The sequence below is a fragment of the Micropterus salmoides genome, unplaced genomic scaffold, assembly GCF_014851395.1.
Source record: "Micropterus salmoides isolate LMB-PRFRI ecotype aquatic unplaced genomic scaffold, ASM1485139v1 Ms_hic_scaffold_1, whole genome shotgun sequence".
NCBI classification, from domain to species: Eukaryota; Metazoa; Chordata; class Actinopteri; order Centrarchiformes; family Centrarchidae; genus Micropterus; species Micropterus salmoides.
Window position 1 is genome coordinate 31,436,490 of NW_024040040.1, and position 254,760 is coordinate 31,691,249.

Sequence of the window (254,760 nt, forward strand, 5' to 3'; positions counted from 1 at the left end):
TGATATTCAGTGCGGTAGATAACGGTCGTTAAGGTTCCAGTGCCGTATTAGCACCGGGTCTGTCTGTAGCTACCCGTTAGCAAAGCAAAGCCAGTCTGTCACTAGCCTATAGTGCGTTGGTCTCTTTTTTATTACTTATTTCTCTGCATTGAGTGACAACCCTCTCAAATATAAGACACACAAACAGAACAAATAAAAGTCTCAGATTCACTCTGTAATTGCAAAATTATTGCTTACTTATTGTGACATGATAGCAACTCTTCTGTGATAATGCAACGTCAACTACGATCCAAATTAGCCGAATGTCATGTGTCTTATTCAGGTTTTTTCTCGAAGTTGGCAGTAACATATCAAAAGTTTTTAATTAAATATAAAGGAGTAATAAGAATTGAATCCTTACCGTTAGCTCCTTAGGCACTGGCTGAGGTCTGCTTCTCACGCGTCAAACACGTGTTCCACAACAACACTAGGCTGCCCACAGATGCGCCTGCCTAATAATCGGCTTGATATACTTGGATATTGGCCAATGCCGATTATGTTAAAAAATGCCAAAAATCGGCCGATTAATCGGTCTAGTCTTTATCACTTCCCACTCCACAGCACCAATATCTTGACACTGACCTTACAGTATGTTCAATGAGTGAAAACACAGAAATGGGTAATGGTTGCGTGATATGAGTTGTAACATACCTCAACCTTTAATCTAAGGCTTGTGTAAATAGCATCTCAAAGCCTGCACCAATTTAAACAGACTTACAGTACGGCCTTTGATCAAGAGTCACTTCACTGTTTGTCCAATAATAAAGTATTGTTTCATCAAAGCAACTTTATGTTTTTCCTTCCAGTTTCTCTCTGAAGGCCTCTCTCTCTTTCTCTCAGGACAGATGATGTCCTTTCAAGGTTCTCACAGGGTCACACAGACATGGGCTAAGAGATAGGGGAAGAGGCACCAGACCAGGAGATATCCTCCACATACTTGTCTGGAAACTTCAATCCACTTCCAAGGTTTTCTTAATGAACAACAGCCAACACGCAGCAGATAACAAATGAGAGCAGTTGACTATGGAACATGTGTCCCCCAGTGTTATCATGCAGACAGATAGAGAGAGAAGGGAAAATGACTGGTGGGTTGCTTTTTTCTATAAGGGAGTCCGGAGACAATACATACACATACACAGCAAGTATGTATTATGCAATATCAACTGTTGGACACGCAGAGACCACAAAGAGTTCATTCAGTTCAGCTAATAGAGAAATAAAAACTAAACTGCATAATTCTCTGATTATGATATTTTACAGAAAATGTTGTGTGTGCAAGAGTCATAACTACTGAGTCAAATCTAAATTTCTAGAATTTGTACATTTTGCACCTATATCTTAGGAGAAATGCCATTGAACTTTGTAGGATCGCTTGCAGTTTAATGCGCACATTTCAATAAATCTGCTTGCAATTGCGCAGAAGGCTTTTTATGCGAGCGAACAATTTTTTGCAGTTATTTTAATATTATAGTGTTTTTATGGTATTAAAAGAATCAGATGACGCTGAAGACTTTCAAGAAACTTTCGTATGACGACTGCCTCCTCAATTTGTAAAAGCAAGTTACAGTATACTGCTAACTACCAACATGTCATGTGTACAGAATGAAAAAGTTGCTCACACATACATACAGAACTCAGACACAGGGACGTGCACAGACATTTTGGTGGGCAGGGGCTCAAGTGAAAAAAAGGGCATTTTTTTAAATAAGACAAATATTTTAACTCAACAACATTTTTACTTTTCTACAAAATAATCAGTTCACACAGAGACCAGGGTCTTCTTTAGTATTCACTAGGTTTATCACAGGAGCAGGCGGCATCAAAGGAAACTATGCCACAATGTGCATGTTTTCTATGCTACAAGTATATATTTAGAATAAATGACAGTTTCATTAATAATTTATTTTTCACACAATAAATTGTTTTAATTCTTTTGGTGTTATTGGAATACATAATACTTCACATATTCACAATAAACTGTGGCATTGGGCTGCAGGCATAGCCTAATTAAAATAAATGTTATTTAAATACTTTTACCTTTTGTTTCACAAGCAAGATGCCAAATGAGTAAAGATAACCTTCAGCTTCACACAGCCAAGCAACAGAATACTGAATTGCCTGAATACATTAATGTACTGATCAAATACTTTATTATTGCTATTAGCCTATATTACATTTACCATGCACATGCACACACTCACACACATACACACACACACACACACACACACACACAATTACTGATGGTGACATGGACTTAGTTTCACATTTGAGGGAGGGCTGTCTGTATTATATCTAGGATCTATCAGCATACAACAAACTAATAGAAAGGAGAGTTATTAGATGAGGAGCCTACCATCAAAACTATGAAGTTACTCTTTAAGGCACTTTTTCATGGAGTGGTCAATTTTGAGACTTTAGTCTATTTTGCTTCCATGTCTTCTTTTCTCTAATGGAAATAAAACTTCAAGAATAAACATTTAGATGGTGTTGGTTTTAAGCCTAATACCCTCAGTCTAGCATCTATATATTTCTTCTATATTAACCAAAACAAGCTGATCTGCATATTTACACAGCACATTTCAGAGGAAAATACTCTTGATGTAAGTCATTAACTGGGGTTAGCTCTGTGGTGATATGCTTTAGTTATTTTGTTTATCCCATTCACCTGCAGTGACTTGTCAAATGTGTGCAAATTGGCGCATTTTAATTAGTTAACGCCTAATTTGCAAATCAATGTGGCGATTGTGATGACCTTATTAGACACAAATGTTACTGTGATCACCTGTAGTGTCTCCATCAGTACATTAGGTTATATGGCCATGAGATATTGCCTTAGCTAAACTTCAGCTAATTTATTACAGTAGCTCAGCTCATGAGTCATGCGTTAGCAAGACATAGGCCTATATTGTCTTTTGTTTAATTAGCGGTAAACTCGAGGCACTGGTAGTTTAGTCTTTTGTTCATCACCACTCACCTCCACACAAGCCAAGAAAAACACTGCTGTCTGTCTGTGTGCTGCGCTCTGGTTATGCGTTGAGATGCGGAGCGAGAGAGAGAGAGAGAGAGAGAGAGAGAGAGAGAGGGCATCGGAACGACTTCTTGTACTGATTGTAAAGCTACATATGCATGAGAAGAACAAATATGACTAACAATAATCAATTTTCTATTTCTGTCTATGCATGATTGCCTACCGAGCCCTGCACTGTGCACCTGTACCTGTCACTGTTCTACCCTGTCAGCTAAAAGGTCGGTAAATTGGGTGCATTTAGCTGCCAATTTTTTTTCTTCTTAATTCCTTATATTTTTGCCTCCAATTTATTTCCCTCTGTCTTTCTTTTCGCCATATTTACCGTCTCTGTTGCAAATCGGATGGAAATGGAAATCATTTGATCGGTGCCGTTGAGCCATTCAGATTTTAGCAAAAATGAGGAGCAGTCCAAGTTGGGAGAGGCCGCTCGTATCCCCCCTCATTATCGAAAGTATTAGTTTAGTCCAGTCTGTCAGACCAACAGACAGCGTTCTGCCGCAGCTGACAGGCCGACCTGCTATCACAGTCGGGGGTCATTAAGTAAGACATTAGAAATTGAAAAATAAAAACTCTTTGGCCACCAGCCAGCTCGGTCTGGAATTGATCTGCCATTCGGGAGTCTTCCCGAAATTTAAAATGGCCAGTCTACCCCTGAGTGCAACTAATACAATAAATGATGGCTGAATTCCATTTAGCTGCTTCAGTTTCAGGGTCCTGGTTTTGTGCATGCCGACACACTGTCACACTAGTCTGGACTCCATCCAAACCTAGTGTAAATTTCAATTGAATTTCCAGAAAATCAACAAAAGAAAATGCAGATGAATGCGTGCTTACTTCCACAACTTCTCCAGTTGCATGCCATTAATTCAAATAAAAAGCACTTCAGTCAAACCTCAAATGGTGGAAAACCATGTAGAAAGTGAGATGGAAATTTGTTTCATGTATTCTTTGAACATTAGTCTCTTCATCGATCCACACCGATCTGATGTTTTTGCATGCCGCTATTTTTCATCTCTGGATGGAAGCAAAGTCACATGCTTCACATATGTCATGATTTATTTATTCATTTACTCAGTTTCCTTTGCATTTTGTTGCATTTTTTTTTTTTATCAATGCATAAAATGCTCCACCTCAGCCAAGTGTAAAAAATTCTGGAAAACTGCATTATTGATGAGATTTCTACCATTTTCAATGGAATATTTTAGTTTCACTTGTCATAGCTGCGGATTGACCAGTAAAAATTGTATCTTTCCATAAAATCTCTGCCCTTGATGAATCTGTCTGTCTAAGGACAGCGTTTGTAGCATCACCTCTGCTCTTCCTCTGTCCATCCCCAAGCTCCAGGCCCGCTGACACTGGGGTTGTATACGGCTTGGCTCGGCACAGCGCTGTCCCTCTGAACCCGAGAGGACTTCCCCAGACCGCGGCGCAAACACAAAGAATTCATTGAAAGGCACAAAGCGAGGGAAGACAGTTTCTCAGGAGGAGGACAATGGGCGTTCTCCTCCATTTGGCTTACCCTTTCATCCTCGGGCGTCCACAAGGGACACAATTGTTTGGACACAGTAATATGGGGCAAAGCTTTAGACGACGCATCGCTTTTAATTAACTGTTGGTAATGATCTCATTATTGGGGCCGAGTGGGTTCCCTGGGCACAGCGTTGTGCATAGAGGTGAGTCTGGGGTCATCGTTCTGAAGGCCCCATGCTAACTGACAAAACATAGAGGAATTTGTCATAGCACATCAACTCAGACACTGTCAAACTGGACTGCTACATTCAGAGTAAAGGGATATAATCTGTTCGGTAAAACAAATGGTTGGGGGTTACATTTGTCACACTGGTGTTTTTACTTGGGCTCTTTACTTCTTTAGCATCATGCAGAAAGAGGAGTAAAAAAGATTCTTAAACTGCTGAAGTTAAATGGGAACTACAATGTAGACAAAATAACACAACAAAAATTTGGTTCCTAAATGCAGTATGTGAGTTTTTTACACATTGCCGGGACATATAATTTCAGCATTTCATTTAAAATGAAAAATTCAAGAAAATGCTCTGCCTACATAAACCGTGGTCCTCAAGAAACCATGGAGACAGGGAAAATGTAGCTTTATTGCAACAGTTTAAATTTGGATCTGTAACAGCCAACAGTTTTGGCAGTAATGAATCAAACTGAGAACTAATACAGCTCCTAGGATAAAGCGCAGATTTATCCTTTTCCACTCAGCATGGGTTTATTTATTGATTGATTCAATCATTACGTTCACGTTGTTATGGTGTATTATAGTAACATTACAAAAAAAAGTAACTTTGTATGAAAGTGCCCAACAAACAGAGTTTGCAAGATTACTCTTGCGTGTGCAATATTGTAAAATACATACAAGATGCAGCAGTATTATAGACTGTAAAATAATGTGATTGATTGGATAGTGACTGATGGCGCAAAGTGTTCTCTCCTCCAGGCTATTTCTGTGCGTCTTCCTCTAGGGTTTGTCCTCTAAATATTATTCAATTTGTCATATATAACTTATTCACCTATGCAATTTGCCTACATATAAAAATGTTGTTATTTTCTGGGTTTCAGATTTTGGCATTGTTTAATACTCTAATCCGCAACTGTGAAGAAAAAAATATAAAACTTTATCATAGTTTCTACTACCTAGGCAAACATACTCCCTCCGAGGAATAGTCCTTCTCTTTGCTGAGGGTCAGTGTAGAAGTCTTTATAAATACCACTGAAGTCCTACTCTGAGGTAGGAGTGTAGGAGGTCTGAGGTTAACTTTCAGAGCAATTCCTTTGAGTGAGTCTGAGACGCTTGATAAATATGGGCAGCTGGCAATATTGAGGAGAGGAGGTAAATGAGATAGTGAAGGAGGAGAGAGCAGGAAGAGGGTAAGATAGGAAAAGGGCAGAGACTAAGGAGGAGAAACAGGGGCTTTTAGGGGGGGGTTCAAGGTCTTATCTGCAGACAGGCCAAAGGAATGACTGGCCCCCCCAGGGACGAGCCTCAACCACTCCTTTCCGCCTGCCTCATACACACTGACCTAAGCTATACTGTCATGCCAGCACTGATGTGTGTGTGTGTGTGTGTGTGTGTGTGTGTGCTCTCACATGATAAGCAAGTATTTTCACATCTTTGAAGTAAAGACAAAATGAGGGATTTTTTGCTTTTGTTATGTATGTGTTTTGTGCTTATCTGATTGCGCAAAGTCTTCTCTCCTCCAGGCTATTTCTGTCTTCCTCTAGGGTTTGTCCTCTTCTTATATCTCTGTCTGTCTCACTGCAGGACGCCGTATCTGCCATCAAAGAGGTCACACTGGGGGCCGTCTATGCCATCAGCACATCACAATCAGTGCTTGGTTGCACGGAAGTAGCATACCACTGAGGTTGTTTGTGTTCGCTGATGTGATAAAGACCCCATGAAACTCTGCCGCACTGAGGGATATTTTCTGCGTTTTGTTTCAGTTTAGAAGAGGAGCCACACATAGAGACAAAGACTTAATTATACCATACGTAATAAAGACCCAACACATCACACCTGGAGGTTTGATGGGTGTGGTAAAAACACTGAATCAATGGGTGTAGCTACTCTTTCTACAATCTATAATTATGGGATAATAGTGTGTAACATTTGCCTCAATGTGAGTCTGAGGAAAATAGATCAGCTTGGTGACGTGATGTTTGAGAATGTGTCCTTTACCTCAACATCTGCTTTGCAGAAATGTGTTTTACAATCTATTGTGAAGAACCAGGGATCGCAAAACACTTATTTTCACCCGCTAGCTTCTGTAATCCGGGGTCCAGTACAGATAGGTATGGATCTGCACCCAGTTGCACAGCAATTTGGTGTTTCTTAAACAGGCATCCAACTAAGAACTGGTTTATAAAGTTGGGTTTGGCAACCTTAAACATTTAATGAATGGTTGGAGAGTTAAATGTTCTATAATTCTGTGTCCCAATTTAACAATGTCTCCTAACAACTGATTATCTGCATTTGCAAATATGTTTTCTAGGAATCTTAATGCTGCCTGAATTATAGTTTTTGTCAACACAATATAGAAATGTTTTTATCGAATATATTTGCAGTTTACTGCCAACAAAAATACTAAACACATATCTCTTGTTTTTGCCCACATAAACCTCAAATTTTTTATTATTTTTTTAATCAAATAGCCCTTATGCTGCTCTCCCACTGCATGAGCAGAACCATGAAGATTAGATAATTAAGCTGGTAACTGAAAAAAATAGCTTTGTTTGAGACACAGTTCTCTTCCTTGAACAATGCAGAGACTCTGTAGATAAATGATGTGTAACTGTCATGTTTGAATGGGTGTAACAAAACTGACCTGCAGAGGTGGTTGAAAAGTGCCTGTCTCCAAAGTACCAACAATTTGCTGAGTGTTCTATGCGTAGGTATTTCTACTGGATACCAACTACTGGATATTAAAACAAACAGTGCTACACTGTCACCTATCAACAAAATTGAAAAAAACGACTTCAGGCTTCATTGAATGGTTGAAATTAAATTAAGCAGTTTAATCTTTAATAATTTATTGTCACAATTAGAAAGCATGGATAATCATTCTGATGTTAACATCAGCAAAAAGCCAAAATCAAAGAGCCAAAACTTAATTGCCAGAGGCCACACTGTGTTACATCCTGCTTAAAATGAACAGTTAAAATTACTTCTTTGACCAGCACACAGATGGATTCGTGTCATTTAGATGTCTGGGATGTTTAATAGCCAGAGCACACCAACAAAAAACACATTTAAGTCTTGTTAAAGAGAGAATGTTACTTTTGTATTCTCCTAAAATCCAAGGGATAAGTGGATGAAGGAACCCGAGCAGTCCCAGCAGCAAAGTAAATGCATTTGACAAATCTCATGTTTTATGTGTTCTATCTGCACTGCTCGGAGCTACACGGTAATTCAATTCAAGACACTGAATTATTCTTAAACCGCTTTTATCGCCCGTGTCTCAGTGTTTCTCTGTTACTCTATTTAGCAGGGCTGGCTGTGACAGGGATGAATACACACATTGTTTATTTTATTCATTATTTGGAGGTTTGCCAAGGAGCCTATTACGGCTAATAGACCGTTCTGTGGTGCATTACAATATAAACAGAATGTTTTACATGCCCATAAAGATAAAATATGAACGTTCCTATAGTGAGGCTCTAACTGGATCCATACAGGCCACAGCGGCTCTAAACCCAGAGCAGGGGAGACGCTGGAAGGCATGCTCGGGCTTCTCAGGAGCTTCAAAGGAGGGGCGTTTCCTGGACTTTTTAAGACTTAACACAGGGAGAGCACGCAATATGGCGTGTGTGTATGCGTTTAGAGTACCTGAGGGCTGCAGATTGCACACTTGGACATTGTATGTGTGTGTGTGTGTGTGTGTGTGTGTGTGTGTGTGTGTGCGCTGTGTGAGTAAATCAGTCTGCAGTCTGATGAGTCATTTGCCTCATTCTAAGACCCCCTTTCTAAACATAGTGTGGTGGGCATCCTATGTCAAGTAGTAGACTAGAGGAAGGACAGAGGTAGAGTTCCTGATAAGAATAAGATAAACACTTCCAGGCTGAGCCAGTGACACCGACTCCAAATGTCCTTAAGGCTTACACAACCCAAGCAACAACAGAGACCACAACAAGAGGAAGAGAGGAGTCGTTACCAAGTGCCTGATTAGGTTCGTTCCTCCTATCACATCTCATCACTTCAAACACTTTCCACTCCCACAACGACCAGCTTTCTTCTCTTCTACAGGTGCTGCATCTGAATCAGACAACATTGTGCACAGCTGTTGACAATGCATGCAAAAGCCGTGGCATTGTCACGCAAATAGTGTGGTTGCTGTGATCCAATGCCTCATCTTAGGCAAGGCATGCAATCTGCTGCCCCATCCGAAACATCCAGCCTCATGTATCTGTAAAGCCCATCCATGCTGCTGGGGGCTTTCTAGAAGCTATTTCTATCGACTTGAACCTTATTTATATTGAAGGCTACTAAAACAATAACTGGATGTTCTTAAGAGGACCCAACCATTTAAAATCAATTCTCACCCAAACTTTACATAACCCGCACATTCAAAAGTGGTTGTTTCCCGAAGATCACCATAGTTTACCACACTTAAAGTAATAAAAGGCCAAGAGAAAAATGGGAATGGAATGAGTAGAGTTCCTCTAAGAATAAAAATGTAAATGCTCTGCATTTGCACCTTTCAAGTCTTTTTGATCACTCAAAGCATTTTTACACTACATCTGCATTCACACACATTCATTCACTGAGCCTAAGTGCTCAAACAGAAACTAACATTCACACACATTAATACACCGGCAGAACAGCCACCAGAGGCAATTCCGGGTTCAGTATCTTGCCCAAGGACACTTCGACATGCAGGCAACCCGCGCTACCTCCTGAGCCACAGAACCCTTCACCTTACAAAGTTGATATGAGGAACTTGATAGCAAACTTATTATACACATGGTTACTTATTTTCACATCCAGCAGATACAGAGCAACATTAGCAATGAATTTGGAGTCGTGTTTCTGGACACCTGGTGATTCACTCTCTTTTTAGAGTGCAACAAAACACTGAAGTTGTGACCATAAGATCAAAACAATGAGCTGAAAGGGCTTAAAAGCTTAATAGAGCTGAGGGGAACTTATCTTAGTGAATTTGGACTTTTTAATATATTCTGTTTTTTTGTTGTTGTTTCAGTTTCAGTTATTTTCTTTTACCTCCCTATCACTGGTGTCCAGCCATATGCAACCATCAGAGTAACACTAGCTGAATCCTGTCTTGTGTAGTGGCTGCTGCTCAGAGTCGCATGCCCTGATTGCGACAAGAGCAGCCACAGCTAAACGTATAACTGTTACAAAACAAACAAAGCAACTATAAGAGAAGACTGTCCTCTGATGTCTGAATGCGCCCCAGGGTAATTACGAGCCTCAATCTCTTTATTCCTATTTTCCAGAACTTTGGCTCATGCTCGCTCATTTGCTGCCAGTTCCAATTAGCCATCTGTACACTTGCAGCATTCATTTGATTACTGAGACCGTACATGCTATATGTTTTGCAAGTTGCGATGCCTGTTTGTAGAGCTTTGTGCAAGTATGATTTTGATTAAATTTAGGGAAATGAGAGCTGGATACAGTGCCTGCTGTGTATGCTGGCTGACACAGGGTACTCAGTGACATAAAGAGAATGGTATTGTGTTTGTTGGATGGAAACCTAACGGCTGTATCGTTGGTTTTCAGGACACTGCAGAGTTGTTTTTCAGAAATGTGAGGTAAAGCATTTGTAGCTTTAACACCTCCCTCCAGCACACACACACACGCACGCAGATATGAGGGTTATCATGAGCTGTGCAGCAGTGTGTGTGTGGTCAAGTGAGTGTGGTTCCTTCCTTTATCTTCATGTTACTCCCTTAAAGAGATGAACAAAAACTCCCTAGAAGAAATGAAGAAGAAAAGAATGAAAGTGTGTCTCTGTTCATGAGTGTGTACTGCATGTATTGGAGCATTGTATGTGTGTGCTTGTGTGTGCGTGTGTTTGTATGTGTGTCTGCTGCTAATGGCTTCAGCGTTAGTTGATGAAGGCCTCTGTCTAAACATCCCTTTGGGGGTGCTCAGTGGACAACATAAACACTGTTTACATAATGAAGAGCCCCCCCTCCCCAACACACACACACACTTCAGCACAGACCCCATCCCCCCACCCTATCCCTGCAGTGCCCCCATGCTGAAAACATCACTTGCAGATTCAAAATGAAGGAATGTGCATGATGGTTTAATTAACACTCACAAATACACGCCTACGCTCACATCCTAAGCACAAATCCACATCCCCTCAGTAATTCAGTAGCTGAATGTTTGTCTATAAAATGCCGTCTGCTGGTGGGAGATGCTAATTGAGCAGCTGCACCCTCTTCCAAACACCCCTCATCTTTCATTAAGAAGGCCTCCTCAGGAGTCCACCGGACAACACAGTAAATATTTGCCCTCTTTCTCTCTCTACTCCTCTGCTGACATGGGAGTTTGTTGTCCACCCCTCAATCACTTCCCAGTACCATCCCCTTCTTCTTTTTCTTCTTCTTCTTCTTTTCTTTTACAAACAAGGAATTAAAGTAAGGGGTCGGCATGACAAACAAAACTTTGAGGGTAAACATTCAAAGAGCTGCTTGTTAAGCTTAAACACATGTCATGGACACTGATGAACCATCAGTGACAACACACACACACACACACACACACACACACACACAGCACATTGTGAATGGAGCAGCTGCTCTCAAAAGCACACCACACAGAGTTATGTTCTGTGACTTGGGTCTTTAAAGGTTTCTTTACTCTAAATGTAAATGCTCCATATTTGTATAGCGCCTTTCTAGTCTTTTTGACCACTCAAAGCACTTTCACACTACATCTGCATTTACCATTCACACACATAGTTGCTGGTTTAGTCCATTCATCAGGCAGCTGACTTTATGTTAATGTGACTATTTAGGTGTTTGAGCCAATAACTGTTTTAGAGCATAATGGCTTTGAACGCTATAATGTTCACGTTGGGCACCCAAAGCTTTGACATCATCCTGCTCTACTGAAATGGAAACAGTGAGCTTATGAGCACAGACGTCACTGCCCACTACATGCTAAAGCTTCCGGGCTGAACAACTGGCATTCAGTATGCCACTCTTTAAAATACTATTAATGCTTAGACACAGTACATGCCAAACTGGGATTGTCGCTTGGATATTAGTAACAACTGAAGTCTGTAAAAGTCAGACAGTGCCAACTCTATTTGTGCATTACAGCATGAGATGAACAGAGCCCTTTCTGTGGATCTTGGCCTACAAGAAATCCTAAATCCTATAATGATTTATAATGTCCAGTAATGACACTTCTTAAACCCCAAATGTGGCCTCAACAAATGCGATGGTCCAGAATATTTTTACTTAAACATCACTTAAAGCCTGCAGGCTACTCTCAGACTTTACCTCCTTATACCATTCACTCTGCACCATATGCAAATTGTCACCTACAGTATCTCACAAAAGTGAGTACACCCCTCACATTTTAGTAAATATTTGATTATATATTTTCATGTGACAACACTGAGGAAAGAACACTTAGTGAGTCTATAGCTTGTATAACAGTGTAAATTTGCTGTCCCCTCAAAATTACACATCACACAGCCATTTATATCTAAACCGCTGGTAACAAAGGTGAGTACACGCCTAAGTGAAAATGTCCAAATTGGGCCCAATTAGCCATTTTCCCTCCCAGGTGTCATGTGACTCGTTAGTGTTACAAGGTCTCAGGTGTGAATGGGGAGCAGGTGTGTTAAATTTGGTGTTATCGCTCTCACGCTCCCTCACTGGAAGTTCAACATAGCACCTCATGACAAAGAGCTCTCTGAGGATCTGAAAAACAGAATGGCTACTCTACATAAAGATGACCTAAGCTATAAGAAAATTGCCAAGACCCTGAAACTGAGCCGCAGCACGGTGGCCATACAGTGGTTCAACGGGACAGGTTCCACTCAGAGACAAGTGTGTCTTGCCTACAGCCAAGCATGGTGGTGGGAGTGTCATGGCCTGGGGCTGCATGAGTGCTGCCGGCACTGAGGAGCTACAGTTCATTGAGGGAACCATGAATGCCAACGTGTACTGTGACACACTGAAGCAGAGCATGATCACCTCCCTTCGGAGACTGGGCCGCAGGGCAGTGTTCTGACATGATAACAACCCCAAACACACCTCCAAGACAACCACTGCCTTGCTAAAGAAGCTGAGGGTAAAGGTGATGGACTGACCGAGCATGTCACCAGACCTAAACCCTATTGAGCATCTGTGGGGCCTCCTCAAACGGAAGGTGGAGGAGCGCAAGGTCTCTAACATCCACCAGCTCTGTGATGTCATCACGGAGGAGTGGTAATGATAATGGTGGCCACACAAAATATTGACACTTTGGGCCCAATTTGGACATTTTCACTTAGGGATGTACTCACTTTTGTTGCCAGCGGTTTAGACATTAATGGCTGTGTGATGTGTAATTTTGAGGGGACAGCAAATTTACACTATTATACAAGCTGTAGACTCACTACTTTACATTGTAGCAAAGTGTCCTTTCCTCAGTGTATTCACATGAAAAGATATAATCAAATATTTACTAAAATGTGAGGGGTGTACTCACTTTTGTGAGACACTGTATGTCTCTGTCTATATAAACAGCAGGGACCTATGTTTAGTGGCATGGCCATTATAAGTTGCAGCTGAAACAGAGCTCTGAGAAAAAATGAAAGGAGAAACAGAGGGAAGATGAGAGGGTTCTCAAGGTTGGAACAGCTCAAATGACAGGGTGATGGGACCTACAAAAGCTGTTCCAGACACTCAAAAAGTCTGTGAGTAGAGCCGGAGGGTAGACGTCTGTAGTATGAGTAGGTCTGATATATTCATATATGTGTCCTATTGACAAATCCAATTAAAACCAAATACCACAATGGAGCTGAAAAAGCAGAGCTTCTGCTTTAAGTCAGAATTTCTTCGTTGTCTCTCGGAGTAGTCAGAAAGTCCCGTTGAACTGGTTGAAACCAGCTTCAGGGGATGAATGACAGGCCTGGAGTTGCAGGAATTACACTGTTTGGTAGAAAGCTTCTTTTCCTGGAAAATTATGGCATAAATGAACTGTCATTGTTCAGACGCCTTCATGTTTTGGGAGGCGTGGTGAGTATGCAGAGCAAGTACTTCATCAGATCTTTCTCATCCCTGGTTTACTATCCGGAGGGAACAACAAGGCAGTGGTCACCCTTTTTCGTGCTCTCACACTCAGGTGTTTGTGGAGTTGGGAAAAAATGCAGCCAAAACTTTGAACTCAGCACTGAAACCTGTTGTTCCTCCGTCTGCTTCCCAGGTGTGTGTGTGTGAATGCTGGCTTGTCAACCCGGTGCTTCTTCGTGTTTCGTCAGTGCTGCTTACAAACACTAATTACAGTGCTAAACCATTCCCAGGCCAGAGCAAGGTACACATTATCATAACAAGTGCCTACAGCAATGTACCATGGAAAACAACACCAGGGAGAGAAATGTGTCCAGCAGAGGTGTAAGCAACATAGACTATATAAAACATGGACGTAATGACATCACCAATAGGTTTTGTGAAGCTCAACGTGGGCTGCTCCAGTACCTGACTCTGGCTAATTCAAAATAGGTAAATAGGTTGAGCTGAGACAGGCCGAATGAAGACTGGTTGCTGAACCACTTAGCAGCTAGCCGCCTAAGAGGTTGTGAGATGAGTTACAATATACCCCGCACAGTTGGGGGAAATTATAAAGACCAAAACCTTTTTCGTACCAGGCTGTAAACATGTTTATTTCTGTGCTGTGTCTAAGGACATTCACTTGCTTTAGAGCCAGCCTCAAGTGGCCATTTGATGAGCTGCAGTTTTTGACACTTCCACTTAAGCTTTCATTTTCAGCTGCGGAGGTTGCCGCTTTGTCAGAAACTACAAAATGTTTGAGCAGAGCACCTTGTAATGTTTCCAGATAGTCAGTGAGCAAGCTGAAGATCAGGTCTCAAACGTTCAACCTGCTGATGTTTTTGAGCAAGACACTGAAACCATCCACAATCACCAAGGACACTAATCTATAAATGATCTTGCATGAACTGACACCAGTTTGTTGCTAATAAAATGAGCAATTGGACCACACTACCTCTTGCCCCTATGAAAATTGTCCACAGGAACATCTGTGGATGATACCAGTAACCTATCTAAGTAATTGTCACATTGTTTCTGGAAAGACATGTTTCTTTTTTCCCACCGCTTAAAGGATCACAAACTAAATTCCATTCACCTACAATGTATTAGGTTGGAGGTACAAATCTCACAGACAAATATTTCAAAATTTGTACAAAAAAGCCAAAAAGATCTGTATGGCTGCATCCCACTAGAGATGATGGGGTTTTTTAGATCATAGGCGAACTGACCCTTTATTTGTAGGTGTTGGTCTTCATCAGATCCAAACAGACAACTCCTCTCAATGTAACATAAACAGGCTTAGGACATGGCATCCCCTTAAAAAGTGAATTAGGATTGCTGACCCCACCCTGATTCACATGATGTCACAGCAGAATGCGGTCAGAATGCAGCACCACCAGATCACTTGCAGGACTGTCCATCATCTGCTAGCTGAGCTCATCCAAAGATCCAATATTTATTTACATGAACAGATTTTTTGATTCCACAAACTCAATCCATATACCGCTGGTTAGCTGGTGGACTCTTTCCCCTACTCTCTCCCTCCTGACTGTTGGATGGCATTTACTGAAACCCAAATAATGACTTGATTCAATAAAGCCCTGAACTATTACACATAATTTGGTAGTAAATGAGGGGAAAAGCAGGCAGGGCAGACATAATCTTTCTCTGCTCTGAATAACCTTTACTGAATTATCATGGTGAACTACAGACGATGTAAGCATTTTGAACGTCTAGCCTATATGTCTGTGGGTATGTGTGAGAGAGTCAGTCTATGTTTGTAAAAAGGAGAATCTCTATACCATACCTAGACACACACATTTATTTTACCAAATCCCCCACTATGTCAAAGGGATCTAATAAACTTGTGTGCAATTACACTTTGGTTTGGCGTCTGTGGTAACAAATCAGGGCATGGAATTTAAACGGATTTACTAAATGCACAGAACTACACACAAACCCGTGAAAAAAAACTCACTGTGTGGTATGTGTTCTCTTGAAAACTCGTAAAATTGCGGCTTCGTCGAAAAACTCGTTACATTTTCGGGCCTCTCAGCACCTCTGCTAATGGCAAACATAAAATTGCAACTGTTTCTGGTAGGGCAGAAGTTGCTGCCAATGAGATTATGAGTGATGGTGAAGAAAGGAGTGATCCTACAAGGCTGGTGAGTCATCGGAGGACAGAACCTTTGTAAGTAAAAGCTGTATTAGGATTGTCTTTGGATCTGACTTTATTTTAGGCTGAGATCCTAAAGGAGTTGTTGTTCTATGCAGCAATGTCATAATGCCTGTTTTGAACAGCCCTTGATGTGTTTCTGTCTAAACAAGCCAGCATTCACCATACTACGATGCATCTGTTTCAAACTTTTACTGCATTCTTTGAATAGCCATTTTGAAGATGTGTCATGTCTGGAAAACATTGGCTTTTATCATTCGGGGGGGGGGGGGGGGCATCCCTTCTGCTTTCCAAAGGCTCTATTTCTCTGTCTAGTGGCGTTTGAAACTGTAACCAAACCTGCATCCCCACTCCTCCTCTCCCCATTTTTGATGAGTGTAATTGTCCATGGAAATTAAAAGTTAAGGCAGCCTGCATGATGTATAATTAGAGTGTGCAATAAAAACTGCAAAAAAACAGTTGTCAGGAAGGAGATAGGGGCCTTAAAGCAAAGACGAGCAGTTTGCTATAGGTGGAAAAAGACAAAAAAAAAAAACTGTCCTGAAAAAGGCTAATACATTTAAATAAGCAAAGAGAGACCTCGGCATCTTTCTCATTCTAATTTGCATGAATGTTTATGTTCCTGCAACTGTCCTGTGTAGGGCAGAGACAGGCAGCGAGGGAGAGAAGGAGGGAGTCTGAAATGTCTACCAAACTGTAGCTGGTAGGCTGCTCCAGGGTGTAACACTATAGCATAATGAGCTGGCCCTCCCGCTGGGAATTTCTTCCTGTCTCTGCTCTGCCGGAGACAGTCTACCTGAAGCAAGCACACTGCTGGCCTTCCTATCATTTTTAGGGCCCGAGCACGAACCATGCAAGGTCTCTATTGAAACTGAAGGGAATTTTTGAATTTTTTTTCTGCAAAGTAATCTAAATTTTGGGAGCCTGAACATACTTGAAAACTCACCAAACTTTGCACATAATTCAGACGCAATGGAAAATTGCGTATTTTAAGGGGTTTGCGCATGGGCTTGGTAAAATGGTTCGCAAGCGCCTCCTACAAAGCAGCCACCGGACAAAGTTCTACCTACGTGTACGAAGTTTCTGGGGTACGTGTATCATGTACAGACGCACAAAAAAGACTCTTGGAGCCATTGCCTAATCCCAACAGGAAGTCGGCCATTTTGGAATAAATGGTCATTTTAGGCGATTTACACACTTTGTACATTAACAAACTCCTCCTAGAGATTTAGTCCAATCAACTTAAGATTTTCACTGTGCACTCTAAACCCATTGACAATTAAAAGTTATTCAAACGCTTATTACAAGTCGACCAGTGCGCCCATGATGTGTCATCGAAAATTGGTGATTCGCCATGAAAGAGGAAAATGTTATTACTTCAGTACACATGCTCACATCTGCACCACACATCCATATGCCAATATTCACTCAAAGTCATAGCGCCACCTGCTGGCGAAATGACCCGTTTTACGCTGTAATGTACTACTTCTAGCAGGTTCGACGTATCAACTTCAAAACCGTCCCAGAAAACCCTTAACACATTGATGAGGCCATGATGTAAAACTTGAGTGAGTTTTCGGTTAATGGCGTGGCGGTGGCATGGCGGCATAGTCCCACGCTTCACCATGACACAGGAAGTTGTTGTAACTTGACTATACAAGCTCAGATCTGTACCAAATTTTACAACATTCACCCAGTTATAGCTCAACTACTGGCAACAGGAAGTGACCTTCAACGAAGCCGCCCCCGTGGCACGTTTTACCTACATGTATGAGGCACTCACCCTAGCATTTCTGTGGCACATGTATCATGTCCAGATGTACAAAAAAGCCTAAACCCAACAGGAAGTCCACCATTTTGATTTTTACGGTCATTTTGGATTTTTTACACACTCCGTACTTACGTACGAACTCCTGGTAGAGAATTAGTCTGACCAACTTAAGATTTTCTCTGTCTACTCTAAAGCCATTGACGAAAAGTTGTACAAGCAATGAGTTTTCATGAAACGGCGTGCCCATAGCGTGGCATCCAAAATCAATGATTAGCCATGACACAGGAAGTTGTTGTAACTTCAGTGTACATGCTCATATCTGCACCAAACTTTACGTGCTTGATAACTGAACACATCTGCATGTTTAGTTATAGTTGTACTGTGAAGTGCAGCGTCCGAATCACAACGCAAATTCACAGCCGCACCACAGAGCACCAGAAACTGCAATGTGGCTGCCTCACACCTTGACGTGCTACACCTGCAAGTGTCCACCCAACGCTGCTTGCAGCTTTATTTTTTATTTTTTTATTTAACCAGGTTAGCCGACTGAGAACAACTTCTCAATTACAACGGCGACCTGCTCAAGATAGGCAAAGCAGTGCAGAACAACATGTAGCTTCATGTAAAAGGACAAAGACAAGTACAATGTGGTAAAAAGAGGTCAGTAGTTAATGAAACGTCATATACAGTGAATTGGTATTACAGCACACAGAGATAACAGTTAGATGATGATATGTGATAAGTGGGCCTATACAAAATAAAATTATATTAAAAATATAAAGGGTAGAAATGATAAACAATACAGTAAAATAGATATGTTTAAAAATGACACGTGTAATGATCAGTTAATATAGCTTTAATATAGAATATATAGCAACAGCCACAGCCACAGCCGTACCGATGGATACAATCAGAGCTCGGCCTTCCTCTCACTAACAGAGACTGAAGATTTACACATTGAATGTCTACCCACAGCAACTGCCGTGAGTTATGGAAGGCATGCTGATAATGATTACTTTGGCAAAATCACATAATAATAACATTATTACACTGACATTTGTTTGACTGTTTGCTTGACACAATAACTTACTAATAGTTATTCGACAATCATGAGAGTAGTAAATGAGTAGTAAAAGAACTGCTTCCTTGTGATAATAAATTAATAATTTGTAATGTTAATAAAAGTGCTAAAATAGCAAATGGGTAAATAAGCTTTTAGTTTTTCAGTAGAACGAAAATGGTTCCATCAGTACAAAGTGAGAACATTCTGACACAAGTTAAGCTGAATTTCTTTAACTGGTTTTTGGAAATGTAAGAGTTCTATATACAATATTTGCTCAAACAACTTGTCATGATCTGTATGTTTTCAGTGACTGTGTAATGTTGTCTTTTCCGTGACCTTCCACATGGGGCCCACCCACTCAGCAGACTTTAATACTTGTCGACATGGACAACAATCTCCGCTTCCCCTACTGGAGCTTTTCCTCTTCTTCCTCCTGTAGCTGGAGACAATGAGGAAACAGGAGAATATACACTGTAGAGAAAAGAAGCTACAAGTTCTCCTCTGCTTTATGAGGAGAAGGTAGGAGCTGATTGGAGCCGTGATGTGTGTTGTAGCCAGCAGACGTGAGGAGCTGGTTTTGGGCTACCGTGGAGATAGACATGCAGGGGAATTAGCAGAGCACACAGCAGGTGCCTGTCATTCATTATGCTACTGGAGCAGAACAACACTGAACTGCTAAATAGGATGGAGTCAACAGCATGCAACACATCGCAAGAAAATAACTAAATTCACCCTCCATGGTTTCTATGAGGTTATGAGGAAAAATATTCATACTGATATGTTTGGAGGTGCAGTTTGGGAAAGTGTGCAATTGTGTGAAGGAATTGTAGTGTGACACAGGTTTCACCAGGTCATGGTAAATTGCTGAACTAAAGTAAGCAAAAGGTGACAGCCTGTGACTCTCAAAAACAGTAGGTCAGACTCTGTCTCTCCTCTCTGCATGCTTGGTCGACTGTCTGTCTCGATAAGGATGCACTGCAATCCATTTGCTAGGCAACCCAAGGTCGAGATTATCTTGTTTTTGTTTCATTACAGACAGACTGACTGGCTCTATACAGAAAGACTGACTGGCTCTATACAGAAAGACTGACTGACTCTATACAGAAAGGGTTGCGTGTGGCTTGATTGACACACAACGTCACTGAGGTTAACATAGGTAAGCACAGCGTCTTGTTTTGAACCACTATCGAATAGAATCTTCACACGTATAGAGGCGTGAACAGTAACCTTATTTGGACACTCTGTAGGTCTAGGAAGGATAAATATCCCCAGACAGGAAATATCCTGCAGATTTGGATAGGTACTACACTGTGTTTGCACGCTGTAGACTGTTACCAGTCTCTTTTAACCAGGTTACCATGTTCAGCGTCTTGGTTCGTCAGCATATCAACATTTGCTTAGTAGCTCTAAACTATATGTCATATGGTCATAACACCCAAGTATTGGATAAAGTGAAATTTTGATCTATTCTCAAGATGAAAAATCAGAGAACCACCTGGAGAACTTGGATATTCAATTCAATTAAATACTATTTATTTTTCACATGCTTCATGCTCAGGCCCTTATAATCGTAACAGGTGGGGATCGAGCAGGAACATAGGGGCTGTAGGTGGCTTGCAAGCACAGATCCAGAGGCAGAAACACCTGCAGAAAGCAACAGAATGAGAGAGGAGAGGGACGAGAAAGCACAAAACTATGGGAGAGTGAAAATGTCAAGTTAGTAACATGCATTAATGGTATAAGAATATGTACAGATAGAGAGGGAGAGGAGCTCAGTGCATCATGGGAAGTCTCCTGGTAGTCTAGGCTTTGATAGTTGAAGGCTCTGTTCTGTCACAGGGAGCCAGCACAGAGATGCTAATAAGGGAGAAATATGTACAAAAATGTCACGTTAAGTGATCCAATAGCTGTTGGTTTCAGTCTGGACCAAACTGTTGGACCAGTTGACAGCAGACAATGCCATTCTTAGAGCCCTGCCGCTAGCATGTCTAAAGCTATATTCTATCATCTAGATGATAAACAGATATAATGTGTGCAATGCTTTAAATTCCATATAAAGATCTCACTTGGCCAGTATAATACTAAGTCAGGATATCCCAACAAAAAGGCCAAGGAGTTACCTTTAAGCGCTTGCTGAGTGAAAACCCACTGCTGCTCACTGATGCCAATAAGATTTTCTACTCTTGAAGGGGTAATAACATCCCACTTTGATTATACACCAGCAGATCATGTCGCAGTGGAGTTCTCCACAGGTCGTGAGAACCATCCTATCCCGGTCATGTCTGTGTCTGCTTCTAAAATCTAATTAATTAGTGATAGCTGCAAAGGAGCACTCGCTGTCGGTACAGCCCAGGGCCCAGCTTCTTGGACCACACTACAGCTCTCCTCATTGTGCAACTACTGCACCGTGCAGCAGGAGAATTCAGAAACCTCACCGCAGCGAGGCCATGGGAACTGAGAGAAAACGTGGAAGTTGATCCAGAATGTGGTCATGAATTCATATTTCATGTTAGGCCATTTGCTGATGCTCTAATTCAAAATTCAAATGAACGCAGCAGGAGGAAAAGCTCTTGGACTAGTGGTGATGCTGCAGATGCTTACAAATGAGTTACAAATTGTTTCCACAACCCATAATCCAGCTGGGATCCAACAGTTTCATTTATACATGGGCAACCTTGCTCTGACATATCCTGACCTCCACAGAATCCAATAACAAGATCATTCTTCAAAGTTGATCTGGTGCTATTTAACCTCATAATCAACCTATTTTACTGAATCTGACCCTCACTGGGGAGATCCAATGTAATGTTACCGTGTCACCGGGACAGTTTTGGGTTTGTGGTCGGACAAAACAGCGCTTTTTTCCTCAGCAGCGCAGAGAGGGGAAGCCTGCCCGTCTGCCTGTCAGCACTAATCGCACCTCATCTGGTTCCTGTTTGCAGTTTTATGGGGCTGCTGCCATGTCCCACTCAGCCCGTTCATAGATTCCCACCACCACCTCCTCCACTCAGTATTAATTTGGCTGCACAAACACGCACATTTGTTAACTCAGCTTTTGAGCATGGACACTAACACAGGATAAAGCGCTGTTATGTAGTGTCCGCCATCCTGATGCCAAAACAAACACACATACAAGACCTCCTCCTGACAATGTGGTCTTCAGCGAGTTTAGATGAGATTAGATGAAACTTTAATGATCCTTGTGGTGAAGCTGGATTTTTGCAGCTGCACGTAATTGGACACAGCTAGGACATAAACAAAAGGCTAGAGCTCAGCTAGCATTAGCAGCATTAGCAGCTACAACTTCATCATAATCCTTTAAAAGTGGTTAATATGGAGATTAAGTCCAGCCAGTTAAAGTTGATTTTTACAGGACAGTTATATGCAAAAAGCACCAGAGGGGAAATCAGAGGAATAACCGTCATAGTGTTTGAAATTCATGGAGATGACATCACACACCCTTGGTCACGAAAACAGGGAAACGGATGATGAAAAATTCCTGGACACTGCTGTGAGAACGGAAAGGTCCTGCCAACAGCGGATATGTCTCTCATGCACACACACACACACACACACACACACACACACACACTAATCCACTCGTAGGGGCACACTGTCTTTCCTTCACCCACACATACACAGCAGAGCTACACTTTGAATGACTATGTCATACATCTCACTATTCTAACTGGACTGGACGTTGGGAGGGAAGTTCCGCTGCGTCAGGTGATGTTTGTACTGTGCTTTTAGACATGCTTTTGTATGTTTTTAACCTTCAGTTTTCCTCATTTTTATTTGATGAAACATAAAATCAAACACCGTACTTCGGCCCTTTCACCTGTTAAAACTTGAGGGAAATTATTACAGAACATTATGGCAAAGCCTCTTTCATACACACAGGAGACATGTATGAACTTTGAACATTTACGAAGCTCTAGCAGTATTCAAAAACCTGATTTTACATTACTCTTGTGTCTCCACAGCTGCCAGACTAGACTGTACATTCTTTTGAGTCAATACAGCTCGACTTTAACTGCAGCATTTTATTTTAATAGGAGCCGATTCTCCCTGCAACGCCATATAAAAAGCAGAGACAGTTAAATAGGCTTCATGTTCTTTTCCACTGTGCCAGACAGAGGCTCTAACACGGCACCAGTCTGTTAGTCAGCCAGCTCACAGTGTTTATGGACTTATTAACAAGAACATCAGTGATGGTGTCAATCACTCAGTGTTTCATATAGAGGCAGTGACTGGCTCCATACAAGATGTGGGTTTGATCTATTTATTTATTTATTTTCTCAAATGGGCTTAATGCTAGAATACTTCTGCCTAACCAGTCGGGCCAGGTAAAGCCTGGGCTTAAGTCGGTTTCGGGTATTTTCAAACGTAATTCAGCCAAGAAAATGCATCTGTGATGTGTTGCAAGTAGATAGACAATGTCCAGTAGGCAGAGTGAAAGAGATCACATTCGTAACAGTCAGTAATGGTTGAAATAAAGCAGAAATGTAGCTCTCGTGTCAAGTTCAGATCTTAAATTTGACAGTACCAGTCAAGGTACAGTAAGTCAGGCAGGGCTTAACGTTTCTAACTCTTACTATTCTCTCATTACGTGCTGACATGATGCTCATTATCTTGAGATAATATAAAAACTATTCCAGGTGTTCCAGAGTTTATATTGATTCACATTTTGGAAAATACACTTATTTGCTTCATTGCTTTCAAGCATTAGATGAGAAGATCAGTGCCACTCTCACGTCTGTACGCTAAATACAACGCTACAGCCAGCAAATGATTCCCTAAGCAAGCACAAACACAAAGAAATCACTGCCCAGCCACTAGTTGCCAAGAGACAGTGACAGAACATAACTTTTCCTTACAGCCACAAATTGTTGTTTTTACATTTCGGTTAATGCATGGATTAAACAAACAAGAGACATTGCGTTAATTACTAAAGCGTTAATTACTTTAGGTGCTGGTAAAAGCCAGGCCCACTGTTTCCCTTCATGGGCGTATAATTTAGTAGGGATGGTGGGGAAATGTCCCTACCAATTTCCAGCGACTACTGAATTGTCCCTAGCCAGGGTTGGGGCATAACGGATTACATGTAAGGACGTTACTTAATCAGGATACAAAGAAAAAGTAACTGTATTATGTTAAAATACAGAAAAAACAGTCGTAATCAGATTACAGGTACATTTTACTTTTATTACTTTATACAGGAAGTTTCCATGAAACAGAAAACGCAGTGCGATTTGCCTCCATATGTGTTTTTTTCAGTCTATGGTATATGTACACATTTCTGTAAAAACACAAAGCTGGGGAGGAAAGTGTCGCAGTTATTGATTGGCAATTACAGTCGCCAGTAGCGCCGAATGTGTGTTTACGCCCCCACCCTGCAGACTCTGAGCAGACTGGTTCAGCTCTCAATGAATGAATACGGCAGCTGGACCGGGACCGAACACAGCCTCCGCGAGCAACCAGTTTGACCACTGGGAATACCTGGGAAGTCCTGTGGTGGTTCTTGCCGGGTTTGGCTCTTGGCACACCAGGGCTGAGTAAGCTCACAGAACCGCCAGCAGCACGGCAAATCACCCAAGCTAACTAGCCACAGATTCAGGCAGATGGGCTACAGTTAGCGGTTAGTGGCAAAAAGTAAAGCTAACTATATCGATCAAGAAGCTCAGTGTAAATCATCTCACTACTAGATTCCCTGTTGGTCTCTGAGGCTGTGTCTGGTCCTGTTCATGCCGTGTTCACTGGGAAGCTGCTGAGCAAGGTTTTGTAGGACACTCGCCCTTCCCCGGTTCCCATTCAGACGCACACCTCCATCACTCCCTGCTGGGCCCCCCCACCCCTGGCCTGAAAACCTCCAGTGCTTGAGTAAAGGTGTAAACACCTTCATACAGTAGATGGAAAACACTAAAGGCCCATTTATACTTGTGCGTAGGAGTGTCCGTCATTCTGCAATTACACCCCCAAACGCTAGTCGACAGTAGCGCTACAGCGTCCACTGTGTTGACTTTTGCCGGCCGAGCAGGCTAACTTCCGCTTTAGCGCTCCGCTAACGTAAATGGGGGTAAAATTGTAAACGTGCGGCTGGTGTAGCATCACTGAAATAAGTTGTATTTTGGTACAGTAATCAGTGGGGCCCGGCACCAGAAACACTGTGCTTCAGCAGCATTATAATGAGATTGTTTTGTTTGTCATGGTTGACTTGATCTTCTCATCTGACTCTCTTCAAGAAAGCAAATAAGCGTTATTTCTCAAAATGTCAAACTAAACCTTTAAGCTCAAGTAACCATAGTTCATCCTTTGAAATGAAAAATTTCCAAAAGTATTTATTTTCATATTTTTCACAAATAGTAAGAATTTTTTATTAGTAACAAAATGTTAACAGTCCAGTAGATACTTGTTTGGTCTGAGCTAAAACTAGCTCAGGTTCCATCAAAGCCAACCTGTACCAGGCCAGGCTGGGCCTCCTGTCATCTAAACGGGACAGGAGTTAAGCCAGGGCTTCCTGTCAGACTGCAGGGCTCTCAGGTTCCACCTCTGGTATAAATTATGTCTGTCTGCCCAGACTGCCACACTAACCCTCCTCCCTACACCATCATCATCCCCATGCCCACATCCCTCTCCCCCTGTCACTACTCCCCCAACGCAAGGCTGGAAAGAACACCAGATACCCTGCTCAAGTAGAGACGTGTAACACTACTGACAATTCACCTCAGTGGAGGTAAAATTACAGGGTTAAAAAATAGGCTTGAAGGATAGGGTTGAGCTTTTCCCAAGTCTATCCTAATACAATACTCACAATCCATATGAAGTTATGGGTTGCAGTAATCATTCATCCTCTCTATGGCCACGTACAGATACCTTCAAAGAGCAACTATTAGTTTAAAAATAGGGGACAAAATCCACAGTTCTCACTCTGTGCAAATTAAATGTTTTTGTGAGGCTTCAACAGTTTAAAGGTGAGTTCAGAGAGAACAAGAAGCACATTTTTGCTATTTATGCGAATTTGACTCCTTGTATAGTCTGTGTTTATTCACACCAAACAGCTAATATACAGACTGTAGAAACATTAGCTGTAAGGTAGCTATAGTCCCATATGCTATATCTGTTTCCTCCTGTATATCCTGTTTTGTCCTCTCATCCCTGTACATTTATGGAGTTAATTTATAAAGCCCAGAGACAGGCGCAAATTTTTTCCCTTAGTGAAGACACATTCATCCATCATGGACATTCACCTCAGTTCCCACAGATCTGGCAAATATGTGTCTAATTACACACACTTGTGTCTTTCTATTCACTTTTTATTCAATCGCTTCTAAGTTTGCCTCAGGTTCTGTCAAAACACACCATGAGTGAGTCCTAGCTAGTGGTTATCATCGACAGTTGTTTGCAGGTTTACTGCCAGTGTTTTCCCCCAGCAAGGAACCTACATGTGACTACCAATATCCCCCCTACGCTGCTCCAACACAGAGAGGGAATTTTATAGTAAAAATGACACACCTTGATATGACTAAATCTGCTAAAGCATCATACTAGCTTATACAAAACTTTACAAAGGAATTCTTTTAAAGAGGTGGTATTATGCTTTTTGGCTTTTTCCCTCTCCTTTATTGAGTTATCTCTCTTTTTTGTGCATGTAACAGGTTTGCAAAGTGAAAAAGCCCAAAGTCCAGCCCAAAGGGAGTTCCCATCTCCCACAGAAAGCTCTGCTTTGAACTGCTTGAAAACAGCTCGTTTGTAGTCCAGCCTTTCACTTCCTTTACTTGTGACGTCACAATGAAAACGCGTCATAAAGCTTGCCAAGCGGCCAGCGGGGTCAGGCACGCCCTCAAACCAAGCTAGTCTGAGCGGAGGCCCTTTGGCTCGACTCGCCTTTGTTTAGTTTTCCATTGTAGAAATGTTGTACCTGTACCTGCTTCCAGGTACTTTTTTTCGTATCACCTCATCTCCGTCGAGGTTCCAAGCGAGCTGAGGGAAACTAAAATGTAACGTGAAAACACAGCAGACTGCTGATTGGTCAGAGAGAATATTCACTATTCACTGCATCATCATTGTGTGCACCAGACAGAGGCCAGACAACAGAGAGAGTTTTACAATTTTTGTATGTTATTTCATCACTAAATTGAGGTGAGAAATCAGCTGTATAGATTTCAAATATTGACAGTTTTACGAGGAGTGATGGCGGAACAAAAATGCTTGAATATTTTCGGAGTTGAGGAGCTCCACAAGTGGCTGCGGGGGAAGCCTGTGCTAACCCGCGGGAGGAGCGTGTGAGGCCGGCCAGCTGCCCGCTCACAGAGCCCTCTGCTCCCGCCGTCACACAGACCGCTGCAGCAACAACGGCAGAGGAAAACACAGCTGGAAGGTTTTCATACCGCTTATCTGTCTTTACATTCTGAGGAATGTTGAAACGTTTTAACCGTAGATATATTTTAAGAGCTGGTGTGTGTGTCGCATTGAACATTACATTGCGGCAATTGTGTGTGACGTCGCTATGACGTCAAGCTACGTACTATCTCTGGGTACTACCTGCAATGGAAAACGTAGCAGGGCCGAGTAGAGTCGAGTCAATCGATTTGTGTATGTAAACCTGTTCTGGTACAACCACTAATTAAGATTTTGAACCTGAAAATGAGCATAATACCACCTCTTTAATTTACATAACGGTGTTGTGATGTGATTATTAAAGGAATAATTAAAGTATTTTGGGAAATATGCTCTTTCTTGCCATGAGCTAGATAAGAAGATTATTCCCAGTCAAACTGTTCATTCAATATAAAAATACAGCTAGTGGTGGGTTAACTTAGCTTAGCACAAAGACTGGAAACAAGGGGAAAGAGTTAACCTCTGTAATGGAATCTGCCTACCAGCACCTCTAAGACTCACTGAGTAACACATTAGATTGCATTTGTTTAATGTTTAAGACTTTACATTGTGCTGGTAATAGGTGAGACTACTTCTCAACTGGTAGAATCTTCACATCTAACTTTCAGCAAGAATGTGAATAGACTCTAAACTTTTCCTTTAAGATAGACTTGAAAAAGTCTATGTTTCTTTTTCTTTAATTCACAGTAAAATTGCTAAATTGCATGTACACACCAAAAACATACCCCTAATTAATTCTTTGGGTGAATCAATAACATTTGCTGTAGTTTACATTTTTCTCTTTTGAAAAATTACTAACTTTAATATATGAAACTCCCTATGAGTAGCCCCCCTCCCCACACACACACACACACACACACACACCCACACACACACTCACTCACTCACCACACCATCCTGACCCCCACCCCCACTGCCTGCAGACTGCAAAGGTCTCCCCAGTGTTGGGGAGACAGCCTTAATCTACTTCTCACTCTTAATGCTCCACAGATGAGGGACGCCACCAACTCCTCAGCCACACAGGTCGTTCCTGACGCCTGCTCTGAGCTTGGCAGGGTTAAGAACAGTGTGGTGTTGCTGGGCTTGAAAGGAGAGGAGAGGAATGACGGATAACGAAGAGGAGAGCAGAGAAGTAGGGCCGCAGTAAAAGCATTTTCCTGTACACCCCACAGGGGAATCAAAAGAGCAAAGGGGGGAAGAAGCGGATTATCACAAAGATCTTTTGAGAGGGGGAAAAACTTTAATGTTGGAAAGGTTAGAGCGGTCATATAACCTCCCACACTGAAAAAAGAGAGCAAATGAAAGCCAGAGCTCCTGCTTCCAGCTCGCAGGCTTTGGAATTGTAAAGAGTGGCCAAAGAAATATGATGTTATGTTTGATTCAGCATGTCTCAGGGCGAATCAAAGGAAACAAAATCAGATTTACATTAATGTGGAGACATAAATAAGGGTCGAGGGGGGAAATAACCAAAGAAGAAAGTTAACCAAGCATGGCAAATGTCTTATTCTCAAAGTCTAAATGGGTTTTAAATGTCCTTTGTGGCTTGAGCTTATGAATCTGGTTACACTGGGCTTCTTTTGGCCCCAGGGCAGAGGGGCCCAGTTAGATATGATCTTTAGTGTGGCCATTGCATGCACGGGGTACACTTTAACAACAATGGCTCATCTGAGAGAGCCCGTAAACATGTGCTGGGACCTTGACCTCAACAGTAAACAGTCTTTCCACCTGATGATGAATAGCAGAGCTGGCCAGGGCACAGAGGAGAGGTCTGTTGCTCTCCCTCTTCCTCCCTGCTTCTCCTTGCATTCTCCAGCACAACAAGAACTGGCAGATTTTATAAGCATTAACTTTATCTTTTGCCTTTATATTAAAGGATATTGTATGTAATATTGCTTTTTTTACTGTGAACAAATCTCATAAAAGGTAATACTTATACGAGAGGTGGGACCAAGTCATTGTTTTACAAGTCACAAGTAAGTTTCAAGTCTTAGTACTCAAGTCCCAAGTTGAGTCCCAAGTTAAGACCAACAAGTCTGATCGATCAAGACAGGCACATCCGAGTCAAGTCTCAAGTCAAGACCAACAAGGCCCAAGTCAGGTGCAGTTTCACACAACAAAAGCCATATAATTTCATAAATTAAATTAAATGTTCATGTACGGCTGCTCGATTATGGGAAAAATCATAATCACAATTATTTAACAGGATTACTCATTGACTTAGGAAACATCATTCATTTACTGAACTTTTACAATTTAATACTTTGTTTTTAAAACTATTATAGCTTTACTCCAAAATCCTAAATAGCCTATGAAATAAGAAATCCAACATTATTAACTTTAAACAGCATCTAGAGCGCAAGTGGAGGACAGCAGCGCAGTTTCCCCCAAGTTGACAGCTTTGGGTGACGGATGGGTCACTGAGGGGGACAGATGAACTACTTGAGTTCACAAAGTTAATTAATTAATGTTGATTAGTATAAGTTATAGCAGTTATAACGCCGTCTTGTTGGCTCAAGCTGAACTAAAGATCACAGCCTGCTGGGAGGGAGTTTGGATCTATTTGTGCTATCAGAAACACTCACTAGAGAAAAAACCAAGATGGCCAAAAAGCCAAACTCAATGCTTCAAAATGGTAGTCCACAAACCAATGGGTGACGTCAAGGTGGCAATTTCTACTGCTTTTATACAGTCTATGCTTCACTCCAGCCACCCCTTACACATACTGTGTAGCTCTTCATACTACATTACCTCCTCATGTTCTCCTGTCATACAGCCACTAAACATAAATATGGGTTGTTATAGGTTGCTGGACATTTTTCTGCTGAGGACGGGATGAAAGTACTGAGAGTGCCATTGTTGTTTTAGGTCTTTTCATGAAGTTTGCTGACAATACAAATATAATAATGGCACTAGACATAACGGACGTGGGTCTTTGGGAACGAAAACTGAGCATCATGCGTGCCAGTTGCTTTTTATCATAGTATGTCATACTGGAAGACAACCAATACTAGCATGACAGATACGACGTGCACAGTGTACAAAACGTTCTTCCACTTCTAACTGTGAACACAGTGAAGCAAAAGAGCACTGACGTGATTGGGGAGACATTTTTGTCTCATTTTGATTTTGTGGCATAGTTTGTGTTATTTGTGTTATGTTGGTTGTTTCTGGAACTCATTTTTATTGCTACTGGAAAAGAAAATATATATATTTAATATCACTGAAAAAGACTCACACACAGTGACCATCAATATTGTGTTACCCGATATTATCATTTAACACGTAAAAACACACATACTGTATATACCCTAACGGAGATGAGTGTTAGCTACAGGGAAACTCCTGATTTCTAGTTCAGTGAGGAGCTGACAGAGGAAGCCCCCTATTTGTTTTGCTCAACCTGTGGAGAGGCAATCCCTAGAGAAAAGCCCACGTCACATATTTATGACTGGAAGTCAACTTCCCCCTTTTCTCCTATCAGGGAGGAAGAAGAGGCACTCTTGGGTTTAAAGTTAAGAGCTGTTTTACATATTTACTGACACACTGTGAGGGAAATGATATTTTATTGCAAAGTCAGCCAGCTAGTGTGTTAGGTCCATAAGTGTCTTGCTTAAGGATGCCAAATTAGGTGTAGTTGCAAAGGGAGAGTCGCCAGAGATGACCACTCAACTATCGTGGTTTTCACTATGGGAGGCGTGAAGGGTGCGTATTGAGCAGTTGCCATAATTATCATAACTTATCCTATTCATAACGGATCCTCATATTTAGACTGTGTAAGAAAACTGAAAATTGACTTCAGCTACAGCACTCAGAGTGACTTCCTGCTGAGAGCCTCAAACACTGAGGTTAGCATGAGGTCACTTAACTTTAAAAACCACCAGCCACACCAAACCTGCCTAGAAAAACACCCAAAGCACCACAAAGTAAAGAGACAACATATCCTGCCTAACCAGTTCCCCTCTGGATGCCAGTTTGACCCTGGAGGGCTTCAGGTAACTGCCTCAGATAGTGAGACAGAAAGGCCAGATAAGCAGAGGCACTGCTGTTTGTCCTTACATGCTCCAGTTTCCCAACAGGACGCAGACTTGTAAAAGCACAGAGGGGCACGGGGCAGGTCTGGAATCAACTGATGGACTAAGTAAACTTTATGGGTGGACAATGTTTTGGCTGTGTAGGACAAATGATTGATAGATATTCTGTGTAGTGTGATGTGTGATGCAAATAGTTTTGCATACAGAGTATTGACCACTTTTATCAGCATATTCAGTTCAATTCAATTGTATTTATATAGCACCAGTACATAACGGATGTTATCTCTTTGCAATTCACAATGCTACCTTTTTCCATAGCAGACGAGCATTAGCAGCAGTCTTTAGACATTCACAGTAAATGCAATCCAAGCAAGCGCAATTATTTTGAGAATAGTATAAAATAATTTTTAAAAAATAATAAGAAAGTAATTTTAACATAATTGGAATGCATTGCGGGAAGTATTCTAATAAGAGAACAATGTCTCTAAAGATTTTAATGAAAGATCAGCAAGATCTGAAACAGCATTATGAAAGGGAACAGCGGTCAGTAAGGCTGATATCAATGAGATGTTATACATACATGAATCCTTTCCTGTAAATCCCTTGGATCCAGCATAAGAATGGTAACCCCCCCCCCCCCCCCCACACACACACACACACACACACACCCAATATGAAAACTACTATATAGAGAGGTAAGAATATAAATACTATTACTATATACATTTGTGGCTATTGTTGAAAAAGGTTAACTATCAATAGTGTCAAAAACAGGGTTTCCTTTTGTGAAAAGCATTATAACTTTACAAGAACCCATGATTATGAATATATAGGTGAAAACAAAATAATTTAATAAGATCTGATTTGAAACTGACAAACCAATTCAATTAGATTAATAATAAAAGATGAGTTTCTCAATATGTTCAAGTGACAGACTTGCTTTGTTTTTTTGGGCACAATTCCCATTTCTTTTTAACTTAAAGAAAATATAAGTTGGCATTTTTACAGTGTATCAAAGTCATTTGGTGCATGAGACGGTGATTTTCAGTGTCCCAAGTCCGTTTAACCTTAGTTAAGAATTAAAACATATCTTATCATTGAAAGCAGATGAGTTTACATTCTCGTCAAAAACGGAGCAACTTAAAAACCAAATGCAATGGAGTCCGAATCAACCATTCACACTGGCAGCGTTGTGTCGTCTGATCAGCTGTGTGTACACATGCCTGTATGTGAGTATGTTTTGGGGGAAGCAGATGAGGACATGATTGGGGAGGCGTTGACCCCTACGTGTCTGTGCATCAGGGGGCAGGTTAAGGGCCTCATGTGCTGGATCACTGGCTAATAAGTATCCGGTCATTCCCCAAGGGGATAAAGCTGGTCTGGATAGAGAGGTGGTGGTGATGTTAATGTCTGTTGCTTCGTAATTTATCACTCAATTGCACAAACAGTGAACAGAACCTCACTTTTTATATTCAAACATTCATCAGTTCTAATACCTGTTCTTTCTTGATTTCTCATGGTTAATATCGACATTTTTCCAAAAACAAATTCCGGCGTTTAACATTCCCAAAGAAATGTCATAAATCGATCCAGCAAGAGAATAATTACCCAGCCTTCCCCAACATACAGCAGCTCCTAAATGTTATATTTGACACGACCCGAGGCACTACACTCACCATGTGGTAGCTGTGTCAGTTAGTGAGTGACTAAACATAAACAAATAGATAAATTCATTTTGTCATGCGGTGAAGGATTTTAGCGCTCCACTTGCTTTCATCCCTCATGGATTCCTTTGGCGGTGTGAAGTGGTGGGTCTTCTCTGTCAAAATATACGCCAGAGCATTTTTCCTCAAAATGTTGGACTTGATAAGGCCAGAATAAACACTAGACGAAGAGGGAGTAGTAAAATATGTATAGATACACAGTCAGCCCACATTATTTAGTCTGTAAGATTCTTGTAATCAAATTGAACTTCTCTTCTCTAGAATGGGCAACAGGTAAAAAGCATTCACTTCCTTAAAGGCACTATTTGTAAATTAATCACTTTTTATTATTATTTTTGAATGGGTTGTGACCTCACATAAAAATGAAACAATGACACCCTGTATGCTGTTTCCTATGTGAAGAAATCGACTCAGATTTTCCACAAAATCCATTGGTTTACTCAGGCTGTGATGTTAATGTGCTCTTAAGCTTCTTGCCTACTGATTCTAAAATCTGAACTCTGAACTATACACAGTGACAATACCCCAATTAACGAAATGGAGTCCACCACCACCAAAAACCAACCGGCTCCCAAAACACACAGATGCCAACACAAACTCCACATAAGGAAAAAACAACAAAAACGTTTTATGTGCTGAAGCATCAAACCAAAGGAGAACCAGATCAACGTCAGGCAAACACGGTTGGCAAACCAACCCTGAGTTGGCTTTCATACTATTGGACAGGTAGCTAAAATTACTACAAAGCATATAAAATGTATTGTCATTTTGTGTTTTAGTTGGCTCAAGTTAGATAACGTTAGCTTTCCGGCTAATGTCCACCAGTTGATAATGTTATCCATTGCAAAATACAGTAGCTGTATAGCTTTCCGCATTACTTCACTAGCTATAATAGATATTACTATCCTGCGTATTATTTCAAAAGCCCCTTATCGACTCGTCTCGACTCTACTCGCCTTTTTTTGTTTTTTCCATTGTGGAAAAGTTGTACCTGTACCTGCTACCAGGTACTTTTTTTCATATCACCTCCGTCAAGGTTCCAAGTGAGCTGAGGCAATACTAAAATGTGACATGAAAACACAGCAGACTACTGATTGGTCAGAGAATGGTCACTATTCACTGCGGCATCATTGTGCGCCGGACAGAGGCCAGCAACAGAAGTTTTATATTTTACAATTTTCACGTTATTTCATCACTAAATCCACTTCTGAGAAGTTTTGAGGTGAGAAATCAGCTGTGTAGATTTTGAATATTGACAGTTTTACAAGAAGTGATGGCGGAACAAAAATGTGCTTGAAAGTTTTCAGAGTTGAGGAGCTCCGCAAGTGGCGGCTGGGGAAGCCTGCAGCAACCCACAGGAGGAGCTTGTGAGGCCGGCCAGCCGCCCGCTCACAGAGCCCTCTGCTCCCGCCGTCACACAGACCGCTGCAGCAACAACGGCAGAGGAAAACACAGCTGGAAGGTTTTCTGTCTTTACAGTAAAAAACAGTAAATTTTGATTTTGTGTCGATTTACCAATACTCAGGTTCACAGCTTCTCCACCGCCTCAGTTGTTGTAACTTAAGTGACCCACATAATATACAATAATGCAACATAACGGCACAGAACAACAATACAGTGGAAGACCCATTCACTACAGTAACATTACTTAATGTGGTCTAACTGTTATAAAGTGTGGCAACTATTTAATTTATAATATTCAGTCTAGCTCACTAACCATTTTTGTTATCATACAATACATTTAGCTGTGTTGACGGAAGGTAATGCCCACGTATTATGTCAGCATTTTCAACCTCAAACTGGTAAAAACATTACTGTAACGTTGCAGCAAGCGTTCACCTGAGTTTCCAGCATTTAGTGTGATGCCATATCTTGTTGTGTCGGTCTCTGTTTTGGCTAATGCTGGGTGCTTGCTCATTAGTTCGAGCATTCGCAGGAGCACACGCTTGAAAAGGTAGTTGGTCTGAAACCTAACCACTAGAGCCCACTGCAAACTAAACATCGCCTCTTTAAGCAAAAGATCAGATGAGCATCCCTCTCTTCAGCAGAAAACTGAAACTTAAAGCCTAAGAAAGTGGAGGTGGGATTAGGAGACTGTCTAACCAGGAATCCAGGGGTCAACATTGTGTGACAGCAAGCATCTGAATCTGAATAGAAACTTAACAAAAAACTATGTCCATAATCTAAATATGTATGTATTGTAATTCTTATTTGTCAGATTTTCACCCCAGCTGCTCTGACTTTTGTGACAGCCAATGGCTATCGGGTACTGTTTGTGCTGCGATTGAAGATTAAGGATAAATTATTATGGTGTGTTTCAAAACTTTTCTATACAATAACAAATCTTCCACATATTTAGACCGACCACATAATTGTTGTGGGTGAAATATCAGTCTTCACATTCAGCTACCAGCAACCAACAACAGTTTTTGAGTTTGACAAAATCATTTTGACTGCTTAACAGAACAGATATCAATAGGTCACAACGAACTAGTCCTGGAATATAACTTCATGTATCATGTATGGGATTAGATTTAAAACTTTCAGATGTAAAACCAGCTTCAATGTACAAAGTCTGGAAGAACCACATGTTATTTTAGACCACTTCCTAAACTCTTGCAGTGGTTTTAGCCTCACTCGCACAGAGATGTTGTCAGAAAGACACAAGCTTCTCTGCTTTCAGCCCGGTAATCCCTTGGATCTGCACTCACAATGAACACACATCAGAGCTGGCCAGCTAGCATCAAGTCCCAAGGCTGTGCTGCCAGCTCAAGGTGCACATCTCCAGAGAAGGCTGGCCAGCTGCCAAGTCAAATGGCTTTGTGGGAGCCATTATCATCGGTCCTTAGCATGCATGTAAGCTTTAGGAGGTCGCCACACCTCTGGATGCCCTTCCTTCTGTTACAGATTCATGTTTATTAAGTGTTCATATTACCATGGTAGCTCTTAGTTTACAGACCTGACTACAACATCATAAAAACTACTCTTTCAGCTAACTCAGGTGCATTTACATTTGTTTTAATGTTGATTCATGTACACTGTCACTTTTCAAATAAAATATGTTTCAAATAATAATAATAATAAAACCTTCAAATACATTGCTTACTTAAATACATAACCTTTCTTAAAGAGGTGGTATTATGCTTTTTAGCTTTTCCCCTCTCCTTTACTGAGTTACAAATCTTTTTTGTGCATGTAATAGGTTTGCAAAGTGAAAAAGCCTGAAGTCCACCCCAAAGGGAGTTCCCATCTCCCACAGAAAACTCTGCTCTGAACTGCCTGAAAACTGCTTGTTTGTAGTCCAGCCTTTTACCTTTCATCCCTGTGTCATCACAGGAATGAAAGGTAAAAAGGTAAAAGGTCATAATGCTTGCCAAGCGGCTAGTCCCACATGCCCTCACTGCTACCCTCCAGGCAGTCAATGGACATAAAGTTGTTACTGTGATGTAGAGACAGAGCTCAGTTAAAACTTTATGGATGAAAGATACTTTTGTTACAGATTAATAACTCAACACTCTGAAACACTTGCTCCAGTCCATGTTGCTAAGCTGGAAAGGGGAACATCTTAACCGAAGCTGTGTTTGCCGGCTTCTCAGGACTCGCCCTTCTCTGCTTCTGATTGGCTAGTAGTCCTTAACTAGGAACTGCGCATGTGCAATTCCCAACAAAGATCATGTAGAGGCAAGATGTATCACTCCACAGCTAAAACGAAGCCTTCAACAGACAGTGTGAAAAGAGGAGCTGCAGCAATGTGCAGTATGACAAAAAATATGGTGTTTTTTGAAAATCAAACCATGTAAACCTGTTCTGGTACAACCCCTAAATCAGATTTTGAACCTGAAAATGAGGATAATACCACCTCTTTAAGAAGTAGTCAATTCTCTCAACTCTGGTCGGGGCAGATGACCGCCCACCCTGAGTCAAGGTTCTGCTTGAGGTTTCTACCTGCTAAAAGAGTTTTTCCTTTGCCATTGTCGTCAAGTGCTTGCTCATTGTGGGAATTGTTGGGTCTCTGTAATATTACAAAGAGTAAGTTGTAGACCTGCTCTATATTAAGAGTGAGCAATGTGATCACTTCTGTAATGAATTGGCGCTATATATAAGATTTACAATTTCATAGCCACAGTGAAATTGATGTTGGGGCTAACTGGAACAAGGTGCTTAAAGAAATCAGAATGAGAAAGCATGCACTGATGAAAGTATAAGGGACCTTCTAATGGCTTTGGACACAGCTGGGATGGAATATTGACAAGAAGGCAGAGAAGAGCACCAATGAGAGGTCTTCTGGGCGCAGTTGTTCAAAAGTAATCTGATCGGATTTCAGCTATCGGATTGAATCTTGAAAATGGGTTGTTTTGAAAGACAAAAAGGATTCTGAAATCGGATCAGATCACCTAATCCAATCCTGGGTTTCAGTCAGTCTCTCATTCTGAGATCACCTCCTAAAAGATGGGGGGGGTCTGACTGTTTAAAGAAATTGAAAATGGAAGGAAATGTTTGTGTTGTTTTATTGTACATTTTCTGTCTCTTCAAAAAAAAAGTGACCCCACGCTGGCTGTTCTACCAGTTGGTCTTTATATCATTAACAGCCTACACTGTGACATGTAGTCCCATTTAGAGCAATGGAAATCCAGATTTGGTAATCCTGAAAAGCTTGTATCTGGATCAAGGTGATCCAATCCAATGTTACTTTGAAAAACCGGTACAAAAGTAAGAGGGATTACGGATTACTAGTGTGTTGGCCACTGTGCCCCTCATTTGTCAGTGTAATGAAACAAGTCATCTGTGTTACATGACCCTGTAAGCTTAGTTCAGCCTATCTTTAGGGTTCAAAGACAAACCTCTTTGACTTCCTTGAATATAATAATCACATCTGTAGCCTAATGTTAGTAGCACAGATACTTGTCAGCCACAGCACATATTGCAAGGGCAGGACCGTGGCTGCAAACCTGCATGCGCTCATCCACTCTGCACAAAAAAGATGGCTAATAATTGTAGAAATATTCAGAATCAGAATTAGCTTTATTGCCAAGCAGGTTTACACCACATACATTCTATGGCAGACAGAGTGGACATATATTTACTTGACATGGTGTCTTTGGGCGATTTATAAACAAATTTAATTCTGTTGGTTGTTTGTTTTGTACTGCTATTTTACATTAAAGTCTATGGCGGGTGTCATTTGTTTCCCCCCAGTAAGGGGCGTGTCTCCAGCCAAAGCTTCAGCCGCATGTGCCGGCCTAATGTATGGAGCAACACATACACACAAGAAATTCTACCACTCATGTACAGTCTGTGATCCTATCCTACATTGTTCTGCCATCTGCCATCAGGGGCCCCATCCTGCGCCCCTCAGGTGACAGATGGGGGCCAGTTAGTGCCATTGGTTGCACAAGGAGGACGACATGCGACACCTCGTCATCCACGAAGCTCCTGAGAAAGTGGACCTGGATCTGACAGTTCATCACCAGGGGCTAAATTTGGTGACGATGCCTATAGGCCTGTAGACACGCACATGAGTGAGTGTGTATGAGCAATTTTGTTTGCACTTTCTTGCTGAAAACCCCTCTTTAGGAACATAACAAAACTTTTTGCTATTTACAGATGGTGACATTTAGCTTCAAGAAGCCCGGTCCATCCTGTAAACATTCCCAACATTATTATTTTTCTTTTGGGGCAGATTTATATCTAAATGTTAACAACACACTGGGGTAAATGTTTAGATGGGGGGAGGAGGTGTATGAGGACATGCACCGAAGCCGTAGTTTTATCCAGTGAAAGGAAATGAATTGGCTAAATATTTAGATCATGTCTTATTCCAGCGGATGTCTGGATGTCTGTCACCACAGAGGAAGATTTGTCTCTGCAGTCATGCAGATTTGTCAATTAAAAATCCTCATCCTTTTTGTCTTCTGGAATGACAAGATGTGTTTATTTTCTGGAATGTCTGTATTTGTTTGTGGTTGGGAACTGGTAAACAGTCTTCAAGTATCAGTGATATGATTTAGAACAAGACTGCTTCACAGCGGGGCCGCACCAGCAGCATCTGTAAAGGCCCCAGGGTGAAGCAGCTCTATAACATGCTGCAAATATATTAACTTAGGACTGCAGCTATTGATTATTAACATTATCAATTCATCTTCCAAAAATTTTTTATTATTTAAGACCAATTTTTGTTTTGTTTTGAATGTTTTTAATATGTTTTGACTTACGTCCTCAGGTTTATGTAGGAAAGTCTATGTGACCGAATCACGGAGTAACTTACGTGGTGTCACAAATCTGGCTAAAGAGTGAGCACAGCACTTTTGGCACTTTTGGCACTCATTCAGCCCTGGTGGTTGCCCCTTGGTTAAAATGAAGCCATCCAATTGAGCATGTTGTCGACCAATATAAATGTTCTTCCTCTTCTGGCAATAGGGTTGAAGAGCGAGGTTCGAAAGTAGGCAGAGTTTGAATTTTTCTCCCAAGCTCTCTTGCCTCATTCATAGCAACTATATTTGTCAATTTCTGTGCAGTGCAACATCATTGAGGAGTGACTCTTGACTGACTTGTTCCCATTTGTATGATTCATTGTGACAAGACAGTAAAGACACAAAAGACACAGAGTTCTTGGAGGCAGTGGGATGCAGCCAGGATAGCCAGGTTAAGGTTAGGGTTAGAGGTAGTAAGGGCAACTCGCCCTTTTTCCCCATCTACAAATGTGACCATTCGGTTTCGGTACTTTGTTTGAAGCATACTGAGGCCTTTACAATGATATAAAACGGAAAAGTTGCCAATCCTCACATTTGAGAAGCAGGAAGCAGCTGATATATGGGGTTTTTTTTGCTCAGAAAATGACTTGAGTGATTAATCGATTATCAAAATGATTTCTCTCTTCATTTTCAGTTGATCGTCAAATCAATTTATCAATTGATCGTTTCAGCACTTTTATCAAATAACAAGCAATGCAATGCAAAACGTGGGTGTGTGTTGGGAAAAGGAGAGCGGGTGGAAAAAGGAGAATGTGAGAACACGGAGGGAAGAAAACCAAGAAAAACATACAAGGATTTAGAAAGGCCTGTTACTACCCTGGGAGGTGTGCATCCATTACTGTGCTCAGGTGTTAACTGGTTCCATGTGTGTTTACACTTCATATATTGTTCCACATGCTGCCGCCACCACAGTGGGTACAAGGCCTTTCTGGACTGTTACTGCGTTATTGTGAGGGTGGCGGGGGAGGAACACAGAGGCAGCACCTCTCTGATTTAAATCACTGCATGTTGTTAACCCTGCTTCAAGAATGTTACCCACCTGAGGAAGGAGAACGTTGTGCCCTTGAAGGCAGTGGAGGGGGCGGGCTGAAGTTGTAAAGGAGGATACAACAAAAAGGAAGAGACTGAGATTTCTGCTGGAAATCAGCATCAACTAAAATCCACAGGCAAACTGCGGTGAGGTTCATTTTGAAGTTGCTTCGAAACAAATTGGGTCTCTATTAATGGAGGCTGGTCAGCCACCTCATTTAATTTGCATGTGAATACAAACAACTTGACCACCTAGTGCTGCACAAAATGGCCAATGCTAATGACCGTGCCTCCGCGGCTGGCTCCTACTATTGTGGAGGCCGAGCTGTGACTGCTGGATGTCGGTGAGACGGGAGGAGGCCTGGCTGCAGCAGCAGACTCTGGTGCGGTGTTCTAGGTGGTGTGTGCATGTAATTAATGCACAAAGCAGCCAAGCAAAGGAAACGTGTGCGTCCTTGTGTCTCTTTGCTCACATATAACTGATATCTCCTCATAAAATTAAAACATGGTCTTTTCAGGTGACTTCCTCACCTTCCTGTGACCACCTGACACCCATGGGCGAGCGAGCAAAATGGAATCAGGCTAAAGAAAACAGCAGGCACATTAAGCAGGCCAGGCAGAGGACATTGTTATTATTACAAGGGTAATAGTCCTCGGGGAGGCCCCGAGCGTGGGCTGAGCCTTGCTAATGCAAGCTGCCCCTAAGTGGTTAGCTGCTAATAGTGTTTTCCTGTCCTCCTAATGGAAAGAAACAAGGGTCACCGCTCAGCACAGAGACGCACTCTTCAGTGAAGCGGACCTCAACTTTAAACCACTTACAGGATGTCTTACTTGCGGTTACCATGGTGACAGGGGAGACCGTAGGGTGTGAACTTTTCAACCCAAGTGTCCCCATCTTTCTTGTGTGACGCACACGGTACATAATATGCCGACTGTTGCAGTCCTGTCACGGTTGCTGTGACATTTGGACTTGTAGAAATGTAAATATTCAGCTGGAGTTTAGAAACGCCTGACAAATGAGCACGACAGAAACTTAACCTCAGTCTCCAAACAAACTGTCAAAATCAAGCTTTTACTGTTCGACTTGTTGCTGTTTGCATACACATCCTGCAAGAATCGGGTTAATTTGGAGCTACTTTCTGCCAAAGAAATAGTTCTTTGGCACTGGTATCTCAAAACCTCAACAAATAAAAGCAAAACTATCTGCATGGCTAGATATCAGTTTGTAAACCGGGTAAGCCATCCCTTTAACAAGAGAGACGGATAAATGAGAAGGCTGGTGTTACTTTATTTTTGTAATCGTCAACAATTCATGAAAACGCATGAAAAGTCCAAAACCAACAAACGTCAGGTCCATCTGACTTCCCTTCTTTAATTCTGTACCATTACACTCAGCCGCAAGCACATAAGGATGTAAATCTTAAAAAACAGGTCACAGTTTCATTTTTAAAAACACCTTTCTCAAAACAACTGGGCACTGTACTTTTTAGCAAATGTTGCACAAACTGGAATAAATAGCCCATTCTTGATGGAGTATTTTTAGCTGCATAGTAAAACAAATTTAGTGCTCTAGTATTTCTGACAGCAGGATGTGTATGTGGGATTTAGTCAAAATAAAGTACAGTGTTCATGCTAATGAAGGAACATGTCACCCAGCGCAACAGTGTGGCTCACTGACAGTGAGACACTGTGACACTGATAGTTTTTAGACAACAATGGCACAGGAGAATGAGATATAATCAGGCTCTGTCAACACAATCAGTTGTTTGTAGCATCATCAATTCATTGTTGGTTTTGGTCATTTCATGGGATTCCCTGACGGTGTAGAAAAGATGCAGACTACCACCAGCTATATTTTTTAAAAACGTCAAATATGGGAAGTATGGCCCCTCCAAATTAGCGTAATAGACACAGAGGAATTAATTCCTAAACCACTGACTTAACAGCAAAATAATACTGAAATCCTTCCTCACTGACCCTGCTGAACAGAGAAAGAGTCTTTTCATGGACATCCAAAAAGGCAGGAGTGCTTACTAGCATTAGAGTTTGTATAAAATAAATAGTACTACTACTTCCAGAATGAATCCAGCCAGTAAGGAGGGGGAAAAAAGTTATTTGAAGCTGAAAACCTGACCTCTGGAGAGGGTTCAAGAACGACTGACAGATGTAGCAGCTCTACTGTAAAACAAGGTCTCACTGTCCTCTATACACCCAGCGAGCACGCCAAGGCCACACTATGACCTAGCTTTGAAACATCACACTGCCAAAGCAGGATGCTCTTGTCATACACACCTCTGTATCCCTGATTTTCACATGATCAAATGCCAAACAGCCATGACCGCAGAAACGATGTAAATTACTGTTCGCTGTTTTAAGGCAAAATACACAGTAAATACACAAGGATGAATCATCAAATAAATAAAAAGTCATTTTAATGGAAGTTTTCTTTCACACGCACAACCATGCTTATAGTCTGATCGCAGAGAGAGATGTTGGACATTCACCCAGAACAAGACACATACAGGTCAGTTTTATCAGAGTATGTGTGTATACACACACACACACACACACACACACACACACACACACACACACACACACACACACACACACACACACTCTTTACAATAAGCTTGAATCTTGAAACATACACAGAGGAGTGTGCATACCTAAAGTCAAACACTGAATTTTTACTCCTCAAACAAGTCCTTTTGTTGTACCCTGGTGTCAGTGTAAAATTGTTGTTTTAAGCAACGACAACTTTTGTTTTTTTACAAATGTGCAAATAAGACAGATTTGGAATCCTTCAGCGCTCAGTGTAAAAGTCCAGGACCCTCGGGAGCAGTGACAGAGCTCTCACTCCACCTCAGTCCTGCCCTCTCAAGTTTAAAAACAGCTCCTTGTTGCTTTGCCTTTCATTTTCAAGTAAAGTGCTCCTCTAGCAAAAACCACATGGCATGAGATCAGTCTTGTATCTTTTCACCCCTGGTTTAAAAAAAAACATGAATACAAACCCAACAGTCCAATGGACAAAAAACATGGGAATGTCTTTTAAAGTAAATAAGCAAAGGCCAACAATTTAGAGGCAGTCCTGGCTGTTTGTGGGGAGGTGACAGTCACATACTTCCCAACAGGAATCATACAAACTCCAACTTTCCATGGCCGCTGTACATCCCCCAGTGCACCAGAGACAGGATCTTGTCATTGCCCAGGTCGGCCTGCCTCATCTTGTCGCAGGTCAGACAGCAGTTCTCGTGGCCTGTGACGGGCACCATGCACTCCAGGTCCAGCTTGGCCACATGGCCCTTCTTGGTGTGGTGGCCATGGAAGCTGTAGTGGAGCCGCGACAGCATCTGTTGCCGCTGGTCCTGCAGCCGCTTGTTCTCGCTGCGCAACATTCGCAACGCCAACATGATGAGCAGCACCAGGATGAGCCCGCCAGCAATGGGGACGGCGATCACCGCTGCCCGGAACCACACTTCCTTGGCCGATGCCAACTCCTGAACTCGGGTTGACAGGTTTTTGTTGTTGCTGTCCGGCTGGTACCGGCTATGATCTGCGCACATAGATAATCATATGTTTAACTGCTCACTCATGTTCTCAATGCTCCATGATATTATATACAGATTTATGTATCATAGTGCCTTATTTTAAATCAAATGAGTATTTGAATACATGTCCAGCTGTTTGTAGCTTAATGAGAAGCTTTCACAGAGCTGCTTCTGCTCCTCAGTCATGCCAGTAACCACAGAGAGAGAAAATAAGACCGACAGACGAGAGCAGGGAAGTGAGAAAGGGCAGCATGGGCAAAAACAAATGAGTCACCTTGTCCTGACTGAGAGCCAGAAATTAATATGAGCTAATAAACTATAGTCTGCTGGTCTGGATCACAACAGAAAATCCCCTCAGGACAGCTCCCCTTCCTCTCTGTCCCTCTATGCACCTTTTCATTACTCTGTAAGCTAGTATTTCTGCCCAACATGCAAACTTGTAGGGGGAATATTCATTGTACAAGGCACATTCCTACTCAGTGGGAAAATTACATGGTGTACACATAAAAAAAATAAAATAAAATAGAATATATCTGATCTCTTTCCAAGTGCTTAAGGTAAACTGGCTGCTCCCTGCCTTCCCAGGCACAGAGCTGGAGCCCATTAAAAGTCAAATTTAAGTTCTGAAAAGCTGGGATGTATAAAAAAAAGTAGGAGGGGGCGAGGTTGGCCTGCATGTCCATAAACAGCAGAGTGTTTGAAGAACCCTACAGCTCAACATATTGCTTCTGGAACAGGAAATAGGAAAACATTGAATATTTGCTGAGGAGGACTCGTAAAGTCCCCCCAGAGAATCCAATCATTTTGAAACCAGTTAAAGAGAATTTCATATTTCGGTTTCAGTGAAAAATAAACACCCTGAATGCCAGTGATTCAGCTCTGCGATGTGTGTCTTTACCTGTTGAGTCCCTGGTGTGCGCCAGGTCGTGCAGGCCTCTGTAGTTGCACATGTCTTCGTGGCAGCACTCCAGCATCGTGGCCGAGGTCCCGCTGAGGGCGTCCGCGCCCCTCAAACTGCTGCTGCAGACGTCAGCCGCGTTGGTGATGGGGTTTAAACACCCATGGGTGAGGGGAGAGTTTGCATTCAGCGGGTCAAGGACCTTGGTGAAGCAGGCGTTCAGTTCTGATTTGCACATGTATCCGGTGGCCACACAGTGCGGTGCGTCACAATAACACCTTATTTCTCCTGGGGAGGCAAAGAAAAGGCCGCGTTAAGGAAACTTTTGCCAAGATTAGATGTATTTATAGCTTAAAAGCAATACTTCACCATCACTTTGGCTGACATTTTAAATATCACATGGCTAACCTAGCAGCTTGGCATTTTTTGTAGGGGTTCAATAGGTCACCAAAATCAAAACATTTCTATAATAATTTAGCTGCCTAATTGTAGTTTTTTGTACAGTTATGTCAGTTTGTTTGAAAGCATATCAAAACAAAACTACTTCCCAGTTGTTTCTGGGACTTAATCTTATCAAAAGCATTACTTTAATTTGAGTGTTCGTTCTGCCTTCCAATAAAACAGCCAGGTAATAAAACAGCCAAGGGACACCCCTAAGCCATCAGAGCAGGGGTGTCCCTCTCTAACTTCAAGAAGCTCCTGAAACTCATCTCTTCCTAGAACACTTCCTCTTATAACACCTCTAACTCCTAACCTCTAACATGCACTTCCTGTGCTCTTCTTCTTCTATCCCCTTACAATTATCTTGTATTAATTGCACTTTTTTTGTTAAATCTTTATTACCCCATTGATGTGAACTATGAGCTCGTACTAGTATTTATTGCTGCTCTTATCAGTATGTATTGTCAGTTGTAGATCTGTAGTTGATGCTCTGTTGATGCTTGTATGTTGTTCCTCAAATGTAAGTCGCTTTGGATAAAAGCGTCTGCCAAATGAGTAAATGTAATGTACAGGAATATTACACTTTTGCATCGATTCAACAACTATATCTTCATTTAAGAGCTTCTCCTGTAAAATAGCCCTTTTTTTGTCTGTATTATAAAACAGGAACCGTGGAGCTTATAATTAGTGGTTTGTTTGCCAAAGTCAATTTCTTTCAAACTAATAGGAAACGCGTAAAGGGGAGGGAGGCAGACTGTGGCGCAGGAGTCTCCTTTCCCCGTTTGCACGCAAAGCTTTACTTGTGGTCAGGAGTGCCTGGGGGGGCCGGGGTGCACTGAGGTCCCATCTAAAGAGCTTCCACAACCTTATCATTACTCCTGCCTGCTCTTAGGTAGGCCCACACATTTTTCAAATCATAAATCTAGGCCAAGGATCTGCCCTAACAAAACGAAAAACATAATTAAAAATTTATTTTTCAGAACCGTGTGCTCTGGTGCCACTGCAATACCATACTACAAAGAGTGCGGTCTAGACCTGCTCTATATGAAAAGTGCAACGATTTAACGTCTAAGTATTGGCGCTATATAAATAAGATGAATTACACTGTACTACTTTCGCCGGAAAATAAAACTGAATGTTGCATATCCCTTCAAAAAAAATGGATGTAGATTATTTCTATACACTTCATTGGGCTGGTGACTATTTAGAATTAAAACAAGTAATCTTAAATTATAAGAAATAGTCATTGTCATAAACAAGGCAATAAAAAGGGACGTTTCCCTTGTGTTCAGAATCGGAGCTAAAAATACAGCAGCTGAAGACTGGAACTCTCAGAAACTTGTCCGTGTAATGCCTCTTTGAATGCACCAACTTGCTGTGCAGGAGCACATTCATCAGATCAGTGTTCTCTCTGTGAGTGATTGGAGCGGCAGGGCCCGGGCAGGTCATTTGGAGAATATTTCATTAGAAAGGAGAGGCCCCTTTGTGGACTTGGGGGAGGAGGAGGAGGAGGAGGACGGGGTACCAGGCAAAATGAGACACATTTTGTGTATCGTGTGTATTGGAGAATTAACAACATTAATATGTAACATAATAACATTATTGTTTGGATGGCTTTGAGACCACTACAGGAGTACTAGGTTACAAGGAAACGCTTGAGAGCAGCCAGTAATCGTCTGGGATCACTTCGCTAACAAACCAAAGTCTACCTTTAGTAAGAAGAACAGCCATGGCACAGAGTTCCAGTTGAAGCCAAATGGAAATGAAACTGGACTGGCGATCCATTTACACCAAATTACTGCGCAAATAGTCCTCGTATATCCAGTAGCAGCAGAATCCGCTGGGCAAAGAGCTGGACGACAAAAAGATTTACATGGAGCTACGGCGAAAAACGGGGCATTCCTGCGCTGAAACACTAAAGCTCACAATCCTTACTTGAACAAAAGCAGAAAAAAACCTCCGAAATGTTTCCTCTCCCGCATGGAGACAGAAAAGTTAGCGAATTTGTTATTAAAAGCGGTCCGACATTACTGGAGGACGCAAAACACAGCGTCTTCTTCTTCCAACCGAAAGGGGAAAAAAGACAAATATATTCCTTGGAAGAAAGTATAATGGGATAGAAAGTTGTCACTGTTAGTCCTCCTCTGCCACTGTAGGCGGCGAGTCACTCTGAAACATCACTTTCGTATTCCTGAACGGAGAAATGTTAGAAAAAGGTAGACAACCCAACTTGACCAGAGACTACTAGTAGACTCCGCGCAGACAAGATTTAGCAGAAGAAATAGCTGTGGTCTGGCCGAGCTCCGCCCTCTCTCATCTGATTGGTCAGACCACCGAAAGAGAAGTTAGTCAGAATATGTAACGACAGTGTATCCGGTATCATTTTTCAAAATAAGTCAAGGCATTAAGCATTCAAACTCAGTGGCAATTAAGGTTCTTCACATAAGGCAAATAAAAGCAACACAAAACAATAATTAAAATAGAATAGCCTATATGAGACAAATTAAGTAAAATAGAAAATAAATAACAATTATTTAAATTTATTCATTTAGCTGACGCTTTTATCCAAAGCGACTTACAATTGCTATACATCTCAGAGGTCGCAAGATAACATTATTTGGTTAATAGCCTAGTTATTATTGTAGACCTACCTGACCTCGCCACACACTGTGTTGAATTATACCCATGCTTAAGGCACTGTTTCATTAGGGAATACATAGGCTATATACTCTTTTAACTCTACCTGCTGTAGTTTTCACTTAAAATGTATGCAATAATTCCTATCTTTCAACATCATTTAATTGTTCTATAGGCCTACGTTCCAATCATTTTTCATTAAGGTGACCAACTTTATTTTATAGGCCAAATCATCCATATTCCGGTCTTCTTATGTCTGTCACTCTCTGACTTGATGGCTAAGGCCAGGCGAATCCCTTCATTCATCGTACTTCATTTCCATAATACCATCTTCCATATGTCATGATTGGATCCCACAGGTCCGGGCAACAGTGACTCCACCAGGTTAACAAACTGTTCGCACACTGCCCTATGTGCATACAAGCTGTCGCCTGATAACATTGTTTGTGTAGTGTGGACATTTGAATTATTATTTGTTCACTACTTTAATACTGAAATAAACAATATGTAGACATTTAACATGTCTTACACACGTGTAAGCTAATTTACATCCTTATGTTTTAAATAGCATATATAGGCTATGTATTGTGCATTTTAATAGGCCTCCATAGCAAATGTGGAAATATATCTTGAAATACATGTTACACCAGCAGGGTGGTCGGGAGATAAAGAATAGCCTATTTAAAAAGTTCACCGAAATGCAAATAGAGAGGATAAAGATAAGGATTTAATGGCAATGTAAAACATAGCTCTATGTATGTAGTCATCGCAGGGCCCAATAATTCCATTTCATAATTGAAGAAGGCTAACTGTTGTGTAACTCAAGCCAGACTGGCCAGGAGCAGCAACCTGCAGTGTCATCCTGCTGGCAGCCAGGTTGACGCCGCGCCGAGCCGCTTCCCTTCAGGCTACGAGGCTGCTGTTGCTGCTTCTGCTGAAGGGAGGAGCGGACAGCAGTTTAGAGAAATTAGCAATCCAAAAGGCACATGGCGCCACCGAGACGACACACAAAAACGCAGGCACACACACACGCACATCGCGCGCGCACGATCTGTACCAGCAACCACTGCTGCTGTTGCAGGTCCAAAAAATAAAGGACACAAAAAGTTAGTCACTGTGCAAATTTATTTTTTTGCATGTTCAAATTATTTTGTAGATATAATACATATGTATTACTGTTTTTTTTTAAAATAATAAATCAGTCGGAGAAATATACATTTACCCTGCAGGGAGTCTTGAGTATGATGGTAGGCCTAATATTACATCCTGGGGGAGGGGAGGGGTGTCGTTAGGGAAGACCGAGTCTGTCTACATTCAGAGCTCCATGTAAATAAAGCATCTACAGGCCTTATCTGTGGCCAACAGACAACAGGATGAGGATACCGCTTTAGGGAGCATAGAAAACTACTCACTGCAATTACCGTAATTATCTGAAATTCCACAGAGGCGCCAGTCCACGACTGGCATCATATCATTTATCTACACAAGGGACGGCATGAAAAGCGTGGACTTTTATGCTGGATCGTTGGCATTGTTATGAACAACTGCCTCCTTTTGTCTTCATTCCTTTCTGTGATACTGGGTGTAATTGTCTATCTCAAAGCACAGGTACAGGTCCACAGGTAGGCCTGGGAAGCCCCCATGGCATAATGTTCGGGTTTCTATGACTTCGGCTCATATTATCAGCGCATTGAGATAGTTAAGACATTTGACACAAGATGTCTGGATTTTGATTTTGTTCCGTTAAATATGTTTTTAAAAAGTAGGCTACCCCTTGACTAGAATGTGAGCAGCGCCACCATCAACTTGAAGCCTGCGTTGACTTGTGGTGGATGAGTAAACATCATCATCTGCTGGTCAAAACTGGTATGAGCGTTTTATTTTCCAAAAATAGCCTCATCTCAGACCTTGGAATCTGGAAATAGGAGTGTCAGCCGGTGCATCTCTTGTGATATTCAAACAGATCCAGTAGCTAATTAACGTTAAAGAGACACTCCAGCTATTATAGTAACGCCTTTCTAAGAAGAGACAGGTTTAAAATAGGATCAGCAGATATCTTGACTCATGGATAGGTCCTCCTGCAACTCAGTAATATCTTTTGTTCCTTCATTGCCTGGTAAATGCCAGAGGGGGAACAAGTCATCATTTAACAAGTCCCAGTCAAGTCTCAAGTCAAGGACCAAAAAGTCAAAGTCTTAAAATTTGAGTTTCCAGTCCTAAACAAGTCAAAATTCACCAAATTTAAAAATCATTTCAAAAGTTTTTAAGTTAAAGAAAGTGTATTGAATGAATCATTAGCCTGAAAAGAAAGAAGGTAGAAGAGAAGTTTCACAAAACAGATCTTCTATAATTTCATGAATTAAATTAAATGTTCATGTAGGGCTGCTAAGTATTTTGGTCAATATTGAGATTAACAGGATTACTCATTGCCTTAGGAAACATTAAACTATTGAACTTCTAAAATGTAATACTTTCTCTTTAAAAAGCTATTATGCATTACTCCAAAATCTCATATAGCCCATGAAATAAGAGACGATCATCCAACATTATTAACTAACTTATTAAAGAGCTAGCAGCACAGTTTCAGCTTTGGGTGACAGATGGGTCACTGAGGGGGCTCTGTGTGTGTATGTTTGTTTGTGTATGTTTGTGTGTGTGTGTGTGTGTGTGTGTGTGTGTGTGTGTGTATGTTTGTGTGTGTGTGTGTACAGAACGCTGAAATAAAACCGTGGTGTTTTGTCGGGAGATGCAGTGACAGAAACCAGCGGTGAGAAAACTATAAAGCGCTATGACGTTGGAAGATGTAGACAACGTGGATATTTTACAAGTACCGATCAGGTAAAGCAACACTGAACACACCTTTTAGGGAGGGCCTCAGCTGTAAAGGAAAAAGGTGCGCTGGATTTATAAAACAAAACGAGTGTCGTTTTGAAACAGCACCAGGCGCTATTATGGTTTTATCTTAATTAACTTGTTTTATAATTGGTGGAAACAGCTTCACGCAAAAGCTGCAGCGGTCTCTCTACACTGTTTCGACCTGACCTTTCTTTTCTCCGTGAGGTGGAGGAATTTAGAAAATTGCGTGGTGCTGCGTCAGGCCCCCAGCTGTTGTGCATGATTTATGCGTAAAATTCCTCCAGCCAGAGGGAACGATCACGAACCGTTCACAGCGCGCTGGTAGTTGGCCTACTACACAACCCATTGTAGGGGCCGGAGAGGGAGTGGGTCGCTGGGGCCTACAGCGCCAGGGACAGCAGATCGCGGAACGGCCGGGTGCGCTTCGGACGGTCGGTGATTGTTCCCTTTTGCTGGAGGAAGCCACAAGCTCCAGTCTAATTGAGCACCGCGCTATGTTGATGCGCTGCGCAGTTTTTTATATCATAATTTATATTTGGGCATAGGGAGTGTCAAGTCAGCTCGAGTCAGAGGGCTCAAGTCCAAGTGAAGTCACGAGTCATTAGTGTTAAAGTCAAAGTCGAGTCGCAAGTCTTCATTTTTGTGACTCGAGTCTGACTCGAGTCCAAGTCATGTGACTCAAGTCCACACCTCTGGCAAATGCTCCACAACTCCACACCTTCAGTTTTGTAACACAGGCTTTTAAACATTACTCCAAGCCTACAGGCCAGAATTCCCTCACATGACATCCCACATCATCAGGGTTATTTTCTCGGACTTTAGAAAGACACAGAAAACATTATACAGCTGTATTCACGGGCTGAGCAGTGCTCCTTGTGACAAGTAAACTGAACTTGATTCAAACAATCAGTGGAATGTCCCTTTAAACCCCTGTTCTTCTGACCTTAAAAGAACTTGACACAGGTTGGTGAGGTGTACCTGCTCCCAATGACCAGACAGGGAAGCATGGCGTCCAAAAAGGCCACCAGTAAGAAAACAAAAGTGTGTGTCTTTTCATGCTGAGAGGATGAGCATAAACAAGCTTTCAGCACAGGGGGTGGGGGTTTCATGTAAATGGCCTTTTTATGGAGCAGTTACACCCCACAGGTTGCGTCTGCTTTCACACATTATGAGACACTTATAGGTGTGACCTGGTACAGGCAGCAGGGGGGCTTTGCTTAACAAAGGCCTTCCTACTGGGGCAACAATGGCTAGGTTGCTGCTGAGAGATGGTGTTGAGGGGGAGTTGTTGATCAAGTCGAACTGAGAGAGTGGATGACCCCAAAGCATGTCTTGATTTTAAATGTAATCTTAAACCCAAGTAACAGCCCTGAACCAAACATTCGAAGGAGTCCTAACTGGCTAAAATGACCTTTTCCACAAATATTCCCACTTTGAAGATCTAAACCTCAAACTGGCCTTCTCCGTGATCCATGAGGACACACGCCGGGGCAGACAGACTTCCTCCGACACCTCCCGGCTTCCTCTTCTGTCTTTGATGTGATCCATATCAAGGTCTGTGAAGAACCAGAGACAGGCAGACTGTCTCCATCCTCCATGGTCTACTTTATTTTTCCTCGAGATAATGGAGCAAATAGTCTCTGCAGCAGAGCAGTTATGTAGATACATACTTCACAGCAGCCTTGATGTTACAGATTGGGTTACAGGCTCCGCATTCAGAAGCACTCATGCAGACATTGCTCTGAGACAGGAAACTGATGGCATCCACCTTTGTTTTTCCTTGTTTTGTGTTGAGAATTAATTCAGTATCACTCTGTTCTCTTACCCACACACAGAGATGACTTTGTAGATAGTCTGTGTTTGATCATCAGCAGTGATTACTTACTTATCAAGCTCTGCCTCTGTGATGCAACCTTGTGCCCTCGGTGCCTGACAATATAGTGGAGTATCAACTGAAAAGAGTGTGTCCTTATTCTTATTCTGCAAGTCCAGGTGAGATTTATATGCAGTTTCTATGGCTTTTCAACCTTGTGAATTACACAGTTCTGGGGGTGCAAACTGGTATAAACATGGTAAAAATGCATGTTCTTCATCAGTAAATATACAAACAATATTTTCATTGTTTTGTGTCTGGAAATAGTGGTACGACATAATCTTTTAAAAGCGTTTTTAGTGGTGTGATCATGTAGTAGGTTAAAGTTTTTAAAACATTATTCTTAATTATGTAAGGTGGGGGGGCTGTAAAATATTAATAATTTGAAGTTTTTAAACAGGTGTTTTAAAATGTTTTGTAGTCTACAGACATTAATGAGCACGTTCAACTGGTTTTCCCAGCCTGACCCCACATCACAGATACAGTTCATTTACTGCCCTCTGTAGGTATATGAAGAGACAAGGATTACAGATATTTCACTAGTTTGGCTCACTTAGCAAAAACTGCTAAATAAAGCTATATAATGGATCATTTTGACCAGACATAACACACAAAATAAAACATCTGTTTCCAATTAGGTCATGCATCCCATAATAATTAATTATCTAGTTTCACAAGATTGTATATGATTACAGTATAATGTTTAATCATCTTTACCAAACCATGCTGTTACACTGTTAACACTCATCAAAACAGAGTTTGCAACACTCCTGAAATACACAATGAGGAAAAAGAGGTCATTTATTCAGAAGTCAATTTTTGAGTTAATGTATTTTAACATGTTATGCTGCATTACTTTAAATACAGATGGTGTATGCTATAGTGTGACTTTACAGTAAGATTAAACAGTAAGTGGAAAAATAATCATTGTGAGTGTACTTGGACTGAAAAATGTTGTTTATCTGGGAATGCTTTGAGGATGACTGAAAACACAGGTTGCATTGATTGCGATGGACTGGCGACTAGTGATGTGCGATACCACTTAATTCCTATCCGATCCAATACCAAATAATACCCAGGCTGGTATTACCGATACCAATACTTTTTACATATTTTATTTCTAGTTTAATGTGACCCCCCCTCCCGTTTCTGTATTTATGAGAGAAATAAGGAGTAGGCTGTAGCCTTACCAATTCAAAATAATAGCTGCTTAATGACAAGACATCAAACTACTGTCATATTCCTTAATTATAATAAAAATATCCTGCTCAGAACTGCTGCTTCATAACATCATATTATTTTGACTTAATCGCAGATGTTTAGCGAAGTTTGCGGTGTTGCCAAAGTATTTCACCGTCTTCGCTCACACACAGCCTCTTTACTACCTTCACAGCTAAAATACAGCCAGATGTGACTGTTTTTACAGTCTGCCAGAGTCAGTATTCAGTCACAGGAAATATAAAGGGCTGCAGCGGCTCACGTCAAAGAAGCTCCGCGCAAGCATGACTTTGACAGGCGGAAGGGAAAGTAGTTCCTATGAACGAAGTATAATTAGACCATCCTGGTGACCTTAACATACTTATAATAAAACACACACCCACTCCAAATGATTAGATATCGATCCTGGAGCAGGAAACGTTGGTATCAGAAATATTTATACTTTAGGATCGATCCGCACATCACTACCGGCGACCTGTCCAGGGTACCCCGATGTCGCCCGATGTCAGCTGGGATTGGCTCCAGCCCCCCACCCTCAACATTTCTGCTCAGACATTGAACAGGACTTGCTTTGAGCCCCCTCCGGGTTATTGTCAGGCTTTTCCTCCCATAAAGAAAATGCTAAATAAAATCCCGTTGAAGACAATCAATACATTTTTCTTTAAGTCAAACTTAAGAAATTGAAACTAAACGGACCCCCAAAAATCCAAGAACGACATGGCCCTGGAGAGGCATATTTTATTTCATTTGTCAATATACTTCAGGAAACAATATACAAAGCAATGATGTGGTCACCTTTACTGAATGTGTGGTGTTCAGTTATAGACTCAATAGATAGTATGGTGGGGGAAAAAAACAGGCCATTGCAGCTTAGGACCCTGCTCTTCAACAGTAAACAAACAAATAAGAGGGGTGGGACGTACTAGCAGAACTGTGCATGACCCGCTTGTTGAAGATCTTTTCTTGATGGTCAAACAGGAAAATCGAGTATGTGGGGTTTGCAGGTAAATGAGGCTGAGACTTGAGACTTCCAACAAGGCACTAGCGTATGAATCAAACCTAACACTCCAACAAAATAACCAGTGCTCGCTTTAGTTGAACATGTTTATTACAATACATACATTTCACATTTGACCTTGTGACCTCTTGTTGCCCTGCGCTGACACAAGAGGTGATCCACATCCGTCCGCCTCTGACCCGCTGTAGCTGTAATACCGCTCCAAATGAAAAATGTGTGGGTGTCACTGTGATTTACTGCTCGTCACTACAACTCTTATAAATAAAACCTTTTTATTATGCGTCCTCTTCTTAAAACTCCACTGTTAGCTACTGTACAAAGGAATGGACGAGGAGGGAAAAAGAGGAACCAAAACTTTTCAGCTCAAAGAAAAGAAAAAAAAAAAAACTACAAGGAGGGTGTGAAGTGGTGATGTCTCAGGAGAGGGTATGGCAGGGCAGGGCTGAGGCCAGGTGAGGGTAGTGGGAATGGTCCAAAGCAGCACGCCACCACATCTCTTAATTTTTTCTAATCACTCACTCCACCAGGCACTGTTTTTTTTTTTGTTTTGTTTTTTCTTCATACTGGGACATGCAGGGCCACCAAAAGCTGCAAATAGATCACTGAACCGTTGTGAGCAGTTACCTGCAGAGAGGGGACGTTTACCACGCCTGAGTAGAGGTTACAGTTCACCCACAGAGGGCACAGGAAGAGAATCTAGACACAGTACTCAGTTTACCAATATTTGAAGGGAGAAAAAAAAACTACACTGACACCAGTATGTTATGTTTTATGCTAGGTTTATGTGTAAATAAATGGCTTCAAACATCCACCTCTGTGTACATGCAGGTCACGCACGCTCACTGGTTCAATGATCTATGAACTGACAAAATGAAGCTTTAAGTCTGCAGACAAGTTAACATGAAGGAAAGGCTAGCTAATGAATGTAGCCGCCTAGGCGTTGATTAGTTTAGATGTCAAAAGCTTTGATAGGCATGGCTTTCCATGGCTTCAATCTACAAAACATATTTACAACATAGATAATAACATCTACAAGAAATCTACATTTTTTCCCTCCCGCCTTGGGTTTTTACAAAACAGAGTCTTGTAAACCACCCTACCCCTCTTCCCACAACAGCTCTTCATGTTTCCCCCTTGGTTCTCCCAGTCCAACGGTCCAAAGCCAAACCGACTGCAGCTCCTGTGTGTGTTTAGACTGGGCTCAAGAGGAATTGAACAACTGCTCTCCCTCCAGCTTCCAACTATGTGCAATGGGTCTTCTCCCCCTCCCCCCCCCAAACGCCCGCTTCAACTTGCAACCAGAAGTTCTCAGACCATGAAAGAATTCTGATTCTTCAACTTTTCAAGTTCTTTGATTTGCTGTCTCAGAAACAGTATCCTGTGGAAAAAGGCCAAAGAGTCAATCATTATCTGTGCTTGTTCTTGGATTTACTTGACATTTTTAAGTTTAGAGGCTTGCACTTGTCGGCATGTATTCTCACCTCTGCTCACGCAATGTTGCTTGTATTTCACAGACTCTGACCAAGGACCGGAGGTTTTTCAGCTCAGTGCAGTTCTCAGACATACAGATGCTCCCCATGGTGTGAGCCTCTTCACGTAGTCTTGACGCCTTTGTTTTAAAAAGGGTGTTGCCATGAATAACCAGACTGAGCCAAAATGACATTCATGTCACAAACAATAGAAATGATGGTGACGTGTTGGCACAAACCTGTTTCTCGGCGTGTTCTGCAGGCCAACCCTGCACGTGTTTGATAAGATTCTCATTGAAGTGGGCAGCGAGGGTGGGGGTGAAGGAGCAGGAGGGCCGGGCTGCTGCTGAGGCGGTGGGAGGAGCAGAGGAAGAGTTGGGGGCGTTGTTGCTGCTGGAAGAGACATGGTTGGGACCTGGGGAGGGACTCCTCTGACTGCTGCAATCAACACAGGTTAAGGACATAAGCATTGAGGCATTATATTTATGAAGAAGTTGCTGACCTTTCACAAACAAGACTAATCAACTTGTTCTCAGCATAATGTTAAGAACCCAACTGCCTTTCTTCCAAAGATGGGATCTTGAGTTTCAAGCTGTTGCACTCTTCAAGTGTCTACATAGGATGTTTAGTCATAGTACTGTTGTGCGCTCAAACGGTCTGACAGCACTTACAGCCCATTACAAACCCATTACACTGACTTTATTGTCCACCTCAGTGAAAATTTTAATCATACCAAATCATATAGGTAGTAATTAATTAATCAGTCGGCCCTATAAGCAGGCCAATATCTGTCATTTTGAGAAAATGGCCATCGGCTGATACCTGCACTCATTAGACTGATGAACAAAAAATGTGTGCAGAGCCTCGTCCGTGTGGCTGTTGTGGAAAGATGCGAGTGCTACCCCTTGCAAGTTTGGTGAAGGTGGTGAAAAAGTTAGTTTCCAGACCTAAATATCCTCAGTCACCGTCACCTTTCCTAAATGTTAACATTTTTCTCCCATCCTGAATGACAGCTAATCTAATCTAAAACCATTATTGATGCAACGGATCACAACACTTGCAGTTTGGATCATTCCGTGGTTTTGAGTCACAGATCGGATCAGCATTAAGTTAGGTTTAACTTTATTTTAAAATGCACTACTTTGGCTACTTCGTCTCTCTCTGTCTGCAGTCACCACTCCGTAGTCTCGCTGAGTTATAGCCTATCAGCACAGAGACTGGAGCTACTCCGGTAGCAAGCACAGCTACGTATTGAAGGTAAGTCAACAGATATTACTGAAGCTTCAACAAACACCACAATCTCATGATCAACTCTGCATGACGATTTATTACTTTATAAAAGTAACAGTGGCAGTAAAACTGTTTTTCACACTATGATGGTAAACTTTGCAATCAATCTGCCACCTGCGCCTTGAACTGTGGGGGTGCGGGTGGGTTCTGTACAGCTCAACTGTGATCCGTTACACCAGTACTGTAGAGAATAATGCAGTTGAATGATCTCACTTCTGACAAACTGTTCCCCACTCTCCCTTAAACACCGGTCACGTTGTGAAATCTGCAGCAGAACCCAATGTATTTTTCTATTTCATTCATTACTTAAAATTCCACCTGTACGCCCCCGGGACTCTGATGCGAGCAGGAAAGATTGCAGCTGATCTCTGCCATTCCGGACACAAACTGTTTCAGATTCTCACCTCGGGCAAAAGGCTGCGGTCCAGCTTCTTCCGGTCTGCAGCTAGCCTCAATAACAAGGCCCGGGTGCCTCACTGACACTCCCCCCTTTCAAATAACACAAATGTCTCTGCAAATCTTTACTTCATTTGATATCATACACAAACCTGGCACATTGCACATATTTGTTGTTAATTGTTAATATTTTTATATTTTGTCAATTTCTATATTTATGTTCACAATATTCTCTTCCGTTGCAATACGTCTGCTGAACACAAACCGGGGTTTGTTCCTTCTTTTTTAAAATAGATGAAATATTTCTAAATTTATTTATGTCAACTGCATGTTCGTCTACGTGTAGCACCTCATCACCAAAGCAAATTTCTTGTATGTGTTAAACACTACTTGGCAATAAAGCTCTTCTGATTCTGACCTAAAACACCACATTACTTGCTAAGATAGCGGTGTATATTAGATTGTACTCTGCATGGAATACGGGACTTTTCTTTGTTTTGATATCGGCCATCAGCTGACCTGCTCTCTAAAGACAACTGAATGACACAGCCACTCATTGTTCCATCAATGACCAGCAGATGGTGCCACAACACTACACAATGAAGATTGTCTAGTCAGGAATCAACCTTTTGTCTGGTGGGAAAGCTATTTTGATGAGCCGAGGTGACGGAACTCTCCCATGTTTTGGCAGATACACATGCATGTACCGGTCAAACAATAATTGAGCACTCAGGGAGCAAAAGAATGCGTAAATATTATAAACGAACACATTAACTTTATACAATGTAGCAAACTGTTCTCAATTATTGTCCAAGGCCGCCTATTATTTGACTTCTCTTGCTAGTTTTTCTTTTTGAACTTGGCCAAGTTGTGGGGTTGTACCTACCCTTGGCGCTGGAGGGTGCGAGGGGAGGCTGTGGTGACATCGTGACTGTGCTGCTTATCGCTGGAGAGGGGCTGCTGGGATGTGGGCTGTGGATGAGATGCCTGCTTCACTGATGGCGTGCTCACCTAAAGGAGACACATTACAAACACTACATCAAAACAAGTCGTTTCCATAGAATCAAGACAGAAGCTCCCAGATATTTAAAGTATATTTTGTCCAGCCCTCTTATTCCTCAACAACATGGATCACAAAAATATGACAGATCAGGTATTTCCCTGTCAGGATGAAGCCATTATTTTATTTTAAGTGTCTCGTTGAGATGCTGGATATTTGTATAACCCAACTGGACAGATTATAAACCAACATGCAACAAAGAGTTCAACTTTTCATTCACCTTTTTGCTCTGTTAGTGAAAAAGAGTCATGTACAATAATTTATTTCAGAAATTAAACAGACTCCCCTGGCCTGAAGAAAGAGAAGTAAGTCTTCACGGAGAGTCTTTTTCCCCAGGGAAAATGTCCCATAATTCCCTTCCCCACCCAACAGGATACTGCATGTTTTGTGAACACACTGAATTTGTGTGACTTACTTTGGTCTGTGAGATGGCAGGCTGTGTGTTGAGGAGGGGTTTAAGAGGACCAGCGTTGGTCTGTGGTGTGCTGATCCTTGGAGAAACATAAGACCTGGGCGATGAGGCGTCTGATGTTAACGACATGGGTGACTGGTTCGATTGCTGAGCTGCGAGAGGTATACAAACAAAACGAAAGACAATCTAATGGATCAACACAACCCACTACATTTGATACCGAGCAAGGACACCACTCCAGGGGGAAATAGATGAGCAGTCAAGTCTTAGAAGACTGAAACTGTCAAAATTACAAGTCAGGAAATTGACTTTCTGTTAGCTGATGCAATCGCCTTTATGAGAACTATTTAACTGACAGGAAACATCCAAGAAACCCTAGACATGCTTCAGCTTAGGCTTCATTTACCTTGGTTGGAGAGTTGAGCAGCTTGAGAGAGGATAGTAGTGATATTGAAAGCCGATGGTCCAGCAGTGAGGATCTTATGAAGCATCGACTGTAATGAAGCTTGTGTGACAGCAGCTGTGAGAACTACAGAGGCAAACAGACACACTGATATATTAAGTCCTGCACAGTATCACATCGAATATGGCAGTCAAAATCAGTACTGTGTCCTATATCATCTGTCCAATAAGATTGACATTTAGCTTGAACAAACTGAAAATGGCCGTTTCCACTAAGGACAAAATGCTTTGATATTTGGGCTGAGGAAAGGACTACACATTTTCAGGTTTATGATTATGTCACAATAAATTTCCCACAGCATGGCAGTGATGTTGACAGGTTTTCAATGTAGTGATTGCCTGGACTAAAAATATATAATTTAAAAAAAACAATACATTTAGTACAGCATGAGAATGGAATATTTGAAATATAACTAGATTGTGGTCCTGAAGCAGCAACAGGAAATTCACTATGGCTGTGTTCGAAACGGGCTAAACTGCTGTATCAGAAGGTGTTAAACAGGATAGCGAGGCATCAAGTGCTGTTCCAAACGGCTCAAGCATTCTCTTCCTGTCTCGTAAGATGCCTTCAAACCTCCCCAGTAACAGCCGGTTTTGAAGGCAGCACCCATGGTGATTTGATGCTGCCTGCTACCAATAAACCAGCGCGGCTGTGGCAGCTTACGGAAACTGATCATGATGGCGGACAAACAAGCCGAATCCATATACAAATATATGTTTTTAAAAGTTATTAGAAGTTTGCTCGCTTGGATTTTTGAAAAGCTATCAAGAACTCAACACTGAACTATCATATTAGCCTGTGACTGTAAACAACCAAGTTTGGTCAGTATGATTTCAGAGGCGTCTGTTTGCCATTTGGCTTTTCAATAGCTAGTTAGGTGATGCCAAGGCTAGAGTCTCTTCTGACAGCCAGAAGAGACGCAAGACGGCGTGCTGACGTCATGCGTTGCCGTAAGTGCTGCCCTAGAAGGCTGTTCGAAATCGATGTTAACAGAGATGCCTTCACTTGAAAGTTATGCCTTCTGTTTTGAACATAGCCAATATGAACTCAGTCTCACTGAATCTGATTTTCTTCAAGATCTATAAGTGAAAGAACTTTTTTTTTTTTTACAGAAAACTCTTTCATTATTAGGATCCCCATTATCACCAGCATAAGCATTGGGTATTCTTTCTTGGGTCCATTCTGTTGTATGTTCATAATAAAACACTGACTAGAAAAAAAACAAAAAACATTTTATTTTCTCCAAACGTGCAACATGCACAAGGTTACAGGACCTTCTGTCACACAAACACATCTCAAAATAAAAATGTGCTCCAGGTTAGGCTACTGGACAAAGCTTTTCTGTACAAATAAAACCCAGCTGAAAATAAACTTCATTTAACATGTCTCAGTGTTTCCCACAGAATAACATTGTAACTGAGGTGGGGAATGAGGGTATATCTGCATGTTTTTTCTGAGAGAATAGCTTACCCGTTTTCTTTCACACACCTACACCTCCGTCTCTTACGGCACACACACAACAGCTTGCCCTGCCTCTTTCTGTTTCGCTCTCCTTGTACGTGTCCGCTCTGTTGCCTTTCTTCACAAGCAGTATGTTTTATAAAGTCGGCCAAAAAACACAGCCAGTCTACCGTGTCCACGTCTTCTAATGGAATACCAGATAACGCCACTCTCTCTGCGTTTCTCTGCAAAGTGCTAAAATGGGTCGCCAAATATAGCCTATAACCAATGTGTGTTCATGTGTGTAAATCTGACCGGGCAGGATTGGATGTGTGAAACTGAAAACTGGCCGATCGGTTGGTGCATCGCTACAAAACATGAAGTTTAGAAAAAATTAACAACCCATGCATCAGACAGTACGAGTCGTTCCTCCTGTCCTCCTCCCTCTGCTGCTGATGTGATTCGCTGCCTGCAGGTAGTGGTGGTAAACAGGGGAGGGTCGGTCTGTCTCAGCCAGCAGCCAAGTTTACAAGAATGTGCCAAATTTTAAGGTATTGATTAAGTACAGATTTATGGTGGAAATGTTTTTATTTATGTAAAGGGAAACACAATATTCAGGTTCTGGGAGAGACTTGAAAATGTACATCGTTATCCCCGTATCTACAACTATTGCTTCTAGGACAGCCAACACTTCACCCCACTGTACAATGTGACCACTTATTAACGCTTTTGCTTTCCAACGTGGTTGCACTAATAATTACTTTCAAGCATACCCTGGCCATGAAGCATTCTTCGTCCAGACAGCATCATAAGCCAGTATTCTGGTCTCTCACCAGTTTGCTTTCAGAACCAACAGATCCACAGAGGATGCCATCTCCACTGCCCTCCACTCAGCCTTCTGATGTAGGTGTTTTTGTCAAGGTGTACGAGGGCGGTTTGTGGATTTCAGCTCAGCATTCCACACAATCTCCCCCATGAAATTTATGGCAAACTCAGCACTCTGGGTTTAAACACAACACTCTGCAACTGGATATTGGACTTCCTCAAAAACAGACCCAAGACAGTTCAGATTGGCGGACACACCTCCTCCGCTCTAGTGCTCAACACTGGAGCCCCCCAGGGTTGTGTACTCAGCGCCCTCCTGTTCACATTGTACACCCATCACTGCATCCCCAGACATGGAGAGAACTCTTTTGTGAAGTTGACGAACGACACCACCATCATCGTCGACAGGATTTCAATTAACGGTGAGACTTCGTATCGGGAGGAAATTGATAATCTTGCAGAGTTTTGTACAGAGAACAACCTACTGCTCATCGTCAGCAAAACCAAGGTGCTGATTGTTGATTTTAGAAAAAAGACACACACTCCTGTCATCACCAGTGGAACTTAGGTGGCACATGTCAACAGTTTTAGGTTCCCAGCAATCAGAATCAGAGAACCTGACATGGTCACCTCACATCTCCACGCTGGTGTAGAACGCCCCAACGTCTGTATTTCTAAAGGAAACTTGGTTCTTGCACATTTTATAAGTCAAATTTAATGCTTTAAGACTTTTTAAGACCTCAACAAATATAAATTTAAGACCTCAAATTTTGAAACAATTTCTTTGATAGAAAAGAGATGTACGTTTGATCTCTTAATGGACGACGCAATGCCATATTTGGCAGTTTTATTTTCACATTTTCACCACAGGTGAATGACTTTGCATATTCCAAATCAGGGAACACAGAGGCTGTTTACACCTAGCATTAAAATGTATTTTGGGTGAACAGATTGTGATCAGGTAGCACTTGACCACATGAAAGTACAACCTCTGGAGGTGGTCAGGGACACCATGACCGCATGGTTGCAAATGCATTGGCAAATATGTACTGGTCACAGTCTTCTGCAAATAAAATACAAAAGTCTGACAGCGCAGACAAGAGCCTAGACAGTGTGTCCAGTCAGTGTTGTGCATAAACGTGCTCAAACAGTGCCAATTATTGATCATGCTCAGGTTTTTGGTGAACTGATCGTGTCCGTTTGTGAACGTGAACTAGGGCTCGATGCCGGACCGAACTTAAGTTTCACTTTCACTTTCCGGCCGAATATACAGGCGCACCGATGAAGAGAGAGGTAAACATGGATAATCCATGTAGGACAAGTATTCACGGTGAAAGACATAGGCCTACTTTAGAAAGTTATTTTGACCTGTAGTTACAGATCATTTTTTGGACCTGCGCAAATGAGAGAAGGATGTGATGTAGGCTACAGCTGTTTGAGCTAGACTGAACGGATCTTCCAATTTTGCAACCATGACTGATGATGCAGCCAGACATCAACGTCTGCAGCTAACGTAACGTGAGTTATATTAATGGTGGGGTCTCGCATAGTCAATTACTAAAAGAAAATCACACTAATTAGGCGTTTTAAGCTACTGTCCATGACAATTTTCCCACCAGCCTTAAACGCACACTCGGTAAATTTTATACTTACAGCAAATTTAAGACAATTCAAGACTTTAATTTCCCTGAAGAGGGAAGACCTTTTAAGACTTTTTAAAGGAGCTGCAGGAACCCTGCAGGAGGGCTCTGCGGTGGTTGATTAAAAGTGCTCAGAAGATCATTGGTAACCATCTACTGAGCATCAGTGATATTGGTGAGGTGCCTGCACATAGCCCTAAAGATACTAAAGGACAGTACCCACACAGCCACAGCCTGTTCACCCTGCTGTCATCTGTCAAGAGATACAGAAGTATCTGCTGTCGCACCACCAGACTACAGAGCAGCTTCTTCCCCCAGACTGTGAGACTCTTAAACTCGCCCACAGCACTGCACCATGCAAAATCGTTTATAACCGTGTATATGTTTGCTTTTTGAGTAGCATAAAGGGAACTACAGACTTCATCTTATTATGCAACCCTGTTGTAAAATGAAAAATTTACGTTGTACCTATAGTACTATGGGATGTCAAGTTCTATAGGAGTCACCATAGAATGTGAAAGCCTGCGGCACTGATCAGAAGGTGCTGACGGTACGACATGTCATTTAAAGTATTCCCATGTAACTAGTGTTAATCAAACACAGTTATGGCAGCCAGCTTAATGCAGACACTAGTTGAATGTATCATCTGCATTTTTCTTACCTTCATTGATTTTTGCCATATCCACACTGGCATTGTTGAGCTGCAGGGCAGTCTGAAGTGCTGGGAGAAGCTGGCGAAGCAGGGTGGGGTCCTGGAGTAGCGGAGGGGCAGGGGACTGCAGGACTGGGGAAACGGGCACCGTGGAGGCAGATGATCCAGGAGGCCCTGATGACGGGTTCAAGCTCCCTGAGCCTGAGGATGATGACTGGGACTGGGTGGCAAGGGTTGCTGTAGGCTTCTCCACCTGGGCTGACTCTGTGTAGACAGCAAAAAGGAGGTGGTCCTTTCAACGGGGCAGTCTCACAAATCCATTTTCTTCTAATGATAATGCAGTTCTTTATATATAAATGAATATGGGCCTAGGAAGCACTCTCACGCAAACACTCTCAGCTCCAGTATGGACAACAAATCGCAACCACAGGCAGCATTCAGACCAACAGAAGACCTGGATGAAAAAACACAGCGAGTCTGGCTGTGTTTTCAGTGTGAATCCCACCTTAAAGGAAGATGTAATAATATTACTTTTCCCAGTAACTAGTAGTGTAACTAATTACTTTTCTAAAACAGTAATATTACTAGTTACTAAGGCAAACAACGCTGCGTTACTCGTTACTGAACGCACCATCCTTGACGTGAATCCACGACTGTGCGGCAGCTCAGCGGTACCCCACTCCTCCAGCAAAAAACTAAAGGAAGAATGGAGAACGAGGGAGAGAAGCGTTCTTTCCACAGCTGTAAGTAGCTACTGCCATTATTGTGTACATGTTCCTTGCTACTGTTGAATATGATATTAGTTAAAAAGTCAGGAGAGACGCTTTGTTTGCGGTGAAGGGGGGGTGGTAGTAAAAGCAGTGTTTCCCATAATTAGCCTATAATTTGGATAATTATTAATGCTGACCATCCACAATTTGATTTTCTAATATTCTTTTTTTTAAACTGAGGAGCATATATTCGTGCAGCAGCTCCTCTCGCTCCCTCTTTCTCTCTCACTCTCCCTCGTGAACACCGCTGCACAAAGTTTATCCCCCCACCCCCACGATGTCATTCTGTGGGAAACACTGGAAAGTAATATAGTAACGTAACTAGTTACTTTTATCACCCAGTAATAAGTAAAACAGTATTACTTTAAGGAGTAATAAGTAACTAGTAATATATTACTAGTAATAATAGTAACTTGCCCAACACTGTGCCACAGCATCACAGCTTTTGTGGGAGCAACATTTTTTATACAGTCTACTTTGGATCATTCCCCATTAGAAGATCTGACAGTGTGTCAGACTGACTGGACCGCCAACTAGCCAGCTAAAAGCCTAAAAACACTCGACAACTTTTATAATTATCAGCCTTCACGCTGCCTTATTTCACGGGGGTATTGCGCCAATCTCCCGGCTTGCTGCACTTTATGAAAGGTATGGTCAGATTTTATCCGTCTCTGAGCAGGGAAAGTTGAAGAGACAAGACAGAGACCGAACGATCTGTTTGTGAAAAGCCACAGCAGACATGCCGCGGCACGCCTCAGGTTCCTGCAAAGCTGGACCTCTATGTGAAAACACATAATATTTTTATAAAGACCTTTTCACATGGGATATAGCTGCAAACTTTTGTTCAGTATGAAGAAGCGAATGCGACAAATGCAGATATTCTTTCCGCGCTGATCTCCGTATGAAAGCAGCCAATTCAAGTGCAACACACAACCAGTAAGAATGCCGGTCCGCTGCTAATTAGTGTCAAATACAAACGATATTCTAATATATTTACCCGCCAATGTGGCGGGTTGCGGCTGTTAATTTCCATCCCTGGTACTAGTTAGCTCTTCTTGGAGGCCTCCTGATCATTGTTGTGTTTGGCTGAACAACATGAAAAAGTCACAAAAAACATAGAAAAACATAAAATCCTGTCAGAGCATTCCAAACCTTGGTAGTAATTTGACATACGATAAGCCTTAAACACATTATTCTTTAACTCCAATTGGAGTTCCTGGATTGTACTTTTATCTCACCAGTACCTTAAAAACACACCAAAATTAACCTTTGTCCACCAGCCAAATGACTAGTACAAGTGTGACAGCCACTCAATACATTAACATTGTTTTTTGCCTGCCATTACCAACCATTTGCATATTTTACCAGCTTTTGGCTGGTGGCTAATTTTGCTCCCTGCCACCATCGCAACCATTTTTGTGCACTACTCTCAGGATTAGGGGTAGACAAAATATCTGGAACACTATCCATGAGCAAATATGATAATGTGCGTATTATCGTTCCTACAATGGAATTTCAGCAAAAAACTATTAACAGCAGGGCTTAGTGTCCAAACATCCGACTTTTCTCACTGAAGCACATGCACGTGAATTCAGTAGTTCAATCGTGTATGTGGATAGTGTTTAATATCAAAATAAAATTGGATGTGAGAGGAATAGGTATTATGATGCCTATCACACATTTCATTTTCACTTCATATACATAAACCAGCACTGTTTTTCTCCTGTTGAGCCAGAACCATTCCATATTGCACCTTTCAAATGCAAAAGATCTAAGCAAACACAAATCTGCTAAATATTCCATCAGCCTCATCATAATGCAGGCCAGACATAATAAAATTGATATAAAATAATGTGTTCACCTTTCAAATCTCCATCTTCAATTGATATCCCAGGGAGACCAGTAACTGAAGGGATCGTTTTGGCAAGGTCTGAAGTACTCAGTAGTATGATTGCTGTAAAGATATACTGCATGATACTCATGCATAACACTGTATGGTGGCAAAGCCGATGGTTTCCTGGCTTATGATGATGACGACCGGCTCATACGTCGATTTAGATTCCCTAGAATCGTGCTCTTTGATCTGAGTCCTGAACTGGGTCCAGCATTAGACAGACTTGACATTAGCAGCGTGAATTAGCCGACAGATATGTTTGATATGATCAACAATATTTAATGTTTATCTTTCTACCAAAAGAAAAAGAAAAAAAATAAGATCATTCTGTTAAACTTGCTACCACTTTCCTTTGGTTGTGAACAAGCTGCATCCATCAATATGTGCTTTCTAACTTCCACCTCACAAGGACCTCACTTTCATGAAATTTTAACTAGCACACAACGGTCAGTTATGCTGCGAAAAACATGAAATGGAGCTTCGCTAAAGCCCCTTTTCCACTGCATGGTACCGGCTCGACTTGACTTTTTTTGTTTTTCCATTGTGGAAAGGTTTTACCTGTACCTGCTACCAGGTACTTTTTTTTGGATCACCTCCGTCGAGGTTCCAAGTGAGCTGAGGCGATACTAAAATGTGATGTGAAAACACAGCAGAGAATCGTCACTATTCACTGCATCATTGCATGCCGGACAGAGGCCAGCAACAGAAAGTTTTCTATTTGACAAAAAGTGAAGGCGGAACAAAAATGTCCTTGAAAGTTTTTCGGGCGGGCGTCGGTGGGCAGGTAGCTCTGCAGCTTGAGAAGCTCATAATAAAAAAACGTAACAGTTGACGTGCTACAGCAAACATTCAAATGTGTAACTCGATCTGCATGAATGGTTTTGACTGATGAATTATCACTTAGCATTATCAGAGTGTAACTCAACCACCATGTACAACATTTATCTTGTACAAGCACTTAGTGAATGAAAACTACCCATAAAAATTAAACTACTGTAACTGAAATATTTTAACAAATATAATACTAGTGGTAAGCTACATAGTATACTAATATAGGAAATTATAATCAATCTCACACTAACAGGATACTATTACATTTTTTATTTAATGTTATAATACAAATACACACATTTATACTAGTTAATCCTCCAGGTAGTGGATGGATTTAGATTTAGCCAGAGCCAGGACGGGGGCAGGTGGTTGCAGTACGAGGGGAATCCTGTGTTTATATTGTAGGCAATGCGTCCATTGCAGGCAACACTGAACTCGTCACCGGGTCATTACAGTTTAAGCTTGAAACTTTGAAGTTGCACAACAACAGTAAGAAACATAAAACTGATGCATCAGCAGCTGCCAGTGGAAAAGTTCCCTGATTGGGATCCATATAGGAAAGGTGCCCACAGTTTCATACATGTGGAGATTTAAGTGTATGCACTAAATTTTTGTGACTACACCAGTATGAAAGCTGCGCAGTCTTTTATACATGGGACCACTGACCTTTTCCACATTTTGTGATATAATGGATTGTTGTTGTTGAAGAATTTGTTTAAGTTGAAAGAATACTATGAAACAGTTTATTTCAAACAGAATAATACTTATGTAAAAATGATCAAATACACGTCATTCAATTGATCTAGCTCCGACAGACGGCTTATGCGCTTTTATTTTGAAGACAGCAACCTAACGAAAACAACAACAACACGGTGCAGGATGAGAGATGTTAGCAGTCAGAGAGCGATGAACTGACAGGATTCACAACTTGGGTAAATTTTTCTGAAAAGCTGTTTTGATTCTTTTGATCGGTGGACCCTTACAGACTAAAGGAATATAAATAATCAAGGAACGGACACATTCGGACTTAACAAGCGCTTCAAAGTTAACATGAGTCAGCACTCCCCCCCCCCCTTTCCTCTCTTGTACCCACACAGGTTACACCGGTAAATCTAGAAGAATTAGACTTTGTGTCTTGTTGTTTCCGTTAAATTAACAGTGGTATTGTGGAGAATCTAACCGATCTAACGATTACAGGTGCTCCGATCAGGATTTTTTGGGCCGATCACCAATTGCTGAAAGCAGTATCAGCCGATACCGATCTCCGGGTCTATTTGGAGCCTTTTATTTATCATGTAGCATTATACAGTATATTTATTTAATTGGTCCTAAAAACAATGTATTAAGTGTTAAAGTTAACAGATGATAAAGTATCATGAAATGACAACTGTTTATGTTATTGCTAGTAAACATGGGCAACAAATTCCACTCAATCTGTGTAAGAGACTTAAACCATAGCAGCCTTTGCCTGGTTACTGTGAACATCTTATAGCTTAACAAATATAGCTTTACTGCGGAATAACTACAAAAACAGAACAAACAGCATCTTTATAAATTTACTACAACCATAAAAACCATAAAAAAAAGGCTGTAGCCAGGGTTCTGGAAAGCTCAGGCAGGTTCTGTGGGCTTTAAGAGAGAGAGAGGAGCAGAGAGAGGGAGAAGGGCTACAGAGAGGAGTCAAAACTGCCTTCAGTGAGATTTGAAAGCAAGGAAAATTTAAATAAATAAAAATAGGCTACAATGTAAATTCCATATTATACAGTCAATTGTTATTACATAGGCTACTATATTCATTATAATTTTCTATGGTTTGTAGGCTATAGGCCTTATATCATTTCAGTGGATTGTTTTCATTTTTTATCCTTGTGCAAGAAGCACAGTCTACATATCTTACATGCTGCCACCGACTTTACCAGAGGGAGAGTAGCAAACAAGGTTTTTATTTGATTTCATAAAGGTTAAAAATACGGGAGATTTACAGTGAAACATTTAACGGGTGGATACCGGGTGAGAACAGAAAATTACGAAAATGATATATATAAATATGTGAATCTCGGGGAAACGGGAGAGTTGACATGAGGAGTAGAGAGAGGAGTGTGGTAATGTGAGGCTACATCCACACTGCTACGTTTTTAAAACAGTTTTATAACGAAAACGATCTTCTCCGTCCACAGCAGCGTTTCAGCTGCGTATCAGAGTTGATCTCTGTTTATATTAAAACGACTGAAAACACATCTAGTGGCCGTTCAGGTAGCTACACTGGGCATGCGCGTGCCAGTGTAAACATGAAGCACATGGTCTACTCTGCTGTAGCAGACGATTTAGCGAAAGAAGAAATTAATACAGACCAAGAACCACACCAGATTTGTTTCTTTTTTTTTTTTTTTGCATTGACCGACAACGAAGTGGAACTGTTACTGAAAGACGGCGGCTGAAAACAGACTGGGAGTTGTCGCAAAGTAAATACAGCGACATGCACAGTAGGCTAGGCTAACGGTTAAGGGTTATTTACAAAGTACTTATATTTTAATAAAAATACCAAAACTAAAACTCCTTAAAGCAGCGTGTTTTTGCTTTGAATGACAGATAAGACCGACTCACAAAGCCAAATATGAGTGTGTGTCATCGTTTTATAAAGTCCTCTGTTTTGTCAGCTGATTGAGTGGCGCCGCTCTTTGCATCAGGAAACTGACACTGAAGGATCAGTCTCTCTCTCTGCCTGATGCGCTGTGTCTATTAAACTCAGGTTGCGGGTGGCGTGTGAGTGAGATGAGCACAGACAGCGGCAGTTTCACATGATCGCTCCTGCGTGTTGCTGCACTTGTCTGATAACTCTAATTATAAATGATTATGTGGGCACATTAATCCCTTCTTGTCTGAGAAGGACTTTGGTGCAAGCTAGCTTTGAAAACAGCGCAGTGAAACATTTTAGCTGCCGTTGAAAATTTGTCTGGTGAATACTGCATCATCTGATCGGCATTTCAGCAACCACCGATCAAACTAGTTAAAGCCATTATCGGCCGATTATGATCGTTACCCGATCGATCGGAGCACCCTTACTAACGATGTTCAGCAGGTCCATATTGACATATTGATCATACGTTTAAAGATTAATTTTTGTATTAACGATCTAAGCAGCTTAGAAGCAGCTATAAAGGAGGTAGGCGGCTATTTGGGACTCGGCTATTAATTGAAGTTTTACGTTATCTAACAATTATTGTAAAGCAGTCACTGGCAACTGGTGTGTAATACATTTAACTGAAAATAGAAAACGTAATTTGCTCCATATAAACAGAGCCCCCCCCCCTGACGGGCCCTTTGATTTCCGCTATACCGAAAACACAAATGAAATAGCGGAATTTGATAATATAAATGGAACTGTACAACACGTAATATCATGGAATCTGCCAAAATGTGGATGCAATTTATGAAAATATTGGGGGTTTCCCTAGCGTTATAAGCGTTTTCTTCACAGAGGGCTTCACTGAGGGCGGGGCTCAGCGCACTGCACACACACCATTATATCAAAGTCAGCACGCTAGCAAAAAAGCTCACAACTCCAACAACCTCTTAAAAGCAACCACATCGGCAGATGCCAGAGACTTCATGGCTGTGTGGGTAGTGTCAGTTATTCTGCAGGAAAAACTTAAACCTTAACCTCTTTAAATGCGATTGTGGCATCTTTTCACCTCATTGATAAATGAATAATAAATAGCTCCTCTGTTTCAGTAAGTCATCAGTATATTACTAGAATAGCATCATCATTTAATAAGGAATCCTTTAATAAGTAATCAAAATACCTGGCCTATACTCTGCTGTGCATTATTGCTCCGCTGGTAGTATCCCCCTTCAGAATGTTTGGAAACCAACAACAGGCAGAAATCTCACAACAAACCCACACACTTCAGCACCTCTGATCAGAGCAAGGTTGCAGCTCAGTTTTTAGATGTTTGTATTGCAAAACTCTACCAGCTACATTACCACTACGTCACAAGCTGGCTGCAACTCACAGCACGAGCAAGTTCACATGATTACTATCATGTCGTACGCCGGTGTTGCATCAGCAGGGCAGAGTTGATTCACTCCGTGAGTGACGTTATCAGTTATAAATTAGTTTTTCGCTGAGTGAGAAAATTGATTTTTGGCGTGACCGCATGTGAAATGTATCAACTGAGTTTCACAAGACAACATTTAACCTGACGAGATTCGTCACGTTTTAATCTCTTGGCACAAGATCTCATCACACCCATACTATTTAATAGCTGATGCTACGGGCAAGCTGCCCTCCACGTGTCCACGAGAACGGTCTTCTACTACATACTAAAGATTTGACATTTGAGATTTGGCAAGCCTACAATAACTTTTGCATTTTTTGCCTGGACTTGCCTCGTAGCAGCCTTGGGTGATTAGGTCTTATAACAACAACAACAACAGAGAAGACAGCTGTACTTGAAGGAATCTTTCATTTTAAGTGACTGCTGTGACGCAATACTCTACACTAGTGAATACACAAACTACCTTAAAGGGAAACTGCCGATTTTCAGCCAGCTTGGTATCATTACAATGTGGGTAGTATGTGCAAATGAACAATGGTTACCTTCATTCCATGTTGTCTGCACCCAGAGCTCCCATCCAGCGGACTTTTGCCAGCTCTAGGGCTGTTGTACAACATACGTTTTTTATGAGGCTTGTTCCAAGCCTAGCTTAGCAAATACACTACCCTAGTTTGTTACCCAGCGGCGGCAGTGATGCAGACTACAACTAGAATTTCTCATATGATTGCCTTTTCCATGCAAACTGTATCTTAAACTATTATGGCAAATGGTTTCAGGTGGATCTCTCTGTATTTTGATACAAAGGAACTGAGGAAAAATACTAAATCTGGATTATTATACAAATGTTATTCATAGCACTTGATATATTACTGTTGGCTTGCCGTTTTATTTCTTCTCCTGCTCAGACACGTGATCAACTGTACTGAATCTGTGCATAAAAACTGTCAATACTAACTGGCTAAGACTGTAATGGATTTTGTCCATTGTGATTCCACCAGTGGGACGATCAGCTTAGTTTTACTGCACGGCTACAGTACATTGCTTTAAGCCACATCAGCATTCATGGTTCAGCCATTTGTAGTCTTTTGCTAAGCAGTTCCTTAACATTCATCAGCCAAAGGTCAGCTCAACAATAGTCATCATTGACTAACCAACAACAACAATGCTTAAGCTAAAGGCCTTCAAGTAGAGATGGTAAACACACATCCTTGATATTTTGGGCCAGCTAAGCAACAAAATGTAGACGGACTGGTGAGGACAATGTATGTTGTAATAGCATATTTAACACTTACTAGCACCAGTAAAGCCAGGGGCTGCTGTTGCTTGCATAGCCTCCCTTCTATAATCCCTGTCTTTGGGGAAACTGTTGACAACCGCAGTCTTTGTTGCCTCTTTTTGCCTCTGTTCTCTGTGAAACACAAACAGATATTAGCCATGTATCCAACTTTTATGTGACACCGACTAAAATTAAGTGTGTACAATCAAGTGTTTTGGGTAAAGGGATTATAGCTACCTCTCCAGCCATTCTTTAGGCTTCTCCCACTGGGACACCTCTGTCCTGCAGTTGTAGTAGTATTTCTTTCCAGACGAGCTGATGTGCTCTGACCAGTCATCACCAGGTTCATAAGGCTGAGAAAAGGAGTAAATATTTAGGAACATGAGGCCAGCCAGACTGTCTGTGTCTGTGTGCGTGTGTTGAGGGAATCTGATGCAAGAACTTGTAATGTAATCTGAAATGCATGAGCGATATTGGGGATAGAAGATAGCTATAGCTGGCCTGTTTTCACAGAAGCTTCGAAGTGTGAGGGAAGGCTCATTTCACAGACAGCTCAAGATTGTTAAGGTAACCAAAGTCAGACAGTTCGCTATTTAAAAAAGGACATAGTATTCTGACTGGGGCACAGGTTGTGCTCATTTCTTGCATTCTGTCACCATTACACACTGATGTGATAAAATGCAGTGATATCACATCATATTGTTTCACTTTCATCGTGTTGTTTAAGTCAATATTGCATAGCAAATGACAAAGAATAAAAAATTTAACTTATTGAAGCCATAGCAAACAGAAATCACTTCAGAAATACAGTTTCACGGATCCTTCTCTATGGCAATACACAGATTATCAGCACACAGATAATGGAGTAACTACACATGCAACCATGCCATCATGAGCATTCATATTTCAGGGTTTCTGCAGGTTTCACCTAGTCAAATTTAAGACTTTTTAAGACCTTTTTATATCATATTGTATACGAAATGTAAGATCTATATTGCAACATCAAAAAAAAAAAAAAAAAACATACAAAGGAAATGCAGTCACAAAATTACTTGCAGAGTAAATACATGTATTCAAATTAGGGTTGGGTGAGGTCTACAAAATTGGCATTGGACGTTGTCAACAATGAAACACCGGGATGGACGATGACACTGATAAGCTACGTAATTAACAAGCTGGCATGCAGAGCACCTGCTGCCGTGAAAAGGATCACGGGTGGAAATCCAGAAAAAAACACATGTTCTGTGTCTTTATAAAACATAACTGCTGATGGAGAAACTCAGAGAGAGAGACTGAGAGAGGTGGGGAAAGACATTGTGTTTGCAATGAGAGTCCAGAGGTAAAGGTGTGTGAGTGAGTCCAAGGGGAAGAGAAGTCGATGCAGGTGCAAAGCAGGTACATTTACAAATAATAAAAATGATGTCCATTGGGATTCAAACTTGTTTTCACAGGGGGGTATAATGAAAACAATTAAGATGGTATTTTTGTTTTGGGGGTTTGGGGGTCATCCCCCAAGAAAATGTTTACATTTTCCAATAAAGAAATATGCAATTCCACATAATTTTGGAACACTGTTATTAACACATCTGTGAATGATAAGTAGGAAAATCTAGAGCAGATTTTAAATCAACTATACCCAAAAAGCTTAACTTGTTAAATAAGTCTACTGGGTTTGAATTATAACCATTTGGTCTGGGGAAAGTCATTTGGTTAGTTTTGATGCTCTCCACAATGATTTTACATTCATGGCGCAGCACCAAGCTGTTTTAAGCATCACCACCTTATAATGGCAGGAAAACACCGTTAATGTGACCTCAGAATCATTAGATTGTTCATGTTTGCCTTTTGTGTCTTAATTTACTGCTTTATACATTTGTAGAAATTAACATCAACAAAAATAGGCAACATGAGAACCACCTCCCTTCTGTATTAGAAGCATTTAATTTGTGCATCAAAATCCAAAAGAATAATGTCCTCATTAGCTTAAAAGCACTAGTTTACATCCCTAAGTTGCTTTATTGTTACCAACCTCACCTCCTCTGTGGTCACAACTGTCCTTTCTTTATAATTTAACTATCAAGATGTACAGTACAGGACAGAGCTGTAACCTGACAACTTAATACTGATCTTTTCCTCCGCTAACTTTCACCGCCACTTTGATGATGTTCGATGTTCTCTCTCTCACATTCGCTCATCCTTTGAAGAAGGAGAGGGACACAGCCATGCGTTCAGTGTTACCGCGTTGAAAATCTTTAATGATCGTGTGAAATTTTAGTAGTGGCGCTCATTCATTAAGAAGCGACAGTAGGCTTCAAATATGTTGCTAGAGACTAGTTTTAAAAAACCCTAAGCAAGGTTTCTTTCAGGCAAGGGTCACAGGTTGCACTTTCGCACAGCTGAAGAATAAATCTGTTTTCTAATCTGTGGTATAATCCGAAAGACACTCGCAGCAATGACAGCTGCATGTTGGTCTTTGTAGTCATAATACAGCGAATTCTATTTGGACTAGCGAAAGAAAGAACTACACCACGGGAGGAAAAAAACGCTTCTAAAGCGCTGCGGAAGCATTTTAGTGAGCAGTAGCGTTACATGGATGTTGGAAAATGAAGACCTGTTCAAAAATTATTTAAGACCTACAACACAAACTTCAGTGAGTTTAAGACTTTAAGGCCTTAAACTTTGAAATTTAAGACTAAAGTAGAGTATCCACCATTTTACAGCCGCTTCTTTCATAATGTAAGTCTATGGGAAAATGTCTGGTTTGGCCACTAGCTAAATTGGCTTAAAAGCACGGTGCACGGCGTGAGGGGTTGAAGGAAATGCGGTGCTACCAAGCCGACCAATCACACTTCTTGTGTTCTGCAATGCCGCGACATGTAGTTACATCTTTGGGTAAGTGCATGTCAGGCTACAGCGTAGAGTACAGCATAGGGCACGTGGCTATGCGTAGGCTACAGTGTACCTAGGGTGTAGATTCGACGGAGAAGTATAAACTGGCCTTAAAACTACATCACGGTTTGGTGGTGCAGTGCTTCACGTAAAGATTATATAGACCTTGTTTTTGTCTGTTTTAACATTAGCATTGTAATGTTGCCTTCTTTATCATTGACGAATCACATTGAATGAGGGTAAAAGGTGGTGTGTTTAATGTTTTTCCATCAAGAATACACAACAAAACCTAAAACGAGCAAACAATCCAGGCAGTTGTACTGGAAAAAGGTACGTTTAGGCCATCATCCATGCTATGGCAGAGGCAACACTTACTGTGTCTGAGGTCTTGCTGGGGTTAGAATGTGAGTTGGAGCTGTGAAGGGAACTGTGGTTGTGAGAATTTTCTTGTGGAGAATAACTGGTCCCTGCAACAAAACACAAGAAGAAGGAAAGACATCTTCAGTAACAGCAAATAATAATGTACCAAGTTCACAGAGACTGTGAAAAGCCTGACTGAGAAGTACAATAAAATGCCAACAGCAGCCACCTATCCTCACTGAAAGGAAAGAAAAAATGTGGTCAAATATTAAATGTTTTCAACTTGTAGATGTTTCCTCAGTTACAATGAATATTCCTATTGGTTAAAACAAAGTGTCAAGACAGCAAATAATGCTGTATGCACAATTTTGCAGAGTAAAAAAATGTTCTAATAGTGTGTGTTAGGGCTGGGCGATATGGACCAAAAAGTCATATCCTGGTACTGTTAGGCTGAATACCGATATAAAATTTACATCTGTATTTTTTGCTAACTGCTAAATTGTTTCTTATTTCGCCATTTTAATTATACTTGAATCGGCCCCCTTCAGCTCTCTTCCCACTTACAGACCTAACGTACTTCTGTTGCAAATACGTCAGCGTAACGCTTGAAGGTAACTGTATTTTTAGCAGTAGTATTATGCTAGCTTGCCAGTGTATTCTGGTTCATTACCTCGTATTCAAATTTTTTGGTTTGTAAATGTTGCATTATGGGACTTCTGTCCTAAAATTTCTGACAGTCATAATTTTTATGCTGTTTTGGGTCCCCAAAGCTCAAAATCCACATCTAAAATCTCTTGATTTTCACAATGAAATTCATGGCTTCCATTTTGGATTTTTTTAAAAGTGTGTTTCCATTTGTACGTGAGTTCCATGATAATGTACATTTGGCACCCTGTTTTAGAAGTGCTACAAAAGAGCATAGTGTTGCGGCATTACCATTTTCTCTTTTGTTTTGTTTTTTTAAATAAACAGAAATGTGCAGTGTCATATCACTAAGCTAAAACATAAAGATATATTTTAAGTCCACTGATGTAACAGCATTACCTACAACTGTTGCTACACTGGTTTGCATAACACAACACCCAAGTTAACAATCTCTGTCCAAGTACTAAGCTGCCTTCCTGATGATTCTGATCTAAACACGCCGCGAGACTGAACCTGCTTTTGCTTTACTATCTTCTCAGCTCTGCCCAACTACTATTAGATGCTACAAGTGTAAGCCCTTCAGGATATTTTGACATTTGCACAATTTGTGACAATTGTTCTGGTGGTTAATTATACATCGGTTAGGCAGACGACAGTAGGGAAGGCACTTGAAATAAAGGCCTCTAATGACAAGGTTTTCCTATATAGAGCACAATGAGAGGAATAATGCATTGAGCACCACTGTCCCTGCAAGTACGGCAATCAGCAGTCATACAGGATTAGCAGAATTCTGTGGCATGTCCATAGGTGTAAAATAAATGCCTCACTTTGTACAACTGTGGCATCTAACAGAGGATTCACTCTACTTTACTTGCAGATGTGCAATGAAAAACATAAAATGAAAGTTGCCTGGTATCACAACAAATACATTTTAGGTAATTTTGTTTTAATGCAAAAAACAAGATAACTGAATCAGATGAAAAAGAAACTGATTTGATTTTAACGCACTTTAAGCCAAACATGTCTGTCCCAAACTTTACTACAACACTCTGGGGCAAAACAGATTGACATCTCATTAAAAACAAAAGCTTTTTTCCCCAGGTAAATAACAATAATTCTCACATCTGTGCACTGATGGACACTCACTGGTCACTGAACTTCAATAACTTGTTCTCATTATCCAAACCATGTTTGGAACTCGGGATGAAACGGTATGAAAATTTCATATCACGATTATAGTGACAAAAATTATCACGGTTATCAGTATTATCACGGTATTGTAAAAATGTGCCAAAAAATATTAAAATGTACTGATACAAACACTGAAACCATTTCAACAAGTTTTATATTGAAAACTACAAATACAATTGCCATTTTGTTTGCATAAAAAATAAAACAGCAAATACCGTTTGTAAACATATGAAAATCATCTAAATGTGCATTATTAAGATTTTATATTTTATATTAAATAAGTAATATAATGACCCCGTGGACAATTACATGAAAACAAACAAGTCTTTAGATGACAGTGATAGTAACTGCAGTGAGACCCCAAAACTGACATACAGTGGGTACGGAAAGTATTCAGACCCCTTTAAATTTTTCACTCTTTGTTTCATTGCAGCCATTTTCCCAAAATCAAAAAAGTTCATTTTATTTCTCAGTAATGTACACTCAGCACCCCATCTTGACAGAAAAAAACAGAAATGTAGAAATTTTTGCAAATTTATTAAAAAAGAAAAACTGAAATATCACATGGTCATAAGTATTCAGACCCTTTGCCGTGACACTCATATTTAACTCAGGTGCTGTCTATTTCTTCTGATCATCCTTGAGATGGTTCTACACCTTCATTTGAGTCCAGCTGTGTTTGATTATACTGATTGGACTTGATTAGGAAAGCCACACACCTGTCTATATAAGACCTTACAGCTCACAGTGCATGTCAGAGCAAATGAGAATCATGAGGTCAAAGGAACTGCCTGAAGAGCTCAGAGACAGAATTGTGGCAAGGCACAGATCTGGCCAAGGTTACAAAAAAATTTCTGCTGCACTTAAGGTTCCTAAGAGCACAGTGGCCTCCATAATCCTCAAATGGAAGACGTTTGGGACGACCAGAACCCTTTCTAGAGCTGGCCGTCCGGCCAAACTGAGCTATCGGGGGAGAAGAGCCTTGGTGAGAGAGGTAAAGAAGAACCCAAAGGTCACTGTGGCTGAGCTCCAGAGATGCAGTTGGGAGATGGGAGAAAGTTGTAGTAAGTCAACCATCACTGCAGCAATCCACCAGTCGGGGCTTTATGGCAGAGTGGCCCGACGGAAGCCTCTCCTCAGTGCAAGACACATGAAAGCCCGCATGGAGTTTGCTAAAAAACACCTGAAGGACTCCAAGATGGTGATAAATAAGATCCTCTGGTCTGATGAGACCAAGATAGAACTTTTTGGCCTTAATTCTAAGCGGTATGTGTGGAGAAAACCAGGCACTGCTCATCACCTGTCCAATACAGTCTCAACAGTGAAGCATGGTGGTGGCAGCATCATGCTGTGGGGGTGTTTTTCAGCTGCAGGGACAGGACGACTGGTTGCAATCGAGGGAAAGATGAATGCGGCCAAGTACAGGGATATCCTGGACGAAAACCTTTTCCAGAGTGCTCTGGACCTCAGACTGGGCCGAAGGTTTACCTTCCAACAAGACAATGACCCTAAGCACACTGCTAAAATAACGAAGGAGTGGCTTCACAACAACTCCGTGGCTGTTCTTGAATGGCCCAGCCAGAGCCCTGACTTAAACCCAATTGAGCATCTCTGGAGAGACCTGAAAATGGCTGTCCACCAACATTTACCATCCAACCTGACAGAACTGGAGAGGATCTGCAAGGAGGAATGGCAGAGGATACCCAAATCCAGATGTGAAAAACTTGTTGCATCTTTCCCAAAACGACTCATGGCTGTATTAGATCAAAAGGGTGCTTCTGCTAAATACTGAGCAAAGGGTCTGAATACTTATGACCATGTGATATTTCAGTTTTTCTTTTTTAATAAATTTGCAAAAATTTCTACATTTCTGTTTTTTTCTGTCAAGATGGGGTGCTGAGTGTACATTACTGAGAAATAAAATGAACTTTTTTGATTTTGGGAAAATGGCTGCAATGAAACGAAGAGTGAAAAATTTAAAGGGGTCTGAATACTTTCCGTACCCACTGTAAATACAGAGGAGTCTGTGGCGTTTCTAGATGATGCTGGTTGGTTGACTAAACTGCGTAACGTGTTATCATGTGCAGTGGACGAATAGACTCTGCCGACACACGACGCACACAGCAACAGAACAAAGTGTAGCGTTTTTCCAATTGCAGCAACACTGAGAGCTTCAGTTTACACGCTGTTAGCAAGTCAGAGAGACAAAGCAAAGCTAAAAGTTACTCACCCTGCGTTCACTATAAAGGTTATTTTCTCATAAAAAACTAAAACACAACCGGACGTCAGAGACTGAAGAATCTCCGCAGCGTTGTCTTCCGCCGTGTTGTCATTGACCCAAACAAACCCATGTTGCATTCTGCGCGTAAGTCTGGGAGACGCTGGACAGTGTTTGCTGTGAGATTATAACAGCGCAGTTAACCGTACCCGGTTATCATGGTAATTTAAATGTGTACAGTAATAATAACCGTCGGGAATTTTACCATGGTTTACCGTTAAACCGGTAATCGTTTCATCCCTATTTGGAACAGCACATTCCAACATCTGGGCATTCAGGAGTGGTTACAGCCCAAAACAATGTTGCCTTGAGGTATGTTTCCAAACTTTGGTTCATCCGGTCACCTCGTTGTTACATTTAATCCTACTCACCTTTGGTATTTTCATCTGTTAGTTTAAACAGATGAAATTACACAGAGACCATTCATTTAACCCATGGTCCCAACACAGGGTATGTTAGGATGGCACATATATGGGTTGACAACCTACATACACCTGCACTTAATTACAGGTAATTAAATAAAAATAACCTGTCAGGAGTCAATTTATACATCAGGACATCCAGGCAGTTTGGAGGGACTGTTCAGTTATATAAAGCCTGATCCACTTCTTATATTTTGCTCTGTGTATGCCAGCAAAACTCTGCATTATACTCCACTGAAACACTGCAACCACAGTGTAGTAAGTGAGTGGCCTACAAGTGAACCACAGTGCACACAACACTAACAGCAGCCAGCAGTTTCAATTACTGATGCGTGTGTGCAAAAATAGCATCATTTAGACAAAAAAAACAAAACAAAACTTAATGCTTCTATTTCAGCAGGATTGTGTACGTGTACCGGACATATGAAGTGCTGCCGTTAGTGGAAAAATGCATTTGAACTTTGTTCAAAGAAAGGTTTCCCCATGGAAATTGGTTTTGGAAGGCGGTAAGCACTGCTCAAATTTCTGGAGATCCCAGTATAAAACTATTTAGTTGAAGTACAGTACATAAAATATTGATATTATATACATAAAGTTTGAACTGGAAGACACTTCTGAAATTGATGTGGTGCGATTAGCTAGGTCACTTCTTGAGAGAACAGTTGCCACTCCATTGGTCTTGTAGGACTACATAAACACACAGTACACTCGCAATTGCACGGTGTTGTTAAGCAATAGTGTGTCCTTTCACTCACAACCAATCTCTGGCTGGTTACAGACTTGGAACTTGACAGCAGCCAAAAGTCTCATTTTAGCCATTATGGAATTAACTTAATTAGCTACAGCTGATATTAATCTACTCTAGGTGAAGTTTGACATTTTAACCAGTCGAAGCAACAGTCAGGCCAGCTACAAATGAGATGCTTTCTATCTGAATGTTTACTACATTGCTCTTCACCAATACTAAAAGAGCAAGACGAGATCAATCATAAGAAATTCATTAGCATCTGACCTTGGAGAGCCTAGTATACCAACCAGTAAATGGATTAAAAATGGAACCAGCTATCTGGACTCACCCTATTAATGTGGTTACTAGATGACTCTGCATTTCAGCTGTGGTAGGAGGCCTCCACAATAAACCACTACGGGAAACGCTGAAATATATTTAAATTGCTTTACTAAAGGAATTATTCTGAACTACAAATTTTGATGATGGGGACATCCTTAGTTAGCAATTAGTGAGAATAGCTTTAAGTAATTAAGTATTACATAAATGTGGGCCTGTCATGATAATTACATTATTGACTTATAGTATGATATATGGACATGAGATTGATCATTTTTGCTGACCTCGATATTGCCCATTGTGTTTACATTTGTGTTTGTTTACGTAAGATTGAACGTTAAACCATTTCAGCCAGTCACCCAGCTCTCTCCTCTCTTCTGCTCTCTGTGTCTAAGCAGGGCTCAGGCAGCTCCTACACACACTCATAGCAGATAGCGACAGGTTAAGTTAACGTGTTACTCAAGGCGAATAGGTGTTTTTCCCTAAGACTGTCCAACTCCAGCCAGAAAGACTGTAACGCTGTAATGTAAGGCTGGATACCTTGCATGGCTCAGTCGTGTTCTGGCTGCGATGTGGCTGCCAGAGCTGATCACGCCCATTCTACACGCTTGTGATTCCACCAGATGCGCTGCAGCGAGTTTCAGAAGTGGCTCTCCGCTCCGTGGAGAAGCTGCATCAAGCAGCACAAAGCAGAGAATCCAGTGAATTTTCAAAATTAAACACCCTGTACAGACTCCCGATTGTGTATCAACACCACAATTAAAACAAATAAAACAAATAAAAAAACAAAACAAAAACATTTGCATAGCCTACTTAGCCACGGTAGAAGCACAAAAATCAAGGACAAATTACCAAATCAACAAAATCTGAGCAAGTCAGAAAAATCCGGCAGGCAAAATGTTCTGTTTCTGAAATGCCCCCGTGGGGTATGAAGCCCACAGTGGACAGAACAAAAACAGGTCGCAGAGAGCTGTGCCCGGTAGGAGATGCACAAAAAGGACAAATTAAAAACAAGTCAACACGTTGGGCAGGCAAAATTCTCTGCTCCTGATACGCTTCCAGTGGGATTTGAAGCTGCACAGAGGTGCAGGTTGTGTGTTTTTATGTCTGATTATTCTTAAGAATAAAAAATTCAGTTAATCTTTGAAAGGGTGTTATTTATTATGCTATTACATTACATTATATAAACCAATCACCCTTTCACAGCCCTTTGTGGCACAATGTCACCATTTTTTTGTAGCCAGAGCTGCTGCATCTTCCTGAAGAATACATGATTACATCTTCAACAGCAACTACACAGGTGGCATTTTGGCAATATTACCAGAGATGGTTAATAACAGACTACACATACCCCAGCCTGCAATTAAAAACAGTCATATGAAGGAAGCCAACAGCATATATAGACCTCTCACCTGCAGCTGAAATTACAACAGACCATTTAATGAGCTTACATGGTTTAACTGTCCTAAAAGCTTTTGATTCATCCTTTTTACACGGCACAGAACCCAGCTTGATAGAGGGAAAAAGAACTCTTATGCATGATGGTGGCGCATGACATCCATCAAAACACCCACTTGTTTTCTACAACAAATCCAGCACAGCGCACACTGGCAGCATCTTTACACGTCAGAACACGCCACTCTCCCAGCGCCAAAACATATCAACTTTCAAGGACAACAGAATATGCTCCTTGGACCAGCGTGGTGTTCTCGACGACTAGTACGGTCTGTATTAGGGCTGAACGATTTGGGGGGAGAAATGTAATTGTAATAATTTTTCTGCCAGATATCGTGATTATGATTCAATTTGCGATTATTATTTTTTTAAGTTCGATATTTAGTGCCAGTCTAATATTTGACGGAAGCCGCGACAAGCAGCACAGAGCAGATGAACCGGGCAGGAAGTCAGACACACAGGCAGAGAGAATCCAGTCAATTTTCAAAATAAAATACCCTGTGCAGACTCCTGGGGCCTGTACCACAAAGCAGGATTTGAGCTTATCCAGGTACCTTCGGGGTTAACCCTGGGTTTTCAGTACCACAATGGTGGTTCACTTCTTACCAGGGCAGATCACCATGGTAACTTACGCTGAACAGCTAACCTGCAGGTTATGCTCCAAATAAGAGATCAACTCTAAGAAAACGCCGCCTACTGACCAATCAGTTCTCTTGGAAAATGACATCATCATCTGTAGGAAATCCCACAGACTGTTTTATAGGCTGCTTTTATATTTGCTGTGGTGATACGGAGAAACTCTTGTAGGCTATAGCAATATCATCCTACAGAGACTGAACTGACTAAAAGCCTTAGGCTATTATACGGCCTACAGGTTTTTACAGTAAGCCTACTAACTGCGTTTCACATTTTGTATTTGCTCCCCAGTCCGCTTCACACAGTCTGTCACAGCTGTTAAAATAAATGGATTTAATTTTTCTTACCATATGTGAGGCTGAATATTATGAGGGATATTGAAATAAATTTTAATATGAACATAGGCTATGTATTTTAGGTTAGTAGCTTTCTTATAGGCCTACTACAGAGACTGGTCATGTTCTGCCCCACCTTTTGCGATGTGTATTTGAGTAGTTTTCAGTAGCCTAAACGTTGAAATTCAGTCTTTCAACCACTCTTTGAGCACTTTTCTGAAGTTAATTTAGAACAATGTTTGAAACACTTGATGATGATAAATAAATTAGCCTAAAACATAATTTTGAAGTGACAAGAACTTTTTTAAAGAGAGATCGAGTCTTTCAATGTGGAAACACCGACACACAGCCGAGCTGAAAGAATAAGGCTGATATTTTCATACAGCTCTTAAGAACACATCAAATCAACGCATTCTTATTATAGACTACGCCTCTTCACTCAGGCATTCACACTGTCTGCGATTTTCTGTCTCCCTGCATGTGTCAGCTGCGTTACTTATGCAGCATTCAGACCAAACGCAAATTTAATCCATGCAACGCCTTCCTCACAGGGGTTTTATTGCTGAGCGTTCACACACAATGCAATAACCACAACTCGCCAATACTACAGCTGTATGAACCCAAAGTAAACATTTTGCTGTGATTAAATAGCAATAAACGGATCAAACCGATGCCGAAATAACTACAATATGATGCAGATTTGTTAAACATATGAATTCATGCTTTGTCAGGTCTGTCAGCAGGACAACAACTTCTAAAATGTTTGTTTTCTGAATGGAGTTTGGATTGATCAGGGCTGTGTTATGCTAACTTGGTCACAGTAAAGTAAAATGATAGCTGGAATAAAGTTACAGACATGTTTTCTGAACTCACCAGGTAGTTCAACTTCCTCGCTTTCTTTTCTCACAGCAATGTCCAGTTTTGTTCGTTTTTTTATATAAATATGAATTAGTAGTCCAACAGAGCTCTGCCTGCCAAACCATGATAACAGTGGAACCGGATGTGCATGGAAGCTAGCGGCTAAGAAGCTCGTGTGAAGATAAATCAACGTTGTAATCCCAAAAACTAAAGTAAAAAGCTAATTTCATAAAAAGCATTTACTCCAAACGGCGTAGTTGTCAGAGCATAATCCAGTCCGACTACAGGTGTTGATTTGTCCAAAAGCTGGAGCTCCGCTCTGCCCGGCCCTCTCCACACAAAGCTCTGAAGCCGTCGGTGACGTACGGACAATCTCAACGCTGATAGGCTATCTCGACTCAGCGTCAAGCGACTTTCTCGCTTGAGTTGAAAATATTCAACTCCAATTCCTTCCTTCGCATCGCTGGCACTGCCCCCTTTGCAACGCTTCGCGCCGCCCAACAGGAAATCGCGTCTTTACATTGACTTTGACATTGCCTCACCGCCCAGAGCCAGATACCTAAAAGATATCCTGGGTGTATTGAACTCACTCCGTGGTAGAGGCCCCAGGTCACATATATAATAAATAATAATAAACAGTTAAAACAGACAAAAAAGAAACAATTCAACTATGTAGCCTACTCAACCACGGTAGAAGCACAAAAAGCAAGCACAACTGAACAAATTAACAAAATCTGAACACGTCAGCAAAATCAGACAGGCAAAATGCTCTTATCCTGAAATGCTCCATGTGGGATGTGTAGCCTGCACAGAGCGGAACAAAACGGGCTCACTGAGAGCTGTTATCTGTACTTAAAGCACACAAAATGACAAATAAACAACGCGTCAAAAACATAGCGCAGGCTAAATGCTCCGCTGCTGAAAGATCTCAGTGTGAGCTGACGCCGAACAAGACCGTGGCACAGCCGCTGCCTGTGTCTGTACGCCTGACGCCATGATCCCATGTTTTCCTCAAGTTTCATTTGTTGTTATAAAATGTACACACCCTGTGCCCACTCTGATTGGTGAGTAGGACCCATAGAAGCATGGTGCGTGTGATTGGCAAGCAGGTCATACAAGGATGAATACAGAATTAATTTTCAACTGCATTTCAAAGATTCATATGTGCTCATCTAAAGTACTAAAATGTTTCCAACAGTACTTTGGACAGAGCAACAATAAAAAATGTAAAAGAAAGAAAAGAAAAAAAAGTAGTATTTGAGACTACTTATAACTGGAATATGGAGGGAACATCACTTTCACTACCCAGTGAGTTTGTTTGCCACTGCTGACCACCATACCAACCAGCTCAGGACTAGAGTTGCATTTAACAAACCTATAGGAACCAAAGCTTTTGAAATGTCTTACCAAATATAATTTGGTGCAGCTGTCAACATTTGCAAGCAACTTAACTTATGAACAACAAAAAATTAAAAAGATTTGGTAAAAATCCGTATTCACATTTCAGCTGTGAAAACAGATTTTTTTATTTTTATTTTGAGTAGCAGCCTACAATGTTCACAAGCTAAAAATGAGGTGAACAGAAGTGATCAACTAAATAATTTGACGCTGCAATCTGTCAGAAATCCTCAATAAGCTCAATCAAATTTGACACATGGCTTATTTTGTTTTGGTATCCACTGACTCCTAAAAATAATTAGTTGGGTCTATAGCTGCAAAACACTCCGCTATGTTCACTAGCTAGTTGCTAACTGTTTGTCTGCTATTTCACGCTGGGAAGGTAGTGTACAGTAGGTATATTATTGATGGCTTCGTGAGAATAGCTGCCTGCTGCGGCTAGAAACAGGGCTAATGACAGTGGTAAGAGTAAACCAAAACAGTAAAGCTGTGGGCCAGAAAACAATGAGCTGGAAGATACAGAAACGTTCCACAGAGCTGAGAGGGACTGTTGAGTGGGGTGATAATTATCTGTGGGTTCATCACTACAAGCAACACCTTTAACATTACAGGTAGTCATTTGACCTATTGTACTTATAAACTACAAGCTGAAATATCTTAAATCAGTTCACGTGTGATACAGTTCAACTTTGAAATCAGGGTGTAAATTCTGGTAGATGATAGATCTTCGTTTAGGTTAACTGATAAAACATACTGAAACTGTCAGACTGAAAAAAAAGTCAGTCATCCAATGTGGTCTTTGTGTTTTTTGCAACCAACAATTATATCAATATTGTTTACATCTGTATTCTTCTTTTCTCCAGTCAAGTTGTAAATTATTTTTTTTTGTTCACACGTGTTATGTAAAACGACACTTGGTTGATTTGACAGTGAAACAACAACAACAAAAAAAATATATATATATTTCACCAGTTAACACTACTTGTATGACAACCACCTGACCTGCAATGTAATGACACACGAAGCCGATAGTAGAAAGATTGATGTTGTCTAGACCAAAAGGCACTCATTATGAGTAGCCAATAAGGGGTAGTCCATAACCTTAAACTAATAACAGAAGCCTGCTGAAATAATCAAAGCTCTTACTTTGGTACTGTTGCTTTTTAAAGCCTGTGTTAGTGTCTGAAGCCTTAGACGCCATTTCAATGCCAGAGATATCAAAATAAAATGCAACACAGTGTCTCTTAAAACCTGTACACAAATTATTTTTATTTATGTTCCTCAGGGTCATATTTTCAACTGTAGATCTACAATGTAACCCACCCCATTGGCAACATCTCTACCGGGCCTCTGTTAGCGAGGGAAACCCTGCAATACTATCCATAGTTACTAGACACACAGAACTGTGAGTGCGGCTGTTCAACATTAGTTCAAAAATGTTTCATTAATGTATCACTTTGAAAAACTAACTAAACAAAACATCATGTTATGCAAACTCCCCTCTAGCAACTCAACAGTATTCTCACATTTAACTAAGATTATACATTCCAATAATGCTTTCTCATACACTGCATGGACGGATCAAACTGACGGTCAATTGATAAACTTTTGAGAAAAAATAGAATATTTTGTTTCCTTATGTTTATGTTAGAAAAAAATACTGTATCTCCAACAAGATTAAAACCAGTCTAACTTTGACTTCCACTTTCCATCACTGAAAAAGCACTTTTCAAACATCGATAAAATATCCTTCTGACATACTGTCAGTGACCAGCTAATGTACACATTCAGGTATATAACCCCTACACAATGCAAAAAGACACAAATCCCCTCTCACAAGATAATTCCTTCAATACCTGGATGCTTGGGCTGTGTGTGTTTTTGGGACTTACTTTTCACTACACAGCATTAGTATCCAAACACATTCACAAAACATCTAAGGTTAGTAACAATTATTAAAACCACAATGGCTGTTAAACCAACTGCTGACAGCCGTGGTTTGTCCAACTGGTAAAAATAAAACGCTTCTTGATTTAATAGAAATTCAGTTGGTTGCTGCTCAAGTTCATCTGCGCATCTATTTTCTGTTTGGTCCAAACTACAACAGCTGGGATATCTACTACTTCATCATATAAACACGCATAAAGCAGACTTTACTTATGTCAGAGGGTAAATAAAAATAAGTTTCAGTGTTAAAGCTCTCAGTTTTAAAGGTAGCACATTAGTAGGAAAAGCAACCCCCTGTTTCTGGCTTACATGGCAGCATTACACCCTTTTGATTCTCAATAACAACTGTGTCTCACCTCCATCCCTGTCTCTGGCCCGGTGTGTGTGGACAGCCTTTGCTCTGCTGTGCCCTGTGCTGTCGACGTGTTTGTTATCAGGGCTGTCAGACCTCTTGAGCACTTTGCAGGGAGGAGTGACATCTGATGAGTCTCGCATCTTTTCATGTCGGTGGTCCCCTCCTGGATGGCTCTTGGACGAGTATTTGAGAGTCTGCAGACACAAATCCAACACCTCACTACAATCTAGTATCTTGTGTGTACAATTATTTCATCCTTTTGTCATCATCATGATGAGGTTTCTCAAACCAGTGTTAGCATCTTGTTCAACATCAAGTTTGGCTGCTCAACATACTACAAATACTTATGCATCCTTATTTTAAAATTTCTGGAATTAATTTGCAGGGCTAATCTCCATTCATGTAGCTATATTATTCATTATTTGAAAGCAGCAGCTTTGTCTCTGTTAGCTCTTTCGTTTGCAACATTACAAAGTAGCCGTATGCTAGAATGGCTGTTCAGTAGTTTCTCACTTGGTAACAATATATTTATATAACGTTATGCTGACACATTTATCATTTCTGATAATGACAAAGTAAACAGACAGTTTTAACAGACAAATTAGTGTTAGCCTTCGTTTGTGCTTATTAACAACATAATGAATTTAATTGTTAGTACATTAGTTTACAGTATATCTTTCGAGCAAGTTGATGTTTCGAGAGCTTAGCTAGCTATATCCTTAAAATGACAGATTGCGGTCAGGCCCTAATCGGACTGGCTAGCATGCAAGCTAACAGTAACAGGCTATCATTAGCTTTGAGCTTCAATAAAACTATCCCGTACATTTTACGAAACAGTTGAATTCGACGAATACATTGAGTATATGTTGTCTTTACTTGACAATATTTACATTTGGAAATATTTGCAGCGCCCAGAATGAAATTTCAAACCTAATCGTTTACTTTTTCACTTTATTTTCCGCACTGACTGGGGCCTGCTGTGCTCTTTAGAAGCCTGAACTAGAGTGTCCATTTTAATCTTATTTGCTGCTAGCAAGCTAGGGTTAGCTAACAAGTACCTGATAGGGCTGAGAATCTCTTCGGTCGCACCTGCAAATATAAAGAAAACAATTGTGAATATGAAGCTTGTAGTGTCAACGTTGAGTAATAGTTCAAAGTGCTGCAACAGCTGAACGTGCAAGTTTCCAAACACTTATTTTGGTTTCAATAAAAATGGCGGATTGTCAAAGCGTAGCTACGAGGAAAAGGAAAATCTGAATAAGTAACGTTAAAAAGATGTTTACCCATCGCCGAGTCTCGGTTGTTTCCTTGCATACATTACCATCAATGCCGTGTTAGTGTGTTTGGAGTGGGATGTGAAAGATTGATAACGGTACTATGTTTTCTTGTTGATTCAGCGACCCGAAATCGTCAATTATTTCAACCTAGCTAGTGGGTATTTCAATGCTATCGGCAGCACTGGTCGGAAGAGCGCCCTCACTCAGTCCATCTCCCACTCAGACACATACAGCCGAGTATCTATCTGCCGAGGAAACGTAGCAGTAGAGCTGCGCTCAGGGTTGCCAGATATTAGACATTCACCAGTATGCGAAGACCTGTCTAAGTCATTACTAGCACGAAAAATGTCAATCATGGTATGTCATTTAACAAACAAGAGGTGCTATTGTTTGTTGGTTTATATGTGCATATTCTTCTTTCATCAACTACTACTTACACTAAAATATTTGCACATTTCCTTAATACGCACTGTGTTTGTAACACAAATTTGGGAGGAATACAATTTCAAATCCCCAAGTACGTTCAGGTGTCAGGATTATGATTTTGTCAATGGCGCTCCCATGTAATTGAGTATTTCAGAAAACCCTATCAAATACGAATGCCAAATGTGGGTATTGTACATAGCTGGCAACCTTGACTGCAACCCCCATTCTCCACCTCCCCCTTCCGATGGCAACATCCGGGACACAGTGGCTGGAGTGGAATCAAGTCGTCTCAAAAACTTGTAGCCCTAACCCTTTCATTTTTGCTGTTGCGTTTGATAAAATATAATCTACAAATCTACAATAACAAAAACCCAACTATTATAATTATTATTATAAATTATTAAGGTAGTCAATTTGCAATCATGCAATAATGTTTTATAGGCCAATAAAGGCAAGCAGTGACTTGTTCGCTCCTGACATCTAGTGGTTATACATTGACATCGCAGGCAAGGTAAATTAATACTAAATACTCCCATATTCCCCGAGAGATTACAACCTTTGCTGTGATAATTGTGTAACTACAGACTATCCACCAAAACGATATCATGATTACTATATGTTCGCATCACAAATCCCATTTTCACTTTATAAGTAACAGTATAGCTATATATCTAAGACGAAGCATTACAGAGTACCACAAGTACCAACTTGGGCATTTTCCTGGAATCCAATGATAATTTTCAAGTCCAGCCAGTTGAAATGAAACAGCAGTCTCTTCACATGCTGTGGCTGTGACCAGGTTGTATTGATGGTTCAGAGTGAGTATCTGTCAGAGGAGGGCTACTCGGCCCATTGTTCTCAGTCAATATATCCCACATAATATCCCAGGCTGAGGACAAAAGAAGCTGTGGTTCAGCGTTTTGGAACACAACGCACTTAAATGTAGTGACAAGGGGGAACAAAAGGGGGTGCTTCTATTGTAAGCACATTTCTGGAACTCGTTCACACACACTCACGCAGCCAGGCGGATAGCCACACAAACATATTTTTCTGTATGAGTCTGTATGCTCAATCTTACAGATGCTGTCTGCTTTTTATAAAAAAAGAAACCACTGAGAAAGATTTCTCAGGAAGAGAAAGACTCGTCTAACTAAAGCTTTTTTAATACATTTTATTTACTTTTTCAAAAGAATCCTTCGGTAGAATAAACCCATCCTATACAAAGTGCCTTTTCTGGATTTGAACACTTGTTGCTTTCTGTCTCAACAAGACCTGTAGGGGGAGCTATCAAACCACTTTAACATCACTAGTATCAAAGCAACAAAACTGAACCAACTGATACCCACAACTTACCCCACCAAATAATTGTTCTCTCAGGGCCAGGGTATAAAAACTGGTTTAGCAGCTGACAAAACATATAAAAACATCAAGACAAAACATTGGAATATATTAGAAGTATGGTGCATCAAAATACCAAACAAAACAAAACATATGAGCAAAAATAATTTGTAGTCGGTGATTTTATAACACAGAGCCACCACCATATGTGCAAGTAGAATTAAAAGTTCTGTTTGACATTAGGCACTGTCTGGCCCTGCAGGTATACATTAATAAACCATATGTGCCGGTAATTCATGTTGAATATGACTGAAGGCAGTTGGCCCATCTTTTAGCGATGTACAGTCGCCATCCTTTATTCAATTCAATTCAATTTCAATTCAATTTTATTTATATATCGCAAAAAACAGTTATCTCATAGCACTTCTCATAAAAGTGCAGGTCTATAAACCGTACTCTGTGATATTGTGTTTTATGTCAATGTTTTGTTGTGTTTTTTACCTTTATGTTTTGTAAATTGCAGTTTCTTATGAATATGTATATATTTCTATAAAAACTATTTCTCGGAGAAGGGTGCTGTCCAAGTGCAATTGTTTTGGTGTCTCCTTTCGGCGGAGAAGCGAATTTACAGCGTAGGCATTAGCTGGTGATTGACAATACCACAAACCAATAAAAATACAGGACCTAACCAATGGGCACGCCTTAATATAATACCGACCAATGAGCGAACAGATTGGGCGGCCTCTGTAGCGAAACCCCTGTACGGCACAGATCTCTGAACAGCTTTGTGTTGTCACAAATCCAGCCGTTAACGTTGCGTCTAAATAAACAAACCGTTTCCAAATCAGCCCCTTGACAGACCTCTTTATCTGTCTTGGAGAGTGGCACAGCCGAGGCGTAACATTTTGAAAGGTTGTGTTTAGGAGACATCGGAAGAGAGCGTGGAGGACTTAAGGAGCTTTTGAAGGAACGAATCACGTTTTCTAAAGGGGAAAATCAAACAACTGAAAGTTTTATTGTCGAAGGAGCCTTTGGAGTAACATTGTGACCAGCAAGAAACCATTCAACTCCGACCTCCGATGCAAAGTGAGTAACGTTACCAACAAATTGTATCTCGCTAAACACTTGTATCATTATTGTCAAGCCGATGAAAACAAAGAGGCTGTTACAGTGTTAATTAAACAGTCGAAAATATCCTTATGACTTTATGGGAAATGCAGAGCATGTAGCTATATGTTAATACGACTAATGACAGAGCAACAGTACTGTATTAACGTTACTCGGCTTGTGTGTAAGTTACTCATGGGCTAATGCAGTAATTTAACCTAACAGCGAACTTGTTGCTAATAGCGAGGTGCATTAATAATAATAATGTAACCTTCTGGGAGCCTAGCCATTGATGTACATACTGAAAAAGTACGTTACTTATTAGAAAAGCGTACCCTATGCACACTCATGTGCAATTATTCACTAATATGACTTTTTAGTGACATTTGTTTCAATAAAATTTCACCTGGCATCTCTTGTAGAGTTTCCGTGGGAAAGTGAATATAGCTTTGGTGAAGGTCTAATATTTTTGCTTTGTAATTAAAATGACAAGCTGTTATAGTAATGCTAAAAAGTACAAAACCTACCCTAGAACCTCTTGTGGCCGTACAACTATAATAGTCTAAGCATGCTAATAGACACACAAACCATAATGAGAATATTTCCTCGTGACACAACCCCTCAACTTCCACAAACACACACACCCACACCCTAATCGCACGGAGTTCCTACTCTCCAGGAAGTACAGTATGCCATGTAGCATGGCCAGAGGGAATACAGAGCCCTTGTGTCCTGCATAGTCAAGTGTGGTGACCCAGAGCTTGTCACTGGCTGACAGCACCAAGCCTCTGAGCTGACTGCTCACTGGGAGACTCAGCACTTGGCCAGCTTCCATTACAACCCAACACAGCCATTTGTTTTGCATACTTTTAATTTGTATATTATAATGAAGTGGGACACCCTGTGTTTTGTCTTACATCATTCCTTCATAACCACTGTTGCATGAGGATATGCTGTGAAATGAATGTTATCACATGGGATACTTAAGACCCTTGTGTATCTTTACTTTGACATGAAAATGCCTCTATTTCTTCATGTGGTATAAGAAAATCAGAGAGACCCAAGACGTCGGTAGTAATTTTGCATTCCATTAAGTCATTTGTTCCACTGGACAGAGTCTGCATACTTCTTGAATGCACACATGGCCATCATTCAGCAGAAGTGCTGAACTTGATCTTTAGGCGCTGGGGGAAAAAAGTTAATTCAGATGTTAAACCGCTTGTACAACTAAGGTTGGAAGAGCATCGTTACAGGTACATTAGTCAACCAAGAAACTGCATTCCTTGTTACAAAGCATACTGCTTTCAAAACATTCCATATTGATCAGTGTCTAATAGTGTGTAGCTTCATTAATTAGAAACCTCACTGCTTACTTGACAGTGTCTGCATGATGTCCCATTATTCATTAATGTTGCTTCCTGTTGGTCTCCTCGTCACTGTTATGGCGCTCTGGCTGTGAGAAAAAGAGAACTACAGTAAGAGGATGACCTTCTCTCTCTTGTATTTGAATGCCACTAAAGGGGATCTTGAGAAAGCTGACATTTCTCTGTGTAAACTCTGAAACCTCAGTGGTTTGTCTGCCTTTTTGGCCAGCCCCTACGCTCTCACTGGGAATAGCCTAATTCTTCTTTTAAATCTTGCCTACAAAAAGGTTGTGGGTCTTTAGTCTGTATCCCAGCTGTGTAGGGAGAGTCTCTCAGGAGAAGTATTTTAGTCCAGTTCATTTCTCCGGCTTTCTCGTTTATGAGGTTAGTAGCTTCCCATCCTGACAAGTGTGTGACGGTTTCATTATGCCCTTGCTTTACATGTAAATGAGCTCATAGTCTCTTTAATGAAGTGATTGGATACATCATACAAGAGGTAAATGTTTGTAAGAGCTGCAAAGGTTTGCTACCTGGAAATTGTCTTGGCTGGCCTGGCCTGTGTGAGTGCCCTTGTGACATGAAAATAAAAGCTTGTTTCTTGATTTTTGTGTCCTCAGTGCCAGAGTGTGTATATGGAGGCAGTCGAGGTCAGGGTGGGGTTGGATGCGGTGGCCCAGACGAGGCCCGTGTAGGAGACTTTGCCCTGTGTTGGTTGTCTGAACAGGTGTCTCCGCGCTGCAGCTCTGCATAGCTCACATTCCCAGGGTTTTGTTCCTGGCGTGGAGGGTCACGGAGTAGGGAGGCAGGGTGTGGGAACTAAGAATGCTATGCGCGCAAGGCTCAACTCCCAGAATTCATCCAAGCAACCTGCTGATTGAGACAAACACTTCCTGTCATTGCAACAGCCCGGCTTATGTTGATGAGAAACTGTCAGCAGCCTATTGCACTGTTCAAGACAAGGGACAAAGCCAAGAGCTGGCTTCCATAACTGCTTGTCAGCAGCGAGGCTATTTTCTTGGGGCTTAAGGGTGGATAGGATACAGTGGTTTAAGACTCTTAATCCAAACACTAGTTTGGATCACCATCAACTCGCTCAGAATCACAGCAGATTGCCTTGTCTTGTTATTTCACTCATTTTGTCTTCTTACCCATCCTCTAAACACCTCCACAGATTATTTATCTTAAATGTAACACAGGGACTAAATTAATCTTAATTTGGAGTCAAGTAAGCAATGGCTCTTGTCACAGTGAATGCCTTCAATAGAACAATATGAAATTTCTGTTCCTGCAGGAATGCAGTCATTCTGGTATTGAGGTGAAGCAAAATACTGAAGCAGCCAGAGAATGTAAAGAGAGGCTGTCACATAGTTTTGGCCTCTCTTTATAGTGACTGTGTTTCAGCAGCATTCATTTGTAGTGAGGTCTCTGCGTCTTGATCAAGTGTTGAGTGGTTTCTCAGCTCAGGTCTCTGAGCGCTGCCTCCTGACATTTTGAGGTGAACCTACTTTACTACCAGCCATTGCTAAACTTGGCATCACATGAAATATGAATACAGGTATGTTGTTGCAGTAGCTTAATCCAGTTATGAAGTCTGTAACCAGACTGATGAAACCATTTAATACTGAATGTCTATTTGTCTGACGTTTTAAATGTTTTTTTATGCTATGATTGCACTTGTGCAGCGTTCATCTTTGAGTCAGTCTGCCTTGGTTAGCTGAAGAAGCATATATAGAGAGGACTGGACATTTGTCGGTCCATCTAACCATCCATACACCCATTGACATGTCTGTCTTTTCACCCATTCACCCTTCCATTCATCTAATTGTTCTTTCATTCATTATTTTACTCATCCAACCACATATTTTTCTTTCATCCATCCATCCATATATTTATCCTTCCATCCTACATGCATAATCACCATCTTACTCCATGGTATCACTAATCTTTGTTGCGTGTCCATAATCTCTGTTGTGTGTCCGCAATGGAATAGTGAGCCTCCTGCAGATCTGCAGATCCCAGACGGAGAGATTACAGTGATGTACTTGGAAGGGTCTCTGGCACGGTCACAGCTGATGAGCATCACCAGTAGTGAGGCTGTGTTGTTTTGCCCCTGACTGCTCTACAGAGGTATAGGGTTTCTCTCAGCACCCCCCTAAGCTTCTGCAGTGCTGCGCTGGAATGAGCCCACCCAGCAGATGCCAGCCATCAGACACCTGTGTTGGCTTCACTATATTCCAGCTCAAACTGTGTGCTCACTGTGCAGGCATGCTGCCCTCCTGACTTCTGCAGACCGTGATTTGGAGAAAGCAGGGAGTTGAGTGAATGGCGGTAAAAGTACTGGGCGTGGGAAAGCAAGTCAGGTTCTGAACCGTCAAGAAGAAGGTTAAGCATTAATGTGTTTCTGTATTATAGGAGACATGAGTGGCCTAGAAGTGCAGTGTTTTGCTATGGGACACTGTTTCATTCCCAATTTAAGGCTATTAAGAAGTTCAAAGCTCCAGTTGCAAAGTACAGCTTCTTATTCAGCTGCATCTACAGCCTAACTGCATTTAAAGCCTTGGGCTGACAGGAAAGTGTACTATGAGATATTGCTGTGGGAATACTGTATACACAAAAGGCCTTGATAATAATCTTGCAAATTAGATGGTTTTTTTAGGGTTTTTTTTTTTAGGATTTTGTTGTTCATTGTTTAAAGCTAAAGCAGTGTTTAAAAGGAATTGGTCAATGTGGAATTGTTGCACAACCAAGTGGAGACATACTGTAAGTCTATAACAGCTTGTGACCAATTTGTAATTAGTCAGTGAAGGCTATAGACTTACATAGCGAGGCAGTGGGCTCACTCGACTGGCTTCAAGCTTATTTGTCAAATGTTGTTTTATTTATGAGGGTTTTCCATGCATGGCCCCTGTCCAGCATTACTACGCCCATTCCCCTTATGGCCACCCTGTGAATAATTCAACATACTTGGAGTGAACAGAACCAAAATAGGTTAAAGTGTGTACTTGTTTGTGGTCCTGTCCAGTAAATCACAGCAACCCCAGAGGAGTTGTCGTTCGAATTTATGTTAGTATTTTATGCTTGAATGCTGATGGAAAATTGACCTAAGGACTGAAATCATGTGAAGTACAAATAAGTGCAACGGATGTGACGATAATTCACCGGACAAATAACTTATTGACCTTTGACCTCACAGCTTGAGGTTTGCACCATCAGCGTGAGAGGATCTGTGTCGCCTGTCAGTGATGCGTATCCCGTATTGAATTTATGGACCATGAGGTTGCAATGTTCATGTAACTTGTGTTGATATTTAGAGTGCTTGGAGAGCTTGTTTACCACACACTGGTCATGTGACTGATGTTTTCCTTCCTTGTCTTGATCTCACAGTAACTTGACCGTGCAGTGTATGAGATAGACTGAAATTCATCTAAGTGTAATGAGAACACAGCTATGTTTTAACGCACACATTACACTCTGATGTCGCCACCATCTGCTCCTTGCTTGTTGCTGTGAGAGACTTTGCTTGTATTAAATAAAAGAGGGGAATGAAGCTTTCATGTTTTTTTTCACACAAACATTTAAATTTTCTAGAGCTCTAATGGTCGCAGGTTATAGAGGGTAAGGTCAAATTAGGGCCCTATGAAATCCGTTTTGCCAAATTCTGTTTTCCGTTTTAATTTTTCTGAATTCTGTGTTTTACAATTTAAACAGATTTTATCATCAGAAATCATGTGGTGGATGAATGCAATTTCAACAACTCAAGAAAATATAACAAATGAAATCAATATCAATGAATTTGATATTGATTACATTTGAAACAATTGTAGGGGAAACACTGTTTTTTATCATGAAATGATCATTTTTATGGTTCACTGACTTGTAATAGGGTGAGTGACGTCACTATCATTGCCTCTCCGTGCCATACACGCCGCTAGCTATAAATCTCGAGTTGATGTTAGCAAACTAACTAAGACAGCTTGGACATCGGTAACATTAACTGTAAGTGCTCTTGTGTCGGTTGCCATCTAGCATTGTTGGCTATCTTGTCACCCAAGTTTCAAGCAACATTATGCTGCTACAGATGGAGAGCGACACCGCAGGCAACATAACTGGGCACAGCAGTCTCTACGGATATAATGTTAGCTAATGGCAGAGGTGAAGAGAAAGAAGGGCTTTGACGGAGAGAGCTAAGAAGAGAAAAAGAGAGTGACCAAGCAAGAGGCTGCCAGATGTTGGTGAGAGCTTCGTGACATCAAGCTGGCATTCTGTCTGTGTACACAGTTAGTGAACAAACAGGGCCAGGAGATAAAACACTGACACCAGCAGCCACATAATCTACATCATTAAATTACATTGCTGGATGTGGATCTACATCACTCACATGGAGGTGGTTTGGCTTTGATAAGACGGATGTTGCTCAGAAGACATCAATCTGCAAACTATGTCGAAAACGGTTGCCATCTCCACCACCATCTCACACCCCCTGCTTCCATCCAGGGAAGGGGCTAAGCTGGCTGGGACACATGATGCCAGGTTAATGCAAAATAAACTTCAGAAAATCAGAAAGTAACCTCACGTGGTGCCAGAGGAGAGGGAGACCACAGACTACCAGGATAGGGTGGGTTTTATGCAACCTGGAGACATTAGCTAGCTGCCTAAAAAATCCTTGATGGCTTCCAGCTCTTACCAACCAGGTACCAGAACACTGAAAGACAACAAACACAACACGGCAACCCCTGGGGCTGTCACACGTTTATCTACATTACCTGTAGCTGCATTCAGTTAAAGCATGTTTAATTTCCTGGTCAAGATATCTATTCAACCATTGACTTTGCTGCAGTGTAACCACTGATTTGATGACTGGTAGGAAACAGGTAAGAAATAGGGGCGACTGAGTAGTATGCTAGCTTCTTTGTGACAGTGGGTAGGGTCTTTTAGAGGCCTTGAGTCCTTCAGAATAGTGCTGATTGGCATAAGATGGTTTTCTTTAGCTGCCTGTTTTCTCTTAGTTGGCAGGGACTCTTTCCAGACAGCTACACTGGTTTTCACTGCCTAAATCCCCCTATTGTGTGTAGGGCGTCTCCAGTAGTGTCCGTCATAGCTCTGTACACTCTGGCTACAGGTCCCCCTCGAGACTGAATTTTCATTTGCACATTAACATCTCTGCTCCCCTTAATTGCCTCTTGACTACACTCCACAACACGTAAATGTTAGATGGGGCAAAATGAGGTCTGTGTGCATGTGCGTGTGAATGCATGCTTTTGTGTCTGAACTTGAAAGCATGTTCTCAAGCTTCTGTGTGGATGTTTGTGTGTTCATGTATCGGACAGGCATTCATTCTGTTTTACTCCACTATGCCCACGCTCTGTCTAGTCCCTTGTTGCTCATTGAGTCCAATTACAGCAACTTAACTGTGAATACCCCTTCACAAAGGCCCATTAGAACTATTAACTATGCAATCATCGCTTTTGATGGCTCGGTCTAACTATTCAATCTGGATGATGGCAGACAAGGGGATTGGATTGTGATCTATCTAAACTAGTGGGACTCTGTATGCTGCACACTGTGCTCTGTATGCCATGTAAGTTACTTCCATTACTTAAGTGTTTTAATTAAGGTAACACGCATTTCCTCCAGTATCATGTAGGTTGCTGGCTGCCAGATTATGCTAATCAGTTTTGCCACACTGAAAGTAAAATGTCCAAAGGATGCCTTCAGATGGCATAGATAAAACAAAACCAACATGAATGGCTGCCATAATTTGAGCCTATCGTTGTCAAATGTGTAATTTGGAATTTGCCCTTTATTTAAGAAGCTCTCATAAGGCTTCTCCGCCAACTTGTCTCTTAGCTCACCACTAATTGCTAAGTCACCTTATGGAAATGCCTGTGAGTGTAGGTTTTTGGCTCTGGTGAAATAAAAGTGTGATATTTATAGTTTGCTTTGGATTGTCAAGCCTTGATAACAGAAAGCATATGGTGTTCATGCAGCAGTGTGTAGGGAGTGGTTTATTTTGTCTGCAATGGTAGTGACCATCATGCAGTTTGTAGAGTCACTTTTAGATTTGAATAGAGTTTGAATAGATAGACTCCACAGGGTGGAGTTGGAGTTTGGTTTGTAGGTTCACTGGGGCAGTTTCTTTATGGTGCATAGTACAATATGTTAAAGGACTGTAGCTTCTAGGGATTGACATGTTACTGGATAACTCAAAACCTACAGCAGACGTGACAAAATACTTTCAAAAGTCTTTCAGTTAGTCGAATTGAGTAGTGGATAGGAATAAGATATACAGTATAAACAAATCCAAAAAAACGTTGAAGTTATATTAATAAGATATTTTTGAACTGGTCAGATGTCATGGCATAGTACCAATTACCAAGATGGCACCAGTTACTTAGATCTCCTCCCAACCCAGTTCTTACTTGTGGGGTTGTCAGCTCGAGATAGAGACAAAGCGCCTCTTTCTTTTTCCGTTTTGAAGTTGTCCCTTCAGTGGCTTGATGCTAATCTGACTGACCATCAGCACTGTCTGTCATGGTCATGGAAAGGCAGATACAGAGAGAAAAGATGGAGAGCAAAGGAGAGGTGGGGGTGGGGGTGGGGGGTGTTGATGGATGACTGGACCATTTGGCATCCGGTGAACAGAGGAGTATTGTGTGCCAGTGGGCCACTGTGGACCAGACAGCGTCTTTACAGGATGGAACTGCTGTTAAAGGCCCAAAATCCTGTGGAGAAGATTTTCCAGGGAAGCATTCAGATAGATGGATAGATATGAATGTATGGTATGTAGGGCTGGGCGATACGGCTAAAAATGTTATTACGATAAAAACATTTCTTATCATTTGATATTGATAATTATCACGACATATGTCAAATCATTATTCCTTTCAATTTTTAAGGCACATTTTTGCTCCTGAGTGAAAATTGAAGAAACCAGATGGTTAATTATGTGGTTAAACTTTTATTTTTGGTCAGAATGTGACAAACACTTGATGCCAAACAAGCTTTCAAGTAGAGTAAATAGATCCAAGATGCTTTGTTAATCAACCCAGGTTAAAGAAACGCCTGTTTATCTGAGTAGTAAGACATTATTCTTGGCTCGACAAAACTGTGTATTACACCCTGTGTATTAAACCACCTATAGGTGCCAATATTACCGTCACCAGAGAGAAGTACTACCACTGTGCCAGATATGTGTGCACTATAACAAACAACCTGGGGGTCAAACACTGCATGGAAGCATACATATAAGCCCTCTATACCTGCTTGTACTGAAATCCATGAGTAACTTACATGCCATTTTGTCTGCCTATGGGAGTTTCCCAACAGATGAATACTACTTAAATCTTTAAAAAGAATCTCTTGCAGATTAAGTGAAATTGTTGGATTTGGGTGTAATTTCTGGATCCCAGTGGTGATTTTCCACCAGTCCACTCCTACACAGTTATAGGATACGTTATTATGCCTAATCAGCTGACAGAGGAAGAGGTTGAAGTTAAAGCCAAGAGGTCAGCTTTCTATCTTAGGCTTAGGTTTCAAACCATTTTATTGTGTTAGTCTACTTGGTGATGGTTCTCAACTACCACAACCCAATGCAGTGCATGTTTTATTCCAAACAAACACTGCAGGAGCTGATTTTGCTGAGTTGCACAACCTCAGCCAGAGTGAGGAACCAATAAACAGTGAGATCAGCTTCTCAGTGTTCGGAAGAAAAAGGCTTAGTGAGACAGTCTTTCTGTATGACTAAAGACCCTGGTATGTTGGAGCATGGATTCTCTCATCACCAACAGCCTAGACTTGTATTGAGCTTGGAACTTTGTATATTGGAGTTTTAAGAAATGATCGACATTCATATGTAAAAACTTCATTAACTTGCATTTGCTTAGGGTGTGTTTAGGCTTTTGAAAGTAAACCTGGCAGATAACTGCATAGTGTAAAAGAGAAAATCAAGTTTCTTAGCATAATAGAAGCACTTGATATAAATTTCACCAGTCGTAAGTGTGATCCCGTACCCTACAGCGTAGCCTGAAGTGCACCTCCTCAAAAATGTACCTACACATCGAGGCGAAGTGGACCATAAGAACTGTGATTGGTTGGCTGGGTAGCCTCTCAATGCATCCGAACCGACAGGAAGTGCCCCGTGCTTTGAAGAAAAATTTTACTAGGGGCCAAACCAGCGGCTGTAACACGGTGGATCAATATATTTGACCGTCACAACTCGAGCGACAATCAGCCAACTAGCGTTTGGCGGTGTAATTGCAGAACTTACCTGTGTTACACTCACAAATGTATCTCGCCTGATGTGTTTAATCGATGGATCCAACTTTTTCAGTCCTGATACCAATGCTAGTACCTGGGCTTTGTTTATCGGCAGATGCCAAGTACTGATCCGATACCACGGTAAAATTAGTGAGCTGTGTTCCTCACTGTGAGGAAGAGACTAGGAATCATGATCTTTGGCATGATCCTTCTAGAGGTGCTCGATAAAGTTGGTGGTGTTTTACATTTTGCAGTGCTACCGACAACCCTCATAACACTTTGCAGATATTGCAAGTAGCCATAGAACGTGTGAAATACCTCTAAACTGCTTACCACCAGTTTTTAGCTCCCTCCATGTTAGCTCTCCTAGCAAAATGTTCGGGGCTACTGGCGCACTGCTGACGCATCATGTAGTACGCACGTAATTTAATTGAATAGATCGGCCCCCTTGCCACAATATCCAATCCAGCTATTTGAGTCCGTATCGGGCCGATATCGGTATGTGACTTTTGGGTTTGTGGTCTTTCTAGTTACGTATTTTTACAGTCTTATACTTCACCAGTTTTACAACAACTTACTTGCAACATTTTCTTTCAGGTTGACAAACATCATATGTGTAATTCAGGGCTCAATTCAAACGGGATCAAAAAATCTGTTGTCACTCGCCGTTGACTACTGTACTTTTTTTTTGTTTGTTTGTTTTTGTTTTTTTCCCCACCATAAGAGGAGGGACTTCAGTTGGTGTGATTTGATAGGTGGTCTCATTTTTGGTCTCTTTTTTCTCATGCTGCTGTCCGAAGTCTACTGTAGTCAATAACAAAGTAACACTACTTATTACTACTGAATAAGTGTCTTCGTTATTTCGTGTTGTATGTTCATCCTTCCCAAGGTTTAGGCAGAAGTTTCATACAGCAGCTTAGTGTCGGTTTTTTGGAAGACAGACAATAACTAGGGAGACATTCATGGCTTTAACATAATTTGAATTCTCCAGCAATAACATTTGCATTGCTATAATGGCACATAAATGCATTTTTGTCATAATGTGAAGCAGCTTCATCTTGTAGAGCTGTGTGTGTGTGAATTTGTACACACCTGGGTATATTTGCTCAGAGTGTGGTAAGTTAGCTCTGGCCTGTCAATCACATCAGTGGCATCCTTACGGTATCTACTCTGTTTATTGTACAGACTTGTTCTGAGCAAAGAGTCGAAATAGGCTGTAAGTCATGCAAAGCAGAAACACAATGAGTTTTTGATTTGGTATATTTATTAAAATATTTTGTACCGTGCAAATAACAATTAGGCTATAGCCTACATTTGTAGGCTACTACTGTGTATGTTGCCATAATTACTTTGTGATGACTCTCAGTCTGTTTTCCGCTGCCACAGCTGCTTTTAACTCCTGTGTTACATTCAGTAACAGTCCCAGCTCGTTATTGATCCATGCAAACAAAAAAGAAAATCTGGTGTGGTTCTTTGTCTACATTACGTTAATCTTTTGCCAACTCTTCTGTAACTTTGGAAGAGAGAGACCATCTGCTTCATGTTTACACCGGCACGCACATGCCCAGGGTACGTGAACGGCCACTAGATGTGTGTTTTCAGTCGTTTACATTTACATTAGTTTTAATGTAGATGGAGATCAACTCTAAAACGCTGGTGTGGACGGAGATTGTATTTGTTTCAAAAACAGAGTAGTGTGGATGGAGCCTCAGTGAGGGCACCATTCACAGAAATAACACTGGTAGTTCTAGCTATCCCCGTCACACCACCTCTTTGCGTGTACATATTGGTATCAGTTTTAATTGTCAAAATAATAGTTTTATTTTGTACATTTTTGTGTTGGGTCACAGTGAAGTTTTAAATTGCTCACTTTTCAGCTCTGGGATTATCTCATTCTTACTGAAGATAGCAGCCAGGTACTCCTCCACTGACTCACTAAGAGTTATCTGGGCTTTTTTTTTTTTTTTTTGTGAGGTTATTTCCATGAAAGTTTCATTATGTTACAGAGAGGGCCACTCCCTATTTGCACTTGAAGAAATGTGGACTGGAAATATGTTTGTGAAGTTCCTTTAATTTATGTTTTTAAAACCTAGTGTACTCATAGGGGAGCAAAGTTTAGTCTCGACCCATAGCTTGTTCTCTCTCCTGTGTTGGTGAGCTGATTAGTTCCAGTCTGAAATAGTTGTTTATTTAGCATCCGCAAAGTTCATGAACCAGGACGTTCACTCCTGATTTGGGCAGAGTTACTAGTTTCCAGTTATGCCCAAAAGTGGTGGACAAACAGTGACACAGCAGCAAGGTTCAACCAACTTTCTGTTGCATTTGTGACCAAAATGACTCTGTTTTATTTGAAAACAAAACCAAACAAGTCAACGGTTGGTTAGCTGCAACGAGCTGAATAGGTGTTCCATAATAGCATAATGTATTGTAGGACTTGTGTTTGATGTTAATTCCTCCTAATTCTGTTGTGGTGTTACTTCCACAGAAGTTGACCTTCTAACATTGTAACTTGTAACCTGGTTAAACATTAAGGGTGGCACTTACCCACACTTAATCACACAATTCTCTCTTCTGCATTTACATTAAACCTTAGTCATACATTGTACGAACTTTTGAAACACTCTTATTGTTAAAACAAACAAAAAAACTTTTTAGAGAGTTTTATGTTTTATTCCAGGCTTAACAAATTGTCTCATCGTGTCTCCGATTTCACTTACAAAGCAGCAATGAGATGAGAGGCAGTCTGTGGTAGAAAGTGATACCTCTCCGCTCGAGTGGAGGAGGAAGTGCTGGCTGTATGTCATTGTGTGTGGAATGTGGAGTAGAGTGGAGATGAAAGCACTTCAGAGTGAGTGATGAAGAAGGTGGGTAGCAGGGAGAAATAATGGTGTGTGTGTGTGTATGTACGGTTTTATCAAACTGCTGACAGGTGCTGCCTAGCCACTTAAAAAGGCTGTCGTAGAAAATAGGGATCATTACTGGCTGGACAAAATGTCTTTTGATTCAGGCGACAAACCAACATCCGATAGAAGTGACAGAGGAGGGAACACAAAGCTGAAAGGAGCTGTGGACAATTACCTCGATTACAGGAACAATGAATAAAAAGCCTGAAACTTTAATTCAAGCAGAATCACTCACATTAGTGACACATTGATCCACTGTGGTGTAAAGTCCCTTGATGACCCTTTTCAGTGCATTGTTAGACTGTCCCTCAAAACCCTGAAGTATTTAAATGAGGTGAGTCACATTTGGAGTTTGGGGCACTACTGAATACTACTGAATTGAGGCATTGTTCTTCATTGTCCATCCTACTTCATGCTTACTCTTTTTTTCCTAGCAACCAAAGCCCATGCAAAATGATTAAGGGTACTGAGAAATGGGGTTACACCCTTGTTTTCACTGATCTCTCTTATATGACGGCGTACTGTATAGCAGGATGGAGGAATGTGTTAATTGGTGGAGCTAACTTAGAGATAAAGGAAGAGGCCCTCTGAAACAATCATTCACCAGACAGAGAATTCATTTCCTGACATTTTTATGCATGATCATCCTGTTCTCTTGTCCCCATTCCCTACCTCCAGTGAATTCAATACACACTTTCCCAGCAACAGAAAACAGCTGAGCCACTTTACTGTACATGAACCTCAGCCTCTTTCTCTGTAAATACCTCTGTCTGTCTTTCCCCCTACACTTCACAGTGTCTCGGTGTCTAACTGCTGCTAATTGCAAGTAATAACTCGCCCATTGTTGGTTTTGTTCTCATTCTCGGTAGTGCAGAATTACCAGCAGCAAGTGATTCAGTGTAAACACAGGAAAGAAAGGCTTACGATGAAACATGCAGCAATGTTTTGTTTTAGTCTAATAAAGCTCTTGGAAGTCCAGAGTGGTAGTAACTGTGAGTACTAAAGGCTACATCTACACTACTTGACTACTAGTAAAAGTAGTGCTCCAGTTGTCCAAAATTCTCTTCTTTTCTTACTTATAATAAATCAGTCAACTACTACTACTACTACTAACGTTACTTGTTCTTCTACTTCGTACGTACTGTATTCAATGTAGTGACGAAACGCGCTCTTTAGAACTGTTTGTATGTTTAGGCTACTGTAGAAACATGGCGACGCAACATGGCCATGTAAGAGGACCTGCCATGTATGTAGATAGAAATGGCTCATTCTAAGATAAAAAAAAAAATCATGGTTCAATATGTAAGGTCTACACCTCTGAAAACATAGTTATGGATCTTATATTGCATTTCTGTCAATAGATCCTCTAAATGAACCTGTGTGGATGTAGCCTTATGCTTCAAACTGCGGGCATGAGGGTCACTAACTAAATACAAATTCAAGAATTAAATGCTGCACACACTAAAGGCTGGGGGGGTGGGCAAACTTTCAAGTACCAACCCTCTTGCAGTTTTATAATTCAGTAATATGCCAGAGAAATAGCTATATGATATAAAGCTGCAATGAAAACTGATTCATTGATAACTATCTTAAATGATTTTGGCTATTGAATCCTCTTAGAAGTAATTATCTGGTTCCACCTTCTCTAATGTGAGGATATGCTGCTTTTAGAGAAAAAGGCAAACACTAGTAAAGGTAGTAGTGATACAGACATCAATGGAAATTAATAATAGTATTAAAGCTAGTATGTAGCAACGAGTGTCCAGCAGGAACATGGGGGCAGGAGGCGGCTCGCAACCACAGATCCAGACTCTACACATTTGTGCCAGAAACGCCTATCGATAATGACAAAAATCATCATAGTTGCACCCCTAATATAATAACTACTAGGTAAGTATAATAAGTAGGTGTATAAGCATGAAAAACAAGTGTCCATGCATGCCATGTTATGTCCCTGTGTGGATCACAGCCACGGATTGAATCTCATGTCTTCATTTTCAGCATCTACTCAAGAAACTCCCTCTTTATCCCACAGTGGGCATGACGACTAAAACATTTTTGTAGCCGTTATAACCTGCTTTTACAGACCTGTTTTACAAGCCATTACCTGAACTGTGCTATTCTGCTTCTGAACAAGACTAGGGTTTGATTTTCATCAAGGGGACAGAACCTGCAGAAACAAATGTGTTTATGTGACTCAACATCCACTGAGGCCTATTGTCTGATCTTGAATCAAAGTCTGAAATCTAATGGCTCAAATGAGCCAAAAAGATGTTCAGATCACGTTGTAATCCCTTTTTCTTGCTCCGACAGGCTCTGTCGACCCCCCCCCCCCCCCCCCCCGAGCATCTAAAGTTACTGCTTAACACTTACCTAATCAAGAACCAGGAGGACAGGAATCTGTGGCCAGACAGGGACACACACATATAAAGTCACAGCACCACTATCAACCCCATCATCATTTTAGCTTACCCCCTTTACCCTGCAACCCGACTCTAAAGCCCTTCTAGCTCTAAAAACAGACCAAAGTCTTACCATGGAGCCCCCACGCATCGCCTCCTCAGTCTCTTTAAATGGAGGAAGATAACCTGGGACTCTACTGCAGGACACGTTTGAGATCTGTCTCTCCCTTTCCTTTCCTAAATAAAAAATTCAACCTGAACTTGAGGCAGCAGAATAGGAGATGAGCAACACAAGGGTCACAACAGGAGCAGCCTGAGCTCCTGTTGCAGCTGGCATCTCTGCATACAGACATTGTGCATGAGTTTGTGAGTACAATGCATACTAATCTCAGGGAAAATCACAGAGTTGAACTACTTTGTAATGGCTGCTGTCAGGTTCTTTATCAGGTTGAGTGGAGGAGATTTGGTAAGGCTTGGCACCCCCATGCACTCGTCCCCATGTTCCCCCATGGACACACACAGTATTAGGCTGCAGTGTGACCTGTGTGTGTTGGTAATTTGGGAGGTGCTGATCACTGACACTCCATTATGGTTGCTGTCACTGTGCCAGGGGAGGGCTATAATGATACTTCCATTCTGATAGCCTGTGTATGTGTGACACTGCTGCTGTGGAAAATGCTGTGTTGCAGTTTTCAAGGTCAGGCTGTCTCTCTGTTTTATGACTTGTCAGGATTGATCCTGTAGATCCATCACATCTGCTCACAGGTATGTGTTTGTGTCTATGTCCAACATTGCGGCAATAATAAAATCTTGTGTGTATTGTGCTGAATGGATTATCAAAGGTACTCACACACTCTCTTACACACACTTATGCAATTTATACTTCTGCGTCGAATCGACGGCGTAGGCTACAGGGCTACTCAGAGGCTACGCCGTTGCCTGACGTGCACCTCCTCCAAAATGTAACTACATGTTGACGACGCGGACCGTAAGCTCTGTGATTGGGCGGCTCCGAGCCGACCGGAAGTACCCCACGCTTTAAAGTAACATTTACTAGAGGCCAAAACGGCGGCTGTAACACAGTGAATCAATATATTTGACCATCGCAACCCGAGCGAAATGACTCGTTTCGCTATCAGAATGTGATCCATTCGGTCGGTAACATTTGAAAAGGCTACACCAGCAGCACGATTATAATTTTAACCCCATTTACCGTAGCGGAGCGCTAAACCAGAAGTTAGCCTGCTCGGCTGGTAAAAGTCAACACAGTGGACGCTGTAGCGCTAGTGTTTGGGGGTGTAATTGCAGAATGACGGACAAACCTACGCACAAGTATAAATGCATGGCTGCATGCGTAGCCTACGGCGTAGGAACGCACATAGACCCTACGCAGGAGTCTAAATGGGCCTTTAGCCGAAGTTCTGCTCATACAGAATGTTTTTAAACAGTATTTGTTGGTATTAAAATGGAAAAGGCTTCAATGATAAAGTCCAAAGGTTGTTTTAGCAAATGTACTTCTGGTTAACTGCCCCACTTCCATTAAAAAGCAGCGCGCACCTACGGCTATGACTATGGGACCATGTTAGCTCTGTTTTGGCTAACACACACATGACAATGATGGAAATAATTCCAGGACTTTATGGCTCTACCCCCCGCAGCCTGATGTTGGGTAAATATATTATAATGTTCTCAGTAAAACAAATACAAACCAATTATGTCACAAGCATCTTGACATTTCTGCCAGTCAAGGATGGATGGACGTCGCTTTTTTAATCACTTTTGTATTGGCGATCTGCATTATGGTGGTCCATCTTTCTGCTCCTGCTCTGTCTCAGCCCACGTTTGCTGGCAGCTCTGGTGCCTGTCTGGTGCTGTGCTGATCATAGCAGCCCTGGCTGACAGTTGTCTTGTTGTACCCAAAGGAGCAGCTTTCGTACAGCATCTGCTACCAGCAAAACTCCATCAGACTCCATCTGGTTGGAAATAAGTCAGAGTCAACATCAACAGAGTTACTGCTGCCTCATTACACACGTTTGTTTTGCCTTATTTCTGTTAACAATTTGAATATAGCTGTATATAGTGAGCATGGTTGTTCTTGCACTGAATAATTTGCTTTCAACTTCACTGAATTTATTTTGCAGGAGAAATAAAATAAACGGGGTCACCAAAAAATAATTTATCTATGTTTCTTTGTTTCATATTAGTTCCACACAGTCAGGATGGATGAGCGAAAATGAGAGCACTCCTATTGGATTGGTAAAATGTATTGGCAGATCCTCAGTTGAGGTAGTGGAAATGCCTCTGAAAAATCAGGAGAGAAAACCTTAGATTGGTGCTTCCCTAGTTTAAAACACCAGCCAGTTTCAACCTCACATGGTCTTCATCATGGCACAGGTACTGCAAACTCTATTTTCATTACATTAATTACAGACACATAATTTCTGTCAGGATTTCCTAAAGAGAACCCAGAAGTAGACCGGAGACAGAGAGCAGTTCAGGATGTTTATTGCAGGGAACTAAAGGTGGATGGTAAGCACGGTTAGAGAGGGTGGCGGGCAGGCGGGGAACTTGAGCTGAGGTCCGAGAGGTGGGTGCTGATGGGCAGGCAGAGTTGCAAGGGTTAGGTGCAGGGATCACAAAACCGATGGCTGATGCAGATGACTAGAGACGGAGAGAAACAAAGTTACTAAGGATCAGAACAACTTGAAGTTGGCAGGTGCGAGTGACACAACGATCCGGCGGCAACTGGATGGCTGGAGGCAGTATTAGAAGGCTGAAGAGATTGCTTGATGAAGAGCAGGTGAGCGAATGAACCAGATCCAAGGACACGCCTCACCCGACTGTGCAGGGAAAGGGAGGGAGAACACAGAAAAACAAAACACACCAAGCATCCCATAATTGCACAAAAAGGGGAAAAATAAACAAAAGTCATGCATACACATACCAAGAGCTTGGGACAAGGGTTCAAGACTAGGGGATCGTGACAATTTCTTAGAACATAAGAAAAGGCTTCACTGATTTATTGTAGTATAGACAATAGACTGGAGGTGAACATTATTCTATCACATAATGAAAAAAAACATATAAACAAAACTAATAATAATGAAAATAATTAAATATTGAGCATACAAATCATATCATCATATGTTCTCATTTGAAGAGAAATGGTTAGAAGGACACTAGTATGGTCGATAACCTCTTGATGAGTGATGCCCAGGGGGAGAATGAACCTAGGCCACACAGTGAAGTTGTAGAGTATTCATCCTGCATGTTTAAATAAAACATGTTCACGCAGGTATAACATGGAGCACTCTGATGGTATTAACAGATACTTTTCCTGTTCTCACCTGTCAGTGATGCTCTCTTCACTCCCTTAGTAGAATGATGTTCATAAGCTTACTCTCCTCATACACTGTCTGCATAAATTGATAATGATGTTGTTAGACACACATGCACACATCACTCTGCGTACCCTCTCGTGTGTCATTGTGGACTGTTGTGCCGAGTTTCATCTGATGATGTAATGCTCTAAGAACTTCAATACACAAAGCAGAGCTTAGCCAGCAAAGCTTGAAAAGGTATCGATGCACACAAACCTAATAGTCTCCATGTCATCAGTCATCAAATTAAAGCGCATGTAAATGTCTTAAAGGATTTGAATCACTGTTGCCTTTGCTATGCCATCCACAAGCTTCTCTGAGTTTTACAGAACTCACGCTGTGCGAGGCGTTACATAATTGTGTGCATCACAGGACTTTTAAGAAAATGTAATGGTCTGACTCTGCTATTCTGCGTACCTGATGTTATTGTGGTCTGCTAACACTACTACTGTACTCTCTGGTTAACACAGTAGGTTTATATAACAGCTAAAATCTTTGTTACCTCACTTTAAAAACTATTACTCACATGGAACTGGAAGTCCTTAAAATCACTTAAGTGCTCTATATTCCTACCAGGAGTTATCTTGCAAGAGAATGGTTTTTCTGGCTTTCCTCAATTTATGACTAAGTAGCCTATCTGCCATGTAATTTTGCTTACTATGCAGGATTCTGTGTGTTGTGTGTACATATACACTTGAGCTTCCTATGTGTCATTAGGCTCAGTGTGGGGCTCAGCTGTTTTGTAGCTGCAGCCCATCTGTCTTTCTGTCTTGTGTGTCCTGGGTCAGGTCTGGGTCACCTCAAGGGCTTGCTTTATTACTCTCTAGGGGATCATATGTCCACATAGAGTAGGGAACGTACAATGAAAAATCGTGAGCAGTCGTAGAGGTTTCATCTGTTGGGGGTTAAGGAGAAAAGAAAAGTTTTCGTTGACTGGAGAAGCTGGGACTCTTGGAACCTTGGTCTGTGTGTTGGAAGAGACACTGGGTTAACTAAGGCCATCACAGTTAGTTTGTTTGAATCTGAACTAGATTTTGATTGTCCCCCTGCCCCCCTTCTTTAATACACAATTAAATTGTGTGCAGGTGGAACCATGCTGGGATAACTGAAGGGAGTGTGTTCACCCTTTTAGGCCTCAATGAAGTAAAAACTTGTAAATAGTGTTTATGTCAACATTCAAGTTGTAAATACGACTGGTAAATTTTTGGGGGGAAATTTTTCTGAAAGCTCAGATATATGCCACTAAGCACTAGAAACAGAAGTGCCTGAAAACTAAACAAACATCAACACTTCGTGTCAGCAGTTGTAAACCTGGGAATCTTTCCCATCTCTACCATCCTCTCAGCGAGTTGCAGCTATTTATCATAGCTTCTTCCATTTTGTACTCACTGGCTCTCTGCTTCCCCGAAGGTCAGATATGTGATAGCGGCACAAATGTGTGTCAGAGTTTGCCAATGTTGAAATCAATGCAAAAGAATTGCTCAAATTTGCATTTTAATACCCTTGGGAAATACTAGTAATAACTGTAGCCAGCAGCTAGGTTTTATTTTTACCTTTCCTCCTGACAAATCAGCTTGTTTCATTCTCAGACATTGTATGCCTTATATTGAAATCTTGATGGAAATTCCCATCTCATGTTGAGAATTCTGTTCACAGAGAAACAACATGTGTGCGAAACGGACAACCTTGACTTTTGAAAAGCCGTTCTACTTCTGATTAAAATGGCAACAGTAACATTAAAATCAGTTGACAGTTAGTGTCTCCTCCAGACAGTGCGTCTTTGTCCACCCTCCTACTATTCTCACCAAATGGTAGGAGTGCTTCAGAGCACAGGCAGCACTTGGCCTGTGCTTCACTTTGTGGAACGTCCCTGGTCAATGTTGTTACTCAACAAAACTCTTTCACTGTTTTTGTATAACTACTCCCTTATTCACAAGCACAGGCATCATTTAAACCTGCCCATTTTACAACTGCTACTCAAGAGGCCTCGACTGTATTTGGGCACTGTGTGGGAGGGTGGAGGAGTGTGATGGAGGACGAGGCAGGACGAGGCAGCAATGAGGATGCTCAGTGGTTTGGAATTCTCCTGCCAGAGTGGGTAACAGTACAGATGGGAGAGCCGTCATCCCGGCTGATTTACACCTGTGTTTGTGTCCTGGGCAAAAGGAAGGAGGCAGAGGGCGGGACCGTGTCCTGTGTGTGATGCCTTACAGGAAGAAGTGGCTCCAGTAGGAAAAACACTTTCCACTGGAAAACCGCAAATGTGTACATCCTTCTCTCTGATGCATTTAAGTGGCTTTTCTGACATGCATATTGAGACTGGAGTGTGAAGCAATGTTCCGATTTAGCTGCTTGATTCCCAAACATCCTTTTCTTAATCAAGTATATGAAATCTGTTTTCTGTCCTGTTTTGGACACAATCTCAATGCAGGGCATCTGTTTATTGCTCTTAAGTCCAGTCTCTGGCAAATATGATGCTACCCCACCAGCTGGGTGGCATCTAGTAATTGTTTGTTTTTTATTATAAGCAGCTTAGCACCAGGATTATCAGTCGCAACAAGTTATGTTTTTATGTCACAGCAGGAGGGATGGCTTGTGTCTTATTTTCCAAGCCAAAACATGGAGGTTAGGTCATTATTCCCTCTCAGTCTCAAGTCTTATTATTATTATTATTATTACTATTAATAATTTTACTATCATCTCAGTGCTAGCAGAAGCACCTGTGCTGCTGTGAGAGAAAAAGACAAAAGAAAGCCTCAGTGCTGTTCAAATACAATTCTAGTTGCAGGTGAGCAACAGAGACAGATTACCATCATGTTTGTTAATTGCAATTTGTATGGAAGAGCAGAGTGAGATCTTTTGTTAGAATATAGTAGATTTAGTCCAGGTATGTAAATCTTTTTTTATTTTTTTTATTTAAATGTTTACCCTTTCTTCTCACAGGCTTTTTGCAGCAAGACAGAATGTGACAGATCACTGCAGCATCAGGAAAACGATGCCTGATTTAATTTACTGTAGTTCACAGTAAAAATGCAAAATGACCCCTTTACACTTGTATTCAGCCTGAATTGTTCAGCAATTTTTTTTTGCATCATAGGACTGTCTAAAAATACAGCATTTCCAAAAAGCCACCACTCTGCAGATTAACTAAATAAAAGCCCTATTTTTAGCTCTGTCACAGTTAGATGGTCGTTTGTAATCTAGTAGCTGATGCAGATGAATGTCTACCTGCTCATATGGCAGCTGTTACACATTGGCATTTGCTGGGTGAACCCTGGGCTTTCACTCTGTTCCTGAATTGAATTAAAACCTGAGAATGAATCACTGAGTAGATGAGGGGCTGTGTGCTTCTTTCCATCCCCTGAGAGTGACAGCGTGTATATTTGGGTCTTTATTGGTGTAACCTAACTGCAAGTCCGACTTCAACCCTCTTCATCTATTATCTGGCGGACCTGTGTGACTACCTCTGCCATCTGAGCTCCCATCAGCCCTCCTTCCCCTGTTAAGCCCAGGCTAAAGCACTGGTACTGACACAGGAGAGCTCAGGACAAAGGGCTACATACTGAAATCGGCACAGAATAAATTAGTCATGTTGGTTTTAAACCTCAATAATAGGACCCATGTCGGCTCTTCTGAACTTAAGAATCTAAAATGACTGACAGTTGAAAACAGAGTGAGGCAGTTGAAACTGAGATTAACACGAAAGATTTTGCATAGGAATGAGCCAAGGTATTTTAAATATTATTTTAAGCTTATTAGGAACTCACTGCTACTCAACTAGAAGCAGTGCCACAGGCATAGTACCTTGTAGATTTAAGAGCTGTTCTGGGCAAAACACCTTTTTGTAGAGCATTGGAATGGAATGAACTCCCAGTTGAGATTAAGTTAAGCCAGTCAGATCGCTGTTTTAATCGAGCATGTGGTGAATGGTTGTTAAACGCTAATTAGTTTGAGTTTTTATGTAGTCTGAAGAAATATTTATTGTTGTAGTGGATGTTTTTGTGTTTTTTTAATTTGATTTAATTTGTATTGGGATGTGTTAGATTTTTTTGTTGTTTGTTTGGCTTTTCTTTTCTTTTTTTTTTTTATTTTGGTCGTATTTTGTAAGGGTTGATTGTATAGGGTTCCTTTACTCATCTGTAGCTTGCCTTGCCATCTTTATCAGACTACAATGAGGACCACAATGGAAATAAGTTTGTAACTTTCTTGTGTTATCCTCGACAGTTCTGATAAATGTATAATGTCACTGTGATGGCATCTTGTTATGTATTTATTTTTGTTACTGTCTAATAAATCAAATCAAAATAATAAATTAAAAAAAGAAACGTGTAAAGCTTCTTGGAAACAGCATCAAAGATACTGTGAAATTCTTAAAATCCCACTTACTGATGATCAATTGTTCTCAGAATTTTAATTAAATAAATAAAGTGAGAATGAATGGTTGACAGTGCGCAGGAGTTTTTTTTTTTTGTTTGTTTTTTGTAGTCATAACTTTTTACCTGACACAACTTTGTAGTAATTATCACACGTAGCAAACTCTGGCATTGAATGTCTGGTCTGAGTCTTGTTTACTTATTAGTTCTGAGGCCTTTACTACAAAGCAGGTTTTGAGGTTAGTGAGATAACTTCAGGATTAACCCTGGGTTTTCAGTCCCACGATGGTGGTTTACTTCTCACATATGAAGTGCTCCAGAGCAAATCAGTGCTATACAGGAAGGCCTGCTGACCAATCAGTTCTCTAGGAAACAGTTTAATTTTTCTTTTTATGCTAGGCTAAATATTATGAGCATATATTTTGTTGTTCAAGTTTAATATGAAAATGTTTGTTTTTTCTTTAGGTTTGTTACGTTTGTTTGTTTCTTAAGTTAAAGAGACTGGTCATGTACCCAACCTTTGCTATTTGTGTGCAGGTGAATTTTTATTAACTGTTGGGAACAGAAGCTGTAGTTGAGATACAGTCTTTTGAACACTATTTGAGCGCTTTTCTATGGCATGAATGGATTTTTTGTTTCGTTCCTTCATGAAGTTAATTAAGAACAATGTTTGGAACATTTTTGAGTTTGTTAAATAAATGAATCGGATTTTTGAAGTGACAGGTACAAGTTCTTGTAAGTAAGTACGAACAACCACTTATTCAGTGCTCAAGGCTTTTAGAATCAGAATCAGAATCAGCTTTATGGCCAGGTATATGTACACATACGAGGAATTTGACTCTGGACAATGCTCACGATGTGCTTACTTATACAATAATAATCAAACACAGGCTACAGTATAGAGAACACATATATAAATATACACACAAAAATAGACAGATTGAGACAATAGTGCAACAGTGCAATGAACAGAGGATGCAGGAGCAAAATTATTATTACCATTATTGTAATTATTATGTACTGTACATGTCGGAGGTGGATGTGATACACAGGTGCACATACACATACAAGTATATATGTACACAATGTAATGAGTGCAAAGAATGCTGGAATAAATGAGTATTATGTGTGGTAGAAAAGCCAACACACAGTTGAAAGAATAAAGCTTAAATGCTCATACATAATAACAATGCATCTAAGCAACACATTCATTTAATGTAATACACAAATGAAATTATAGTCAGATCTACTTGTTCCCTAATGATTGGGCAGTGATATTATAAGCCTATTATCTTGCGCATTCACACAAACAGTGATTTTTTTGCCAGCTGTCCTTCTTGCATTTGGCAGCTGCAGCTGTGCTGATTTTAGCCTGGATTATGTATTATATATTATAGTTTGCTCTTTGTGTGTAAAATATGCCGCTCTGCTGCCAGTAAACTTGCATGCATGCACTTGCATGTTTGGGATTTGTCATATGCTGCAAACACCACACCTAATGTGAATGTGCTTATGGCTAGATTGGGAAACCCTGGGTTGACTTACCGAGCTGATAACCAGTGACTCTCTCTGTATGATATCCTGTAGAGCCTGATCAATACTGGATTTTTAAAGCAGATATTCATAGTTCCCTGGCGATGTGTCCCCCCTCTGACGTTTTCAATTGCCAAGAGAAGGTGAACATTTTGGGGTTTTAATGACATGTCTTCACAGCTGTTGGTGTGGTTGATTTGGCTTTGCGATAAAATTTGGTTCAGACATTCTTGTTCCTCTCAAGGTAAGGGAAGTTTTAACTTAATGTTATCTGGATAAGGGAAAATGCATGTTAATGCAAGGTGTAAATGTGTTTTTTGTCTTACAATAAGGATCTCTAGAATTTGTTTTTTTGAACATTGTTACCGACATCTGTATGGATAATTTAACAATTGAAAAATCAACTTTTCAGTGCAGCCTTATGCAGTGGTCGTTCTAATTCTGCACAAACACCTATCTTTGGCATATCTGCATTGCAGTCTTGTGTTATTTATCTGCCAACATGCAGCTATTTCTGCAGTAAGCTAATATCCACCAAATCTACTCAGGAAGTTGGCCCAAAGTGACCAGTTTCATGCCTTAAGTTTGCAGTTTTAACCCAAATGCTTTTTGATAGTGTTAGGGATTATTTTCAGCGGCAGTGATGAGTGAATGCTAAAATAGAGTTATTTTTGTCACAAAGTGGGCCAAACCCCATGTGGTGGTTAGGTACACGGCTTGTAAGGACTTATGGTAGATTTCACCAGTTTTTCCTCTCTCTCTGTCTTTTTCTCTTTCTTATCTGTCTTTACTTACCTGACATTCTATTTTCTTTAACCCTTTATTCCGATTGTTTCTTTCTCTCTTCTCTCACTCTATATCCTTCGACCGGCTGTTTCCGTTATCTGTTAATATTCTCACGTCCCACTGCAGCGATGTTAACTTTTCCTGTAAACACACACAGCAGCCGTGCATGTGTGTAAACTAGAGATGCACTGATCGATTGGCTGGTGACCAGAATCAGTCGGTTTTCAGCTTGATCGTCCATAAGCAGTGACTGGGGCTGTCATATATCCGATCCTGTGCACACCGGTCCACCAAAAGCAGGCGAACACCCTTTAACAGTAAACTATCTTTGTGGTCGCCTTAAACATGTGTACTGTACCATGATCCCAAACTCACAGCTGACTAGTAAGGGTACCAGTGCAAATGGATCAGTGTACTCACTCGCTCTTGACTGACTCCCTGGGGATCAGAGATGGTTGTGGAGTACACAACATCTACCCAGGTAGTCTACAACTTGTTGTTCCTCCCTGTCTCTCACCTTCATTGCTACCTCAACAGCCCGGTATGATTATAAATTCAGATCCAGATTTGTTGACATTCCCTGATAAAGATGTGCAAAAAGCTGTACAATTTAAAAAACAAAACAAAAAAACACCATACCGGTAATGACCAAAAGGTTGTTTATTCAATTAATGTATGGAGCTGTTCCATCTTATTTCATTGAATACTAACTAACTATTCAGTTTATATGTTAAGTATCCAAATATTGATGATGAATATTCCATAAACCTTTTTGTTATATTAAAGATCAGAGAGGAGTAATAGACCTGTGTATGGGCAATAAAATCAAGGGGAGTTTGAACTACAGTTGACATTTTTGAATGTGCACTGGTGCTCACGCACCTACCACGTGAACGTGCATGCTTAACGGACAGCAGCACCAAACAGTTTGAACATACTGTAGGTGGAGAAAGGTCTGGATCAGGGTACATGTAGGCCTGCCCACAGATGGCAACAATTTTTCCAAACTGTACTTGTTTTCATTAATTGAATTAATCATCATTCATCATCGTAATGATGTCATGGCACACACACTACCTCTCTGCACCTCACTGAGAGTCCGGCTATATTTGGTGACCTATTTTAGCACTTTGCAGAGGAACAGAGAGAGAAAGAAACTAACTGATATTACATTAGAAGATGTGGACATTGTGGATATTTTATAACCACAGACCAGGTAAAGCAACAGTGAACACATCCGTTATTGCTGATGTCAGTCAGTACCATGTTGATTTTGATAGGGTTTGTCAGTAACAACACACATGCCTCACCAGCTGTCATGAAAACGCATGAATCGCAGGTGAAAAAAATCAATATGTGAGTTGTGTTTTTTGGGCAACTTTATGAAACATACTGCTGATGATTAAAATCAACAGAGTAGACACGAACAGAGAGAGACAGCAGTGTTGGTGTGTGGTGTGTGTCTGAACGGAAAAGCAAGGTGAGCAGATTAAAGTAGTTTATGAGTAAAAGCTGAAATAAAGTGGATTAATTATGTAGAATTAAAATGGTGAGATAAGAAGTGACCTGCTAGAAATAGGAAAATGGCCGAAACCGAATATAATGAAATTTTTATTTTTTATTTTTATAAAATTAAACACCGAACAAGTACATTCACATTATTTCCATTTATTAAATTAAATAGTCAACATGTGCTTTTTACTCAGTGTTTCCCATAGGTTTGGAGAGACTGTGGTGGGTGGGTCTGATGCCTGAGAGGGTCCGGTAAAGTAAGTGTCCGTTTACTTTCAATGGACACATGTAATATGTTTTATACTTTCTGTGAATATAATCCAATTAATCTTATTTCCATACTGTATAAACACCTTATTTTGAAAACCGGACATTGTCATGTATATCATCGCGCTAAATTCATCAAGTCCGACCCAATTTAATAAGTAATGTTGTATGTGTTTCTCGTATCGCGTGACAAGAAGACTTCACAGCCTATCTTCAGGTAGGACTCTCATACTGCAACACTTGTCTTTGTAAAGAGAGAAACTGACAGGATAAAGTCTCTAACCTGCCTGTCAGCTCGCTCTGGTCCGTTTCAGTGAATTTACCGTAAAGACTTAAATACGTGTGCACTCCAAATTTAGGTGCGGCTAGTTTTATCGCCTTCTCAGAAACGAGTGACAGAAACACTCAAAGCGGGTCAGACTGTTTGTTGCCTGTCCTAAGAAGTCAGCCACAGATGGAGTGGATGTGCTAGGAGACAATTCAGCAGAACAGTGTCTGCAAACAGTGATTTTTACATCTTTAAAATGCTTCCACACTGCCGACATGTCAACGTAATTGTTCGGTAAAGTTTCTTTGGTCTGTTGACTTATTAGGCCGAACACCGAAAGTGTTTATTTAGTGCCGAACATTCAGTTCAAATAAAATATACAAATATACCCCCTGTCCCTGCCACAGTTACACTGTCATTTTGTGGGAAACACTGAGCTGTAGGCCTATTATATTGTAGTTCATTTTCAGTTGAATTTTATTTGTACAAAAAGCTCTGTTCAATAGCCTGACCTAGAGCACTGTTTTTATTTTGAGATGTGTTTGAGTGAGAGAATTTCCTGTAACCTGTTGCAGTTTTTGGAGAAAATGTAAAAACTGCAAGATCTCTGAGGTCAGGTGCCAGTGAGCCGTTTGAGGTGTGCATCAGTATTGATGTTCCACCCCTTAATATAGAAGAAGCGTGTAGACTCGGCCTCTGTTTCTGTTGCATCACTGCTTTCTTATCTTTTTTATCCCATCTGTCCATCTGTTCGTTTGTCAAACCAGCTGTCTCTTTCCGTTTCTATGTGTTTTACTCCTGCCCCTGCCCGAGCGCTCCAGGTAGAGTAATTCATGCCAGTAATATCTGGTGAGCATGTAGGTAACCCAGCAACACTGGCATTTAGAAGGACTTGCAGATTAGTGAGGCTTATGGCTACCTGCTGTCTCTGCCTCTCTGTGCCTCTTATTGCAGGTGCATTGCTATTTGCAGCTCAAATCACTCATCTGAAAATCCGTCATCATCTAATTAATTTCAGTGGAAGGTGGAGTTACAGAGTACATATATAAAATGTTTGTGTAGAGGATTAATGCATTGGCCTCTCCCTCCCTATAAATAAATACAATTTAATCCAGGCACATTGGCTCCTGCGGGGCTTAAGTAAAGCAGTAAAGCACTCACATCAATGATATTTCTTGATTAAGCAAAGTGTGTTTTGTTCCTCTGTTCCCTGCGCCACCAGTCCATGGAGACAGTAGAATGTGTGAGTGGCGACTGATAGTGACGGTGGTCTCCTCCCTGTTAATAGGACAGAGAGAGACAAAGAGCTGTTGTGTCTGCATGGGAACCAGGAGCAGGGATGGGAGGAGGAAAAAGAGGTGGGAGACATGTTAAGACAAGGAAGTAGCTGAGAGTACAATGAAGCAGCTAAGCATTACTTATCTTTATGAGTAATCTTTTTATTTTTTTAAAAACACATCACAGTTTTTTGAGCCCAAGGTAACTCCTTTAAACATGTGTTCCTATGTGTAGTATCAGTAGTATATGTGGCATCTTTATTGTATGTGCCTGCTCTGGGAGGTGAACATATAAGTACAGTGTTTATTAAATATTTGTGATTCTTTGTTTGTTTTTGTTTTTTAATTTGGGAGCTAACAGTCAATGTGTTGTTACCGTCATTGCAGTTTCCATTAGCCCTTTCCACAGCAGACATTTTGACTTGTCGTAGTACAAAAAGCACAAGTGTTACTAATAATAAAATATCTATAATATAATATCTGTTTTATTTAAATGTCCCAGTAAGCCAGCACGAACAGTGGAATCAGCTATCATTAATTGTATTATTTAAACCTGAGCTTTTTCTACTTTGACATGTTTCAGTGTCGTCTGTGAAAAAGGTGTTTAATATTTTGCACTGTCCTCGTCAAATGTTATTTTACAAATGATGCTGTGCATGATTTATTGATTTATTCATATTGCCATATATCTTATTTAAACAAGAAGTCTCTTGAGATACATTATCTTCTGTTAGGTAGGTGAGATTCGACCTGAGTCTCCTAAATGGTGGAACGGTGGAATTGACAAAATTTGGAATGGTGCTCATTAAAACATTTCACGTCAGTGAGAAAGAAGACGAAACTGAGAATTGTGGAGGTGTTGATATGACAAAAAGGTATGCAAATTTGTTTGTTTGTCAAACTGTATCATGATATAATTTTATAATAGATATTGTAATTTTCTGTGTCTGTTTGCAGCACGACATTACAAAACCACCAAATACAGAACAGACTGTTGTGTTTTTATGTGTGTTTCTGTGTGGCAGCCCGCTGGCAGCCTGAGTGGGCCCCTCTTTGGTTTTAGCAATAATGGGGCCCTGGCAGGCAGTGGATGAGATTACTGGTGCCCATCTTTACTGGCACCCTGAGGCATATCTTAGGTCAGGATGAGGACAGAGACAAACACACACATACAGTTGCGCACAAATACACACACACACACACAAAAAGCTGTCTGCTACTTTCCACAATGGTTTCCCATATACAATGTGGAGACTGGAGATAATAAGTGAGCTGATTGAGCCATCTAGTGGTCAGTTGTTGTCACTACATTTAGAAAGGCTACTGCACTATAAGTACAGTGAGTAACATGATATCTGTGTTGAGTGTTAAAACAAATAAAAAGTAAAAGTAATGAATCATAAATTTTTTTCAATAATAATTTTTGTTTACCCACAATATTTCTGGAATTACAGGTGTATACCAGACAGAAAAGTCAGGGAAGTTGTGGAATATGAAATGAAAATTGTATTATGCAATATGTTTGATCAGTTTATTGTAGTATGATACGATCAGCAATGGTTTGACGTTTGATGTAGTAAAAAAAAAAGTAAAAGTTTTTATTATGTTTTTATGAACAACATGAACAACTGTGAAGAGAAGTTAAAATACGCTTAGATCCTGTACATTCCTGGAAAGTCATGTAAAAATCAGTGAACTCTTTTTTTTCTGTTTACAATTGAGTTGTAGTGTGAGCTAAACACAAAGGGTGAAGCATTGTGAGCCTTCAGGCAGGAAAATAAACTTGAGTTTCAGGTCTATCCAGGTGAGTTGGTACACCTGTGGGGCGGGTGTCTTCCTGTTCGGGAGGATTTAGTTTGCGTGCACTGTAATAGTGCAATGGGAGTACAGCTGCTTGCATGTGTGCAACTGTGTTTCTGTTGCAGGAAGGAAGTGTCCTGGTAAGTCCCTGCACAGCCTTTGTGCACCTTTTCCTTGTTGTTGTCATGATCTGCGTCAGTATATCTTCGACTTTTGTTAGATCAGATCTTATTTTATTGTCTTACGTAAGTAGATGTTCTACTCACTCCTAATTGTGCAGTAACATTTCATTATAATTGGTGCGTTTTTGTGGTCACATGAATATTGTAAGGACAAAGTGACTTTGACCTGCAGTCCGTTTTTGTTTATTGCTTTAAATTTCAACATCTCTAGTTCAAATATTGTACATAACCCTGTTATTGTAGGCTAATCTCAAGTGAAAGTGCACAGCTAACCTGCAGGTGTGCAGTTGTAAAGCCTTCGAGCTAGTTTGACACATCCACCAGACATTCATTGTAGTATTCTGCAATAAGTATAGCGACTCAAAGAATGTCACCTTTGATTTTCTTGGAGTGCCCTGACTCATATTCTTCCATATCAGTTGCCCTGAAACATCTTTTCCATTTCTCTTGTAAATTAGATGGACCTCTCTTAAATTAAGTTTTTATTTATTTTTTTTTTCAAGTGCAGTGAAATGCTTCAGCCAGTTGTGTGTTAAGGTGGTTGAAAGGGGAGAATGACTTCATGCCTCTGGAAAGACAGGTTGACCTAAACACAGATTTATATCTGTGTGTGTGTGTGTGTGTGTGTGTGTGTGTGTGTGCTAACAACACACATGTACAGACACACAAGCAGATGTATTTTATGTGGAAAGACTGGACGCTTATGAGCAACATGTGGCAGAGTGCTGATTCTGAGCTGTCAAAAAATCCCACCTGAGACCGAGAGAAGAGCGCTCACTTTTCCCATTTCTCTGTTAACCTCTCACATCGCATGAAGCCATTCTTGTTGACTTTTCTTCGTCATGGGTTAATAGTGTTCATTGATATTCCACATTTGCTCCCCTAATCTGTTTCCATATGTGTCCTAGTTGCATGCATATACTTCTTCCTCTTGCTCGTCGTTATTGCTGCCCCTCCATAGCAGTCAGTCATTCCAGGAACATCAGCTGTGCCAGGTACCGCTGAGTCTTAATTTAAGCAGCCCCAATCCCTCGTAAAGCTAACGACGATTAACGAGAAGTCGTATGGCACACGCCTGAAAACACAACCATGTCCCGCCAGCGTCACACGCCTCATGCTTAATAGGAATCGACGCGGTGACATTTTGGCAGCGCTGCGCCGAGGCAGGAGAAAGACATTATTCTACAATGTGTTTTTCCACAGAAGAAACAGAAAAGGCAAGGGGCTGCCTTTGCAGCGCTGGCATCAGGAGGATTTTCTTCCTTTTTCTTGAAACGGTATTTCAATTTCTAAATGTCATGTGGATGAACATTCCCCTCGACCATGGTTTAATACACTGCAATTATGCACAGCCCATTGAAATGTAGTTCCACTGTGCGTCTGTGTGTAAATGAGTATTCGCCTTTACCACAGCTGGATACACTGCAATTATACTCTTATGATTGTGTCATGTATGGTTGTGTGCATGTGGCTGTAACTCTATCTACTTCTGTCTGTCTGACTTTGCATTTTGTGGTTCCTGCAAGCCAATGTGATGTAGAGTAGCTGAAATACAAATTGATTTTACATCCAATCTGTCTTCGCAGCTTCCCTATACCATTACACCCAAGCTGAAGCTCACCGGGTGGGGCTTGAAGTAAAAGAACATAGTTTTCCATAAAAGACTATAAAAACTGTAGTGCACCTCTCTTCTTCTGTCTCTCACTCCTCTCTCTTTCTAAACGGCATCCCGGCACACATATTTTGACGCCTCTTTTGTGAACTTGACTATTATGTGCTTTCTGCTACCACTCCTTTAAATGAGCATATAAGAACATGCAAAAACAAGATAGTGTGCCCTTTAAAAATATGTTGCCAGTTTGGAACTATATCATTTAGGCAGAATTCTTGTAAGAAGTCTTTTTACATTAGAAAATTTAGGTTTCATTTTTTACACAAAAAAAACAGTATCGTTTCGGTATCACTATCTTCAAAATCTCCAATGATTCCCTGACCTTACAAAGTGTGATTTCTTACAGAAGGGAACAAGAAGTAGCTTCTCGCAGCAGGTCAAGATTAGAAAGACCTGTTAAGCACATTGAACAATAAAGCCTGACCGCCTTCATTTTACCAAAAGACTGAGATATGTGCAGAACAAACTCCTCACAATGTGGCGACAGTACAGAATCTGTAACTTGAGCAGGTGTCCCACGGGCTGCCAAATAGATCTTCAGTAATCTTACCAAGGACCAGTGTAGATAAACTCATCAGTTGGAGTGGATCAGCAGCTGCTGAAGCTGGTGGATAGCTTTGAAGCTAAATGGTCCTTTGAGCTGTAACCAGAGCAGGTGTGACAGGGGTGGCTTTGGTCCGTCATGCACTGAAGAGGATCTGTGTCATGCATGGTGGCCTAGTAAAAACCCTGGCCAGTAGCTGGCCTTCCTGCCACTTGATGTGGGATAATCAGAAAAACCCAACACCCCAGTAGCACCCCTGGGAAGTTTCAGGGGTGCTGAATGGCAGAGTTGACCGTGTCCTGTTGTAGTACTTCCTGTCCAGGTCCAGATGGAGGCAGCATGAATGCAGAACCATTTGACCGAGTGAACCCTGAGAAAGCTTCGGAGCATGACAAGTTTGTCTCCTCGTTTCTTTTCCTGCTGTTTGTTGATAGGTCTTTAGAAATGACAGGTCTTGCGGTGTTTTTTACTGTCAGTCATTCTCGAGACTCTGTTATTCCCGTCACTAACTTCATCAACATCCAGCTGGGACTCAGACGGCTCCACCCGTGCTCACTGCCAGCTGGACAGACAGGCTTGTTTTTGAAAAGAGAAGAAGAATAACAGTGTTCTACACTTCTGTTTCCATCCTTCTACCTATCCATCCATCACCTGACCTGAGCTATTTTCTCTTTAAATATGGATTCGACTTCAGGTTTCACACTCGGAACAAGACTGACTGGACACAGACAGTGTCTCCTGACATCCATACAGGTGTTTGTTAGAGAGACTGGCTTCAGGTTGGGTCTGAGCTGGGTTTTCAGGCTGAATACTCCCCGCAATAGTGAAAGTTCCCACTAGATGGTGGCAGAACTATTTGAAGATGTCAGGCTTCAAAACAGGGGCAGAGCAATGAATCTCATTGGAATTAAGCGTATCCCATCCCTTGTCCACATGGCAACTTGTCCCTTTACACTCCCCCCATGATCTGATATTGTGTGAGCTGAAGCATTCTGACAGTGGGGAATGTTTCTTTAAGTCTGTCTATTATGGTCCTTTTGAGCCTTGTAAAAAAGTCCCAGGTGTTCCCGGCTCTGCGACATGCTTCCTGGCCCTCAGAAAGCTCTTCAAATGGAAAGATGGATCCTTCCTCAGATTGGGGAATATGTGGTCATTCCCCCTTGGATGCAACAAAAGGCGGACGACTGATATTACAGCGCGGGATACGAGTATTCATGTCCCTTGTCTTTCCTTGAGTCTGTCATTCCAATCACAAAGTCTTATGACAAAACCGGGCTGTAGCCCTCTCTGTGAAACACTGAACTGATTTACCATGGGTCAGTTCTCTTGGCATGAGCTCAGTGGCTGTTAGGTTAGGTCCCCTGTTCAAAGCGGCCTGCTGGAGAGATTTTGTGGTCACAGCTCGAGGCGCCGCTGCCCTTCTCTGCTGGTCTTCTTTAACTATTTTATTGAAGTATGTGAAGGGTTGAACAGCACTGAACTCTGATTTCACCAGGTTTTTTTGTATTTATGCTCATGCAAACGACTGACAAACCTGGCCTACAAATTGGTGCTGGCGTGACATAGTAGCAGGGTTTTAAATTTGTCTCCCAGATCTTCTCTCGTTGGAAAATCGATCCTTTCTTAAGTGCTGTTTGATGAATGCACCATATTTTGTGCGTCTCAATCCAGAAGAAAAATCTTCTTTTTCTGATATGCTCTCAGTGTCTTGCTTACCTGCTCACTCAGGCATCTTCTGGACTGTATTGTCTAGATGCTTTTTCCACAAGGCTCCACCTGGGGTCTTCTAGGCCCTGAGGTGAGTTCATATCACAGTATGTCAGGCGTGGTAGCATTTTGCTATATGGGTTGCTGTCTTGGCAGGTGTGAGCCTTGACCTCTGCGTGTGTATGTACACACATGTGGGGCAAAATGCCAGGAAATAGTCACTCCTGTGTAGCTGTCACTGCGGGGGCTTTACAGAAAACACATTTGCAATGAATTTCCGGTCCACTTTTTTTGGCCCGCTGACATGGACATGAAGTCACAGCATTTCAAACTTCAAGTGTGTGTGGCCAACACCACCTAATCATTGACGGGGGTCCCAATGAGCTGGAATGGCGCAGGTGTCTCGTCTGTCCCTGTCTCCAGCCAAGTTGTTCTAAGTCAGCTGTAGCACACTGTGACTCAGTGTCCACCCAGAGCCAGTTTTTACATCAACATGGGAGAGACATAATATAACTTATCTTACTGCTAGTGTTTATTTTCCAATGCTCTACACTTTAGGTAAGTTTGACTGGGCCACAGCACATGACAGCTGACATATAATGGATCAGTAGGTTCCCACTGTAAATAAGTACATTAACTCAAGTACTGTACTTAAGTACACATTTGAAGTGCTTGTACTGAGTATTTTCTTTTCATGCCACTTTCTGCTTCTACTCCAGTACCTCAGAGTATCTCAGAGAGAGATATTGTACTTCATTACATTTATCTTTATTTCCACGCACAAAACATATAAAGTTTTTAAAATATGATGTCTTGTTAATTAAACTACCAATTTACATTACTTTACATTACATACTACCTATTGACATTAATTGGCAACTATTTTGATTATTTAAGTCATTTTTCATGTAGAAACATTTCATGGTTCCAGCTTCACAAATGGGAAGTTTTGCTTTTCCTTCCTTTAAATAATTTTTAATTATGTTGATGTTGGGACTGTTGGTTGGACAAAAATATACATTGTGAAGGTGTCACTCTGGGTTCTGCACTGTGATATCATTTCTTCCTATTTTCAAAATTTCTACAAAACAAAAAAATCAATGGAGAAAATAATCAGCAGATGAATCCATAATGAATGATTAGTTGCTGTTCGATAAAAAATAGCTCAAAATGAGTTCCACCTCAATCAACTGCAACAGTAAAATCCTGCTTTTACATTAATACATGAGTAATAATAGTCTAATAAATAACAGTATGGCATTACAGGGGATATTTTTCTTTCTGCATTCAGTACTTTTGCTTTGACTTCTTTAAGTACATTTTCCTGATTATACTTAACATACTATTACTTAAGTAAGTACTATTACCTGCAAGTATTTTTACAGCGTGGTCCACCACCGATTGAGATGGGCTATGACTGAGTACAGGCCTGGGAAGGGTGAATGTGCCTTAAGTCTCTTGGGAAAAGTCCAAGTCTTTCAAAGCAAACTGTAAGTTGAGATGCAAGTCTTTCAGGTGTCTGAAAGGTGAGATTAAATCAACACTGCATTTGGCTTTCAAAGCCATTTTCATTGTTCCTAGTAAGTTCAATTTTTAAATATTAAAGCCATGTGCCTGTGCATAGTCTGCCTTATTATTTTTGCTTGTTCTGGGGATTTACCAAACTTGAGACTTGAATGAAAGTTTCAAGTAAGGTCATGTCAATGGGGTCAAATCTATAGCAAGTAACCTCTCGTCCAGTCAAGTTTAAAATGGGTATCAAGTGCTCATCTTTCTGTCTAACTCAAAGTCTCAAGTCTACAGCTCAGCTCTTTACTTAGGCTACATCTGTCAGGCTGTCATGTCCAAATGAAGACGTATTAGCCGTTTTTCTCCCGTGGTGGTTGACACAGTGGTTTATTCTTGCTACTGTATATGTGTCCGCACATGGTCATCCACTGCAGGGTGAGATTTCAATGAGCCACAGGCATTTTATTTGTGTTCTACATCTCCTTTCTTCCTGTTCCGACTCTCTCTGGCTTTCCAGTTGAGTGCCATTATTTACGAAGCGATACTGTTCCACACCTGTTTGATTTTTCACAGGTCTGTTGCATTCACTTGCTTACTTACCCTTGGCGGATAAAGTTCCCCTAGTTTCCGCTGGATGCTGAATAAAGTGTGTAGTGTGTGTGTGTGTGTGTGTGCGCCAGATGAGGTGATGTTGGCTCCTGTACAAAGCAGGATGTTCAGCAGTTTAGGAAAAAAGTGTTGGGTTGTAAACACCCAGAGTCAATTATGAATATACTGTCAACACACACACACTCTCAGTGAGTCATTCACTGTCAATTGTTGGCTCACTTACACAAATATGCATAATTGCTAGTATGGTAGATATTCATATCCATGGTTATGGGGAGATACAAGATCCCATAACACGAACTCAAACGCAACGCAGTAGCTGACACACATGTGCATGTGGCCATTCTGCCATTTGACAAGTAGGCTCTAAAATCTTGTTCTCTTGCAGGGCTCTATGACATAAAGCCTGTCCTCAGATTCAGCTGGTCCCTGGGGAGAGCTGCCGAGGAACTTACAACTCTGACGCCCCGCTGCCATTTTCCACAGCCTGTGGGTAACCAGGAAGCAGCCGGCAGGAGCCATGCCTGCCCTGGCCACCGGAGCCGGCCACGAGCCAGGTACAGACCCGTGTCCAGGAACACAATCTGAAACACAAAACACAAAAAAAGTAAAATACACTTATAAAATGTGGTTCTTCCAGCAAAACTTCCAGTCAGTGCACCAACAGAAGAACATTAATTTAAGTGTCATCCCAGCCTTAAAATGGATCTTACTTTAAATGTCAGTATAGCTTGGTCTGTGTTTGGAAAATAAACCAGTCAGTTTTCATTTAATTCTGTGCCCCACCAAATGAAAAACACAACATTACAAATATTCCCACCATGCAAATTTACAGTTTAACAACATAGAGCAAAAAATAATGTAAATGACAATTTGTACTAGACTATATCTATACACTATGTATTGTAATTTTCTCTGCTCTTTTGTAAGGTTTGTGTGTGTGTGTGTGTGTGTGTGTGTGTGATGTCAGATAGAGGAACACGTGAAGCTTGTCAACACCAAGACAGCTGCCAGAAATCACCACCTCTCCCCTCAGGAACACTATCCTCTTCTCAGTCTGGCTTAATGGCCGACTACATCATCACACACACACACACACACACACACACACACACACACACACACACACACACACACACACACACACAGACAGAGAGAGAGAGGACTCAAAGCAAGCGCAGGATAGCAAAAGGACAAAAGCAAGACCGACATTTATGTCCTGCTCTGATGGATAAAGAGTGTGTGCGTTTCTGCATCCAGACTTTTAACCGAGGTACCGTAGCCCCCGTCGTCCTGGAAATTTGTGCAGACAAAGTAGAAAGCCAGACCGTCAATTACGATTAGAGTCATTTTGGGCAATTACCGGCAAGGGCTCAGGTTTCCAAATAAAACACGTAAAGACTCCTCCGGCCCATCTCCTTTGCTTCCCCCTTGATGGTCCTGTGAAGTTGTGTGTGTGTGCAGGTGAAACATGATGAACGTTATAGATGAACGGATAGGTCACTGATCTCCAGGCCTGGTGAAGTCACAAATGCTTGTGGCTGGCCTGGCATAGGGACTTCCCTGCATTGTTCCATTGTTTACACAGCATACTGGCGGTATCATAATAATGCTGTTGATTTAAGAGATGTTATTACTAAGTTATACTGCTATTTAATCCTGTTTTAAATCTTATTTGTTATTACTGCTGGATTGATTTACTGTAATATTGTGATCTACTTTAAACGGTGTCTTATCCTGGTTTTAAGGGCTGCGTTACAGTTAAGTGACACAATTTTCTGAACCTTTTAGAGTATTCTAGTTGAGTGAAATGAATATTAACTCTATACATCTATACTTGATGCCAATATACATATTATAAGCCACAATTTCCCAGATTCTTGTGTCCTCTTGTGAAAGCACCAATAAGCATTTGTTTTTTCCCTGTTCTATTCATTGTAATGAATGACATATAAACAAACGGAAAAAATGCTGCTCTGCTCCAGTATGTCACAGTACACGTTGGCATTCATGGTTCCCTCAATGAACTGTAGCTCCTCAGTGCCGGCAGCACTCCCACCACCATGTTTGACTGTAGGCAAGACACACTTGTCTTTGTACTCCTCACCTGGTTGCCGCCACACCCTTGACACCATCTGAACCAAATAAGTTTATCTTGGTCTCATCAGACCACAGGACATGGTTCCAGTAATCCATGTCCTTAGTCTGCTTGTCTTCAGCAAACTGTTTGTGATCTTTCTTGTGCATCATCGTGTGCAGCGTATGGTCTAGCACAGACAGGCTGACCCCTCACCCCATTCAGTGTCTGGTGCAATGCTGGCAACACTCGTACATCTATTTCCTAAAGACAACCTCGTGATATGACGCTGAGCACATGCATTCAGCTTCTTTGGTCGACATGGCGAGGCCTGTTCTGAGTGGAACCTGTCCTGTTGAACCACTGTATGGTCTTGGCCACCGTGCTGCAGGTCAGTTTCGGGGTCTTGGCAATCCTCTTATAGCTTAGGTCATCTTTATGCCCAATTTGGACATTTTCACTTAGGGATGTACTCACTTTCGTTACCAGCAGTTAGAGACATTAATGGCTGTGTGATGTGTTATTTTGAGGGGACAGCAAATTTACACTATTATACAAGCTGTAGACTCACTACTTTACATTGTAGCAAAGTGTCATTTCTTCAGTGTTGTCACATGAAAAGATATAGTCAAATATATACAATAATCTGAGGGGTGTACTCACTTTTGAGAGATACTATACATAAACAATGACGCATAATTATGGTGGGGGATTAAACGCCATGTTTACTTGATTATCTGTACTGGGGATAACAGGGTTTACCTAACCAGTAAGGGAAACCAGATTCCAAAAATGATCTTCGGTACAGACTCAAAATAGGAAACAAAACTAAAACCGAAAAAAGACTACAGCATGTGGCTGAGGGGAGGATGTCAAAATGTTGGTCATCTTTGATTTAAATGCAAATTTGTGATGTCTAAAGGCAATTCCTGACTTGATCCCAAACCCCTCCAGGACCATAATTAATAACACTCATCCATTCTCTCTGCTATTCTCAACATACCAAAAATATTTAAAAGTTCAAGTAACCAATGATCTATTGGAAAAACCCAGGCTTATGAATCATTCCCCTGAAAACCCAAAATGGCTAAGCCACAACAACAAAAAGTGAGAGATTTATAGTCACAATTACTAATATTGAGTTAATGACTTTAGGTCAGAAGGACCTGACGCCTGGACAATGCCACAACATGAAGTATGGATTATAGTACAGTTTTGGCTCCTGTAGTAACAATAGTAACCTCTCTCCTAATCCCAGATATATCACTTACCATATGTTTGACTCTTTATGTCAATAGTGATTCAGCCAATAGTCACTTTGTTACTCATGTATAGTATAGGTTTTATTGGGAAATAAATATATGCGTCTGTTGATTTTTAATATCAGTGCAATATTTTATTAATGGCTTGAAGTGGCTGACGCTACTTTTTCATTTTCTTTGAATTACTTTGTGAAGTCCTGCTCTTGAAAGGTGCTATATAATAAAGTTACTTACTTACATTTAAGTAAGTAACTTCACACAACGTCCACACATCAGGACCTCTACGTTGTTCTGGAGATTTGGCATATACACCTCAGCAGACAAGCATAAATCTACAGAGACAAACAATACCTCCTCCACGTGTGGTGGTTGCCAGTAATTACAGAGACATTACAGTATCCTGCCAGTACCTTAGCTTCTTTTCTTAAGCAGTCCTGCCATCTGCAGACCCCTCAACACCAGCCTCAACACACACACGCAGAAGATGAAGTACTGTACTCAGGCTTTTAACATAATGGGGAAAATATTATCATTAATATAACTATTCTTTAGTAGCAGCTCTCCTATTTCATCACCAGATTTGGGCAGGAGACTGTGTAAGTGTGTATGTGTAGATCTTAGTTAAATGTTCATTATCGGAGTGTTTGGAGAGCAAACACGTGCGCAGACAAATGGAGGGCAAATGTAAGATCATACCATCTCTCTTTCTTTCTCTCCCTCTGTCTCAGCCCAAATAAACAGCAGGTCTCTATGTGAATTAGAATCTAATAAATGAAACCAATAAGTGAGAAAATAAACTCGAAAAACAATAAAATGTTGGATAACTGGCCTTAAAATATGACCACGGGGAGTGCTGGATAGGCTGTCCTGGTGATTGGGTTACTGTGCACTCACTTTACTGTGTGACTTTAAGGTTTTTCATAAATGGTTTGGAAGCAGATTAATAACAGGGCTTTAGTTGACTATGCTGGCCCTGCTCTTAGTATTTGAAGCATTTTGTGTATCCAATCTGTACTCTCCATTCTTAAACATCCAGAAAAACCTGCCCTATGCTTAAGGACACATTTATGTGACATTTTGTTGGCTGCTTCTCTTGGGCTCTAATAGACAAACACACATTAATTCACATTCAAGCAAAAGGTGGCCAAGAAGAGACAGAAAACTAGCTTTTAATTTTGCAAACACTTCACAGGGCTGAGACACTCAGGCAATAAGTCAAAACTTAGGTTAACCTCAACACTATGTAAACCCCCCCAACAAAGATATGCGTCTGCTCTCCAGGTGTTTTCTCTCCTCCAGGTGGCTGCTGTTTGCTCACTTCTCCTCCTGTTCAGTCATGATGGAGTTTTGTTGTGGGCTCAGTTGGGGACCGATAACTGGTACGCCTCCGCTCGGTTTGGCTCGGCTTCTCTGAGTTTATTTCAGCTCCCACTCAGGGATCTTCAGACAGACAAACCCAGCCCACTCCTCTGTCTGCTACACACAATTTATCTCCCTGCTGAACTCCATCAGCTGCAAGGTCAAGTTTTGGGAAAAAAAAATTTCACACTGTGTGGGTGGGGGGGGGGTGTGTGTGTGTGTGTGTTTTGCTGCATTTATTTTGTAGCCTACCAAAAATCTGTACCTATCCCTACAGCATCACAGGATGTCCAATCAACCTCTATGCTAAAGAGACTCATGAACATGTACAGAGACACAATAACACTGATCTAGAAGTTTATCATTTTTGCCCTGTGGAAAACTGTGAAAATGAAATATACAGTCTGCCGCATACATTACCACATACGTATCCAAACATTTCTCTGTATGCAGTGATGTGTGGCACTGTGATGCTTGGAGTCAGTTCGGTAATAACTTGACCCATCACTTGATGAGGGTTGCACAATAATGGCAGCTTGATGTATGAGGAGCTTTCTCAATTGCTCCTAACGTCTCCACTCTCCTATTAGAAACCCCCAGACAAACTGTACAACATCTGGTTTATGCCATTTAGAGGTCAGTGAGCCTCCTGGAGTGAGAGTGGGTGTTTGGTCCTTGTAGCCCCATTTCCTCCCTGCTTCTGCAGTTATGTGATTGCAGTTTAGTGGTGGAATGGTGCATTTGTGAGGGAGAGGTAGAATGGGGTGATATTGGGGATATAGAGCTGGAGACATCTAAACGAACATCTGGACTAAAATCTCTCTTAGATAGTAGTGGCCGATACATTGTCTGTCACTTTTCAAATTAGAATGAATTAGAATACATTTCAGGTATCTATAACCAAGTCCAGTTGCTATTGATTTTAAACTACCTGGATGACTGAGAACCTTCATAGACATTGAGTGTAACCCCCCACCCGCTCACCCCACAGCGATGTCTGTCCGTTGGTGGTCAGAGAGAGTGTCTGTTCCTTCAGGATTGCCTACATACTTTCCATTGTGGTGTCATACGGCTTTACTATATGTCTTGAGATTGTGGTGTGACTTGTAATTTTATATCATGCCTCCAGTTCTGTGATTATCCTGAAAACCTTCTCCCGAGACAATGCCACTGGGCCACATATCCTTGCAGATAAATGTTGCTATCTTGTCAGTAATGGCCTTTTAACGAGCTTCTAGCATGGCTCATGAGGATGAGTGTGGCGAAAGGCTGTCAGATGAGGTTGTAAAGTAGCCAGTGAGTAGTCAGAATTGTTGTTGATGTAAAGTAAGGCAGCTGCTTTTTACAAAGTCAGCAAACAGCCTTATCTATGTTGGTCATTTTGCCATTGACGGTGACGGTGTAGAATCCAAAATACATCCAAAATAGTGTCCCGCATTTTCATTTATTGGCTTAGGTTACTGATTGATCAACAGGACATGAATAGGTCAAGCCCTCTGCTACATCACAAGGCACATTACTTCAAACAGTCTATTGCATATAGTCTATACATTTTTAATCCAAACAGGTCATTAAATATAAAATTTTGTCTCAGGGTTTGAAAAATCTGAATTTAGAATAAAAAGTGACTCCTCTAGTCTGCATACCAACATAATGGTAATTCCAGTAGGGCAGGACTGACAAATTGGGCTTGCAGATATATTAGCCAATGTTAGCTTATTGTAGATTTATCAACGATAAGTAACAAGAATTTGCAGTATAGAAAGAGATAGAAAGAGATATTTGAGGTCATTTACAAACAGTAATGCCATACCATAGTTTGACCCTCAGAACACTTACAAGTTTTCAGTACATATTTTGGTCACAGTTCATTAAAAAACAAGTTTAACAGATTCTTATCAACGTTTGTCATGTGTTTATGTAAAAGTAGTCATCCAATATATTTATTTGATTTTTAAAAATCCATTGGTTGTGCTATTACTTCTAGTCATAACTGGCTTTTTTTCCCAAAAGAAAGCCTACATTCATTTTATTGAACTAAACTCTCAAGAAAATACATGAATAGTGCATATGTAACAGTGGCCATTAGTGCTGTTGTTCCTTGTACTTGATTCAGTAAATGAGACACTCCTTGGTGTGGTTAATTAACTGGTTGTAGTTGGTTTTAACCACAGACTGTATATAGGTTTTACCTGACTGCCTTGGCTAATACTACTGCCCAACGATATGTGTTTTTGGTGGCCGATGCTGATGCCAATATTAAAGTGAAAAACAGACGATTTATGAGCCGATATTTAGATTTAGAGAATGATTTGGATAGCAGACGCCTTTACTGTATAAACTAAACTTAGAACAGGCCAATACTGAAAGCTGGTATGTATGTGAGCTATAAAACCTTTTCCTAAATGGATTATGTTATATAATAATAATAATAATAAAATAGATTACAGTCTCAAAAAGTGAACATGTAAACAATTGCACATCAATAAATATTTTTTGCTGGAATGTGCAACAACGAGGACTTGCAACTTTGAGATTTCATTTAACTAACGTTATAACTGTAACCACAGCCGTTACGGCTCTGACAGCATTTCACATCTACAACGTCACAAAAAGAGGAGCTACAGGAAGTCGTCTTATTTTGTTGCTCAGCTCACGTTTATTTACGTGTCCACTCTGGTTTAATAATCTCAGAAATGCAGAATAACTACAGACAGGCGGCTCCCAGATATATTTAGAATACACCAGAAACTATAGTTTAACGGCTCATTAGCGTTAGCAGTCCTCCACTGATTAGCTTTGTGGCTAATTTAGCAACGTTAGCTGCTGTAACGTTACGTGATTTTAGAGAATATTTAGAAGTGATGAACTAGAGACAAATGTGGACCGTTCACTAGAACAGCCACACTGTTTCAGAATAAATCTACAGTTACGCCTGTCAGCAGCTTTCAACACCCAGCTACCGTGACATTAACCTGCTGTGAGTGTCATGGATGTATTGCAACATCCATGACACTAGTGAAGGATCTGACTATTTCTTTTTTAATAGTCACATATCTGCCGTTATAAATGGCCGATGCCGATTAAATGCAATTAGCTCATATCGGCCGATAACATCGGCCCGCCCATAAATCGGTCGGGCTCTACCTAATAATAATAACAAGACTGCTGCTGAGTCTGCTGCATTACTGTCACTGCAGAGTGCCCCTTAAACAATACGCCCTAGACGAGCCCAAATCCTTGCACAGACACTCTTGAGCAGGCACTTCTAAAGATGATGCCCTTTTATTAACCTTATTAAAGTTAACAGTGTTATTCCAAGCTGTACCTGTGCGTTCTATCAAGGTTTACGGCCCCCTCACAGCATTTAAAGATAAGGGTGGTTCAACCATGCACATCTGCGGAGGAGGTGGGCGACAGCTCGCATGAAAGACTACATATGGAAATCTTTCGACGGGACAACGCTTTTACCAGATACGCTAATAACTTACTGGCTGCATGTTTGTGCAGGAGCGATGGATGAGCGATTCCAGCCATCTTATTCTCTCCAATCTTGAACACCCACTGTTAGAGAAGGTGATGGCTCTATAATGATATTGATTAATGAGATGCAGATATTCCTATGGTGAAGCACTTTGTGACCTCACTGCATTATTGCTTCCACATAGACATACCTCTGTGCAGGACAAATGAACGCATAGAAACACAAATCTCTGAATAATGTGACCGATATGATAAGAATATGGCCATGTTGTTTTTAGTAAATGTTTCCATCCTGATGTCAAGAATCCAGAGCATCTGGCCTTGGCCAGCTTCAACTTGTGGGAGACATTGGGGAGGGTTGAGGGAGGACTTTGCTTATGTCAGGGGGGTGGTGTTCCTCTGGGAGCTTCCAGCCATTTGTCGTGGTCCCTGGCTAGTAGCCAGCTCGATGCCGCAGTAATACAGTAACGAAACACAAGGATTTGTTGCCACTGGAAGAGCTCCCTGTTTCCAGTTACATCAGAAGTAAAATTTCCACATCATTTTAACAAAAAAATAAAAACAGTCAAAGGAAGCAGATGTAAAAGAAAGAAATCAAGTGAGTGCAACTGAGAGTGAGGAATCATGACTTTTATTTGTTTGAATATGAAGAATTCGTTTGCTTTTTTTTGCGTTTGCTTGAGGTAGGATGACATCCTCTACTGTTCCCTTCCAAAACACACAGGGTACTTAATCGGTCATTGGCGGGCAGGACATGCTCACTTGCATTAGAAAGAACCTGAAAACTGCTTTACAGACCATGTGCTGTGTTTGACAGCCATGCAATGGGATGTTGAGTAATAGCCCGCAACTTTGAGACTGAGACAGCGAAAGATTTAGAATGTAAATTTAAAGCACAAATTTCCATAAGTACTGCTATTAATGTATGATAAAAATGAAGCCTTTCATTTGGTATTGGCTTGTCTGCCTCTGATATCCCTCAACAACTTGCTAGAAATAAGTAGCTGGCCACGGCTTTGGACAGAACATGCAGGCCTGTTCCAGAAAGTCTGCTGCTGTTCCATTGCCACAATAAGCAGAGGTGGCAGGTCATTTGGATCTGGACGGCTTGTTGTGGCTTCTGTGTTTTGTCTACCGCGTTAGAGTGAATCTAAGTCTGCCAACTCGGACTAGGCCAAACAGCGGCCTTTCATCTCCATCTGGGGAAAGAGAAGTCCTGGACGGCCATTGCCAAACACAGCCTTCGCACAGACTTCAGGTCCTTTCATCTCGGCCTCCAACAAACACTACACTGGCACTCCCATATATTCTCCATCCTCCACATGTCATATATCTGTCTTTGTTTGTGATACTGTCTCTGTCATCATCTTTTTGTCTGCCCAGATATTCCTGACCATCTTTTCTCCATGTTGAATTTCACTCTCTCTCGTTCCTTCCTTACATTGTATATCATTTGTCAGTTAAGGAAGTGGGGTTGGAGGGAAGTTCAACTACTGTGACCTGGACAAGATACCAAGTTCCCTATTTACTTCACCAGTTACTTCACTCCAGCCCTTTTGCAGGTGCTTCCACTCAAGCCTCACTTGTCTCTAGTGTTATTGTTAAAGCTGTTGTAGCTGAAAACACCACTGGCTCTTCGGGTTGCTGACAGATCCTGCAGACTATATGCATTCAATTATGTTGATTAGACTTGTACTTTTGTCCTGAGCTCTGTTTTCAATGTGCTGACAGCCCTTTTGAAGTGTAAAGGTGTGACGAAACATGGAGCATTGGACGGATGATGCACTTACTACGTGATCTTCAAGGGCATGTTGAAAATAAGATGAAATAAAGTAAATCCTTCTTGAAAAGCTTGGCCTGCCCTGGCTCTGAAATACAACTTTGATAAGGTCCTGCACCCTAGATTCTTCTTGCTCCCCCTGAATGAGGCATGATCTCAGCAAGGCCCACGGATTCTTTGTAGGCCTTGAAATGACATACATCTAGAGTTCAGCCTGCGGTAGTGAAACAGTCGATATATGATCAGAGTGACGGTTGATTGCACCTGGACCGGCCCACTGTACTTGCTGAAGTAATTTTTCCATGCCGGGGAGCCCTAACCAACATCTTGCAAAAGCTTCTCTCTCTCTCTCTTTTTTTTTTACTCCCAAATGATGGAGTTATTCAGAGACCGTGACACTGTAATATCAATGAAGATGATATTGGAGGGCTCAGTCCCCTGACCTTTTTAATGTGGAGAAGTGGTTAGGTCTTTGGAACTGGTAACGGGAGGCTTGTGGGCTTGAACGGAGCACGGACTCCTGCCGTTATGTTAATGGCCCAGCCTTATATATTACCTTTCTCCACGCTCTTCAACCACTGTTATATCCCAAGTAGAACGCTGCTGGACTCATTGTAAGTTATGTTTAAAGATCACAGCGTCTGCTCAGCTAATACATCTTGAAATACTATATAATTTTATGTCTGGCAGGTGATGCCACACCAGTCAAATGGTCACTTAATCCAGACAACCAATGCTCCCTCTGCTATTCCATGCTCCTGTGTGCTACTTTAGTAGAAAGCAAGTTTTAAAAGAGGTCAGGCACTGGTAGTCTTAAATACACAACAGAAGCAGGGCTGATGACATATTTTATCCTGTCCTGCATTGGCTGTGAAGAAGGGGCCCTAAACACTTCTCCTTTTGTTTGGCACCTGACTCAGGTTAAATCCATCTTCCCACCCACTGTCTGTCTAGAGTTTCTCCCTTCAGACGAAAATGAGTTTACATTAGTGCCGGAATTATCTTTGCTGCAATTGTTACTTCTTGCTGTTGCAGGAAGCCATCACTCCCTGGTCTTTTCATGACCTTCACTTCTCATCTTTGTCTTTCGTTTCATCATTCTTCTTCTGTCTGCACACATACTTTAATAAGATGTTATTTATGTCCGTTTGTATCTGAAATATTTGGTTTCCTCACTGATTCCTGCTTCAGTTAATTTCCCTCTTTGTGCTCAGTCTCTGTCTTCCTTTGCTTTGCTTAAGGCAGCCTTTCCCTCTCTCTTTGATGGAGAATAAAGGGGGAAATCAAGCTTTTAATTGAATACGCTGGTCTGCACTGTCTGCAACTGCTTCTCTTGCCACCCCTGTCTGCCACCATTGTTCTGTACAGGTGGCCCTCTAGCATGTTCACAAGGCAGTGTGCTAAGAAAGCCCCCACATATTGTCACAATTCTCTTACCCCAGCAGTCCGTTGAGCCTCATGAACAGCGTGCTCTCTATATGTTTCTGAAGATATATGAGGGAGGTCAATAACTCATTCAGCACCTGGCAGAAAGTGCAGGGGGGAGGAAATTGAGCCAAAACCCAGGATTCATTTCCTGTATTCGAACAAGTTAATTTTCACCAGACAGGCCGACAGTTTGTCTTTCTACATGTACTTCACTTACATGTTAAGATGGAAGTCGGGGTCCCTAAGCATCCGTTTCGTACAGTCCAACATGTAAAGTTATGTGCACACTGATAAATTTGTCTCACAGCAGCCCATTTGGCCTAGTGTGGCGTGTAAGTAAACAGCACCGATGTTACAATTTCATGGCGAGGGTCATATTTTTCAACCAGGCAAACGCTGTGTCCCTGAGGTCGTTGACCTATGTGACTAGCAATTTTGATGTGTATCATGTATAATGCATTTCATTGTCTGGGATTTTTTTTGTGTGTTTTACATGAAAGGGAACTGTGAAAAATACTGTTATTTTCTTTAACCGCTGTGGAGGTGTGGGCGTGAGAGGGGAAGTGCTGTTTGGCAGTTAAAGTGGTCACTTCCTCTGTACGGGAAGTTTCGGAGGCACTGGCCTCTCTGATTTCTCTGAAGACTGTTTCGGTCATCCTGCACAACATCATGCTGGTCTTCGAGACCTCTGGGCTGGGCTGGCCCTGCACTAGCCACAACAGAACCTAGTGGTCTACTACAAGACACTGCCAGGTCCGCTACACACAGCCGCCGCACGAGAGGGTCCAGAATAGTCTGGCCAAAACAAATCAAATGAAGCCAGACCAGCCCTGCAAGAAACAAGTCAGTCCACCCTTTAGCGGTGAAGGTTTGGCGGAATCTTGTTTCCTTTCTTCTTTCCCCCTCTCTCATTTTGTCTCTCACTGTCTGTGCTGGGCACGATATCTGATGTTACAGATCCATACGTATGTGTCTATGCATCTGGCCCTGGATTTATTTCTCTCCCCACTTTTTATAGTGTCCACACACAGTGATTTTACCACCGCTGTGGTGGTTTTTTTGGCTCATTTCCTCTCTCTCTCTCTTTCTGCTTCCATTTCTCCTACAAGCTTGTCCACCCATACATTCTTATATTTAATTTCAGCTTTGCAGAGTCCTTGTTTAGCGTCTGGCTCGTCCACAGCTCTCTATGTTGTTATTTGAAACTGGGATTTCTCTGGTTCACGGGGTTCAGCCTGACATAGTGACCCCAGAAGGAGAGCACTGTGGCAGCTTGTTTTTGAATTTTTTTCCCCCCATAATGCTGTTATTTCTGAATAGTTAATGGAGTTGATGTGTTTCCCATAATGTGCCATTGGCACAGCCTGTTTAGGTTTTCCCAGCATGGATAGAGAGGGATTGTTGTCAGGAGGAATAGAGACTTGAATCATTGAGAGTGTAGATATGAGGGGAGACTTTGCACCTGGGGAGAATAACACTTAGGGATTCTCACTCTCTCCTTCCCTCCCTCGATCCCTTCATCCCCTCCTACTAGTATCATAGCACTGCCAATAGTAATGACATTACCATATCTCTTCCCCTCACTCTCGCCGTCCTTCCTACACCCCTCACCTCATCCCCATGTCTCTTTAAATCTTTTTTTAATATATTATGTGAGATGTTCTGTTGGGAGTTCCAAGTTGTAAATGATTGAGCGGGGCCAGCTGCCCTCAGGCAGGCTTGTTAGCTAAAAAGCTACAAAGTTTCTGATGATGAGGAGCACAGAACCAGGCATTGGTATGATCACATACCAGAGACAATATTAGACACCAAGCTTGAGTGAAACCACGGGGGTCGCTGTAATGACTGGTGCACATGTGTTGTGTGTAAAACCTCTCTCTTATACTTCTTTCTTTACCACCGCACTTTTGTAGCATTGAGGTACGAGGTGCTAGCACTACACAGAATCTGTGTTGTGAGCTAAAGAACAGTGCAGGAAATCATCTTGATATATCCTGTGTGTCTGCTCAAAGACCTCTGAGACTCGAACCCCAAATCACCTCCAAATGGAAAGCAGAGGGCTGAGAGTGGCAGATGACACTCCATCTATCTGACTGCCCAGCAACAGCAGTGCATAACATGAGCTAAGTAAGTCAGCCATGGCTCTCCTCGAATGGTCTGAGCTGCCAGCACACACTTGTTCTAACCCAGTCAGAGAGCCCGCCAGTTCAGTCAGTCAGTCATTCATCCAGCCAACGATGTCAACCATTGTTTTCAATCAATCATTTTCGGCTACAAATTACTCCAGTTACGTTGGTGGTGCTTTTTTCCCCCCTCTCTCCTTCCTCTCTTTTGCTCTGTCCTCTGATGAAAGACACCCTCAGAGAGGTAGCCAAGCCGCTCAAGTTTGTTTTGACGTTCCGATGGCTCCGCCGTGAATATGTTTAAAGTTTCTTCACTTGATCACTGTTCGTTCAAATGGTTTCAAGCACTGTGTGGTTGCGTTTGAGGAGTTTGGAAATGGAGGACCTTTTCTGGTGCATTTGTTAAGGGGTCTTTGATGCATATAACCCAGCTTGACTGCACTCTATATGGGCCTGACCTTTAATGTATCCCCTGATTTAGTGGATCACTGCCACACTGAAGACCAGAACAGAGCAACAAACAAGTATCTGCTATTTCTCTCCATCAGTTGTGCTCCAGGACTCTGTTGTGTTTGGAAGGAACCCTGCTCAACCGCTGGTTTTGTGCTCTCTCCCTCTGAGTGCTTCACCTCCCTTCAGCTTAAGCTTGAAACCATCAGATCCCCAGTTGGGTTCCCTGTAAATTGAATTTGAAATATTTATTCCTTTTATAAGCCCAGTTTTTAAACCCCGAAAGACCTTACAGATTTTGGCATCTGTTCTGAAAGGATTGCGATTCAGCTATGGGACTGCTGACCCATGCACCCTGTTTGTCTCACTGTCACCAGCAAACTTTGCTCATGCTGTTGTGAGGACCTGTATATGGGCCACATAGGCCTGGATAAATGCAAATGTCCACTGTCCTTGTGAGCTCATGACATCCGATGGTATACAGCCAAGCCTGTTCACTTCACTTACCTCAAATCCAGTTCTTTTAAGTGCAAAAGGTTATTTCAGAACAGTTCATTTCCATTTTAGGCTTTCAGTATAAAACGTATTGACATAACCAGCACAACAGCCACGTAGAATTTATCCTGACTACTTCTTCCAAAATTTCTGTTTAGCAAACACACATGCACTTTACTTCAGCAATTGATTGTTTCCAGGCAAGAAAGATGTGTTGATGGAAAACCTCCTGAGGCACGTCTGTTTGGTTGGAAAAAAAAAAGTTGACCAAACAGTTGATCAAAAGGTGAAATCTGTAGTTGTCTGACATGGATTTTTTTGAGTTGTTTCTAAATGGTGACAGCAATGTTCCCCAAACAACAGGAAAGACTCAGACAATAGTGGGAAGTAGAGGCTTGGGGGCAATGCTTTATGTTTCTTTATGTTTCCTTTTACTTCCAGTGACCAGAAGAGTGGCATTGTTTTTTTTCTGTAGCTTGTAGCAAATGTCAGGAGTGTGTTTATTTTTTGGGTATTCGGATGGGTGCATCTGAGGAAGAGACAAAGAAACAGAGAGAGCATCCATAGATGAAAATGATGTGTGACTTATCTTATAAAAGCCCTAGCATAATCATTTATGTGTACATTTACAAATGCATGTGTTGTCTTGTCTGTCTCGTTACTGTGTGTGTGTTTGAATGTATATGTATTCCTGCAGATGTAGATCACTTCTGTTCTGCAGGTCCCTGCAACTCTGTTCATTTAAATCTGCTGCTGCTTTTCATTAAAGGTTCAGTGTGTAAGTTTTAGTGGCATCTAGTGGTGAGGATTGCGAAATGCAACCAGCAGCTCACGGTGCATTCACATGCTCCTCAGATGGTCCTTTTTCTTACAACTTCAGTGTGTGTTCATGTACATGGACGCTGTGTTCTCAAAAGAATACATCTGCGTGAGACAAACTGTGAGCTGAACGTGAACTCTTTATTGTTGTTTTTTTACCCCGCTCCATCCACCTTCCGCTTCCTGCCCTCACATATCCCATCATGCCCTGCATCCAGGCCCACTTCCTATCATCTAAGGTCAAGCTTTACACATCACTAATAACAACACCACATCTCCCCTTTTCTAAAGAACAAAGGGTAGACTGCCTTTGTCTCATCAGAGCTTAGAGGATTATTCTGCCTCTTTTGTTGAAAGGTTTGTCCCTATTTGAATCCTGCAAGGAGGAACATTGTTAACATAGCCACTTTATTGGTTAACTGAAATTACACTGTCTGCTGTGCTTAGACAATTACTTTTCCTCGAATTCTCCAGTGTACTTAAGTGGTCAAAACTAGTCTAAACAACATCACCTTTAACAGTAGCTATTCCTACTATACCCCATCACAGCTATCATTCCATTTACAGTGTTTTTTCACACATATTTTGTTCTCAATTCAAAGACATTCAGATTAGTCTCTTTTCCCCAGTCTTTTATCTTGATCACAGATTGAGCCTGCTAGGTTTGAGTACCGTTCTTCCAAACCTAGTTCTGAGAGTGGAAGTCTCTGCAGGTGAAACTTGGGGTGCTATAGCAGGTGACATGGGAACCTGCACAGGAGTTTGCTCTGCCCTTTGCTGTGGTGGTGATAACTCTCTGTCCCGTGCAGGTGTGTGTAGAGGTAGCAGGTGCTGACAGTTGCGTCTCACCACCCCCTCAGGTAGATCCACCAAGTAAGACCTTGGCATGGAGTGATGCTGAAGCACAGTCCCCGATAACTTTGCATCAGTCACCCATACTTTTTCACCTGGTGTTAGGACACAGAGAGCCTTAGCACAAAGGCGCCTGTTGTAGTTTCGAGCATCAGAGATCCTCTTCTCCTTTTCCTTCCCAGCAAAGGTGACGCTATCAGGCAGTGCAGGGTCCAGCTGCGAGGGAAGAACTGGCACTGTAGTGCGAAGACGTCGACCCATTAGTAGTTGAGCTGCGCTCAAAAGAGGTGTAGCTCTATAGGCAAGAAGAGCCAGATAGGGGTCCCCTGCCTTTTTCAGGAGATTCTTCACAGTCTGGACAGCCCGTTCTGCTTCCCCATTGCTCTGTGGAAACCTCGGGCTGCTAGTGATATGCTGAAACCCATAGGAATCCGCAAAGGAAGTGAAAGCTAGTCCAGAAAATTGAGGCCCATTGTCTGACATCAGGACCTCTGGAATGCCATGGCGAGCGAACATTGACTTTAGATGGACGATGACATCAGTGGACCTGGTGCGAGACAGCTGTGCGATATCTACATACCTGGAAAAATAGTCAACAACGAGCAGGTATGTTTTGCCTCCTAAAACAAACAAGTCCGTCCCCAACTTCTGCCACGGTCTGTTGGGGCATTCTGATGGCATCAATGGCTCTTTGTGGTTTTGTTGCTCTTGTATACATGTTCTGCAGTTGAGAACCATGTCGTTCACTTGCTGACTGAGCCCCGGCCACCAAACTGACTGTCGAGCTCGTACTTTGCACTTCACCACGCCTTGGTGTCCTTCATGTAGTTTAGCTAGAACATTGTTCCGCATTGCCGAAGGTATCACAAGTCGTGTGTCTTTCAGCAGTAAGCCATCTTTAACAGTAAGTGTAGCTCGCTCACACCAGTAGCTTTTCAGCACAGGTTCTTGTTTTGCATGAACCGGCCATCCGTCTGTGCATAGGGCCATAACACGAGAACAGACACTGTTACTCTTTCAGGTTTTCCATATATGTGGGACTGGCCGGTAGACTCTCCATGACACAGTCCACATAGATATTGGTGCTCTCCATCAGCTCCTGTTCCTCGGTAGACATGCGTGATGTTACAGGCGAGCGTGACAGTGTGTCTGCTGTCCAAAGCGACTTCCCTGGCACATGCACGATAGTGTACGTGTAGCGCATCAGTCTCATCCTGAAGCGTTGGATCCTTGGTGGCAATAAATCCAGTGCTTGAGCTCCAAGTAGGCTGATGAGGGGTTTATGATAGGTTTCCAGGCAAAAGTGTTTCCCTATAAGGAAATCCCGGAACCGTTCGCAAGCCCATGTGAGACCCAGGGCCTCCTTTTCCACCTGTGCATAGCGTTGTTCGGTTGGGGTAAGTGACCGAGATGCGTAAGCCACAGGCTTCCATTCTCCCTCCCATCGCTGGAGAAGGACTCCTCACAGGCTGTATGATGATGCATCAGCCGACACTTTGGTGTCCTTATTCGCGTTGTACATGACTAGCACTGGAGGTGAAGACAGGGCTCTCTTCAGTGTTTTAAATGCAGCAGCCTGGTCCACGCCCCAGACCCAGCAGTATTTCTTAGAGAGGAGGTCACGGAGCAGCTTGTCTTTTTCCGCCAGTTGGGGAATGAACCTACCCAGCTGATTAACCATCCCAAGGAAACATCTCAACTCTCCGACATCTGTGGGCGCTTTCATCTCCATGATGGCCTCTGTTTTCCTTGCGTCCAGGCGGATGCCGCTGGCTGAAATGATGTGACCCAAGAAGACCACCTCCGACGTGGAGATTTTACACTTGTCCACATTCAGTGTGATTCCCGCCTTTTTGAGCCTTTGTAGCACAGCATGGAGACGTATGTCGTGCTCATCCTGGCTGCACCCCCATACCAACAGGTCATCAATGTGGCAGATCACACCTTCGAGCCCCTCTGTGACCTAGGGTGTAATGAAGGTTGTGTACTTGGCCGATTCCTCTGACAGGGGTATTTGCCAGAACCCCATGTTGGCATCCAGTTTGCTGAAGATTTTTGCCCCAGCTAGCATTCCAAGACTCTGCTCGACTGATGGCAGAATGTTCTTTTCACGACACACATATTGGTTCAAACCAGTCAGATCCACACATAGGCGCACCCTAGAACTGTCTCTCTTTGGCACGACCACCATGCCAGCACACCAGTCAGTGGGCCCCTCCACACAACTGATGACACCGAGGCTTTCCATTCGCTGGAGTTCTTCCTTGACTTTCCCCACCAGTGGCAATGGGATCCTCCTGGGGGTTTTCAGGGAAACAGGCACCGCATCAGATTTAAGCTTGATGGTGTATGTTTGCTGCGCAACCCCACAAGACCGCTGCACAGCTTGGGGTAACTTGCCTTGAGGGCCTCCATGTCTATGCTGTCGACACGTTGGAGTAAACCAAGGGCTACAATAGCTGGCAGCCCGCGCAACGGCATACTCAGGTTTTTGACAACATAGACCTTCTCCTCGGTCTCCTTAGCTCCTCTCCTCAGCTGCAGTCTCGAGAACCCCAACACATGCAGTGGCACCTGTCCTGGACCAAGCAAGGGTTTCTCTGCTTTCAGGAGATGGGGCTGCTGTGCAGTGGAAAAAATGTTGTTAAAAACAGTCTGTGGCACCACACTGACATCTGCTCCTGTGTCAAGTTTGAATGTAATGGTTTTGTCCATTATCTTAACATCAACAGTCCATGGATCCATATCTGAAGTCACAGAGCCAAGAAAGAAACTTTCCTCTTGTTTCTCTATACCGTGCACAGCTTTTCCAGCAAAACACACACGCTGGTAGTTACCTTTCTTTCCACAGGAACGACACTTTGCGTCTTTGGCTGGGCAGTCATGCTTAGGGTGAGGTAAGCCTCCACACTTGTTGCATTGGGAATCTTTTGGTGTTTTGCTCTGAAAGTTGTGTGTCTTGTGTCCCTTGTTTTTGCCTTTAGCAAATTTAGTCTTTTCTTTGTGTAAACACAGTCCACAGAGCTAACATCCATGTGTTTTACACCACCATCACTCCTAATCATGCTTTGCTGCTTTTTAATCTCCTCTGATTGTCTTGCCATATTAATAGCTTTTTCAAGATCCAAATCCTTTTCCATTTGCATGCGTTCTGAGAGCCTTGTGTCCGCCAGTCCAACAACTATTCTGTCTCTTATTAATTCGTCATGTAGTGTTCCATAGTTGCAATGTTCCGCTAGTGCGTACAGTGCAGTGACAAATGCATCCACCGTCTCATTTGCTTCTTGTCTTCGCATATTGAATCTTGCACGCTCGTACACTACATTCTTTACCACAACAAAGAACGATTGAAAGCCATCTCTCACTTTGACGTACTGGCGCTGGTCGGCGTCGCTAAGCTTAATACCTCTCAGAACGTCATCTGCCTCATCTCCCATACAATACATTAAGGTATTCACCTGGTTCTCGTCGGAGCTTGTCGTTAGAGTGCTCGCCTGGCGAAACCTCTCGAACCTCCTTATCCACTTTGTCCACTTGTGTGGCTTCGAAAAATCAAAGGGCTCAAGTGGCTGAATATTAAACGTAGAGCCGGGCGTGTTAGCCATTCTGCTAACTACCTCCCCACTCTGCTCGTCTCTGCTGTTACTCATTTGTCTTTACTCACTCTGTCCCTTTTCTTTGTTTCTCTGTCCGAGCCGACTCACGTTACAGTCTCCACAGCACTTCTGACACCATGTCGTGTTGTCAAAAGAATACATCTGCGTGAGACAAACTGTGAGCTGAACGTGAACTCTTTATTGTTGTTTTCTTACCCCGCTCCGTCCACCTTCCGCTTCCTGCCCTCACATATCTCATCATGCCCTGCATCCAGGCCCGCCTCCTATCATCTAAGGTCAAGCTTTACACATCACTAATAACAACACCACAGACGCTACTACAAAGATGTGTTGCATTAGCATTATCAGAGCATATAAACAACACGCAGACATCTTGTTCACTCTACATGGACAATAAACTAACTGTTATAACCTTATTGCAAATTACATGTTTGCAAAATATGTAAGTTCTGTATACTTTATGTCCCATGTACACTCTCTTTTTTCAAAAAAGATTTAAGGTGGATAAAAAGATTCTCATTATTCCGACACCACATGAATGCACAGTCACCCCTGTGATGTCAGTCACCCCTCCCTTTCCAAGTAAGCAGGAGAAGCTGCCGACACGCTCTGTCTGCTCTTGTGCTAAATAATACGTGTGGGACTACATTTGTCCACATTTCTCTTCTTTTCAGCCTTCTAATAAATCACTCAACTACTACTACTACTACTAATGTTACCGGTTCTTCTCCTTCTTCTTTTTTTCGTACATATTCAACGTAGTGGCAAACCATGCTCTGTATAAACTTTTGTCTGTTTGGGCTACTGTAGAAACATGGCGGCGCAACATGGCGACGCCCATGTAAGAGGACCCACTGTGCATATAGATAGAAATGACTCATTCTAAGGTAATAAAAACGAAACAAGTCACTATGTAAGGTCTTTACACCACTGAAAACATAGTTATCTACATTATGTTGCATTTCTGTCAATAGATCCTCCTAAATATTACACACTGGACCTTTAAATCAAATTTGAGGCTTCGGAATAATATCTCACACTGGACTGTAACTTTTACTTTCCTGTATATATCTTTCTATTTGTATTTAAATGTCTTTTTGTATTTAACATTTTGTCTTTTATGTTATGTAAAGCATTTTGAAGCCTACTTCCCAAGCCTATTATTAAAGTGCAGATATATAAAGATAATTAAACTGCACATCTGTTTCAATTCATGTGTTTGTGTATTTGACAGTGTGTGCATACACTCACACCTCCCACTGCCATGCCGACCCTCTGTTTCCTCTTCCCTGTCTGAAGGTCTGTATGAGCTGCTGGCGGCTCTGCCCTCCCAGCTGCAGCCCCATGTCAGCCGCCCTGAGGACAACACCTTCCTCCAGGACATGTTTGGGGAGAGAAGCCTCCACTCGCTGGTCAAGGTAAAGCAAAAAAGGCATCTTATTCTTGTTTGTGTTCAAGTTTTGCTTAGTGGTTCAATTAAGATATTTTTTTTCAGATTTAAACACCCATGTTGCTTCTGCCAAGGCACCGCAGTTCATAGAGCACATTCATATCCATCATGTTTGGGAAGCTTCAGTTCTTCATAGATTCATACTTTCAAACTAGCAATTTCTATCTCCAGCACTAGAAGAGAAATCATTTCCTTACAAATCATGTTTTCTTTAACCAGCATGTAGTTATACTCGCATTATGAAACTTAAGTGTCAGTTCCATAATCATGAATTACTAAATTTAACTAGCAATTTCACAATCATATCTGCAAAGTTTTTCACAACTAACAAAATTCCCCTTCACATGTTCAGAGATGACGTTCCAACCTGAAGGCAAATAATAGGATTTAGGTAGCTTCATATAGGTGGATATCTTTCATCTTGTTTTTTAAATTTTCAATAATAAATATAAAAATGTGAAATAGTAGGAGGACTTATCACAGCCTCAGGCCTGACAGACAGTATTATAACATAAGATTTTAAATCTTCCTAAAATCTGCATCTAAGTCTAAATTACCCACCTTCACAGTCACATCCTTCCTCTCGTGGGACTGACTTTCTCGCGACCCCAACCCCTGAGCCGACCTCTCCAATTCACATAAAAGCACACGCTTGCACCTCAACACTGCTTTATTCACCCTCCTTCCTTGCAGTCTTATTCATACATTACTAAGTTTATTGTCATTCCATCAGTCTACCCACCCAGATCTTGTAACGCCCGCTCTGCCAGTGAACGGGCCTGTGGTCCAGTTACTGCCTGTTAAACTAGATAGCTGCAGAGTTTTGGGGGAAGATGAGCACACTTGATATCTTTATGCTAGCAGACAGACAGAGGTAATGAATGTAACACATTCTGTCTGTCTGCCCAAAACTCATCTTCCCTTGAGATTCTCTGCAATCTGGAGCCAATCTCCTTCTTCATCTCCTGCTATTGGAAACGGAATCGCAGGGTTTTTGTCACATGGGTTTTTCTACTGCAAGTCAGCTTTTAAATCACTACCAAGTAAATATACGTTAGAACTGCTTCAGCTCTTTCTCTAGTTCATTGTTGTAACTGAGAATGCTTTAATAGTCAATTTACGGAGAAAACTTGTAATTGTTAGAGCTATATTTTACTGTACCCTTTGTACTGCTCAAAAAAATAAAGGGAACACTTAAACAACACAATGTAACTCCAAGTCAATCACACTCCTGTGAAATCAAACTGTCCACTTAGGAAGCAACACTGATTGACAATCAATTTCACATGCTGTTGTGCAAATGGAATAGACAACAGGTGGAAATTATAGGCAATTAGCAAGACATCCCCAATAAAGGAGTGGTTCTGCAGGTGGTGACGACAGACCACTTCTCAGTTCCTATGCTTCCTGGCTGATGTTTTGGTCAATTTTGAATGCTGGCGGTGCTTTCACTCTCTCTTTCACTCTAGTGGTAGCATGAGACGGAGTCTACAACCCACACAAGTGGCTCAGGTAGTGCAGCTCATCCAGGATGGCACATTAATGCGAGCTGTGGCAAGAAGGTTTGCTTTGTCTGTCAGCGTAGTGTCCAGAGCATGCAGGCGCTACCAGGAGACAGGCCAGTACATCAGGAGACGTGGAGGAGGCCGTAGGAGGGCAACAACCCAGCAGCAGGACCGCTACCTCCACCTATGTACAAGAAGGAGCAGGAGGAGCACTGCCAGAGCCCTGCAAAATGACCTCCAGCAGGCCACATATGTGCTTGTGTCTGCTCAAACGGTCAGAAACAGACTCCATGAGGGTGGTATGAGGGCCCGACGTCCACAGGTGGGAGACTGGAGACGCCGTGGAGAACGTTCAGCTGCCTGCAACATCCTCCAGCATAACCGGTTTGGCGGTGGGTCAGTAATGGTGTGGGGTGGCATTTCTTTGGGGGACCACACAGCCCTCCATGTGCTCGCCAGAGGTAGCCTGACTGCCATTAGGTACCGAGATGAGATCCTCAGACCCCTTGTGAGACCATATGCTGGTGCGGTTGGCCCTGGGTTCCTCCTAATGCAAGACAATGCTAGACCTCATGTGGCTGGAGTGTGTCTGCAGTTCCTGCAAGAGGAAGGCATTAATGCTATGGACCGGCCCGCCCGTTCCCCAGACCTGAATCCAATTGAGCACATCTGGGACATCATGTCTCGCTCCATCCACCAACACTACGTTGCACCACAGACTGTCCAGGAGTTGGCGGATGCTTTAGTCCAGGTCTGGGAGGAGATCCCTCAGGAGACCATCCACCACCTCATCAGGAGCATGCCCAGGCATTGTAGGGAGGTCATACAGGCACGTGGAGGCCACACACACTACTGAGCCTCATTTTGACTTGTTTTAAGGACATTACATCAAAGTTGGATCGGCCTGTAGTGTGGTTTTCCACTTTGATTTTGAGTGTGACTCCAAATCCAGACCTCCATGGGTTGATAAATTTGATTTCCATTGATCATTTTTGTGTGATTTTGTTGTCAGCACATTCAACTATGTAAAGAAAGGAGTATTTAATGAGATTATTTCATTCATTCAGATCTAGGATGTGTTATTTTAGTGTTCCCTTTATGTTTTTGAGCAGTGTATATGGTTTCTATTTTGAAAGAATGTCCAACACTGTTTTTGAGTGCTGGCATGATAAATTTCCCCCTTTGGTGGTCTGTCTCTCTCTCTCTCTTTCTCTCTCTCTCTCCAGCCAGTATCATTATGTCACAGAGACGATTGAGGGAGAAAAATTGACATAATTTTCATCCCCTCCCTTTAAAGAAATCTTTTCTGTGTAAGCATGTTTGTTCAGGATCCAAGGTTGTAACGCGCCAATGTGAGCATGTTAAAGTGCCTGAATTATGGCATACCTCATATGCTGAAGTGAAACCCTGATGCCGGGACTTGAGGAAACCAGAAGGGTTTCATTTGATGCTTGGATTGTTATGGATGGCCCAAGAATAAGGCAATTTGAACAAGGATAATGATGGGCAGGTTCAGGCTCTCATTCTCACCGGCCCCAAAGAAAACACTGCGTAGTGTGGGGCAGAGAGAATACTGCTAATGAAGGTGGCATTATGTTTCTGTGATATTTAGCCAGGCATAAGGGTGGAGCTCCCAGAATTCACCTAGCCCTCTAACCACCCCTGATTATACCTAGCTAAACTTTCAAGAGGAACTCAAAGGGGAGAAACTGCCAGTGCTGTTCACACAAAAGTGCCATGTCCTCACAGGCTCTTTACCCGGACTGCAGAAAGCTTTGCACCAATTACTAAAATTATTTGGCCTTAAATTGTCCAAAAAAAAGTAGGTTTCCTTCTGGAGTGTTCTCCATCACATCACATCTCCTTCCTGTGTTATTTTTTCTTTAAATTGCTAGAGCAGCAACATTGATGTTTAAAACAGCAAATATTGCACGTACTCACAGTAACAAGCATAGCTGTCAGCAACTCGAGTAGTTTGGAGCTAACTTAAAGCACAGTAGTATAAGATTAAATTATTTTTAAATGTAAATCATGCTGCCAGAGAGGAGTCAGCGAACTACAATAAAGGGCTGGAAATGCAAGATAATAGGTCTTCTTTAACTTCACTGTCTCCACTGCAACGGAGCGGAATCTCTCTTTGCTGGCTGATGTGTGTATAGGCTATGTAGGAGCCGACAGGGAGCAGCAGAGGCTGCAGCCTGATTATACAGTCCCGGGCCCGTTTAAATGGACACATGTAATTTACTTTACCGGACCCTCTTGGGCCTCGGACCCACCCACCATAATAACCCTCCAAATCCTGTGGGAAACACTGAGTAAAAAGCACATGTTGACTATTTAATTTATGCAATAGTAAAAAAAAATTGTCAAAATAAATGGGGAAAAAAACCTTGTTCAGTAATCGGGAAAGTTTTTCATTATATTCGGTTTTGGGGCTTCGACCAAGAATTTTAATTTTGGTGCATCCCTAGTCAAGTCTAGATCAAGTATGTCAGTGTAACATCAAATAACCGCATTATTTCTCCACCAAAAAGAACTTCTTTTACCTATTTTCTTATTCATTCTTTTTATTCGGCGGACAGAAACTGAGCTGCTTTTAGCGTCTCTTATCATTAATGTGGAGGCATAAATGGAAACTGCCCCGCTCCAGACAAGTACAACTATGTGTTTCCTCTGCTTTCTACTTGGTACTGAGACGTGAGCCAGCCTGTCAGCCAGTGAGCCAAATGGACAGACAGGCAGACTTTGAAACACACAGAAGTACAGAACAACCATCTCGCCTTACAGCTGAGACCAGCACTCAAACGCAACATTCAGGTGAACATGGCTAACATCAGTGGCACACTATTAATAAAACCTTAATCGCCCCCTTCCTCTAAAGCCCCACCACCAAATCTCCACAGATTCCACCTTTATTCCACAAGGCTGTGAAGCGGATACTTTGAGAATGGCTAAACAGCAGAGAGAAAACACACACATCATGTTAATCTGACAGACTCTGCAACCCAGGTCGCTCATATGGAAACGCTCAGACCTCACCTGAGTAATTATAGAGCATCAGTTACTGGTCAGTCTGTCTGGAGGGAGAGAGAAGGACCAGGGGAAGAGGTGTCAAAGATTGAGAGAGAGAGAGACAAGAAAGAATAAGAGAGGATTCAGACCTACACAAATACTCCAACCAGACTTCTGTCTCTCCTCACCTGTCCTCATCACATTGTTGGGAAAGCCTCTCACGTCCCTCCTAATCCTGTTATGTCACAGAGATGAAACAAATATTATCTAATATCGTCTTTCAGCAGGGACTAGGAATTACAAGTTTGTCTCCTTTTGCAGACTTCGTCAGTGCAGCATCAGAGCTGACATGAAATGTGAGCACTTACATGTATAGCTAGCATAGCTAAGATGACGCGACAGTTCCCCTCTTTTCAATTAAAGGGAGTTACTCAAGTGTATAAATTCCGCCACACTCACTGTTCCACTGCCAAGTTCCAACTCCACAAAAAGCCACAGGAAATATAATACAATATTCAATTTCCACCTGCCTCAGGTGGGGCTCTCCTTTAAGACCAAGTTTCTGTCAGCAGGCCTTTAGCCAGGACCCGAGATCCCTCATTTTGTGGTCAGTCAGTTTTCCCTTAAATTCTGCTCCTGTTAGTTGCTAATAGGTTTGGCACTTGCATCGTTGTTAAACAGCAATATTGATGTGGGCTTGCCAGTTTGTTCTTCAGTGCTGCCGGCCTTTAATGACATGTAAAGGTGCTGCAGCTGACACTTGTTCCCAAGTGGAAAGTTTCAGCTATTCTTGACGAATTAGCTCATTTACAGACAAACTGGACTTGAGTACCAGGCTTAGTATCCTATGAATAAGCTCTATAGCCCTCCAAGTTTTATGACTCACCCCTTAATGTCCATCAACTCTACTCCCTGACAACAACCACAAACTTGTCCTTTGGGCACTTATCTTATCCTTTCCACACCTCAAAACATACCTCGCTCCCGGTCCCTATTACCAAAGAAGATCATGAAAAGGAAATTGTTCTAAACGTCTCACCCTGCTGCAATAGCTTTCAGTGAGTCATTTAAGACTCGCACACCCACACCCTGTATGTAGCAATAAAATATGCCTAATAGTCTCTGGTTCAGGACTCAGCTTGTAAACCTATATCACCTCAGAGATCCAGTTGTATTGTCTGTGGTCAGCACATCCTGTGTGCTGGTCGCCTCTGAAGTCTGTGTTTATTATTTTGGGGGGAACAGGAACCCTCGTGGGGAGTTAAGCAAATACCCACAGGCTGCTTCGGAGAAGGGTTCTTCCGTCCTTCAAAAGAGATGACATTTATGTTCATCTGGCCTGTTAAGCAAATGAGTTTGTTCTCTCAGTGTAGATTCTTGTAATATTACTGATAAACCTTGGGACTTTGGCGTGGCATTGATTAAGGTACTTTATGCAGACTTTGGTTACAGTTGAATCCAAAATAAATCCCCTTCCTTGCACTCTTACACTCTGCGCTTAGACTACCTTCCTAATATTTTCATTGAAGTTTAATGGTGGACTACACCTTGAAGTTGAAAGATCATGCTCAGTGTCCACAAACAAGTGCCTATGAATTGAGCCAGAAGAGCTAGACGAATAGACAATGGATGAAGCCAAAGGCGAGGTTGTGATAGGGACAGGGGAAAGGAGGAGGGAAACTCCTTAGTATAGCAGACTGGCTGCATTATTGCCTGTTACTGAAAAACCTTAAAATTCATTGACTTGAACAGGGTCTAGAGCACTGAGGAGGGGTGCAGTGAAAAGAGACCTACAGATCCACCGGTCCCCATTCTATCAGTCAAATGTCTGTATTGGTAATCAAGGAAAATCTCTGGAGTGATCCCACAACCATTATTCCAGGTCATTTTGGTTGACCCCGATTTTGTATTCCTTAGGAAAAAATTGACTCAAAGTGAAACCAGAAGGTCTACACAATACGAAGCCAATCTTAATAGGACATGGAGCATAGGAGCAACACACAAAATATGGAAAATGAGGTTCATGGTGCCATATAATGTATTTATGGCTCCCTCATGGCCCAGGAACTGCCTGAACACATCATGGGCTCACCCGGAGCTTTTAAAGATAGTCTTAACAAATTTATACGTTGAATTGACTGCCTCAAAAGTACTCAAATCAATCGGATTCAGTAAGTCAGTGCATTTGGCCTGGCTTTATGTTCTCAGTCATTCATTGCTGGTGATGTTATTGTATTGTGCAAAGAAATACAAACAGAAATCTTGCAGTGGGGATTTTAGCTGTGTTTCAAGACAGTCATTGTGTGTATCATAAGTGTGGCTGTGTCTTGCACTGTCCTGGCATCACAGAATACATGTGTCAGTGGCCTCCCTGCCCTTTTTTTGTAGGAGCTCCTGGAGGAAATATATCCCTTATCTAAATGATATGGATGTCATGATTGTTGTCCAGCTGGCCTCCTCTCTCTCGCTCTCCCTTCCTCTCTCTCGTCCATTGTATCTACTGCTACTTCTTAATTAATTAGCTGTCACATTCTCGAGGCGTTTTCCACAACAAGGGAGGCGAGCTCAGGCACCAGCACCCTCTGTGTGAGGTCTTGTCAAGGATTTGAATCCACTGCTCACTAATCTCTGAATACACAAAACCAATCATTGGCATATTTTCTAATTAATTGATTTATGACCCAGTGTCACCAAAATCCTGGGACCCAGGTGCAGGACAAGAGGAATTTTAATTGGCCTAGACAATTAAAGATGATGGAAAAGTTGAACTAATTTTTGTGCTAACTATAAAGTTGTACATTTTTGTAGATCAACTCCAACAGAACGTTGCCTGAGACAAGTAATTCGGGCTGGTAGATCCATGATGAAAGATTGTTAAATCTGCTGCTCCTTTGTGTAAACTTGGTAACCACTAATAGCAATGTTGACTGGATGCTGTCATTTCTAATGTCTGCTCCTTGCTGAGGATTGACCAGTTGTACCCTCAGCAGACTGATGGAGAATGGTAGTGTCATAAGCAGTATTGTTCATGAACCACAGCACAATGTCCAGGACCTGAAGCCATCATGCCAGGGCTAAAGCCAACATCTTTGTAAACTGACCCACTGCTCCTTGAGTAAACATATCATTTCACAGCTATTCCAGTTGTAACCCTGCACGTCTGTCTGTAATTCCCCCTTCCAGTCTCCTTAACTTGGTCCAGTCTACCAGGCCATGGTGCCTTGACAAGGTGTTCTGGATCAGACCAAGATATCGGACCCGGTTGGATTAAAGGAGGCTTGATACCGGATCCACTTCGGTGGGTAGATATAATAAGAGCAGTGGGAGAAAGATTGTCAACCCTAAGCGGTCCAACCTGACCTGTTTTCTGGGCAGCGGACATTAACCAGAGGCCAAGAGCCTCCTTGCAGGACTCAGAAACAGAAACACTATCCAGTCCTGTGATCTCCAGACCTCTCTTTCTCCTTCCATCAGCACACCTCTCCATCTATCAAGCTTTTGCTCTCTTGCACGCTCTCTCCCTCTTTCTTTGCCAGATTTTGCTCGCTGTAGTGAGTCTGGATTAGTATTTGTAAGGCATGCCTTTTCTCTTCAGCTATACCTCCACGTTGACAATCGAGGCTCAAACTGGTCATTGTTCTTTTTGCTGTTGAATCGTGCTTTGATCATGACAAGAACATAAATAGAGATTGAATTACTGAATTTTAGAACTGAAGGTTCCTTGAAAGGTCTCTAAGGTGTCTGACCCTTAACCTTAACAGTGTTCCGTAGCAGTGGTTGGAGCACTTGTTTGAAGAAAATGAAGATTGATGTCATGTTTTTATTCCAGTCCATCCTTGTTGGAACCTTTTTAATTCTTACCCGTGTTAGTGTTTTTCTTCATTTTGTTTTTTGTCTCATGTGTTGATGTGTGTATTTTAAGCCCATGGCGTACTTCTGGACACAAACACATCTTAGTCTGAGGCTTCTGTGGACATGGGACACTGCTCCTTTTGTAGCATGTTTCTTTTTTAAGCTTTCAGTGAAGATGCACATTCATTCAACTTTTCTCAGCCTCTACTTTAGGGCTACTTTCTCCCTGAGTTTTGATGATTTTGATCCTGGCTCTTAAGCCTTATTTTACATAGAAGTAGCACTACATTTCTCATCAGAGAAGAGTCAGGATCCCAGTCTTATATTCAGTTACGTGTCCAGGACTCAGTCTCTGGTATGAGCTAAACCCTCCTTGGCTGTAGCACACTGTCTCTCACTGTTCTTCTTTTATTTTTTTTTATTCCACCAGGCCACTTCTCCCGTTTGCCAGGAGCACTGCTGCCTCACCAAGGGGACAGAGAATGCGCTATGCAAAACGCGGGGTAATGACTTTAAAATACATTACTGCGTCATGGACAGACATTTGGAAAGTGTCCTGAACTGTGAATAAAAGCATTTCAATCTTGTGTTTGCTCACCAAGCAGAGAAGAAATTCCACAGTAACTAAATAATCCGAGGTGGTGGAGCAACAACTACCTAAGCAGATGTCACTAGGACTGTGGTATGCTGGCGCGCTGAAGACGCTGACAACCTCTCTCATTTATTTCATCTGTTTTCTTACAAAGACGATCAGGACAGATGAAGTAACCGGAGCTGCCTTTTTACGGCCATCTACTGTAGAAGAACAGACAGAGGAGCCAGAGCACAGGGTGGAGTTGTTGGGATTTCATGAACAGCGGAGTGTAGCTGTTCAAATATGACGTGGCTCTGTGAGATTAAACAGATGAGGATGAAAATTTCCAAGAATTACCCTAGAGTGGCAGTCTTAAATTGGATGCCATAAAACATGGAACTCTCAGTCTGCTCAGACTTATGTTAGCACCACTCTAAGCTTTTTAATTTTTTAATTTTTATCTCCGCCCCTAGTCTGATCACCACTCTTGTACATGTTCCCGCGCATCTTCAGGCCATTGCAAACCTACTGTATTGCTTGCTCTTTTCTCTACCGTTTTTCTGTCTTGTTCTGGCGTCCTCAAGTTGCAGTTTTTGCGCTCTACAACTGAACTGAGCAACCATCTGCCTCCGTCAGGCCTTCAACAGATTACCTCCACGACACACCTAATGCACCATGTTTTATAGCCGAGTAATGTCGGCTTTACACAGGGATTTGAACCTCCTAAGCTGACCTTGAAACATGGCTGCTCTGTTGGCTAAGACACAGTCGTAACAGGTCATGATTTATCATGCAAGACTGTGTGGATAAGTCAAGTGGAAATGGCTGTACCTGTGTAAGGCCAACAGTTGAACCGGGGTTTTGATGGACAGAAAGGGGCACACCTATATAAAGACATTTAACACATAGTTCAGTTGCATTTTTCTGACTAGAGTCATAAGTCATAAAAATGAATCTTTGGAATGCTGACATGAGTGTCTTTGTATTGCTGACGTAGTTTTCTCTGGTGGTTATGAAAGACAGATGACAACTTGCAAAGATTCAAATGAACTCATCTACACATGTTGCATCTCTCTTTACTAATCAGAACTTCCCCAACATTCCTAGCCTGCTGCCAAAATACAGAAAAAACATTCCCCAGGGAATGACATTAGAAGGGACAGATCCCATCCTGTGATTGTCACAATATCAACTCTGTCCAACTAGCATTGACAGTATCCATGGTAATGCTGCTGTCTAGTTAAAAAACATGGTTTGTGTAGTAAGGAGGGAATATTATGTCTTAAAACAGATGTTTTAATTGCACACAGCATCTGTAGCTACTCATAGTGTGACAGCAAACAAACTGCTTTTCTTGTCGCTTTCTGTCCTACGGAGTGATTCTCTGTTGCAAATTTACATTGCTCCGTGTGTGTGTGTGTGTGTGTGTGTGTGTGTGTGTGTGTGTGTGTGTGTGTGTGTGTGTGTGTGTGGATTTGGCTCTACTCATGCCGAGTTGGCCCAGGGGCTTCCCTGTCACTCTCTCCCCAGCCAGGGGGCCTTCTGCTCCACCATTGTGTTGGAACGCTTTCTAGGACATCCAGCTGGAGGCTCCAGGACGGGGGCCCAGTTATCAGTCAGACCCTTGGCCTAGCTCCGCTTCACCATGCTGGGCTGAGGAGAGACTCAGGAGTGGCTGTTGGGAGGATAGTCGTCCCTGTCTGTTCTCTGATGGGACCTGACAGTAGCCTGTAGGCTGTCAACAGCATTCCTGCACAGCTGCTCTTAAATCACAAATGGGATGGCTGTAGTTTTGTGTGTGTATCTGTGTGTGCGTAGGCTGGAGCACAGGCGTGCAACTGTGTGTTCAACTGCACATGTGCAAGTGTGTGTATAAATGATTGCGTCTCTGCTCCACATATCAGTTTTTGAGTGATGAAGTGTTTTTGTGTGTGTAAATGAGTAAACGTTAACATACGAGTCAGGCCTACTTTCCATTTTAGTAACTCTCCAGAGATCCAGCTTTGTCTCTCAACATTGTGCAGTTGCGGTGTTGAGGCTGATAAGGATATGTTTAGCCAATTTAACCAGACTGTTGAAATGATTTGGAATCCTCACCAGGCCACTAGGGTATATCAGATGCATGGTGGAAAACTAGATTTTTTGTACAGTGGCTAAGCACTGCGCTGAATCGAGCGAGCCTAGTGTGAAAGAGGTGTGTGAGTGTGTGCTTTTGGTGGTTGAAAGTGTGATTGCTTGTCGTTTTGATCTGCTGTGAGTATGTGCGTGGTCAAATGGTGTGGATGGAGGCTGTAGATGTTTTCATACATGTGTGCTTGTAGCAGTGCACATGGGTTTTTGTGTGCACACTTTGCTCACACATGTACGTGTTTGCTCAGGGAGGTCTCGCCGTGGCCTCTGCAGCCCAACATTGACCTCCTTCCTGTCTCTCTCTGTCTCTCTCTGTCTCTCTCTTACTTACAGTACTAACACAATCTGTTCTTTCAGATCCATGAACGGCTGCAGCACTACGAAGAGAGCAAACCCGTCCCCATCCTGGACAGCGCTGCAGCTCTGGCCCATGAAGTAAGTTCAAATGAAAGGAAAAAACAACACTGAATATCTTAGTAACACACACACACACACACACACACACACACACACACACACACACACACACACAGTCATAATGAAGAGAGTCAGAGCTTAACATCAAGCTCATCACTTCAGCAAACTCTCCAAACTGCAACCACATTGGCAGATGCAAGATGCGAACTCGCTGAAGGCTTCATGGCTATTTGATTAGTTATAAGAAATGAAAAGGCTGCGTCCAGTCAAGCTTTGTAAACAAGGAGGACCGTTGCCCATGTGAACGTAGCCTCTGTCAGACCCACTTATTACTTAGTGTGTGTTGGAGCAACATATGGAGGCTGTCCTGCAGAAGAACTGTGGAAAGATATTGTCAGTAGTCAAGTAATAACCTATTTAATGGGAAACTATTAACAATAGGCCCACATGTATTATAACAATTCATTCATTGTGAATTGTACCCTACTTAATAATTGCACATTGCACAACACATTTCTATATGCATATTCACATGATACATCAAATTCATTGATACTGATTGCATGTATAATATTTCTCTCATTGAATTGTGGAAGTTGGATTCATCCACAACATGATTACACACTCTTTCTGATGACAAATTGTGCTTAAATTGTAAAACAGACTTCTGAAAAATGGAATTTGGGGAAAAATAAAATTGAATCTTGAATAAAAATCTAACTGATTTCAAAAATGTGTTTTGATGATGATACTAGAGCACTGTCCAACATGAAGAGATGTTTGGGTTAACTGCAGTCGGCAGTCACCCCCTCCAACAGAAGGTAGTCTGTGTAATTCTGGAAGGTATTCCGTCTCAAAGCACAAGTCTGAAACTGGTGATGACAACAAATTATATAAACGTACCACTTCTGTCCGACTTTATTTTAAAGGCATCGATGACTTTATTTTCAACATATATTCGATTCTGCAGGATCTGTTGGATTTTTTTCAAAAGTACATTACAACCTTTGCATACATTACAGGGTTAAACACAGCTTTAACGACAGTCGCCGCTGCAATAATGGCAAACCCAGTGTTAAGTTGGGTTGAGGTCTGCTGATTGTGAAGGCCATATGATTCACATCGTGTTCATACTCATCAAACCATTCTGTGATGCCTGTGATCTGTATGGAGGACTGTGCATTTGTTGTTTCTTTACAACTTTGTTTGTTTTCAAACAGGCAGGCCTCACCCGGGGGCTCCAAACTGTTCCAGGGAACGCTCGGTCAAAAAGTTAGTTAAAAGTTAGTTATCAAAAAGAGATCCCATAGAATATCCTAAATGTGTTAAAAATGTGTTAAATTGCGAAGAGATAGTTCAGAGATACAATAGTTTGGAGGATTTTTACTGTCTTTCCCACTTTCTCAGAATCAGAAACAGTAAATACCTTAGGACAGACCTCTTAATGTATTTGCTATAGTCTGAAGTTATGTCAAGATATTAGGTTATCTTGGCTCGATTGGTGAGCATGGCATCAAATAACATAATCATGATCCCTTAGGCATCTAGGACTTGAGCAAAACTACACGTGTACACTATGGGGATGAGGAGGGCCCACAGTCTCAGACTCAGAATATTTCTTTTCCTTTAAATTTATCACCCACCTACACACACATTATGTATTTTCTGTCTTGCATCCCCTGTTATACTGTCATACCAATCAAACTTGATTTGCTTAGACTCCAACCCAGAGAGACATAGTGTAAGCAGGTATGTAATTTGTCTTGTTCTGCAGTACAACAGTTAGATATTGTGGAGAGTAAACTTGAGATTGCAAGAGCCAGATTCCTCTTTGTCACGTGTGTGTAACACACACACACACACACACACAGACAGTCACACAAACATTCACTCGACACCCCTTCCAGTAACGTGCAGTAGCACTGGCAATGTTTGTCCTCTTTCACCTCTTTCCCTGGAGTGAACTCTGAACCGTCCCCTTCGTAGTTTGGTTTTCTAGACTTACTCCGTTACAATAACACTATACTATCCCTTTACTTCACCCACCGTCTACCCTGTCGCCCGCTCTCTGCCCAAATGTCTAGCCATACACCACAAAATTGAAAATCCAGTCCCGCAAAGACTGATCATTTTCCTAGGGCATAAACTGGATAGAAAAGCCACTCATTCAGAGGAAAGCTGAAGATGAATGGGGCACGCTATGACGGATGATAGCAGCAGACAAACTACAGATGATTGTAGAGTCATATAAACAGAAGTCAAGGGAAGAGAGAACACATTGAATATTCACATTCAGTGAGAGGAAGCAGCGTAGCTATAGCGCCTGTGGCGTGCAGTCTCTCTTCATTAGTTAACCTGTTCATGAGAAGTCATCACACAGACAATAATAGTACCAACAGGATCACTGATGATGATTTTCTTCCACTGGCCCTGCTGCTCTCGGCAAGCTGTGAAAGATATTTAGTCTGATTTATGGAGTAAACGTCCAGTGTCCTGACATTTGTTACAGTATTGTTCATCTGCAATATTTATTGAAAGCCATGTGTGCACATAAGCATGCAAGTGCCCGCTCACATCCACATGTGCACACACCCACACCTGTGTAAACCCAAGAACCAGCTTGGCATGGTGAATGGAGAGGAGGAAAAGCCCTTTTACTGGTATGTGGTTTAAAATCCATAGCTCTGTTTATTGTAATCAAAGTGCCTCTGACTATTCCACCCCTTCTAAAGAGCCCACAGCCATACATCATCCTAATTAGTACTGAGGCAAGGGAAAGACGAGAGAAAGAGGGGCTAAAGTTTTTTCACGCAGTTGGGGTAAAGGCCGAGGAATAGAGAGTCCAGAGTGTCCTGAGACTGTCACGGAATAAAGGCAGTCTTGTGGTCTAGAGTGATTTTCCTGACCTTACAGTCCTCAAGTGTCATCCATCCTGGAAGGTTCACATGCACCAGGACAGATGACAGGAGGCCCAAACCATGATGGCCAAGCTTGAATCTCTAAGGACAGTATTCTCAAATAGAAACTGTATGGCTCCTTTTCTTTCTGTGCGCTTGCCGTACCCTGCTGTTAGTCCTGGCAAAGGATACCGCTAACCAGATAACACCAGAACAGCAGCCAACAGAGTGTGAAGGATCACTTCTGTTTCTCTTTCCTAAGTCTTTGCTTTGCCTCCCCAGTTTGTGCCGAGAGGCCATAGACTGTTCAAGAGACCCCCAGCTATCATCCTCCATCTTCCCTTCCCCTTACAGATTTTCTTTCTCATTCTTTTTGTCAAATTACAGACTTTCAAATTTATGCTTCCTGGTAAATGCCCCGCAAAGCGTCTCCCCGGGATTATCAGGTATCGGAATAAAGCCCAGAGATGGTGTATCAAAGCATCTCACAGCACACCGCAATCCTGAGTCCCCCTTCCTTGGCTTGTCAAAAAAAAAGAAAATCTCCTAACCTGGAGGATTGCACTGTATTTTTAAAGCGGATTGTTTTTCACTCATGTCACCGCTCCAAATGAATACTTTTGAAGTGGTAGCTGAGGACTGAACTGCAACAGGAGAGATCTACAGTTAGATGAAATTCATTTTGGGCTTGGGTTTCAGGTAATGGAAGCTTAATTTATTGCCTAACATAAAATGACACTTCAACCCCCGTCTGCCCCAGGCTGCACTGTCTAGCACACACAGCAGGTGACTGCCACTGCTCAAACAAACTAGCGCCGCCAACGCCGCCTGAAACACGATCGATACTGGGTCCAGGGAATAGGTACAGTATTACATACATATAAAGACATGTTGGTGGGTGGCTGCACACACAAGTTTATGGATGTACACACGCATTTATTACAGCACACAGTTTCTCTCCAGCCCTCATTAAGACTGAAATAGAAGCACTCTTGCCTCATTGTGGAATGTAAAATACCACATTACATTAATCAAGGGAGGGGGGGGGTCAACCTCACACGTGAACAAGCTCGATGGAAGTTCCAGTCTGTTGATCCAATCAGTATCTATCAGTCCTGTCAAAAAGCTAAACACACCATTTCAACAGTGACCTGAACGCCAGCACCTTGTTCCAGGTCAGTGTCCATGGCTTGAACTGACACTGTGTCCTGGTGGCTGATATTCATATCCTTTTTCCCTCAAAGGCACCTTTTCCTCTGGCCCATTTCCCATCATCTTTATACTCACCCAAACACCTGCTGTTACTTGGGAAGACCACTGGGTGCCATTAGAGAGCACTGGTCTGCAGTCCATACATAGAACTAGTTATGGAAAAGAGACAGACAAACATGGAAAGAGAGGCTTTCATCATAGGCCTACAGTGTCACAAGCCATTTGTAGGTCAAATATTATAAATCAATAAAACAACATAAACAATACACAACAAATAGGTGTTTTAATGAGTAGAAATGCTTCAATATTGAATTTTAGGTCCAAAAATGATGGACCAAAAAATGTCTTTTAGTTGTGTTTGACAATTATGTAATGACTGGTAACATTACTCTTGCAGTTGAGAAAATAAACGCTTACCTTTTTTGATTGACCAATTTTCCCACTGTAATATTATAATTTATTGTTAACAAATTAAAGAAATGTCATTTTTCTATCTGTTTATGACCTGATTATAATTTAGCCATTATAAGTAAAGGCACCAAATTACTGGATGTAATTACCAGCTGAAGCTCATTTGTCAAAACATAATAATGATTTAATTTAGGACAATATACCAGCCACTGATTTGTCATGCATCCCTGGCACTAAGGTCAACTATCCAAGATGCAGACTCTTGATACACTCATAAAAGCATGCACACATTTGACCTGGCTGATTGAAGCTTTAGACTCCAATTACAGCTGTTGTTTCTTATTGTTTGACTACATGTTATTCTTGTCCATCACATCTTAATCCTCACATTTCCTTCCAAAAGAGAGGCTTTGCTTTCCATAGGGCTCACATACAGCACGCAGCATCGATCATATACTTTTATACATACAGCGTCTGAGTTATTATTACTGTATTACATTATCACTGGTTAAATTTGTTGAGCAACGGCATCTGAAATAGTTCCACTGTTTCCAGGAATGACCCCATCAAAAATACATTCGGATTGAAGTCACTTTTCTTTTGATGCTCAGTCAATTTAACGTAATTATTTGCATGAGAAAAATTATGTATTATGTATTCATTATTTCCTTTTAGGAGTGTGAAAGCCAGTATTTAGACCATGAGACTTTTATTGAAACCTATAAAATATAATAATAGGAAACATCTTTGTGCATGACTGTGTAAAATCGAATCAAAATGCCATATGAGAATGAAGGTTAAATTGTTACTACACTTAACTGGTGTGTTATTGATCAGTAACACAATAAGTCAAACCAAAGTGCATTTCATCCATCAAATGAAACGCTGACTGGCTGAGATCAGATATTTTTTTAATAAAAGGTAGTTTTAATATACTTCAATAAAAGCACTTTAAAATAAGGTCAGCTTGATATATTGGCAGCTATATATCAAAGTAGTGAGCCTTTAGCTTGTTCAGGGTCAAGGGAGAGCTATAAACTGACATGCTGGGATCAAACTTATCAAAACACTGCAGTGCCTGCCGTGACATTTAACAAATGAAATAAACAGTCTCAAAGGAGACCAGCATCATTTTTTGCCCCCTCCCTCACTCTCTGTGAAGTTCTGAGGATGGAAAATTTGACTCTACCATGGAAGCATGAAGGTAGAGAGCTGAGCGTGTTGTCAAACATGTCCCATCTGTCCTCCACGCTGAGTTATGGGACAAGGTGCTTTAATAGGACAATATGAGGGACTGGAAATTTACAGTCCTCTGCCTGTCTTTGCCTCGCCGTAAACCTGGCAATGACATGATGGATGTCGGAGTATCAGAGCAAAAGATTTTCCCTCACTAAAGACCCTGACCCAGTCTTCCTTCTGTCTTTACCTCTCGCTCTCCTCCTCATCTGTTCTTCTATCACTTCCTCTGTTTTTCTTCTCTTCTTTCCAGTGATCTTATATGCTGTCTCTTTTGTCTCTCTTTTTTTGCTTGTCCCTGTCCACTGTCTCTGTTTTTCTCACACTTCCTCTGTCTCCCTCTAACCTTTCCTTTCAGAACTTTACAGATTGATAAAGTGAAGTAATGCAGGGTTGACTGGGGTTCAGGTAGAGTAACCTTGACCACTGTGACTATTCATTAGCATGATCTATTTCCCTTGGTTAGTCAAAGCTAATGTAAATAATGAAAAGACCCCCAGCCCACAGCACATGTTCCTATCTTCAGGTGAAGTGACATAGCGTCCTCCCTAACCCCAGTTTTACCCATAGCCCCCTGCCTTTGACTCTACCTCACCACTGTTACCGTATTCCCGCACCACAGGGGTCGTTAGTCAAAGAAATGTAGGTTTTCCCAACCTCTGTCATCATCTGCCTTAAAGGAGTCCACTGCATTTTGGTGAGATTTCCCTGTTCAGCTATCTATTAAGTAATGAACAGAGGCACCAATAAATCCATGTGTATCTTCACGCTACACTGCTTTATGCTAAGACCTTTAACATACACAATTTGTGTGAAAAGTGTTAATAGGCATTTAACATTTTTCTTTAAATGCTGTTAATTCATTAGTTATGGTTTATTAAAGGTAATATTTCAAGTCATCAGCCACATTTCCGTCCACTGTGAGGTGAATAGTAGCTGTTACAAGTTTTTCTTTTGTTGTTCCATCATTTACATTTGTTTTGGATCCCTTTTCCAGAATGACAGACATGCAGTAACTGTCGTACCTACATATTAGACAGAAGTAGCAGGATTGGAACTACAAAATGGAGACACAGAAGGACAATTTACAGTATGTAACATCTAATATTAAGTAGAGCTAGAAAGAGGGGTGAAGGGGTGATATATAAATATATATAAAAGGGGTGATATATCACCGATAGTAGCTCAATGCACATACATTGTATATGTTAGGTGTCATAAGAAATGTCAGTACAGAAATTCTAAATATGCTGTATGTTTATAGTAGCTTTAAAACTCTTGTCTTCCTTAAATGATTTGTCATCAGAGATCATTTAACCGTAAAATGTCCCACTCAGAACATGCCATCTTCGCAGTCTTTAAAACAGAAAACAAATGTAGGTATCCTTATTCAAATATTTAGGTTTATGTTGTGTTTTTATGGGAAAAACAACTACCAGCTGATGGCATTATGGGGTATGTTAAACTCTCAAATGTCGTATGAGTATTGACCGTCAAAGCCCCAGTATCAGTCAGGCTATAATGTCAGGAAAATATGAAGTCTAATAAGATACAAGGATTGAGGGAACATTTAAAAGTATTTGGAGTGAGGCTGTAGATCAGCGAAGGAATTAAGCAACTTCTGTCAATTTTATGTCATTCTTTTGGTCATCATTAATTCATATTTTAAAATGTTAATCTCTTTATTTGTGTTGTGATAAATCATTCATCTGTTCTGATTTTGGACTTACGAACGTTCTCCCTCTATCACCTACACCTTATAAGCAGGGATAAAAGGGCCATGCTGGTCCAAAACAAAAACATAAGCATCGCATCATATTTTATGTCAGTTTGAAAAATGACCATCACAACTTCCTAGTGCCCAAGGTCACTGACATCTTCAGATTGCTTGTTTTGTCCGAGCAAAAGTCCAAAAGATATTTCATTTTCAATAATGGATGTATAGCACTTTGCTTGAAAAGTGACTATACTTGATTAACGGTAGTTGTCGATTTATTTTCTGACTAATCATTTCAGCTCTACATTTCATTTTTCTTAAAATAATGCTGCTTGCTGAAGGGAGTGCACCAAACGGAACTATTTCAGCCCACATGGACTGCTCTGTGTGAATACCCTGTGTGTTTGCATGTGTTGAGGGTATTCTTTGCTGTATATATTGATGTATGCTCAAAGGCTGAACTGCACCACCTCACACACAGTACATGTGGTACAAAAAACACATAACATCATATACAGCAGTGGTCGTCAATAGGCAGCCCGCAGGCCAAAGCCGGCTCACCAGCAATAATGTCTGGCCCGTAGCCAGATTACTTTGATAGCAGCAAAAACAAAAAATTATTATAGCGGCTGGTGCTGAAACAGATCTCAGTCATGACAGCAAAAGTTACTCACATAATCACTTCCTCTTAAGTAAAATAAAAGCGCAAGAACATTTTTGCAGCAGTACTTTATGTCGTGTTTAAAGAGCTTTTACTTCTGAAGGAAATTCAAAAGAGTCTCTAGCGTGATTGACACACCTCTGAAAAGGCAGTCAGAAAACGTGAGATCGCAGATTCCCCTGAATGGTGAAAACGAGGAATTTCCTCTGCCTGGAGATACTGGGGACACGAAAATAAGCATCCATAGGTTGATGTGGACCAGTCGACGGGATGTACACACTCCTGCATGCTTAATTGTGATACGATGTAATAGGATGTCTTCACAATCAATTTGTTGAAAAAGGTAGAAAAAAGTACTAGCAGCAAGTGAGGATTGAACACATAACCCTGTGAACAGGAGTCCTGAGCACCACCAACTGAGCTCATTGCGCATACAGTAAATGTTGATGTACAGTATTACCATCTGCACATGTATCCTCACACACCACACATACAAGACAGACAAACACGTGTGTGTGTGTGTGTGTGTGTGTGTGTGTGTGTGTGTGTGTGTGTGTGTGTGTGTGTGTGTGTGTGTGTGTGTGTGTGTGTGTGTGTGTGTGTGCGCGTGTGTGATCACTTCTCCCCTCAAACCTCACTCTGTGATCTCCACTGGCCCTCTTTGTGTAGCCGACATTAGTTCCTGATCCCAGTTCAGTACAAGCATGTCTTTGTGTGCAATGGCCCGCCTCTCCTCTCCACACACTCACACCACGTCCAGGAGGATCATCCATAAATCAGAACGCAGACAGAGGAGCGTGGCCTGGGCTTAAGAAGCAGAGTCACTCGTCTCTGAGCTACCAGACATTCATCATGAATGTAGTCCAGCTCAGTCCCACTGCTCAATGATGCTCTCCCAGCTCCCATTGTTTCCAAGAGGAATGAATTGTTTTCTTTTGTTCCTGAGATTTTCATTGAAAAATGATCCTGCTGAACAGTAAATTTAATCAAGAGAAACGTGGTAACAAATGCGAATTATAGGCCCCATGACAAGGAGTGACCTTGCCTCCCATTAAGATGCACACAATTTGGCCAAATATCACCTTTCCTATCCAATGAGAGAGTGCGCCTGAAAGTACTTTTTACACATACTTATGAGGGGTTACTTCACTGTTACATACTTCCGAACTGGGTGTACTTCCAAAGAGACCTTATCTGTTGTTTTGGTCTTTTGTACTTTGTGTTCATATCTTTCCTGTTTAAGTCCGTTTTTGGTTCTTTGTTTCTCTGTGTAGCCTTTATTATTATTCATCTTTAAGTTACTTAGTATCTGTCTCATCTCGTATCTTAGTTCCTAGTTCGGTGTGCTAGTTCTTAGTCCTGTACCTTAGTTCATGTCTTAAGTGTTCACTCCTGGTCTGTGTACTTCTGTGTTTTTACCCATGTGTAATCTGAGTTCTGTTCTTTGCTTCAGTCTGTGTTCCTTGTTGTTGGTGTATTCGCGATCTGTCTGCTTGTGACTTTGAGTTCCAGTTAGTGTATGGTGTTTTGCATCTGTGGGTGTCTCTCTCTTCCCCCCTGCTGTCTCTCTGCCTGCCTCGTTGGCCCTGATGCCGGTCACCTGCGTTGCTCCCGCCCTGCTCGTTAGTCCCTGTCTATGGATGTTTAGTGTTTCTGTTCATTCCCTGTCTGGTCATTGTCACGTGTATACGCTCTGTCCCTCGTTGTCATGGTTGTAGTTTGCTCTGTCTTGTCCTGTTACCTGCCTGTTCCCTGTTAGTTCCTGGTATTTTGGATTACACTCGTTCTGGATTTTCTGTTGGTTTTCTATGTTCATTTTTGGATTAGTCTCAGCCACTCTGCCAGTAAGTGTTTGTTTATGGAATAAACCCCTTTCTGAACTGTACCTTCTCTGCTCTGCATCCTGCGTTTGGCTCCACCACCCTGCTTACCCTTCTCAACCACCACAATCCTGACAAGAATCATGTTTTAAACTCAAGTCAGCAGTTGAAAACAGGCTTGAAAAAACTGTATAATTGAAAAGAGCATTGAAAACACATGAGATTAATACAGTTTACTAGCAGGTTCCCTCCACTTGTTTTGACTATACTTGCTGGAAAAAGTTTGTAAACCCTTTGGAATTACCTGGATTTCCGCATAAATTGGTCATAAAATGTGATCTGATCTCCATGTAAGTCACAACAATAGACAGTCTGCTTAAACTAATACACACTAAAACACACAATTATATGTTTTTATGTTTTTTATTGAACACACCAGTAAATGTATAACAACTATAATCCCACTACTAACTATATATCAATTTAAATGAAAAGCTATTCCAGTGGTATTTACAGCTGAACTTCTGTTGAACCTGTCAAGTATAAATCCAAAGTAACTGAGTGAATGTTATCAGGGTATTCCTGGAAAAAAGGGAAACTTCCTTGAATAAATAATCATTAAATATAATAATCTTTGTGAGAACCACTACAGAACACAGTGGGATTTTTAATTTCCTGTCAGGCATGTTTAATAGCCTTTACTGATTTGTGTGAACAATCTGTATCTTCTCCTCTTTAGTTGTCTGAGGAGCTGGAAGGGAAATCAGAAAATGGTGAAATCAAAGAGCTTCTCCAGCTACTGGCCAAACACCATGTGAAGGTGAGTTTGGTTCTTATTCTTCATTATAGTCTTTATTCGGCTTATATTCAGCAAATGTTATCCAATCCAATCCACTTTATTTATATAGCACAATTTAAAAAACAACAAGGTTACCAAAGTGCTTTACAGAGATGAAATAAAATATGTTCATGTTAAATAAAAACAAAACAAATAACATCAACAATGACAGCGACAACAAAGACCACAGCAGCTTTCATGGTGAGTTAAAAGCCAGGGAATAAAAATATGTTTTTAAACGAGATTTAAAGGTGTGGAGGGTGGGCGCCACTTTAATGTAAGGAGGTAGGTCATTCCACAGTTTGGGGGCAACTGCTGAAAAAGAGCGGTCACCCCTGGTCTTCAGCCTGGTCCTGGGCAGGTTCAGCCGCAGTTGATCAGCAGACCTCAATGACCTTGATGGTGTAAGTGTGCAGGAGCTCAGAGATGTACTGAGGTGCCAACTCATTAAGTGACTTAAAAACAAACATTAAAATCTTAAAATGTATTCTAAAATGTACAGGGAGCCAGTGGAGCGAGGCCAGAAGGGGGTAATGTGTTCGTGTTTCAGGGTTCTTGTTAAAAGACGAGCAGCTGCATTTTTTGGACTTGTTAAGGAACTACATGCGCATATCCACTTTGTGGAGGACCGAGGTATTATTTTAAAGAAAAAAACGTCTAAATATCAGGCCGATCTGGCTTCTCACACACTGAATCAAACACAATCTTTGGCTGGTTCTTACTGATGTCATCATACAAACAGTGTTTGCAATTTGTACAGTGCTGGTTATCATGCTGCATACAAAATAATATGGCGATGAGACCCATGTCATGCTTTTTCTTTTCTTCTTGGCTGCGGCCACTGACCTCGTTAGCCAGACACAGACAGCAACAAAATGAATTTACACATTTTTATTTTCAAATGCATAACTGTGGCCATCCATCAGGGCCTCCAGGTGTCTCAGCCAGACAGAGCTGCCTTCACGATGGCGGGATAGAAGAAGAGCTGGACAGGCTCCTTTTTTAATCTTCATGCTTATTTGGGCTCTGCCAGAAACAACATCTCAGTATGAAGTCCTCCCTCTCCACAACACACACACACACACACACACACACACACACAGACATTGCATGCGAATATTCACTACCTCTCAGTGTCAAGGGTTGTGAAAAGCCAGGAGGATCCAAAAGGATCAGTCTTACAAGTCAGATCAACGATTTTGAATGTCTATGCTAGTGATATAATCATTCATTTTTATAAAATGAAATCAATAAAACAATATATAATATATATACACACAGAAAAACTGCCAGGTAGAGTAGATATGCAGTTACACATAGTAAGGTGTGAGAAAATGTGGTCATTTATAATTCAGTTCATCACACTCAACCAATATCAACACACGCAATGCCACATAGACATATGATGGTGGATACACATTGAAACACACACTCAAACAGCCACTATCCTGAAGACAAATGGTTGCAATCTATCACAGCCTTGCTCTCCTACTTTGCTACGTGGGGACGTTGTGATCTCCTTTGTCTCTGTCAACCCCGAAGTGAAATGCGCCGGCAAATGATCACTGCGCTCGCCATGAAGCATGCCTGTGTCAGAAATCCTGCGTTTATTATTTTAATTACACTTACAGCGAAGGTATTTGGCGTGGCAAGGGTCAATTCATCAAAACACAGAGCTTGTGAAAGTCATCGATCAGGAAGCTCGGCAACTTTCAACTGATGAGGTGAAGAGAGGGAAAGGCAGGAGACGGGACTGTGGGCCAGCTGTGCACACACACACACAGACACACAGACCAACACAATATCCTATCCTCTCATGTATGTGGTTATAGATGGATCTAGTGACAGGTAAAACCACGTATATATCATTTTGGTGTTTAGGTCTTTAGCTTAAGTTAATGTTATACATCTTATTAAGTATTATCAATCTAAATTAACTATGGCTCCACTATATAGCAGTGTCCCAATGCATGGATTCTGATATTTTCAGACCTGTGTGGGGTCACATTGTGAAAATAAATCTAATGATAATCAAGTATTGCCAATTGGAATTTGATGTAAACAAACGAAGAAATCTCAGATCATTGCCATTTTCTTTGAGTGCCTGAACCTTTTTCCCTCTAATTTAAGATAGCCCGTGCAAGTGCCACGGCCAATTCTTCAGCCCCAGTCTCGATATCAAAGCCCTTACCCCAACCACAGCTGACCATCCAGCTTGAATTAGTGTGTTGGTCTTGTTTATGTTCATTGTAGATTGCAGTTAGGCAATACTCATCAGGTAGGCTTTGAATGTAGTCTCAGCAACTTTACACCACCCGGAAATATTGTTTTTGCAGACTTAAGTTTAACTTCTCACATTTGCTGCAGTAATATAGTGTCCATGGCGTGTCAACAGACTTGAAACGTTCACCGTGAAGAGAAACACTGCTTTTGTTAAAATATATGAGTTATTGCTAAAATTAGATATGTATTTCCCTTGCTTGCCAAATAAAATGATTGGGTCAGGGACGGTAAATCTTCTCCATTAACATGAACTGAATTAGGAATATACCCAAAAACACTGTTTGCTGAGTATAGTCTGCTATTTTTGTTGCTATTAAATAAATATAATTCATTAGTGAAGTGCAAACAGTAACAAAATCCTCTCTCCAGCTTCAGCTTTGTCTACTCAGGAAGAGCCTCACCAATATTTACTTTTTGTCAGTGTTTGTCTATTTGCTTTCTCTATTCACTCTGAATTCGCTCTGTTCTCCCACCACCTTTACACGCTGCTGCTGTGCCGACCTCCGCTCCAGTGCAGAACGAGGTCAGCCAAACAATTCCACGCCAAACAATGGAAAATATTCGGCTACTGCTTCCTTGACTGCCGGCCGACAGCACTGTCGGAAGCACACAAGCAACTGAGGCCAAGGGAGGCGACCTACAGTGCAGTGACATTTTATCTCTTAACTAGAATTAACAAAGATTTATTTCAAACATTTCATGGCTGCCACAAAAAAAAAAAAAACTTCAGAGAAAGCTATTTCTTTGGGTATGTCAGTTTGTGAGGGAAAGCGTCATACCTGGTGTTATCAAGTTGAGAGATTGACATCTGCGTATGTTCACACACTTGCACACAATTTCTCTACCTGCTTCATGACCTCTACTCTTGGTTTTGAGTGTCTGGGCCTCAACACTCCTGCTGGCTTGAGCGGGAACATTCGGTCAACAATAGATTAGTTCCAGCATCTTGGTTTGGAGGGACGGCACTGACTGTAACATACCGAGGCATGGAGGCTCTTGGCAGTTTCCTGACATTTTGTCTCAAACTGTAGGCAGCATGTGGGCTTCGAGAATAAAGTATTAAAACTTTGCTCTCTTTTTGTCTCCATCTGTCCTCCAGGGCATTTGATACCATACCAGCCAGCCCCAGTGTAAATCATAGGGTCGGGGGTGTAAAACACAAGCAGATGGCTGCTGCCTTTGAATGGCGTCTCTGTGCGATAGTAACTGTATCACTCTTAATTATGGCTGAAATGATCCATTCCTAGGGTGTGGATGTAAATCAGACTCTTTAAAACTCCCCTCTCTCTTTCTTTCTGTCTCTTTCTCGCCTTCCCTCTCTGCCTCAAACTTTCTCTTTTACGATTTGCACATGAAAAAACAACTTTCACACATATTAGCCTCCCTCAGCAAAACTAATATTGACAGTGATGAAAGTTTCAATTATGATGGCCAGCTGTTTCCGCCAGCATGTACGGAAGTAGGTGTGTGTGTACGCCTGCAGAATGTGTTTGGCTCTGGGCAGTGCATATTGAGGTTCAAGGCTTAGAAAGGGTGGGCATGAGTGTCAAATCCCAGCTGGGTTACACCAGTGCCTCCAAGTCAGAATGCTCACAGCAGTTCACGCCTGGGGAGAGTGGTTACCCTGCACCGATCCAGTACCACCAGCTGAAAAACGAGTGGGCCGGTGACAGGGCTGGGGGCTTTAATGAGAGGCCAATGCCAGGAATGTACGTGCAGGTTTATTTAGTCAAGCACAGTGATCTGTTTTTCTAGGATCCCTATTATGCCTAATGAATACAAACACGCGAACCAAGAAAGGACAGGATGCCTGGAAAACAAGGGTGGTTTTGCTTCCCTTCATCTTTTTTTCCGTCTCTCACTCTCATTTCTCCTTTCCTCCCGTGGCCTCAGCTGCATATATGGATATAACTCTAGATGTGATTAGGTGGTTAATCCACCAACAGTGAGGTACAACAAGACCCGCTTACACATATCAGCCCAGGAAGAAAGCTTCCATACAGAGACGTGTGTGTGTGTGTGTAAAACATTTTTACCTATGTAGTTGTACATGTCAGCGGTCACCAGCCAGGGCATATACCATGTGCTGTCCATTAGTATACAGCTGTTATTGCTACTTTCTAGAAAGTTTTTACAAGGAATTAGCTCTGACTCTGTTATGGGTTATTGAGCACGACCATGGGGAGAATGTGGCAATGGAGAGCAATGCCACATTTAAGGAAGTGCCGTCGATAAGAGGACATTCACCGGTCCGGATATTAGGCCTGATGGATAGAGTTCAGAGGAAACGGCAACTGGCAGGTTAGCGGAGGAAAGGTTGAGGTGAGCATGAAAAGGAAATATGTTGGGGAGAGAGAGAGCACAATAGTGTGAGCACAAAAGTGTTCATCTATTCAACACTGAGTCTCTAAAGTCAGAATATAAAGTTGCACATTTCAGTTCCCTGAAGCCTAAGTTGACATGTTCGCATTTGTAATTTGTTCAACCAACAGTCCATAAGCCAACGTTTACTGTTTACTGTGACATAAAACAGAGACAAGCAGCAAATCATTTGGGTTTGAGTTGAGTTTATTTTATTTTCACAGGTTACAATCAGACAAATGACAATGGAAAACAATGTTTAGAAAGAGAAAAATAAGCACAAAGGGCTTAAAAGCTTAGAGAAAGGGTTTTATAAGTCAGTAGACAGAGTAACGCATTTTTTCCGCACTACTACAATGTCATTCTAGGGGACTAATGCTGATCAGCGTCAGCAAAACACTGTAGTTCTGCTTCTCAAGCTCCAGGCCTGCATGGGTGTCACACCCTGCTGAGACGCTGATGGACGCCTGGCTGACCCACATGTTGTCATGACCCAGATCAGGTGCTGTGACTGACAGTCAAACACCATAAAGAGAACCACAACCCCACATGTATCTAACCTCAAACTCAAAAAATCTTCCCTTTTCTCCGGGTTTGCTGTCACGGCATGGGCTGGCTTTAACTGGAGGATGGATGTTTTTGGAGAACTCTGGGAATTTGATACAGCGCCAAATTAAATTTGGTTTTCTCATACCCCATGTGGGCGAAAAAAAACAGAGAAAAAGAAGGTAAAGAAAACGAGACGGTGGCCACAAAGTCAGTAGCATTCTTTTTTAAATATTTGCCCTGTTATGTTTTATTCAGTTCTGAATGAAGTGCTACTTCCATTCACTGGCTATAATAGACTGAACACTCCCCGGCAGATTCTGATTTGAATTGCGGAGATATTTAAAATCTGCAAATTTGTTTATTTCTGTTGTCATTTCCACCTAAACTGTAACGTGTAATGGTATATAATTAAACATGACCCAACCAACCCATCTGACATTTCAGTTGCTCTTATTTTACGTATTTTGTTGCATTGCTGGTGTCTTTCATAAACCAAATCTACCCCACAGCGGCATCTCACCACTGGTCGCACTTGTTTTAGGTAAGCTCAAGGTTTCATTTTCTGTATGAGATGTATACACTTTGAAGTAATATCTTGAAAAAAAATGAAAACATTCGACATGCTGTCAATAAATTAAATGTACGTGAAGCAGTACATACAAGTTATTGTAAAGAAACAGTGTGTTTGGTTCTAAGGGTTTGTTATAAGGTCATGCGTGTTAATCGTTGCTGTGAGTATCACAATGCAACATCACTGATCACATCACAACATTGCTGTCCATGTCTGGACAAAATATACTTTATATGTTATATCGAGCAAAGGATTGGGGTAATATTGCCTTTTAGTTTACTTTTATTGTCTCATCTGCAAACAGTTTTCGTTCCCAGCGTTCCAAGACAATATTTCAATACCATAATGACAGCATCCCCAGACATAAAATGCAACACAAAGTGTGTATTTATGTATGGTGCAGATGAAAGCCAGGAACACATTGTTAGGCCTGTTCTGAGAAATGAACATACTGTTGCTGGGAACATTTTGGGGAAAATACATGAAAGATAAAACTGAAGAAGAGCAAACACAAAGAAGAGAGAGGATTAATGGCATCTGAGAGAAGCTTGGACAGGAGGACCAAGAAAACAATTCAGAGAGGAAAGATGAGAAAGGGAAAAATATGAAATTAAATGTGTGTTCTGGGAATTTGAATACATTTTTTGGTCATTTTGTCTGGTCTGCATTGTTCCAGTGGGCCAGTTTAAGTTAGAACCTTAGGGGTTAGTATAAAGAGTAGGTTTTGGGTAGGAGCAGAAATTAGTCATTAGATTAGGTGAGTTAAAGGAAAATTCAATTTTATTACAACTTGGATCTTACTTTTGTTGCTTTGGCCTTTGCTTTTTTTGGTTTTGATTTGATTTTGAATTAACTGCTAGTGTCTGGGAAAACAGCGATATCTTCTACAGCTAGATCTGACGGGACAAACATTACAGTCAGATCAGACAAGCTGTTAATAAGTCAGCAGTCTAGCCAGATTTTCTAAACCACTTAATTCGGAGGTAAAACTGAAAGTGAGCACACCTGAAATGTCAGTAAACATCCCATTTGGCTCAGGACTGTTAGGGTAAGTATGGTAGGTCAAAACTGAACCAGGATGTTCCTTGATGTTTACATGGAACAGTTATAGTAATCCCTTTATTGTTTCCCTTTGTTTTCTTTTGCAAATAAGTTTACCTATCCGGCTTTGTTTAAAACCTGAGTGATTGTCTTAATGTTTCTTGGCCCAATGGACTTTTTTTAGTGATGTTGCCACATTCTTAGGTCTCTGCAATTAACTTTGTAGAATATAATTGTTAAAATTTCGGGGGACAATTTAGGCCTTTTATTACAGATTGAACAGTATTAGAATGACAGGAAATTTGAGGAGAGAGAGACGAGGAATGACATTCAACAAAGATGCATGGTCAGGCTCGCATGTGGCACTTAATTGCAAATAATTGTCGGCGCCCTTTACCCCTAGGCCACTGCGGTTCCCCATGAGCAAAATGTTATTAATGCAGATAGGAATGATGACTAAAACTATAAAAGAAAGAGCCGAGTTGTAATAAACCGGAATCATCCTTTATTATAGTTACAGTAAAGGAATATAGGGAATAAATAGAACCAGGTCATTACAAGTAAACAAGATAAACTCTGTGTCTGCATTTGAATGACTGTTGGTCAGCTCATCCCACAGTGGATCCTGGCCACACAGCCCCAGTTGTGTCTCCTCCTCTCATCTGCTCCCAGTTAGCAACATCTTGAATGCTGTACTGCAGCATGCTCCCATGTCATAAAACACACTGCTCCTCTTCTCACCATATCCTTCTCTCTGTCTCTCTCTCCTTTTCTCTCTCACTCTCTCTACTTTTGTCTGGCACATGGGGTGGAAGATGTTTTTCTCACTTTTCTCTCCCCTCCTCAACCACGGAAAAAGCAGCACGCGTCCAGCTGCATCTTGGTCCGGACATGGAGTCGTTAAATAGTTTGAAAAATGAATGTCTCAATGGCATCATTCTTGTCTGCATCCCGTCTCTTTTTTATATGTCTGCTCGTGAACGTGTGAAATATCTGAGGCGAATGAGAACTTCATTACTTTGAGCCTGCCGCCGAACTGTGTAGAACATTGCTTCTCGGAGTGTTCACCACCTTGCCCTGGAAAGCATCGGTACTGAAACCAATTGCCAAGTTGCCAGTTGCGAGCAAAATTGGGGGGGGGGGGCTTTTCACTTGCTGCCTTTAATCAGAGAGATGTATGGAAGGTGAACATGGGCCTAATGGCAATTAACGCATGTAGCTGCAAGTTCTGGCTCTGGATGCTTTCAAATCCATCACCCAGCACATGAGGGAGACACCCCAATCCATAACCATCATCCCTGCAGTCTCTGCATTTTCTCTGTCCTGCTTAAAGAAAGAAGTGATGGATTGAATTCTTTATAACATGTATTGCTATACTTTATTTGGCTAATTAGACAGAGGTAAAGCTAAGGCCTTTATGGTTTGACTGATAACCCTTGCCTCTTGTTTCTTTCCGCTCATCCATCCCTCTATCCCTCTCCCTCCTTTAGAGCCTTCTGTCAGTCCATGACACCGTCGCCCAGAAGGGTTACGACCCCGAACTACCTCCACTGCCTGAAGACATTGACGATGATGAGGATTCGGTGAAAATCATAAGACTCGTCAAAAACAAGGAACCTCTTGTAAGTAACTTTGTCAGTTATCTTGAGAAATTATGTAATTGATTTGTACAAAGTGGTTTTCAGTAGCCCCCAGAAGTTTGACGGCCGTTTTGGGATGTTAACAGATTGTAAAAAATGTCTTAGGGGTGCCCCAGTGGCCTAGGGGTAAAAGCACCAACCATGTTCCTCAAAATCTCTGGATTGAGTCATGGGATGCCAGGGATTTTGTGTTGCAAGTCGTTATCCATATCCCTGCTATTGTTAGCTTCCAATGAAGGCATAAAAATACTCAATTTCAGTTTCCAACATAGATTTTCTATCAGGTTCTTTATTATTTGTGATTAACATATTTATAAAAATCTAGGCTTTCTTCACTAAAGCCTGAATTTCTGAATTCGTCTTGTATCAAAGCAGTATCCACACCACAAGTCCAGCCAATACCATACATGCTTTTGAGGTACTTGGCTATGGGAATCCAACCCACAACCTTGAAGTTGTAAGCACACCATAACCGACCACAATTACCCTGCTCTTGGCCATGAGTATTTTCAGCCAGTCTAGGCTTGCTGTCTGCGAACAGCTTCCTTTTCTATCCTGGTCAGTGTTGCTCTCTCATTGTAACATGCCTCTCACGTCCGTGCTCTTCAGACATTGTAACAGACGTCAACAACCACCCGTCTGTCTCGGCTTTGGGCCCCAACTCTTATTGCAGCGATGTCTTTGCTGGCCTTCTCATTTTCACTCCACCCTGGGTGTCTCTGTATACATTGTTTGATGGCTCTTGTTCCATAGTCAACTAGTGAGGCATATTTGGGATTGTGCCCCTTTAACCCCACCAAACTTAATTGCCGCTGGTTTTGATTGCACCGCGTACCATTCTTTTTTTAAACTTGATGATGATTATCTTTGTTTAGCCATTGTTGTGATTCTTAGATTTAATTGACTGACATCAGTGTTCTGCGACACATAAACACTCCACTACTCAAAATCTCAATGGTCTGTCAAAGACCTCCATCTGTCATCGTATCACTTTGTTGTGTGTTGAGGCGCGGCCCACCTTTGATCTGTGCCGGACGTGTCTTGGCCCCGGCCGTCTCTATTTTCACTTTGTGGTTTTCGCCCTGACCACCATCTTGGCTCCAGGCCCGCGCACTCTTCTCACCACACCCTGGGGGAAGGAGAATACACCTCAGCCATTTTTGGGTCCCTGCGTGTTGCATGTTCTGTGTAGCTGCTGAACGTAATAATGTGGCTTGGAGGAATTTTTGCTCTCCCTTTCAACACACATTGTCGCGGGTGCTTCCTACTCTGGCCTCTCCCAAGTCTGATGTTGGATCACATTCCCTGAAACCATAATGTGATTTACACCCGCCCCGGTCAGCTTAATCACCTAGCTGGTGTTATTCCATTACATGACTTGATTCTTTTTTTGTCTAAGTGATTTGGTTTCTGAGAGCCCTGAAACACACATTTATGATGTCTGTTATATTGTGTATTATTGTATGACACTGAAGATGTTAATTATGTGGAATATATTTGTGTAGTAATGTAGTGGCTCAGTTTTATGTTTTTAGGTCCCACTGGTTATTGTGTGTGTTCAAAGTGACTAAGTAGAGAAGGTCCTATGCCTCTAGAATTCTTTTAGGGGTCAACACTAGGCCCATTTTGTAAACGAGCTTTAATTGAATGTGCCTCATAGAATACAATATATCATCCATATCACTGCAGTATTGTTGTCATGGCAGCTTAGTTTTCTACCAGTGTATTGACTTAGGTTCACTCGCTATAGGCTTTGATGCAATACAGGCTACAGCATTAGATTATAGTAGGAAGTCAAGTCATGATAATATCCAACTTGCATTAGACAACACATTTTATTCATAAATGTAAATGTAACAGCCACTAAAGTATATGAAGGTTCAAGGTACATTTATATGACGACGTCTTACATGTTGGAGTAATGGGAAGAATGTTTGAGCAGATTCTTCCTAGCAAGTCTTAGCTGTCCTCTCACTGCCCATAGGGGCACAGCTGCTGCCCACAATCTCCTGTGGCTATAATTTAGGCCTAGCCATGGTGTGGGCAACATTTGGATTATCCTGCAGGGCATACTTTTTTTCTGTGTATGCATGAAAGAATACAATAAATACTAAAGGGATGCTATTGTGGCAGTAAGCAGTGTCTGAAATGTCACATGCAGAGGTCTTGTATTTGTACTGGGGGCATAAAGAGAAGGCTAACTTGAATAACTTTAGAAGATTTAAAACAAGATATCTACTCTGGCCCCTTTTTGGGCAAGTGATTGGAACCTCAGAGAAAGACTGTGGTTGCATCTTCCAACATCTTATTTGCCACACACACCACACACCTCTGGTCAGAACCTATGACTCTTCTCTATCTTTTGACCACTGAAGAATTAACATATCCCGAGAGAGTAAGACTTGCATTCATCAAATAGTTCCTGTGGGAATGGAGCAGAGTGCTGTAGGAATATAACTTACTTATAACAGGAACAGTGGGACCTCTACTGTGGCTTCAAAACTGCTGTATAGCTAAAGGCCTTTCATGCTAAATGTATACTCCGTAACGTCTTATTTTTATGCACATTAAAAGATTTGCAGCAGAAAAAAGTGAAACTTGTGAACATACTTTAATCTTTTAACTCCACAGCCTTCGTGTATCTGTGTTGTTGTTTTTGCTTCCGCCATTTATCATGTAACTGTCTGTCTCTTGAACACGTCATAATGGTTTCTCCACAATCTTTTACCTCCTCCACTGCAATAAAGAAAGAAAGAAAACATTTTAGGCAAAGGTTTAACACAAGAAAGAAGCATGTGCACCAGCACCACTATACTCCCCCCAGATTTTCACTTCTGAACTTGCTTGTCATGCAAAAAGACAATACAATTATTGCACAACATTACAGCTCCTTATTCCACACATAAAAGTGCTGACATGGCATTGACAAATGTCAAAAATTTGCACTTAGTGTGAAATGGCCCTAATACTCCTCAAAAACTCATGTTACTTTGTCATTTGTAGAGGTGAAGTTACTTTTTGTGACCCTCTAATTTGACACTAAATGTTAAGGTTGCGCATTTACCTCTGGTCCCTTGCCAATTCTCATCCTGTACATCTTTAACGGGAAACTGACCCTAATGAACAGTTAGATCATACATTAAGGAAACAGCCAGCGGGTCAGATGCTCATGGTGAAGTCACAGCCATTCCACTAACCAATAAAAAACCCTCTAATTGTGCAGGGTCCACATTCACTGCCGCACCAAATTGATTTGGATGTGCCCTTTAACTCGCAATTTCATATAATCAGCCTGAAATTCTCAAAGTTGACATCATAACAATGCGGCTATACAATATCTAATTTCCTTTCCGTCTCTCCTTACTTTGCTCTCTTTTATTTTCTCATTCACTGTCTCATTCTTTAGTTCTGGGCATTGTGGGGACTGGATTTTAGTTAGCATGCAGGCCCTTTTCCTTGTGACTCATTCATTAAGTTAATTGTGATTAGTTGAGTGGATAGTATTCAGTAGCTCTGATTAATTGCTACAATTTCTCAGAGCGTGACTTCATGCCACATTTCAGTGAAACTGTAAAAACTCTATCTTCCAGGACAACCTCCCTCTTCTTCTTCTTCTTCCCCCTGTTTCTGTTGTACTCCCTGCTCTCCCTCTGCTCTCCTAATCCAGCTGATTTATTAGCTTGAGTGTCGGGACAATGAAATAATTGGGTTTGGAGAGCGGCATAAACATGTGCTCGCATACAGAAACATCAGCTGAGCCATGTCTTTTTATTGAAAGAATGTGCTGTTTTGGATAAGGTTTCAGAACAGTTTTGATGGGGGTCTAAATTTGAATGTTAAGGGGGTTGCGTCAGGGCTGAGTATGTGGCGGTGTAGCTGATATACTGGTGAAGTTTGCCTCCGGTGATAAAGGGCTTGAGTGCAGACTGACTAATAGGAGAACTGAATGCACTGGTGTTACACAACTCATGTCCCCCAGCCAAAATTGAAAAAGATCAAGGAGCTTGGAGGATCGAGAGAGGAGTAAAATATGTGATACCAAAATGTCAACCTTCAAAAAGTTGTCACAGCTTTTTTTCATTTGTGTAAATGACATTTTCTTGAGACTGGTGCTATTTGCAGTCATCATTTAATGAACTACTGGCTAAAGAACTTGTTAACTGACATTTCTTTGTCATGGAGGAGCCACAGCATCATCCCAAAGCATTCTGGAAAATCCAAATCCTCACACACAAAATGCGTTAAGAGGCAGACTCCAAACGCCCACAGAAGGGTACACCACAGCTGGTCGGGGCGACCATGGCTATGATGTGAGAACATTAGAGGCTGACAAGCCTGCTGTGGCCGGCTCTGTTCCCCTCATTTGGATGTTCTTGAAGCCCTGTGACGCAGATGTAAATAGCAGATTTGGAGATGCTCGCCGTGCACGCCCCGCTGTTTTCGTGTTCGTTTTATACATTACTTGTTGGCTCGCTCAGTGCCACTCGGTCAGTGCCGGCTCTCATCACCGTTGGGGTACCGTTCATTCACTTCTCCCATTCAGTTCATCTTTAGTCGTCCTTCGACTAGCACACCATCTTTCTCTTTCTCAGAGCCTCTCTTTCTTCCCCTCTCTAAGTAATTTCTTTCATCTGGTTTTGCTATCAGGCCCATTTCTCTGATCATTCTTGTGTATTTACATTTTTTGTAACATATTTCATTTAAGGCATTAGTCCTTTTAAGATGTTACTACTTATATTACATTCTCTGTCCTTAAGTAAGGAGTTACCCTTCTCCCTTCTCTGCTGTATCTATGTGGGCACCTGTTGTTCATGAATATAGCTTGTTGTGCACCTTTCCACATTCCTGGGTATGTGCAAATGTGTCATTAACAGTGCAAAATTGACCCGCTATCCATCCTTTCTCCCTCAGTTCTTCCATCCTAGGTTGTTAGGCATCATTAGAAGCCATAAAACCCCTGCTGCCAGGAATGTGACAGGATCCATGTCAGGCTCTATCACTCTCCTTCCTTTCCTCTTCCCCTTTTTCTCTCTGCTCTGTGTTATTGCACACACGATTGGTTTTCCCATTATGACTGGGTGTCACTGGGTGCAACCCAATGGAAACTGTAGACTGCAGAGTCTGTGCCATCCAATTCGCATTGCCAACCTAGCATAGCATCCTGCCTGGCACCAGCTAGCACCAATCAATTGAACTATACCACTACTGGGCCCGGCCACCCAGCCGCCCCAGCCACGGGAAACCAGTGGATTGGCTGGACTTCTCATTATAGACCCACAACTTCAGAGCTATAGTAGTTGCTGCACATACAAATGTAGATGACATGTCCAACATTATTATTGTAAAAGCTCCAACTGTATGATTGATGTTGGTGGATTTTCTTTACTTAATAAGGGAGTTGATAATTGCAACGAGACAGAAAAGTCTTGTGATCGATTCGGTTTGTGACAAAGTTAGTTTTCCATGAATGGCAGTCGTTGGAATGAGCTATTGGCAATTTGACATGCCATGCTTTTCTCATCTGCTGCGGGCGGGCCTCCTCTCCTTTCTGACACAACTAGGACTGTCGGATCGTGGCTGCTCTGATTCCATTTGTCTGGAAGCCTTCAGAAACGCATTCATTCAGATAGTTGCAGTCCTTTTTCAACCGAGCCCAAAACACCCTTCACGTTATTACGTATTTAAATTGCTCTGGTGTGAATGTATACAAACGCAGGTTTACACAATGAACAACGTTTGAGTATTGCTGAAAACCTTGGAAAGAATTTCTTGATTGAGGCAGTTATCAAAGGAAGAGACTAGATAGATGTATGTGTTTTGTTTTTTAAAAGTGACTTTTTTATTGTCTGTTTACATCAAAATGTGGAAAGCTAGGGGAAAGTAATGACACTGGCTGGGAATTAATGGAGCAGCTAATGAGATTAGAGCAGACAGCACACATGCTAGTGTTTTACAGATAGACCCATGTGCTTTAAAAGCAATACCTCTTTCACTTGATGGATTAGGCCACACTGTCTTGGGAGCACTGTAAGGGAAGATGGAGCACCACGCTTTAAAACATGGGGACAAGTGGAGAGCACTGCTGAGGTTGACTGGCTCACTGTGTCATGTTGTGTTTGTATATGGCACCGGGTCCAACTGCCCACAATTTTTTCTGCTATAGTATTATTTTATGGATTGTTGTGTTTTTATCTGAAGGAGTGCGCATGCGTGTCATTGACTGTGGAGAGTGTATGTGTGCAAGTGCAGTTATTTCGGTTTGGGGTTTTTTTCTCTTTTGTATAGCTTTCATTTTATATTTATGTGTGTAATAAGGTGATTGTGTCATGTGCATGTTTGTGCGTGTTTGCATAATAGAACTAAAAACAACTTTACTCTGCGTATCCCGTACTGACTACATTTCATTTCTGAAAGCACAATTTACAATTGCAGTAGCTTACACCGATAGATAGTATGTCCTGTGGTGGCATTGTGGTATGGCCTAGTGTTGTCATGATACTGACATTTCTAACTTCGATACAAAAGCTTAAAAAATTTCGACATTCTTTACCATTTTTAATACACGATTAAATTACTGAATTGAATTACTAACTTATCTAATCAACTTATCTTAAGTAACTTTAATAGTACTGTGTGTTAAGCAGAACAGCATCAGTTAATTTACTTCTGACCTTAGTCAAAGTATTTCCTATCACGTGAAACTGTGCTGCCTTTAGATTCCTCAGGTCTGACAGCTCTGAGGGGGATTAGCTTAGTTTTAAGAATTATAAATGTCTGTTAGGAAAAAAACAGGACAACAAGCTTATCAACAACAGTTTACTGGACCATCTAATACTTCAACCTCTCGAGGTTCTTTATAGAGGTCAGCGTGTCGGTCCTGCAGATGCTTTGCCCAATTTGGTTTTGTTCTTTCATATGGGCTTGCTTGTAAGTGATGAGTACTAGCCAATGAGTACTAGCCAATCACAGTACAGTAGGGCCGGCCTTGTTGAAAAGGCAAGAGGGGGGGGGGGGGACGTGAATGAGACAAGTGACCAGAAGACGGCACTGTGAGCGAGAGGAGGCAGAGCTATTTAGGCGCATCCAAGTTCATCCATGGCCTTCATGGAAGAACTGGGATGTTTTCTGGATCAGCATGTATAACGCTTTGAGTGGCCGAAAAGACTAGAGAGGCGCTATACAAATACGGAGCATTTACATTTATAACAGTCACAGTGTCACAGTCATTGAGGAGGAGTGGACCAACATTCCACAGACCACAATCAACAACCTGATATCATATTTGTAGCCCTTGCTATGTGAAGTCCATAGTTCAGTGCCTAATGAATGTCTTTTTAATAGATAAACTGCAGGACATAATCAGCAGCTTGATATGCAACACCGTGGATAGATTGTCTTGGCAGAGGAGAAGTGCTCACTAACATGGATTTAAACAAATATGTTAACTAAATTTGAGAGAAATAAGCCTTTTGTGTACATAGAAAAATCTTAGATATTTTATTTCAACTTATATTATTTTTTTTTTCATTTAAATCCTTGCAGAGTTGTTCACTATACAGTAATTGGTAGAAATCAGTTAAAATGTACAGACCAACTGTATGTATCATATTTGTAAATGTCAAGAGGACACACATTTAGAGATGTCCATGTTGTTTTTTTGTCCTTATTTATTCAGTGGCGTTTCACTGAGAACAAGGCTGTCTTTTGTCACATTTACATCTTTTGGGCACAGGACCACTTCTCTTACCGTTACTATCCAGTTGCTAGCCACAGAGCCAGACTTGTGTCAAAACCTTAACGGGAGTCTTGAAGTCGTTGTTGCGTTAACACTAGGTGACGGTGGATCACACATTACACGAGCTGACAATGAGTCACCCGACACAGGTCTCCAAACCATGTTTTGTCAAGAAAACATGTGAAATGTGAAACGGGAAATGACGCGAACCTACACATTAAACAGTTGTTGTTTGTTATTATAAAGAAACCAATTATAAAGACAAAGAATATGGGTGAAAGAATGGATTAGCACACACAGGTTGCAGGGATGTCAGAGCTACAGAGAGAGCTGGAGGTGAGTAAAAAAGTGTTTTGCAGAGAAAAAGTAGCTGCCTGCTCTGCCAGCTGCCTGCTCTCATTGGCTGGATATGGATTTTGAGTCGGCCGACTCCTCCAGAAATTTTGCATGCTAGATATCTGGCAGACATCGGCGATGTGTCAGAAATGAGTCGGGGAGCCGTTTTTATGCGTTGTAGTTCACACATAACGACTGCCGACCGCTGATCAACCGCTGATTTACCCCCGATCATAGCCTGACGGTCGCCGAGCGGCATATCGGGCTAAAAATCGTGTAGTGTGAACTAGACTTTTATGCACGGAGAGGAAAGACGAATTGACTTGAAAGACAATTTGGACGGCACTTCTTAACATAGATATTTGCTGAAAGAATTATGTAATTTATCATTTTAAATGTAAGTTTTCCCTGGACACTACTGAAATGCCTATTACAAAAACAAAATGATAAAAAAGTGATGCATGTTTCCCTAGTTGTTAAGATACAGACTACAAAGAACGTATTCCTAAGTAACATTGCATTTAATTATATTATTATTACTATCATGATCAAGTCTATCACAGGTTATCATGGGGCAGCTTTAGGTGGTCATGCTGCAGGTCAATGTGATAGGTTGCAAAAGCCCTTCTAGGGACTGGTGTTGCAAATAAGCAACTGCTAAAAACAACATGGTACACATTGGTTTGCTGTTTTCAGTGTATCTATGTTACATGTATCGGTCCCTCATAAAATAAACCGTAAATAAATTGAGCATCCTAATGTGATTGAGTGTATGTAAAGTATGCCTCTGTGTTTGGGACAGTATATGTGATTTATATATAATTTTTTGGGCTTATCCAGCAAATTAGAAACTTTAAACTAAGGTACTTAATGATTCACATTGATGCAAAAATAAAAACAATATTTCATAAAGCAGACCTGGAAGGGCCCCTGTGCTTGTTTGTATGTGTGCACTTGTACAGCACTCAGTCCAGCAGCTCTAACACCACCCTTGCAGCCTGTTGAGTTGTGAATGTAAAAACGCACGGCTTCCAAAGCCACATCTGAGGCTTTCCCAGATCCTAATCTCACGACCCTCTTAAATAAAATGTCTTCCTCCCATCATGTGTAATCATAAATGTGGACACACATCCCGGCACTCTGCTCTTTTCCGTCCTGCGTTTCAACAGCCAGAGAGCTCAGAGGCTGAATGTGGGCATTGTTGCCGGTTGGGCCGGGTGCTCCTCAGCAGCCCTGCTTCCCAGCCCATGTTGGAAATGAGAAGTGACATGTGAAAGTGCTGTTTTCTTTACTCAGGATAACGACAGGGAAAACACCAAACAGTCCCAGAGCAGAGATAGACCTCTCTCAATGACACAACTGTCTCTTTGTGTGCACTCATACAGCTCATGCAGGGCTCACAGACAAAACACACACACATACGGTACATAATGACTAAATATCTGGCACTGTCCAGCTTATAGCAAAGAGACGGCGATTCCACTCTGTCTACATGGTGATTCATGCAGACAGTATGGAAACAAATACACACATTTTGGTGAGATAGCCACATGTTTACACGTAGAGTCACACACCCAAATTCACCCTCACCTGTCTGAAGTACTGAGGTGGGCTGCTAAGCGTGTTTTCATAGCAACTGGGTAATGACTTGCGCTAACATTAAGGTTTAAAGAGGCAGAGGAGGAAAAGGAAAGCGGGGGTGGGGGAAGACAAATGAAGGTAAGCCGTTCCGTCACAGAGCCCTCTGCATTACATTACCTGGCAGCTTCTCCTGGAACCTCTCCCGCTCACCATAATTATCATAATAATGACCCACAATTTTCCTTTTTCTCAGTATACTTGTTAATTACGACTGCAAGGTCAAGACCGGGGTTAAGGAAATAAAAAGGGAAACCAGAGCCTGGTTTAGTGCAAGAGGGAGACTAGGAATGAGGGAGGAATAGGTAGGGTGGGGGGAGTAGCTTTTATTAGTTGCAATCACAAGTGATTTAATAAAACAGGTGGAAAGGCATGCAACAGGTCACCCAGAGGGGATTGGCCTGCAGCGGCAGCTCTGTTGCATCATCTAAAAAATCATTTGACATAAAACCTCAAGTACCTTTCACTGCTCTGCGGCTTCTGTCTTTTTTCTCCGTCTTTGCAACAATAATGCAGATCTTCATCTGGGCTCCTGCTAATTCTTTACAGCGGCGTAATAATCTTTATAGGTGACCATAACACTAAATGGATTTTCTGATCGTGAGTGAATACACTAATATGACATGATTTTACTCTTTCTGAGCAGCACTGGAGTCTGTGGCGTTTGTGTGAAGTGTGTAAAAACTCATAAATATGCTGGACTCGGTGTGTGGAACGGTCATGTGTGTTATGTGTGGGGGGCTCTGTGCCATCTCAGTGAGGTAAGATGAAATGACACACTCCAACACCAGATATGATTGGAGGTAATTGTATTTTAATGTCCAGGAGGCCCATTCCCACTTTGTATTTGGTTTTTCCATGGTCGACATCTGGTGTGAAGAACGCCAGCATGTGTTTCCACTACACTTGTATTTATACCTCTAAACATAGCAGTCAACACAGCCGTCAGCAGGAGTTTATTGTCGTTGTTACACTTTTGCTGTTAAGTGACATCATGTCAAAACACGTCGGCCTCTCTGCCCGGGCCACTCGCGTTTGTTTTCCTTTGTCGCTCTCAATTTGGAAGGAGAAATAATGTTTGTAAAATGCTACAGCGTTCGGTTCACGGGGCGATGTTTTGAGTGGTCGTTACGGGCCGAGTGCCGTGTGTTTGAAATGGAGCACCATGCTTGTTTTCCCCGCCGGGTTAGGAACTGTGGAGTGGTTTTAGCTGCGGCCATGGCTAAAGTAACGAGACCTTAGGATTCTTCTTTTCCACTGTGGTACTCACTTGACAGCCCACACATTGCCTGCCCTAGACCCCGAGACGTGTGATGAGCCAGACCAAGACAACTAGCCAGCCGTCTCGTCATCCCTACAACCAGAGTACAAGCCAGCCAGCTTCCATCATGTCATCCAGCCATCAATCCACTCCATCAGCCAGAGGGCACTGTAATTGCCCCATAAAGACTTAGCATGCCAGAAACTCATTGTGGCCAGTTCCAGCCAAACGAATGGGAGACGTCCAACATCCAGCTTGTCTTACCCCTCTTATCTGCTGAAGTTTCATGGCACTGCTGTGCGCTGACAGTTCCCTGGACAGTCTTGCCTCCATTCCATTCTGTCTAATGAACATACTCTCATACATGAGGGGATCCAAATTTAAATCCCTATTCTCTCTTCTCTGCACTGTATGAGGTGTGAGCCATTTGTCATCACATACTTAATGTGGCTGCCATGTCAGCGTGTGTGCTCCAGTGCACGCGGTGGGAGGGGTGATGGCTTGATACGGACGAGCGTCGCTCCAGTTCTTCTCATCACACAGCAGAGTCTAAGCCGTTGCGTTTTGGCCAGCCCAACAATAACAATCGGAGGCATTTATGTGTTAGAAATGGAGGAATAGAGCTGGGAGCAGCTGCTGCATATGGAGCTGATCACATTAGGAGTGGAGGCTTTCGGATCGCCTTACTGGCTAATTGACCACAGCTAGAAGGCCCTCCTCAGTCCACGATGACCCCCCTCTCATCTCTATTTTTGACTTTGTATTTATGTGCCTTCTGCTCTGCAACGTTTAATTGCTGGAGAGACTTCTAAAGGGCAAACTGCAGCGATGGTTGACTATAGGAAAATAGAATCAGCCCCTAACAACATAAAATGTCTCACCATCTTGTGTGCACACCATGCTATCTTTTTCCATGCACATAGCACAGTTGAGCCACTTGATGGTTAAGTGCCGCCCTGTCTCTAATTGCTAAAATAGCATAGCCCATTCATCAGGCTTAGTGACTGTCCAGCATCAATCATCCAGTCTTTTGAGGTTTCTCTCAGGCCTGTTTGGCCGGACTTCAGGTAAAAGCCCACGGCTACGCTCCCACAGAAACGTACACGCAGACACACAAGCATGCACACAAAAACACACCTACACATGCTGTCACTCATGCGTGTATGTGCTTTGACAGACATCGACATTCCCCTTCTGACTTCCTGCACTGTTTCCATGTGCAAGAAAAAGTCCGAAATGGCTTCCATGTGCCAGTAGGCGTTGAAGGCTCAGTGTAAAGTTTGTGCTAATGCTTAGCTGCTACACCAGGAAGTCCATCTTTGTGCTTGAGGGTCTTTACCTACTGCGTTTCTTCGTTGTGTATGCCTCCTACACACACCCACCATGCAGCTTATTTAGATTTTAGCCTGACTGTTTATGTATTTGTTTAACAGAGCAGGGACTCCTCATTAGTGGCCATGCATGGCTGGATGCTGATGATAGCACCCATAGGGTATCAAGGCACAGGGGGAGGTGATGCCGAGTTCAGGAGGTTGGATTTGCCCCCCTTGTTCCAGCCGCCTCTCAGTGCTTCCCAGGCATTCGTCAGGCCGCCAGGAGTAACAGATGTACCCCTGGAGGATTGAGAGAAAGAAAGCTGACTGTCGATTGTAATGAGGTGGAGGGGGAAGTGTGGCGCATTCTAAATAATCAAGGATCGGTGAAAATGGGGTCTTACAGAACTTGGGAATAATGGGAAAAAAAAGCTTGAATATGTGAGGTGTTGTTGATTATTCCAACAGTTTGTGGTCGTTTGAGAAATAGTCCTTTCTTCAGCTACTTTTTTTGCCATCTAATGAGGGCCAGAGTGCCTTCACTGAAGGCTCTGGTGAGCTGACCTGTGCTTTTTCTCACACCTGTTTGCTTTTATATTGAGCAAGGACTTTTCTTTTCCTTTCTGCTTCTACTTTTTGTGTTGGTCTTTTGTTTTCCTCCTCAAGCTGGTCTTATTCCTCTATAAAGACAAACCCTTAATGTCTGTGAACCTATACAGCTAAAGCTGTTATAATAAACATAGGTCGCAGAGGCTTGCAGAGGAGACAACGCGCACATCTCCGAAATCAAGCAAGCTGACCCAATGCCCAAACTTCTGCCGGGAGGCAGGTTTGAAACAGAGAAGAAAAAAACATTTAACATTATCCAAGATTTATGTTCGTATAAAAGAAACAGCCATGTAAAACTCTCCAAATGACCCCTGTGCAGACTCACCTATGTGCAGCTTGTTTCAGCCTTAAAAGTACTGCAATACTACAAAAAATGTCTTTGTGTCGTTATGAGGTATTTCATAGACTTATCATCTTTATTCTTTTATGACAAATAAGATCCTATCTAAAAGATATCTCTATCTATCCCTTTCTTTCTTTGCCCTCTCCAGTTCTTTATTGCTCACTTTCTGTCTTGATCTCTTGTCATTTTCTTTAATTTATATTTTATTTTTATTCACTCACTCATTGAGCCACTCACTCACACCCAGTCCTAACCCTAACCCCCACTCATTTACCCACTGTCTACCGCCTTCGCTTCTTTTGACTTCTCTTCTGTTCTTTCACTTACCCTCCAGTCTGGCTCGCTCAAGTTGCCACTGGAGCGTTTTGGCCTCCGTCAGCTTTTCTTATCAGACAGAGCTCATTTGGCTACCGTACCAGGGCTGAGTTCAGACTGGGGCTGAGGCTCCCCCTCCCTTTATAATTCCCCAACTCCCTTGCTGCTGGCTTGGCTGGCCCACGTAGGCCCATCACGTTGAAGGGCAGTGGGTCAGATGAGAATCACGAACAACAAAGGCTTTAAAATGACTGCTGTTTCAAATAACTCCTAGTAGAGAGTCACTGAGGTGTAAAAGGAAAATGAGCATGGGCAAATTTGTCCACTGATACCCGAGTTTGTTTCTCTACTAGTGTAAAAACACATAAAGCATGGTGATTTGAATGGGGATAAAATGGTCTCCTTGCTTTCCAGAGATTTGGGTTCATAACCCCATGCGTCCGTGCTTGCATGCTAAATGTGCTGCTCTATAATCACCATTGCCACTTGCAATAAAAGTTGTAAACGTGGTGTTTCTAAATGGCATCAGGGTTTCAACATGTGATTTAAGCCATATGTGTCAAAACACAATTTATATCTACACACCATATGTGAGCAGATTCCATAGATAGCCAGAGACATGCGGTGTACAGCATGTCTGTGGGGTTTGTGCAGCAGTCGTTACAGACAGTCAAAGGCTGCCTCTCTAACCTTTAAACTGCCACCAGCCACCAGGGACCCCAGGGGACTCAATAAAAACATCCATCATACCACTGGCCATCAGCCAGCTCAAAAAAGGAGAGTCAGAAAGAAAAAGTAAAGAGAGAAAGTTAATGACCACATGTCTGAATACTCCTGTGAGATTTCCTGCAGACTCCCCTTCTCACCTTATTGTCTGTCACAGTCCGTCTCCTTCCCTGCAATTCTCTATTCTTTCAGACACACGCACGCGCGCGCACACACACATACACAAAAGGCCTCACTGTCTGTCTGGGGGTCATTGCATCACAGATGGCTGCGTTAAGTCAAACTGTGGAGTTATGTGTGACCCTGACACCGGGGTCTGACAGTGACTTTCCCTCTTGCTGAACTGCTCCACTGATTTCTCTCCTACTGAAACCTCTCGGGTATCTTTAATTAGCCCAATTTTTCTATTAGGTCTGCAAGTCTCTGTAGACCCTAACACTGTCTTATCCCGATGTCGTTCCCTGTTTCCATCTCCATACCCCAAAGGCCTTGAGGAAACCATTATATAAGAGGAAAACCATTAGGTGTGAATAGGTTGTGAAAACAACCAAGATGACATGCTAATGACATCGGTGAAGTGGCACAAACCAGAGGTTCCTTTGGTCTTTGATAACTCCTGCAGTGCCTCCCATCGATGGTAGTAACCACAGCTACTTTGGGCGTTCGAAGGAAGGCAAACAGGAAAATCACACAAACCCGAGCAGCATGACACAAAGCAAGCTTTGCAATCTGGCGCTCGACCTGGGCGGCAATGGATTAGGACAGCTGAAATAAAGCATGGCTGGGTCTTCGTAGATGATGGGAATAGCAGCTAGGAGAGGGTGGAAGGATGAGTTGCAGCCCCGACAAACTATGTATTGACTAGACGATGCTTCTGTCTGTCTGGTTCAGGTTTTCAGGCCCAAGTGAGGATGACACCACAGAATGCAGTTTGCAGTCCTATTCCATCCTAAATCCCAGCCAGGCTGGTGCCTAAATGATGTTTGTGGGAGGGCTTTGACAGGTTGGCACCCATTAAGCCTATTGTTTTATTGTAAAGAGAAAAGGCTATTTGGGTTTACTGGTAAATGCATCACTGCTGAACACTGTCATTTCAAACAAGGAAGATGCAACATTATCCTTTCCTCTCTGTGTCTTTCTGGCTGAGCACCAAGCCCATAAAGGACTACAGGGAAGGTTTAAGCAAACTGTGTGTATTTGTGTGTGTGTGTTTTGAGTCTACTACTTCGTACCTGTCAGGCCCTCACCCCTCTCTGTCTAGGCCAGCTCTTTTTGCAGAAATTAAGTGATTCACACTATCAGTATTAGTCTACCTCGTGTTAGATCCAATGTGCAATATGGATGCTCATATTCTGTCATTGTTGAAATGAATGCAGTGTATTTCTTAAAGATGTAATTAAGTAGCCACTTCCACCTTTCATCTTTGCTCCTCTTTACTGATACTCCACTGGTTCACATATTAAAAGTTAGTCCTTCACTGTGTTATGTGTTATGTTCAACTTAGGAATGTCACAAGAACTGATACTTCGGTGTCAAGGCAAAAGTTCTGAAAACACAATGGTACTCGGTTACCTATTGTACCGTAGGTACCGGTTACCGGTGATCCAACACGTGGAAGATGTCAACAAGTGTAGCTGCAGTGACAGCTCTGCCATCGTGTAAGGAAACCAGGGTGAAGTTAGTTTAGTATTTAGCATTTGTTGGTTTTCACAGCTGTTACCTTCAATGGCTCCTTGTCAAAACCTTGACTTCTCCCAGTTTTGCGATGTGTTGGAGAAATTTTTAGGCAGACATTTCACAGTTTTCAACTCAACAGATCAACTCAAAATCAACAAAGATGACGATGCAGTTTTTGGCGCAAATTGAATGTCTGTCCAACACACCTGACACTATTGGGGCGTCTTAAAAGTGCGATACAATCAATTTGATAAAAATGTCAAACCACTGCAAATATAAATAGTAAACAACCCTTAACATTTCTCACCTGTGCGTTTATACAAAAAAAAAACTAATTAATTAATTATTTGAGCACATTGCAAGGTTGTGATTTCAATAGCTTGCAGTCATTGTGTCTTGAAAGATTCTGTGTCATTGTCGTTCTGTGACACGTACTAGCTAAGTATTTAGAAAGTATTCCTTTGTTTTTCTGATGAACAGACATGTGAAATGGAAGGTCTCAGAAAAAGGTCCACACAATTTTTAATGAAATGGGTAGTGTGTAACCAACTGCTTTTACCTGCACGATGCCATCATTTTGTATAATAAAAAGCTTAATATACACCTGAAAAGCATCTGTTCCCTGAAATCAGACACCATAGATTTGTTCTGTTTGTCATTTAAAAGACATTTTCCTGGAAAAATTATCCATTTAGGTAACAATGAGTATGTTGCATTCATGGATTGGACATTTAAACAAAGCAACTTTAAGCAGAGTGCAAATACAGTGAGGTTCATCCAATTTTTAATTATTATCTGTGTTTCCTTTGCAGGGAGCAACAATAAGGCGCGACGAACACACAGGGGCCATCCTTGTGGCCCGGATTATGAAAGGCGGGGCAGCCGACAGAAGCGGTCAGTAGCACATCTTTTTGTCTGTTGCATGAGTGTGTGTATGGGTTTGTGTCTACCAAAACATTTTAATGTGTCTGCTGCATGGAGTCCAGTGTGCAACAAAGAAGGGATGTATTCAGGAATTATCATTGCAACCCAATCTACCAGTTCTGTGCCATAAATGGTCTTTATCCACTTTGTGTAAATATGAACATGAATGACAAGTATACTGAGAAGATTGTCTACATGTTTCCTTTCTGTTTTGTATTCAGTGCGTCCAGTCTGTTTGTTAGCTCTGCCACATTGAAGCCAAAGGCAAATTTCCACATGTGTTGACAATAAGCTTTTCATTCTTTTCCAATCTCAAATGCCACCACGATGATAAACATTAATCTGGTGTACTGTACACATCCCCAGGCGTGAGCGCTGGACTTTTACACGGTAGCTCAGGACATTAGAACAATGGAGTATCAGAGTGATTGTAGATTGGTTTGTGTGTGTTAGGACTGATTCATGTAGGAGATGAACTGAAGGAGGTTAATGGAATCCCTGTGGAGGACAAGAAACCAGAGGAAATCATTCGTATTCTGGTAAGCCTCATCTATGTGTGTGTGTGTGTGTGTGTGTGTGTGTGTTCTGTCCAAGGGTTTCTCCTGTGTTTCAGCTCCACTCCCTTGGCGAAAATAACATTCCTTGTTTGTGATGGCAAAAACCTCCCGTAACTCATCCAGGACCCTGTGCCTCCTGTCACTGTGCTGAAAACTAAACACTGGCCTTCATACCACATGCACTGAGCCACACAGTCCCCCTGGATAAGATTGATGCTTAGTAGTCCCTCCAAACAGGCTCTGCTGCAGGCCTCAAATAAGTTCCATCATGGGCCTGAACTCTGCTAGGGGGGACAACTGTAGAAGAATGAGTCTTTTTTTTTTTAACTCTGGAGGCCAAGTCTCTGCCAAGTCATCCAATCCTAATAACCCTTTCATTGTTGAACAATCAAACAGTGCTTTGCATGATGTGACTTTCATTGGATTAGGTGCTTTGTGAAATATTTGCAGGACAGATGACTGTTGTTTCCACCCCCTTCATTTGGATCTATCTTGTCTTCCCAATATTCAGGCCCAGTCGCAAGGAGCCATTACCTTTAAAGTTGTCCCTGCCGTCAAGGAGGAGGTGCCAACCAAAGACCCAAAGGTAGGTCTTGTCCTAATTGTTTTGCAATTGGATTACAGTCTTTGACTTACAACACTGTGCTCCAGCTGATGTTTGTACAAGGAAAGAAGAAAGCAGTAACAATACAGTAACTGTAGCTGTACAGTAACTAGGCCCTTTTGTAGGTTATTGAAATTTTTTTATTGCTTAGTTTCAGTACCAATTACAAATTGACACGTCCCTTCACATATTCATAGGCCTTCAAACCGAGGCATTGTTGCTCCTCTATCACTCAAAGTTACCCCCTAACTGTCTACATTAGATGCGTTTTAGCCGTGTTAATGTCTAGAGAATACATCTCTCAGTCATCCAAAATTCACAGTGCTGTAGTTGCTAACTCTCGTTTTAATTTGTATACTGGTCAAGTAACGGCTTCAGTCATGCACAAAGTGTCTTTTTTAACAGATGACATGAAAAGTGTTGACAGTGACTTCAAAAACGATTCTACCACCTTCACTGACAGGGCCAGATTGTAGTTCAGAGCCAGACTGCTAGCTTAACTCAGCGGTTGTAGTAAAGAATGCAAATTAGCCTCAAACACTGTAACACCGGTCAACACAGTAAATTAATTAGAGTAGGAATAGAAGTAGAAGAAGAAGACTTAGTGTGACGCTACCCTGCACCTAAAGGGCGTGGACAGGCATTACTCATTTAAATTTTCTCTGGAAAAGGGCAAAAATAACTTTTATAATGAGCAGTATACACTGGGACCAGAATCAATTGATAATATAAAAAAGTGACTGTACGTTCAGTTTACAGTACGTTCCCACAAAATTAAATTAGAGGTGCTTTCAGACTGCGAGCATTTGCCACTGTGTCTGTTGTTAATGTTTATTTTCAAACAGCGGCAGAAAGTGCACAACTCCCAGCTACCTCCAGTCCTATCAGCCCGTACACCAAGAGGTTTATAATCCAGGGCACTCAGATATCTGTAAAATCAGCTGTATTGTAGATCTTGTCGTTACCATGGTCACAGAGCAAGCCACGGCAGCAAGTTGAGAAAGTTGGATTATAAACTCCAAATGCAGCAGCAAAGAGCTGTCTGTACACATTCAGGAGGGCAGCAGCCGGCCTCTGCCATTTTTTGCTACCTCGGCCACGGCACATCACATCACGTCACATTTATATTGAAAACAATGGGGGTGGAGACAACCACTTGCTGTCTGAAAGCACCTTCACTGTTGAGTTACTTTTAAAATGTTGTCTGAACACATTAGCTTTAAAAGAACTTTATGAAAGAATAGGTGAAGAAGACTATGAATCTGTCTGGACATTACACGCCAGCTTTAAGCACTTAACAGCGTCTGTGCTAAAGATGTATTTCTGTTGGTACCAAAATAGTATTGAGGTTTGACACCCAGCCATATGTGGGACGAGATTATCTTTATTCATGTGGATTGCCCCAGGTGGTAGTAGCTTGTAACCATTCATTTTGAGGGGGGTCACTCCAACCAGCATACCATCATTCTAACCCGCTGGGGTGTTGATACACCATTTCTCACAGGCTCATCTATCAGTAGGAGACAGAGGCTGGAACCACCCGTTGGTTTTAAGCTCCAGGGTTGAAGGTGGTATATCATTATTCACAACGCAGCCCACACTGCATGTGTTACAGAGGTGTACAGGACAGGGTTAGCCACTTACACCCTTTGTCATCTTGTAATGGTTGAAATTGTCTGGCCGTTTTCAGGAATCCATCTGAAATATAGTCCGCCAGTGCCACACTCAGCCACTCCTTCATGAAAATAGCCTGCGTGCTTATGTAAGGTAGTGTCAATGCATCAAAGGGCAGCTTAAGTGGCTGAACATGTACAGGCCAAAAAAACAGAGCCAAGGGAAGAAAAGCATGAGATCTTAGTGTGTAGATGTATGACTGTATTCTGCTGGAGAGCTTAGCAGCCAGAGTGGCTGTTATGACCCAAACAAAACATCTCTGTCTGAAACATAATTTTATCATGGCACAAAGCACTCTCTAAATCAGTAGGACATCAAAAAATGTAATCTCTCCCTCCCTCTTCCTTGTTTTCTCTCTCTCACACACACATACACACTTTCTTTCCCTATTTTCTCTTTCCACATGCATTGAGGTGTCTTATGAGTGATAACTCATCATGACAGAACTCAATTTGGACAGAGGACACAGGAAGGTGCTTTAGGTTGCAGCTCGCCGCCCACAACAGGAAACAATGTCAGAGACTTTTCCACTATAAGGTCGAACCTCCTTTGTGTTGATGAGGTGTGTCCCACCCCCTCTGCCAAAGCAAATTAGACACTTTAAAGAAAACCTTAAAGAACCTTAAAGAAAGAAAGAAAACAGCTTTTATTATTGGTTTGTTCTTTAATGTGGAAAGATTCCTGATATTAGTTTGTGTTTCGTCATCGGTGGAACAGCACACTTCCAAGTAGAGTCTCTGACTCAGGAGATGTTAAGTCTCACCACACTTGGAAGATGGTGACAGGGCTTAGTCCATCCTAAGTGTAGATGGAACAACATAGAGAGACTAACTTGGCCAGCAGTTGCAGGTTTCAACTTCTGATTGCAATGACCTTTCTCGAATAATCACCCTGATCGTTGGAGAAGCACCTTCTGTGTTTGCCTCAGTGGCTTGCCTTTAGAGTTCACACGCAATGGAGGGAAAGGCCATTTACAGTGAACCGTTGCTTTTTCCGGCTTTGCCCTCAATCCAGCTCTTTGTTTTCTCTTATTCCCTCCCTCTCCTGTGTGTCCAGGTGTTTGTGAAGGCGCTCTTTGACTACGACCCTAAGGAGGACAAAGCCATCCCATGTAAGGAGGCTGGACTGGCCTTCAAGAAGGGCTCCATCCTTCAGATCATGAGCCAAGATGATGCAACTTGGTGGCAGGCCAAACACGAGGGGGGCACCAATCCCCGTGCTGGCCTAATCCCGTCCAAACAGTTCCAGGAGAGGTAAGAAACAACCCCAGCTAGACCAGCCTGTCCTATCAACTGTTGCGTCTTGACAAGGCTGGCTCCAACTGCCACTGTCACAGAAGTTTCACTCTCTTTCTCTCCCCTTTCTTCTTTTTTTTCTTGCTTAATACTGCCAAAATAGTCTGGATTTCCGCACAATGTCTGGCCTGAAATGAGTAATGACAGAAAATGATAGCGCTGGTACTGATCCACTTTGGACGGCAAGTGGATGGAAAATCGCACATCAGTGTGCGCTCGGATGGCCGCACTTGATGTGCAACACAGAGCTCATGAGGCCGGGGCAGTTTCTTGGCACCGTCCAAGAGTACCCGAGAAGGGAAAAGAAACCACACACACAACACACACACACAAAAAGAGGGAGGGAGGAGAGCAAAAAAAGAGAGAGAACATTTTACAAATTCAGATATAAACTTGTAGTTTTGTCACCAGCAAGTGTTTTTCCTTCACCTCCTCATTCCTTCATCTCCCCTTCTTTTCTGTCCCCTATCTCAGCTCACAGAATGAAACTGGATTTTGCAGAGTGGGTTCTCTGTAGCGTAGCAGGGAGTGCTTATTATTTCCTATGCTGTCATGAAGACTGATGGCTCTTTATTGTGCTTTTTCTTCCTTTTTTCCCTCTCTTCCTTTATCCTCCTGTCTCTTCTTCCAGGAGATTTGCACTGCCGCGACCTGCTGCGACTCTCCCGCTCCAGAGGACCTCTAGCCGAAGATCATGTAAGCATATATTCTCTTCTGTGATAGGTCATAATAAATCAGAACATGGCAACACACTGCAACATGTGGGTGGGTTTAGGAGAGGCAGTGCAGGTGAAGGAATGCTAACAAGCAATGAAGATTAGGCATGTTGCTCAGGACTCATCTCTGCACTCTGTGGCCACTGCTGAAGTCTGCCGTACAGTTGCACTGCCTCACGCTTGTCATCAGAGGAAGTGTTGTGTCTGGATTTACCCTCCCTCTTATTTTCCTGTCTGCTACATGTTTCACTCGCTCAGCCTCTTGCCAGACTTTCTTGCCTCTGTCCCCCTCTGCCTTTTTCATGTGTTGATGTGGTCTAAGTCATGCAGGGACTTTAATGTGAAGAAGGAGGAGATTTGCCCTCTGGAAAACCTCTCTGAGTCTTAAACCCTTCAGCCAAAACACCAGCAATCCTACCCATCCAGCTCACCTCTCCACATCTCAGAGAGCCTAATGACGGATAAATGATCTGATGCTAGACCTACAGATGTGATGGAGTCTCAATGCTGCTCTCTGGAGAACATTAATGTACCTTGTCATGCAAGCCTGCACAGTAACCCTAACCCTGGCCAGTCAGGGCAGCAGAGAACACATCAGCAGGAGTACTTATCACAACACTATACAATATAACACGGCTGGATGCAGGGAATCAGGAAATGGAGGGATTATAACGAAACTACCCTTATAAATTACAGTTTGTTGATTTCCTCATAATGAAGACAGAAGACATTAACCATGTTACACAAGAAAAAGACAGCAGCAGAAACGGGTAGGGGTGGCCTACAGACCCTGGTTTTAGGTTAAAGACTAGAAAAGAGGTTAATACTCTCACTAATACAGTGGCAAGCACAATCATCACTACTACTAAAATGAGAGTGTGGAAATACTCTAGTGTTTTACAACATAACTTTGAATCAGCCAGCCTGATCCCTGAATAGAGGGCAATTCCAAACAGGGTAATGGTGTGAGTAAGTCAAGTTGGAATGACCAACCCCACTGATTTGAGATTTATGGCGCCACTGGTAACTGGTTTATTTTTAAATTTAATTAAAATGCAGATAATATTATAAAGTTGTTCTCTTGCTGCAGACAATGGGTTTGCATGTGGCATTTATCACCACCCTGACTGTTATCGGTTGGGCCGATAGACAATGCCATCGTCCATCGGCGATGGCTGACAGACATCACGACGTTGAGCCGGCATGGTGATTGTAACTTGACTGAGAACTTCCGTATATTTACACCCGCGATCTGTTATCACGGCAGCAGGTGAGCCGCAGGTCGGTTTATTAATGACGTAGCCTATCAAACAGCTGAAACCAACATCTGCACCCTCTGTGTTAAATGCTGCTTTACCTGGTCTGTGCTTAAAATATCCACCGCGACTTGAAACGTAAGTTAATAGTTAAGTCTGTGCAAGAACATATGCACATAAGTTGACTGCTGCCTTCCTAAATAGACAACACGCCTGTTTTCTCTGTTGCTTGGAATAGCCACTATTCTGCTTTTATTGTGAAAGTATCGGGTCAGGAGGTAGCCTTGTACGCGCTCTCCGACCACAGTGACAATACAGCAACTAATGACATGCAGTTCACTAACACCATACAACAACCTGCTCCCAGGACAGCACAGACTCCAACATAAACTCCAACACAAAAACCATGTAAGGATAAAAACCAACAACAAAAATGACCGACGCATTACTCCACCAGCTAACGCACTCCATATTACTATCCTGTGTGCTATCGGTATTATGTCAAAGTGTTGATTTAGCCTGCAAGAAAGGATGTAATGCTACAAAGTGATTTGTTTATACTAGCCCATAGTGATTGAAGGCAGCTAACGTTAGCATGGATCCGCTGCTCTGTGCTTCGTAATGTTCAGTTTAGATTAGATTTATTGTTATTTTACCGATACTCACGTACAAAGCTTCTCCACCATCGCAGTCGCTGTAACTTACGTGACCCACAAAAAATACAATAATGCAACATAACAGCATAGGACATCACAGCAGAGGGCCTTTACTCTACAGTAATCTTACTTGCTGCAGTCAAACTGTTAAATAAAGTGTGGCAACAATCTCAATATAATACTCAGGCTAGCTCATTAACCATTTCCCAAACATTTAGCTGTGCTCACATTGCTAAGCCTCCGGTGAAAGATACACAAATGTTGTTTACACAAATGTCATGTTTGTTACTGAAAAGGCAGGCGATCTAAAGCAATGTAACGTTATCCTGTAACGGGCATGGATTAGTTCAACCTCAAGCTGATAAAAATTTTACTGTAATGCTGCAGTGGGAGTTGACCTGAGATTATAGCATGTTGTGTAAAACTGTCTCCCGGTTTATCTGTATAAAACCACTTTCACACTGCCTTATTTTCCAGGAGGATTGAGCCACTATGCCAGTGCTTGCTGCGCTGTATGAAAAGTAACGGTACGGAGCCGATAAGGGGTTTGATTTGAGCCAGAAACGTTAGTAGTAACAGAGCAAAGAGGAACATGTCTGGAGAAAAGCCACAGCCGGCATGCTGGTGTTTCAGCTTTTGTTGTGGGATCTCTGTATGGAAGCGGTTGTGTTTCGGATTATGCTCGCTCATGAGTTCAAGCCGAGCATGCGTACAAGCATCCATATGGTTATAATCTTAAAACGGCACCTCTAGTGGCCGCTGACTACCCTCAATATGTTCGCCATCTCCCACCAGCCACCAGAAAGAAATGCAGACCTGAGTTTGTAGTAGAGGTCTGCACAGCCCTGGCTTTTTACGAATAGAACCCACCTGCTCCGGCTGCTGTTTATGCCACAGCCGTTACTTTTGTACCCAACTGTTCTCCTGCACCTGCCCGAGAGTCTCAAAATGACAAAGACATTAGCTAGGATTTACAAACAGTTGCCAAATAGCAATTTGGTTTGTATATGGCAAGCTGCAGTGCATGAACGGAAGGCTTTCCAGCTGGCATTGTGACTAATATGCCTGCCTGTAGCCATGGAGGAGGAAAGCATGCTGCAAATATCTGTTGTGCTGAACTTGTGGGCCAGGCCGCCCCACACAGACTTAAGTCTGTGTGGGCCAGGCCGCCCCACACAGACTTAAGTCTGCAGTTTACTGACATTGTGCACTTTACTTGATGTTTGCGTTTTTGTTATCTTAAATCCCACATACCAACAACAAAAGCGTTCACTGTATATTACCTCAGTGTTCTAAGAAACAAGCTTATTTGCAAAACACTCACTGTGACTCCTCCTGCACCACCTTCCTGTCCTCACTCCTTGCATACTCGCTTTGTCTTCATATCTTTCCGGTATCTTCATTTCCATAACCATATATTTAGGCCTAATGAGAGCACATAGGCCCTGCGATGGACTGGCGACCTGTCCAGGGTGTACCCCGCCTTGCGCCCGATGTCAGCTGGGATTGGCTCCAGCCCCCCGCGACCCTGTACACAGGATAAGCGGTTGACGATGGATGGATAGAGAGCACATAGGTGCTCCACTGCAATGTGCTCCCTCCTTTGATTTTGCATTTCCCAAACACATGAAACCCTTTAGAAAAATACACATTTGTACTTGGCTTTATGGGCCTGCTCTGGTCTCACAGTGACCCCATTGAACCACAAGCAAGTTCTCGCTGGCCATATTTTTCACTGTAGATTACCACTTTGAGACGGACATGTCCATTTGACTACTTGTTTCCCCCAACATGGCGGTGAGCCCTTAATGTAACGTGACTCTTTCAATATGTAGCTCTGAAATAACCAACAGAGCTAAGCTGACCACCTCTAAACTTAGCATTAGGCTCTTTTACCTCAGATTCAAGCCCTTTGGTGAATTATGGATGTTGTCATTTCCTGGTTATGTTCAACCGCATACTGGCATACATGGTGCAGGATGGCCAAAAATAGCTAAAGACAGACAGTGCTGTACTGTTCCCTTACTATTTCATTTTAATGGACCAGTTCCTTTTATGAGTTATGGGATTTGTAACCCACCCTCCCCCCCTTCTATGCACAGAGGGCAGGTGTAAAATGTTGCAGAGTCTGCTGTGGCTCCTACCAAAGGAACATAAGTCTCCTTTTGACTGTAGCAATACATTCTTCCTAATGTCATACATACTGTAAGGATTAGTTGTGTGTGCAGCAGCAGTAGTAGGAAGTCCCTTGACATGGCCCCGTTAGGACTAGATGAATAACTGGGGAATGATAACAGTTCACTCTCTGTTCTTGCATAGACGCACACACACACATTCATTTCCTGGCATTCAATATAAAAAAAACTCAATTAGAGAAAAATGTTGGATCCAGCTGGAGTGTAAGCAACGAGCTGAGTGAATGAAAGTGAAGGGTGTAAAACAAAGTCCGAACTCAAAAGCGGAGATGCAGAAAATATAGGAATAGATGGAGAGAGAGAGAAGCAGTCGAGGGGTCACATTCGGTAGCAGATGTGGCCCTGTGGAGTGGTGGAGGCTGGGTCAAGAGAGATGGAGGGATACAAAGCTTGGATCCGTACACGCTGGACCGTCTAGGCCCCGAGGCAATAAACTACAACCTAATTGAAGGATACTGCGGAGACCCTGCTGTTACCGAATGGAGGATGGAGGTGGTGATTGAGGAGGGGGTCCCTTTCTGTCTCTGTCTTTCCAGCCCGGGAGCTCCATTGGTTGGAACAATATTGGTCTTGGCGAGGGACTACGGCGAGTATTGCTTAACCATGTCCATTTACGCCTAACATTTGCAAGATATAAATAATCCCTTTCCTCACTGTTTCTCTCCCCACTTTCATGGCTGCATTCCTCGGTTATGAAACTGGTTTAAAGCACCATCAGTTGCCCCGTTTAAGCCAATTATTAATCAGGTACAGGGGATAGATCAACTATTTGACATCTATAGTTGTCAACCTGGCCTACCTGCCTCCTGTCCCCTCCCTTTTCACCCCCCAGCTTCCTTTCATCGATATCTGGCTCTTCTCCAGCTTCCCCATCTGTTCTCTCTGAACATACTAACGGCTCTCTGGGCTTTCTTACAGCATGTCTGTTCCTCTGTCTGACATGCAAACCTCTCCACTGTCTGATTGTTTGACTTGGTTTGCAGTCTGCCAAACACGTGGACATACTTATCGCTCACCTTGGAGTCTTTCTACATCTCTCTCCATACATTACGCTGCTATCCCTCTTATTCTTGCTCTCACTCTCTCCAGTGAGCAGCTGAACTATTTTGAAATGGCGATTGGTCTTAAGTGGCCCTGAACCTGGCCCTGTGTTCAATTTATCCGTAGATTTCATTTTTCACCTTAAACGCTTACAGAGATGGGAGTAGATGTAGAAGCACAATGGGTTTCTCAAAGGTTATGGCCAGATGACCCTGTGGAGACCACCCTAAAAGTTTTATAGATTAAGTTGTTATTTTTCCCCATCATATTAAATTAAAACTCCCTGCATATTGGTTCATTGTCAGCATACCAAGAGTTACTACATTTTGTAAAATTTAAAGTCTGCTCTTTCACGCAGACCAGCTTTGCTCTGTCTTTTGTTTACTTCCTTATCCTGACTTTGAATAATCATCTCTACGTTTGAAGGCTAAAAGATGCATGACAGAGATCTCATTCTGTGTCATCTGGAAAACTCCACTGGTTTCATGTTGGTTGTTTAAAAAAGACAGACATGTAGTGAGCAAGAGAGAAAGTGACAGCGTCCAGTTTGTTCAAGGAGAAGGCCATCTGTATGCTGGCTGGCTGCAAGGGTGACATCAGCTCATAATTCAAGGCCATTTACAGGGTGCTGACTAGGGGTCATTCTTTTGTCTCTTCTACTGTCGTAAGGAGATAGCTGAAAGATATTCTAGCAGCCATGCAGCACTGACACTCTGGATTCACTGGATAGTTGACTGTGCCAGATATAATCCATGCAGCTCCAAAGCCAAGTGTAATCCAAAGAGTTAAGATACCTATAATCTTATGTGACTCTAGTCAGACTTAGCTGCCTCGGATTGCTTAATTGGATACTCATTTACACTCTTGAGTAGACAATAACAAGATGGGTTTTTATATAGATATAAATATTTTTGGAGAATTTTTGCCTTTAGACTGGACAATGGAGAGAGAGACAGGAAACCAGGGAGAGAGATGGTGGGTGACATGCAGCAAAGGGCTGCAAGCTGGACTTGAACCCCAGCTGCAGTAAGAAATCAGCCTTACACATGGGACACGACTCTACCAAGTGAGCTTACCGCACCCAAGAAGGATGGATTTAATGATGACCTACTGTTCATCATTTCACCAAGATTGCTCTAGTCCCTAACTGCAAATCCAACTAATTAGTGCCAGATTTATTTGAGAAATCAAAGGCGATCAAAAACCAAACCATTATAAATATCCATCACAGTTAACACACCACAGTTTTGCCCACACAGTTTTCTTAGGCGGTGAAGGATTGCTGGGATTTCAATTTTGGGTGTACTCTTCTCATTGGTTTAGATACCCACCCACTGATGGTTTTGATGATCTGTCTGAACTGTTGTTTACAACCTGACTGATTGTCTGACCGTTCAAGTTTCTTTCCCCATCTGACCTAGCTGTGATGTCATGTTTCCAGATCTTAGCAATTACTATGATGTGTACAGTTTAATCATTAGCAATAAAAATTACAGACAAAATGACAAAAATAAGACCCAAGATATAATATACTGGAATTACTCTTTAATAAATGATATTCACCCGTCTCTCTCTTTTTGCCATCCATCCTTTTCCTTCATTCCTACACTACCCTCTGTCATCCCCAGTGGTGAATCTTTGGTATGTGTGCAACATGTGATACACCCCTATGTGTGCGTCCCTATCCAGGGGGTGAGTCGGCCATGAAGCATCCAGTAAGGCTGGTTGGCTGACTAGTACACACTGGATGACTGCACTCTGAGAATGTCTGCAAAAGTCGGTGGCCGCAATCCGGGCGGCCATGGCTCCCAGCGCTCAGTAAATGATAGGCTTGGCTGCCACCATCACTGCAGGCATGGCTGTCCGCAACATCAGATCATGACTTCAACTCATTTTCACCACTCTCACAATATTTCTTTAGGCAGGCGGGTGAAATGCACTCTCAGAAACGGCAAATGACAATGTCTTACTTCACCATTTAAGCATTCTCAGATAGGCCGTGCCCTGGCGATTTACATTCTGCACTGTTATCGCGTGGTGGTTTCTTAGACTAGGAATGTTAGTGTAAAAGGCCATTAGGCCATGCAAACCATTCCTGTGGCAGATAGGCAACAGATGAAAGCCTTCCGAGTGTAATAAGGGCAGCACTTGGAGGTTTTTTAGATATCTTTATCATTCTCATATTGTCCTTTATGTTTCCTCTTTCAAGTTTGCCTCTTGTTTTCCCCCTCAACAATTACCTCTCATCCTACTCAGCATATGGTTAAGGTGCTGGTTCAACTTAAAAATGTCACATTACAATGGGAGGAGGGCAAAATCAGTAGGAACATTGCCGTGAACACTAACATGTGAAACAAGATGTCAGATAAAGGCGGACACATTTGGCTCCCCACTTCAAAACAGTCACCGCTCTTGAGCCTGATGTTTCTCGCACGAAACAACCTTTGCAGTGATCGGTCCTGACTGATGTTTTGGCTGGTCATTAACTTTGGCTGTGATGCAACATCTCCCCGAGCTGTGGTGCGCTGTGGGAAATGAACGCAGTGCTGTAAGACGAGCCCTGTATTGTGGTAGATGGTGTTATGTATGTTTTGATTTAACCGTGTTTGGCAAAAATGGGAACACGTGAAGGGGCAGAAGGATCTATAAGTGCCTCCAAATGTTCACAGCGATTTACACACAGACGCTACATCGCTACATTTTAAAAACCATCTGATAGTTGTTTGGATGGCACTCTTAAACATCTGGAGTAATTTCAAAAGCTACCTGAAATCAAAATTAACCCCTTTATTGTATAAAAGTCCGATCAGACAGAGCGTGCTTTGCCGGTTGAAAAACACATTTTAAATTATTGCTTGGCAACCACCGATGTAAATGTTACATTGATAATGTTGATGAAAGTGAGCTAATGTTATCTTAACACATACCATGAATTGTATGCTAGGAGTTAACTGTTAGTACAGTTCAATTTAATGAAAACAACTAACTCAAAATCCACCTGGCTCCGGCTCGGTATCCAGTAAAAGCTCCCACCACTAGTTTGTCCTCCACTATTGCCAACTGATTGTACAATGGGGGGGAAAAAAACGTTGGGTGCTTTTCAGGAGGCATATCTCACTGCAAAAACTGCACTCTGTCTGACGCTACTTATCACATTATAACACATTACTGTTTAAAGATTTTAAGTTTCTTTAGTATTTTGGTCTGAACTCCAGAGCAATGTATCAGTATTAAGAAGCCCTAAATATGTTTCTTTCTGTGAAGTCACAGTGGATGCGCCACAGACATGTACCTCAGACTGTGTCTCACTAGGTAACAATGGATGTAAATGTCTTCTGTTGAAATAGAAACAGTAGAAATGTTATTTAGTAGAAGGTGAAAGTTCATTCTTATGGTGTGATAAAATAGTTTGCTGAAAACATCTGAACTCAAGGTCCAGTTACTGCCTTTTTTCCTGAACTTTCAACTGCATCTCACAGAGGTCCAGTTACTAGGCTAGTTACTAGAGTTTACCTCGGTTGTTACATCACGTAAGGGAGATAGAACTGTGAGTTGCGGTTGAAAAGTTTGGAAAAGTTTGAAAAAAGTCCTTGGGACCTTGAGTTAGGATTACTGTTCCTTGTTAAATTACAGACACAATAGTGATAACCACAGAATGATTGATAGTAGTGGAGCTGAGCATTTTTCACAAACATTACAAAATGAAATAGAATAATCATTTTGTATTAAAAGTGAAAACAATATACTAAGATGGATTTGTCACAATATTGTTTACTAGTGTGCTTCTAACACGCAAACCAACATAATTGTTGTTCAAAATTAAGAAATTAAGATGTTAACTCTTGTTTTTGTCATTTGTCTGTGTTTTGTTTTGCTTTTCTAAGATGATGTGGCTGTAGAGTTTGGTAGGTTTCTTCTTATTATTCTCTCATCCCGTCCCTCTACTAATTTTTGTACGTAGAAATATCCTTTAACTGTGACTCATTTCCATTCCTTGCTTCAATTGCACTCATAGCTGAGGAGATCGAAGGTACTACTTGTTTGACATTTGCCATTGAGTATGACTTTACTGATGCAATACACACACAGTAAAACCATTTGTGATTAGTTTCTTTTATTTTTTTTTTGTATGTTATGAAAGTTCTACCTCTCACCCCTTCATCCATCTTTGTTTTCATTTGGTCAGTCTTCTCATGGCAAAGCTAATCGCTCTTAAAGGGGAATGTCAGACGTCACTGTCAATTTCTCCTCTAGAAAACTGTGGAGAGTTTTCAGGCTCTTGCATTGTAAAGCCTCATCTTTCACCAGCTAGCTTGTCATTTTCATTAGACTGCATATCGTTTGGATAATTATTCCTTCACATGTACAACTCCGGTAATCTTGCGCCTGGCGAACTAACTCATTATACTAAATTATTTAAGATTTCCAAAAAAACACCCAGAGCAATGGCCAGGGATATAGTGGATTATTAACCTAAATTCTTTTAATTGATTATTTGAAGAATAGGGTTTATTCACATTTTTGGTTAGCCTAAGTTTTGTTGAAATCAAATAATTGTACTATTTTTATAGGGAAGAATGAATAAGATTTTATTTATATTGATATTGATTTGCCAACTGATGATCATCGGCTGAAGGTCATAGTTAACTCTTCTTGTTTACCACAACATCCATGGCTATCACTCTGGAGAAAGTGGACATTATTCACTGAAACTCTAGCACCATGAATAACACAAAAGAGTATCAGATTTCTGTCTTGTTAACTGTAGTTGTGTTTTACCTTGTGTATTTCTTTACCATTCCAGTCTGTGGTTAGGGTGCCTTTTTGCATTCATGTCTGACTATTCTCTTTAACATGATGTTGTGCCTCTCTTCTGGCTTCTCCTTTCTTTCGCTTCTCATCACCAGAGGACTCTCACAATAGTAGCGGATTCCACCTAGGTGAGAGATGTTGTCTTCTTCTCTTCCTTTTGTCCCCTGTCCTACTGATGTGGCCACTTCATCGATGCAGTGAAGACAGTTGCCAAGTCTGTGTTAGATTCACATGCTTCTCTCCATTCTCCATTAACGCTTCCTTGACCCTTTAGCCCTTCATAAATCGCTCTTTGTAGAACTTGCCATGTTACACTGAGAAATAGAGAAATAGTTACTTGTTTTGCTTGACATATTCTTTTAAAGCCAGAGGGATTTTGGTACAACTAATTCAACTTGGACTCCCATGTAAAAACACAAAGAGTAGGCCTGTAGTGGTACACTGGCCTATGATGTGCTATTTCTGCTCCCCTGCTAACAGCAAGTGCAGTGCAGTGGCAGATCATGTCATGGATTTGCAGAATGTAGTAGTTATCCTGTTCTGCCTCTGCTGTGGGTCTGAAGACATTTTCGAGAAGTGGTCTGAATGGATTTGGGTTAAAAGCATGGCTTGTTTTCCAAGCTTTGTTCTGGAGGTCCGGCCGAGGGCTGGTCTCATTGATGTGGTCCGGTCAGTTTAATGACAATTACCGTGGCCTGCTTTGGTTCTGTAGCCCTTTCCAGAGGGCTGCTTCCAATTCTCTGTCTTGTACAGAAAATGTTCCGCATCATGTTTTTATTACCACTGTCATTTTCCCGACAAATCATAAGGTATCGTCCCTCTGGAGGACCACAGGCCATACTAGCTGGCTCATACACAAATCCTCTTTCTGTCCATCTCCCCTTTTCTCTTCTTTCGTTTCATTTCTTTATTTCTTTCTCCATCCCTCTTTCTCTCTCTATACCATTCAGTCTATATTCAGATGTTAAGGTCAAGAGGTTAACTGGCCTCAGAGCTCTCCTTGCACACTACAGCGATTTAAATTTTAGATTTCACAGGATATCCAGTGCACACGCAAGTTTATAAATACTGAGTTTAAGCCATGTCTGCCAAGCTCAATCAGGGTCACTTCCCAAAGCCAAACTATGCCAAACACCAGTCCATTTTTTCCACTCCTCTCTGTCCCCTTCAGGCTTGCCCTTACTGTCACCCTGCCTCCTCCATGAGGTCAATGACCTCAGCCTCTCCTCTTCCTCCTGGGTACCCAAACAACATCCAGCACTCTAGCGGGTTAGCAGCATTTCTCGACTCCAGTAGCCCAGAACGAGGTTTAACTGAAATGAGAGAACCTCAGGAGGAGGAGAAGAAAAAAAATGTGAGTTATAATAACATCTTTTCTATGAGAGTACTTGCTGCATGGCTTTTCAGCCTGTTGGATGTGGTTGTATGATTTAGAGTTGGCCCGTCCCTAAAAGTTTGAAATCCTAGAACTTACAGATGCTTTTGCAATGCTACTGAGGTTGCATGGGGAAATAAAGGAGGCAGTGGGAGGGGGTAGGCAGTTGTTGTCCTTAGTTTTTGGTTTGTTTTCCCTTCATGCCTCTGTCAGTGATGCAACGTTTGTAAGGTCCTGTGCCAAAAGCGATCCTTAAGCACTACTCCAGCAAGAGCAAGAAAACTGCATTCAATGATGTCTTCTATTCAGGCCTTTCTAGAAAGCAGTGCTAGGAGACTTTCATTTCTGTACAGAGAATTAAAGAGGATTTTGAACACCAAGGGTAAGAGATAAGTTTTTCAGGGGATCCATCAGTACTCATCTCAAGTCATAACCAGAAAATCCATACAGAGCGGCACTTCACATCGCAAACCTAATCCCAAAGGTCACACGCTGAACATCCAGAGAGAAAGACACATGGATGGATGGAGGGCAAGCAAGAAGTTCAAAATCAGTTAAAGCTGGACGAACGGGGGGCTGGGATATCCATTAGACCCTCGCAATCCAATTACGTCCAAGTTATGGAAAAAATGGAAAAGTGTTATAAACTGAAATAAAAAACGCTCCATTTCCAAAATGAGATGAGTTCATCAGGCTGCAGGTTCAATAGCTGTGGACGTGAAGCAGCCAATACATTGGGATTAGTGAGTTTTTCCCCCTGTCTTGATCCAAACGGGGAGGAAACTTACTTTATAAGGGTGAAATGATACACATTTTAATGAATATTCAACATTTGGATAAAATCAAGGCAGGTATATGCACTGACTTGACAGGTGTGCTTTTATCAGCTATTGCGATAAACCATGCCAGTTGTTAAAAGGGTCAGAGATGTGGAATTTCCTTGACTGTGGGTTTTTGTATTGTAGAGCATCTTCAATGAGCGTCTGACTGTTGAGACAAACAGGAAAACAGGGATTTAGTCTCAGTACTTTTGGCACTCAGAGGCCCCTTTTGGCATGTTGATAGTGGCTTCAAGGACTCCGGTTGAAGCAGAAGTAAATGTGTGTATGCATGTGTTTTTGTGCTTTTTTTTTTTTGCCAACACACAAGGCATCAGGCATCGTTTTGAGACGAGACATTCCTGAGCCCAAAGAGCTGTGGGATAAGACGGAGGGGAAAAACAAATAGTGCTCGACACAAATGGACCTCTTGCAGCCAAAGGTCTAGAGCCCTGTTCCACCGAATAAGCCGGTAACACTTGGGTTGGGTACCACTTTCCAAGTGCTTAGTGCGGGGGCTGTGGAAACTACTCCCAGAATGTGTTCTCCCCAGATAACACTCTAATAAGTGCACCACCGTGGTCTTACACACGTACTACACATACATATTTTTAAAATGTCACACACGCTAACCTCGCCCTTTGCTTTCATTGTTTTTATTAGTATAGGTGTGTGAAGTACATCTACTTGCCTGAAATTTGACTGAAACTTTTTTGACTTGTTCGGGAACTGTATGTATACACCACTGTGATCTTGTCCAGAAATAGTTAGATGTTTGATACAATCAAATGGTCTTAAGATCAGCCATGCAGCCCACTTTACTACTGTACCATAATCATTTTCACAGATGCTTTTTAGCAGTTGCGTGGAGGGAGCATTTGAAGGACACATGCCTGTCTGTCTGGATATGTCCATTTCCCTCTTTTCACTATCTGTCCTTTCAGCATTCTACTCTACCTTGCTGATTCCTTTCCCTTATCTCTTCTAATTTCTCTCCCCTTGTCTCATGTCCTCTCCTTTCCTCTTCTGATTCCTCTCTGGATTCCTCTCATTTCTTCTCCTAATTCCTCTCCTCTCCCGATTCCTCTCCCAATTAATTTGCTCTTCCTCTCATTTCCCCTCATAAGACCTTCTTGAATACTGTGGAGGTGTTTTACACTGCATTTTGTTGGCCCACAGTGACATATGACTTCTGTCTTTACAAATTAAATCCAGAAATCCAGGCGTGTTTTGCCTTGACAGTCTAGCATGCTTCCCTTGTATTATGCAAGCAAACCAAATTGGTGATAAATCAAAACAGAGCAGTCCTTCTGTCTACCCCAGTCTGTTGTATTTTTGTCATTATGAGCAGCAACACTCCTCTTCATTTTATTCCCTGTTGGGGTAATAATGGCTGACAGTGTGGAAAGTGTCCTCCTCCTCCCTAGCTGCCTACCATGAGCCTTCCTCATCCCTTCCCAACCAAGCCAGTAATGGGTACGCATAATGAGCCAGAGAGAGCCGGTAATGCTTCCCACATTTGGTACCCACGAACGGGACTAAGTGTTACAGCGTTAAACCGCAGCATGCGGCATTGAGCCGAGAGCGTAATATTCACTTAATCCCCAGCTGCCATGCCCGGTTAATTCCATAGATGTCGTCTCCATTAATCCAGAGAAGAGAGGGCCCCCACTGGGAGAGCCAGGATGGCACTGGAGCTGTCAGCACGATCTCCTGTAGTTAGGCCGCGGGCCCCAGACCTCATTGCTCCAGGGCCTCACAACAGGTGGTTTCGCTATGGGCCTTTTCCTCTTAGCATCACCACACTGTTTCTCTCTCCCTCTCTGCACCAAATGAAGTTTGATTGCAGGGAAAACTCATTTTTTATTCTCCTCCATGTTGTCATCTCAGTGATCGCCTACGTGTGGCGTCTGGAGGACCTGATGCTAGTATTGTTCTCAGGCTTCTCCTCTTTCAAACACCCATTGGCAAATGCATGACTTTAGTCTATTTGAGTCATCTGTTATTTTGATGAACATTTGTCTTACTGCGCTGTATTTTTTTCGGTCTTTTACAATGCTAGCCATTTCTTTTACAGGTGCAGATTTGTAGCAATTCACAGGATGTTGGTGTCGGAGTGGGCAGTTTGTATTCACAATTTGCCGAGGCCTCCGGGCGCTTTCTTTATGCACATGCTGAATTTCCTACGTGGCTGTTAGATATTATCACTGTGGAAAATGGGCTTGAAGGACTGCTGGCCACTTCCAAGCAATTGTGTGTGTATGTCTATGTGTATGTGTAGTCACAGCTTGTGTTTACACTGTGTTAAGTCTGCTCATCTTTTTTTCCCTCCTCTTTTTTTCATGTTTCTGTTTTATTTTACTAAAAGAACTTTGAATCAAAATATCTGTGTGTGTGTGTGAGTGAGAGACAGACACACAAGTTTTCAGTTGCAGTTTTGGCAATTACCCAGTCACAGCCTGGTGCACACCATCAGGAGGTGCGTGTGTGTGTGTGTGTGTGTGTGTGTGGGACTTAAGCAAGGAAACTTTAACTCCAAACCCCAAGACACACAGTGCTCTCTGCAGAAAAACACACTGGGACATTGTCACTATTCAGCTCTCATTCCAGGGAAATTCAAAACAGAAGTATTGTCAACAGATTTGATTTGACCTGTCAAAACATTGAAAGAGGTATTGGATCTCGGTGCCACACATATTATACATTCCTTTTCTACGAAGCGTCATGCTTGGATCATCCTGTGAAAAACATGTTGGTCTTCCAACATACCCAAGGCTTTTCATGACAAACAGGCAGGTTTTCTTCATTTGAACAGAACTCAGTCTTTAATTCTGGATCAAATGAATTTCCATCCCTTCTGTCTAATTCAGTCTCCATCAGTACTGAGGATGACATGGTTATGGTCGGGGGGTTTTGGTGAGGGGATGGGGTTGGTGCTCGCTGCTGCATGATTTAATTTATTTACCCATAGGCAGCGCTAGAGGGGAGGATAGGAGAATTCTCTTCGGTCTAGAAAGGTTTCAGTGATCTTGAGGGCCACTAGATTACTGACGGTCCCCCTTAGCTGTGGGAGACAGTTTATATTAACTGTTAACCATCGCGTTGTAAACATCAAAACCCTGTGCACCTGCCCATCCTGTGGAAAGTAGCAGAGATGGCAGCTTGTCATACTCTAAGACAGATAGAATAAATTACTTTACTAGTATTACTTAAAGCCTAATTAGCCAGTAGTGTGTTTACATTGTGATAAATGACCAGAGTGGGTTTTTGGATTTGAACTTCCAGGAAATGGACCGCTCGCTTTCAGTAGGATATCATTAACATTATACTTTTAATGCTTATTGTAATGATGTCAACCCTTGTGGTGATTGGTTACAGTTTGATGTCTTCATAGGCGAAATGCAGATGAGCGGTGCATGTTTTCCACTGTGTGGCAGAGGCTAATACTCCCTGGGTGGGGGGAGGAGGGGTGAGGGTGTTGAATGAGTAGATGAACCACAAGAGAAATGGCACAGAGGACATAAGCCGCAACTTGCCCACAGTGGAACAAAGTCTGCCCTAAATGTTCAGTGTAACACTATATTCAGTACTCGGGTGTGATTGTACGCTCGTGCGTATATACACAAGTTCATGCAAAAACATTCTTATTATGCTCCAATGACTTACAGTGTGTTTCATTTGTAACTCAGCGTAGGTCCATAGCTCCATCCCTTATTAAGGGGCTGTTTGGAACAGAAGAATGCAGACTCTTTCATACTGCATGTCTGCACAGCCCCACAGTTGTTTGAAAATGTTGTGGAAAGTATTAAGGGGAAAGTGTTCTTTCAACTTCTCTCAGTCCATCATTTTCATGCTGCCTTAATCTTACTTGGGCATCTTGCATCATCATTAATTACTGATTAGGAACTGAAATAATGAAAAAGAAGGCTGAAAACAACCCATGACCGTAAGCAGAAATAGGATATTAGATGTCCTCTTTTTAGGTTCACCCAACATCTGTCATAAATATGAAACCGTAGTCCTCAAATTAGGGCTAAATGTCTCCTTTTGATACTGTCGTAGATCATCAGATCAAGGCGCACATTCTTGGACCGGTACGTCAACGAGCCTTTGTGACGGCAGTCCAAGGACACTGTGCACACCATATACCAATCAGAGATGACAGCTGTTGTAAAGTGACCTGTACACACAGGGCAACTGTTGGTTTGCAGCCAGCCAAAGATCACTGCAAGACACACACACACATGTACCTCACCACTGTCTGAAATTGCAATGTGTATGAACTGCAAATCATAGGCTGACAGTTATGTGAACAACCATTAACTAGCACTAACATTATAATGAAAATAGTTTACTCTTGCATCCTTTGCACTCTGCTCCCTGCACTATTTGTCAATATGTCTATATTGTTTTGTTCATAGTGTGTATATTAGTTTCTATTCTGTAGTTTGTGTCTGATTTTATTTTATTATTATTTTATTATTGTGTTATGGTATTATTGCATAAGTAAGCACATCGTGAGCAATGTACAATCCTGAGTCAAATTCCTCGTATGTGTACACATACCTGGCAATAAAAAACTGATTCTGATTCTGAAATGCATGTACTCTAGCAGTTAATTACATGAAAAGAACATCTAGTTTATTCCGTTGCACGCAATGAACCCTGAGAAAACATCCATCTAATAATGTTTTGTAGCTTTTCACAAATGTCAAAGCCTTAAACCCTCACCACAGTTTCCAAGAGATATATGTGTGCACAAAGCAAGAAAATTAAAATCCACTACATGTCACCAGGGGAAAATGTGAGTAAAGTGCTTGAGTGTGATACCCAGGAAACTGTTTGGCCGAGTGTTGCACTGTTCTTCTTTCACCTACAGCAAAGATAGCTGTCATAAAACTGAGCCTCACAATACAATATGAGGTATTGGACATCAAGCTGTGGAGGTGTTTGCCAAGACACTGAAATGACCATAAATCGAATTGCACAGCTGCGTGCTATTGTGCACATACAGTCGTGTCGGAACACACATACAGGGTTTTTTTTTTTGTATATTTTTAGATTAATGTGTTTCTTTCTGTCCCCTTTCTTGTTCCTCTGTTGTTCCATCCTGACCTCCAGCTGGGTTCAGGAGAAGCTTCCGTCTCAGCAGGAGGGACAAGAAGACCAACAAGTCCATGTACGAGTCTAAGAAAAGTGAAATGTACGACATGGCTGACGTGCCCACGTACGAGGAGGTCGCCCCGCACCGTAGGCAGAGTGGAGCTAAACACAGGCTGGTGGTCCTAGCAGGTGAGTAGAGAGGGGGACTCTAAACACTTTCTCAGAAAATGCCTCTGATGTCACTGTTTACCTCACTCTTTGTTTTTAAATTTGTGGGGGCTCTACTGCTGTTAAACTTGGCACCATAGATTTTAATAAAAATCCACGGCGACACATACAGATCACAGAAATGACTCAGAGTTTTGCAGCTCCAGAAGCCCCAGGTGGCCTGGCCTTGCCCTCCCACGACCCCCAACCCAGAAATGAGCTTCCCAATGTGGGGACTCACCCGCAGTCATCCTGGGCCTCCTTAATTTAGACTTTTAGCACTCAGTGGAATCGACGGAGCAGACCTCATATTAATCAGTCACATTTAGTACTTTCATTTACGGCACCTCACTCTCAGTGTCCTTTCAATTTTTCGAGCCGATGGAATTGTTAACACTTGCCTTCGAGGAGCGGGTGTTACAAAGCCCTCCAAAGAGCTTTATAACGTGCCAAGGTCTTGAAATGAATTTAGCGGTTTCTCATTCTGTATTTGTGGTTGGAAGACAAGCGTTGCCAGTGAATGGTGGAACAAAATGCTAAGCCAGGTGCAACAGTAAGGACTTAAATCTTTCTTTGGACCAACTGTACCGTCAGTGAGTTCTAGGCTTTTCCACATTTTCCTTTTTAGGTTTGTTACTCGTAACAAAAAATGACAAGAATGTCCCAGACGCAGATGGAACAAAACATTCCCTAAATTTTCTGTGCGATTCCCTTTCAATCTATTTCCATCTATCAAGGGAAGAGATGTGCTCAAGGAATGAGAACGCAAAAGTCTCTTCCAGTGTTTTTATTTCATATATTAGCAGCAGTTTTAAACATTTGTGGTGTTAATCTAGAAATGAAAACCACTGGCAACAAGGTCTCAAGGTTGTTGGTTTTTTTTCCCTCACTCATGCTCTCAGCAGAGGTGTGCTCCTAGCCTGATTGGACCAGGCCTTGGTTAACTTAAATACACCACACAGAGCATGGACTTCATCAGACATGTTGCTAATTAGAAAGCCCCATTTCCCTGCCAGAATGTCACAGCCTTACAGAAAGGATGCTGAACCTCTCCCACCTGTCATGCTAATGTAAATATTTTCAATTAACTTCCATAATTTGGAGGACAACCTATGGACAATTTCACACATAACGAAGCAGAGGGCCGTGGAAAGATCTGCTTTATGTTTCTCTGCCTCCCTCTCTCCTCCTTCCTCTCCCCGGAGTCTCTTGATTGTTCTTATTCGAAGTTGTTTCTTCCCGACGTTTTTTTCTCTCTCCATTTCCTCTTCCCTGTTCATGTTATTCAGGGGAGAGACATTTTATTCCTTAATAGAAGGGCATGTGTTGTCATCACTTAAGAAAATCACTTTCCGGTAATAGTATCTGCTCTCCATTTAATCTATAAAAGCAAGTTGTTTAGTTAAAAAACATTCTGCCTTAACACTTGCCTTTTTTCAATCCCAGCACATTGTACATATTCAGTTTAGTGAAATTCTTGCAGATTTACCTCTCAAAATTCTTTGCCATTTTTGAAACAATGAGTTGGCTGAGAATGCTGTCTCCAGATCACTGCAGCATTCAGTGTTTCCCCTACCATTGTTTTGGCCACCCCCCCTAAAAGAATAACAAGAGAGTATATAAAATATGTGTATTATTTATATATATATATATATATATATATATATATAAAATTTTTAAATTTAAAAACGAACGCTCAAGATAAAGCTGTTTTTCTACATAAAATGGCGGGGCTTAGCGGCTGCTGCACACACAGACACACACTGTCATATCGGAGAGTTGGCACATTAGAAAGAGTGAATTGTCACCATAAATAATTGCACATGCATTTGAATATATAGTATTTTAATGATACATCAAATAAATAAATTTGTAAGATTTTCTTTTTGAATTGTTGAAATTTTATTTACCCACCACATGATTACACACTCTTTCTGATGACAAAAAGGTGTTTAAATTGTAAAACACAGAATTCAGATTTTTTTTTTACGGAAAACACAGAATCTGGCAAAAACAGATTTCATATGGCCCTATATATAGTCTCATCACCCAATATGTGAATCTAGCTTAACTGTAGTAAGCTCCATCAGGAGGTAGTAAGTTTAGTGGTAAAAATGTCAAAGAGGAATGGAGAAGGTGACGAACCTGAACAGGGAAAAATGAATGTGCCGCGTCTATGACGACACCACGTATCCGTAACCCGCTAGTATAGCTAATTAGTCCTAGTATTAGTGTGAGATCTGACTTTTATGTCAGCCCAACATAACCCTGTCTAGCTGCTTACCTTACTTACTTGTTCATATTTTCTGAAGACTTACTGAAAAAATGTTCTATGTAAACCTATATAATAACATGATGTGCTGTTTAGCTTTGGAAGTTGCTTATAAACTACTGTAATCAGAAAGTTAGTTAACTATTGCCACTTATGTTAGAGCAGATAACCGCACACTCTAATCCACTCTTTACACTTCTGCTCTTATGTTTCTGGTTTTAGTTCGGTGTTAGTAAAAGCATCGTTCTTACTGCAGTCCATTTACAGTTTTTAACATGGAAAAATCTTTTCAGTAATGCCAAAGGCATTTCTTCATAATGAGAACATCCAGGTCCACAGTACCCACTAATGAATGACCTGCTGCCCACCTCTTGCACTCAAATGGAGCAGTCTGAGATCTGTTTCAAAGACAAATCAAGATGCTTATCTGGGTTTTTATACATTTTAGATGATAGACGGCCAATAAAAATATACATATTTTTACATACTGCATGCACAGTTGGACTTAACTGATGGTTTTGAAAGAAATCTGATTATTTAACCTGACAAAATGGTGTGCTGATTTCCACTTTTCCTTGTAACTTGACACACTCAACTTGCAGTAAGACTTTGATGAATTCAAAGTTTTTAGTTTGGGGTTTAGCCCTAACATATTTCAAATACACTGATGCCTAAGTGAATGTTTATGTGGTGTGTGTGCTACATAAAATTGGAACCCTATTTGAAGACTTCCCTCCTGTTGAAATTGTAGTAGCAGTGCATTGTAAATGATCTGTGGTTACCGCATTGCACCACGGTCATCCTTTAAATGTGGTAGCAGCTAAGCCAGCACTATGTGTAGCGCTTTAATATACCCTGCCCTGGATATGAGGCAGGCGGGGAGGTTTGAGGCTGGGTCGAGGCTCTGGGGCCCAGAGCCGGGCCTCGTCGGGCCTGGCCTCACCCTCTCAGCACAAACTGCATGCAATGTGCTCCATGCTTGGCCTGGAAGTTATTAAGCTCACAATATTAAAGACAACGTTTCTAATGAGTGCAGTAATGAAGTCTGACACTTTTACTGGCACAGCAATCTGCAAGGCCAGAAGTCCCGCAAGAGGGCCAGCGAGAGAGACAAATGGAGGGAGAGAAAAACACATAAACACAATGTAAATACTTCAGCTTAAGAGTTATGCCTATTTTTATTGTTCTGTTCAGATTTATAATGTTGCTTTTGTATCGGGGTATTGTTTAAAACAAACAATACACAAAGAGATGGCGTGTTTAAGGTCAGACGGTGGAACGGGACCACAGGGCACTGCTTTTGCTCATAAAAGACCTGGTGGTGGGCCTGTTGGGCCCCCTTGGCAGGCGGTGGTACAGCTGGAATATGCTTTAATCGCCATCTAAGGTATTCGGATGAAGGCCTGCTGCCATGCATCATTGATATCACAAGTGGCAAGCAAGGGAGTGATGTACAAGGTGAAAATGGTTTTACGAGCACACAGAAGTGGGGCTGTTAGTCATACCAAGGGTAACACAAATGGCACTGTTGGCCCCCTGTGCGGGGGCCCTGATATTCATGCTCAGATTCGAGCAAACAAGCTTGTGTGGAGGTTTGTGGCCTGCTGGGAGGACTGTCTGCACCACTATGATAGGGCTCATAAAAGAGCCTCTATTACTACGCTCTGCCACCTTCAGCACCTACAACAACATTGGTCCACAGCCTTGTTCAAACAGCACCGCTGCATTCCTCCCGCGCTCCCGAAACAAATTCAAAATGAACTCCATTTCCTCATCTTAATAAATCACCCACACTTTCAACCCCCAGGTTCTCTGACTTTTTTTCCTCACTGAAAAACTCCTTCTCCCCCAGCTAAGATTGATTGCTGTCTTCGCTTGGCCATGTGCTTGTTTATGTGAGACGGTAACCACAAAATGCCTTGCACCGTCTGTCCAAAGAGGGCCAGGGTATTTTTCTCTATTTTCTTTTTTTTTTTTCCTCTTTCTCTGTTTTTGAATTCACAGTAGAGTGTGTCAGCACGCTGAGGAAACAGCTTTTATCACTTACAGCAGTCGCACAATAGGACCCAAACCATGTGTTTCTGGGTGCAGAAGTAAAGGGAAAGCATGGGGTGTGAATTTGTCTGTGTGTGAAGGCTGCCAGTGTTTAGAGATTATGTTTAAAAGAACCTTGTTGTCCACACCTATTTATCAGGTTGTGGATCACTCCAAAACCTTCCTGCTTCACACCAGATGAAATGTAGAGGTACAGTGCAGATAGCAAGACAGGAAACAGGAGCAGTCTTTCTCTTAAAAATACAGAGTTTGTCTTTTCAGTATTTTTTTTCCTCCGTCCCCTTCTCCCTCTCTCTCTCCCCCTCCTTCCACCTAATCCACATCGCTGAGTGAACTCATTGTCCGTTTGTTTTAGAGGAGCGGCCTGCTAAACACATTTGCCTGGAGAAATGAATTTCCAATGGGGTTTGATGCGATTGTAGTGTCTGCCCAGAACGTCAGGCATGCGAGGAATCTCGAGCCCAGATCAAGCCCCGTCTCAAACTGTCCACACGCTGCGGAGCTGGGGTAAAACACTAAAACGCAGAGCCTTGCACTTGTAACTCCAAAACCGTCTTCTTGTCCAGTTCGGCGAAGACACTGATGCTGGTCGGTTCAAATTAGGATGATGTAGCACCCTGGTAACAACCACCAGAACACTGGAGAATGGCTTTGAGAGACAGAGTAGAAAAGTGGTCAAAGGGAAAACAGAGAGAACATTTGGATATTGATTCATTGACTTCCACTAAACCAAAACCAGTGTAAACAATTAACAGTCTTTATCTTTACAGGTCCTAACTGCATTTTTGCATCATAATTGGACTTTCAGTAGTACTGTGTGTTTATGATATCTGTTCAAAATAGTTCCCAAACTGCCATATTTCTGTATTAATTAGTTCAGTGTGATTGAACTTTACCATCTCTACATGTTGGAGAGTTAGATATGAAATGCTGGAGGATTGCTCTGCTTTTGGGGCCCCAGATGAATCAGTGGTCAATATTCCAATAGTCTCTCCTGCTTTCCTCTCTCCAAGTCATCGCCTTAGTTTCCCCACTGGGGATGTGATGAAAAATGCAGCTGACTTATGACAACACGAGAATACCTCTACAGCGTATCTTGTATATTGGAGGTTTAATGTTCTGCCAAACTACAATGAGAGGAACTGATTAAAAACTGTAGCATTCCTGTAGCTTTGTCGCAGTAAATCAAATATCTTAGCCCAAAATACTTTTTCACTGGGTTGATTGTGTTTTAATAAAGTATGAAATGTAATTCTCACTGTGGTAAATTGATTTAATATTATATAACAAGATTTTCCTTTTCTAAGAGAAGAGAAAAAACAGAGGCACTGGTCTTAGTACAGCACGCATAGTCACTGTAACAGAAAAATAAAGATAAGATAAGATCAAACTTTATTTATCGCAGATGGAAAAATTTATGTTTCAGCAGCACAGAGACAGGCAAGAGGTTAGCAGACAGATAAAGAACTGTTGAATGAAATAAATCAAAGGAAGAAAACAACATGAAATATAACTTTGATAAGGTACAATAGACCTAGTAATATATTAAAGTAGATAGTGATATTAGCAATATAATGCAATGTAAAATAATATAATGTTAGATATGTAACTACTTTTTATACCACATCTCCCACAGTAATAATAATGACGGTAATATATTATCATCAGCCGGTGTATTGTTGTAATGTACTGTATGTATGTACTGTATTGATTGCTTGTTTAAAGGGACACACCACATTTTACACATCAAGTTCAGTTAATTCATCATGAGTACTGCTCAAACTATAAAAATGTGTAAAAAAGACATGGTTGTTTGGCAGGCAGGAAGTGTCGACGCTATCAAGTTAAATTACTTTAAAAGACTTTATTTATCTATTTTGACCATTCTTTTTTTTTCAAGTCTTTTTTTAGCCTCATTTTGTCTCTTTTGAGTCCCTCAGCTTTATGGAAATGTTGTACTAAATTGCTGGAGAGTACCTTTAATGTGTCTATAATACTGAATGTTCATTTTGATAATGCATGATGATTAGAGTTTGGTTTTTTATTGATTTTATGTGATTTAAAGTTTCAATAAAACACAATTTGTAAAGTCTGTATTGGGAGACATATTTTTTCATGTTCTGTAGTATTGTCTCTTTCCAACTAACACCTTGGCATTTCTACATGAAGTGAAGAGGGGAATACATTCTGAATGGCAGGTTCTCTCTTTTGTCTGATTGCAGAACTTTCCTACTCCCAGTACTGCACCATGCAAAATATTTTATTTCTTGTATATGATTATATAACTTTTGAATATATCGTTTGCTTTGTAGCATATAGGGAACTACAAACTGCATCTTATCTTACAACCCTCTCGTAATATGGCAATAAAACTACCTTGTACCTTGTAATCTGAGACTTCTGTCATTTTCATGCTTTGTTTGTTTGTTTGTTTTTGGGCAGGACCTACAGGAATTGGCTTGAATGAGCTTAAGAGGAAACTATTGATCTCAGACCCCCAGCACTTCAGTGTGACCATCCCACGTAAGTTCACTCATCTGAATCAGGTTATTTCAAGCCGTGACTTGAGTAGCAGTAACTGAGAATCATCTAGCAGATTCCATTTGTCTTCCAATCTTTCCTCTCTGTGTGTTTTTACTTTTCTATCTGTGTATCTGTTTGTATCTGTGTGAATGTGTGTTTGATACATTGTGTCCGCCACAAGCCTTTTACCAGACCATGGTTTCAGATCTGCTATTTATTGGTAAATAACATTTAAAGGGAATGAAGACACCGTTTGGTTTTCTCCACATGCTGCATTCACACCAGTTTATAAGAAAGCCAGATGCAAGGCTAACAAAACTTTCAAAATGTTTAATAAGGTAGTGGTGTAATAGGGCTTAATTAGAACAGAAATTAGGATGTGATGTTAACATACAAATGCTATTTTAGAGACTTTTTCTCAGGTCTGGCTTTTTTTTACTACAGAAAAGATTATTTATTTGCTTTTATTTTGATAGGGAGTAGAGATACAGGCAGTGGGGAGAGAGAGAGGTATGACATGTAAATAATCCCCAGCCAGTACTGAACCAGGGATGTTGCATGCATCTTAACCACTAGTCCCCCAGGACGCTCGAGCCAAATCTTTACTTCTATATTGTCTTGGAGTTTGTCTTGTTCTGTAGTTCAAAACATGTCCTGCTGTAAGTGAACTCTCAGTATAACTGGTGAAACTTCAGGACAACTTACTATAAACATCCAGATGCTCAGAAAGATAAAATAAGCAAAAGAGAAGACACTTCAAACTACATAAAGTCTACAGCATTTCTCTTTATCAGTGCTACCTGTCAGTGAGCTGCTGTTCTCTGGAGGAAGAACAGTAAATATCTGACACTACAGCTGTGTTGTCATGGAGATAAGTTGCCTCCCTCTCTACTCTAATCCATTTGTGCCCAAAAAGCCTATTTTTTTTTTTTTTTTTTTTTTTTTTACATCTGTCCACACAGACAAACACATTGGAAACACATTCTCAGAGAAATGTAAGCACGCAAGATGCCAGAGCACATTCTGACTACACAGGGCCCCAGTGCACCCTGTGGTTTTTTTTTAGCAACAAATCAAAATAATCACTTTAGGTGAAGGATGTTTAGCTTTCTTGTTCCAGTTTAGTTTTCACAGCGTGTGAGGGTGCTCGTCCTGTTTGAGCGATGAAGGTCCAGTCTGAGACACACACAGACACACACCACACAAAGGGAGCTGTCTGGCAGTGAGTAAACCCGGGGCAACTCTCAGGCAGCATGGCTGGTCCTCTCAAGGTCCAGGCGTTTGTTTCTCCTCCTGTGTGACTGTCAGCTTTTCACAGTCTGCCTGACAAGCCCAGGATGATGGAGGAAACTGCGTTTTTCTACCTCCTGAAGACATGCCATTCCACTGCTTCACAAATTGGCAGAGTCACCCACTCTCCTTTCTTTCTGTTTATTTCTCACTTTCTTTCTGTCTCTTTCCACCGCTGCCTCCTCCCTTTTTCTCATTTTAAGAACCCAACGACAGCTCGCCATAATTCTGAACACCATCCAGCACCGCTGCAAACTACTGGCTCTCCAAGCCTTGCAAGCGTTTTTGTTTTTTGGAGTCCTGAGATGTCCCAAAGCCAGCGTGTTGGGACAAATACATCTTTTTGATTTATACATTTAAGCAGGGCAATGGCATTATTAATTGTGTAGTTACCATCTGGGGCTTGGAGGGAAACCGCAACATGAGTCTGAGGAAATATGAGGACCATTGTTATTAATTGCCGTGTTTGGTACATGCCGTGTGGCATAATGGATGCGTCCTTGACAAAGTCTGACACTTGAAATGTCCCTGGTATTAAAATCCCATTGGTAGGGCTTTTTTTCCACAAGGCATGTTAATTGTTCTCAAATGTGACCTGTGAGGCTGTGTTTAATAGAGCCCAGACAGCCTGATTCTGACCCATATAGAAGACGTATGGCACAAGTCCTGGCTCTCATTGAGAGGAAAGAGACTCGGAAAGTATCTCGTCTCCCTCTTTTTTTAATGTCTGATTGCTGCCAATGGACACATGGATGTGTTTAACACTTGCTGTTGTTTCAGATTAAGCCCGAAAGCGTTACCCCTTTTTGTTAATTTGAACACTGGAGCTTTGGAGACCACCGGCTTGTGGTCCCAGTTAAGATTTGGGTTGGGTTTATTTCTCACTTTCTCCCTCTGCTTGTCGCTGTAAAATGTAAACCAGGCGTCTTAGAAACATAAAGAGCATTGCAATAAGCCATTAGAGTAGGGGGTTAAACATTTTGATTCCAATCCAAGTTGACTGATATTTTCCATGATTTGGGATTGAACGGATGCACATTCTTCTGTTGCACTGTAATTATTTTCTGTGCCACAAAACACATGCCAAAATAACCCATGGTGGATGGTGTTGGTCTAACTACCGAGGGGCTGTTTGGCACTGTGTCTTACACATTTCTGAATGGGAGGGTATATGTTATCTTATGACAAGACTGTTTTGGCCTTTTCCTTGTGCTATTCCTACTTTTTTCTGCGGCTGATGACAGAAAGTCATTGATCTTCCTCGGTGTCTTCTCCACCACAGCTGGATTTATAGCTGTCTTTCCTCCTCAAGCAAGTGACACATTGTATAAATCACACCATTGGTTTTCCATGAACCCTGTAGATCAGTCTGGACCATAAAAAGAAAAGGCACTGGTCCACTACCAGGGCACAGCCTCAACACATGCTGACGAAAAGAACAACTCAGAGGAGAGTAAAGCAGAACTTGGCCCTTGTGGTTGCAGGTGATAAAAGTTTAATAGTTTGTTTTGGAGCTGATCAGAGTGTCTGACGGGTGTACACTTCTCCCCTCTGACCTTTGACGCACTCCTGAAACAAGTCGGAGAGTGAGTCGACCCCTTGACCCTTACAAATCCACCAGAGCTGCCTGCTCACGTTCCCTCCACGTGCTGCCGCCTCCGCCCATTTTACGTATTTTAAGGCTTTATGGTTTATGGCCAAGTAAATGTAGAGGTTTGATGTTAATGAGCTCCCAAACTCAATTAACTTACAGCGGCTAACACTGCCGGCTAACGCTACAGCTTCTGTTCCTACGGGCACTGCAGCCACATTAGAAGAGACAAATTTAATAAGACACAGTAAACCTCTGCTGAATGTCAGTTACGTGTCTGAGTTTAGTGCTGCAGCGCTACAGGTTGTGTATTTTATAGAGCTATTACACAATAATATATACAAGGGTTGGCATGGCCCAGCGTGCTGTGTTTCAGACTTCCAGCGATGTTAATAAGGGGCTCAGTTCAGATGCTTTCAGCCCCAACAGTGAGTCAGACAGTCTGGGTTTGAGGTAATCACTGCTTCTCTTCTCCTCTCCCTCAGACACCAGTCGGGCCAAGAGGAACCAGGAGAATGACGGCGTAGAGTACTACTTCATTTCCAAACATCTCTTTGAGACGGATATCCACAACAACAAGTAGGCACAACTCTGTCTGGTATAAGTAAAGGAAAAAAACAACTACAAAAGGATTTTTATCTCTTTTTGAGTCTTCACTACTTAATTTCTTCACTTAAAACATGAAAAAAATCCTTCTTGTCTTAAGAGAACATAATAATAGACTACAATTACTTTGCAAGATGAAGATTTTTTTGCAGTACAAACATTTTCCACACTGCCTTGATCATGATGGATCATGAAGTTGATTCTAGTGTCATCAAATGCTAATAATTATAATATAATCCATTATTCATGACTCCAATTATTTCAGTGGATAATAAAGACACATTTACTCCTCTTCATCCCTGATCCTGGCTTTGACAATCTGCTTCCACCAAGACCTATCTTGTGCTGCATGCTGTGCCTCGCCCCATGTTAGGTCCACCAAATTATGGAGGAAAATGGTAGAGTAAAGTTATAGTATGAAGAGAAGGTGTTTGTTGTATTTAGAAAACAAAATGTTGTGTTTTATAAATACAACAAATACAATGAATGTGTGTTGGTCTCTGTGGCCTTTGGCTCCGCTGTCCTCACCAAGTCCCCACTGTGTTCCAGCCGCTGCTACAAAACACTATCGCAACTCATACATCATGTAATTAGTTTTGATTTGAATATACTGTATTATTAGGAGGTGCTTATTGTTGAAATGTATAACTTCAGGTCAGCCACATTCCATCCACTCCTCTTAACTAGATGGAGGAATATCTCATAATATTAAGATTTTATTCCCATAACAATACATTTTCTGAAAATATTTTCCTTTACAGTGGCCCTAATACTACATCTATGTAATTATAGTCATTTAAATAATGATTTTTAAAAATTATTGTTTTTCTGATTTTTCGATTAATAGTGAAGTTTATTCATATACAATAACATGTAACACAGAAAAGAAGCAAATCCTCAGGTTTGCAAAGCTGGAAGTAGCAAATGTTTAGCATTTTTACTTTATAAATGACATAAACCAGTAATTAATCTAAATGATTGGCGGCCTTTGACCTCAACTACTGGATTAATGGACTAATCTTTAGGCCTAATCACATTATAAGGAATTGCATGTATTCCAATCAAGTATGTAAAATATTTAATGTAGTGTTTGCTGTTTCAAAGTTTAACAAAACAAAAAACCTGAAAACAACATAATCCTTTTCTATCTGTGCTGTGGACCACTAAGAGGCAGTGCAGCGGTCTGACTGGTCCAGTGCTTGCTGCCACTGTTAAAACACAGCCTCCCTGCTGTCGTCTGTGTGTCTCTGTAACCGAGTGTGAGCTGGTGTTGACAGGGCCGAGCCCTGTGTTGGTAACGGATCTCCAGACAGTGGCCCCAAGGTCTCCTGTCTCTGCTTCCTCCTTTCCTTAGGCGCTTTCTCTGAATCCATCCGCACCGCAGCCCGCCATGACATTTGTGGCCAACAAATTGAAATGCAAGTTGTAATAGTCATAAGAATGATTGATGCCTTTCTGCTGGTCTCACACAAGCTGGAAGGGGGGGGAAAAGATACACTGTAGGGTGCACTTGCAAAACATTTACGCACACACAAACATCCACTACTGACAGAGGGAAGCCTAGGGTGGTGTGTGCATATAGAGTGTCAGAGCATGCAGCTTGAAGAAGGGAAAGGGGGGGAGCTGTATATTTAGGCTGTGTTGCGGTGTAGATCGAGGCATGCAATGTTTTTTGGGGAGTCGGAGGGGTGAGTGACAGAACTGTGATGTGGGGTGGATGCGTGGGACACTCCACGCTGAAATTACAAGGCAGCGAAGTCGACGAGGAGTGAGATCAACTTGTTTGCATTGTGCCTCATTGCATGCAGCACAAACAATGCGCTCTGTACAGAAATAAAAAGGGCCACAACAACGTGTGTTTAGCTTGAACAACTTTCCCAAGGGAAGCCCTGTTCTGTGTCAAAATGGCAACAATCCATACTCTTAATATAGCCAAACCTCCACTGGCATGTCTTACTGTAATCTATAAACCTTCTCTTCTGACGACAAACAGCGCAGAATGCAAGGTGTGAGTTTTTAAACATGGGCTACTGTAAGCTCGTAAATGAATTTTCCATAACTGAATATGAGGTTTGTTAGAGACTTAAGCATCCCTTCCTTTAAAAAATATTCTAACACGGGCAATTATCATAAAACCTTCTTTTTACATGGCATCAGTCACACAGAGGCAGTCATTCTGTCTGACCCTCGTCATGAGCAGACTGCAAGCATACCACGCACTGTTATTAGCTTCAAATTCTTTCCACCTCGTTACTCTCCTCGCTGCCTTTTTTCCTCCTTGTTTTCAGCTAAAAATACACTGGTGGGTTTTTTTTTTTTTTTTTTTTTCATGACAGCTAATTGGTGTGAAAGAGAGAAGATTATCTGGTGGAAAAGTGTTTGTTTGCCTGTGCATCACACAGTTGCCTGCTGAGGTAAAATACTTGTGGATTAAAGGAGGGAAGGTTTTGGCATTCAGGGGCTCTGTGGTCTTTCTGGAACAAACAGGTGTTACTGATTGAAAGGGTAGCATAGGAGATTATATAAAATCACACTCGGCCAAAACGTCTGGTTTTTACGTTCTGCTAGAGAATACTATCTTCAGATCTGTCAGTGGTTGAAAGAGTAATCCTCCTGTCTCTGTGGATTTGTAGGGTTTTTATATAGCATTATTTCTAAGATGAATGTCAGGAGTGTGCTGCGACAGTCAACCAGATTTGGATGAGATTCTGATGTTACTCACAAGGGACATTAGTGTTTCATTAGATACTAATCCCTGCACAAAAATTATCAAAAAAGGTGTTTTCCTGCTGAACAATCTTTTCATCTCCCCTATCTTTCAATCTCTTTCCATCACCCCTCAGGTTCATCGAGTATGGCGAGTACAAAGGGAATTACTACGGGACAAGTCTAGACTCGATACGCTCCGTCCTCTCCAAGAATAAAGTGTGCCTACTGGATGTCCAGCCCCATGTGAGTGACTCAAATCCTTCCTCTCCATCCCGTTCTAATCTCACCATCCTTCAATTCCCTGTATTTTTAGCCCTTCATCACCTCTGTCCCTACCTATCTCAGAAGCAGATCTCTCTCTTCCCTGGCTTTCATGAGTCCTTGGCTGCTTACTAGGTTACCGAAGCGGGTTTTAAAGGGGGCATTTTAAGGGGAGCAATTACTGCTAATTACCTCTATTTGAAGATTTCCTCTTTGGCTTATGTGTCTTGGGTGGTGGCGATCATACCCCACACAAATGGCCGGCTTGTCACTGAGCCCAAACCCCTGAGCGCTATTCCCATTAATCCAGGGCCAGTCCTGTATCGTCCAGCCTCTGCCCTACCAGTTCCTCTGTTTGTTTTTGCTCAGTGGATAATGACACACAGGCACAAATACGCCATTATATAGATTAGCCTGGCATGTTCTCAAACCACCCCGGCCTGAGCAACAACGTCAGCCCCAGAGCCTTCAGCTAAAGTCTTTGAAAGCTCATGTGGGTGCTTGTGCATTCGCGTATGAAGGAGTTTTGGCGTACATTTGTGATGTTGGTTAGACCAATAGTCTTTTCCCCTACCTCCACTATGGGTTCATTTTCTGACTGATGGGTCAGATCAGTAGCAGTGTCAAAGCATGTTATTGCTCCCATGCTGACTCTGTAAGCAGCTGATGAGAGCTTAGAGGAACGCTTCCCAGTGGTTCTTTTCCTGCCCCTCCTTTGGTTTTTTTTTCCATCTTCCTATCAGTTGTGGATTTGTATGCACTGCCTATTAGCACAGTGAGAAGCCCTGATCATGGTGCCAGAACCAGAGGAGAGCCTGTAGCTTGACGCCACCACTAACCAACTCTGACCTCTCTTCTACCTCTTGAGAACCGGATTGGTGGTGGTGTTTCATGTGATTGTCACAACAGACAAGAAGGCTGAGCAGATGTGGAAAGAATTGTATCCTCCACTGTCTTCTAGAAGAACCATATGTGCTTTTTGGCTTGTGACCCCTTAAAACTCAGCAACCCAGTTAGCCAAACAGTAATGTTTTTCACTCTCAATCTTTAGAGGTCTAAGGATCCATTAATTTCATAATCAATAAAACAAGCAAAATTTAGAGCAAAATCTTAGATACAATATGTAAACAAAAAAGTGAACAAGACGTGCGCAGGATCAGGGAAAGTTTGAACATCTACAGTTAAATGAAAACTAAGCAAACTTCATCTGCCGATATGGACTCTGTAATACAATCTTATAACAGCTGGTCGAGATCTCTAAACGCTAAGGAAAGGTGCTCCAATGCTTCCTTTCTTATCTCCTTCAGCATACTTTATGTAATCCAGTCTCAAAACGTTGTAATATTTCATCGAGGTAAAGGAAGTGTTTAGGAAAAGACACATTTTTTTAACTTTGAAATAGCAGCCTTAGTTTTGTTTCTTTTTTCTTTGAAACCGAGTCTATCTTGACTGTGTTTGAGCACCAAGCATCATCTATTGGAAACACGGAGTCCGCCTCCTCTCATCTTGGCTGGAGTCTTGCGCTGACAGCTTGGAACACGGACCACCTGCCGAGTACTTGATCCGGGATGTTGATGAGGCAGGTCTCTGTAAAGATGTGGGCTCGACAGTCACTGATTTCTGTCGCTTTGCCAACATTTCGCTCAGACTGGACCTATAGGAGCAGCCTTAAGTCCAAGCTGGGCCAACATGCCTCCTTTTCCAGCTCTCTTTCCTCTCCTCTGAGCGATCAGCGCACCCGCCGTAGGGCCCAGTCTGGTTTTTTGGGTCTGAGTGGATCTTGGTCCGCTGCCGTTTAATCAGAAAACCCTGACTTTCTTCTCCAGTGACTGTATTTCTGTCAGAGGTTACTTTGACATTAATATTTGTTTTCCTTTTTCTTTGTTCAGACAATAAAGCACCTGCGGACGGCAGAGTTTAAACCCTTTGTGGTGTTTGTGAAGCCTCCTACGATTGAGAGATTGAGGGAGACCAGACAGAAGGCCAAAATCATATCAGGCAAAGACGACAAGGCATCTGCCAAGCCATTCACGGTAAGAGAATGTGATGAGAAGGTTTTTGATCAACACATGTTGTTTACAGTTATTTAAAGTGCCAGATGTCAGGTTCGACTTGATTTAGATAATCACAGGAAATCAATTCAAAATATGTCTGAGCTGCTAACAGACTTGATGAAACTTGATTTGTAAAGGCTGTTCAGATTGGATCAAGTTAAATGAAAGTTTAATGACCCCTGTTAGGAAATTGTATTACCACTGCAGAAAATAACAGGATACAGGTAATAGAATATACATTAAGGACAGATAAAGGGAAATATTAAACATACAGGACGGAACAAATTCACAACAGCAGTGTCCAAACATAGTCAAACAGTGAAAAATATTTATTCATTAAGTTTTATGGTCAAAAACTGGGATCATGCAATGACTGTATAAGATGCTGACATGTATATTGGGGAAAAAATGAGGATATGAAGGATGTAGCTGGGGAACACACAGTCCAACGATGTGATGGTGTTATACTGTACCAACACATGGCTTTACAGCTGACAGATTAGCAGCAGAAGAAATAACAGAAACACTATCTGGACCCTGTGTGCACAGTATGTGACTGATGAGGTCATCCTTTACACACCTTTATCCAAGCCCGACGGGGACACAGATGAAACCAATTAGCTGGCGTTTGGCGCTGCTGTGAAGTTGCCGGGTGGAGGGGTGGGGGTGGATGATGGTTTTCCCAGCCCCACCGAGCCCGGGCGCTTGCTTCGCATGTCTCGCTCACCTCAGGCTGCGGTAAGGCCAAGATCCTGGTCAGCACACATCCGCGACAGCCTGATGGCACACCAGGAGTTAGGAAACATAAAGAGAGAGGGAAGCTGAGAAAGAGACAATGCTTTCAAAGACATGGAGACTGGCTGACCGCAAACTAGCATCTTAAGGATGAGTGAAGAAAGGGAAGAGTGGAGGAGGTGATGGGGTGTGAACAGGCGTCTGCTGGAGTTTCATGAATGTTTTATATTTTTCTTGATTGAAAACATGTGCAAATAATACAGACTACTAAAATTTTACATATTCCACACCTCCCGCTTACTTTCCCCTCCACTGGCCTTCAACTCCCACCCCTAGGCCAAAATGCTGGTTAAAACTTACCACATTCATAATACTTTACAAACACAAATACACCAGGTCTCATGAAATAAGATTTAAGCTTACCCACCTTAAATGCTAAATCTTATCAGGTTGAAAGAATATAGAATCGCAAGTTAGTGCACAGAATCTTATTCTTACACTGAGAAGCTGATGTCCTGTTTTGATCTATAGTTGTATTAGCGAGTCAGTATGATCGGGCTAACGGCGCAGTTCTTTCCCAAGAGTCATCCACCGGCTTCGCATGTTGGCTGTGTTCAGTCAAACACACCTGTAGGTGCCATCATACATACAGTACAGCACGCAGCTAGGTCACAGCTGAAGGTCGGCTCAGACTCAGAACATCTCGTAGATGTTTTACTTCACTGTCAAACTTTTAAAAACCCCATACAGACACAAAGTCAGCTTGCATTAGTCACACTGTGAAATAAAATTTTGTCTCCGTCTGCTCCTCGTTTCCCAGCAGGGGTGCAGAGAACAATGAGCTTTAGTTGTCAGAAACAGGAGTATTGCGAACAATCCATGCTGTTGCTTCTATTACTCACGGCCCCTTTATTAGCTTCTGCTACTCTCTCAAGTAATACAAATACACCTCTATAAAACTGTTTGACAAGGAGGCATATTTTAGCCAGGTAACAAACCAGGTTCTGTGTAAATGTTCACGAACAGTGACAGCACATAAGCCACCTCAGATTTGCTATTAATGGCTCTGAAAGAGAAGCTGTTGTCGGGTGAGTCGTCTCAGACATATTCTATTCACCGCCAGCTGTATTTCTGTCAGAAAGACAGGTCTGCTTTAATGATAAAGGCTCAGGAACAGTCGTCTCATTGTTTCAGCAGAGCGCTCTGCCTTTAGCCTCATTGTTTTAGCTGGAGATGATTCAAAGTTTTCAAAAAAGGAGCCGAAGGATGAAGTTGAAACAAGCAAAAACAGGATGACCTAATGCATAATTGAATTGAATTGTTGTAATGTGGTAAGTCCAGAAAATGGCACATTATGTGATATACCACAATCATTTACAACTAATTTGTGAAGATCTGTTTGTTTTTTTAATGCTTATTTAAATATAGAGAGGACAGGTGTGTTTTATTGGGGGGATAAGAAGATACCTGAGGCTGACACATGCCATTTAGTGCCACTAAAGTGTTGAAAAGATTTATAGTCCACATAAGGGGAACGTTCCTTTTTGGACAGAATCTGCAGTATATCGGACACAGTAAAATCACACATATAATAAATATAATTAAGAAAACAATAAAATTACAAGCCATAAAAACATCACTTCGAATAAAATGTGTAACAGAGACACACCAGTGGTAAAACCAACCTGAGAGTCGATAGCCTCATGTTGTGCAGTGAACGCCATTTATCTGTGCTAGAAAAAAGTGCTTAAACAGGCACAAGACGCTACATCACTTCATGTGGAAATTAAGCAATCTAATGGCAGTGGAGATAAATGAGTCCCCGGTGCTTTTCTTCCCGAGTCTGGCCCTCCAGAAGTGGCATCAGCTCAAACTGCCCTCTGAGGAGAGCGATCGAGCACGGATCACTGGATGCCAAGAATATCCACTCAGCTTTCCATTTGCCTCTTTTACTTTTATTATATTCATCTCTCTGCCCCTTTTATTTAATCCTACATCTATCTTATTATTTTCTTACTCTGTTTCTTGATTCTCTTTCCATCTCTCCACCCAGGTTGCTGTCCCTTAAGCCGCTTCCTGTTGTGATTAATGTTCCTTTACCTGGAATGGTCTTACTAGAGGCAGACACAGAGACTTGCTGGTGGACATGGAAACATCATAGATACAAAATAGCACTCCGTCTCCGAGGTTCATTTAGTTAGCCAGGACAGGTCAGAGGAGTTGTCTTCCTGGCAGACAGTGGTCATCTGTAGGTCCTGGTCCAACAGTGGAAGTCCTGCGGCGGGCTTTGGTCCAGATGATAGAGAATATAGTCCCACTTTTCTCCACAAGCCAACAAACCATCTGCCCTCTCTGCACCGTCTTTTCGTCACAGCCCGTCCTCTCCCTGTCATTTTCTAACACACAGGCAGATAAAATCATCACATCTTCCTCACAAAAGACAATAGGGACTGAGAAAGCGTGGCTCGATTTTTGTAAGGTAGATACACGCGAGACAGCCCGGCAAAAAAAAAAGAAGCAGACAGGGCTTTTACTGACTGTCACAGCGAGTGAGTGTTTATATTTAGCTGCGCAGCGAATCCATTATGAAGCGGAAAACCACCAGAAACATTCTGAAGTAAGTCCTGGCTAGAAGGAGCGTCTCTAAAAATTGAGCCGTTTAGGAGTTTTAAACTTTAACGAGGCCGTGTTTATGTGCGTACACACTGTATGCACACACTCTTCATCCTGCCTGTGTGTGTGTGTGTGTGTGTGTGTGTGTGTGTGCATGTTTGTTTGAGTTTCTGTGCATAAATGTGCATCTGTGTGTATTTATAATTGTGTGTTTGGCAAAGGGGTTCACTATAAAACCATATCTATTCAGAAATCTAAAGTTGAGTGTTCCAAGTAAAAACATAAGGCTAAATCAGTGCAGCCACTTTAGCCTTGCTGGTGCTCTGAGGTCAGGATCAGCCAGAGCCCACACAGCTGAAACCAGAAAGCCCCAGGGGGACCACCGCGGAGAGATACGTGGGGTCTTTCAGAATACTCTATCTGTGAATACAGGAACCACAGATAGGCAATATTTACCTCCAACCTGATTAAAAATATGTCATTTGGCTCATTCTGACAGTTAGCATGTGGTTTTATTCTTTACACTGGACAACTGATTTGCACATTTACTTGGAAAACTTCTCATCCACCTGGAAGCCTCCATGTCAGTATGCAACAATTTTATGAAGCTCCCTCTTCTTATGCTGATAAGGCACACTCTTTTAAATGGATGTCTCACTAAACCTGCACAACAAATAGATTTAGTCATCAAAGCTAACCCTAGCTCGTAATATGTTGTGTACTAGCTCATCACTTCACCCACTTAATTAGTAAAGTATAACCTAATTTAACAGCCATTGCCCCTAAGCCCTCTAAAGCCCAATTCGCGTTGCTTGTGTGGGCTCAGTCAGTTACCACAAAAACACACCAAGTCTATGTTACAGACCCTGCCTAAATAATCCAAGCATATTTAGGGAATCAAGGGAATTCAAGCGCTTTACATAAAACATGAAAGCAAAATATAAAAACGACATTTAAATACAATTTTCAGAGAGTCAAATGATAGTAAGTCAGGTTAGCTACTGTAGTTTCTGAAGCCTCATCATCCCTTTCTTTGTGGCCTTTGTCATCCAAGATAATAATAATTTGTCATTTCTAAGTGTAATTTTTTTGTTGACCACAGCAACATATTTTCCATGTTAGATATAGATTATTTGTTTTGTTACCATGAGATCATCTGTTGTATCTCTGCTGGCCTGTACTGCCAATGCAGGGTGCAGCAGGTTCACACAGTCTGAGCTCCCACATCTCACAGTGGACCTGTGTCACCACAAGCTGTCATTTCTCCATGGCACATATAAAATCCAGACTGCCAATAATATATGTTTTACATGTCTGTGTTTTGGAAATGATGGTTCTGTTTTGTCCTTCGCTTATTTTGAGGATATTTTATTTTCTTTGTGAATTGGATAACCGTGTGTATTCGATGGAGGAAATTATGAAAATTCCTTGAGGTCAGGTTGTCTTATGGAGAGGTTTTAGTGCATGGTCTGTGCCAGGGTTCATGTGTGGGTACCATGTCTCTGTGAGGTTATAACGGGCTCCATACGGGCCACTTTGTGTTTATTTGCGTGTTCAAGGCCATGTAATTTGTGTTAACAGTATGTGAATTTATCTTCCTTCTTGTTTACTGTGGCCAGTGTTTTCTCCGTGCAGCAGATAGGCAGCCTGAAATGAACTGTTTGGCCTTTGGTTTGAGCATATATCTCTGCTTCTTTTCTCCTCTCTGTTCTCTCATGCACTGCAGGAGGAGGACTTTCAGGAGATGGTGAAAACTGCCCAAACGATGGAGACTCAATATGGCCATCTGTTTGATAAGGTCATAGTCAACGATGATCTCTCTACAGCATTCAGCGAGCTGCGGTTGGCACTTAAGAAAGTGGAGACGGAGACTCACTGGGTTCCAGTCAGCTGGACTCACTCCTGAGATCCACACAGACTGTAAAAGTAGAAAAGGGAAGGGCTTTGACAAAAATATGCAGGATTTTATCTTTCTATGTCTGCTGTGGCTGGTGTTGGGGGGCGGGCGTGGGGGGGGGGGGTAACAGGAATAAAACAAGGCAGCATCAGACAGCAGTGTTGCCATACCTGGGCTGCACTGAGCTAAAAATAAGCTTTTGCCTGGGATCAGGTTGGATTTAGACCTCAGCTGTGGTCTGGATGTGGATCTCCAGGTCTGAACAGATCTGACAGGGTTGAGGTTAAGGGCGTCTGTCTAGAATATGAGCCTTGGACATTGATCTGTGTTTCAGTCTGGGTCACACAACCATGGCCACGAGTTGGAGCTCTTCAGTCCAAACCAGAATGTGGAACGAGCCTGGACCATCACAGCGCCAGCAGCCCTGCCAGCACCTCAGCAACCGCGCCAACAAGGACTCCATCTTTAGTGTGTTTATAACATTAAACCATTAGAAACCAAAGGGACTGACATATTTCTTCTTGGGGGACAGCTTACATGCATATGTCTGTTAAAGAACACATCTGAGGGGAAAAAGGGGAGAAAAGAAAACACATTTGCCTTCTGTCTTACTATATTCCTGTGCTTCAATCATGCTTTCATGACTGTTACTCCAAACAAAACATTGTCAGGTACACTCTGAAGAAAGGGCAGTAAGTGTAATTTTATTTAAGAGAAATTAATATATTTTCTAATATCCTCCAGTTGTGTTTTTTTGCATACCTTTTGTATACATATCTTGATTTTTAGAGCAACCTTATCTCAGCTGTAGCCACCTCTCTGACAGTTTTTTTTTTTTTTTTTAATCTAGAGGCATCTCTTCTTTCAGTCAAGTGTTTTGATTTCATCACCCAAGTCTAGTTTTCCCCATACAAAGCACATAGAGAGCCATTTTATTTAGTTGTGAGATATTCCATTTAGGAGCATTTTGAAAAGCCAACCCTCATATGAAGGTGCCCAGCATAACAGCTTTGCTATTTAAAGTCCCAGAACTGAACACATTTATTCACATAAAAATGCCTAGAGGGTCCACAGCACACTTAGGATTTTAACTTAGAGAAATGCTAAGTCGCCGCTCCTGACTTTGTGAACATTAGGAGTTTATTGCTAATTCGAGTCTCTCATTCCCAGTCTAATGTACTAATATTTACTCAGTACTTTACTTTTTAAGCTTCTATCATAGAAATACTTTGACATTGATTTTCAAAGCAGCTGCTCAGTAATCCTGGCTGTATTATCAATGACAATGTTACAGCCGTGGTAGATCCTTGGTTCTTTGTTGCTAATGAAAGTAAAAATCAGATGAAGAGCAATATTTACACTAGTCTGCCCTCTGATTTGTTTTCTTACCGAGAGTGAGTTAAAAGGATCGACACAACTTTTCATGTCGATATATATGGCTACAGCTAAGAGGCAATTAGCTTAGCCTAGCATAAAGACTGGAAACAGGGAAATGGCTAGCCTGGCTCTGTCCAAAAAGATGCCTACTGGCACCTCTATGTTGTTTCTGTTTATGAACAAGATATTTGTTCATTTGTAAGCTTTAAAGTTGCTGTTACACGTATTTCTTTAACTTTAGTGACAGAGACAGTTTTTCCCCCCTGGTTCCAGTCTGTATGCTAAGTTAAGCTAATTCCTTCTGGCTCTAACGTGTAGTCATGATAGTGGTATCACTCTTCTCATTTAACTCTTGGCAAGAAAGCCAATAATATTTTCCACAATCTCAAACTATTCCCGAAACTTTTTTTTTATACTTTGGCCAACCTTACTATTCAACTCCTCCTAGATTTTTTTTATCATACACTAACTGCATGTCCAATTTAGGTTGCATACATTTCTTCGTTCCTTTATTTTGACCTTTTCCACCTACTATGATATTTATATATTATATATTTCTTTCCATTTTTAGAAAGGGTAATAAGGGTGTTTATGCTTTTGAGTAATGGTAACACACATTTAAATGGGACATCCCTCATCCTTAACTTCTCCACTAGATTTGTATTCAATTTAGTATCAGATGAATTTCCCTTTTTTTATTATTTTACTTGTTCACAGCTACATATGCTACCCCTCTGTCATCTATTTTATTGATCAGATTTGTACAGTCTCCAGAGAATGTTTTTAATTTCTTGCTGTAAATGAAATGCTGTTTACAAAGCAAGGTGTATGAATTTACATTATTCTTGATAACTGCTACATTTTATATTAAAGAAAATCCAACTAAACTTGTATTTCCAAGGTGTTAAATTAATTAATGTCTTCAACTGGGCAGAGATTGAGAGCAGTGATGTGTGAGCCGGAATGGTATGAGGAAAAAAAAGAATTGTGCCCTTGAGTGCCATTCACGTCGATCTTTGTTCAGTTTTGAGAACAATATTCCAGCAACATCTTTGAGCTGCCACACAGAAGTTTGCTGCACAGTTGTGTAAACAGATTTCACACCTTTCATCTTGTAAATGAGTGTGCTAGAGTAGTAAATGTCAATCACTGGCTGGTTTTCTCACCTATGGGACATTACGGCTGAATCTGATTTTGACAATACTGGTGTACTTTTGCCCACACTGCAATCACCTTTAATCAGTTAATTTTAAATTGTTATTTGGCTTCCTAGTGGCTCAGTTGGCATGTGTCTCTACAATCTGACCTGTCAAATAAAGGTGAAAATTCAAAAGATAACCTTAAAAACTATATTCTTGAAAAGAAATCTGTCTGTTAACCTAATTTTCATTGAACTTGTGTAATTTTATTCAGAAACTATTTGATATCATCAAGTGCCCTTGTCTTAAGCAACATTTCCATTTACAGTTAGGGCAATTTTAATGTGTGTTTCCATCCTCTATTGTTATGCGAATATTAGGATTTGAGCACATTTAGACAAACAGTTGGTTTGCGCTAAATCTCCATTTGGGTGTAATTAAACCAGAAGAAAAGGGCTAAACGATATATCTTTATTAAAAGAGTGCCAGCACTTTTAGTTGTCACCTGGACATCTGGATGGAGGAGTTTAAGGAAAGGGCCTGAATCCAGTGACTGCTGAAACATCCAGAGCAGTGCAGCCCAATTAAACCCGAGTGTTCTGCTAAAGCCCTGTGCCAAATTACTAACTCAGATGTCACTGGACCTTTGAAAATAGTCGTTCTGTGAACAGGGGGAGTCGTGGGGGTGGTAAAAGAGGGCCCCTTGAGAAGTTCAGCCTCCAAACAACTACCCACTGGAGGATTCAGCAGGCCTCCGCTTGATGAAGTGCCAAAAAATCCTTCACCGATCCAAATCAGGTTGTCTAACCTGTGTGTGTGTGGGGGGGGGGGGGTTACAGCTGAAAAACTGAAGTGGCTGGGCAGGTAAGGTTAGGTAAAGGTATCTCCATTCACTTAGGCCGAAGGGAGGAGAAACCAGTTATTCCATGTCTTGCTCTCTCTATGTCTTTCTCTCACCCTGTCTCACTTCTTAATTAGGATAACAGAGTAAAATGTGTGTGTGGGTGGGGGGGACAGGATTATGGCGCTGGCCCATCGTGCCCCCTGAGTTGGTTGGCAGGTTGAGTGAGTGAGTAGGTGATTGAGCTAAGTTTTCCCCTTCCAAAAGTCATCAAGCTCAAAGATCCATTTTCAGCACAAGACAAACGCCACCCTGCATTGTCCTGGCTAGTTCGGCGGTGGAGGGAACGCTTGGACAGGGAAATTCTGGCATAGACATTCTGAAGGTTCTAAGTGAGTGCGAATTGACCCCATTTCCTCTCACGTCGTAACACCAAAGGCGGACCAGTCCTCAGGATCTTTTCACCAAGGACCTCATGAGTAAAGGTGTCACCGGCTCAGACTTGAAGGAGCCAGTATAACTGGTGCCTACTCCTGTTCTCTCCAGTTTTGAGTCTTGTCTTGGTTTTTTTGTCACTCCACAGTTCTACCCATTATACTCAAGTTCATGTCTTTATTCACCTACTATCTCATCCACCGCACGGTTTTCCATGTGTTTATTTGACTCCATCTGACTTAGGTGTGCAGGGTGTCGAGCTATGTTTTGGTAATGCTCCAATTGCCCTAGAAGAGAGCGACGTTCCTGGTGCTCCCACTACATTTTCTGGTAACAAACGATGAGTGCCTGATTCAGTGTCATCGACGGTAGTGATGGACACACTGTTTTGCTTCTTGCTTCCTTGGCGTGTCATCAGCCTGCGTCTTAAGAAGCCCGCGCCATTGTCAGACTGTTGGGAGTGCTGCATCAACCCCGGATGCTGTGCTTTATTCACTTTCAGCTGAGCATGACACGTGTTCACAGATTAGGTTTCCCCTGACATGGATAACAAAGGGCCAGAAATCGGCCACATATGCCAAGGTACTTTAGATGAGTAATGATGTAATACTGAAATAAACTATGTGTGTACATGTGGGTCTGTGTATTTGATGAAGAAATGGAACAGTAAATGACATTGCCCTACAGTAAGTAGTAGCAAATAAAGAGCCATTTCTATAAATCTTCATATAGTTGTATAAAAGTCTGCCATCAGCCCCTGACTGATTTCAGATAACAAATCCCTCTTCCTCTTTATTCATCTGTCCCCATCATGTCTTGAAGAGTGGGCTGCCATGTGAGTAAAGGCCAAGCGATGGCTTCCCCAGCTCAGACATGAACACTGGCGCTCCATCTATTCCCCTTTGTAGTCCAGAGACTATAATAGTTTAACAGAACTCGTTAGGAATCTGAGGATTTATAGTAAGTAAAGTTTAGCTTTTATCTCATATCCTGGAGATTAATGTTGCGCTGCAGTAAGGTCTCATGAATTGCTCTCTTTCTTGGCCTACTGATGTATTTATTTTCAGGTCCATAAATCCATCCATTAACAGAACCCATTGTTTAGGAGATGAGGGTCAGAGCCAGACGAGCAGGGCAGAGGCAGGAGGAGAAGTTGGCAGAGCAGATGAATTTAGGATTTAGTTGTGGAAAAGTCAGAAAGCCTGTCCGGTTCTAAACCCAGCGACATGTAATAGGGCTTCTTGCAATGTCCCCCTGACGCATTTCGGAAACCATAAAAGCAAAATGTCTGTCTCGCGTTACGATATACACTGCAGTCATTTTTATTTACCGTGTTAAAATTGCAGCGTCAGGGCTAATATCCTGAAAAGAGCTCAATGTGATAAGTCCTGCCTTTGTAACCAGACAAGTTGTACATCATTAGCATCAGAGGCTGGGTAAGAGGAGGGGGACTCAGGCTCCCACTGAGATTTCTCATCTTTTCACGAGTGCTCGTCTTGAATGAGCCATTGAATCACTCGCTTCTCTTTCTCCAGCATTCGGCTATTCTGCCTTTGCCCAGTCTTTCATGTGGTGACTCAGTCCATCACCATGGCTTTACAGTAGGAGCCAGCCAGCGATGCCGCTCTGTTTTTCTCATCCCAGGGTAAATGCCCTTGACCATAGAGAGACTGTTCTGTAGACTAATGGGCCTTCAGGCCAGGAGCTTCTCCCACCCTGTCTCCTCAGGCTAATTAGCCTCACCATTACCTCATGTCTTTAGGCAAAGGTCTTACGGGCATCTTACCTTGAGCTGTGTTTCTCAATTAGAGAACTTTAGGACCTGGAGGGTAGGAAGTGAGGAGTGAACAGGGGATGCCCGTCATTCCACCCCAGCCTGAAAACGCCTTTTTATCCTGATGAGAATGTGTGGAAATCATAACTACACGCTCAGTCTAATAGCCGTAACGCGGTTGGTCATTAACGCCGGGTGGCGTATGTATACACTGCCCGCTGAGGCTGTGCAGGTTAACTCAACTCTGTGTGTGTGTGAATAAGAAAATGAGACCAAGGGGTAAAGGTTCATCTGGAGGGTCCTGGGCGCTGAAAATTCCTCTGACACATGTGGAGCTAAAGCAGGGTAGAGGGACCGTGGTTGCACAAAGGCACTGACTATGTTAGAGGAGCTCTGAGCTGTCCACCTGTATTTTTTTAAACTTTCTCTGTGGCCTTCCCCTGAGTCTTGTTGGCCTCTATTGAAGCTGTTTTAATTACACGGACTCTGAACTGTCATCTTTAAAGCGAGAGAACTCTGGAGGTCAGGACTTTCCTTGTGTGTGTTACAAATTAGTCCCAACACTGCCATGATTTCCCATAGTAGGGTGAGTGAGAAAGGCAAAAAATATCACTGCTCTCCAAATTTGTCTGTTTTCACTACAACGAAGCATTCTTTTAATAGTCTGTATTATCCTGATAGGTTTCCAGCAGCGTTGTCATCTGAACAACTTCGTGCGACTTTGTAAAACCCAATACATGCAAATGTAAGTAGCAAAACAGTGTTTCTCCATCTTCCAAACCATACACCACTCAAATGGAATGTAGCAGTGCGTCCAGCTGGGGTATGAGAGCCCAGCAGCAGTAGCCGTGCTGACCCTGTGTAATGACGTTAAGTGGATTACAAGGAGGCCCTGGTCACTGGTCATTAATATTGAGTCCACTAGAGTTACCTCCATGTGGCAGCAGCTACACCACAGGGACTGAGCCCAGGACCTCCAAGATACCTGAGATGCTCATTGCTCTGTGCAGGGCCCTCAGATGAACTGACAGCCCTCTGAAACTGAAAAGGACCTCAGAAAGATCAAGAGCGATCAGTGATGACACTTTTTGGTTTTGGATGAAGGGTGATTGTTTACTATAGCCCTGTCTGTGATTACCTCACCACTGTCAGCTTTGTATTTTTCATTACATTTATGGCATTTCCGTGTCTGAGAGGAGAATGGAATTTTCTATGTGGTGCTTTCAGCATTGCTTAAAATGAATTTGGACTCTTGTTCTCTTTCCAGAAACAGTGCCCCACTGAGGCTGAGTCACACAAACACTTACAAGTGTAAGTAAATCCAAGCAAATCTTTCGCATCAAATTGAACTTTGACAAAGCAATTTGCAATGTTGGCCTATGGCTTATTAAGGGTCATTAGCCAGTATCGACTGCTCCACAGGAGCACAAACTAATCTTTTGCACAAGTGCGTGCTAGCTAACAGAGCTATTGTTAGCTAGTGCATTAGCCATTAGCTCACTAGCCACAGAAACTCACCACGTCGCCACACTTCTAGCACTGCCTATTTCGCAGGATGCACAGATTAACTTCATTGTGCAACTTTCTGGCGTGACCGGGCCTTTACTCTCGATAATAAACAGAACAGGTTGAAGCAGAACTTCAGACATAAATATCTTAAAACCTGGACAAATAAAACCAAACGACCTGCACCTGCATTTGACAATATCAAAGACATGTACAGAGTGACAAGTGGTGAACTTATTGTGGCATAGTTGTTCTGTGGCTACCATCTACTGTACATGAGATCACATCCCTTTTACTTTATCCTACGCTAATCGCTGCCCATTAGTCATGTAAATAACACTTTTTGTGATTTATTCTATATCCAGTATCTGCTCCTCTGTGCAGGTTTGCCACACATATCAGGAAATACAGATGTGGTCGGTATAGAGGACATATGTGAGCTTAGATGAGGAAAATGTTGGATTTCCCATAGAAATGTGAAGACATAAGTTTGATTTAACATACTGTAGTTCCACAAGGCTACACATCATCACATTATGAATCTCTAAATTTATGAAAACAAAGGTATATTTAACAAGCCTTGTTCATGGATTTAACAAGCAATCCAATGAAACCCTAGAGGTTGATAGAATTTATGTCTTTTCACTGATGAAGGATCCCACTGCACGCAAAGACCTTGTAACAGACATGTAGAAATCACATTGTTATTGCCATGTTCTGGGAAACATGGTGACATGTTAGGAACTCTTGGCATCTCTGTATCAACACCGTGCGGGCTGACAGGGGCTAAACCCTGATCATGACAATCACAGATGTATTGCTCAGCTTGTTCCCAGAGCCTAAAAGCCAAGGCCTGGCCCCTGAACCTACACCCTCCACACACCATGTTTTGACACATTGTCATCCCTTTTTTGGATGGCTAGGTATAAGGAAGAGCACTGGGTGGCTGCTGTTTGTGTTTCTAATCAGGCACTTGTCCAGCCTTGATGGCCTGTCCGAACACCTGGGATGTATTACGGGAACTCACGTGATCCAAGGGAAGGATAAAAAACAAACAAAATAAAGGCGGAAATAATTAAAAGGGGGCCAAATGTGAGAGGGCAGAGAGACTCTCCGCTTTGCAAAAGAAGAATAACAAGAAGCAGCGTGCTTTTGTAATGGGTCGTGTCCCTTTACGAGGTGACGTAATTTCCAATAAAGAGCCACAGGTCCAGTGAGGATGCAAGTATATTATGTGTTGAGCAGACAGGAGACTGGGCTACCAGGCCCTGTCCAGGCCAGACCTGGAGGACAGAGTACAGATCTGTGAAAGGTCTGTTCCAAATAACACGTTAAACTGTCAAAGCAGTCGTGACTCACATGAAAGAAACCATGTGACAGGGCCCAAAGACAAACAAACCATAAAGCGGTTCACATTTGCCAACTAATAACAGTTAGTTTTACACTCAAGCGTGATGACTTTCGGAACTCTGAGGCGTTTTTGAGGAAACACAGCATTAAGTCAAAAAAGAAATGGCAGCAGAAAGGGGCATCTGACAAGCAAGGCGTCAGGAAAAGAAAGATATGCTTAGGGCCTTGTTAGTCAAAATCCAAAGGTGGGAGCAAAAGGGAGTGCTTCACAGCGGTCCACCGGAGCCTGTGTGTCATGTGTTAGAAGGTGTTGATGGCAGGGAGTGGTGCTGCATTGGCCTGGGGAGCAGTTGAGGTTTTGGCTGCAGACAACAGGTCCTAATGAGTGATGCTCCACGGGGGCTGGTGTATAGCCAGCGAGAGGTTGAGAGAATGGAGCGCCCCTTTAACTGAAGCCATCTGAAAGGAGGAAATACCCACAGTCAGCCTGGCGCTCTGACCACTCTGCAGCCCTCCAGAGAGGCTCCCGCTGCGAGGCCAAACCTACCCCCCCGGTCTGTGTAGCGGAGCAGCAGTGAAGCTCACACGGAGGCCACAGACAGACTGATTAGTCCTCTGAGCTTTGTGATTAGACTACACTGTTAACTTTGGAACAGCACAGACTTTGACTGCCTTTCCTTAGGTTGTTGAAAACTTGTACTGAAACATATTGTATTTCTTACATTTTTAAGCTTTAAAGTGGATACTCCCTGAAGTGCAACTGTCCTTTTCTTTGAGCCCTAGAAAGGCTACTGTTTGGTAACAATAGGTAATTACCTGGTGCTCAAGCTACGTCTGTTGCATTATATATGCCGCCATGTATAAATGGTGCTCAAATAGCTTGTATACTATGCGACTTTAGTTGTTATTACTATTACCTAGATTTATCTATTAACACTACTGGCAACAACTTGACTCTGGCAACTCCTTGGCACTAGTTCAAATAAAATAAATATTATTATTGATAGCCATCAGTCATGTACAATGACACTGCAAACCACCCTGGCAGCCAGCTGATGCTGAACTGCCTGTAAATCTCAGTATGGGGTTGGCTGAGGCACATGAGGAAAAGGCCAATTGACAGGCAGGCATGTTATGGAATTCAGCATGGTGCAACTCAAGATAACTTCAGACAGGTTTCATAGTGGCTCCCAAACCTAAACATTTCACACTTGACACAAATCATGTATCAGTTTTACTTCCACCCTGTAAAGCTGATAAGACTCAGCATACACACATCAAAACATGCTGTAGATCAGCAGTCTCAAACCTGGTGGCCAGGACTCCTTCAAGACTTTACAATACTAAAGAAAAATTGCTCTCTTGCAGAGACTGAGATGAGAAGATCTATACCACTCTTGAACCACTCAGGGCCTGCTCTGACAGTGTTGGGGCCCTTGGCGATATTATAGATAGCTTTTAGATATACTCAAGCAGGAGTGATTTAGTCTTCCCTCCTCTTTTGTGTCTTTTCTTTGGGAAAGTAAACTCTTTAAATGTGATTATGGCACCTTTTCTGTGTTCTTTGACACAACATGTTGTAATCACTGAGAGACTAACTTTTGTGGGAATTCATAATATTTGGCGGAGATACTGGCAGATATTCAGCACTTCCTTAGAACTTCATTAAACTTTTACAGCTCCGTTTCAACACATTCTGCGTGATGACGATAAATTTGGGGGTTATGCCAGTACGCTTTGCAACATCAAGAGCGGGGTACACTCGCTGGGACGGGTCTTATGCTGCTCCGATGTGGAAGTGAATTGTTGAAACAGAGTTATCTTCATCACGCAGGTTTGATATATTGTATGTTAGAAACGATTTTGTTGGAATGGAGTTGTAAAAGTTTTATGTTAAGCGCTGAATATCATGCAGTATCTCCGCCATTGTCACATTGTTTCAGTGTTATTAATGCTGTAGGTCATCATAAAAGTTTGAGTGACTGGTTAGTTCCATCAGTAGTGCACCATGCTCACAATAAAGGATGGGCATCCAATCCAAGCTCACGTTTCTCGATGATTATTTCATAGGTTAAGCAAGCCATAGAGTCTTTTGCTTATTGCTGACCACTGCTGTAGGTGATACCAATGTGAGAGGCACATTTTATTAATTCTTAACATGTTGTGATTCAAATTGCACTAAACTCGACACTGCATAAATGGTTCCGGACATAATCAAAATAAAAACACACACACACACACACACACACACACACACACACACACACACACACACACACACACACACAGATTACTTACTTTTTTAGAGAGATAAAAAAAAAATTATTAAATGGCAGGGTACATACCCCTATCACCACTTTTGTACCACTACAACTGCTAATGCCAATACTAATACAAAGAAAGACAGAAATGAAAGTTAAAGTTTAAATTTACTTTGGATGAATTGCTTGAGAATAACAAAAGGATTACAAAGACTGTTCAGAGCTATGACAGAGGTGTACTGTTCTGTGTTCTAAATAAATGATGTGCTGAAATTGTATTTTTCTGTTCACAGGGTAGTCTCTTTTTTTCTTTTCATGCCTTTCAAGAGGATGTCTCATTATTTCCAAGACACAGTATTCCTCACTCTTTTTCTGATTGGCGCCAACGTTGGAGCTGCACCAACATAAAGGTCTCAAGCAGCACCTCCTCTCTAATGATGGGAGGACAGGAGACCACATCTCTTCACCCCCTCTCCTGTTCTCACTCTTTCTCCCCTTCCCCACCTTTTCCATTTCCATCTTCCACTCAACATCTATCTTCATCTCAGTCCACTCTTTTCATCTTGTTCTTCTTCACTCCCTACCACTCACTCCCCTATCCTTGCTTTTTATTGCCTCTTGCCTTGCCCGCTCTCTCCTCTCCTGCTACCTCTGCTCTCCCTTCATCCTGAGACAGGGGAGGGAAGGAACAAAGTGCCCCTGATGTCTTCCTGGAGAGGCCATAAAGCAGAAGTCAAATTGCATTAGGACTCTCTGAGCATTAGCGAGTGAGGCACTGCCAAACATGGACGGCCTCTCAGACCGCACTTTCAAAATAATAATTACACTGTAAGAGAAGCGATGGAGACAGAGGAGCAAAGAGGTGAAGGAAAGAGGAAAGAAATAGAGGCAAGATCTGTGTTTTTATTTAAGCGTGCTGAACGTCTTGAAAGAGTAGAACCAGCTGCTATCTCCGGGCGAGGAGAAGGGGGAGCGGAGGCAACGCAATCAGTCTAGCAGAACAGATTTTGCCAGCTCAAGGGTATTTAAAGGCCTTTATCTGGTAAATAGGTCAAGGAGGGGCCAACATAGCTTCAAATAAACCAGACACTAGACAACTTTTACATTTGCTTTTTAAATAATTATCTGGGCATTATTGCCCTTTACTTGAATGGACAGAGAGGTGACAGGAAATGAGTTAATAAAGAGGAGGAATGACATGCTACAAAGGTCCCTGACCGATCTTAAACCTGGAATATTGTTATTACTGTACATGGTCAGCGTCTAACATCCCAAGGCCAGCTGCACCAAGGCCCGATTCACATACTGCCCTAATAAACAGAGCTTTCCAGCCTGCCTGACTTTCACTATGTAAAACATGGTCTAGTATTAGGTGATTGGAACACTATGCAGGTGCATCTCAGAAAATTAGAATATCGTGAAAAACCCCCAGTAATTTAAGTCAACAAGTGAAACTTTTATATATTTTACATTCATTACATATAAAGTGAAATATTTCAGGCCTTTTTTTGTTTTAATCTTCATGATTACGACTTAGAATTTATGGGAATCAAAAATCCACATCTCAAAATATTACAATATTAGAATAAAGAATGTATAATACAGAAATGTCGGCCTTCTGTTGAAAAGTTGTGAAAAAAGGTACATTTATGTACTCAATACTTGGCCAGGGCTCCTTTTGCATGAATTACTGCATCAGTGCAGCATGGCATAGACACAATCGGCCTGTGGCTCTGCTGAGGTTTTATGGAAGCCCAGGTTGCTTTGATAGCAGCCTTCAGCTTGTCTGTATTGTTGGGTCTGGGGTAATTTTCCTCTTTCCTCTATTGTCAAGAGGAAAATGTTTATGGGGTTCAAGTCGGCTGGTCAACCAAGCAAAGTAATACCATGGTCAGCAAACCAGTTACTTGTGGATTTGACACTGTGAGCTAAAACCAAGTTCTGCTGAAAAAGGACATCAGCATCTCTATAAAGCTTGTCAGTAAAATCTCCTGCTGGACAGCTGTATTGACTCTGGACTTGATAAAACTTAGTGGACCCATTCCTTGACACGTCTGTGCGTGGTGGCTCTTGATGCACTGACTCCAGGCTTAGTCCAGTCCAGTACCACACCTTAACCTTCCAGTCAACTTTCCATAAATATGCTTTGATACAGCACTCTGTGAACAGCCAGCCCTTCCAGCAATGACCTGGCTTACCCTCCTTGTGGAGGGTTTCAATGTCAATCTTCTGGACAACTGTCAAGAGAGATAAAAGGCTCTTCTCAGGTCCACATTTCTGTATTAAACATTCTTTATTCTTATATTCCAAAATTTTGAGATATGTATTTTTGATTTCCATGAACTGTTAGCCGGAATCTTAAATATTAAAAGAAGAAAAGGCCTAAAATATTTCACTTTATATGTAATGAATCTAAAATAAGTGAAATCTGAATATCTGAAAAAAACTTATACCCAATATTCTAATTTTCTGAGATACACCTGGATGGTTAAAATACATACCAGGCTATGTAAATGTCATTTGTGTTTTGGCTGCTTGTCTCTGTGCTTTGCACTCCTACTTTTCCGATCTGGTGGCTTAGCAAAAAAATCTCAATCAGCTCTCCCTTCGGCTCCTTCCCATTAATTTCTTCCAGTGCCTTCATTGCACTATCACTCTCAAAGTGAATGAAAGCGTAGTCTTTGAAGTCTTTGGCTGTGGTTCAGGTGGTAGAGCTGGTCACCTTAGGGTCGCTGTTGCAACTCCCAGCTCCCCCAGTCTAGTCGAAGTGTCCTTTGATAAGATACTGAAACCCAAATTGC

At 41.8% G+C, this 254,760-nt stretch overlaps 3 protein-coding genes across 5 annotated transcripts; 1 reads left to right on the forward strand and 2 right to left on the reverse strand.

The window, feature by feature from the left end:
• Nucleotides 1–42,682: 42,682 nt before the first annotated feature.
• Nucleotides 42,683–47,412, reverse strand: bambia (BMP and activin membrane-bound inhibitor (Xenopus laevis) homolog a). Its single transcript, XM_038723928.1, has 3 exons — nt 46,867–47,412; nt 44,717–45,004; nt 42,683–43,823 (listed from the first exon to the last, which is right to left on the reverse strand). Exons 1-3 carry the CDS (start codon nt 46,940–46,942, stop codon nt 43,405–43,407), a joined length of 783 nt encoding a protein of 260 aa, XP_038579856.1. The 5' UTR covers nt 46,943–47,412; the 3' UTR covers nt 42,683–43,404.
• Nucleotides 47,413–54,831: 7,419 nt separating this feature from the next.
• On the reverse strand, nt 54,832–90,580 carry waca (WW domain containing adaptor with coiled-coil a). The gene is made up of 13 exons (XM_038723929.1): nt 90,354–90,580; nt 90,129–90,159; nt 89,072–89,264; nt 76,500–76,591; nt 73,473–73,588; nt 73,252–73,367; nt 64,416–64,670; nt 59,793–59,915; nt 59,390–59,538; nt 58,801–58,925; nt 56,468–56,666; nt 56,241–56,368; nt 54,832–56,137 (listed from the first exon to the last, which is right to left on the reverse strand). The coding sequence occupies exons 1-13, from the start codon at nt 90,392–90,394 to the stop codon at nt 56,068–56,070; spliced, it is 1,638 nt and encodes a 545-aa protein (XP_038579857.1). The 5' UTR covers nt 90,395–90,580; the 3' UTR covers nt 54,832–56,067.
• Nucleotides 90,581–92,872: 2,292 nt separating this feature from the next.
• Nucleotides 92,873–243,546, forward strand: mpp7a (membrane protein, palmitoylated 7a (MAGUK p55 subfamily member 7)). Of its 3 annotated transcripts, none has more exons than XM_038723941.1 (17): nt 92,873–93,197; nt 129,951–130,119; nt 150,607–150,725; nt 162,188–162,265; nt 172,941–173,021; nt 181,335–181,466; nt 198,250–198,331; nt 198,815–198,900; nt 199,430–199,504; nt 202,253–202,449; nt 203,123–203,187; nt 220,482–220,652; nt 227,440–227,520; nt 230,887–230,980; nt 233,851–233,959; nt 235,867–236,010; nt 241,106–243,546. In XM_038723941.1, the coding sequence occupies exons 2-17, from the start codon at nt 130,083–130,085 to the stop codon at nt 241,283–241,285; spliced, it is 1,731 nt and encodes a 576-aa protein (XP_038579869.1). In that variant the 5' UTR covers nt 92,873–93,197; nt 129,951–130,082; the 3' UTR covers nt 241,286–243,546. The 3 variants fall into 3 exon arrangements, with proteins under 3 accessions (XP_038579869.1, XP_038579872.1, XP_038579873.1); XM_038723944.1 differs by lacking the exon at nt 92,873–93,197 and adding an exon at nt 123,373–123,479; XM_038723945.1 differs by lacking the exons at nt 92,873–93,197; nt 129,951–130,119; nt 150,607–150,725; nt 162,188–162,265 and adding an exon at nt 172,116–172,225.
• The last annotated feature ends 11,214 nt before the right edge of the window (nt 243,547–254,760 follow it).

What these genes read in the sequence shown, in the direction of transcription:
- bambia (XM_038723928.1), bottom strand. Translation starts at nt 46,942, where the DNA reads ATGGATCGCCAGTCCAGTTTCATTTCCATTTGGCTTCAACTGGAACTC. An exon ending in GGCTGTTCTTCTTACTAAAG is followed by an intron (nt 45,005 to 46,866) that starts GTAGACTTTGGT and finishes TTGCCTCCCCAG; the next exon opens with GAGAAATAAGGTGTTATTGT. An exon ending in GCACACCAGGGACTCAACAG is followed by an intron (nt 43,824 to 44,716) that starts GTAAAGACACAC and finishes CTATGTGCGCAG; the next exon opens with ATCATAGCCGGTACCAGCCG.
- waca (XM_038723929.1), bottom strand. Translation starts at nt 90,394, where the DNA reads ATGGTAATGTATGCAAGGAAACAACCGAGACTCGGCGATGG. An exon ending in TATGGCAAAAATCAATGAAG is followed by an intron (nt 59,916 to 64,415) that starts GTAAGAAAAATG and finishes TTGCCTCTGTAG; the next exon opens with TTCTCACAGCTGCTGTCACA. An exon ending in CGCACCCTCCAGCGCCAAGG is followed by an intron (nt 56,667 to 58,800) that starts GTAGGTACAACC and finishes TGTTGATTGCAG; the next exon opens with CAGTCAGAGGAGTCCCTCCC.
- mpp7a (XM_038723941.1), top strand. Translation starts at nt 130,083, where the DNA reads ATGCCTGCCCTGGCCACCGGAGCCGGCCACGAGCCAG. An exon ending in CTTCAGTGTGACCATCCCAC is followed by an intron (nt 227,521 to 230,886) that starts GTAAGTTCACTC and finishes CCTCTCCCTCAG; the next exon opens with ACACCAGTCGGGCCAAGAGG. An exon ending in ACGGATATCCACAACAACAA is followed by an intron (nt 230,981 to 233,850) that starts GTAGGCACAACT and finishes ATCACCCCTCAG; the next exon opens with GTTCATCGAGTATGGCGAGT.